At 40.2% G+C, this 251,199-nt stretch overlaps 9 protein-coding genes and 1 non-coding gene across 36 annotated transcripts; 8 read left to right on the plus strand and 2 right to left on the minus strand.

The window, feature by feature from the left end:
• The first annotated feature begins 21,724 nt into the window (after positions 1-21,724).
• trnag-ccc (transfer RNA glycine (anticodon CCC)) lies at positions 21,725-21,795 on the plus strand. Its single transcript has one exon. It is a non-coding gene; the product is annotated as a tRNA-Gly (tRNA).
• Positions 21,796-23,660: 1,865 nt separating this feature from the next.
• On the plus strand, positions 23,661-68,445 carry notch1b (notch receptor 1b). Of its 2 annotated transcripts, none has more exons than XM_058636435.1 (34): positions 23,661-23,902; positions 24,500-24,581; positions 37,163-37,422; positions 37,984-38,322; positions 39,959-40,081; positions 40,562-40,795; positions 42,443-42,598; positions 43,210-43,395; positions 44,300-44,413; positions 47,683-47,796; positions 47,957-48,190; positions 48,289-48,399; positions 49,985-50,177; positions 50,366-50,511; positions 50,629-50,742; positions 51,456-51,575; positions 52,484-52,636; positions 52,729-52,957; positions 53,571-53,772; positions 54,153-54,306; positions 54,409-54,593; positions 55,388-55,520; positions 56,655-56,912; positions 57,294-57,406; positions 57,690-58,261; positions 59,034-59,468; positions 59,582-59,730; positions 60,912-61,125; positions 61,463-61,553; positions 61,766-61,931; positions 63,114-63,412; positions 64,051-64,198; positions 64,307-64,404; positions 65,595-68,445. In XM_058636435.1, the coding sequence occupies exons 1-34, from the start codon at positions 23,845-23,847 to the stop codon at positions 66,966-66,968; spliced, it is 7,557 nt and encodes a 2,518-aa protein (XP_058492418.1). In that variant the 5' UTR covers positions 23,661-23,844; the 3' UTR covers positions 66,969-68,445. The 2 variants fall into 2 exon arrangements, with proteins under 2 accessions (XP_058492418.1, XP_058492419.1); XM_058636436.1 differs by having other exon boundaries at positions 61,769-61,931.
• Positions 68,446-69,093: 648 nt separating this feature from the next.
• On the plus strand, positions 69,094-75,935 carry ubac1 (UBA domain containing 1). The gene is made up of 10 exons (XM_058636470.1): positions 69,094-69,542; positions 70,603-70,723; positions 70,819-70,892; positions 71,024-71,131; positions 71,216-71,318; positions 71,590-71,698; positions 71,869-72,151; positions 72,451-72,537; positions 72,803-72,941; positions 73,609-75,935. The coding sequence occupies exons 1-10, from the start codon at positions 69,405-69,407 to the stop codon at positions 73,722-73,724; spliced, it is 1,278 nt and encodes a 425-aa protein (XP_058492453.1). The 5' UTR covers positions 69,094-69,404; the 3' UTR covers positions 73,725-75,935.
• A 6,995-nt stretch (positions 75,936-82,930) lies between these two features.
• camsap1b (calmodulin regulated spectrin-associated protein 1b) lies at positions 82,931-114,179 on the plus strand. 3 transcript variants are annotated; one of them, XM_058636439.1, is made up of 19 exons: positions 82,931-83,392; positions 84,714-84,880; positions 91,781-92,043; positions 95,889-96,050; positions 97,534-97,614; positions 97,945-97,977; positions 101,080-101,218; positions 101,455-101,594; positions 101,704-101,800; positions 102,220-102,376; positions 104,945-105,030; positions 105,148-105,232; positions 105,712-107,995; positions 108,146-108,282; positions 108,374-108,594; positions 109,318-109,420; positions 109,554-109,666; positions 109,902-110,020; positions 111,294-114,179. In XM_058636439.1, exons 2-19 carry the CDS (start codon positions 84,715-84,717, stop codon positions 111,588-111,590), a joined length of 4,683 nt encoding a protein of 1,560 aa, XP_058492422.1. In that variant the 5' UTR covers positions 82,931-83,392; position 84,714; the 3' UTR covers positions 111,591-114,179. The 3 variants fall into 3 exon arrangements, with proteins under 3 accessions (XP_058492422.1, XP_058492423.1, XP_058492424.1); XM_058636440.1 differs by having other exon boundaries at positions 102,220-102,343; XM_058636441.1 differs by lacking the exon at positions 97,945-97,977.
• A 2,550-nt stretch (positions 114,180-116,729) lies between these two features.
• On the plus strand, positions 116,730-118,424 carry LOC131464141 (leucine-rich repeat-containing protein 15-like). Its single transcript, XM_058636477.1, has 3 exons — positions 116,730-117,237; positions 117,318-117,500; positions 118,202-118,424. Exons 1-3 carry the CDS (start codon positions 116,742-116,744, stop codon positions 118,342-118,344), a joined length of 822 nt encoding a protein of 273 aa, XP_058492460.1. The 5' UTR covers positions 116,730-116,741; the 3' UTR covers positions 118,345-118,424.
• An 837-nt stretch (positions 118,425-119,261) lies between these two features.
• LOC131464139 (uncharacterized) lies at positions 119,262-121,056 on the plus strand. Its single transcript, XM_058636471.1, has 2 exons — positions 119,262-119,798; positions 119,881-121,056. The coding sequence occupies exons 1-2, from the start codon at positions 119,717-119,719 to the stop codon at positions 120,990-120,992; spliced, it is 1,194 nt and encodes a 397-aa protein (XP_058492454.1). The 5' UTR covers positions 119,262-119,716; the 3' UTR covers positions 120,993-121,056.
• Positions 121,057-121,995: 939 nt separating this feature from the next.
• On the minus strand, positions 121,996-203,224 carry kcnt1b (potassium sodium-activated channel subfamily T member 1b). 21 transcript variants are annotated; one of them, XM_058636442.1, is made up of 37 exons: positions 203,144-203,224; positions 199,846-199,894; positions 196,993-197,160; positions 168,898-168,936; positions 159,003-159,082; positions 157,329-157,431; positions 155,553-155,609; positions 155,403-155,451; positions 155,131-155,190; positions 154,461-154,535; positions 154,243-154,326; positions 151,411-151,505; positions 150,458-150,638; positions 150,011-150,175; positions 149,627-149,763; positions 148,037-148,100; positions 147,756-147,864; positions 147,565-147,673; positions 145,186-145,335; positions 144,847-145,082; positions 144,542-144,562; positions 142,499-142,712; positions 141,069-141,174; positions 140,125-140,297; positions 138,032-138,103; positions 136,605-136,739; positions 136,301-136,412; positions 134,936-135,037; positions 134,667-134,750; positions 134,442-134,570; positions 133,930-133,950; positions 133,466-133,763; positions 131,654-131,716; positions 131,352-131,402; positions 129,256-129,267; positions 128,390-128,474; positions 121,996-126,110 (listed from the first exon to the last, which is right to left on the minus strand). In XM_058636442.1, the coding sequence occupies exons 1-37, from the start codon at positions 203,208-203,210 to the stop codon at positions 125,990-125,992; spliced, it is 3,876 nt and encodes a 1,291-aa protein (XP_058492425.1). In that variant the 5' UTR covers positions 203,211-203,224; the 3' UTR covers positions 121,996-125,989. The 21 variants fall into 21 exon arrangements, with proteins under 21 accessions (XP_058492425.1, XP_058492433.1, XP_058492434.1 ...); XM_058636450.1 differs by lacking the exon at positions 203,144-203,224 and adding an exon at positions 202,400-202,472; XM_058636451.1 differs by lacking the exon at positions 203,144-203,224 and adding an exon at positions 202,385-202,414.
• Positions 203,225-203,238: 14 nt separating this feature from the next.
• si:ch73-29c22.1 (kelch-like protein diablo) lies at positions 203,239-217,205 on the minus strand. 4 transcript variants are annotated; one of them, XM_058636474.1, is made up of 9 exons: positions 215,276-215,334; positions 214,859-215,007; positions 212,225-212,408; positions 210,099-210,242; positions 208,874-209,007; positions 207,784-207,995; positions 206,759-206,865; positions 205,664-205,760; positions 203,239-203,609 (listed from the first exon to the last, which is right to left on the minus strand). In XM_058636474.1, exons 1-8 carry the CDS (start codon positions 215,296-215,298, stop codon positions 205,703-205,705), a joined length of 1,011 nt encoding a protein of 336 aa, XP_058492457.1. In that variant the 5' UTR covers positions 215,299-215,334; the 3' UTR covers positions 203,239-203,609; positions 205,664-205,702. The 4 variants fall into 4 exon arrangements, with proteins under 4 accessions (XP_058492457.1, XP_058492458.1, XP_058492459.1 ...); XM_058636475.1 differs by lacking the exon at positions 203,239-203,609 and adding an exon at positions 204,212-204,297; XM_058636476.1 differs by lacking the exons at positions 203,239-203,609; positions 215,276-215,334 and adding an exon at positions 216,995-217,205 and having other exon boundaries at positions 204,335-205,760.
• Positions 217,206-226,523: 9,318 nt separating this feature from the next.
• On the plus strand, positions 226,524-230,706 carry LOC131464144 (glutamate-rich protein 3). Its single transcript, XM_058636480.1, has 4 exons — positions 226,524-226,611; positions 228,117-228,311; positions 228,413-228,590; positions 230,502-230,706. The coding sequence occupies exons 1-4, from the start codon at positions 226,528-226,530 to the stop codon at positions 230,687-230,689; spliced, it is 645 nt and encodes a 214-aa protein (XP_058492463.1). The 5' UTR covers positions 226,524-226,527; the 3' UTR covers positions 230,690-230,706.
• An 86-nt stretch (positions 230,707-230,792) lies between these two features.
• Positions 230,793-235,930, plus strand: LOC131463820 (uncharacterized). The gene is made up of 7 exons (XM_058635871.1): positions 230,793-230,803; positions 230,922-231,019; positions 231,169-231,564; positions 231,652-231,813; positions 232,161-232,309; positions 234,013-234,236; positions 235,314-235,930. Exons 1-7 carry the CDS (start codon positions 230,793-230,795, stop codon positions 235,915-235,917), a joined length of 1,644 nt encoding a protein of 547 aa, XP_058491854.1. The 3' UTR covers positions 235,918-235,930.
• The last annotated feature ends 15,269 nt before the right edge of the window (positions 235,931-251,199 follow it).

The raw sequence follows: 251,199 nt of genomic DNA on the forward strand, positions 1-251,199 counted from the left end.
GGTCCTTTTTAAATTTCACTACATTTCAGTCTCTCTCAGGCACTTGGATCTGCACATTGGCAACTGTGTGCTCCTATGACACAATCAATGGATGTTAAATACCACAATATGAGGGTAACTTTCTGTTTTCCAGTGATTCGAAAATATAAATGGTCAATATTTTCTTATAAAGATCATATTTTCCTTTAGTGGTGAATTGGGTTTGCTCTTATTTTGAAATGAAAAATATTTTTTTCAACTCCCCGGAGGGTTTTTCCAGTTAAATAGGATAAGACAACAGACTCCCGCTGGATCATTTTAAATGTATTGTCGCATCACCATGCCAAAGACTGTAATTTTCTTGAGCTTATGTGATTTTCTTAAGGAGAATCGTGGGGAAAATGGCAGGAACAATGACGCTGCATTAACGTTAAGTTGAGTAATTGTTATTTTCGGGTCTATTCAAAGATTGATGAGCTTCCTGGAAGATTCCTAAGAACACAGGATGTACGTCTCTTTCACTTTAATTTGCCTTGAAATTTAGGGTTTTCCATCCAATCTCCAGGATTATGCTGCAAACCACTCATGTACAGTAGATCACCGTGATAATGTCTTAACCGCTTGTTGTGATTTTTGTAGAAATGATGAAATGAGGGTGATGACCATTTGGTTATAAAATAAAACGCACCTGGTTAGAGACAGGAAAATATATTTTTCTTTTTGTCATCATATACTGTCTAAATCCATGGTTCTCAAACTGTGGTATGAGTACTACCAGTGGTACCCAAGATTCCTCTGGAGGAAAATCAGAAATACTGCATATACCAGGGTATGTGATCTGGGTCGAGCTATGGAATTTTGACCGGATTGTGTGTGTCACCTTATCTCTCACTTCATCTTAATCTAATGTCATCTTAATCTAATAATACCAGTGTCTGAAATATATGTGAGGAAGATGAGGAGGATGAGAGAGCAAATTATCTTACTGGAGATAAATCTGCCTCCTGTGTAAAGTCCGTAGCCGACTTTGCTCGGTCTATTTACACCAGTGGTCCCCATAATGCCAAATCAACGGGAGCCCTGAGCTTGTTTCTCTGTAATGAGACGGTCCCATCTGGGAGTGATGGTAGACAATGACACCTGAAGTGTGTTGCTTATGTCCAAGCCGGTCGCCGCATATTATGCAGAGCGGGCTTGGTATGTGGGAGTCACCTACCGCAATAAATCCTTATTTCAAGTAGCTCTCCTGGTATTGTCTGTTAAATTTTAAAAGCTTTATTTTTCTTGGAAGTCGTAGGCTCTTCTTCTGTCTCTTCACTGGGCCTTTTCCCCTTCGCAAATAAACTTTCCAAAGACGTCTGTTTCTTACTCATTTTGCTAGCTTGTGGGTTAAATTTTGGCGCACAGATGTAACCGAGAGAATCCGGTCATTTTTCAAAATAAAAGGTTTTTCAAAATAAAAGATTGTTCATACTTGGATAATAAATAAAACGGAAATTAATAATTATTTCTTGTGCGGCCCGGTACCAATTGATCCACGGACCGGTACCGGTCCGCGGCCCGGTGGTTGGGGACCACTGATTTACACCACTGTATTTTAAACGTTGGCGATAACGTTGTTACTTCAGGGGTCAATATTTTCTCAGGTGGCACAAGTTTGAGCACCACTTATCTAAATCATTATCAGTCCCAGAGCCGACTCAACTTCATGTAATAATTACATAAACAATAATAGTGGCTTAATGCTAAAATCACTGTTAAATCTGAACACCTGTCAGTATCTCTAAATAGGTCTTGGGTGAAAATACTCATTTCTTTTCAGTGGTTCATTGTTCTTTTTTTTCAGTTGTTCCTTTTTGTCTGAAAGTGAAAGGCTACCTCAATTGACAGCTGCAAAAAAAGAGTGTTAAACACCTTTTCTCCAGAACTTTCTCACAGCCACTGTTTACAGGGATTAATGCCACTCATTTATGAAGCTCAAGTAGAAAAATACATTTCCCACCATTGTCAGATTGTCTGGTCATGAGAGCCAGTCAGGGACAGACAGGTCTACATGTGCAGCCTACTGGATTTGTCTCTGGGATATTCAAGTACCCTGTGAACTACACTGTACCTGGAGTCGCAAATAGCTGTTTGTCTTTTGAGAGCAGGATTAAGAACATAAGCATGTCTAAAAATCCATCTAAATTCCTCTAGATTTTGTGGAGGAGAAAGTGGAATTCTGAAGAAAACTCAGATGTAAACTTCAGACCTGGAGCAGAGAGCCCGTTTAAAAACACGATGCTGCAGAGCTTAATTGCAGAAAAGAAAACATTTACTTCCTCGGAACTGCGTACGTGCTGCCTGCAAAAACAGCACAGTAGGTGATTCTGTCAACCAGTGAGAAGGAAGCATGCAGTCCATGTTTGTGCCCGTCGTTGCTGCTTATCATCCATTTTGTTAGCCATTGTTGAGTTTTATGTTCTCATGCGGCTACCAGGTCAGTCCTCTGCATCAGTGTTATACACAAGTTATATAACGTTGTTTGTTTTAAATAAAGTTTTACTTTTACTGCAAACACAAAGTACAACTTAAGTGACACATATGCTTTTTATTCAGTGATAGACAAACATGTACACACAATATAGATACTAATACATGTGAATAGAAATTCAGTCTGTGCTATCAGACAAAATGTGTTTTAGGTTTGAGTGTGTGTCACATGCCTTGTTTGTCTCATGCGCCTATAACCCACTTGAACCACAGACGCCTGGAAACAGAAAACTGATTTTAGCAACTTAACAAAAGGCTCACCTAATAAATGCTTAATTATTGCTGCCTCTTTTTTGTACTGTCTGTCATTGTTGTAGTTAGTTAGTGATATTGTCTTAAAAAAGGAAACACTTAAAAAGGGAAAAAGGAAATGTAGACTTTCTGCTTAAGTCTACAATATGTTTGCTGCTTTTTAAACCGCTCTGTCAGCACAACGAATTCCATCATGAAAATGTGTCATTTTAAAAAGAGACACAGAGGGGTCATTGCTCCACTGCTGCCTCCTTCAGTAAGACACTTAACACTTTAAATTAGATCAAATGCAAATGTGTTTTACAGTAACCCAACACCATGACCCATGAAAAAGAAAATCTCATTCTGGTAAATAAATGAGGTGTGTGTGAACGTTCTCCTTCCCATCACTTGGTCCGCGGTGTCGAGCGCTGAGCTGTAGTCGTCAGGTGCTTCATTGTCCCACAGAAGTCCTGGTTTCCTTGCTCTTTGTGTGGCATCGTGTCACAGGCTCCCACACTGTTCTCATTACACAGCAACGTACACAGGAGCTCTAATCCTCACCCTTCCTTCCCTTGTACAAACTACAATTATGAGATTACTCTTACAAACAAGCGACACACACTCTCTCACTCTCTCACACACACATTTCTGGAGCTTGCAGTTATATATTGTCCAAACTTACTCGAGGAGACGTTAAATCTTAGAATAATAAACCGGAGAGCTTCAAAGTCTTGGGTAAACAGTTATTTCTCAGCAAACATTTTCCTTATTAAGATATGCAGTGGGAAAAAGAGTGAGCTGGGGCAGTGAAGGTATTTGTGTATATTTTGCAGCGACAGAAAAAGAAACAGGAGGAGAGAGAAAAAGTCCCTAACGAGAAGAAAGACAGAAAGCCCCCTTCCTCGGTCTGAGCAGTGACCTTGCACCGGTTAAGTCCATATCAGTAACCCCCGTGCAGTCACAGACTTGACATGGAGCTATTTCATTCCCATGACTGGGCTGCAGATATTTACCCACAATCCCACAGGATCATGGAGCCAGTATGTCCTGGCTGCACAGTGATACTCCAGGCTCCCTCATCACGTCGTCCTTATCAGAGCTCTATCAGAGGAGAACAGCTATCACATTAGACATCTGTCAGTGATCAGTGGACGAGCGCTCACTGTGGGAAAGAAAAAGAGAGGCAAGAATCGAGGTGAAGAAAATGTCTTTATTTGTTTTTGAGCTGAGGGAACTTAAAATTTTTATTTCATTTTCATTTTTAGAGTTTCAGAGTTTCAGTGTGTGTCACTTTTTCCTGGCGCCCCCAACGTTCTTTGAAATCCACAACAACATGCAGAAAAACAGCAAAAAAGAGCATTGAGGAAGAACTAAAACTCCTCCTCAAGGTTCTTGATAATGTTACCCTTTTTAGGTTGAATCCATGACATCTGACTCACGTGAATGCAGTGTATCAACTGAAATGCTTCTCATTTATGTTGAGTGGAATGGAATCGAGGGTCACACAGTTGGTGTTGTGGTCCTGATAGGCCTACTGTGGGGGGCTGACATTACCTAACCACATCTAGATTTATGATGCAAAATCAATCTATAGATGTGGCGGGCCACATGCAATCAATCAGAGGGCCCCATGTTACCCATGAGCCGCAGGTTTGAGACCTCTCCCTCTCTAACTTTCTCTTTCTTTTCTGTCTTCCCCTTTGTCTTGTTTACCTTGAAATTTTGTGCACATGTGGATATAGGTGATGATGTCTTAAATGACATTCACGCATATCTTTTTCTGTTCACTATACTTACTTCAACATATATGTATACATATATATGTATATATATGTATATGTATATACATATACATATATATGTATATGTATATACATATATTTATGTGTATACATAAAACAATACAATAAATCCCCAGGAACACTTTTTTAAAAGCTGCCTATGGATTTTAAAGGAAAGCTGTTGTGCATTCAGAGCAGATTTGTCCTCAAGTTGCAGTAAAGAACCACACCTTCACTTCCAAATGATCAGGTTTCCATCCAGGCAGCTCATGTCGTCCTTTTACCTCCTTGCTCCATTTCCTGTCTGTCAAATGTCTTGTAAGTGTGTCCAAAAGAGGGGCTGGGCTCTGTAACATGAATGCCAGAAGTGAAGCAAAATGGAATGTGACAGGGGAAAAGGTGACACACCTAACTATAAAGTGAGGTGGTGGCGCTTATCCTGCATGAAGTGATTCAGCAGAGAGTATGGTGCTGTTCGGTGACATCATGGTGTAAAATTTGGCACTTATGAATAAGTTTTTGTTTCAATGATTTCTGGCCTGAAATGATCACAGCTTACTTATTTAGAGCTTGTCTATGTCAGACAGCACATCACTGCTCTTAAGTAGCAAAACAGGTCTGTAATGGCCTGTAGTGACTGACAGAAAGTGTGTTTTTATGTTTCACTGGAAAAAAATGTGAATTTAAGTTGCTAAAATCACCCCACTGAGAATTAAACAAGCCTGGACTACTGACATGGCAACCACCACTTTGTGTGTGGGAGTGAAATATTCCTGGCGGGTAACTGAAATGCAAAAAAAAAAAAGAGAGAGCGTGAAAGACTAAAAAGGAAGGGTAGGGCAGAGAATGATATCAAGATGGCACAGGCAGATGTGGAAATAGGTGGAACCAGCGATGGATGCAGGAGAGGTGGAATTACAGTGTCCCTTTGGAAATCCTAATAAGGGAAAGGTCGCATGTTTCCCAAACTTTCTTGAATACAGTGTAGTGTTTTTTTCCTGGCTGCACCTCAAGCAAATAGCCTTAGTGCAACATTGGGAAGCCAACATTTAAAGAAAAAAAATCTCTACGAGAAGTCTTGACATCCCCAAAGCTAAACCTCCAATATTCCCCTTTTTTTTTTAACACTAAAGTACACTAAAATAAGGTGGTATGAATTTCACACAATGTAGACAGAACACATTAATGTTACATGTGGTGGTATGCAGACGAGGGTAATTGTGAAATGTTTGAGGAACAAAGAAATGGCTGGGAACGGTGGCGCAGAGGTGTGTCCCACTACATCCTCAGCCACAAGAAGCTTAGTGCATTCCTTTGAAAGCGAGATCTGCACTGTCGTACATGGATTTCAGTGTGAATGAATATGTTCATGCCATTTCTGGAGTGAGCAATGCATCTGTTGTTATTTATTATAAAAACAAATCAATACAGGCTTCATTGCAAAAGCATCTCAATTTTTCTGCGTTGGTTAAAATTACACTTAGAGACTTGATCGTCATGTTCAAACCACTCGTTTAAGATTAAGAAATTATCATCATGTGAAAGTTACGCAACAAAATCTTCTTTATGAGGGTTAGTGGCTTTTTTTGGGTGTGGTTAAGAGTGATGAAACGTGACGTTACATCATCTAACCATAAAGAATAATGTGTCATTAGGTTGTGGATATGACAAGTGAAGACTAACACATTGTCAGTGAATGTGTTACTTTTATGTCCATTATCAATATATAATGACATTTTATGAAAAAATAAAAACGAACAAAAACTATTTAATGCATAGTTTATTCAGTAATTATAATACAATTATTAATCTTTATTCACAGCTTATTCTGGAGCTCTCAACCATATCACATAGTTCTCATCTGTAATAGCTGAAATGAAATGTGAATGTGATTATTCAAACTCTGTAGGTTTTGATTTTTCCATGGCAATTGTACTTTAATGTTGTTGTTTTTTAACCATTTAAAGTTATTTGTACAGTAAAAGAGCAGCAAAAAAAAGAAAAATAGATTCTTAAAGGAACAAGGCCATGAAAGAAGATTCGCTGAAGTTGACTGGGAAACAAGTTGAGTGTGGATGCTGGAGCAGCAAAACACTGGTTCAACTTTGTCTTTGGGAGTTTAATTCAACCCCCCCTGTAAACAAAAGGAGGAAGTGGCCCTGTGTGACTGGCTTGCAGGGACTTCCTGTTTGTGACTCTTAGTCCAAAAACAGAACCAGGGTCTCTGGACCTCCCACGACACAGTTTCACTTGGGGCTGGAGAAGCAGTGACCTGCTGCGTCTGGCTGTCCGCACATTGTGCTTATGTAGCCGGGGTGCCACAATACTGGGAAGCAGCTGCAGCAGACGTTAAAGGGAAAATGAGTGTTTAGTTAATGCACTGTGTGGCGTGTAATTAGTGTAATCGGAAACACTCCTAATGACTGTTTAAATTTCTGGGTCACTTTTGACAGGTTAAAGTGTGATTGTATTACTTTAAATGATGTTTTTTAAATGTCCGACGGTTCGTTTGCCATTAAATGACATTACGATGGAAAAGAGGCTCACAGACAGTAACACATTAATAACAAGCAGACCTGTCTCCTACCAAGTCAATACAATAATGAGTGATCACATAATAATGTGACTAGCTTTTATTTTGTCTTTATTTTGTTTAATGCCATTTTATAATGTCTTGCTTTTATTCTGTGATTTTCTTAATCACAGTATTTCTAATGTTCTAATGTATTTCTATGCCCTTGTAAAGCACTTTACAAGTTGCCCTGTGTGTGAATAGTGCTATAGAAATAAACTCGCCTTTAACCAGTTTAATTACCTTGAGAAATGAACTGAAGTGGGGCCACGCAGTTGGTGAAGCGGTTAACATTCTCGCCTTTTGCAGCAAGAAGACCCGAGTTCGCAAACCGATCGTAACAAGGACATTTCTGCATGGAGTTTGCATGTTCTCCCTGTGTGTGTGTGTGTGTGTGTGTGTGAGGGCTCTCCAGTTTCCTCACACAGTCTAAAAACATGCAGATTTGACTGTAAATTGACCGTGAGAGTGGATGGTTGTTTGTCTCTCTGTGGCCCTGTGATGGACTGGCGACCTGTCCAGGGTGTACCGCACCTTTTGCTCTATGTCAGCGGGGGTTGGCACCAGTGGCCCCCACCCATGTGGAGGATAAAGCAAAAGATGAATGAAATAAGGAATTGACTGAAGTGAAGCATGCTCCTTTTATACTGTGTCAAGTGCCAAGTGAGGATGTTACAGAGTTCTGTATTAAACACACCAATGTTGAAGTGAAGATTTGCCCCTCACTTCTTCATCAGCTCCACCCTCTCATCTAAACATGTATCTGCTGGACACGATATGTGCAACTCCTGCTGCTGATTAAACAAAACAAATCAAACTTGTGAAACCGTGACTTATTAACTTACTGTTAAAGCCACAATAAGCTCTCCAGACATTCTCAGCACCTCCTTCCCTTAACCTTGCTACTGCAGGAAAGCAGGAGCCAAAGACCCTCGTCTGCATTTCCTCACTGTGGGCGACAATAATCCATGATTCAACAATAAAGTCGGTAAACCCTCCTTTCTGATAAGAACACCAGGATACATTAATCTGTGTTTGAAACTCTCAGGAAATAATACAATTGCAATACAATGGTCAATGTTCCTTCCCTCAGGTATGCTTTGTGCCGTAGTGGACATCACAACCTGTCAGTTGTGCTTTTTGACAATACATTCAGTGTCTGGTGTTGAAGGTATATGGCCCTGAAGAAACCAGCTTTGTATCCTGGGAAAAGGAAACACAGACAAAAGAGGTGATCAAGCTCTTGTCCATGATTATTGTCTTACAACGTCCCACTCTGGGAAATTTGTAAAAGGAGGAAGAGAATGGATAAACTGATTCAACGCTTCACACAACATGGCCTTGATGCATTCAAATGAATTGGTAAATGTATTTATATAGCACTTTTCTAGTCTCGATGACCACTCCAAGCTGCTTTACACGACAGTTTTTCCATTCACCCATTCACTCCCACATTCATACAGTGCATCTATGTGCAGCACATTTTCTATCAGTCATCTTTCACACCCAGTCACATACCCATTCTGCCTCCACACCTCACTCCCATCTCGTAGACCTTCTCTTTCACCTTTCCTGCTGTCCTTCTGTCACACATCACCCCTGACATTCGTCTCCACCCACTGCACACACTTCTTCACCTCTCTTGGTGCACACCTTCCATTGCTTTGAATGGTTGACCCCAGGTATTTGAACTCATCCACTTTCACTACCTCTACTCCTTTCATCTTCACCGTACCACCTGTCTCACTGCCATTCACACACAGGTATTCTGTCTTGTTCCTGCTAACCTTCATTCCTCTTCTCTCCCATGCAGACCTCCAACTTTCCAGGCTCTCTTCCACATGTCGCCCTACTTTACTAAAGATTTGTCATCTGCAAACATCATAGTCAACCTGTCTGACCTCATATGTCAACCTGTCCTTCACTATTGAAAACAAGAAGGGGCTCAGAGCTGATCACTACTCCTCCTGGTCTTCTCTATACTTCTCCATCAGCATTCTCAAAGCTAACATGGCATCTTTGGTACTCTTTGTTGGCATGAACCCATACTGCTGCTTGCTGATCTTCACTTCTTCCCATAACCAAACTTCAACACCTGGCAGATCAATTACACACACATTACCCTTGTTTTTGAAAATCTGTACCACTACACTGCTGGCAAACATGTTTTCATAGTCAGTGTTCACCACTTAAAAAAACTTATCACTTTAATGTCTATTAATAGTTTAGCCTATGTGCTGCTTTAGCCTATTTCTAAATGATTAAATACCAAAATGTAGATACACACTAATATCAGTAAAACAATAAACAGGCATCACCAATTGATCTCACATTGTAGTCCATATGTCCTTGTCTTTTTTAGCTGAACTGGACCTACTGTAAGTCATGAGAGTCCTTTGGGAGAGGTGAGAGTTGGGAGGTCAATTCTTTCCCCGTCCATAAAGCCTGTGAATGTGCAGTAGTAAACAGGACACTTCTCTATAATTAGAAATGTCTTGGTTATAGAAGTTTTCTGCGAATAAAACAAGACCACAGCATTCCAGAGAAGCTCCAAAATGATCATGTGTGGGACTGCCCATGTCCTTTCAAGGGATAGTTTGATTTGTGGGAGATTTAGATTTTTTGACATCTGGAAGTCATCTTCTGAGGTTGTCACCACACCACCAGCTACACATTCAGATAATGGATCAACAAATCATTAAGGCCCACCCACAACCATAGAGGAGTGAGTGTGGAGATCCCGAGGAAAACTGTCATCACAACAGTTGCAGTGCAGTAGTCAACACTCAGAGAAAGCTGGTCTGGTTAATGAGTCGCTGGGACTATTGTGGCTCATTTATTGTAACTGTTAGGCCTTCACTTTCAACGTGAGGTGTACAGATAAGGAGCTCATCCTGTGAAGATGTGGATACACAAAGAGCTGCTGTCAAACACACTGTGAGAGGTGAAAGACTGACACTTTGTTCTGCTGTGTAATACCCTCATGTGTACAATAAAGCAGTAGACAATGAGTTAATGAACAAATGAATAATAACAATAACAACATTCTTCTAAAAGTTACAAAGTGATTAACACAAAGAATTAATTAAATTGTAAGAACAGCAACTGAAACAAGACACTGGGGTCATAATACCGACATGGAATAAACTTTTTTTCACTTAAACTGATCATTATTTTATTATAACTGATTAATAGTAATTAATCATATTGATTCCCTCATAAGTCTTGCATTCATGATGTTTTTCTCTTGACCATTGGACAACACTTTTGACAATATCTACCGTCCTCCTCACACTCTGTAAAAAACTATCCATGTCTTCATCGATGTCTACCACTGCGTCTTCATGTCGGTGACCAAACAGAGAGTAGGGAAACAGATGTTGTTTGTTTCCTCTTCGACGAAGATACACACCAAAATAAACACAATAAACGTCAAACATTTAAGGCATTCTACTCCATTCTATTGTTGGTTTTGGTCTGTCTGTGGCATTTGCTGAAAAAAAACAAAACATGGAGGAACACACTTCACTTCATACTTCTTGTCTTTATATGCACAGGAAGCATAAAACGAGATTATGTTGTAGACGTGAGACTTTTTTGGATTTTGACTGAGACACTTGTTTTTCTCTGGCTCTTATAACATTATATACTATTTTTAAATGATGTAGAAAATTCACATCCTCCATTTAATGACTGTTAGCAGGTTCAAAGGGAGATTATCTCCATCCCCGCAGCAGCTCGATCACAGTAAAAAACAAAGACAAAAGACAAACTGAGTTGAGCTCCATAAGACAGTGAACTACATGTCCGGACTTGTCCCATACACACAACATCTGCCGTTGCACCACTGCTCGTCGCCCACCCACATGTTTTGGGGTGGTGTTTTTTCTTTTTTTTCCAAAAGGCAAAACAGAGGCTCTTTTATGCAAAGTGGTATTAACACCGTAGATTCTTGGCACAGCCCTCGTACATAAAACACAGCGAGTGCAACAGTTAAACAGCAGTTATGTGGTCATGACACTGTGGATGCAGGCAGCATTCTTTCTATAGCTATAGAATCGCAGAGTTTCTTGATAAAATCTTGTCCTTTGACTCGTCATATATTCAGCCAATGCCTCTGCCTCGACACAGTGTGGCTCCAGAAAGGGGTGTGTCATATCTGACAAAAACTTTCCATTAATTACCAAAGGGAATCATTTCACAGCTTTATATGAGGGTGAAAAACAGCTCCAAAAAAATTTAAATCTGAAGAAAAATCATTGAATGGCATACTTTATTGAACTTTTTTGATAGTTACATTTTTATTCACAGTAGGAAAAACAACGGCACAGTATAAATAAGGAAAGCATCATAACCAGGTATGTGACATCTTCTACATCAACGATGGATAGGGGTCACTACATCGTGCTACTTAAATTGTACACTATGTCAGTCAGTCAGTCATCATCTACCGCTTTATCCTCTGCCAGAGGGTCGCGGGGGGTGCTATGCCAATCTCAGCTACATCGGGCGATAGGCGGGGTACACCCTGGACAGTTCGCCAGTCCATCGCAGGGCCACACACAGATAGAGACAAACAACCATTCACTCTCACACTCACTCCTATGGTCAATTTGGAGTGTCCAATTTACCTATCCCCACATTGCATGTTTTTGGACTGTGGGAGGAAGCCGGAGTACCCGGAGAGAACCCACGCACACACGGGGAGAACATGCAAACTCCTGTACACTATGTATCATATTGATATTTCATATCCTCTGAAATAAAGTTTGAATGACATGAACAAAAAATTAACAAACAAACAAACATACATGAAGGTCATCAACAACCTTCCTCATTGGACAATAACATTGTCCATTTTGTCCATCTTGCACAATACAAGTCTTTTATCAACCTGAGAACCTCAACCTTCATGATTTCTAGCCAATCGGTGACTATAGGTGGATCGGTCTGAATCCATTTCTGAGTTATTGCTTTTTTTGCTGCCGTGGTCATTATTTTCAGATATCTATTGTTTCCTGTTATCCTTTCTGTTAGATCCCAAGATAAAGCATTGTGAATGTCAGGGGAATCTGCTGTCCAAGAATACGCTGCATAGTTCTCAAGATATTTTCCCAAAATGCCTGTAATGTTGGGCAGCTCTGAACATCACTTTTGTTTTATCAAAGCAGCAGAATATGAGAAAAACAATGGCAGATTATAGTATGTGCCTTGAGCCTAATATAGAGGTATTGTATAACATATTTACTCTGCAGTAAAAGCCTCCACTGATCTATTCACATGAGGAGATGTCATATCTAGAAAGTTGTGTTAAGTTATGTTTAGTTTTGCCTTCTATTTTTTGTCTTGTGACTTCCTGTTTTATTTTGACATCTCTCTTTCCTCTTGTTTTAGCTAACTTGCCCTTCCCCTGTAGTTTTCCCCCAGTCTGATTATCTTCCCCGCCCTGATTGTTTCCACCTGTTCCCCATTACATTGAGTTCACATATAGCCTGTGCTTCCCTTTACCCTGTGTCAGTTCGTCTTGTCTGTCATGCCAGAGAACCCACGCCAATCCATGCCACGTCAATTGTTTGTAAGGTTTTTGCTTTTCTTAGTTGCTACTTTGTTTTGTCCCTTTTTGAGCCATCAGAGTTTTTTCCTCGTGAAGAGTGATTTTGATTTGGCACCTTGCCCAGACCTTTTGTCTCCTCCCAGTGAGTGATTATAATTTGTTACTTTTTGCCTTTTGCTTATCTAGTGATTCCTCGATAGAGTGATTTTCTGTTGATACTTTTCCTCCTTTTGAGAGTGATTTTTATTTGTTACTTTGTCCAATAAATTGGAATATTTTTGGAAGTTGTCTCTGAGTCGTGCTATTGGGTTCAAGTCCTTGTTCGGTTGTGACATTACGAACTGACCAGCATGAACCCAGCCGACTCAGAACAACTGACAGCGGCTGTTCGCTCCCAGAACACCCGCCTGACTCAGCAGGAGGAGCACATGGCCTCTCTGCACAGTGGTGTGAAGGGAGTGGCTAAAAGTCAGGAGGAGTTCAAAGCCTCTATAACAACCCAAGTTAACCTCCTGGCAAACCAAGTACATCAAGTCCTTGCTCATCTCACGTCTTCCTCAGACACCATGACCACGCCAACTCCGGCGGATGCTAGAGCGTCATCGATCTCAGCTCCCCATGCCACGGCTCTTCGCCTTTCCCCCCCAGAAAAGTTTTCCGGTGAGTCAGGAGGATGTCGGCCGTTTATTGTGGACTGTGATATGCATTATGAACACTCGCCCTCAGCCTTTCCTACGGAACGATCCAAGGTGGCATTCATGATCTCCCACCTCACCGGGAGGGCGAGGGCATGGGCTACGGCTGAATGGTCTCGGAATTCACTGATCTGTGGATCCCTCAAGGAGTTCAAACAGGCTCTGAGGAAGGCTTTCGATCCCCTCTCATCCGACCGAGAGAAAGCACGTGAGTTGAGCAACATCAAACAAAATAGAGACTCTGTTTGGGACTATGCTATCCGCTTTCGCACCCTAGCCACGGATAGCGGATGGAATGCCACGGCCCTGTATGATGTTTTTCTCAAGGGACTTTCAGATCAAATTCAAGACTTGTTAGTGCCCCTAGATTTGCCTTCTGATCTAGACTCAGTAATAACTCTGGCCATAAGAACAGACAACCGCTTACAGGAGCGACAACGAAGCCGAATGGCCTCTACAGCTGGTCGTCATCAGGGTCGCGCTGCTGTCACTACACCCAGTTGGCGGAGCTCCTCACGTGCTCCATCACCCGTTACCCCGAGGCAGTGGCCCTCCGAGGAGGTGGAGGAGCCCATGCAGTTGGGGCGAACCAAACTGTCCACAGCGGAGCGCCGTCGTCGCCTGCAGGAAGGCAGGTGCTTCTATTGCGGACAGCAAGGGCATCTGCTAGCAGCGTGTCCGGCAAAAGGCACAGGCTCATCAGTCGACAGGGGGGTACTGGGGAGACGTTTCTCCTCCACGGAATTCCCTCCTCGAGCTTTAACCCAGACTAAGGTGAGGCATCACAACACCACACTTAGTTTGGAGACTCTCATTGACTCGGGGGCTGATGAAAGTCTCATGGACTGGGATTTTGCCATGAGACTCAAGCTAAAGACAGAACAATTATCTCAGCCTATAGAGGCCAGCGCTCTCGATGGCAGTCTGATTTTTCGAGTGACACACAAGACTGAACTGCTCACAGTTATCATTGATAACCACTATGAACTTATGCAATTTCATTTATATAAATCTGCCCAGTATCCTCTCATTTTGGGTTTTCCCTGGCTGAAGAAACATAACCCACACATTGACTGGAGTACTGGGAGGGTCTTGAACTGGGCAGAAGAATGTAAAACCAAGTGTTTAAAGTCCTGTCGTAATGTGAAAACTAGTGATAACATTGCCTCTGTTCATGTCACAGACTCTGAAACTCCTGACCTGACTTCAGTCCCAAGATGTTACCACGAGTTGAGCGAGGTATTTAGTAAAAAGAAGGCAACTTCCCTTCCTCCCCACAGGCCTTATGATTGCCCAATTGATTTGGTCCCAGGGTCCCCTATTCCTAAGGGTAGACTGTACTCCATCTCTGGCCCTGAAAAGAAGGCTATGACTGAATATATTGAGTCCTCATTAAAGGCTGGTCTTATCCGCCCCTCTTCATCTCCAGCGGGGGCAGGGTTCTTTTTTGTGGAAAAGAAAGATGGGACACTTCGACCATGTATAGACTATGCACCACTTAATGACATAACTGTTAAGAATCGGTACCCTCTGCCACTAATGTCATCAGCTTTTGATCAGCTTCAGCAGGCTAAGGTTTTCACTAAATTAGACCTCAGAAACGCCTATCATCTGGTTAGGATCAGAGAGGGGGATGAATGGAAAACAGGCTTTAACACTCCTAGTGGTCATTACGAGTACCTAGTTATGCCGTTTGGGTTGACCAATGCTCCTGCTGTCTTCCAAGCAATGATCAATGATGTACTGAGAGACTTCCTGAACCACTTTGTGTTTGTGTATTTAGATGACATATTGATCTTCTCCCCAGATTTAGACTCTCATGTGCATCATGTACGGCAGGTTCTCCAGCGATTGCTGGAGAACCAATTATATGTCAAGACAGAAAAGAGTGAATTCCATGCCGACACTGTATCTTTCCTTGGCTTCATCATAGCCCCTGGAAAGGTGCAAATGGATCCGGCTAAAGTTAGCGCTGTGGCTCAGTGGCCAACACCTGATAACCGCAAGAAGGTTCAGCAATTTTTAGGATTTGCTAACTTTTATAGGAGGTTTATCCGAAACTTCAGTGCCACAGCTGCACCTCTACATGCACTCACTTCTCCTCAGTCTCCCTTTTTGTGGTCCCCTCAAGCTGAGGAGGCCTTCAGACAGCTCAAAGTGCGGTTCACCACTGCCCCCATTCTCACTGTTCCTGATCCCAGCCGGCAGTTCGTGGTGGAGGTGGATGCCTCCAATAATGGAGTGGGAGCAGTACTCTCCCAGCACTCTGAGAAGGACAACAAGCTTCATCCCTGCGCCTTCCTGTCTCATAAACTCTCGCCGGCAGAGAGAAACTACGATGTTGGGAACCGTGAGTTATTAGCAGTGAAAAAAGCTTTGGAAGAGTGGAGACATTGGTTAGAGGGTGCACAGCACCCATTTATTGTATGGACAGATCATAAGAATCTGGAATATATACGCAAAGCAAAAAGACTGAACTCTCGCCAAGCCAGGTGGACTTTTTTTTTTTAACAGATTTAACTTTGTTTTGTCTTATAGGCCGGGGTCCCAGAACACCAAGCCCGATGCCTTGTCCCGTCTGTTTGACCCCGAGCCTACTGCCAAGGAACCGGAGCCCATCCTACCACTGAACCGTGTGGTAGGAGCGGTGAGTTGGCAGATAGAATCTAAGGTGAAGCAGGCTAATGGTGAGAATCCGACACCTAGTGGTTGTCCGGAGAATCGCTTGTTTGTCCCTGTTGATATGTGTCCACAGGTGATCCATTGGGCTCACACCGGACTGCTCACCTGCCATCCAGGAGTTAAGAGGACCATGTACGTCATTTCCCAGAGGTTTTGGTGGCCCTCCATGGAGAGGGAGGTTCGGGAGTATGTGGAGGCGTGTTCCATCTGTGCCCGCAACAAGACCTCCTCCAGAGCGCAGATGGGGTTGCTGCAGCCACTCCCTGTTCCCACTCGTCCGTGGGCTGAGATCTCACTGGACTTCGTCACGGGGCTCCCGGTCTCTGAAGGGAACACCACTGTGCTCACAGTGGTAGACAGGTTTTCTAAAATGACTCATTTCATAGCATTACCCAAGCTTCCATCTGCCAAAAGAACGGCAGAGATTATGATGACTCACGTTTTTCGTATTCATGGTTTTCCCAAAGACATTGTTTCAGACCGGGGGCCCCAGTTCATATCCAGGTTCTGGAAAGAGTTCTGCAAGCTCATTGGAGCCACCGTCAGCCTCACCTCTGGTTATCACCCAGAAGCCAACGGCCAGACGGAACGTCTCAACCAGGAGTTAGAGACATGTCTTCGATGCCTGGTGTCGCAGAATCCGGCTTCCTGGAGCCAGAAGCTGGTGTGGGTGGAATATGCCCACAACTCTCTTCTCACCTCGGCCACTGGCATGTCTCCATTCCAGTGCGTCTTCGGCTACCAGCCCCCTGTCTTCTCGGAGACGGAAAAGGAGATCATCGTCCCGTCGGCCCATGCCATGGTCCGACGATGCCACCGCATCTGGGCAGCTGCCCGTAAGGCCCTCCTACGCAGTGTGGACCGCATGAAGAGGGCTGCTGATCGGAGGCGCCGACCTGCTCCGGTATACAAGCCTGGCCAGAAGGTCTGGCTCTCTACGCGGGATTTGCCTCTCCAAGTCGCCTCCAGGAAGTTGGCTCCACGGTTCGTGGGGCCTTTCCCAGTGTCCAAGGTCATCGGCCCTTCAGCTGTCCGTCTGCGTTTGCCCCGGTCCATGAGAGTCCACCCCACCTTCCACGTCAGCCGGGTGAAACCGGTTAAGGAAAGCCTCATGGTGCCTGCGGCCGTACCCCCTCCACCTCCCCAGATGGTCGACGGCGGTCCTGTCTACTCAGTCAAGGCTCTGCTGGCTGTGCGCAACAGGGGCCGGGGCAGGCAGTTCCTGGTGGATTGGGAGGGCTACGGTCCAGAGGAACGATCATGGGTTCCTGCCAGCTTTATTGTGGATCCTGACCTCATCACAGACTTTTACAGACGCCACCCTCAGTTATCTGGGCCGTCAGGAGCCGTCCCTAGAGGGGGGGGTACTGTCATATCTAGAAAGTTGTGTTAAGTTATGTTTAGTTTTGCCTTCTATTTTTTGTCTTGTGACTTCCTGTTTTATTTTGACATCTCTCTTTCCTCTTGTTTTAGCTAACTTGCCCTTCCCCTGTAGTTTTCCCCCAGTCTGATTATCTTCCCCGCCCTGATTGTTTCCACCTGTTCCCCATTACATTGAGTTCACATATAGCCTGTGCTTCCCTTTACCCTGTGTCAGTTCGTCTTGTCTGTCATGCCAGAGAACCCACGCCAATCCATGCCACGTCAATTGTTTGTAAGGTTTTTGCTTTTCTTAGTTGCTACTTTGTTTTGTCCCTTTTTGAGCCATCAGAGTTTTTTCCTCGTGAAGAGTGATTTTGATTTGGCACCTTGCCCAGACCTTTTGTCTCCTCCCAGTGAGTGATTATAATTTGTTACTTTTTGCCTTTTGCTTATCTAGTGATTCCTCGATAGAGTGATTTTCTGTTGATACTTTTCCTCCTTTTGAGAGTGATTTTTATTTGTTACTTTGTCCAATAAATTGGAATATTTTTGGAAGTTGTCTCTGAGTCGTGCTATTGGGTTCAAGTCCTTGTTCGGTTGTGACAGGAGAGGGGTAACAAATGCACATCTGTTTGACTAGCGTTCATCTTGGATTTATATGATAATCCCTCATTGTGAAAATGGCTAGAATATGGTGTTTTCTAAATAAACCACTCTGTGCATCACTTAGAGGATGAGAACTGCAGCAGACAGATTGTGGTGTAGTTTTCCTATCTGAGTTGACCTGATGCAGCTGTCTCTCTTTTATGAGGCTGATAAAGTAGAACAGGTCTTTCCATCTGTGCTGCACCAGTCGTGAGGACAGACCCCCAACCCCCAGGTCAACACAATGAGAAGGAAATCAACACAAATCCTGTTTACTCTTCACCTCACAATGCCACACAGTTTCCCCATTGAACAACAGCACAATAGGGTGTCGTTTAAATGAAGTGTAGGGTTCAAAATATTGTAAAACCTGTCGCAGGTTCTGTTAATATGTGTTGTTTGGTCACAACCAGTGTGATATTAGTGAGGTGCTGCTGCAACATGGAAGTCCTGCTCCCCTGGGTCAATAAGTGTAAAGTGATATCACCTTCTGATAAAGAGCTGGATGGACACACAGGTCAAACGTTAACCTAGTCAGCATTAAAGTTAAGTACTTAACACATCAGCGGAAATTTGATGTTGGGTTTAAACAGTTGGGGTCATCTTCTCATTGACCACTTAATTAAACACCTAATTGTTCCCTGACCTTCTATTTTTTGCTTAAAAGCTCCCGTTTGTAACGTTGATGTTGTTGATGTTATTAATCTGCCTCTGTTTGGTCTTCAAACGGAAACCATCTTTTTTTTCTCACAGTATTCACTCCTGAAACTTTTAATGGGTATTTCTACGTGTTTGTCATACCTCAACCTGTTTAGCGCTGTCTCACTTTTCTAGCAACATTTTTCAATCACTTCCTATGTGACACGAGATCTAAACACTGCAGTACTGAGAAACTCAGAGAGTTGTGTGGAGCTGATTAGGCTTATGTTCATATTTAAAACTTCTGCATTGAACAAGTCAATTCTTTCCCAAATGTTCCCTTTTTATCGTAACATCGTGATGGAACAAACAAAATGTGCCACTGTCTGTACAGCCTTCAACAAATGAACCACATCATCTATGCTGACTGTCTACATATTTATATATATATGTAGACTGTAAAGGAATCCATGATAAACAGAATTATCTGTTTGTCAAGCTACATTAACCACTAGTACATCTTTTAATACATGACATCTTTTCTCATAATGAATTGTTTAATTTCCTTAGGAGATGGGTCATCTTCTCTGATTTCACCTTTGCTTATTGAAATCATAAGCCCAGGAACTTTTCTTATTTACCTGGGACAAGAAAAATCTTGGCCAACTCACCAGAATTACCCAGGGAATTACTTTCTCTCGACCCTAAAATTTCACCGATTGAGGTGCCACTTTTACAGACTTTTCAGTTTACTAAAAGCTTTGGACGCTGATTGTTGGAACACATGCAGCTGTTTAAGCCAGTAACTCTGCAACTCACCTTTAAACAACACCTTTAAAAGAAGATGAAGAAAGAAAAACTTATTCAATCCTTTAAAAATATCGAGCAAAAGAAAAGGACATATGATAAGTGGACAGATGAAGAGGTCCTATTTCTCAGTGCTGAGTATAAAACCACTGCTCACACAAGTAGTAACCCACCATGACATCTGTCATTTTGAATCCTTGAGTTTATTATTTTGGCCTCTGCCGTCTTGGTTTTTAGAATCAGAAGCAACTATTTTGGAAGACAGCACTCATCTATTGCACATCTGCTTACATCTGCAAACAATTTGTCTGTCTGTCAGTTATTCAGTGTCGATGCACTTATATATACCATGCTTTATTGTCTATTTTACTCTAAATGGGACAGTCGTTTACAAAACAAACATCATGCTGCGTAAAAAAAAACCTGAAACAAGAGGTTGAGAAGTTATTAATGAAGTGAGACGTAGGCTATGCTCATTTTTTCATTGACTTACATACAAACCAGTGGAGTCGCACCGCAGTGGCCAGTCAAGAGAATACAGGTTTCACACACTTTCACATTGGCTTCAGTTTTCAGACCCAGAGACTATGTCCATTACAGTATTTGTACACATTCTCTGGCTGAGTCACAAAGATTACACCTGGAGATACTCCTTTGTTTTCAACAGATATTTAACATGTTCACTGATAAAAGAAACCATGTCCACTCTCGGTTTCCCACTGGAAACAAACAGCGGCACACATTTTACTTACTAGGCCACCTGCTTCTGCTGGAGGTCATATTATGTAGCCAAAATACTGAATTATGGTTGTAATAAACTGCTTGTGCTAATGACCTGAATTGTCTCCTGGCTGTTTTCGTATAGATACAGGACAGAAGCTTAAAGTGACAGGATCACGCGTCTCTAAATCTATTCCTCTCTAAATAACCTCAGCACATTTATTAGTTGCGTGTTTCACAGGTTTCAGTAATATCAGACTGAAATTAAAGTCTCATTCAATTAATCTTATGATTGAGCTAAATGGGTTAATAACCAAGCAACCAAAGATGATTATGAGCTTAATATGGTAAAGATAGCCAGACTGATACATTTGCATGACAATACCCACATAGTACTGCCTTAATCTGATTAGTGTGCACATAAACAGGCTGATTTAAAATGTAGGTTACACAGTGTTAGACCAGACTCTCATCATGCCTGTTTTGTTTTTTTCTCTCTGCCCTCAGGGTTTAAACGTCTGCGTGATGATTTTTTTTCCTCTCAGTTTGGCAGCTGTTTTACCTGTAACGTCCTGGCAGAGGTTTATTAAACAAATGAGGGCCTGGTTTGGTATTGCATGGGTGGATTACTGAATGGGTGTAGTGGACTGGACCGGACTGGACTGGAGGCCTCGTCCTGAGCCTCTGTGTGAAGTTCAAATGAAAGAAAACAGCCTCAAAGAGACAAACATGTTATTAGAGAGAAATGTCATAGTTCAATGTCAACATTATCGTGACGATAATGTACAATATAAACATATAATGTCAATATAAATGAATAATATACACTATTAACAGTGTACAATAACTTATTATACTATCTACACTGCACTGTACACAACTATGTGCAATTATGAGTTGCACTATGAAGCCTAACCCTAACCCTATGACAGTTGTGCTCCAGTCCAATCCAAATGTATTTCTAAAGCACAGTGGTTCCCAAACTTTTCACAGTCCCTGATAATTGAACTCCAGCCATTTACCCCTACTCCCACACACTTAAAAAAGAAAACTTGAGTCTGTCTGTGTAACCACTACATCACTTTCCCAGTTTGGGAATCACTGCTATAGCACACTTAAAAACAACAGAGTTGACCAAAGTGCTATACATCGCATAAATACATAAAACAGACAGGATATGAATGAATGTGAACTATAAACAATACAAAAAACTATAAAAACAGAATATAAAACCAATGAAACACAGAAAGAAGGTCAATAGAAAATAGAAAACACTAAAACTGCCAACTCTTATACATGGTCAGGGAACGCCAAGGAGAAGAAGTGGGTTTTTAGCGGAGATTTAAAAACAGGCAGTGTGGGAACACTCGACCTACAGGTACAACAAGAAGAGATTTCTCTGCAGACCTCAGTGATCTTGACATGGCAGACATTTGTGGATGAAGACAGTATAAATTGCATTTTCGATTGCTCTCCATTCTTTCATTTTTTTTTTCTTTTAGCATCACCGTGACTGTTGTCAGCACCGCTGGTGTAGTGGTATCATGCAAGATTCCCATTCTTGTGACCCGGGTTCGATTCCCGGGCGGTGCATACCCTTCCTTAATTTCTCAAAAGGAACCTCCTCAGGGTTTTATAATCTAATCAAAATTCATCCACCCCAAAAAACATGTTCATGACGACACAGGGTGGAGAGACAACAACAAGACAGTGAGTTAGCCATAGTAAAGAACCACATCACCTTTAAGTTGATGATAATATTCTAAAAGTGTTTCATCCATCTGTAAAATAAACATATTCAAAGATCATAATGATGCATATATTTTATGTAATGTGAAATTTACAAGCAGTTGTGATGTTTTTACTTACTTAGTTACTTATTTATGATTTAAGGTCAGAGGCCCCTGGCTTGTGAGGGTTTTTGGGCCAGAGCCCATTATGTCCTTTCATTAAGCTGGAAACACTGTATTTATTTATTTATTTTTCTTCCATGTGTTCTGTTTGTGGGCCACACAGTTGGTGCAGTGGTTAGCACTTTTGCCTTTGCAGCAAGAAGACACAGATTCACAACCCGGTCGGAACAAGGGCCTTTCTGCATGGAGTTTGCATGTTCTCCCCATATGTACGTAGGTTTTCCAAAGACATGTAGATTTGGGATTAGGCAAATTGGACTCTCTAAATTGACCATGAGTGTGAGAGTGAATGGTTATTTGTCTCTACATGTGGCCCTGTGATGGACTGGCGACCTGTCCAGGGTGTTCCCCGCCTATCGCCCTATGTCAGCTGAGATTGGCACAGGCCGCGACCCTCAGGTTGAGGACAAAGCGGTAGAAGATTGATGGATGGTGTTCTGATTGTCATTTGTTTAATTCCCATTAGTCTTTTTCCACCTTCCCTCTACTCGTGCCTCAAAAGTGCAGGTGTTTTCAGTGATGTCAGCAGTGTGTACCATCACAGCAGGTACCTGTGTGAAACTGCTCCGGCTCCATTCACATAGCACTTGATGGGAACCTGCCGTAACTTTCTGCTGACTCTGCAGACTGGCTGAGTGAAAGTTTTGCACAAGTTGCTGTCAGCAGTTATTTATCAGTGAAGAAGATCCTAACTGCTACGAGGCACACTGGTTCCCATGCTCCGTCAGGTTGTGATGCCCTCATACAGCACTGATGTGGGCTTTTAAACACACACTGTTGACACTGAGCTGTGATTTAGAGATTCATTTCAGAGTGTTCTCTCCTTGTTTCCCACTCTTTAATGTTTTCAAGTGTTATAATATCACAGATGTCAGGGCTCATGTGAATAATTGTAGCTCTGGAATTCCCTCCACAACACTGACTCTATCCCTCATTTCAAATCTTAACTGAAAACTCACCTGTTCAAAATGATGGCCACCATGCAGCACTGTCCAATTTTATTGTCTTTCATTATATTGTATTGTATATTTTAACTTGTTATGTGTTTGCATTGTACGTAAGGTGACCTTGAGTGTTGAAAATAAAATATGTTATTATGATTATGAGGGGTTGCAAACACTTTCGTGAAGATTTTTTTTTTGTCTTTTCTTAATTGAAATATAACTAAATATAATCAACTTTAAGATGCCCTACAAAACAACAAGATCTCATAAACCGTAAATTAAAGCAAGTATAGCACAGGTCTTGGTTCATTATTCTTAATAAACGAAATAATTATAATAATGATAATGATAATAAATTAAGGCAATGACTGTACTCGTGCTCAGTTGTTCTCTGTCTAATTACAATGATGAAGACTTGTTATTTAACCAATCACTAACTTCTAAAACACGCTGGGGAAGAAGGATAAGTTGTACTGTGTATGTGTGCGTGTGTGTGTGTGTAACGCCCCTCTGTGTGTGTGTGTGTGTGTGTGTGAGCGTGAGCGTGAGCAGCAGCAGTCAGTGATGTGGTTCGTCCCTCAAGTCATTTCCAACTCGGGAACAGAAGTGACAACATCTCTCGCGCGCAGAGGATCCGCTGAGGGATGCAGTGAAACTTTGTTTGTTATTGACTTGTTCTTCACTGTTTTGGTTCGTTTTTTTTCACCTGTCGTAAAGGGGAGACACACCGTCGGATCTATGAAAAAAGCCACGTGGACTTGTAAAAACGTTTTAAACCAGAAGGAATGTATATTTTCTTTGCCAAACTAACTTTCTTGTTGTCGCTGATCGGACTAACACGAGGTGAGTGGCGCGTTATTTTACATCACTGCTTGTGGGCACTTTCTCATCAGTTTCCTATAGAATGAAGTTTGTTGTTTGTTTGATTTTTTTTTTTTAGATTTTTTTAAATCACGTTAACTCGTAGTAAAGTAAGTAATAAAGTTTGAGTAACTTAAACCTTTCATTTTAGTTTGTAAAGTGATGAGCTGAAGTTTGAGCAGTTTCCTTTTACTTTTTTTTGTCAGTTTACTGTGATTTTTCTCTCATCAAATTTGCTTCCATGCACCTGTTGGCATCATCCCAAACATGTCAGCTTTTCTCCAGCTCACAGTATTATTTTTCTTCCCTTTCCTTCCTTGTTTGTAAATGCATGTATTTGGTGCTTGGCTTCAGAATGATGCTTTTACATACATACAGTATAAGTGTGTGTGTGTGTCCTGTGTCAAACCCATGTTCACCTCACACACTGCACTCTTCAGGTGACAAGAGTCTCACCTCGATTCCACACACGAGTGTCAGAATGACTGTGGTGATGTCTGTGCTGTATGACCATATTTTCTGACACTGTTTATGGGAGTTGTTTTTGTGTATTGGTGTATTAAAACTCTCCTTTCACAGGCCTGATATGCTCCTCGCATACGGAGTCATGTTTGAACCAGGGGAGATGCGAAACAACTCCAGATGGGACGGGAGAGTGCAAGTAAGTTAAACATCTGTCTTTCTGCTTCTTTCAGCGGTGAATGTTGAGGGAGCGAGAGTGTTGGTGTCGGCGCTGGACGATGCAGAAATGTGTGATTGTGGACTCTGACGTGACGGTCTGGGCTCCAAAGGTGGAGATCTCATACCAGTGCTGCTATTTCTGGGAGAGAGAGAGATGGAGGGGACATTGATGAGGACTGCTGGGGTCACTGTGTGTGTGTGTGTTAATGCCACCACACTCTCCCCTCTGCAGCCAAACTCTGGCAGTCCTAAATCTTGTTTTTCTTTTCTTTCATGGAGCGACAGCTGGGGTTGCCAGAAGCTCGGTGACCATTGTTCTCTGCTGCGATTAATTCTGTGTGACTAATCTTGGTGAGGCTTCCCAGAGAGACCCTCAGACCCTGTCCTCCTACCCAAGCTCTCCACTAGCCCCCCTCTCTCTTGGGATTTTGTCGCCTCCTCACTGGTCTTCTGCGCGCTCTCACTCAGTCACCCGCTCTCATTCCTTTAGTCAGATTGGAGACGATAGATGTTTTTTAACCTACTGAAAAAAAATGATGCCAAGTTTGTCTCTCTGAGGTTTTTCTAGTCATTGATGTTTTGACCAATGTTGACCAATAAGCAACTGAGCTGCCCCCAAACTCAAATTTTTCAAACATCAATCACTCTTTGTGCTTGGCTGTGTTTCCAACGGTCTAGTCCAGTCCAGTGCCACCTGACTGCCGCGGAGATGACTGTAAGCCCTTTTGGGTCACTCTCAGCTTCTGGAGAGCAAGGCCCAGGCAGCTATCTTGGCTCCCCGCCACCCCTCAATTACACCCCCAAACACTTCACCTCCTCACTGTGCCACAAAGCCAGCATTGTGTGCCTGCACTGTCCTCCTCCTCAGGCTCCTCCAATTAAACTTGGAGATGGGCAACAATACAAAAAAAAAAGAGGACAAAAAGTTTCAGTGAGATTGTTTGCAGGGTGATTACATTCCTCTCTTAATCTGCTTTCAGACACTGAAGTCCAGACATTTTCCTGGGGCTGAATGCGAGAACTCAAACATTTATTTGAAAACTTTTCCCGCCATGACCCCTTTTCAAACTTCCACAAAAAACTCACAGTGAGCTCAGGTGACGAGGAATATTCTTATAAACTTCACAGAGAACAAGGCAATCAGAGATGGTAGAGAGTGTCTGACTCCAGAGCACAAGGTTGCATGTTCACTTAAACTAAAAAAAATATTCTAGCAAGCCTCTGTCGGCCTCTGTTGCTCATATTGCAAGCAAGTGCATAAGCACACACACACACACACACACACACACACACACACACACACACACAGACAGACAGAGCCACCAAAAACAATACCTCACTCCCACTCTGTGGGGCAAAGTAACAAGTGGGCAATTCCTGCGTTCTTGACACAGGCAGCACTGGAAATGTTCCTTCTGTTGGGAATGGGTCTGATCCAGACGATGTCCTGCATTTCTTTTTTCTTATTTTAAAGCTTTCATGAGGTTTGGGCAAGAAAGTGTTTGTGGCAGAAACTTGGAGCTGTTGATTTAACAGGAAATTGTGTGAAAGTACATTTTCCTCTTCTCTTTCGCCCTCACCACTCTCATATAAAACACCATGAGCCTGATCTCTTCTGGAAGGTTATTTTTGATGTGTTCAGTGAGAAAGTGGAACTAGTTAAAGTAAGGCGGATCCATTTTCACAAACTCAAGACTATGGTTTTAATGAAATAAGAAAGAAAAAATGGTCAAAATCAATTCACTCTTGACAAAGATTCACCAGAGCCATAAAACACTGTGTTGTGTAACAAGTGGTTATTCACAACTCCATTGTCTTCCTGCAACAACTGATGATTTCCACAGTGAGTGCATTCACACGGTCACTGGTGTGTCTGTGGTGAAGCAGCACAGCTGCCAGCATCAGGATATGGACAGTTGAGGAATAATTGCTGCCAGGTGGATCCTGTTTGGAGCCTTGAACGATGATGTTTGTCTTGTTGACGTACCTTTAAGAGGAGTGTGAAAGTTGTGCCGAGTGTCAAGTGTATCACTTCACTAATGTCGTAAATGGTTGAATTGATATTTTGGTGATTAGTTAACAGTTTGTGAGATCCTCTTTGGTCTCCTGAAATTTAAGACTACTTAAATCTATGGCCTATGGCAATCCTGTCTTTTGTGGAAATGTTTTTCTGTGACTTGCTTGCAGACTTGCAGGTATCCTCTCTGCTTTGGTGGTGTATGAGCAGGGTGGTGTGCAGGGAGGCAGGTCGGTTAGTGATGACAGTTAAAGCCAATCATTCCATGAAGTGTGTTGTTTGTTTTATTAGACGGCTACAGACAGACAGGGAGATTTAAGCAAATAAGATAAAGGAGGTTTTATAAATATTAAGGAGAGTTTTTCCCCTGAGACTAACTCTTTTCTCATAAATTTCTGAGCTTGTTTCACCTAAATCAAAACCACTTGCGCTATGTGGAGGTCAAGTAAGAGGTATTGGCAGCTTCAGTTTCATGTAGTCTGACAGATATGCCTCCTTGACATGCCATAACATAAATACCATCCTCTCTACTTATCTTGGCCCTCCTGACCCAAGTGAGATCCTGACTGAGGTTTATCTCTAAAGAGCTTTGAGGAGGTCTCTCATTTACTTTAGAGGTTTGGCAGCAGCAGCAGCAGCAGCAGAGAGCAGTGAGTGACGGGGCCGAGCCCATCCAGACCAGGATAAATCACTCCCAGATTCCAGCGGCACAATGGAGAGATGAGAGCTGTCCGGGGGTCTGTTCAGGAGAACTGAGACATTACTGATGTTCATCATCAGTTAGTCACTGTGACGATAACTGATGACTAACTAACTCAGCCTGTTGAAAGCTGAGAGTCACATGATGAAGGGGGTTTTAAGATGTACATGTTGGCAGGTATGAATAACATCAGTACTATACACCAGAAGTTTAGCTAATTCATTAACACAGAATAATCATCTTGATCATCTGGGGTTTCAGATTGTGAATTTTTATTGGTTTATTTGATGAATGATAGTTGGCGGGCTATAAATAAATTATAATACTATAATAAAACACAGCAGTGATTTGGATCCTGATTAACATAGCATTTTCAAACAGTCCTTCTCAGAAAAGTTTTGCCTCTCGACAGCCATACTGGAATTGGGCAGCTGTTCGGGCTCCTATCTAAATTTATTTAAGTACCATAACTTTGGCCAGACATAAATACTACAAATATGAAATCATCAGTCGAATCTGCCTCATTGTCTACGGCTTTATCCTCCACAAGAGGGTGGAGCTCGTGCCAATCCCAGCTGACAGAGGGGGAAAGGCGCGGTACACCCTGGACAGGCCACCAGTCCATCGCAGGGCCAACACACAGAGAAGAACCATTCACTCTCACACCTATGGTCAGTTTAGAGTGTCCAGTTATAAAGTGTCAGCTGTTATAAAGTTGACAGCTTGGAGGAAAGGGCGGGATTTGTGTCATACTTCATTCCATCAGTGACACTGTGACTTTTTATTTCAAATGTATGTAAACGATGTGTCTGTCCACTGTAAAGTTTTTTTCTTAACCTTAGTGGTTTAACTTTAGTGGAGCTTTGTGGTTTAACAAAATCTCTAAGTTCACGTTTTCTTGCTGGAGCTTTCAGCTACATCAGTACATTTCTCAGTTGGAGATACATTCAATATATTGGCTATGATGTGTTAAACTGCTCATGCCAATGTCAAGACTTAAGTTTCATGCTTTTCCTTTTGAATGCAGACAAGAATTCCTGGATAAAATCACAAGAGCTGCAGGAACAGATCCAGTATATTTGAACATTTGAAAGACTTTCCATGGTTTCTGACAGTTTCTTGGACCATGTGCTTTGGAATACCGTGAATGTGGAAAATGTTTGGCATTTCAGAGTGAGTGACATACACCTAGGATCTGACAAGAAAGAGATTTAATCCCGTACTTAGGATTTGTGTGTTTGTGTTTGAGTGTCATTTGAAGTCAATGAATTCCTTGCTGGTATGTGTGGCCACTGCTACAGTACACATCCACTTCAGTGAAAGTGAGCCTTGTCCCTCCGCTTCAAGGGATTCTTCAATGGCACCTCTGTTTTCTGTGGTCAGATGAGTCTATCTCAGCGTCCCTCCACCCTCACCCGCACCACCGCCCCTCCTCCCCCTACATCCCCATTCAGAGTTCAGGAAACACCCTCCCGGGGAAGAAAAGGTGCTGTATCTGATCATATCATCACACACCCAGAAACACACAGCGCGAGGCTTTTAATGTGGCCGCTGCTGGTCGTGTTGGGTTCCCTCTGGCAAAAGTGCTGCTGTGGAGAGGGCAGATCGGCAGAGCATTCTCACTGTATGAAGCCACTAAAAGGTGGTAATGGTGGTGGGGGGGGATAAATGCAGGGGAATTAGTGATATTTGAGCCTCGCTGGTTGGCATATGCCACGACGAATCATATCAACTTTGATCACGGGCTAAGTGGACTGAAACTCGGTGTGTGTTTGTGTGTGCTTGTGAGACAAAGCCTCTTGGCATAAAGCACACTTCCTCATTTCTTCTCTTTTTTCTCCCCCCCTCTTCCTTTCAGCCCGACCACCTGTCTGTGTGTTATAGTATAACAGCGAACAGGAACGTGCACTTGTCCACAGCAGCGTGCTTCCTGATTACTTGTGGTTTTTGCCTATTCAGCTGCACACTGAGACACAGTGACTTTGTCTGCCAGGTGTGCTTTTAAGCTCCCGGTCACATTTTCACTGCCAGACACACATTGAGTCAGTCGCTGCAAATGTAGGAGAATGGAGTGTGATGCCTCTCAAGTGAAATAGAGCAGCTTGTTATGATCAGGATATCTGTTACAGAGGGAGAAAATAAAGGGTCCACACATGACAGTTTTAGTGTTTTGAGCCAGGATTATCTAAGAGGGGACAAAAGGAACTCTTATTTTGAATACTACTTTCATTTCTCTAAAGCAAAAATGTCTGGATAACTCCCAAAAGACATGCAGTCCTGTATTAAGTGGCATTTCACCTCCGAAAAACCTCTCCGGGCAAACGTCTGATTCATGTTTTAATGTTCTACATGTGTATAATTATGTTGAAATGAATCCAGCCTGATCCTGGGTTTGATTTATGGATGACGCAGCGAAGATGAAGCAGTCTAATGTGCTGTGTCTTAAGCCCTGAAGTTGCCATGTGCAGGGTCCAGTGGCACCGTCAGCTTCACCTTCAGTCGCCAATAAAGCATTTAAGTGGTTCCCAACCTTGTAAAGTAGGCAGTGGCAGAAGTCATTAGACCTTCTCTGAGTGTCGATCCCTGAGGGAGCTTGTTCTTTCCCATGGGCTGTGTCCGTACTGCTCTCAAATAAACAGGGTCTCTAATGAAGGCTGCCAGATGTGGGCTGGTCAGGTCAGCTCTCCTTTACTATTAGAGAGGAAGGAAAAAAAGGATGAATGTAAGGAGGGAGAAAGAGGGGCAGCGCTTCCCCTGTAATTTCTGTGGCCAGTGAGGATTCCGTGGTAACTTTGGTTTCAGCTCCACAACAAACAACAAGACTGTTTTTGTGCCAGCGTTGGCCTTAGCCAAAAAGCTATTTTTATTTCAGTCGACTCAATCTGTGTGATCGAAGCTGAATCTGAATTTAAGCGTGTGTGGGTTGTTTTTTTTCTGTGTTGACTTTCAGCACCAGTGATGGTAGAGTTGTCAGCTTCCATATGCGCAACACGAAAGAGGGCAGTTGAAAAAAGGGAGAGGGAAGTGTAGAGGAATGGAGACAAAAGAGAGTCCCCCTGGGCAATGCTTGTAAAACAGATCAGACAAGAATAAAGGAGACTTAGACTAGGCAGACAACCAAAAACAGCCAGGAAATGAGAAAGGGTGGTGGGGAGACTGGAGGGATGAGGGGGGCCGAGGTGCAAACATGCTCCACTAACACAGTTTGAGTCTTGACTGAAGACTTGACGAAGAAACCTGAGGAAGAAGCGAGTGAGTGGGTGAGGGCTTTGGAAAATAGTGATATCAATAACAGACGTTAAGAAATAATGCTGCTGTTTGTCTGCGTGTGTTTTTAATTTGAACGTTATTGGCCATCCCTCGATCCGTTTCACCACATTGTCTGAGATCTGGACGCTTGGCAACATTTCAAATGCAGAGTGTCCGGGGGGAAAAAGAAACATGAACAGACAGACTGTTGGACAGATTACAAACAAAACTCCATGTTTGTCAAGCAGACTATTGTAAGCAACAACAAAAGTGAATGATACAATTGCAACTTGCTGCTCTAACTTGGTCCCTATAGGGTCTCACGTTTATAATACAGTGTCTTGCCCAGTCTTAACTGTATGTAACACATCCAAAAATGGAATTGTAACTAAAATACTTCAATATTATTCAGCAAATCAAAGACAGTTTGATAATGAAATAAAACAACAAACAGAACTTCATTTGAATAAAATAGAGTTTAAGAGCTGTAATCTGTTAAGTTTTCTCTGTAAACTAAGCTAAGAGCATAATTAACCTAAACTATTGCGATTTAAGTCATTGTCAGAAAAGAAGCTGGACACTCATTCTGAATAATTGAATAAGTCTCTTTAACACACAGAGAGGCCCTTACAGCTACTAGTCTGCATTTTGTATTTGTATACAGTGCACGTGTGGCACACATATTACGTTCAAAGCCTCTGTCCCCATCTGTGTGTGACCTCAGAAGCACAGCAGATGGCAGATTGGCCCCCGACTTTGAGGACAGCTCCTTTTCGAATGACGCCTGGCTAAGGGTCAGATGTCACCACAACATCTGCTGGAGGCTCCAGCCGCCGCCCCGGCCCCTGTTATGCATCCCATCAGTGAACCAGACCTGTTGCCACGGGCTGCAGTGGCAGCCACTGAACATGAGATGGCCCAGAAGTGAGTGCAGGCGAGAACAATGTGGTCTGTTGGGCCAGGACGACAGAAAAGATAATAACAGTATCGACCTTACCGCCGAGATAGTTCCACTGCTGTGCTGCAGTTATACGATACCATACGAACACCTGATATTTGCTCAGCTTCTGATTTGTGCCCCTCTTTTCATGTCTTCTTTATTTACCTTTCCAGCAGCTTGCTTTACCTGCTGCTGTTGAGATGATCCTGTTTGCAAGGCCGGCAGATTTCTCTTGTTGAAGCAGCTGCATCACTGTTTGTTTTGAACACAAGTCGGACTCCATAAAAGAGTCATTTGAATATCTGTTGTCTTACTCCCTCAAGCTCCTATTCAGTCAAGTATTGCGAGGGCTGAGCACAATGCCTGTGAAAGCATTTTGTGCCCTGAACGTGTATTTGACAGGCGCTCGCCAAGTTAAAGAGCAAACTGTTAGCATTCTTTGCCTAGCGTGTGCTAGAGTTGACTTGCGGCTCGCAACTCCGCCGGCGTGTGTTTGAACAGTGCGTCCACGTGCACTGAGGTGCGGCGAGGGGGCTCTCTCTGTTTGTCTTTCAGGCCTCAGTGTGAGACACTGGGGTGTTTTAGCGAGGGCAGATGCCGGGTTTCAAAGCCAGTCTGAGTTTTTCAAGGAACCATAAAGTGACGGTGCCAGCACGCCTCTACTGAGGTTTCTTGGGTCAAGAATCGGGACAGGAGACTCTTAAGAGTAAACATTTAAATTCCTTTTGAGTTGGCAAACTCGGTAAGAAGTTTGCCAGTTGTCTGTCTCCCCTCGAAAAAACCCAACCAAACCAGTTCCACTTTCCTTTCTTTCCGACTCTTTTGTTTGCTTGACTGCTTGTGTGTTTTGGATTTGAAGCTTTTCTCTTGCTGCATGCTTGGCCTCAAAGACTGCAGAATAAAGTTACAGATTAAAGTTACAGAGCAGCTTGCAGAGAAGTTTTAGGGATAGTGGGCATTAGTCTGTCGGGACTTATAAATCCAAATGTGCTGTTTTACAAATGAAAAGAAAAGAAATGCTGTGTCGGAGACGCGCGGTGAGGTTTAGAGGGAAAGATCGAAGGTGGACAGGCGGGAGCGAGTGGATGCCAGCGACCATACTGCTTTGAAGAGAGGAAGTGAAACCAATAATGAGGAAATTTAGGGATGAGCCATTTATAATGAAAGAAGATTTAAGGAGAGATTTTGCTGGGATGTAGAAAGGGAGAAAGAGGAATTAAGGGAAGGAGAGGAAAGAGGAGGTTTGACAGCTGAACATGTCCGGCCTTAGGTCAGCACTGAATGAGGAGGAAAAACAATGAGCCCACTCATCATGCTCTCTTTGCTATTCCTGTCTTTTCTTTGCTATTAGAGGAAACAGCCATTGAGATACTAACACTATAAAAAAAGTATTACTAAAAGTCCAAAGTGACACCCGTACAGCAATTATACTATTCATGTTCATAAAATGTGAAAAAAAAAAAAAAAAACATTTTATGAACTTTAAAAGAATCATCTCCACCAAACTCAGCCTATTTGCATAAACACGTATAAACATATTTATTACAGTACAGGCTTTGGGACAGTAATGGGATAGAGTTCCGTGAAGAGGAAGGAGGCAGAGTTGTGGGATAAGGGACATGGGAGGTGCTGAGGAGGAGCAGGAGGGGAGGGGCTGGCTGGGGCAGCAGCTGCCGTCTCCTCATTAACATGCGCACCTGCTCCCTGCGGCCTTTTTCCAGTGAGTTTGTGTGGCGCCTCACGACCTCAGCACCCGCCATTACTGGGGCTAAACTGGACTGGCCTTCTCGCAGCCACACACACACACACACACACACACACACACACAGACGTGCACACACGGACACACGTCTATTGTCTGCTGCGGCTCTGGACACAGAGACATATGAACTCTGTGGAAGAATTTGAAGCTATGTCATAATTATTTTTAAAAACAACGGAAACTTCGCCTAATTCTCAAGTCCTAAAAATAAATCATGCCATAGATTGAATCCTGTTGCAAATCGCATTTGAATTTGTGTCTAAATAAGAAGTTTTGAACGCAATGTTAATGTAATGTAAGGAAAACTATGTTACGAAACATTTCCTGAGACATATTGAATCATTCCTAATTCTATATATAACTATATTTTAAAATATGTCGTCGTACATCCACTGAAATAATAACTTTACATGGGCTCCTTCATTTTTAAAGTGGCAGGGAACATGTGTCAGGGAGGTACCCCAGAAAAAAACCCCTTACATTTTAAAAGGAAGATCCTTTATCTTCCTTATAAAATGTAATGCCTGCCAACTGTAGTGCCTAACTTTGAAATATCAACAAATGTCCATTAGATTCATTTAGCAGGTTGGAGTATGACTGAAAACACAAAAGAGGCACCCATAAAAAGTTTTATGGCACTTTTCCATTATACAGTTCTAGCACTATCAGGCGAGTCGCTTTCCATGACTATAGTACCTCCTCAACGTGGGTGGGGTCGTCGCAGCACGGCTGCAAGGAACTGCTGTGACGGTGTTTTATACACGACACACACAAACTAGTGAGATGCAAAGCGGCACTTTTCGGTGTACTGAATCATTAGAATCATTGAATTAAAAAGATTAGTTCGGAGCACAGATGCTGTCGCTAAATACACCAGACTCCTCTGTTAAATATGGAGATTTTAGAAATGTCCTTGCTACATGTTGGAGATTAATGTATGTTTAGTCTTTTTAACTGATCTACAGTTCGACATTGTTCGGTAGCAGGTACCAATCAGTCAAGCTGAGCTGAGCTGAGCCGACTAAAAAAAACCCCAGTCTTTCCTCTGCAGATGGACAGGATAAAAGTCCCTGTGCTGCTGCTGTATACACATAAATGCTCCCTCAGTCAGGTGTGGTAGTATTGCTTGACGAGGTGGTGACTCTCTGCCCCCGGTGGTCACATGCCACCACTCACTCATTGCTACTGTTTGTGAAGCGGGCAGCCTTGCATGTGATGTTTTCTTTTCCTTGCCTCATTCCTCAGGCTGCCTAATCCCCTGAGAGGGAGACCCTGTCTAAACACACCCCTGTCCCCATAGAGAGGCTACGGCTTGGCCCCCACCAACACACACACACACACAGACACAGACACAGACACATACACACACCCTCTGGCTGGACCCCCTGGGAATGTTTGGGGACCTGGTCTTGTCAGCCCCTCAGGGCTAACAGACTCTCAGGCTCTGCTCAGGTATTTGAGAGTGATGGTGGGTTTTTGGATGTTTCTGCATGAGAGTGAAACACAACAATATTGAAAGAGAGCAGTTTTCTGTCAAATCCAAGCTGGAAAAAAAAAGGGATTTCTAGAACTTGTAATTTTCCTTTGCAGAAGAATTCACTTTTAGAAACCTTTCATGTTACTGGACAGAGGTTGTGCCACAGTCTCCTCCGTTTCATCCTCTTCCCATTTCTAGTTTGATGATGCTGCTGAAAATCCTCTCTGGGGAGGAAAGAATCACGAGCACTGAGGTGTTGGGGTGTGCGGTGCTTTTTAATCTGCCATAATGTTGGCTTGCCGCTCAAACACTGTTGAATAGTTGGCGCCTTCCTCTGAGGATGAATGAGTGGTGACAAAAGGGTTTGAAGTGAGCTGCTGAAGGGTGCCACCACGACTCCTTTTTTTGCGTCTCAAGTTTTAGAGAGAACAGATTATGAAGGAAAATTCCAAATACCACCGGGGTTTTTTTTGTGTTCATCTCCAGTGCTATTGAGTAGCTTCTTTGTTTTTGTACTGCCCGGGCCTCTCTGGCCACCCTGTGTTGTTGACAACAGTACTGAAGCTCTGAAGGCGATGAAAACAGAAATGTGGCGGTAAGGGTTGAGCTAAAGCTGGACCCCAATATGTTTTCACCAAAATGTGTAGTAAAACAAACCCAGCCCACACAGGGAGTACTCATGCCAGAACAGATAGTAACATGCATGCAAACCGCAGTGTGTTTATGTTAATTTGACTAAAATCAAGCTGGTCTTAGTCAGACTAACATGCCTGGATAATGTGATTCATAGTCCAATCACTCCTGCATGTATTCGATTAGTCGGAATGGAGTTGGACTTGGTGATCTGTGCATGGACCAACATTTCCTCCCCGGTCTTTGACCCCGAAGTAGAAGCAGATGATGTATTTAAACTGCAGTACTGTTGCTGGAAATCAGACGGCAATCATACGGTACCTTTCTTTGGACAACACAGCAAACACAAGAGCCATGCTCGACCTAATTTATATCATGATTAACATGTACAGCAGGTACAAAACATACAGAACCACAGCACCATCCATCTCGCCATTCACTGTTGGTTTTTCTGTGGCGTAAAGGTCAACAGGAAACTGATTCAATATGGTTGAATATGCACACAGTCATGAACACTGTGTGTGTGTGTGTGAGACTGCACACACTGTAGCTATGCCTGTATGGATGTTCTGTGTGTGTGTGTGTGTGGCCGCTTTGTTTAGCCATGTGTATACACAGGGGGACTCTTCTCTTAATCTCCTCTCATTGTAACTGATAATGTGTGAATGTGTCTCTGTGATCTGCGGCGTCTACCTCCCCCTCGTCGTTTATGAATGACACACAACCTGTGAGAAACCTCAGTAGTCCGTCCCCCTCGTCCCTCTGTTCGGAACCGCTGTGTTTTACAGCCTCTATCACATTGTTCACGGGGGCAGAAAGATGAATGTCCTGTTTAAAGCATAGTTTCTCATGGTCGTGTTGCTGTGTTGTAAAAACAGCAGGACTATCTTTTAAAGGAGCAGATAGTCGCGCTGGGAAATGCTTTTAATGCAACCAGCGGATTTATAAGCACAACAGTGCACAAAGTCTGCACTGAGAAACATTAGATCAGTCAGTCATCATCTACCGCTTTATCCTCAACCAGAGGGTCACGGGGGGTGCTGTGCCAATCTCAGCTACATCGGGCGATAGGCGGGGTACACCCTGGACAGTTCGCCAGTCCATCGCAGGGCCACACACAGATAGAGACAAACAACCATTCACTCTCACACTCCCTCCTATGGTCAATTTAGAGAGTTCAATTTACCTATCCCCACATTGCATGTTTTTGGACTGTGGGAGGAAGCCGGAGAACCCGGAGAGAACCCACGCACACACGGGGAAAACATGCAAACTCCATGCAGAAAGGCCCTTGTTCCAACCGGGGCTCGAACCCGGGTCTTCTCGCTGCAAGGCGAGAGTGCTAACCACTACACCACCGTGTGGCCCAACATTAGATCATTGAACATATAAATATAAATTCCCTTTATTTGTACTGTTCCCACTCTTTGTACTGCTAATTTTAAATGAAAACAATATCTAATGTTTATTAGTCGATGATCTTTTTCACCCCCAACCAATCCAGTTTAATTTAAATACTTTAATCCACCTGAACTCAGCCATATTAGCTAAGAAAATAAATGCTGTGTATTTAAAACATTTAAAAAGTACAAAAGTACAGAAGATTATCAACATATGAGTTATTTAATAATAGCAAATGCAGTTCATATAAGAAGCCATAAAGACAGCGGAGTATGGTGGTAGGTAGATATCACTGGTGCCTCCAGTGCAGGCTGAACCCTGCTTCTCGCTCAGTGTCCGCTGATATTATGTTCCTGACGACTTGGTTTTTGTCTCTCACTAGATGCGGGGATGGATATGTAGGAAGCCGGTGCCAGTTTCGTGACCCGTGCATCTCCTCGCCATGCATGAACGAGGGCACTTGTCGAGCCGTGACCAGAGGGAACGCGGTGGACTTCAGCTGCACCTGCAAACCGGGCTACACTGACCGCCTCTGCCTCACGCCCATCAACGTCTGCCTCAGCTCACCATGTCGCAACGGAGGCACGTGTGAGCTCGAGAGCCTCCAGGCGTACAAGTGCCACTGCCCACCTGGATGGTCAGGTAATAAAGCTGTGGTTTCTGAATCAAGCACTGGTCGATGTCTGACATGTTTATCACACGAGTGAGAAGTAATAGCTGAATTTACTCACAGTTTTTATGTCTTAGCACATTTAAAACATGTTTTCTTTATAATTCAGGTTATTTATACCAGAGAGGTTATGTTTTTGTCTGGGTCCATTTGTTTGTGGGTTTGTTGGTTTATTTGTTTGCAGAATTATGCAAAAACTACTAAACCACTTTCCACCACCACACTCGCGCTGAGGACAAACCCATATCATTTTGGTTTGGACGCCGATTTAAGGGTCAATCCGGTATTTTTATTTATTTATTTTTTGACTTTTGTGATTTTTGACTTCATGTGGAGGATATAGCAGTAGACAGTGGTGAGATTCTGAGGATAGTGTGTCTTTTTTCTAAAACAAACTAGAACCATTTGTGAAAAACTACAGATGATAATGTCCTAAAGTGAAATTATTTACCGTAACAAAAATATAATTATATATGTTTATTAGAATAGAATGATCTGTTGTCATCATCATCATCTATTCTCTGTGTTTTTAGGTAAACTGTGCCAACAAGCCGACCCCTGCACCTCGAACCCATGTGCCAATGGCGGCCAGTGCTCTGCCATCGAGTCTCATTACATCTGCACCTGCACGCCATTCTTCAACGGAAAGACCTGCAAACAAGACGTCAACGAGTGCGATGCAAACCCGTCGCCCTGCAAGAACGGGGGTGTGTGCATCAATGAAGTGGGCGGGTACAGATGCCAGTGTCCTCAGGAGTACATGGGCAAGCACTGCGAGAGCCGCTACCTGCCCTGCAACCCGTCACCCTGCTTTAATGGAGGCACCTGTATCCAAAAGGGGGAAACAAGCTATGAATGCACCTGTGTACTAGGTAAGAATTTGAACTAAAGCCATGGGCAGAGAGGTTTTTATCATTTGTTTTTATTTCAACAGGTTAAACTTTCATCAACATTTAAACCACAAAGTCACATGATGTAAACTGGATCATTTTAGTGTTGAATGTTATCTTGATGTGAGTTTAATTTAATTAAATTCAGTTCAATTCAGTTCAATGGGGGGGCAGATGAGAGGTGGGGGACAGGAAGGGGGAGAGGTAGGACAAGAGGGAGGTGAGGTAGAGACAGAAGAAAGAGACCAGGAGCAGAAATACAACAATTCTATCAAGTTACATGTTTAGACAAGCCAGTTCTGAATAAGTGATGAAGATGTTTATAGAACTACAATGTAATTTATACAAGCAGCAGCAGAGATTATTTATAGAAATTAGACTGATATCAGCTTTAATTATGGCATAATAATAATAATGGTGATGATATGATTTGAATGGTAATGATAGTAATGCTAATAGCCTCAAAACTGGATCTGGATCCTGCCATCCTGCAAGATGAGGACACAGAGAGAGAGAGAGGACAGGATATTTTTTATTTTATATCAGGTCTCGACAATGGTAACTCCACATTGTGATGTCCGTCAGCTGATGATTATTTGTTAGATACACAATGGAACGTAAGATGAAGTTTGAGTTTAAATGTCAGTAGTTGTTGCTTCACAGATGATGTCATTTAAGGCTGGGCTGTTCCTGCTTATGTTGTGTCTTTTGTGTGCGTGTGTATATATATATATATATATATATACATATGTATGTGTGTGTGTGTTTACAGTGTGTGAACAAGGCAGAGCAGGAAGGCATCAGGCCTTATCATAAGGAAATGGTCAAAGGACAACATCCTTTTCACGTAGTAGAGTGAAGCAAAGCTTTCTCGGACTGTAGTCCTGCCTCCCTCAGCTCATCACCTCCGCACTGACGGAGTTCGGATATTCACGTCATGTGTGAAATGTGCTTGTTGACATATAATGGAACAAGCTGTTACTTCCTCTCACTATGTAGTATAAAGTTTACTTGTGGAGACCGCTGTCATGAAGTGAGTTCAAACTTTGTGCTCTCAAATGACGACATTAACTGTCAAAGGTTTGTGCTGCAACGTTTTGATTGGTGATATATCATTGTCTGGACTCGCGAGACACAATTACCAATATGCTGTGTAATATACCAAGTGTTTACCAACAGATTTTCCCTCAACTCATCAGTATGACTCTGTAAGGTGTCACTTGTCACAGGAACAAGTGAAACCTTGCATTGTATTGATATACTAAATGCCACATTGATTATAATATCTGAAATTGACTTTAAACTGTTACCGTGTCAAAAAGCAGTGGTGCTTTTTCCAACACACCACTTGTACAATCCACTGGTTTCCTCGAGTGTAACTACACAACAGAGTGGATGTTACACAGAGAGGTTCCCACAGACCTCAGGAGGGAACAGCTGCCATTTTCTCTGGCAGAAAAAAAGACAGTTGACCACATTTAACTGTTAAGAAGTTTCACACCCTTTGTTGAAAGGTTTTGGGAGATTGTTGTTTTCAAACCAGGCGAAACATGTAACTGTAAACCAGAATGAGTAGAAATTAAAGTTGAGACTTTAATCCGTATTTTCTCTATTTCAGGTTTCAGTGGTAAAAACTGCAACTACAACATTGACGACTGTCCCAATCATGACTGTCAGAACGGAGGGACGTGTGTAGATGGAGTCAAAACCTACAACTGCCAGTGTAAACCAGAATTTACAGGTGTGTGTGAACGCAATGTAGTGATGTATTTATATTTATGTACTATAGTGATATAATGTTTTTGACCTGGGGGCCACTGAGTGTCTCGGTTGGTCAGTAGGCCGGTCATGTGAAAAAAAAAAAAAAACTTTTTAGAAAAATTATATGGAAATGAATATATTTATTATGATATTTCAAAGAATTTCAAAATAAAAGTGTTTGTTTTGATGTGGAACGATAAATAGTGTAAAAAAGCATCTGTTAAAATAACTAATTATAACTTGATATTAAGTGGTGGGCCGCATGAAATTGATTGGGACCGCAAGTTTGAGACCTCTGCGCTCCATAATTTCTACATTTGTTGTATGTTTTGCCACCGATTTGTGACTGTAGACACAGATATGCATGTATTATGCAAGTATGAATGTACTGCATGGGTGTTATGTGTGTATTTACAGTATGTGTATGTGTATGTGTATAAAATGTTGTGTCCTTCCACAGGTCAGCGCTGCACGGAGGATGTGGATGAGTGTCAACTGATGCCCAACGCCTGCCAAAATGGTGGAACGTGCCACAACACCTACGGCAGCTACCAGTGTGTGTGTGTTAATGGCTGGACCGGCGACGACTGCAGCGAGAACATCGATGACTGTGCCAGTGCCGCGTGCCATGCCGGATCCACCTGTCATGACCGCGTCGCTTCCTTCTTCTGCGAGTGCCCTCATGGCCGCACAGGTAATTTCAATGTGCATTCAGCGTTCACTGCTTGACAGTACACTATTTTACCCGACAACACAACAAACCTATAAGCGTCTTTGACTGAAGGACATTTTAATTATGTGTTGTGAGGATAAGGAAGTAACAAATAAAGACAAAGTAAATTAAAGGCTGTAAAGTAAACACCAGTAAGTGACATGCATCGATGCTAATCTCTGGTTTCTGCTGTGGTTTTGGTGTCTTGAACTAAACTAACTCTGTTCTTAGACATGAGTGTGTTTTTAACACTTTGCAGACATATAATTTCTACACTTCATATTGAAGACAAATGGATGCGATGACATGCATTTGTTTTAGTGGATGGACATGTTTTTCTTTCCCGCAGAGATGCGATGCTTTCATCTTTCAGAGTAAAAACAAGTTCCCATGTGTAGAGCCACGGTGGTGCAGTGGTTGGTGCAACAAGAAGGTTCCTGGTCTAAATCCTGGAATGGATTGTGGTCTTTCTGTGTCAAGTTTTATATGTTCTTCCCATGTGTCTGTAGAATACCTCTGCCAAATATAACCAGAAATGTTCACACTTTTTGCACAGTCATTTAAAGTAAAATCTGGATGTCTCGTTCTTCAGAGAAAAGAGCAGAGGAAGAGCAATTTAAGGCAATGTAGCTCTGGATTAGCAATTGGAGGGGGTTGTTTCAATCCCCCAAATTACTTACTAAGTGCTGGCAGTGTGTGATTGGTTGTGACAGGTTCATTATAGAAGTACTGCAAATAGATGCGCCGTGCTATTATAGTTGTGAATGGGTAAAAGCTCTTTGAGTAGTAATCAAGACAGACATTTTACCATTTTACCTTTTGGACGTAAGATAAGTCAAACATTTTGTTTTATTAATCCCCCTTAGGGAAAGTATTCCTCTGCATTTGACCCATCCTAGAATTAGGAGCAGTGGACTACCACACTGAGAAACGCCCGGGGAACATTGGGGGTTGGGTACTTTGCTCAGGGGTACCCCAGCCCTTTTTGGCCAGGTGGGGATTTGAACCTCCTCCGGTTACAAGTCAAGTTCCCTTTCCACTTGGCCATGGGCTGTTAATGCTGTGTTAGTCCGATCATGGACACATTTTGTTGTCTTATGTTTGTGAGATATACAGTATTTATATATATATATATACTGCTTATAAAATGCCTGCAAATATTATACATTCCTATAGAAGCCATTCCTAGCAGCTTTTGTATACATCCAACATGGCAGCCACTGAAGCACAGGCATCTTTCGATTTGGCTGTTGCTTAGTCCGGGTGAGATGGGGTCTGACATCAGCCAGGCTTGACAAAAAGTCTTTATATGCCATAACTAGATAGCCATGGCTCCTAGAAAACTACAACAAGCACATTTTTCGTCACTTTATACAGTATACGTCATGCGGGTCATTGGTCTGATTGGTTGTGGGTCTATCCAATTGCGTACAGAGGCATTTTGATCTTCGTCCCATTCACCTTCTGCGTGGACATGGGCTGCCATGACGAGACTAAGATGCAGTCTGCCGTTAGTCAGGCTAACTGTCCAGGGTCTTGTCTAGTCTATGAAAGTGAAACTGTCATTGAAACATGAACGCAACATTAAACAGGAAACCTTCAGTTTGATGTCAATGTCTTCTTTACCAGGTCTGCTGTGCCAACTGGACGACGCCTGCATCAGTAACCCGTGTCAAAAGGGCTCCAACTGTGACACCAACCCTGTCAATGGAAACCACTTTTGCACCTGCCCCTCCGGATACATTGGTGCTTCCTGTGATCAAGATGTTGACGAGTGTGCACTGGGTAAGACTCAAACTGTTGCCTGGTTTCAGCCTGCAAATCTCACTGACTTAAGAAAGATTTTGGCTGCACCGATGAGTCCATGACAAAGTCTCAGTCACTGCTCATGCATTTGTAACACAGGTCAAAACACAAGCACTTTCTTTTCTGTTACTAGGCGCAGTTTCAAGGCCCTAATTATACGCACATTTGCAGTGAGACTGCATCCACACTACTCAGCTTTTGTCCAAAGATGCATAAATTCTTCTCTGTGGATACACACGTTTGAAAAAGCTGCTGCTCTGTTTTATTTGAAAAGTCTGTGGCATTGTTTTAGGGTCTTGTTGTGTGATCTGTAATTGCTAAAAAGTTAAATAATGTGTATTCATATAAATACGTTATTTACCAGAGCCATAAGGTGTTCTCTTGAAATGCTTTTGAAAAAAGCTTAAAAATAATTGAAAAATGGAGGAACCCTGTTCTTCTGATACAGAGCTCAGCAGACATTGTATGGTTGTAGCCTATAAGAGATCACTTTGGTTTTGGCTGCATCAAACAACACTCAAACAACATCTCATTGCCCTGTGTTTGTCTCATAGACAGTTTAAAGTCAAATACTCATTTGTGTTAACCAGGTTCCAACCCATGTGAGCATGCAGGCAAGTGTATCAACACCAAAGGTTCCTTCCAGTGTAAGTGCCAGCAGGGTTATGTGGGGCCACGATGTGAAATGGACATCAACGAGTGCATTTCCAACCCGTGTATGAACGAGGCCACGTGCCTGGACCAGATAGGAGGCTTTCGCTGCATCTGCATGCCAGGTGAGTCACTCGTGTTTGAGGGTCGTTTATGTGTCTCTGTTTACCCAGGGAAATAGACCTTTACAGTCTCATAAGATGGTTTTACATCTTAATTGTATTATATTTGAATCTAGGACACACGTTGCTGTATACTATCGAGAGTGTGATGCCTTCTTGTAACTTTGCTGGATATGATAGGATTATTATACTGATGTCACTAAAACTCAAAGATGAGCTCAAAGTGAGCTTTCAAACAAGTCACATCACATAAAGCCAAAAGCAGCCTTTTCAGCTCAGGTGAGGGTTGAATCCATCTGTTTTCACCTCACCTGGAAATTATCTTTTGGGGAATATACTCCAAAAATCAAATAAGGCCTTTCATGTTTACATCCTCTTGTTCAGTTTTAATTTGAAACAGTATAACTAGAAAATGCTCAAGGCTGATATTTAAGATACATGTTATGTTATGAGTCACACCAATATCTGTCAGAAACGTTACAATTGAATATTGTTGTTAAACCTAAATTTGTGTAGTGTTTTCGCTGATATATAGAGCTAAACTATTAAACTTATTTAGTTAGTCATTTCTTTTAAACAAACTTATCAAACATATCTATAGTTCTTCCTTCTCTGTTTTTCAAGATTCAGCTGTTCAGTATCAACATCTAAAATGATCTTTTATATTTTGCACAGTTGATCAGACTAAATAAGTCATTTAATGACAAATACCGTAAACTTTTGAACTCATTGTCATTTAATAAAGAAAATATTTGTTATACACAGCCATTCTCCTATTTATGACGCCATTGTGTATGATTTCCATCCAGTAGAGCATCGCATTACAACAGTGTGAACGTGCCTCTCGCTGTGAATCTCTGTCTAACCCATCCTTCTCTCTCCGTGTCCTCCCTTGCTAATTGGCCAGGCTACGAGGGGGAGTTCTGCCAGATCGATACGGACGAGTGCGCCAACAGCCCCTGCGTCAACAGCGGCAAATGTATCGACAAGATCAACTTCTTCCTCTGCCAGTGCCCCACAGGTGAGGCTGCCGTGCTGCTGCAGAGGAGAGAGGATGGGAAGAGGGCGCGCTCTCTCTAACACACACACACACGTGCACGCACACACACACACACACCTCTCTGGACAGGCACTAATCCCAGCCCTGAGGCAGGCTTACTCAGGCCCGGGTAGCAACGAAACCAGCAGTCGAGGTAGAGAAGGAAGAAAAAAAACAATCTATAGGGAAAGGCTTGAGGAAGTTTGAACTTTTTGTACAAGTTTGTTATCCCTCTTACAAAAGTCTGATGAGTGAGCAGAAACTTGTGGCTCTTGTGAATGTGACTGGGGAAAAAAGGAGAGGTAATACCAGCTGCCAGAGCCACTGCAAGGCTTCATAAAATAATGCTTTGTGTGTTGTTGTGGCCAGTGAGGTCATTGGTTAGTGTTTTTGAGGGGAGGTAGTTGTTTTGCTGCAGCTTTTTTGTTTTTGGAGATGCCATTGGAGTTACAGTGTTTGGACAAGAGGTATTGATGTGTTGTTCAGGGTGGGAGGAATGCAACTATTGAATCTTGGTCAGAGAGAAAAGGAAGAAAAGAAAAGAAAGAAAGAAAGGTTCTTCTTTTTTTTGCATTCTTTCAGTGGGATCGTTGACGTGGAAGTGATTTTTTATTTTTTTTTTCCTGTTCTTTCTTTTCTGGGAGGAAAATAGTGAAGCTCTGAGTCGGGTGGATCAAAGGCGGCCCGGGTGGAGAGAGGCAAGATTCCTCCTGTTGAGAGAGAAAGAGAGGAAGGAGCAAAAAAATGGAAAGAAAGAAAAGAAAAGAAAGAAGGACATCCCAATGAGGAAGCTTTAGAATGAAACGAGAGGGGGTACAAGAGTAAACACAAGAGCTTAACACCTATGAAAACTCCGTGTGACATGGAGAGGGGGTTATGTGAGGAAGCAGCACAAAGTGGTAGCAGTGAAAGTGGTTTTAAGGGGTGTGTGTGTGTGTGGGTGTGTGTGTGTGTGTGTGGGGGGGGGGGGGGGGGGGTTTGGAGGTTGAGACGCACAGACCGTTATGCTAAAGTGGGAGGGGGGGGCTAAAGAAGGGGGAGGGGTTTTAACCGCTCGACTTGAGATGTAAATTTGTCCCAGTTGTGAGCCAGGCTTGAGGCGAGGGTCCCCTCTTTTCATTTCTGTACATGGAATAGCCATGGAAACCCCACTGAGAGCCTTTGAAATGTCTGATTCCTACAGTCCAGGAATAAAATCCCTCCTTTTCCACCCTCTGAGGTGCATTATGTATGTGTGTGTGTCAGTGTCCCGGTGCATGTGTACATTTCTGTTGTGTTTTATATGCATATGTGTGCATCTGGGTTAAGAGATTAAAGTGGAGAATTGCATTCAGGTGCACTGTGACTAAACTGTGGGGACACCGAACATTTTAGAACAGCCAATTGCAAAATGTCCACTGAGTGGAGTTTGGGATTAAAAGTTAAGAGAAGTAAAAAAGAAATGGCTTTATAGATGCACAATAGGTGCAATGTGACTGAGGTGATGAGTAGGGATGAACAATTAATCGAAATTATATCGAAATTGCAATAAAGCCTCCTGCAATTTGAAAATTGCAGGAGCAATAGTTTCTAAAGCTAAAATGTGATCTTCTACAGTTTCTTATATACATATAGATACATAGTACATACACATACACACACACATATATGTATATATATATATACAGTATATCCCACCAGTTTCTCTTTTGCATAAAAATAAAAGCAAGAGATGTGTCTATAATAAAATCCTAGTAAGAGCTTTAGTTTTTTAACAACATACTGAATGTGCTCCGTAAAAGACAAGTGGTCATCAATTAGAAATCCTAGATATTTAAAAGTAGGCACTAACTCTGTATGTTGACCATTAACTTCACTCTCTCTCTCTGTATGGCAGAAAAAAAAAAGAGAGTCCAACACAATCATCTATTTTTTGGTTGTTGCCATCTTTTATACTGTGGCAGCACTGTTGCCTTCAAGCAAAAAGAACCAGACTCGCGACCTGGTCCGACCTGTGTGGAGTTGGCATGTTCTCCCCATGTGTTCATGGGTTTTCTTCAGGTGCTTTGTTTTCCTCCCAGTCTAAAAACATGCACTGCCTCTCTGAATTGGCCTTAGGTGCAAATGTGCAAATGTGAGAATGGACTGGCTACCTGTTGAGGGAGTACCTTACCTTTCTCCCTATGTCAGCTGGGATAGGTTGCCCCGCGACCCTCATGTGGAGGATTACGTACGTGGTAAACAATGGAAGGAATGAATACTTCATACTACAGCTTTAAGCCAGATTTGGAAATGCATTCTTGTGGAATTGACTAATTGGATTATATAATAACAATAAAAGGGCTGGCATTATGAAATCAGTTCCATAACAAATGTATTATTATTGCCATGCTTTTTGCTTATCCAGAGTGCTTCTGGCAAAGTCCACTGCGAAAAAAATCAACTAAACCGCTCAAATACTTCCTTGCTGAATTAGCCGGAGCTGGGTTTTATCTTTTCAGCCTAAACCACCTGTATCTTTCTGCGGTGAGGAGGGGAACTGGGAATTTTATCACTTCATCACACAACATCCTGCTTGCCCTTGGACTGTACCATCTTTAGACAGAGGGGAGATTAAAAGAGGAAAATATCTCAGATGTGCAGAAAAGGAAAAAGCCTGTTGGTTAATTTTTGAATGACAAGGAGTTTGAATAGCGGAGGGGGAAAAGGTCAAGCTAGTGCTTTGTAAAGGTGGGCAGAGATTGGACGGGGGGGGGGGGGTGTCGGGGCGGTGGGGGTTGGTGGAGTAAGGGTGAAAGCAAGACAGGAGAATGCACATTGTGATGGAAAAGTTTTGGAGGACAAAAGAGGCAACAGGCGCGGCTTGGCTCAGATGAGGCGTTGTGCGCACAGGCCTTTCTTTGTCTCTCACCTCTTGGTCAGAAGGCCTTGCAACTTTTATTCTGTCCTCGTTTCTTTTTTGCTCCTCCCCCTCCCCACTCCTCCTGCTTTCAACAAGCTGGCGCCCCCACTCAGCCTCCTCCTCTTTGGATTTGTGCTGAAAAGAAGAGAGAGGGAAAAGAAAAAGCGTATAGTATTTTGCTCGCGTTAATTAACATGCAGATTTCTGATTCGCTGCAAGCGCTTATAGAATTGGCTCGGGATTATGAGCGGGACGGTTTGAAATGGTGAGAACACACTAGCGATGTCTGTACACACACACACACGTACACGTGCACGTTCACACACATGCGTATGCCCCCACAATAAAACCCCTCTTGTTGTTTTTCCAGGCTTCACCGGGAACCACTGCCAGATAGACATCGATGAGTGTGCCAGCACGCCGTGCAAGAATGGCGCCAAATGCACAGACGGGCCCAACAAGTATACCTGCGAGTGCACGGAAGGTACAAAGAGTCTTAACAAAAGCTAAAAAACACGAATACAATTAAATAAATATGACTTTTTACAGGAAAGTTTACAAGGTCATAGAGTGTGATTTTAAAATATGTAAAATATGTCACATATCAAGACGACATGACCAAAGTTAACCCTCGCTGTTGCCAGGCTACACAGGGAGACACTGCGAGATTGACATCAACGAGTGTTCCTCTAACCCCTGCCATTACGGCACCTGCATTGACGGGTTGGCCTCGTTCAGCTGTAACTGCAGACCCGGGTACACCGGGCGGCTGTGTGAAACCAACATCAACGAGTGTCTGAGCCAGCCGTGCAGGAACGGCGGCACCTGCCAGGACCAAGAGAACACTTACATTTGCAGCTGCCCCAAGGGAACCACAGGTAAAACACCACACACACACACACACACACACTAACAGAAAACTTCTCTTTTTAAAAAAAGTTGGGATTTGAGGCCAATGAGACACAATTTCTTCCAGGAATCAACTGTGAAATCAACATTGACGACTGTAAGAGCAACCCCTGTGACTACGGGACCTGCATTGACAAGATTAATGGATATGGATGTGCCTGTGAACCAGGTTATACAGGTAAGCATCTTCAATATGAATTATGCAAATGCATAATTAGTTGTTATATAGATGTTTTATTCAACTCAACCTCTGAAAGGCACAACAAATGACACCAACTCTTCAACAATAGTTATCACTGGTTAGAACTGGTGCGTCAAAGCAAGAAGGTGCTTGGTTGAACCAGGGCCTTTCTGTGTGAACTTGTTGTTTCACTGTGTGTGTGTGTGTGTGTGTGTGTCTTCTCTGGGTAAACTCCCCCACGGTCCAAAGACATGCATGACAGAATTGTTGATTGTCTCTGTATGTTGGCCTTTTGATGGCCTTGGTGACCTATCCAGGGTGAACCCCGCCTCTTGCCCATGTGATTGGCGTCAGCTACTTCACCCTTCACCCTCAAAGGTTAAGTTCAACAGATAATGTAACAATGAATGGAAACGTTTCACTGTTTTTAGGAGAGAGAGAGAGTGAGCAGAAGGTTGGGAATTTTAGGAAGACGACAAACATCTAAACCTATGCAACGCATCAATTTCTAGCTCTCTTAGCTTTCTTAGCTCTTTATTCTGACAGCTACCACTGACCTACTATCTCATGTGGTCAGTGACGTGTCTCTCAGTCTCTGACAGTAAATGTAGGAAGAGCCTTTCTACTGATGGCATCACTGACTGCAGCTTTAATCCCACCAAAGGCGTACGGTCCTTAAATGAGTGTGATTTACTAAGATATTGGAGCAGTCTCATCAAATCCGTCATATTGTATTAGGAACCTTTTATTATACTTAAAACAATTGCAATGTTATGTGATTATAGTCACATTATTTAATACTGTACGTTTCACAAAAGTGTTTTATTTTATGTCAACAATATACAAAGAGTTATTTGGCTGCTTCTCTTTAAGATATTGTCGTCTCCCACCTGTCAATCATTGTATCTGACTGTGTAATGCATTAAAGCTACGTTAACATGGCGGCAGTCTCAGGTGACCAATACACTAAATGAGTATTTAAGGTACATGATTTGGGAAATTGGCATTATGGAGCGCGATCGTGGTGGGGAGCGTGACAGATGGCGAGCGAGTGAGCGCTCTCCTCTGAGGCTCGACTGGTGTCACCTTCCAACTCCACCGTGTCCCTCCAACCTGCTGCTGGTAGGACACACAAGCTGCCCTCGCCACACAAAGAGACGACCCACACACACACAGACTCTGTGAAACACACAGTCACCCGAGATTCGAGCAGGAAAAAAGATTCCCTGAAAGATTCCTGAAAGTTGAGCTTTTAAAAGCTTGGAAGTCAGTCCCTGCTTTAAAGCTAAATGGGCGGCCTTCATTTAATGCGCGGCACCGGGATGAATGGCGTCAGTGCTTCAAGTGGCCGACAAAGCAGGGAGCTTAAAGCCCTTCATGTTTCTGGAAATTGATACATTAACTCCTCTGAGATACAGACTCCATTGTGTGGCGGCTTTGTCCGCAGTTGTATGAGTGCATTTATTTGAAAATAAGAGCAACATTTGCCCTTTTAACACGTGTTTCAAAGGTCATCATAGCAATGCTTACATAGATAGAGAACACATTTGATCACACACAATATCCTCTCCTTTAATTTTAGGCACCATGTGTAACATCAACATTGACGAGTGCGCCATCAACCCCTGCCACAACGGCGGCACCTGCGTCGATGGCATCAACAGGTTCACCTGCGTGTGTCCGGATGGTTACCATGACACCACCTGCTTCTCGCAAGTCAACGAGTGTCTCAGCAACCCCTGCATCCACGGCAACTGTGAAGATAAGATCAACGGGTGAGGCGGTCTGCACACTAATGCATTTAATTAGTGAACCAATGAAATTGAATTGGACTTTACCACAGTTTCAACCAACTGTGGGCCGCTACACCACACTTGGAGAACACGTTCAGAATTTTACTCTTGTGTACCGTCAGACTGCCTCTATCGCTGAGAGTTTCCAACATTATTTTCCCCTCCATCAGCTACAACTGTCTCTGTGATTCGGGCTGGAGCGGTAAAAACTGTGGCATCAACAACAACGAGTGTGAGTCCAACCCGTGTATGAATGGTGGCACCTGCAAGGATATGACCGGCGGATACGTGTGCACCTGTCGCGTGGGCTTCACCGGTCAGTACAAGTGGATGAGTGTTTGTCTTTTGCTTCGACATCCAAACCACACTTCTCTCCCCACGCCACTTGACCTTTCAACTCAAACTAAAGTGTGTGTGTAATATATAACCACAGGACTAAACTGCCAGACCAACATCAACGAATGTGCCTCCAACCCCTGCCTCAACCAGGGGACGTGCATCGACGACGTCGCTGGCTACAAGTGCAACTGTCTCCTGCCTTACACGGGTATGAAAATTATTATTATTATTATTGGAAATAGCAGATACAGTACGTGTCTGTGCTGGCCTGGTGTTCAGGCATTTCCCTTTCCACACAGCCCGTGTACTTGGAGCAGAGACATGTGTCGGATGAAATAACTGTCGAGTAAAGTTCAGCAGCAAGACTTCCTCAGGGCTTAAAGACACCAAAACCTCTGCTCCTCAGCGTCCCCGATCAGATCTGGAAAATATTTTTATGTCGTCCCATTTGTTATTTGACAAAACAGATCATAATGGAATGGCTAAGGGCACATTTTTCTCGTATTTTTTGAGTCATCTTTTTGGAAAAATCCACAGGACTCGGAATAATAAAAGGCCTCTGCTTGTGCCGGGGTGGGAACGGGGTGCTTGACACATTTCCTGTTTGCCTGCTTCCGGTCTCACAGAAAAGTAAATGGCTTCACAATGGCCGGAAACTGGAGCCGGCTTCCCGTACGAGCCATGTGTTGTGGAAACAGATAGGGAAATGTCTCCGCAGGCTTCTAATACTAACAGAACCTGGCTAAAATCTTCTGATAGCACTGACTGAAAGATGATTCTGTGTTTATTTAGCTTGGGTTATCTCCAGGTCCATGACTCACCCTCGATATCACATAGTGACATAGTGAAGAATAGCTTCGTGATTTAAATCAAACGAAGGTTTGCTGTAATATAAGGTGATTTTGTGTTTGTGTTGTACAGGAGAGAACTGTGAAACCGTGATGGCTCCCTGCAGCTCCAAACCCTGCAAATATGGAGGAGTGTGTCAGGAGTCGGAGGACTATCAGAGCTTCTCTTGTGTCTGCCCTGAAGGATGGCAAGGTGAACACTAATGTCCGCGTTCATGTTTGTTCACAGCAGCTACACTTCTGGAAAGATCATACTATTTATACTATTTGCAATTCAAATCAAACAACTTTACCTCATGTCATCACCCCAACATAAAAAAGGACACTTTTAGAGTAGAGTACACACTGTGTCATCTGATAACAATATTAAATAGAGCAGTAAATAGGTTTAAAAAAGAAATAATGGTGTTGTGATATTCAGCTTAAAGGAATTTAAACTGAAGATCACCCTAGAGTGCAAATACACAAAACAACAGAGGAAAAGAAGGATCAGTACTTAATACAAATGAAAATGAGAAAAAGTACATGAATTTAAATAAAAACAACATTAAAACAACAGCATGAAATAAGGTAATTCTAAATTATTCTATTGATCAAAATGGAATTAAAAAGTTAATAAAAACACAATAAAATAAGTGTATAGATAAAATGATGTGATATAAACCTATTTAACGTCTTGTCGTACAGGATTTCACTGGATGCAGGAATGTAAGAAATAAAAATGTCCTCCCACCTCTCATCCACTTGCCTTATACAGTATGAATCTCATTTAGTTTACACATACACTCTCATGTATACATGTAATTGCATAATCAAGTGTTAGAATTTATGTTGGTCAGCTTGGGACACCAGAGCCTTAATGACACTCGCACCCATTCACACAGCACCAGGAGCATTGTTTGGGGTTTTGGCCTTGTAGACTAAATCAAAGCACTGGTTTTCTGGTTAGAAGATGACCCACTCTACCTTCTGAGCCACATGCTCCCCTCGTCCATTCACGTCTTTTTCATATTCTAAAAATCTCCAGAAAAATTGATGTAAAATATACTTTTTATTTTATCTAAATCCGTGTGTCTTTTTTCTGCTTTCCCTCTCTTTAAGGACAAACCTGTGAGGTGGACATCAAAGAGTGTGTGAAGAATCCCTGTCTTAATGGAGCAACCTGTCAGAACACTATGGGCAGTTTTCGCTGTGGCTGCAAACCGGGCTTCACTGGACGCATATGTGAAACTGACATCGACGACTGCAAGCCCAGTAAGTTTTCTAAATCTTTTTTTTGTCCCTGATGTGTGGATGGCAAAGATGTGGAGAGCCAGTGTTGCTAAGTGGGAATGCTGTCCCTACAGACCCCTGCAGCAACGGAGGACTCTGCAAGGATGAGGTGAATGGCGTCCTGTGCACCTGCCTGCCTGGCTTCAGGGGGACAAAGTGCGAGGAGGACATCAACGAGTGCGAGAGCAACCCATGTAAGAACGGCGCCAACTGCACTGACTGTGTGAACAGCTATACCTGCACCTGTCCACCCGGCTTCAGTGGAATCCACTGTGAAAACAATACTCCTGACTGCACCGAGAGGTAGGAAGCACACAGGAAAAAGAGTGACATGTTAATATCATAAGTACATCTGGTGTGTTGTTGTGAAGGTGGAGGTCAACAGCTTCACATTCATCCTCTTGATGATGTATGTGGAATTTTCTTGTCCAGTAGTGCCCCCTCTGGTGAAGAATTGATCCCTAACAGCCAACTTCTACGTCTCCTTTACTGAGGCATGAGCCATGAGCAGCATATAATCAGTTTCTTTACCTTAAAAGTACAATGTGTACATTTTTATGTGTGCATTTATTTGGGAAGTTTCAAGTTGCAACTGATAATTCTTCAGTTCACGCATCCCTTCCAAGTGTGTTGGAGAACCTATGTAGCCTTTAGTTATCTTAAAGAGCTGACCTGGTTCCTGACATAAATATGAAATATTAATTCTGGGGAAATGAAAAACAGGCGATTGTATACTTTAAATAATAATAATAATAATAATGATAATAATAAAAAAAATGAATTCCCCTCATTTGTATTCAATGGACCCTGTTGAAGATTTTTCTAAACTGGATAAATTGCTGTAAAGTAATTGGCCAGATAGTGTTTGACTTTATTTTAAAAAGCTGTGGAATAAGGCATTTGCTTTTCCACGCAGCTCCTGCTTCAACGGCGGCACTTGCATGGACGGCATCGACACCTTCACCTGTCGGTGTCCGCCTGGTTTCACTGGAAGTTACTGTCAGCACGACATCAACGAGTGTGACTCCAAACCCTGTCTGAACGGTGGCACCTGCCAGGACAGCTACGGCACCTACAAGTGCACCTGCCCTCATGGTTACACGGGACTCAACTGTCAGGTACGGGGAGTAAATCTGGATGCACTTCCATAAATAAATACAAAACAAGTGTTGTTATATCTTTCTTCTGTTGCTTTGTTTTAGTGATATTCATCTGTAGGAGCTGCTTACCTCTTGAATATGATGATTTGAAACAGCAGTGCCACATGGCTCCACATGTCTCTCCCTTCTTGCACTGCCCACTGCTGCGCTGCATCTGTCAAGTCTGATAGTATTGCTTGACAGAGCTGTGTTTCCAATGAAGAACGCAGCGTACAAATAATGTCACTAAACAGAGGCAGAATAATTACATCAACAGCAACAAAAAGTTAGGCACTGCAGATTTAAATGCACTTTTGTAACTTTTGTCTCTTAACACCCAAAATTTGCCCACCTTTCAGAATTTGGTCCGTTGGTGTGACTCGTCACCCTGTAAGAACGGGGGAACCTGCTGGCAGAGAGGCACCACCTATAGCTGCGAGTGTGAGACAGGCTGGACGGGCTTATACTGTGATGTCCCGCGTGTTTCCTGTGAGGTGGCAGCCAAACAGAGAGGTGAGATGGATGTTTTTTGTTTTTTTTTAAATCACATTATCATACACAATTTGTGAAAGCAGCACCATTAACAGTAACTTCTGCCTGATTCCCTCTATGTAGGAGTCGATGTTGCCCACCTGTGTCGGAACTCCGGTCAGTGTCTGGACGCAGGAAACGTTCACCACTGCTACTGCCAGGTCGGATACACTGGAAGCTACTGTGAGGAGCAGGTGGATGAATGCACCCCCAACCCTTGTCAGAATGGAGCCACCTGCACCGACTTCTTAGGTGGATATACGTGCAAGGTAATAAAGGAAACATGAACCCGAAAATGGCCCAAATGTAACAAATAGCATACAGTTGCTGTAGAAATGAACCACACAATACAATCACACAGAGAATTCAAACCTTTCACAGTATGTTTGACCTTGATTTGAATTCAGAAGGAAGTTGTAGGATGGACTGATGCACAAGAACTTGCTTGAATGGATGCATCAGTCTTAGGGGACTGACAGTAAATCAAGATGAAACGTTTCCTCTATCCTGCATAGGGCTGAACAGTTAATGGGAATTTTATCGAAATCGCAATTGTGTGTTAAAATATCATTTTAGATGAATGATTTTCTTTTTCTACAGACTGAAGAAGACATCGTTGTTGTTTCCCACATTCATTTAAAATTGTTCAGCCCAAATCCTGCAACATGTTATCATATCAGGAGGTGGAACTTTACATATCTACCCTCTAGTGGACTCCTAACCCTTTTCTTAAAAAGAAATATTACAGGTTTTAAATAAACATTACTGTGTTTTGACATTTTCTGGTAAAAACTCTGATTTGATCTTGAATTAACTGAACAGCAGGAGTCCTTTCAGCTCAGACAACTCTGCAGTTTTAATGAAGTTTATAAATAGAAGCTTGTTTATGTTAATCTCCCTTGGAATAAAGAATCTGCTGGCCTTGGCAGAATGGAGACAGAGAAAAGAGCCAGGTAAACAAAACTCACTTTGTTTCATGTCATTGATTAAACTTTCCTTGTCTCCTCTCCCTCTCTCCTCCTCTTTCTCTTCCTTCTTCTCTCTCGTTCCCTCCGTCTCTCAGTGCATGCCAGGCTACATTGGGACCAACTGCTCCGAAGAGATCAATGAGTGCTTCTCCCAGCCGTGCCAGAATGGGGGCACCTGCATTGACCTGATCAATACCTACAAATGCTCTTGTCCCCGTGGAACCCAAGGTCAGCAGACCCCACGCACGCACACCCTCCTCTGCACCGCCCGGCCCGTCCACCCTTTCCTCCTTCATCTCCACGCTTCATTAATTAGGGCTTAGCAGCACCCAGAGCATGTCTGAAAACTCCTCCTCCCATCTTATCTCCATCCCTTCCTCTGATTGTCAAATACACCATTGATTTTTCTCTCGCACATCACAACACAACACATCTGGGTGAATCCTAAGAAATGTTAGCGTGCTTCTTTAGGTAAATATTAAAATATTACTTTAAAATATTGACATTAAAATTTAAAAGATAATCCACAATAATTGCCTGTGCGCCAGACTGGCGACCTGTTCAGGGTGTGACCCGCGACCCTCATGTGGAGGATGAAGTGGTAGACAATGAATAAATGAAAAAAAAATGGACAAACAAGTATGAGTGTATGAATTTTAGAAACAAAAATACTTGGTAACACATATTCACCATTAATTATCTGCATACCAACATGCATATAAGTAGCATACTAGCCCTTTATTAGTAAATATTAAGCACGTATTAACGCCTTATTTAGGCGAAATTTAAATTCATGTCGTAATAGAGGTATAATAAGGTGATGTAGAATAAGGTGTTCATACGGGCTTAATAATTAGTAATAAAGGGCTAGTATGCTACTTATATATGTTTGTAAGCACGTAGTTATTGGTGAATATGTGTTCCCGAATATACTATACTATACCGAAAGTACTTAAACTTTTACAATATGAGGTTGTTGAATGTCTATCTGGAGAAAATGTAGTCTTACGTGAAGCTGAAACGGAGAAAACCTTTTGACTTACACTTGTCAAAATGAGGTTCAAACTGATTCCACAGTGTTAAGGTGATGACACCCTCCATGTTTATATTGAACCCCTTTAAATATTGCGTTTGTTATGTTATTCCCTTGTCCACTGGGATATATTTTTGCAGGAAAATTGCAGATAAAGAAGCATAAAGAAATTCTGTATTCAAAACAAAAAAGGGAATAGTGTTCACCTGGTATCTCGTGTGTTTTCCAGGAAGGGGGTTTTATTATGACAGATAAAAGCACCTCTTTAACATCATCACAAATAAGATCCCCGACTAAATGTAAAAACTCATCTTCCTCCGTCTCCTCAGGAGTGCACTGTGAAATCAACTTTGACGACTGCAATCCGTCCACCGACCCCGTCACCAAAGAGCCCAAGTGCTTCAACAAAGGCAAGTGTGTGGATGGCGTGGGAGGATACCACTGCATCTGCCCCGCGGGATACGTGGGGGAGCGCTGTGAGGGAGACGTCAACGAGTGTCTGTCCAACCCATGTGACCCGCGCGGCACGCTCGGCTGCATCCAGCTCACCAACAACTACCGCTGCGAGTGTCGCACTGGATACACAGGTAAACTGCCCGAGGACATCAGCTCTACTGTCTTCTGTTCAAAGACATGGTTCATTTCTACTTTTATAGGCAAAACTAGACATTTTTACTTTTGCTGACGGATTCCTTAGGTTTGTTCTGATTTTGTTGTTTGTTTTTTTTCAGAATAAAGTTAAACTTTCATTAGAAGCTATTTAAAACCCCTTAAAATCATTTCTTGTGATCTTTTGTTACTCATGAGCAAGATTGTACAGTAATTACACTATTCTTTATAATATTGGCTTTGCAGCATACCTGCATTGATTGCTGTGTTATGTTAAAAAGACATTGTGGCATACAATTCATTGCAGATTCTTTATTATCATATTAATGTAAATCTTCCTTATGTGTGAACCCCTTCAGGTCAACGTTGTGACATGGTGTTCGATGGCTGTAAGGGCAAGCCTTGTCGTAATGGAGGGACCTGCGCTGTAGCCAGTAACACGCCGCATGGCTTCATCTGCAAATGTCCTCCTGTAAGCACACACACACACACACACACACACACATATTCCCTAGCCCCTTACCCTCAATTTACTCAAGTGGCTCCAAGTACTTACGGCAACTAGGGACTCTATACATTTGAACATGTACAATGTACATACATGTAAACTTTAGTAGGAAATGGGAATATGTAGCCTGGCTGGATTTCCCACTGAGCCTCATGTAAAATTGCCACTTTTCAATTTAAGAGGATATTGAAAGTGTTATAATCCTCACTTTAATGTGTGTTGCATGTTGTCTCTTCTCTTCTGAAAGGGCTTCACTGGCTCCACATGTGAGTATGATGCGCACACCTGCGGCAGCCTTCACTGTCGCAACGGTGGCACCTGCATCTCCGGCCTCAAGAGTCCCAAGTGTCTGTGCTCCCCGTCGTTCACTGGGCCAGAGTGCCAGTATCCCACTGACAGCCCCTGTAATTCGAACCCCTGCTACAATGGCGGCACGTGTGAGTACACCACTGAGGCGCCGTTCTACCACTGCGTCTGCCCCACAAACTTCAACGGCCTGCGCTGCCACATCCTGGATTACAACTTCCAGGGAGGGTTCGGCCACGACATCACACCGCCGTCGGAAGTCGAGGTGGCCTGCGAGATCCCGCAGTGCAAGGAGCACAAGCACAACAGTTTCTGCGACGTGCTCTGCAACAACCACGCGTGCGGCTGGGACAACGGCGACTGTTCGCTCAACTTCAACGATCCATGGAAGAACTGCTCTGCCTCGCTGCAGTGCTGGCGCTACTTCAACAATGGAAAGTGTGACTCGCAGTGTGATAACGCTGGATGCCTCTATGATGGGTTTGACTGTCAGAATCTGGAAGGGAAATGCAAGTAAGTAGTTTAACGAACGTGTTGAAGGCAGTTATATTTCTTAAAAAATGTAGATATTGATTTTGATATTGATAATATACACTGCTGGTTAAAAGCACTAAAAACAATGCTTCCCAAAAGTGTGGACCAAGACCTACTGGTGGGCATTGGTGGTATTGCAGGTGGGCCTCTGACTGGGGTGTAAATATTCTCAAATTTTCCAAATCCTTTGAAAGATGTATTTTTTTATTTGGAGGAACAAAATGTTAATTCAAAATATGTGTTTATAAAATGTCATGTCTCACTTTGTAATTTACATTTTACTTATCATAGGGCTTCAAGGTTATGGTCATAGTTGTGTTCACAATTATTTTGATCAGTATTGAGACATGAATATTTATATATAATATATAATTATATATATAATATTACGATGGAGAATTAGTCATTTTTAGTGAAAAAAATTCACATACTTCGAGAATAAAGTCTTAATTTACAAGATTAAAGTCGTAATATTCTAACCTGTTGTTTTAGAAGAGGAGAACAATTTATTTTTTTAATATATATACTATATTATCTCTTTTTAAACAATGTCTAATATTATCTGGTTGAGGGCCTCACCCTGTGGCTAGTAATTCTATTTTTTTTTTTTATTTGTTGGACATCTAAATTGTTTTTATCTTATTCAAATAAGACCCATCTCATTTTTTTTGCTTAAACTTCAAATTGTGTTTTCAAATTTTTTCAATATTATATATTACAACAGCCCTAAACTATCCTTATTTCTCTCCAGTCCTCTGTATGACCAGTACTGCAAGGATCACTATGCCGACGGCCACTGTGACCAGGGCTGCAACAACGCCGAGTGTGAGTGGGACGGCTTGGACTGTGCCAACAACATGCCGGAGAAGCTGGCCATGGGCCAGCTGGTGCTGGTGGTCCACATCACGCCCGAGCAGCTTCTCAGTAACTCCTCCACCTTTCTGCGAGAACTGAGCCGCGTCCTTCACACCAATGTGATATTCAGGAAAAACAGCAAAGGCGAGGTGATGGTGTATCCGTACTATGGCAACGAACACGAGCTGAAGAAGTACAACGTCAAGCGCTCAGTTGCCGCGTGGTCAGAGGTTCCCGGTCAGGTGTTGAACGTGGTGAAGAGGAGCCTCTTGGATGTGTCAGGAGAGAACGCAAGGATGAAGAGGGAGCTGGACCATTTACAGATAAAAGGGTGAGTATTTGGACTCAAAAAGTTTTGCTCTTCTCTTTAGTCTCTTGACTTTACATACTTTATATACGACAGCCTTTTTATGACGTCCTCACTGTCCTATTGCCCCACTTCAGGTCAGTTGTCCACTTGGAGGTGGACAATCGTCAGTGCTTCCAGCAGTCCACCGAGTGTTTCCAGAGCACTAACGATGCTGCAGCCTACCTCGGGGCTTTGGCCTCAAGCGGCAAACTGGACGTCCCGTATACCATCAAAGCTGTTTTTAGTAAGTTTGCATTATAAAAGCTATTGTTTTTTTTTTATTGTATAAGTTCAAAATGTATTTCTGGAAGTCATTCTGAAAGTGAGTGCTCACCGTTACACTGTTACACACTGTTTGTGTTGTTGGGTTCTTCTTTTGGTGTTTGTTAAGGCCAAGTGGATCAGACACGTGCTCTTTAATGCCCGCAATCACACCGAAAAGTATCTACCGCGCCCTCTGGTTGGGTCCTAACCTTGCTGCGCTTTGATTGTGTATTTGTTATGCAGCAGTGAACAAATGCAATTGTGAATCTCATGGCCTAAACAATCAATCCTTCGCTCGTCGTGTAAATCCACTGGCTTCAGGCTCCAAAATGGTTAATTGCTGCAAATCAACTTGTCCAATCCCCTACTCACACAATATAACGCACTGTCTCTGTCTCCGCCTCTCTCTTTCTTTCTCAGACATGTACACGTTTACATCCATGGATAACACACACACACACGCACACACACATGCACGTGCACGCTCACACACTTCATCCCACAATGTGAGGGGCTGCTGCAACCTTCACCTCGCTGAATGTAATACCAGGACTTAATGCATCTCTGAGGGTTTAGGTTGGGGGAGTTTATCATTTCAAAATCGTTAGTGGAAAAAAAAGAGAAGGGGAAAAATTGATCGGGAGTGTGCTAGAAGTTGGGAGTCTTTGTTATCTTGAAAATCCTAATAAATCCTTCGTCTTTACAGCTTAAAGCGCGTGCAGTAATTTGAAGTTCATTAATCCCCATCCTTTTTTTTTCTCTTAAAGAAGAAATGGTAAAGTTGTCTCCTGGTACCCTGGGCTGAAAAGGGAGAGAGGAGGTGGTGGTATTCTTTTTCCCCCCTTTTCTTTTTGTAATCACGCCCCATCCCTGTTTTTTTTTCCTTTTTTTCCTTTTTGAAAAGTGGTTAGCAATTCTGATTATCACTGAATAGGTAGTAGAAGCTAGCTTTACCAACAGTGAGGGGGGATTGCCTGTCACTTTCTGGGGCTCGCTGCTGGTTGTGGTGTGATTACGGAGAACTGCGAGGCAAAGGAGAGTCAGACTATCATAGCCCCGGCACTCAGGCGAATCCGGGGCAACCTGGTCTGTTCTCCGACGGTCCCCGTCTTTTCCCCTCGCCCTCCCCCGTCGTGACCATGTTTTCCCTTTTCCTACCAGGTGATGTCGACCAGAAGCTTTCACCAAACCTCTACCCAATCTACTTGGTCCTGGCCGGTGTAGGGATACTGGCCTTCCTTGGAGTGGGGATGGTAGCTGCCCGAAAGCGGCGCCATGAACATGGGCGCCTCTGGCTCCCCGAAGGCTTCAAGACCACAGAGACAAGCAAGAAGAAGAGACGTGAGCCTGTCGGAGAGGATTCAGTGGGATTAAAGTAAGTTTGTATTCATCTAATGGTGGCACTCTGTGTCGTCAGGCACCTGTTTCTTTGCAGGTCAGATGAAGGGCTACTACTTCTGAGGAGCATTTTGGGTCTAAGTGGCGATCAGTCAAATTTGGAAAAAGGAGGCTTTTACGTGGATCATTAATGATAATGATATCGGAGGTTTACGTGCTCATTAATTGACTCGTTGGGGCAAAGGGGTGGGGTATATGGATTTAACCAATGTTTTTGTTTTTCGACGTCGCCGCACCATTTATTGTGAGTAGCTCAGACGAGATGAAGGCAGTGGAGTACGAGAATTTTCACCAGGTTTTCTGCTTCATCTCAGGCCGTTGAAAAACACCTCGGACATCTCACTCATGGATGACGCCCAGAACGAATGGGGCGAAGACGAGCCTTCAGATGTAAAACGCTTCAGGGTAAGGAAAAAAAAAATCTGCAATATTCTTTTATAAACAAATTTTAATTAAGTTCAAATTTAAATTTAGTAAAAAAAAATTAAAATATTTCATTTGGAATTTTCAGTTTTTTTTTTTTTTTTTTTGAATCAGCCATTAACAGTATTTTATTGTAACACAGCCTCTCCGGCTCTGTTTTCAAACTGTCTTACCTCTTCCTGTCCCTGCTTCAGCAGTTTGACGAGCAGGCTATTTCGGAGGCGGACGACCAGACCGACCACCGCCAGTGGACACAACAGCACCTGGATGCTGCTGACCTGCGTATCCCCTCCATCGCTCCCACACCCCCTCAGGGCGAGATTGAGAATGACTGCATGGATGTCAATGTCCGTGGACCAGGTGGGTTCGACGCACTAACCTATTAATATTTATTTAATTAAACAAAAAATAAGTTAATGAGATTTTTTTCCAAGATTATACAAATAATGAAATATAATTTAAATTGCACGAGAAACGTGTATGGAATGAATGTGAAATAAAATGTGACATTTTCAAGATGATAAAAAAAAGTATATTAAAATGAAGAATGTTTAATTTTATGATTTTTTAATTTTAAATTTTTTTCATTGCTTTGTGAAGCACTGGATTAATTAAATGTAATTAATCTTCAGAGAAATTAATTTGTAAATATAACAATTGAAAAAGAAAAGTCACTCGTTAGTAGAACATCTTGGAAATGGTTGCGTGTGTGTGTGTGTGTGTGTGTATAAAGATTCACTGTCTTTCTGAGGGAGCATTGCACATTTCTTGTGTGTTCAAGTGTGAGTTAAATCGTGCATGTAGGAGTTGCTAAAGCCCCATGTCCTCAGGGTAAAGGATCTTCTTCAAAGCAGCCAACTGGAAGCCAGGTGCCTGAGGGAAAACACTGATTCCTGATCAGATTAATCATTTGACCAGTAATAGGCCTCTGTTTTTTCTTCTGCACATTACAAAACCCAATGATGGCATCAAATGCAAAAACCCAATTTTGTAAGAAAGTGGCAAATTCCCTGAACAAAAGCTATGAAAAATCAAAGTAACAGAGTTAAGAACTTGATAGCACAGTTTTTTCCTCCGCCGGGATCGATGGAGTTGAATCGACCAAATCTGTGAGATCTTGGGCTTGCCATCCTTTTGAAGAGGAGAAAACCAATTCAATGCGACTGACAGTGCTGCCTCTCACAGTTAGATATTAATGTTTGGGTTTTGCAGCAGCGTAGCTTTAACAAGCCCTGGCCTCTATCCCCCAGCTTCACTTTCCCTCTGAAGCTTCTCCTCACCGAGGCCTTGATCAGAATCCGTTATCGGAAAGACAGAGCTGTGATTATTCAACCCAAGGAAAGGTGTCAAATCCTCATTCGATTTGTTTGTTGCTTTGTTTTGATCTGTGCGGAGCTTTGAAGTGCAGGCTGTCTTGTTTTGGAGCAGTTTACTGGGTCTGAGCTGACCATGCAGTCCAGAACGACATGGGCAGGACATCACTGCACTTGCACGCCTTCTTTCCTAAACTCCTTTCCTCCTCCTTCTCTCCTCTCTGTGCAGATGGGTTTACTCCCCTGATGATTGCCTCCTGCAGCGGGGGCGGTTTGGAAACGGGCAACAGTGAAGAAGAGGACGATGCTTCTGCCAACGTGATCAATGACTTCATCTACCAGGGAGCCAACCTGCACAATCAGACCGACCGTACGGGCGAAACCGCTCTCCACCTGGCTGCTCGCTACGCTCGCTCTGATGCTGCAAAGCGCCTCCTGGAGGCCAGTGCTGATGCCAACGTCCAGGACAACATGGGCAGGACACCACTGCACGCCGCTGTGGCCGCTGATGCCCAGGGAGTGTTCCAGGTGAGTTCTCACATGTCAGATTGATTTCCTTAGTAATTCCTAGGTAACATTTTCAATTTGCATATTTTTACTGAAATTAAGAAATAATTAGAAAATTTATCTGTCAATTACTGTCTTTCGTCATGCAAAAATGCCAAAATACACATCTTCTGTGATGTCTTGTTCTATATTTTCTATGCACTATGTCTCAAGATTATTTGTCTCGTGTTTATTATCATGAACTTTAAAATAATGACATCCTCAAATGTATTTTTTTATCCAGTTTGATTTACTCTCATAGAGGAGCAAAGAAATAAATAATGTTGATATATAATAACCTTAAATCAAAAAACAGTCAAACCAATGAATCGATTATCACATTAGTTGGCACCTACAGTAATTAAGTTGTTGTTTACTGATTATTAAATTGTTGGAGCCATATTTAATTGTATAAGTCAGAGGACTTTTGTAGCTGTGATAGTTTTTTGTGTATTTTTTGACATTTATTCATCCATCATCAGACGTGAAACCCAAAAAACATCTCATCAAATAATCGTGAAATGCTCATGTATTTACAAGTCAAATATTATTGTGTCAAACTTTTTTCATGATTGCATTCTTTGAAGCACAAAATGAAATAAGACTTGGTATTTCTGCAGATTCTGATAAGGAACCGGGCCACAGATTTGGATGCCCGCATGCACGATGGCACCACACCTTTGATCTTGGCAGCCAGGCTGGCAGTGGAGGGCATGGTGGAGGAGCTTATCAACTGTCATGCTGACGTCAATGCAATCGACGATTTTGGTAAATGTTCTGCCACTCAAGAACCTGAGAATCCTTACAGCTTTAAAAAATGCATCAGACAGACATCGTCAGGTAGATTAACTCTTTTTTTTTTGTTCGTCCTCTCAGGTAAATCAGCTCTACATTGGGCTGCAGCAGTTAATAATGTAGAGGCTGCAATTGTGCTTCTGAAGAATGGAGCCAACAAGGACATGCAAAACAACAAGGTAAGAAAAACAGTCTTTGTACTGCTAAAGTTGGAAGGGGCAACTTTTCATTTAAACTTGAAATTATGATTTCAGAGTGTCGCACATACGGTATAGTTCCAGAACATACCAGATACTCTGACTCCCTCACTCACTTTCTGCCCTTCTTTTTCCCTCATCACTCGGTCTCTCAACTGTCCTCCTTTTCTGATAACATTGGGATGTTGTTATAAGTTCAAATATATCAGTTGAAGGGATGCAAAACATGTACATTTGGCATCTTTGTCTGCTTTTCGTTACAGATTTCAGAAAACTTTATCTATCCCACAATGGGGAATTCAGGTTTAACAGTTCAGTCATACAATCAAAATACAGCAGTAAATAAATAAATGACTAAATTCATAACCATTACAATATGACAACATTATAACAATATGGTCACAAGGAAACAAGCAACTACCCTTGACACGGGTCATTTAACAGCTTGATTTGAGAAGGAATTAAAGAATTTAAGTAAGTGTTTGTTTTCCTCAGGTGTACATGATATCGTTGACCTCAGGGCGTCAAAGCAAATTAACTGGAAAAAACATGGTCAGGTTGACTAATGATACTTGTCCAGAGTGAACTCAAGTCCTGTAACTGGACTCCCGTAATCTTAGAGCAGACCTTGACGCTCCTGACTCTCCTTGTCTTTCACATAAAGCCCATTTAACCAACAGATAAAAGAAATAGTTAAAAGACCATCAATAAACGCTACAGTAATGTTTAGCAAGAGAGAGAAAATTACATGATGCCTTGGAAATGCAAATTCCAAGATTTCTGGCTTGCCAATAAAATGACAAAGACTGGTTTGCCCGAGATCCTAAGGACAATCACTTGTCCAAATGCAGAGTGTGCAGCAAACCAATAAAAGTGGATGCCATGGGCGAAGTGTCTCTTACGTGTTGTCCTCCCATCTTTAGCTGTGTCAGCACATTAGTTCCTTGAATTTGAAGGAACTAATGAACTTTAAAAGTCCTTGAATTTGATGTCAACCAAGGTGTGGGGACCCTGTTTTTAAACAAAGGGGATGTCTCACGCTAGCCTTACCTTACTTTTGACCAAAAGTTGTCTGTCACCAGTTTAAATAAATAGGAAACATATTTCAGAAAGAGTCTTTCCTGTTCTTCTGGCAATCTGTTAATATGTTGTCTCCCTCTTCACTGCCTCAGGAGGAAACACCTCTGTTCTTGGCTGCCAGAGAAGGAAGCTACGAGACTGCCAAGGTCTTACTGGACCACTTTGCCAACAGAGAAATAACCGACCATATGGACCGACTTCCCAGAGACATCGCACAGGAGAGAATGCACCATGACATTGTGCGACTGATGGACGAGTACAACCTGGTGCGAAGTCCTCCCATGCATGGAGGGTCTCTGAGCACCACATTGTCACCGACTCTTTGCTCGCCAAACGGTTACCTGGGCAGCTTGAAGCAGCCCCAGCCTCAAGGACAGGGCAAAAAGGCACGTAAGCCCAGCACCAAGGGCATCGGCTGTAAAGACGGCAAAGACATGAAGGTGAAGAAGAAGAACTCACAGGACGGGAAGCCCGGGAACCTCCTGGACAGCTCAGCTGTTCTCTCACCCGTTGACTCGCTGGAGTCTCCACACGGCTACGTGTCTGATGTGGCCTCTCCGCCCATGATGACCTCACCTTTCCAGCAGTCGCCATCTGTATCCCTGAACCATCTGCAGGGAATGTCTGACCCACATCTGCCTATAAATCACATGGTGATGCCAAACAAGCAGGAACTGGCTCGCATGCAGTTTGACCCGCTGCCTCCTCGTCTCACTCATCTGCCCGTGTCTGGCTCCGGTGGTCAGGGCACCATGAATGGCCAGTGCGACTGGCTGTCCAGGATGCATGGCCAGTTCAATCCCATGAGAGGAGGTCCTGGTGGTCATGGAGGTCTGCATCAGGGAGGTCAGCACAGTATGATGACCTCCCTCCACAACAGCCTTCCTACGACCAGCCTGTCTCAAATGATGACCTACCAGGGGATCCAGAGCACCAGGATGGGCCCACAGCCCCACATAATGCAGCAACAGGCTCAGCAGATGCAGCAGATGCAGAACCTCCAGCAGCTTCAACAACAACAACAGCAGCAGCAGCAGCAGCAGCAGCAGCAGCAGAGCATCCAGCTGCAGCATCAAACCTCAAACAACACCAACAGTCAGAACTTCATCAGCAGTGAGCTGAGTTCTCCGGAGCTCCAGCAGGGCACTGGCAGCTCCAGCATGCCCATCCACACCATTCTACCACAGGAAACCCAGATTATACCCTCCCCCATCAACCAGCCAATGGCCAGCACCCAGTTCCTCACCCCACCCTCCCAGCACAGTTATTCAAGCCCCATGGACAATACCCCAAACCATCAGGTCCAGGTGCCGGATCACCCTTTTCTGACCCCGTCCCCCGGCTCCCCTGATCAGTGGTCCAGTTCGTCTCCTCATTCCAACCTGTCTGACTGGTCTGAGGGCATCTCAAGTCCACCGACAAGCATGCAGTCTCAGATTGGACATATACCTGAACAGTTCAAATAAAGTGCGTGTATGTTTTTGCCCAGATGAGCTGCTCTCTCTCTTTTTTCTTTTTTTTTTTAATGAAAATACAAAGGCACTCTAAAAAAAGAGACTAAAAGGGCACCTCTGTAAACAAGATTTAGGACTTTTTTTTATACTGTATGCTTTTACACTAACAGCAACACCTGTTTTTCATCCATTCTTTTTATTTATTAATGTCTTATTTATATACATTGCCTACTTACAGAAATCTTCGGGGATCCATGGTGTGGGGTTTTAGCAGAACAGAGACAGTCTTTTAGAGACACTCTTTTTCTTTTAGTGCTTTTCTCTGCAGTGAGGTCACAGCATACACACTGGGTATTTATTTCCTTGAGGACTTTTAGTCTTTGCCTTTTTTGTATAATTTCTCAACCTTTGTTTATATCATTTTATTATGGTTTTGTATAATCTTGTTAATAAAGAAAATTGCAATTAAGGGGCATTTTATAGAGCACATTTTATGTTTCAGTGTTAATGTTTAATTTGTCGTTTATGTGCGGGAAATATTGCAGTCAGCGGCGACAGTGAGAACATACTGTATGTCCTGTATTTCATGCACAAGTCCTTTTCCCCTTTTAAAAAAAAAAAAAAAATATTCTGTTATTCTTAGTTACACTCTAGAGTTGTGTTCATTTCTACATCATCTAGATTGATCGCATTCGTATGTAGAGATGTGTTGCACATGCGATATGGTGTACAGTGTACAGCCATCTTGGAGATTGGCGGTTAAGAGACAGGCTTGAGTATCTGCTAGTCCTGTGGTGTTGGAGAACTGGCCCGGTGGCCACAGCGTATGTTGTTATGGTATGTTTCCAGAGGGAAAAGGAAAACAAATTTCCCCTGTCCCTCCTATTAGTTTGAGCCTATGGCTGTGTTCATCCTTTTGTAAATAAGTTCCCTTGTAAGCAAGATTTTGTTTAAGAAATCTGATGTCTTAAGCATGTCATTTTGATAGGCCACGCACCAGTCAACCACCTCTAAAATGTCAAACAGAACAGAATATATAAATCTATATTTTGTATTTAACTTTCCCTTATGGATAAATAAATTTGAACTATATACAAATAGATACAATATATTGTTAGACAATGTTTTTCTCAGAAAAATATAAAACAATAAATATTGAGGTTTTATAAACTGATATTTAAGTGCTGTTCTGTAACACATAAAGAAGTCCTCCATTTGTGTATGTCATGATGATGTGTTTTTGTTACACTTTGATGATATGAAAAAGAAGTTCTCAGCTGTGACATTGTCAATGCCTTTATTAAAAAAAAAGCTCCCTGGTATAGTTTGCAAATTGTCATAATACAAACATAAGGTTGTTGTGAAAATGCAATATGTTTTCTTCCTCTCAAAGTTATGATTTTTGAAGAAATGTATTATACCTTTTTATTTTGTATCTGTAAAGATGTTCCTTGTTATAATAAAGGGCACTTGTGTGTCTTAAATGTAATTGCTGTATTTTCTTTACATTATGATACAAGATCAGTACAGTACAGTATTATCCTCTGGATTAACTGTAGAAAGCTGAAGAAAGCAAAAACAAAATAAATATCCACTACAGTATGTTAGATTAAATGTGACCCTTTCCTCAACGTATAATAGCAACTAATTTAATAAATTGCTGAAGTACATTATTTTATTTGGCTCGTCTCCACAGGTTCTGCTGTAGGTCTCCAACTAATGGTTATTTTTGTTAGTGGTGCTAAATTATTAGTTTTGTGTGATTTTTAATATGGCAAAAAATATTTATCTGTGTTTCCCAAACCTTGAAACCAGAAGATATTCACATTTAAGAAGCTAGAAAATTTGATTTTGTTTGTTTGCAGAAAACACTGACTGATTGATGTAGAGATAGATAGATAGATAGATAGATAGGCAGGCAGGTCGGCAGGCAGGCAGGTAGGCAGTATTTGTAAACCAACTATTTAACAATATAATATGTTTATTTAAACATTTGGACAGTTTTTGTTTATATTTATGAGATAATCACTGATTAAACACGGCATTTAAAACTGTAGTTTTCCTGTTTATTCAGCGTTCGTGTCATTTCCTTAAAAACTACGACTCCCATGGTGCACCGGTGGCAGCAAGTTGAAGTTCAAAGTTCAGACATTACAGTGAAAATAGGGTCCTCGCAGACTGGCATCCTGTGTGCTAACAGGGAAAGGTAAACAACCCGTCGGGCACTGGACACGTTGACTAGTCGTTACCGCCCCGAAAACCGACAGAGGAAACCGAACATGTCCCACAGTTAATCGGCGGCCGCTCTGGCTTTTTGTTGTCGGTGGATTTACAGAAGGACGGCTAGCTGGGTGCTAACGTTAGCACGCTAGCTTGCCAGGAGCATAGAGACTGCTACTAGCTAGCTAACGTCTCTGCAAGGGTACTCTCTGAAGAAGGGCTGCAGCTATGTTCGTCCAGGAAGAGAAGATATTCGCCGGCAAGGTGTTGAAAATACACATCTGCACCATGGATGGCACGGAGTGGCTGGAAGAGGTGACGGAAGACACCACTGTTGAGAAAGTAAAGGAGAAGTGCTTGAAACATGTAGGTGGTGTGTCTTGTTTGTGTCTCCTGTGTTGCTCTTTTCGTCCTGTCATCCCTGTGCCCGGGGTGCAGTCCACCATACCCTTTGTAGTGTAAACTATCAGTGTCAGTGTCACTGCGTTTGTATTTATAGTAACCGGGTAGACTGTGCTATATATAATTTAGCAGGTTGGCTGCCCCTCCAGCTAACAGTCCCCTTTTCTGTTCTCACTGAGCCATGCTACTTTTCAGCCTGTCTATTATTACACAGCTCATCTCTCTTTTCCTTCTATGGCCCTAAAAGCATAAAAGTCCCAACTCTGCTCTAATGTTTGTTTCTCATGAAACATGCTAGGTCAGAAATATATTTTGTGTGATATCAATTTTTTGAGCATTCATAAGAGGGTGACATTTTAAAATGCACATTTGTTTTAAGGCTTTTATTTTAAAACAAGTTTTTGGTTATTGTGTTGATTTGTATTGTATTCCGCTTTTTGAAACAATTATAGTCAGCTAGAGAAAATGTAATTTCTCTGTAACTCAGATCAAATTTGCAAATGGTTTGTGTGTCTCTCTGTTTAATAGTTCATTTTAGAGCTGTCAATTAAGTAAAGTGTTAAGTATAATTGATCATAATAGTTTTCAGAACCCCAAATATGAGAATTTCGAATAATTGTAAACTACTAACAATTAAAGGCCTCTCTCTTTGTTTTTGGAAGTCCTTTTTAATTTAGTTATTCAATAGATCAGATATCAGTTTAAAACAATTTTCTTTGTCTTAATGTTTATTTATTTTTAAAATTTAAGAGCATCATCGACCATCAACATTGTTGCCAAATCTTCTGTTTATCAGCAATTTAAATGAGTTGATTTGTGTGACGGATAATCAATTCAAAAATAAAAACTGAATAGTCATATGGTGATAAATGATGATTTGTCTTTTGGGTATTTATTGTTATAACATGTGTAACATTATGGTTCTTTAATATGAGAATGTATTGCTTGTATATTTTTATATTCCAATAATCAAAAACGATTGTTTCTTGTTTCAAATGTAGTCTATATTGTTCTTGTTTTGCAGTACGTATATGGAAGTGTAGAAGACCCCAAAACACTCACCCACCATAAACTTATACACGCTGCTACAGAGAGAGTTCTCACCGACACTAAAACAGTCGCTGATGAAAACCTCAAAGATAAAGGTATGCATTCCACTCATTGAAAAGTTTTTGGCATAATGACCAACAAATGTGCACTATTTTCCTTGTCCTTAACATTTTGAATACATATATTTCAGACGTTTTGCTGCTTATAAAGAAAAGACCACCACCTACCCCTCCAAAGATGGCAGACATTAGTACAGAAGAAAAGGTATGCTTGTTCAACTCTTTGTAAAAGCATGAACATGTTTCCTCATGCTGATTCCAAACTCTGGAATATGTGTGTTTGTGTTTTACCTGCTTTCTACTTACTTTTGTTCTTGTTAATGGGGATTTTCACAGAAGAAACAAGATAACAAAGCTCCAGACAAAGATGCGATCCTAAAAGCCACCACCAGCCTGTCCACACGCCACACTGACCGCACTGTTACCCAGCACAACATTAGAGATGTGAGGATTTAATTGTCATAAATACATGTAGATAATACGAAGTGTAGTTGAATTGGTTATGAGTTTGTGTTTGTATTGTTCCAGTTTCAAACAGAGCTCAGAAAAATCCTGGTTTCTCTCATTGAAGTTGCCCAGAAGCTTCTTGCCTTGAACCCTGATGCTGTTGAACTCTTCAAAAAAGCCAATGGTGTGTTTTATTAATAATACCATTGTGAGCAAAGTTAGGATGATAGAATATGTTGCACCAGACACTGACACGTTACAGTAAGTAATGTAAAAAGATGGTGTTTCCTGACCTAGGGGTGAGACTCAACAGACAATGTTCTCTCTATTTAGCTTTTATTGTTTGTGATTGTAGTGAATATGATTGATTTGTTTACTGAAATGTTGTTGTGAGAACAGTTCACACAATGCTCCGTCTTGGCTGTAGTCCTCAGATCTTTTATTGTTTCTTGTAGCAATGTTGGATGAAGATGAAGAGGATCGGGTGGATGAAACGGCACTTCAGCAGCTCACTGAGATGGGTTTCCCAGAGAGCAGGGCCATCAAAGCTCTCAGACTGAATCAGTAAGTCTGTATTTGTTGTCTAAACACTGAAAATGAACTGTTTTTACAAGAATTGCAGGTCTGATGGACATGAACACCACATTTTTGTAACTTTTCTCTGTTACAATGGACTATTCTTCCTCAGCCTGTGTAGCCTGGTCAGATACATTTTTCTGTCATCCTTTCTGCAGCATGTCAGTGACCCAGGCCATGGAGTGGCTGATTGAACATGTAGATGACCCCACTGTAGACACGCCACTACCAGGCCAGGACTCTTCTGGGGCAGCAGGAGCCACAGCAGCTGCTCCGCCAGGCCCTTCTACCTCTGCCTCAGCGTCAGCCTCAGCCCCGAGTCCTAATCTTCTCCGCAGCCTCTCCAGCCAGTCGAGCACCGATGAAAGCAGCAGACACGATGAGCTCACTGAGATCTTCAAGAGGATCCGCAGGAAACGGGAGTTCAGACCAGACTCAAGAGTGGGTTGTTTTCATTCTTAAGCTTCAACTATGAATCTTAGGAATAATTTGAGGCCACAGTTGGATTTGTTGTACCTTGTCTATGTCTATTTAGAAGTACATCTCCTGCCTTAGTGGTTATAAAGTTAATATGCTGTATAGCTTTGATTGTGTTCACGGTTTATTCATAATCGTAGGGCTTAGCATAGTTTGCCTGGGAGCAGTATGGGAGCAAATGCAAAAAGGTGATTAAACACCTGTCTTTATACAAAACACCACCATTGTTGTTAATTTAATTTCCCCCACAACACTTGTTACAGGCTGTCATTGCATTGATGGAGATGGGCTTTGATGAAAAGGAGGTGACTGATGCTCTGAGAGTCAATAATAACCAACAGGATGCTGCGGTATGTTCACACAGTTTTACAACAGATTTGCTATTTGTCTTGCTGCTCTATACATAAGTAAGTGAGCATATAGTTCAAAGCCTGATGATGTACGTTTGGGCTATATTACTTATTGATTTCACTTTTGCTTTGATTTCACATATCTTGTTTCACACTTTGCTTCCACATGACAAGCCTTTACCTATTTTAAGACCAGTAATCCAAGCCTGACCTGTGCAAAGATGATGTATTTTCAACAACAGACGGGTGTTTTTCTCTCTTGCAGTGTGAGTGGCTCCTGGGAGATAGAAAGCCGTCTCCTGAAGATCTAGACAAAGGCATTGACACCAACAGCCCGCTGTTCCAAGCCATTCTGGAGAATCCAGTGGTCCAGTTGGGTCTAACCAATCCCAAGACTCTGCTAGGTACAGAAAGCTAAAATCCAGCACCTACATCTTGGTAAAAAGCTAGCAATAACAAGGCGACACATACAACTGATACATCCCACACCCTCCCTTAACATATGGACACACACGCTAGAAGCTTTAAGTAAACAAATATTGTGTTATGTTATAACATGTTAATTAGTTTTTTGGTAGCAGTTTTTGTCATATCCTAACGTGCTAAAATATCTTAAGGGCCAGGTCATACTCTCTGCATTCCGTGTCCATTGAGAGCTGCTTCGTATTTTTGCATGAGCATACATGCCCACTGCTCTGTGGCCATTTCTCTGCAAGAGTGCCCTCTTTTGTACGTCCTTGTATTCTCCAAGAACTGAGTTGCACATGTTTGTGTACCAGCAAACTGCCTTGTATTACCTCAAGCAAGTTTCCACAGCTGGACTGGAAAGTGTTGTGCTACAGGAAGCGGGGGCATACAGGCCACATGGACTCAAACCTGAAGTGTGTTTGAGTTCGTCCAGGTAGGGTCTGCACAGACCAATGCAGAAATGGGCATCACACGGATCTCATCAAATATGTGGAAACAGAAAGTATGGCCTGGGCCGTACAGTATATGAAAGAGTAGGTTTTTAAATATCCATTTACAGGCTATTAATTAACCCAATTCTTCCAAATGTGTGTGTTTGTTTAGCTTTTGAAGACATGCTGGAGAATCCTCTCAACAGCGCCCAGTGGATGAACGACCCCGAGACCGGCCCAGTCATGCTCCAAATATCCAGAATCTTCCAGACCCTCAATCGCACATAGAGCCTTCTGGTGACCCCTGTGTGTGACTGCGGCAGCAGTGTGTGTGTGTGTGTGTGTGTGTGTTTGCGTTTGCGTGTGTGCGTGAGAGTGGGTATTTGTTTGTATCTCGGTAGAGACACAAGTATTGTTTTTGCCTTGTAAAGACAAAGCTGGAGGAGACAAAGTAGGAAAAAAGTGATCTATATATATGTGTATATATATACACACAAACAAACTATTTATAACAGTACAATAAAAACAGTTATACAAAACAAAGTTAACATATGTTGTTTTTACATTTGAATGAGATCAATTTATAATTATGACAGACATGATTTATTTTATATAATTTCTCCCATGTACAAATTACATCAATTTTAATCAATTTAATGTTTACAGTTGAAAGAAAACTGTTTTATATGTTTTGTAATATTTAAATATCAATCACAGTTTTGTCCCTTGTGTTGAAATTGTTACATGTCATCATTGGTGAATGTGTGAACAAGACTTCTGTCACTGTCATGTTATGTTGTCCCCTCCTCCCTTAGTGTCTTGTTCTCATCAATATAACTGCTTACAATGTGGAGGCTGATGGTCAGAGTTGAGTGTTTGCTCAGCTCGTTGGACACGTTACTTCTTGCCATTAATGCCTGCGAGGTCACTGTAAGTCAACCGTGTGAACCGCTGAGAACATTTGAATATTTATTTTACCTTCTTGCCTTTTTTTTAAAGGAAAGCTGTATACTAAACTGTTTGCATCTTAGCGATTTTACAAGAAAAACGATAAATTAGGCTTGAGTGTGTATTGTCAATGTGCTCTTGAATGTCATATTATCATATTGCGTTAATTAAGCACCTGTTGACGTCTGTGAATATCACTCACTGCAGCACTGAGGAGTTACAAGAAGAGTCTTTGTGTTTCGTCTCAAAGGACTGTCGTGGGATGTTTAACAGAGCTAAGCCAAATCAGAAGAGTGTTTGGCCTTTTAAGTCTTTATTCTGAATTATGAAGATGCATGCTCAATCTGGCGTTTCAAGCATCTTTGTACACGCAACTAATGTTGGTCTTTAAGTTTACTTTTTTCTTTTGAGAGCAATGATCATGTATGCTGTCAAACCAAACTATCACTATACAGCCTGCCTTGGCAGTAAATGTATTCATTAAAAAAAAATATCCTGTATTTCTGTGCAATAGCAAGGACTTGTAATGAAATGTATTTGATTAGAGATGTTTGAACTGCAATGGATAGTGTGGTATTCTATATTAGCCTTTGCATTTATTTACATGGTGTCATTTACATGCAAGTACTTAAAATTTTCAGCTCTGCTAAGGCGAACTTTGCATCTCCTAGCTGTACCGGCAGTTCAAAACAAAATATTGAGGATGATGTGTTTTGCCAAGGTTTTGGGTGTTTTTATTCAATATTTAAAATGTGGTTTTGATGTGACTTTTCTGCTCAGGGAGGCTGAGATTGTTTTTCTAAAAACCTGTCGTCATGGCAAACCTCTGCTCACCCCCCTTGTAGTTTGACGTTTGAAAAATGGCTTTAACTGATCAGTAGAACTTTGCTTAAATGAGGAGCACCAAAAACACATGGTTTTGTAAATGCAATATTTGAAAATATTTAAATGTTTTTAGGGAGAGATGTTTGTCTGAATTGTGTATAATTACATTATTTATATCAGAGCAAAACTAATTCTTTGTCTTTTCTTTTTTATTTATAACATTTTTAGCAGACCTCAAAGCTAATCTATAAATGTGAGTACGTTAAATGATTCAAATGTTGTTTTTACAAACCATTATAAAAATGTGCTTATGATCGGGTAGGCCACAGTATGATTTCATGGTGTAAAACATGTTTAAGTCTCTGGAAGCCTGTCTGCACACCGTCTGCACTGTAAAAGGAGTTGTCCCATCACTTCCATGTGAGCCATTGGTTTGCATGCAAATATCCTATAATATCTGGAGTCAAACATTTGGCAATGTTTGCAGAAAAAATGCTCAATTCTATCAAAATGGTCAGTGGGAAGAGGAAAGGACTTAATGGACTTTATTGCTATGGGACAGTGGAAAAATGTTGGGGTCACAAAGCTCTAATCACTCAGCTTTCATGCAGCACTGTCCCAGATCAACAACCTATGCAATATACTCTCTCGGTCTGTTTGTTCAAACAGCCTGATGGCAACTGGCATCTAAAACACTATTGCATTAAAGTTACTTTTGTGGCTGTATTTTTTGGATTCTGTCATTTTTAAGTGGCCAACAGGTCAATTGAGGCCAGCAAATTGGATATAGGTGTAGCAAAAGAATCAAGAGCTTGATCAGGTACAAAATCTGCCAATCATAAACTCAAGACTGACATGATGACATTATAATGCTTGTAATGCTCTTTCCCTTTCAATGAATGAATCTTTATTTATCAGGGACACTGCAGTGAGACGTAGTGGACATAACATGCATCTGATGTACTGCACATAGAGTATATACCAATTTGTTAGTTTGCTAACTCCTGTCCCTGGCTGGGCTTTTCAGAAATAAAGAGTATCGCACATACAGTAAAAATTACAATAATATAAGACCATATAAACACCAATATATAAAAACGTTTCTCATCCACCTAATACAGTGTAAAAATGCACACACACACACACTGAGACTACCTATTAAAAGTGGGTACAATTTTGTTTGGCTCCTGGTGAGTCTGCTGCTGACCTGTGTTTGGATGAAACCAGTGGCTCTGGTGCTAAGTTACTGACACATTTGAAAATTCATTTTACAAAGCAGAGATCAATGAAGCTTTCAAAACTCAGTAGTTTATATTTTTTGCAGTATATGATAATGATGCCAGAGAATTGGCTTTTTATCTAGAATGTTTTATTGTGGAAGGAGCAGCTTGTGCAATATGGGATGTGGAAGAAGATCATGGTGTGTATGTATAGTAGCAGGGCTGTCTGCGTGGTATGTAGTGTCTGATTAATTTCAAGCAGAATTTGAGATTGATTTCTTTTTTTATAGTTTTTGAAACTTTCTTTATATGGTGACTAAATTTGAGTTGAGGATCTGGTATAATTCCCAGCTATTTGAATTCTGTCACTGTATGATGTCTTGATTATGTATGTTAATTATAAGTGTTGCTGGCTAGATTTTTTTTAATTTAATGGAGACTGTCTTTTTAAGGTTCAGCGGTAGATGATTTTGAATGAGCCACTTTTGGACATGAACCATACACGTAGACAGGACGGCAGCAGCCTGCGCTGGTGTCTTGGCAGCTGTGTATATGCCTGCGTCAACTGCATAAAGTTGACATGTTGTGGCTGGGCAGTTTAACGGCAGGTCATTAATGAAAAGGCGAATAGGAAAGGACCAAGAATAGACCCCTTGTGGAATGCCCATATTGTTATTTAAAAATAGGGATGTGTCCTGGCCAACTTTGACACACTGTTCTCTGTTCTGGAGACAAGATGTGAAATGGAAGTGAATGTTGAGTATTTATATTCCACAAAGAGACTTATAATGCTGCTGCTTCTGCTTCTTCCTCTGAGAACTGTAAGGCTGCCCTCCACAGGAGAAATGTTTCTGTTACTATAAATTCTTACATATAGACCAGATGCAAAAGGAAACTATAAAATTGCCTTAATGGCAAGGAGATGATTCTTCCCAATATTTAAATTTGATTCTATGGAAAAACATGAAAGCCTGTTTTAATAAACAACTGTTGTCATTCTTGTTTGAATTCACCACATGGATATCTTCTTCTTTTGGGTCCTATCTTACGTATGGGTCGCCACAGCATCTGCTTATAGAACATGTTTAATTGTCCTGGACTTCCAGGGACGATCTGGGTGTTTTTCAAATATTATAATTTCAGACAGCTGGATAATTCACAATGTCCCATTCTCAGTCTAGTTAGAGAACCTTGTCCCTTCTCTTCAGCTTCAGTGAAAGCCACTTATTTCTAACAGAAGGCTGCAGAGAGTGTTCAGACATCTTATTTCCTTCAACTCCTGAGTGTCCAAGGCACATAAATATTGTATTACAGCCCACTTTTTCTAACCCTGACTAGGTAACATCGGTGTATAAGTGAACAGTGATGAAGACGAAGTCCTTTCATCTGCCTTACATAAATCAAAAGCAATGTCACTCCTTCCTACCACTTCCTATTCATTTCCATGGGAGGTTTCTTTGCAATTCTCCTTCCTTCCTAATCGTTACTCGAAATGCCATAGCACAGCTTTCCTGATCTATCAGCATGTTTTGGTCTCTGATTTAATTTTTTGTTTTCTTTTTCCTCGAAAAGGCGCCTCGGGCTTTGCTGCTTTGATCTTCAAAGCAGACAATAAGTACGGATGCCAACTGCCATGAAAATATCGAAGAGGAAGAACGACGGGACACAAAACACACACACACACGATCAGCAAGATTCAACTTTGAAGAGAACTTTGAGAGAGATGAGATTAAGGAACGCTGGTGAGGATAAAAGAATGAGGATAAGAATGAAGGAGAACTTTGAACTGTGATCAAGAATTCTGAACTGTGGGGGGCATTGCACCTTTCTGTGTACAGCCTGCCAGAAATGGTTATTATTATTATTTGTATGAGAAGAAGAAGAATTAACTGTGTATAAACAGCCATTGTTTATGCTCAACACAAACCAACAGTTTAAATATTGTTAAAAGAGATGAGAAAATCAACAGTGATTCCGCCGAAAGGTCTTTCTCTAGAAGTCCTGGACTCTCCATGGACCCGAAAGAAAATTTATTTTAACAATTACCGGAGAGGAGATGAAGAGGAAACTAAGGACGAAAGTGAGTACAACTCCGAGACATGCGAATCTGACTCTTCAAAGAAATTTAAATCTCCGGTTAATTCCAAGTTTTTGGATACATCTAAGTCTTCAGTCGAATCTAAATATTCAAACAAGTCAGAGTCTTCAGATAATTCAAAGTCTTTAGATAAATCAAAATTTCCAGATAAATGTGAGGTTTTAGATAAATCCAAGTCTTCAGATGAACTTGATAGTCTACAGGAAGAACTACAAGCAGCAAGGAAAGCCAGTTCTGCTTTTAAAAAGGACTTGAAGATTATTAAAGAGGCTGAAGCTCAACAGGAAAAAGCCCTGGAATGGATGCGAAAAGAAAAGCACACTCTTGCAAAGGTTTTGAGGGAGGAGCAAGCTAAAAAGAGAACTCTTCGTGTTGGTAATGAGCTAATGAAGGCACAAATAGTTGCCCTTCAGAAGTCACAGAAAGAGCAGCAGCACAGATACGAAAAGCTCCAAAAGAAAATGACACTTATTCACCAGGAAGAACAAGCAGTGATCAAAAACCTGACAGATGAAGATCTTAAAAAGGATAATGAAATCCAGTCCTTACACCTCATTATGCAGAGTTTTAAAACGTTCATAGAGGCCAAGGACAGAACCATTTCATGGCTCCAGAAGATGAATTCTGAGGCTGCTGTGTCCCAGCAAAAACTCAACCCTCTGATTCATGAAAACCAACAACTGTTTTTTGAGAACCAGAGGCTCCGTGCTCATGGAGATGCTGTCTATCAGCAGCAAAAGTATGCAAATGAACACAACCTTTTGACCAAAAGAAACCTACAACTGGCATCCAAGATCAAGAGGTTGGAAGGTGACCTCGAATATGCCTTAAATGAGAGAAAACAGGCTCAAAAGCAGCACCAAGAAGACAGAGAAGCTTGTAGTAGACTTGAGGAAGAGGTTCAGATGGAGAAAGCTCTCTTCTTTAGAGCCAGTGAAGAAATAGAGATGTTAAAGAAAGCCAGTGCGGATACAATGAAGGATATGGAGACGAAATATGAAATTGAAGAAGCCCTGAGACAAGAAAAGGAACACAGTGCAGCCTTGCAGAAGAGAACTGATCAAAGCAACTCTGTTCTTGAAAAGGTAAAGGCAACAAGTGAGCAGTACCTGGCTGAACTCTGGGAATCAAGGAAGGAGCAGCAACAACTAGCTGAGGCACTCGAGAAAGCACAAAGCAGCCTCAGCTGTCTTCAGGCTCAGCACCAGGCTGAGTTACAATTGCAGGAAAGTCAGATCAAAGACAAAGATTCCAGGTTCAAGGAGCAGAAACTTTCTTTAGGTAACGCATTAAATGCTCTAACACAGCTGCAAAACGAATACGTCGATCTAGGGAAGAGGTACGGCGAAATCAATTCTCTTTACCGTCGGCTGCTTAAAGAACATGGTGACCTCCAAAACAGACATGAGAGGCTCACGTATACAAAAGGGAACCCCCGACCAGAATTCTCTGTATCTCACCTCTGCTCAGCTACAAAGGTCAAACGTGAGTGGTGGTTTGGTAAGAGCTATACTCACATGTACTGTTAAAATAAAAGCACTTTACTGAGAATCGGCTATTCTTTAATAAGTGAAAAAATATTTCATAAGGAATAATTCAAGGATATTCCAACTACTAACAGAGTACTCAGTCCTAAAGTGAAACAATACAGGTGTAAATCTCACCAGTGCTTGATTTCTTAGCTGTGTACACAACGTTTCTTTCTTCTTCTTTTTTTTGGGTGGACACTCCCTAAGTCCAGCAGAAATAACGATTATCTGTCATTTCCACCATTTTACCAGTAGATGGCATTATTTGTCTAAGTCAAGAGGACAAAGGCAGCATCACAATAATAAATGCATGTCAATGCTTTGTGAGATTTAAAGAATTATAAAATAGAGAATATTTTCTGTGATTTTAGTTATTTAGTTATTTAGTCGTACAGTTTGTTTGTCAAGTTGATTTCATCCATTTAAGAAATTAAACATATAAAAGAAATATTTCTAATGAAAAAACAATACCAAAAGGAATGAAAAGGAGCAGAAAGAAGACAAATCTTATATCTGCCCGTCTTTCACAGTATGTCAGTGCACAATACACAAATTATACATTTTTACACAAAAATAGAGAAGAAAAAAAGCAAATAATGTATGGAAATATAAAAAGTAAAGCTAAATGATGTCATATTTATTCAAGATACCAATCTTAACGACTTTTCTTTAAAAAAATTCTTAAAATATTGTTATTGAATGTGATTCCTTTGTTTCTAATCTCAATTTGTTCTATAAACAGACTCCCTTCACCATCAAGGCTCCGTTCAATCAAACTGGTTCTGATTCTTGGTTTATTAAAGATCTTTTAAAGACCTTTTCTTTTCTCAAGTCTTTTCTGTAAATTGCATTATACTTTGGATAATCTACCAGATCATCAAATTTCAGCGATTCACTGTTGTAATAAACAATGTTTAGCTGTACACTTGTCTCTAAATGTAACACATGTGTTCAGATCATCTTAACAAAACACTGTGTTGTTTTAAAATCATGAAGAAATTCTGAAATATTAACCTCTTTTTGGTAAGATAAGTTAAGTTGTACATAGCCATCCAAACGAAGAATTTAGAATTTATTAATGTATGTTTCTTTGCCTTGCCTCAACCAGGGGCTTTTGGGGCTTAAACCTAACCACACCCAAAAACTAGAAAATGGTTATCATGACTATCATCTCAATAGTGCATATATCTGTGGTTGTACAAGTGCATGATATAATAATAATTGCTTGAGTTTCAATGAACGCCCTTGTGAAAGGCGTCAGTCGTCTCCGTGTAACGGCGCACCTCCAGCTGCCTCTTTCATTTGCCAGTCTACATTGTATCACACCGATCAGTACTGTCAGTTTATTTGTATCCATATCTGTGCTAACTTTTTCTTCATTTTGATAATGTATGGATTAGATGCAGTTGTTGATATAACTTGAGTGGGAAATAGGTTTGGAATTTACTTTTACTGAGATGATCGTTGCAGCAATAAACCAGTGACGAGAGCAACGGGGAGATGTTGTGGTTCGACAGCTGAAGAGGAAACACAAGGAGAAAGTTTCTGCGACAAAAGAAAATTCTACAGTCTATAATATATAAATCAGGCTTAATAACCAGCAGTTCTCTCAACTCACAGCCCAGGAAATTGCCTGCTTTGATCACTTTATTAAAACACCCATGAACCAATAATATAAAAGTATTAGCAATATACAGTAGGAATAGACAAATTGACTGTAGTCAATGAATATTTTAGCTGGAATCTTTCCTTTGCTGATGGATGGAGCTTTAAAGGCAGAATTGCACAAAGAATCTGACTTAGATGTAAAGTTATGATTAAAGTTATGCCAATAGAGCTTGTCAGCTACAATTAGTAATACATAAGATTGATCAATTACAACGTCTTTCACCAGCTTTACTCCACAGATATTGTATTAATGCAACCCTTATGTATCAAATATGTGTATTAGATGTAGTAGAGAGGAGGGCTCATTCTTACATATGTATGTGGTTGTACACAAACACAAAAAAGGTTTGGCGAGATCTATGCCACATATGCAACCTATTCAATATACTTTTTCATTTGATCTACAAATTTGCACACTGGGAAACCTTACAGAAACTTTAAAAAAAAATAAAAAATAAAAATCGCTTGGTGGATTTAAAGGAAATGACATGAGGTAAATGAATACAATATTATTGTACACCTAACCAACGTCTTTATCAGATTTGATATTAGGATACTGCCTATAGCACTGACACCATTGGTCATATGAATGTCTAGAATTGTTTTTATTGCCTCTCACCTTTTGAAAATGTATATAACTCAGTTTATTTCGAGTGAGACTCTTTAAAAGAGAAGGATTTGGGGGTGCGCCAATGTCGTTTGTGCCTGTATCCATAGACTATATTTTTTTGTTTCTGTAATGTTAATACACCAATATGTAGAAACTCTTTAATCAAAATTATATTTTTAATGCTAAAATATAATTATTATTATCCAAGAAATTTCAAATGTACTGTTTTACAAAAAATAGCAAAGCACATTATTATTTATTAATTAAGATATCTAATTATAGCTATGTACTTGCATTCCTGAACAGAAAAATGTGTTTTAGTGGTTGAATGGTATGCTTGATTCATTTCTGATTTCTCAGCTGGCTCAAATTTGTGTATAGAAAGGTGAATTCAGCTTGTTATTTGCCAAATAAATAATAATAACAGTTTGAAGGACAACTAAAATGTTTGTTTTTCTCGTTTTTGTGAGAGATGGTCTAACAAATAATATAAGCTAAAAAATAAATAAACGTACTTAGTGCTGGTTTATTATTGTCATGCTGTTCGGTGCCGTGGTAAAGTATGCTAATCACGCATGCGCAGTCGCTGCCCTCACTCACGAAGGCTGGGACTGTAATTAAACGTCGATGGACAGAGCGCGAACACACACACATACACGCGCACCCACGTATCCTCAAATCTATGTGTGCGTGTCCCCACTCTAACATGAGGCATTCAATAACTGCGGGATAGACGGAGTCTCTGGGCGGCGTGTTCATTCACCGGAAAGCCCTGTCTTTTCTTTTCCTCTGCCTTTCTGCTGGACGTCTCTGCGTTTGTACTGGAGGTCTTGCCGTACGTGGAGCTGTTGTCATTCTCACAGGCCGCGGTTCGGCTCTCGTTGCTGGGAGGAGACCGTTAAGAGACTCCCTGCTAGTACTCTTAGCTGGCTATGATGCGTCGCTGCTGCAGGTGTATTTTCCACACGGCAGGCCACTGTACAGCGAGGCGGGTCTTTGATTAATTGTTTACCCCGACTGATCTGGAGGGTGACTCGGAGATACACCACACCTTCAAGGTAACGTGTTGTCAGCTAGCTAACGTCATTCACGGGGCCGATGAACGCAGTGGCGCTCCAAGCTAACGGTTAGCCAGCTAGTTAGCTAGCAGCCATGTATTTGCATGTATGACCGCATAGCCAACCTGGGTACTTGGCCAGCTAACTGTTATTCTCTTGCCAATGGGTTTAGTACAAACAGCAACCTTTTATAGTTAAATTAAAAGGAATATTTTTAATTAGCGTTTACCTAGCTTATCCAACACGCAAGCATTGAGTTGTTAATACTAACACAATGGCAAAGTAGCACTGAGTTAATGCTACAGGTAATGATAACCACAGCTGAACTACACACAACTTAAAGTCAAACAATATTAAATTTCCCTGTTTCTAGTATGCTTGTGCATCTCTTTTCCCCTCATCTTTATCTCTTTAATACATTACATTCTCACTCAAACACCAATAAAGGGTGAGTGAAGAGATTCAAACACAAGTCTGTTTGCATTAAAGCAGGCAGTCTTAAAAAAATAAAATGTTATTCCAAAGGGTTGGACGAGGCATGATATAGAAGTATTTATTGTGTACAGACTTCAAGGAAGTTACCGGGGTAGGAAGATGACGGAATATTCAGTGCCTGACAGGTCTGACTGCTAAAACAATCTTTTGTTGTTAGTCTGCTCTGGGGAAAGTGCTATCACTGCAATTGCAGTCTGAGATTGTCTATCAGCATGGGGTTGTAAATAGCTTTTCCTTGAACAACATTGACCCTTGAATGTAGTCAGAATGGGCTTTATATATATGTGGTTTTGATTGAAGCACCAAAGTAAACCTGCAATCTAATAAACTTCTTTAACTGCTCTGCAGACTTCAGATTACAGGATGTGATATGCTTCCTACAACATACAGAATGTAAGGGACTGGCCATGATGTGTCTGACAATTTTGTGTTACTGTGGCCTCACTCTTGGTTCAGTTAGGCACCTGATACTGCAAAGACACTTATTTCAACCTGTTAACAACAGACACAATGACTCTGTGATTGTAATTATGCCTGCCAGGATGCTACTTTGGTACTTATGCCTCAATTACTAGATTCAAGCCCCAATAGATGGTTCTGCAAGATAACAATAACAAGATGGTTCAGTGCACAACTCAAAACACTAATTTTCTCAATAATTAAACATTAGGGAATTTTTTTTTTCTTTTTTGTTTTTTTTAAAGAAAATGATTTAATGGAGCATCAAGCTTCATTTTAGATCTTAGAAAAAACATTACAAAATGGCACACTGAATACTGAGGTGCTGTTATTTGACTGTGGTCATGTTTATTTCTGTTGTTTCAAGGATGGATGTAGATTTTTGTGCTGGTGGGGACAGTACCAGGAGAAAAATGGATCTGGCTGGGGTTGCAGAAGGCACAATGGATGTTACACCATTGGAGATGTATGACTCTTCCAGAGCAAAAATAGCTGCCAACCTCCGGTGGCTGTTTGCCAAAGCTTATGGCATTGGTAAGTTATGTGAATTCACATAAAAGCGATAACACTGTTTTTAATTTTATAGATTGTATGTTTTATTTGTAAATGCTGTTTGCATGTCTTAAAAAAGTAATGGATGAATTCCTCAAAATATAACCTTTCTCATATACTCATAGTTATCTCACAAATTCAGATGTTTTTGTTGGATGAGTGTTTTTACTTTTCTCAACATACTGATCACCAGTTTGTCTTGAAACTTTGACAACAGTAATATTAATTTATTTGTACTAGGCCAGTCCCATTTTGGCACACGGATTATACGCTGGTACCTGTCCATGCAGCCGTACCGCTTTACTATCAGCCATTACAACCATTGTTTACAACCCTTAAAATTGAGACGAGAGATCCGTCTCTCTGGCCATGATTAAATCTCTTGATCAAAGGTACTGTATGTATTGCCCAGCTGAGAAGTGGAAATACCCTAAGTGTATGCCCAGGTCCGTGAGCAAGAGGAGAAAGTAATCTGAAGTGCACAAATGTACATACCCCAGAATATATTGCAATATACACTAACAGTCAAAAGTTTGGACACACCTTTCCATTTAATTGAATGAGGAAGTATGTCCAAACCTTTGACTGGTGTATCCAAACTTTTGACCGGTAGTGTATACCGTTACCGCAAGATGTTTTGGAATTATACTGCAATATGAGTTTTAAGCCATACCGCCCAGCCCTGATGCTAGAATAAATGGAAATATTAATCAGTAATGCCAACATAAATCCTGCCTACTGTTCTAAAAAGTTCTATCTTGAACATTGAAACAAATTTTGTTTCCTCTTCATATGGCCTTTAAAATAGTGAAAATTAATTATTAAGTAGTTAATCTGAAAGGACGTATAATGTTTTGTGAGAGTGTTACTATAATTTTATTTCTCTCATTCTTAACTCATGAAATTAATTCTTAATCTTTATGCGGGCATGGCATCAGAGAACAGCGTGACTGTCAGGCAGGTTTTTAATCATCTATACTTTGAAATGTTGCTTGTCAACTGTAGGATGTGCTACAGGGTGTCCCCTTATTATAGCAGTTAAACATAATTTTCAGTTGTGCATATCTGTTGCAGCACTGCCGTCTCGGGTAAAATCATCCCTCATTATTTCAAGGCCTTGTTCAAGCTTTCCTTTGTGTTTTGTCTCTCTAGTATCTTGTTAAAAAGATTTCACTGCCACTAAAGCTTTCAGTTTAAACAGATGACAACAAGTTCTCCTTTTGATGATAATTCTTCTGCATATTTTTTTTTTCTTTTCTTTCATAAAGTGCCTGATACCAACAATTACTATTTGCATCATGCTTCATAACGTTTTCCCAAAGTAAAGTTCCCTAGTTAATTGAAAAGGCCAGAAGTTTTGCTGCAGAAAGATTTCTTGTATCACAGATGAATAGAGGTGGAGATGATTCTCTGTGACAATAGAAACTATACAGTTGTCCCAAAGCTTTAGTGGCTCACAGGTAGGCAACTCAGTCTCAGGATCAGCCACAATCATCTTCCTCTTATGGAGCTGAATATATTAGGCCCATCTGATTTTCACTCCATGGTTCATATGGTGCCTGTTAACAATGCTAATGCTGTAGCATTGTTTACTTTGCTTGTATAAACAGTCTTGATGACGAAGTTCCTTTATAAACAACTGCAGCAAATCTCATGATGTGGGTGTAGTCGGGAGTCGTGTGCATCAAGTGTGAACCCACTATTATGGTTTTAATTTTATTTTCATTTTTGAACAAGCATGTGTGTTATAGTGCACGCTAACCCAGTTACAGGTGTCAAACAGAAAGTTACAGAGGGGTCGAAATTAAAAACTTGGGTGCCAATGAATAATATAGAATTCAGAACAAGCTTATAGATAAAATAAAGAAACATATCAGTGATTGAATTTAAAATTTAAGATGTTTTAGTAAGGGCAATGAATGGATACTTTTTCTTTAAAATGAATACCCTCAGTCTAAATGTATATACATCAGTTGGATTGCTCACAAAACAGCATCAATGAATAGGAACTGTAAATAATGTTGAAATTTATTAATGATTTTCCATTGAAATCCTCAGTAAAGTAATGCAATTTCCATCATATCTGATTTCCTCTACTGTATTTAATTGTAGGTTCCTGCTAGTATAACAAACCTGAGGTGACATGGGAGATGTGCTACGAGCTGTGCTATTGAAGGACCGTGTACTTTTCTGTCTGAACATGAATGTTTATGTCTTGTGTGCTGTGAGAGTGCTGCACTGTCTTTAGGTGCTGTGTGTGTGTGTGTGTGTGTGTCTCGAGTGAGAGAGGCAGCATCAGTTGTGACAGTGACCAGGCATGGTTAGCGATAGTCGAGACAAAGAAGACACTAATGTGAAATGTTCTGTGCTTGTTGGAAGAAATAAATGTCCAGACTCCTCCTGATCAAGCGTCTGTATGTTCTTCACCTGCTTGTAAAAGACCCGAGTCAGCCTGAAGCAGCTACAGCGCCCTCCTGGAGGAAATACAGTATCTTCCCTGTGCTTTCTGACCATGGCCTATAAGCTACATAAGGTGAAACATAACCAGGCTTATGAAAGTTAAACTTTGTCAGCATGTCTCTGTCTGCAGGAGCTAGCCCCGCCTCTCTCCTCAGGACAGGGAACAGCGAAAATCCATTGTACACGATCTCATCATGTCCTGTACCCAGTGTTTCCTCTACATTCATTTAAGAGTGGCGGGCCGTCATTCCTAAATCCTAGTTGCCGCTCCTTCAAATTTCTTTAAAAAAAATACACTGCCGCAGCATGTCTCCACCTTCAAAGCAGAGTCCTGCACTGGGTTGGGTAATCGCGAGTACTACAGTAAACTACAGATAACTATCTACACGCCATGATGTAACTGCTGACTGCATTTTGAGATGAGCTTGTTCAAATATTTCTCTAAGAAGAGAAAGACACCTGATGAAGATGACACTAGTTGGGTATCATTAGCCTTTTACTGACTCATAAATAAAGAAGAAAAAGAATTACATTAACTGTTCACACTTGTAATCAGATGTGATAAATTATCTAACATTAATGTTTTATGTAATCATATAAGACAAGTAACATTAGACAGGGAGGAGCAGTGGAACAAAGTGAAGGAGAGCAGAATACAGCAGGGGGACAGCCGAATGAAAGAGCAGGAGAGCAAAGGAGAGAGAGATGAGAGTAGAGGAGAAAAACCTCAAGGGAAGCACAGGCTATCAGGCTGGGACACTAAATGGTTTGAAAAAAATAGCTGGTTCCACTCATGGCTTTACCATGCTGATAATTTTTTTCTTTCTTATTTTTTTTACATATACATGTCAATATTTCTGTTAAACAAATAAATAAATAAAAAAAAAGAGGAGGAGGAGAGAGAGAGAGAGATAGGAGAGAATTAAGAGACACTACCCAGTTTAGAAAACTAGACAGCAAACGTGGCACACCTATTTTAATCACTGCTGTAGCCATGTTGTGTGTGTTGTCCCTCACCACTACATGCAGTTTATTTTTGGTTATATTCCACTTTCCTAACATGCTGTCAAAAGTTGTTGCAATAGCAGCAGCTGTGTGAGATCCACAGCTCTCTTGTATGAAAAGAACAGCCTTCTGAAGTGCAAAGGTTTTCATATATCTACTGTGCTATGAGACGTGGCACTAGGGATGTAACGATTACCGGTATGACGATAAACCGCGGTAAAATTCCCGACGGTTGTCATACCGTTTCAAATTTTAATTATCGTTAAAACCGTGATTGATTACCGCAACTGATTACCGAAAAACTCACAGTGATACTGCTCATTTCCTGGAGAAGCAGCAGCACCTGAACGGCACTCGCTCAAGCGGGCGCGCATGCGCAGTTTGCACTGTCCAGCGACAACACGGCTGAAGCCACCTGCGCTCCAGAGATTACCCCCCCGTAAAATCAGAAGTCTGGGCATATTTTGTATTTTTAAAGGATGTTGAGGGTAAAATAATTGAAGACAATCAATCCTTGTGCAGAAAATGCAAAAAAAAAATCTCCGCGAAGCCACTTCCAATATGATGAGCCATCTCCGTGACCACCACACACAACTTTTCAGCGGGTAAATCAACAAAAACGGGATTTCGGAATAGTGGGAAACGTCATGGTTTGTCTCGCGAAAGCGAGTAGTGTGCAGACGACACATACCGTAGCAGACCAAAATGTGTTTGTTTCTGTGTTTTTTCATTAAATTTTTATGCTGTGTACGACCGCTGCTACTTAATTATTATCCGACACAGAGTGAGGACCTGTGTGTGTGTGTGTCAGTCAGTCAGATGATAATTATTATTAATAATAATAATAATAATAATAATAATAATGATAATAATAATCATATAATATAAAATATCTTTTTTTAAATAAAACTTGGTTAAAAGATTTCAGTGTGTGTGTTCAGTACTTTTGGAACATTTTGAACACATCTAACAATACCGTGATAATATTGATAACCGTGATAATTTTGGTCACAATAACCGTGATATAAAATTTTCATATCGTTACATCTCTACGTGGCACGCTAACATGGCTAACACTTGACACCAAGTGTATGTGATAAAGCTTATGTGTGTGAATGGGTACGAGAGATGTGCGATAGTAAATGCGCTGTATGAATATGTGAGTGAATGGGTGAATAGCAAAACTGTAGTGTAAATCAGCTTTGAGTGGTCATTATGTTTTTTATTGTTTTAGTCAATAGTCATATCGGCATGTTGGACGATGACCGATAATTCATATGAAAGCCAATGTCGGATGATACCAGTATCTTGCTGATAATATCATGCATTCCTACTGATTATGGTATGTTGCGGATCACGTTTGGCTGACTGTGCTGTACATCCTGGTTTTTGTTGTATGTCCTCATGCTCCTCTCATCCCACTAAGTACATTTCATCCGCCTGGCCTGTGGTGGCACGAGGGTGGGGGGGGGGAGCAGCTGCTAGATTACATCTGGGTCTGTGGAATATAGTCAAACATTATGACTTGCAATTACACAATTACTGAACTAATGTACACCGATGCTCGTCTCAAGGATTGACTGGTTGGTTTGATTGTTTGGTGACGTACGAAATTAACTAATACTTTTTTAACATTGTTCTTATTTGCACCATGTGCCTGAATGCAGACAGCATATTTGTGGCTTGTTTTGGCATACTGCATGGATACATGATACAGTACAGGATCTGAGCATAAGCAGCTACTTGAATGAGGGCTAAATGTGACCGGAATGACTGATACCTGAACACTTAAATACCTACAATTAGGGCTGCCACAAACAATTATTTCGATAATCGACTAGTCATCAATTATTTTTGCGATTAGTTGACTAATCGGATCATACGTAAATTGCAGCTTATCGCACCAGCATGAAGCTGCACTTATAACCATCATTAGCTTCCCGCTTGAAGAGTTTAAGGTATGTGCTAACTAAAGATAAAGACAATTAAGATGATACCGAGACAACTGTCCCTCTTCGTCAGAAATTTAATCAGTCACAACATGCTACCTTTTCAGATGCTCATGCATCGCCGTCGTACTGCTATGGAGGGCAAGTTCTGCCTTGCAGCTTTTGCATTGCACATTTTTCTCTTTTATTTTGGTAAAATGCTCCCAAACTTCCGAGCTCCCTTGCCGGCTAGCCATGATACTGTTTGGGCATAACTTTTCCGGCTAACCCAGATTACCGCTACTGCACAAGTGCGTCAAGGACAGAAAGGCAGACAAGACAGCGGAAGGTGCAGCAGCTGTTTTGAGAGAAAAACAAATCCTTGAAAAATAAACGATTATGGCGATTATTATATTCGCTGACAAATTTGATAGTTGATGTAATCGTGACTAGTCGACTAATTGGCAGCCCTACCTACAATGTGATATACTTAATACTGTCCAGGTTATACCCTGCTTTTTGCCCTGAGTCAGCTGTTATTGGCACAGCACCCACTTGTGACCCTTGTGTTGTGGATAAAGTGGTAGAAGATGAGTGAGTGAGTTTTCTCAACATTGGAATATCACACAGAAAATTTGGTTGTTTCTTTATCTTGTCGTCTTTTTTCAGATTACATTTTTCACATGATCCCAAACCTCAAGAAAATGAAACGATAATAAACTTTTTTTTTTCTTTTCTTTTCATACTGTCATGTAACATATTTTAAGTTATGTGTGCTTCACCTTGCAGAATACATTTGTTTTGTGCATGCCTCAAGTCAAGGGCTCTTTCATCCCATGCCCATTAAAGGCTTTGGTTTTTGAGAATGACTTCACTTCTAGTGCAACAGAATCTCTTGCTGAGGTCAGAGTTTCCTTTTTGATTTTTAGGACTCCTGTATTGTTGTATTCAGTGCTGGCCATGCCTATTGTGTCACCGGAGAAGCTGTTTTCACTGCAGCCTTTGCTTAGAATGGATCTATTTTCCCCTGTACTCTTAAGGCAGAAGCTGCAACTTACAGTTTCAAATGGCACATAAACTGAAGTTGACTTGGAGACAAAACCATTCACTCTCACATTTACACCTCGATATTTGTTCTATGTTTTGCCCTGCGATAGACTGGCAACCTAATACAGGGTGTACCCCAGCTTTCACCCTATGTCAGCTGGGATTGGCACCAGTGGCCCCATAACCCTCATGTGGAGGATAAAGCAGTAGACAATAAATTAATGAATGAATACATTTCAACCATTTACTGCAAATCCAAGGTTTCATTCACTCCCCTTATGTCAAAAGCTTTTGAGAGTTTAGCCAGTAAGTTGATAAAAAAACAACAGGCTATGTATCTCGTCTTAATTGCAAGTTACAGTTAAAAACGTCACTGCAAATATGACTATTGGAGCATGTGAAAATGCCACATGGTTCATCTTTACTCTTTCTTTTTTTGCAGACCATATTCCAGAGGACCTGAGGGACCCATTCTACACGGATCAGTATGAGCAGGAACACATAAAGCCGCCTGTCATCCGCCTTCTGCTGTCATGTGAGCTTTACTGCCGAGTCTGCACCCTCATTCTCAAGACGGAGCAGGCAGCGTCTCTACAGTCCCACCTGTCCGTCATCCAAGCTCTGTCCCGTAAAGGGATTTATGTTGTGGACAGTGACGATACACGTGTCACAGAGGGGGACCTGGCCTGTGTACCCATCAAAATGGTGAGTGGTCCTTAATGGATTTTGTTGTAAATCAGCATTTTCATTGTACACTAATTGATCATCAGATTATTCTCACTGTGAATTTAAGTGAAAAATAATAATAATAATTATTATTATTATTATGATTAATGTATTATAAATACTGATTCCAGTGTTTCCCTGGTTGCTATGCAACTGGGTTCAGCTCACCTGAATCACAGCACAAGTTTTAGTTGGGCTGATTTCCTGCATCTGTTTGCGAGGTACTGATTCAATTCAGATTTTGATTTGATTCTATAGTGATTCATTTTGAGACATTTAAGTTTTCCTACCAATTTTGCTTATATTATGAAAGAGATTTTCTCTGAACCAATGCTGCAGATTGTATAAAATGTAGGTCTCTATAACCTGGTGCATCATTAAAATTAGTCATTTTTACACCTCTACAGACTTAGATGTTGTCTACAGACTTAGACCCAACAATATCCTGGTCACACGAGACTATCATGGTAAAGTATGACGTGTTTTCGATAGTCTCAAGAGATGTGCGCAATGGACATAGGAAATGGCATATATTAAAAGATTGATTTAATTTTTATGAATCGATATTGGATTTTCTGAATAAAAAATCAATATATTTGGAAAATCTACTTTTTGACTGCCCTAATGTATAGTTCCTGAGCTGTCTATATGAGGCACCGCCTGCACATTGTGACCATGAACTGCAACACTGGAACAGCACTGTCTACAAGCCCATGTTTCTGCCATACAGTGATGCAGGCAGGCTGTGTGTGGAAGATGATGAGATATGTTTCAATCCACATGTCTGAGGACAATTGAGATCACTGGGACGATAGGCTGTGGTAAATGACAAAAATGTAATTGTGGTGGTGCCTCATGTGGTAGATTTGTGTACATTTCCCCACAAATGTATATATTTGAAGTGTTGAGTTATTCCTACATTCAATTTTATGGTCACATTTACTGTTAAAACATGAGCACTGCCTGGTATCAGAAATAACCAAAACAATACCTGACCAATCTAACTATTGTAGCACAGACTGCATGTGAGAGTAGACGGAAACTAGGACAGTAGCTACAACAGCCTTGCATATTACCTGTAAAGCTGTTCCTGCTTCTGATTTATTATCTTACCACAGTGAAATCAGTGAAAGTAGCTCATGCTTTTATTTCCACTGAGCAGTGCAGCCATTCTAAACCACAGGCATTAGTCACTGGGAAACCAGTTGTGTACTTGTTGTATATGCACATAATTACCACTGCAATAGTTTGGTATAGTTTATTAACTGTATAAAAGAGAGTGTAAGGCATGTTTACACTTTCAGAATGATTTGAGTGTGGCCTTGTCATTTTCATGCAAATTAGCTATTTGACGACTTCATGCAAGATCGTGCTGAGATTAGGATTTGTAATGTGTTTATTGTACAATGGTCCTGCTTGGAACTAGTCTTTGTTGCCATGTTGTATTTTACACTGTTTATATTCAGCTCTTATGTCGATAGGCAGAATTAGAATTAGTAAAGAGGTACATAGAGAGATGAGTTTCATACAAGAGTTTCATACATGGTATGAAAATTAATGGGTGCTATACCAATACTTATTACCTCCATAATAAAATTTAAATCAAGGAACTACACTCATGCAGAGACAATTTCCATACAGAGAAAAAATAAACTAAAATCAGCAGCATGGTTTTACTTGGCATACAGTATCCAGGAAAATGAATTTCAAATTCAAATGAGTTAGTCCTCATTGATATCAAATGTGTTAATGGAGGAAGCACTTTATTCAGGACCATCGATATTAAGAGGGTTTCAACTGTGCAATAATACTTCTAAGAATGGATTTTGCAGTCTGTTAAGAGCATTTGCTGTATTTTGGTACTTAAAAGTCTCCCCTCAGTTTAAATAATGCTTTTCATGCAACTTTTCACACTCTGTTGATTTTATTAGTTAAATTCCAGGGAAAATGTCAAACTGTTGACAATGAGGTTTTGTCTCATTTTCACTGTTGATCCCTTTCTGTTGTCACCATCACCACAATAATATTGTCACAGGTCAGCTTTAAAATAGGTTATAATGCTCCTGGTATGGACTGCACATCCTGTAGGTCCTCACCGGTAATGGTAGAACCACGTCACAGCATTGTCCCTGTGGCAATGAGATCTGATGTCTCACAATTTAACCAAGAGGATAGAATGAACACTAATCAGTTCACTAAAGCCCTTTGAGGCAAACTGTGTTTGTAATGGGCTATATAAATAAAATTGACTTGATCTTGGCCATCTTTTCTTTTGCCATGGAAACCAGCATTGTTGCCTATCTGAAGACTTGTTATTTTTTTCTGCATTAGCCTCACAAAATAATCCACACAGGCCTGGGTGTAAGCAGCCAGACACAAAGCCTGTTAAAGGGGATGAAAAATCCCGAGCAGGACACCTTGTATCTCTAATAGACCGTTGGAACACCCCCTTTCAGTTTGCTGACTTGACAAAGTGTTTCCATAGCAACCTGCTTTTTTGCTATAGCCTGTGTTAGAGTGAGTGAAAGAGATCCCATACCAGCAGGCAGTTTTTTTCCAGAGATTTTGAAACCCTGAAACAAAAAGTTTTGTAAATGCTGCTGGCCCTGTTTTTCGTTTGAAAACACCAGATTATATTTTAGTAAAGATGGACCGATATTAAAACAATAACACCATCACTTAAGTTCATCTTATAACTAGGTCTTATTAGTCATGATTTGACGACCAGTGGAAAGCAAATCTTCTACAGTAAAGCAATTGAAGACTATTAAATTCTGACATGTTCTTACTTTTTACTCGGGGTCTATGGGCTGAAATATGTGCCACCAGAAACTGAATTTGAATCATTTATATTTGAATTTAAATTGCTAAACTTGAATAATTGCATTAAAAAAACTGAATTTGAATCACGTAATTGGTATTGTTTAATCATGAATCATTGCATTGGAAAAATTCTATATATTTTCACATTCAGTTTTCACAATTCATATTCAGTTCTCTCTATTCTTATACCTTTAGTTGCTTTTCACTGTGAAAAGAGATTAAAGCTTGATTTTGTTTTGTTTCAGATAACGAAACTTTACCTTGGTGGATTTCCAGGCTTAACTTGTGTTGGGGCAACAGCTGTGGCTTTTATAATCATAAAAAGCCAGCCATTTTCTTTAGTTTGTTTACGTGTGTGTGCGCGTCCTGTATCGTTTGTCATCATGCACACCCACAGCTCAGGGCCACAACTTCTCCCCATGGGGTTTTGTAAAGCATTATGAGGGGTACGATGCTTGTTGGAGGAAAACAAAAAATAGAACTGGACGTCCTGCTGATAGATTTGCCCTTTCATGAATTTGGGATGGGAGTCTTTAGGTGCCTCACAATACGATTATGATTCAGGGGCCACAATTCAATTATAAAGCAATTATCAATTATAACGTGCTTTCTCAGAACTTTTTTGTTGCCTTGAAAAAAAAAAACGTGCCAATGATTTGTTGACGAATGGCCTCAAATGACGACCAATGGTCACCCAAGAGAATCCTTTGTCAGGGGCAGCCCTATCTGGTACATCTGACATTACAGTACAGAAAAAACACTGGCACTGAATTTCAGGTTAATTGCTTTTTAATGATTTCACCTGAGTTTAAACATTCTGGGTATACCTGCTTATTATAGTGTGAAGTAAGCTTTATGCACTTTCAAAATATATTCTCTTTGTAGCTCTTAAGCTTAGTAGAGTTATGTGTTAATACAGTTGATTGTTTTTTTTTTCATGCAGTAAAATAAATATAAATTGTAAATTGATTGTCCTCTGTTTTTCTTTCTCACTCAACCAGAGTGCTCACATGCCCATGATCGATGCTCTGATGATGGCCTACACAGTGGAGATGATCAGTATCGAGAAAGTGGTGGCATCCGTCAAACGCTTCTCCACCTTCAGTGCCTCCAAAGAGCTACCCTTTGACCTAGAGGACGCTATGGTCTTCTGGATCAACAAGGTTCGAACAACAGAACAGTATCCAGCTGGTCATGATGGTCATGTCTTATGCTGATTTCTCACGCTGCTCCATATGTCAAAAAGAGCTTTCACATTGGCATCACAATTCACAGTAGAACGCTTGTATTCTTGAGGCCCGTATGTCAATGGGGGGACAAGTCGTCAGATAGCAGTGCAGAACTGTTGCATACACACAAAACACTCAGGCTCACATTGCAGTCATCTTTAAAATGGTCAAATGCCCAAAGCAGTGAAAGTCATGATGCAATGTCTCCATCAATCTTCATGATGTCCCACAGCATTACTGTCATTGAAATGGGAACCGTCTGTTACTGATGGTTAACCTGCCAATAAATGTACTGTACTAGTTGATAAATCTATACATTTTGAAGTCTAAATTTCAGAAAATATTATTTATTAAGAGCATCTAGAATATAATGACTAATGCAGCATATCCTATCATTGAGAGAGTTACGTCAGATTTATTTTTACATTTTCTATAACTGACAGAAGATGATCATTCCATTCATTTCTGTAAATGGAATATTTGAAGGAAATTCAAATTTCTCCAACAAACAGTTTCTTAAATATCTGATCAGTTAAGTCATGGGTGGCGATTTATTCCACTAGATTCCTTATTGAAATGAAGGTTGAGTTTGTGTGCGTGTATATGGGTAATAATTTTCCCTAATTGGCTTTTTACGACAAGTCTGCCAAAAATGCAAATTAATTTGTGTTGCCAAACTCTGCTTTAATGTGAATGTTAGTAGTTGTCTGTTAATATAAACAGCTGGTGGTTTTGATTTTTCTAGCCAGCATCATTAATTCATTGCAGAAGGAGAGCATGCAGTAAAATGCTGCAAGTAAGAGCACTGCTTTAACCACAAATGGTGATGACAAAGAAGAAAACATTGTTCGAGCTGCAACGATTATTAATTCATTACTAAATGAATCGTCAAATATTTTGATCAATGATTATTTGTTTTTAGAGGGTTTGACAAAGAAATCATTAAAACTGAATAATTTTCATTTGAGGTTATCATTATTTCAAGGTTTGGGAAACACTAATCAATGTAATTTTCTAACATTTTTATGGACCAAACAAGAACTTGGTTAATCAAGAAAATAATTGACAGATTAATTGATTATGAAAATAACAGCTCTGATCATGATTCTCATGTATTTAAGATAATATTATTACCTTCTCCTTGCACCACATAGATGATGGTTTCATCTGCTTTTTGATCTTTTTATTAGTGCTTTTATATCTGCTTAATTTCTCTGAGTTAAATGAGATACAGGCTTTAAATGTGATTAATGGCCTGCTGTATTGCACACAGATTTATAGTGTCCAGATATCTAAAGAACATATAACCAGGCTGTTAGGTTATTTATTTAACCTGGTTTCTCTGTGTAACCCTTGTTTCTTGAGGACATTGAGGATATATATATTTGAACTGGATATGCCATTGCTTCTTCTTCAGGTGAACATGAAGATGAGAGAGATAGCAGAAAGGGATCACAAAGTCAAGCACCATCCTTTGGAGTCCCCCAGCCACCAAAAGGTAAAGAAACATATGTCTTCCAGTTGCTCTATTTACAGGAGAGAAATCCAGATCCTAAAAAGGCCATATGTGGCCGTTAAAGGACTTAAAAAAAACATTTTAATTTTATTAGAAACATTTATCCAGGCATCATCTCTACTAAATATTTCACCAAAGTTTAAGTTGATAAGATAGTTGTCTCTCGCTAATGGCACTGACCCTGCTGTCTTTTTCTGTTTAAACTGGAAACGGATCCAAACCTTTTGTCTTTGACCTATGATCTGTTAATCTTTCTGCTCCTGTTCCTCATCTGTACCTCCCTCCCCTCTCTTATCCCTGCAAACTGGATAGTCTCCCTCCAAATGGTATTGGAAGCTAGTCCCTGTAAGTTGGATGCCAGCCCTCCCACCCCCATAACCCCATGTTCTTCCCCTCTCCCCCTTGCACGCATAGTTCTGTGCTGATGTGTGCGCACACTCCACCACAGCTCATTTAAGCTCATTCTGTGCTGCCAGTGTGTCTGCAAGGGGGAGAAAGCTGATGGATATTCTTTTTTCCCCTAGTGGCAAATATGTCACCCAGGTGTAAGACTTTTCTTACCTTTGTCAAGTATTCAAAAGATTTTATTTTAGCTACGCAATGTATGCTATTTCATTTCAAGCTCAAGTAGGCAATGTGGATTTGCTGTGCAAGTGTGTTCTTTCTTGAGTTTTAAACCATATGGTGAGAACATAATAAGGAAAGTGGGAACATTTGGGCTAGTTTTTTCTTTTCTGATCATACACCTTTTTAAAAATACTTTAAAAGTTTAGGACTCGGTTTTAGGGTTAGTATTTTGGTCTAATTTAGGATTATGGTGCTTTCACCACATATGAAATTTAAGACCATTTTGTCACAAGATTACTGAAGTCAATGCAAACACACACATTTTAGCAACAAGTGTTATTGAAAATGAGACCTTGCTGTGTCTCATCGAGTTTACCTGTTTATGTGAAACGTGGGATGCAAATGACACTAAATTGCTTGTGTTGAAACTTGAGGGAAATTCTCATTATAAAATGTTATGAAAGTCAAAAGACCCATAAGGCATTTTATGGCTAGGGCAAGAAGATAGGGAAAGTCATTTTAGTTGAGAGCAAATCCATGCCTATACCTCTCCTTTGCAATCCCATCCTTTGCCACTTTTCACTGACTGCTTTGTCATTCAGCCTCTAGTCTCTCTAATCTGCTTTCACATTTGTTCCCTCTGTTCTCAACGTCTATTCTGTCAGCGTCTCTGCTTTGTATGTTTGTGTGTCAAACTGATGTCGTGCACAAGCTGGCCCACAGCATGCTGGAGCTCACTGAAGTGGTAGTGTTTCCTCTGTCAGGACTGGAATCTCTATGCTCGTCCTGTAATAGAGGACAATCTTAGGTTTCTTTTCATCTTAGATTTGTAGCTAAACTGTTTAGCCAAGTTGGTATAATTTTTTAAGATGTATTGTAGTAATTATTAAATCGTGTTTGTTATTTTTATCTCTTCGTAGTATTGCTGCTTGCCTTTTCTGTCCTGTACATGATACCTGCAGTTTTGTGCAGAGCTATGCAAGGAAGTAACTAGTGGACTAAAATTACTTGTTAAAATTGTGCTTTAAATGTTAAATACTGATACAGTCTAACTAGGGCTGGGCAATATAATAAAAAACCTTATCACTCCTTATTACATTAAACTAAAAGCCTATTTTGTTTTATATACTTATTATTTTTGTAGCATGTTCTGCAAATTAATTTTGATAAATAAAACGGGTGTATATATTTACTAATATCTATAATACTTACAGGTTCAAAGCTTCAAGTCCTACAGGAGAACAAAATAAATTTGATCAGTTCTAAATACAGTTAAATATCAGGAACAACCCTCATGCTGTGTCTTTTTCCCACAAACACAGATGCCAGTCTAACCAATGCAGCACAGTGCTTAGCAAAGTATGACACACTTTGCAGCTCTTCTTCAATTCTCTCTCTGCAGTCCATATAAAACAGGGGAAGAACTGTCTGAGAGAAATATTTACGACCAGGGTGTTGGGTCAATTACTTTTATCAGCTGCTTAAATCTGTTATTTCCGTGCTTAATTGCACCATGCGTTGTGTGTTCTCCAGGGGATGGCACTGCTTCAGGTGTCTTCTTCACTGCCTTCTTCGGTAACACTGTTGCTAGAGGTTTTCGTTAGCATTTTGTGTTATTATCTTTTAACTCGCTCTTATGTCTAGCTGCGTATGGCTGCGGTCATGAAAACATTACCACACGTGCCTCCCCCTGCTTGTCTTGCACTTTGTGCATCAACCCTAGCTGATGTGGCTGCAGCTATTGCAGCCACATGATTTTCTCTTGAGTTTCTCTCATTGTCATTGGTTGTTCAGGTTGTCTGTCAAAACGTGGATGATTAGTACTATTAAAGTTGAATCAAGCATATCTTGTTTATATATCGTGGAAAAGTAATATCCCGATGTATATTATCATATAATTGCCCAGCCCTAAGAGAGCCAGAGATTGTCAAGTTGATAAGTCATTACACGGGGAGAGGTTTTTCCAGCATAAGGTAAATAATTGTACATCCTGCAGAAGCATTAGGCTTTATAAGCAACAGCACCAGTCAGTACAATATGCTTTGGTATGGTATATCCATTTTGTTGTGACTGGGGCATAGGATAGTGCAGCTACAGCCGTGATGCTACCGCCTGTGGATCACTACTTTTTAAATTCATCCAATAGTACTAAAACAGAGGTTAAAAAACCAAAAACTTCCTGTGTGACAGATTCTGCACTCTGCAAATGCACCATGTTTCTCAGATAAATATCTGAATCTGTGTCATCAGAGAGAGTTTTCTGCAGCCTGATATAACGGGGCAAAGCATGTGGCTTTTTCAAGCAGCAGCCTTGTTATTTTAGTAGGATCACATAATTTTGGAAGCTGAAATAAGCTCTGAAAATGTCCGTCATACTTAACAGATGCATATAACACATTGGTGTGAGCAATTATCTGTACCAGCCACACACTCATTCACTTAAAGTGGGCCAGTGATTACTCCAGTTTGATAAATATGCTTTTAGTCAGCTGTGTCACCCTGCTAATGTTTACCGGGCTCCACCACTGGTCGCCTTCCCTTTGACCACCAACTGTGTTCACGTCACTGCTCCAACATCTTCACCTTCATTGTGTCTCATTGGTTCTCCCTTTAAATTGGTGACCCTTTTGTTGCTCAACTCAGCAGTATCTTATGATAAAGTCATTAAACCTGATGCTGGATCAGTTGAAGAGGAGTTTCACCTTGAGCTTAAATAACTTTTTCTTTTGAAACTCCTGGGGAGAACCTTGATTTGATGCTTAAATGAATTGGCTGTAGCATTAATCGTCCTACCATGTTGGGATGTGTGTTGTTTTTTCTTTGTAGCTTTACTTTTTTTTCTTTCTTAATAAACTGCCATCCTCTCTCCCTGCTGGTTAGGTGAGGTATCGTCGGGAGCATGCCTCAGGCCAACATCTGGCCTTCCCGTTAGTGGAGGACCTGATGAGGGATGTTTGTGATGGAGCTGCACTGCTCACTGTGGTCCACTACTACTGCTCAGACATCATGAAGCTGGAGGGTAGGCTGTGCACTGCCATGTTTATTGGCTTCATGAAATTAATTATCAGTTGCCCTCGAAGAATTTGTAAATCTATCTTTCCTGACAATGAAGTTAATATCCAGTGTCTGTCCATGTGTAATACATTTCTGGCACCTTCACATGGCTTATTGGTTCAGTTCTGTCTCTGTGATATATCTCACCATCAGATCATTGAACGTGTACTAATGTGACCTCTTCTCTGCCTGTCTGATCAGATATTCGCCTGAAGGAAGTCCCCTCTATTGCTGATAGCCTGTACAACATTCAGCTGGTCAGAGAGTTCGCCAATGAGTATCTGAATAAAAGTTTCTACTTGACAACAGAGGACATGCTTTACTCACCACTCGTGCTAAAGGTATGTGAACTAAAATTATATATTTAATCTACATTACAAGTCACTTATTAGTACAAGTTAAATGTCTGGATTCAAGCCTTTTTTTAACCACGTTACCTGTTCCTTGTAGCACAATGTCATGGTTTTTATTGCTGAGCTCTTCTGGTGGTTTGAGACTGTCAAGCCAGAGTTTGTCCAGCCCAGAGATCTGCAGGAGTTAAAAGATGGTAAGCATCACAGTGCAACTTCCTCACATACAAGATGAAAATATCACATTGGTGAAAGACTGACTGCATTGTATCTTTTTAAAGGCTAGACTGATTGTAGTATAATGAAAGCATGTGGTAATGCTGCACACTGTGATGTTAAATTATTCTCAATAACTGCATCAGAAATTTCTTAACTATGACAATCCTTCTCTCGAGTTATTGGAAAAGTAATATCTGGTGACAAAATGATTGATTAAGACATTAATCACAAATTTAACCCTTATGTATTGCATTTCAAATAAACATTTTTGTCTTTACTTTGATTTGTGCACAATTGCATATAAATCCTGTTCATCTCTGTTTGCACTGCATGACAGCAGTCCTTAGCCACTATCTGTTTGTATTAGTGATCACCATCTTTGTCCTCCTTTCCTCAGCACGAGCTGCAGCTCAGCCCAAGAGTGCACGTCCATCAGTGCCCATCTCTAATGCCACTAAACGCAGCTTCCTGGTTAGTCCTGGTGTGGCCGATAACCAGAGCAGCCCTGAAGTCTGTAACAGGTACTTCCTGCACCCTGACGACTCTGACCCCCTGTAAGTCTTCTCTCACTTTTCCTTCTCATTCCACCTCATGATCCTGTCTGCTAACCAGTTACAGTTACTGTATAAGGTTGAGTAAATATGCACTTGATTCTGTCTCATCATTAATTTCACGCGTCTTTCACCTTTCTCGTCTGCACCAAACTAAGTAAAGCTAAGCTTTGCATTACATTTACATGTATGAGTGTGTGCTTGAAGGCTGCAACTATTATTTTCTTTATTGATTCATCTATCGATCATTTTCTCAGTTAACTGTTTGTTCCATAAAATGTGATCAGTTAATGTAATTATATTAGTACTACAGTATGTATGAAGCCTTTGGATTTTCTCTGACAGCTCAGACAGGTTCCATTAAAACGCAGCTGACTGTTCCCACAAAATCATTCTTCCAGAGCTGCAGCCTCTGCTTTTACCAGGTTAATGATGAGTGGCAGGCTATTTACAAACACTGATATTTCACTAGTACTTTTCTTTACTATAAAAACAAGATGCATGATGCATAACTTCCATAGAATCATGTGGCTGCAGCCACATCGTGTTAGGTGGACGCATACAGTGTAAGACAAGCAGGGGAAGGTACATGTGGTAATATTTTCATGACCCCAGCCATGCACACCAACAAAAAAAAAGAGCAAAATAGAAAATGAGCAACACCTGAAGCAGTGCCATCTCCTGAAGAACACTTAATACAAGACTTTACAGTCAGAGATTCAAGTACAGGCCCTGTCATACTACAAAAACGGCAATATCATGCAATCATCTACTTTATTGCTAAAAGACATGGTGCAATTACTCTTTTCTGCAATTGTGATGTTTATGAGACTAAAGACTTCAGCTACATAGTTAAAAGGAGAAATAAATGTTTTAAGCATAAAGGGAAAAATAAGTGTTTGATCATAAAAGGAAGAAAGCATCTCAAGGTATTAACTATTGTTTGTGGCCTGAGTCATTTTTGTAGTTGCAGTCACAGTTAAGTCCCAACAGCAATCAAGCATAGTCGAAAATAATGGATTTGGCTGTAAATATTTCTCTCGGACAGTATTTCCTCTGCTTTATGCAGACTGCTGAGAATTAAAAAAAAAAGAGCTGCGAAGTGTCATACCTTTCATATCGGATTGGTCAAGTCGCGTGTGTTTGTTCTAGTTTTTTTTTTTGCTGGGTTTGTTTGTCAAAGTCACAGCATATGGAGGTAGTTCCTGATATTTAGAACTGATCAAAGAATGTATTTTGTTCTCACATAAAACTTGAAGCTTTGAACCTGTAAAGTATTAAGATTTTAGTTAATATACACCTGTTTTGTTCATCTAAATTCATTTGCAGAACGTAATAACCCTTTAAACTAAAAATACCTATTATATCTTTACATTTCTCTTAAGAGTAAAGGAGAAACTTTAAGCTTGACTGAATTATCAATGTGAGTTATATCGGGATATATATATATATATATATCGGAAACAAATTATATTTAAAAAAGCATATCATAAAATTGTTTTCCCATATTGCCTAGCCCTAGTTGCAGCCCTAATTTACTTAAAAAGGTTTATTGAATGTTATCTCTTTTTAAAGATTGAGATTAGGGGTGGGCGATATTGGCAAATACGATCTCTATATTTTTGACGATATTGATAATTAGCAGATATCCTGAACTACTCTGATTGCACACAGACCTATTATTAAACAATAAAGGTCTGCCCAGGATTGTACAAAAATCAGGTGTAATCATGTTACATCCAGTAGCTGTTTGTCAGTGTCACTTAATTTCTGATTTTATTTGATAGAAATAATATCGAGAGTGTGTGGCTCTCTTTATTTACATTATAACCATCAGAGCAGTGCATACAAAGACCAAAGCTGTGTCTTTGTATGCAGGTGTTTATTTTGTACGGCACAGCGAGGGGTTTGTTTAGTGTGCCTGGCAGGTTTACCAGGCTTTTCTTGAGATCTGGCGTCTCCATGTTTCCTCTGCGCAGCTGCCCTGAGTGGCAGGGAAAGTACTTGCGAGTCTACCAGTGGTCATTTGAGGGGTGGAGTGGATCAGTGGTTAAGACCGGTACCCTGTGTGCGAAAGACATCATGGTCGCAAGTTCGATTCCACCCCTGACTGATTGTATTCAATTCCATTGTAAGTCGCTTTGGATAAAAGCGTCTGCTAAATGACATGTAATGTAATGTAATGTAATGTAATGTAATTTGACACTGAATCCTGCTTTTCAGTGCTCACTGCTCCTGCAAGGAGGACTGGAGGGTGCACGCATTGAGTGAATGTGTGGAGTTTACTTGCACGTTTCATCGATACTACCGCAAATGATATTTAACACCGCCTCTAGTTGAGAGTTTCTCTGTTTGATGTTACAGTGTCTGTTCTTATTTTGGTTTGTGAACTGCATTTGATTGGCAGAAGCTGCAGTCCTTTGTTTGGGTGTGACCTTCATACTGCCCTGATCTAACAAATGATTTGCGTGGCTCTGCTTTGCTTGCATTATTCTGCTGACTGCATTTCATTCTACATAAATTAGTGTTACAAATTACTTTGTACTGATTGCTGTTCTTTTTTTTTTTTAGTAAAGGGGGTCCAACCTTCAGTCCTTCCCACCCACTTCTACCCCTACGACAGAGGCAGCAGATGCAGCAAGGAGAAGACACTCCAGGTAACTACCTCCAAAAGGCACAGCACATCTTCTGATCCTTCATATACCCCAGTGTGAGACACTGATTCTTATTCAACTTATTTCACACCTCCTTATCAATCATTTGTTTCTGGTTAGGTTTGCGATTTCGTTCAAACTCGTTGACCCAAATGGATGGACAACCAAGAGCCTCTGTCGCTGCATGGCCTGACAAGAGGCAGAGGTACGGAGCATAGTAGCACACATGCATATTTAAATCTAGAAGAAAGGTGCTTATAAATAAGTTAAATTTCTTTTTTTTAATTATTATTATTCCAATGCACTAATATCTATAGCTTTCAGGTGTGTGCAAAAACAGAGTTACCATGGATCTTTATAAAGGCATTGAATTAATTGATCGCATATTCGAATATTTCAAATCGTTCTTTCAACAGTCTTGGGAAAACATTTAAATAATTTGCCCAATGCCTCTTGCTGTAACATCATGCAGATCAGGGTAGTGGAACCAACAAAACATTAAGCAAATTCTGTACATTAAAATACTTTTTTTTTTGTTCAAAATTGTCCCTATCCCCAACTAATTGATGTTTTTTTCCCCATTTTTGTTTATATCTTTAATTTAACTTGCCTTATGCTGGAAGAAGCTTGTTGTTTTTTTGTAATCTTTAAATTATACTGACAAAAATGTCTCTGTCTCTGTAGACCGCTGTCCACACTGAGCCCCTTCATGTTGCATGCAGCCACAGACAGTGATGCAGACATCGCCTCTGGTGACAATATTAGTCTGGCTCGGTCCATAAGTAAGGACAGTCTGGCATCCAACATAACCAACATCACACCCAAACACCAGACTTCTGTCCACCAGCCTTCACAGGATGTAGTGCGTAAAGTCAACGGACACAGCCTATTGAGTAATGTCAACATTGAAGATGAGGATGAAACTCTGTCAGCTGTTGCAAGGACTGATTGTACCACCATACAAAAACAGGTTGATGGGATGCCAGCAACTGCCACTGTGGGACCTAAACCTTCCACTGAGTCCAAACCTGCAACAGATAGCTTTTACCTAGAACCACTGATGCCTGCCGTGCTCAAAACAGCTAAAGAAAAGTCTGTATGCCTAAACAAGGAGGAAGAGTGTGGTGAGGGGCCCCTATCGTCAGGACGGGGCTCATTACGACGAGGAGATGGATCTACATCAGTCGTTCGTAGGAAAACGCCCAACAACTTAAACCAAACATTTCCCCCTCCATGTGAGGAGACGGAGGAGGAGCCTACACAAGGTCAGACAGGTTTCAGGCTCGCATCCACAGACGGTACGGACCTCCTGTCCAGAGACCCATCAGGTGTCTTCTACCTGCATTCAGATGCTGAAGAACCAAAGTCTGGTCATGGTGTAGACGCTGAGCTGGACGACCTGGAGGAAGAGGATTTGGATGAAGCAGTTACCACTAAAGACCCTAGTTGGCCTAGGAAAGACCTCAATGAGGCGAATGAAGAAGAAGAATCAGCCAAACTCCAAGAGGATATGAATGTGAAAGAGCATGAGGACAAAGACATAAATGGTGGCAGTGGTCGCTCCAGCCCTTGTCTCAGCACTCACTCCCAGGCCAGCAGCATGGCAAGCGGCAGTGTGCGCATGACCTCGTTCGCAGAGCGCAAATACCAGCAGCAGCGCTTTGGCAGCAACCATGACCTACGCTCCAGTGCCTCCAGCTCCCAGAGGACCACCCCAGATGGATCAGAGAGCAGTGGGCCGCTGGCATCCTCCTGGAGGCTGAAAAGAGATCAGAGCCCCTCCTCACCTTTGGGTGGAAGCATCCGTGCAGGTGATGTTAGTGGTGGTACTGTTCTGTCTTCCGAACTGGTCCAGCTGCGTATGCAGTTGGAGGAGAAGCGGCGGGCCATTGAGCACCAAAAGAAGAAGATGGAGGTGCTCTCAGCAAGGCAGAGGCAGAAGCTTGGAAAGGCAGCTTTCCTGCACATTGTAAAGAAAGGTGGAGGCAGGAGTGAAACGTTACCCAACCCACTTAAAGCTGACATTCCTAAAGATGAGATCAATGGAGAAAAGGGACCAAAAAGCAAAGATGATGTATGTGTTGATGCCTTGAGGGGGGGGAAAGAGGTGGCAGCAACCACCTTGCCTGGTGCCTTAGAAGCCGACAAGAAAGTAAACAGTGGAAGCTTCTATTTAGAAGAAGAGTTGGACCTGAACGAGTGTAGCCACTCCATTGACCTGCTGAACGACGCCATCAGTAGCATCCAGCAGCAGATGATGCAGCTGTCAGTGCAGCAAGAGATGTTGATGAAACAGAATGTACAGTCCCCCCCTGCTGCAACGCCACCTCCTCCCACTGGTGAAAAAAAATGTGACTCAAAGTCCAGTGCAAGTTTTCATTATGTGGAGCACCTCTCTGGCACTAACACTGCCCCTACCAGGAAGCCCCCCAAGCTGAGCTCAGGCCGCAGCTCCAGATCCAAACCATCAGAGCTGAAAATAGCCAAGGAACAAGGCAGGCACACATCCAGGACCCTCACCCCCACCCACAGTGGATCAGAGTCAGTGCCACATCCAAGGCATTTAGCCGGGGGCAGGTCCCCCAGGACCGAGCAGCCTGACAGCCCAAAAAATCTCACCTCAAGAGACACAGTCGATATGCACGGCTCCAGCCACATTCGGAGCCCCACCTTCCGCCTTCATGACGAGGCAAATATGCGTTTGCCAACTCGAGTGGACCTGACAGCAGTGGTTGTCCCAGAAGTGTCCTTCACTAAATGCATGTCCAGCACCATGAGAGAGCCTGAGCTCAATTCTTTAGAGCTCAGTTTAGAGAACATCTCATCAGAGGAGGTGCAGCGCAGCAAAACCCACCTGATTGAGGTTGATCTGTCTGAGCTGAAAGCTACCAATGATGAGGTTGCTGCGGACGCAACAACAGAAGCAGGTGATGGGGAGCAGAAGTCAGTTCTGGGCTTCTTCTTCAAGGTAATGCCTTTAGTGTACATGAAAATATATAATCCATATCAAGTCTATAATCAAGTTTTGATTATTCCCTGACTTATTATTATATATGTATTTATTTGTAGCTTCATAAAAGATGAATTGGTTTACATTTGATTCATTCCCATGTTATAGGATGAGCAGAAGGCTGAGGATGAGCTTGCTAAGAAAAGAGCAGCATTCTTGCTGAAACAGCAGAAGAAGGCTGAGGAGGCTCGTCTTCGTAAACATCAACTGGAAGCCGAATCTGAGCTAAAACGAGATGAAGCTAGGTAACCAATTTCACATACTTAAATATTTGGATTAGAAAGACAATTCAACAAAACAAGATGCTAATAAACTGGTGTTTGACGTCTACTTCAGACGGAAGGCTGAGGAGGATCGCCTTCGCAAAGAGGAAGAGAAGACACGTCGGGAGTTAATAAAGCAGGAGTATCTGCGGCGGAAGCAGCAGGAGATGTTAGAGGAGCAGGGACTGGTGAAGCCTAAAACCCCAAAACCCAAACCCAAACAGAAACACAGACCAAAGACTGTGTTCAGAGAAGAATCGTCCAGTGACAATTTCTCCAAGTGCTCTTCAACACGTAAGATTCTTACATGACCAGTTAGACGTAACGCAGTACTCCTTGTTAGTTTATACTTTGAAGCTAGGGTCTGCAATTTATTTATGAATCCTCTGAAGAGGCCACCCTGATAGCCCTCACAATATTATGTCATAATATCATAAATAACAGCCAAACATTTACTTCAGACCACATTGAATGATTTACTGATGTACCTCTAACCAACGTCCTGCCTACCTGCATCCAGCCCATGCTCTTGCAAAGTCACAATGACCAAGACAATCAATTCTAGTTTTTTGGGGGGCAGCACTTTGACGAGTGACCTGACGAGTCAGATGTGTTATTTACAAATCTAGGTTGCTATTGCTAGCTCTTCCAGGCTTACAGACCACCACATTAGTAGCCAATAAATATGAACAAGATAGAGATAAGGATGTTGACGTTTTTTCTTTATTTAGGTAAAAAAAAACTAACAACTTAAGTAGTCTAGGGTATTCTTTGTGGTGTTTTCTGCTACTAAATTGATCTGGAGATGAACTTCACAATGTGGATAGACCCCATTTTTAATCTTCCATGTTGGTAGATTAGATTATGTAGAGTTTTAGCCCTGGATCTTGACAGGTCTTCTTTTGCAGTTTTCTAGGTCGTATGATTATATTTAGTTTGACACACAGGATGTACAATACAACTTCAAAGGAGTTGCATTTTACTTAGTTGTCAACACACTTGTTGTATATTTGACAGCTGAAAACTTGAGCACTGCCCAATCAGGCTCCAGTCTATCTCTGGCCTCCGCCGCAACCAACGAGGCCGACAGCGTCAACTCTGGAGGAGCTAGCTCCCAGCGGTAAACTGTTCTTTTTTCTTTTTTTGTGCGCTTGTATTTAAAGAATATTTTGTACACTTTTTATTCTTTTTATTTAGACTAGGGTTTATACCAATATCTGTTACAAAAGTCATGTTTTCGTGATGTCTTCCAGCTGTGATTCTGTGGAGTCATTTCCCGGCAGTCGTACCAACAGTCGAACCGCTGAGAGGGACTGGGACAACGGCTCCACTGCATCTTCCATCACATCCATGGCAGAATATACAGGTCAGTGGGCAGAATCACAGCTATTCTCAGATGTTACTTTGACAGCAGCTATGTCTTCAAAGATTAGGCTTCGCAAACACTGTCAAATGTTTAAGGAAACAATAATTAAATTGCTGTTATCTGCCACGGTGCCTGTTGTGTGATGTGTTCCTTTAATTAAGAGAGCAGATAATTATTTACTCTCTTGTTTGTTGTACACAGCATTTGTGTTGTCTAACTGGTTTTCCCCCTTTAGGTCCCAAACTCTTTAAGGAGCCCAGCGCCAAGTCAAACAAGCCAATCATCCACAATGCAATCTCACACTGCTGCCTGGCTGGCAAGGTCAACGAGCCGCAGAAGAACCAGATCCTAGAGGTAGGTCCAGATCCTGAGGAGTTGTTTTGTTTACATATTCATTTAAACTGATATTATGCAAATATTTTGATTTATTTTTGTTGTTTTTTTGTGGACTGGACACAGAGATCTTTTACACAATCAAATAACACTTATTGATGAACTGACTCTTCGTAACTATTTATCCAAGCAGAAGTGTTTTCAGTATACAAAGCCTTTAGGAGTCACTAAATGACCAAGACACTGTTCTATCTGGACCATTTCCATAAATCACTAATAACTTGACCCTTAATCTAGGCTTTGTTAATAAATGCCACGTTTTGATGGAGTGTTTGTTTTTCAACTGGAGCAGCTTTTCCTGCCTCTAATTCACCAGATGTCCAGGAAATGCAGACCAATTATGAGCTGTAAATGAACATGTGACGACACTCAGCCAATCATACTAGTGAACTGGATCCACACTGGATGTGCATCGCTGAATCTTAAATCATTTTGTTTTGGTTCACATGACACAGCAAGTACACTAAGTAATCCACCCTGATGGGATTAAACCTTTTGCTTATTTTTACTGTTACACAGCAATATAAGAAGAGAAAATAATCTTTCATTCCAGTTTCAAATCCAATTCTTTCTGTTTCAAAGTAAATTCACTTTACTGTCACTTCATTGAATACATACATTTTTAAATGAAGCTTTGATTGTGAAATATTTGCATGATCGACAGATGCACAGCTAAACGTTAAATGTATATTATGGCTTTATCAAAGGCTGCAGCAGCAGCTGCACAACAGCGAGTGAAACGCACAGACCCAAGTTGACGCAAGTTTTTGAGGGAGTGTGTGTTTTGGCATGTTAGCCACAGGAATGTTTACCAGAGCTGTTGCCTGTGAACTGAATGTTCATTTCGCCACCATAAGTCACCTCTAATTGTCTCAGAAATTGGCAGAACAACAGGCCTTATAACCACAGACCACGTGTAATCACAGCAGCCCAGGACACCACGTCAGGTGTCTTCACCTGAAAGATTATCTGAGATTAGCCACCCAAACAGCTGACGAAAGGCACATCATTTCCCTGTAAGTGGTAAAAAACCATCCCAGTGAAGCTCAGCTGAGTGCTCGTCAACAAAAGTGTTGCATGTATCCAACATTCTTAGAAGAATGTTATGTCTCTCTTGTTCACCCTCTGTGGATTTCCCTGCTTCATGTGGGAGCCAAAGCTCCTGCATTTAACTTGCTGCTATTTAAGTGCGTCCATGTGATGGACAACCGTCTTCTGCTTCTTTGCTAACCAGGAGTTGGAGAAGTGCGAGTCCAACCACCTGATGATCCTGTTTCGTGATGGCGGCTGTCAGTTCAGAGCCCTCTACTCGTACTTCCCCGACACCGAGGAGATCCAGAAGCTGACGGGCACCGGACCCAAGAGCATCAGCAAGAAGATGATTGACAAGCTGTACAAGTACAGCTCGGACCGAAAGCAGTTTACTGTTATACCTGCCAAGACTGTGTCAGTGAGCGTGGATGCTCTGACCATCCACAACCACCTGTGGCAGCCCAAGAGAGGCACTGTGCCAAAGAAGAGTGTAAAATAGCAGGAAGGACCTGGTAAACCCTGTGTCAGACAAATCATCGTTTACTCATCTTGCTTGTGTCCCACATTAACTGCTTCGATGCTCATCGCCACGTTTACCGCCACGCTCGCTCTGGAAAACCTACTCAGGAGAGGCCACGTCTGCGAACATGTGGTGATGTGTAGGTGAAAACGGACAACAAAGAAGGGAAGAGGTGTGTGAGTCTGTGTGTGTGTGTGTGTGTGAGAGAGAGAGAGTCTGTCTGACTGTGTGTCCGTCTGTCACAGGTGGTCTGAGGGTCTGGTGCTTGCAACAAAAAGGGGAATGTGGACTGAATGTGCTTCTTCTCTCTGTGATCTCAGTGCGGTCTGTTCAGATTTTGTCTGGTCTGGCTCTATTTTCTACAACAACCACAACTCGAGCATGTGGCATTTTGATTTCTTTCTCTCGGATTCATAAGTGGTGGATGTATCATTTTTACATAAAGTATTTATTAGTTCAGCACTGTCATGATGGAGAGCTCAGCTGCAGTAACACTAAAATCCTTTCCTCTCTCCTGGACTTTGGAAGCTCCTCTCCTTTGGTCCGATTTGGACAAAAGGAGGGGGATTAGGGGGATTTCCTGTCATTTCTTTTGGAATATCTGAAAGGCATGACATCTGTATGAGCTTTGTTGGACTGCTCTGTTGTCCCAACAAAAGAACTATCGTATCTTCCTGTCGTATCTGGCATTGCCATTTTTTTGCCTCACTCCCCCCAAAAACATACCCTGCTGCTCTGAACTGTCTTCTTGTTTTTGTGTCGGGGTGCTCGTCAGGTCGCCCTCTGACATTTGTTGGCCTTTTAACGCATCGTGGTACTATCGTCTATTTATTCAACCGCTTTTTAAACTATACGCTGATCGTGTAGCTCTGGATATGTGTATAGCAAAAAGAAACCAGTCAGTGATGGTCATTTTTTTTTATTTGAACACTCCCTTGTCACGAGGGTGTGAGAATCATGGGCTTTGGTACAGAAATTATGCTTTTTCTGGTTTTATTTTAGATTTTAACATTTTTCTTAAAACATTAACGCTGTTTAGAGTTTGAGCTGATGTTATGTGTTTTCATCATAACGGGAATTCTCTGATGTTTAGGGCTTAGTTGTTTTTCTGTCTCTCACCACTGGGCACTCTTGAACTGTCCTGTATAAAGGTGCACTCATGAACACTTGCAGTCGAAGTCTTCTTTCATGCAAACTCTTAACTCCTCCACTCGTCCGCACGTGTCGGTCTGTCCCATCCTTAATCCCCGGCAGGAAGAGTGTTGTGAAGAGTGTTTTTGGGCCACTACAGCCGCTGGGAATGAATGACCCATTTGTTTCCCCGTGTGTGTGTGTGTGTGTGTGTGTGTGTGTGTGTGTTGGCGGCGGGACTGTGGTTCAGATATGTACTGACGTTAAAGAACATTCCTCCAAGGTGTTGACAGACACTGCCACGTTGGCTCTATCTTTTCTCTCTGTCATTTAAACATAATCAAAGTGCTTTTATTTTATCAACCCTTTGTTGGGCTGGAGAACAACCACAAGTGTCGCACAAGCACTTTACTTTCTCTTTGTTGGGGGAATTTCACCTTTTTAAATGGGCATAAATCCTTAATTATTTATTGAAGGGATCGTTCCGGATTTATAATGATGTTTGGGGGGGGGGGATTCTACATAGTTGTCGTGTTGCGCACATGTGACTGCACTCTGCGCTGCATGTGGTGAGAAGCAGCCAAGTGTGGTCAAACATGGCAACACCAGAGGACAAGAGGAAAAAAACAGATGTCAGCCTTTTAGAAAAGTCTCACTTTAAATGAAAAAAACTAAACAATGTCACCTGAAGTGCAGAGCTGTGTGTTTAGCCAGCAGGTTCATGTTGCTGGTCTTCTGCTGCTTCCATCATCAAGTTTTTCTTTGTTAGGAAAAAAACAGACGGAGGATTCAAACCCTTAAGTCACAAAATAACACAATTGAACCAACTGATGGAGGCAGCAGGAGGCCAGCAACTCCTGTGTGCCATGATTTAAAATCACAATGTGTTCAGTAGATTTACAAAGCAACACAAAAGCTTGACTGTTTAATGTCGAGATTTGAGATTGAATATATTCTTGAGATAATGAATACTAAAGCAGATGTAGATTGGGTTAGGTGAGCCTTTTGTTAAGTGGCTAACATCTGTTTTGTTTTGTTTTTGAATCCCAAACTATCCCTTTAATATATCTGCTGTAGTGCACTCATAAAAGTGTGAAAACTAAACCAAACACTAGGATGAAATACTGACATAAAGGGCCTCCACTGATGTGATACTACTGCTGTCTCTAAAAACATCAGGAAACTTGATTTCACACCTGCTGCATTGTTTTTGGTGGGTGTGGCTGAGGGAGGTGCTACGTCTTTAGTACCATGTGAGTGTATTTTTATGTTCACTAAAAGATTGTATTGGCATTGGTCACCGTTTTTGTTACACTAGTGTATTTTTTCATCCTTGTTGATTGTCTCTTTGATCCCATGCCATCTATTTATTTTAAAATGGAAGCACTGAAACTGAATAAATTTTCAAGTGAATAAAAGTCACATTTTTCATTTTAATTCTTTCCTCATGGTTTGATTATTATTTCATTTACATTTGTGTGAAATTCACTGTTTTCTTTCCATTTACTGCTTTTAGACCCCACACTGTTTCCACGAGTTCACCCCCCCCCCCCCCCCCCCCGGAAGCATGCTGACATTCTTCTCCTGCAATGTTTGCTTTCGCCCTAATTTATGGCTCTTTTGCTGTTGCTATAGCAACCATGCCATGAGAGCTGATGTCTGATGTTCGTTTCCACTGGTTCTTGTTTAGCTCATGCCTCATCCTTCCTCAAGATGTCATGAAACGGACGCACAGATTTATCAGCCGCACAAGACAACAGACACACACCAATGTTAATCTGGGCTGTTACCACACAAAACTCTTACTTGTAATTAAGTAAGTAGATGAAAATACCCAAAAACTGGTTTATGACTAAAGGTAGTACTACTTTATTCATAAATACTCTTTGGAGTAACCTTTAAAAGTTAGATATAACCTTAACTTTTGACTTAAGATGAATCTAGCAATCTGGTACATACAAACCTCTGGGCAATGATCTCAGAACTTTCTCTTTTAGTTGTAAAAAACATAACCACAGTACAACCAAATGGGAACGTTGTGTGGAAACCATGGTGCAACCACAGGAGAACGTTTCAGTTTTTGGTTCTCTCAACGTTAGGCGTAGGAACCTGACCCTGAGGGAACGTCCCTGCCAGCAGGTGGCGCTATGCCCTTGACTCTAAGCCAGGTCTCTTATCTCACATGAGAAGTTGTGCACGTATGGGTTAATGTACAGCAAAGTTATAGGGCACTTCCTGTTTCGTGGCGAATGGTCTAAAATCGCCAAAATTCCCATGGTTGCCGTGGACACACCCCTTTTGAATCTGCAGGACTTTATGATAATGTTTCATCTTTGATGTGTCCTGTACAAATTTACATTGACATTTTTTTATGTTTTCTTTATTATATTAAATTTCTCTTAATTTACATAATTTATGTGCCAGTTTTCGTCCATTTTCACCAACGTTTAGTGCCTCAAAAATAAGCTTCTTTTGGAAGAGAAAGATAATTCCAGCAGTGCTCAGGCCCTAATGAATCAAACAAACAAAACATAAATATCAGACAAAGTAATGTTGAAAAATTGGAATTGGCCCATAATTAGACTATTGTTGCGTCATCAGTTTCTTAAATGAATAAAGTGAAATAAGTGAAATACTTTTGGTTTCCCCTGGAGACTCTCACTCCACCAACCAACTGGAACAGCGGCTTTTAAAACTCTTCCACACCAGCGCACATAACCACGCCGAGGGTTCATCTGTCATAGCAACTGTGTTTCTTCTCCACACCCGGTGGTTCAGGAGATCACAACACCATCACACTCTTGAGAACCGTGCCTCCAGGTGTTGTAAGAGTCCAGATCGCAGATGTCCCTCCTGAGATTGAGCACCATGTCAGGTTTGTGCATCATTTAAATGTCTCTGTGTGTAGAAAAGGATCAAAAATGGTGATTTCTGGTGTGTCTCCACAGCGGTTGCTGTCCTCGTGTTGCTGGTGCACGTGCAGCTCAGTTGTTCCTGTGACGCAGAACAACAATCACTCATCTGCCACAGCATTCCTTCATGTGAGGACTGAAAGTGTTTTATATTCATGTTCACTGGTGAAAAACTCTTTAACTTTTATGATGAGATTTGTTTTTTCGACAACAAAACAAACACTGACTGTTTTAAAGTTTTTTTCTACCTTTTAAACACGAGACAAATGTAAATAAGTGATAGACTCAAAGTATTTGGCAACTCACTAATAAATAAAGTTGGTTAAGCCTAACTTTATTTTCCATTTTCATTAATTTACTTTCATTTACTCAGTTCACTTGTTGACTTTTGTATTTTTAGTTATGCATTTTCCTAAGTTAGATGGAAAAAATAAGCTTTCCTTTTTGTGTGTTCATCATAAAGAGCAGTATATTGTGACTGCATCACACACTAAACAACATTACCACTAGATGGCAGCGAACACACTTTTAATTTACGATGTGGAAGGAGAGATGGAGAGATGGTACCCAGTACAAGTAAATCACCAAAAAATCACTTTGGAAGTCACTCTTTATAATATCATTTAAGTAAAAGTGTATGACATTTACAGTACTTAAGTATCTAAAGTAATTTGATATAATCTGATATAAAATGTACTTAAGTTTTAGAAATAAAAGTATTAAAAAGAAGGGAGGAGTCATGTGTGAGCCATGGTAGCTCAGTGGTAGGGTGAGCTGTCTTTCAACGGGAAGGTTGTGGGTTCAATTCCTGCCTCTGTTAGTCTATATGTGTCTTTGAGCAAGACTTGTGACTGGTATTGTGTAAAGCAGTTCATGAAGGCTAGGAAAGTGATGATGATGATTGTCGTATTTAAGTGTCATGGCTACAGTCATGTAATGTAATATCTGCTGTCTCACTCATTGGATGTCACTAATTCTTACAGTTTCCTTGTTTATATTATATATTATATATAATCTCAGGTTTATTTGCACATGAACTTTAACTGTCATTCTTGCAGATTTCAGCCCTGGTTATTTGACCCTGGTGATGTACGTGAAAGACGTTGGGAACATCAACTCCACGGTGTTTCACAGTAAAGGTCTGGCCTCTGTGACGCGGCTCAGGATGGACGGCGCTGAGATCACAGGAATCGCAGAAGGAGCCTTCGGTTCTTTACAGAACCTGACCAGTGTCAGTTTAATGAGGAACTCTTTGACCCAGGTTAACTCAAACTGGTTCGGTCGGCCCGTTGTCCTCAGTGAGCTCAGCCTCTCAGAGAACCAGATCGAGGCTGTGAATGAGTCCATGCTCGGCGGGTTTACCGGCCTCACAAAGCTCAGTCTGAGTAAGAATCGGATCAGAACCATAGGTCCACACACTTTGGCCTCACAGAGCAGTCTAGCAGAGCTGGACTTGTCCGAGAACAGGTTGACTCGGCTCTCGCCGCAGGTCCTCGGGTCTCTCAGGTCCACCAAGATAAGACTGGATGGAAATCCCTGGGACTGTTCCTGTGCGGCTCAAGACTCTGTTCTCCTCATCAAAGGTTTGTGGAGACACGAGACAAAACTGCAACAAAACCTGCGAGTTTGAGGGAATCTAACGTGAATCTGCTTCTGTTCTCAGGTCTCCACAGTCGAGCTCAGCTGGACACAGAGTCGCAGGTGACCTGTGTGACGCCTTCAGCCCTGAAGGGTCGACCGGTGTGGAACGTGACGGCGTGCGAGACGTCACCTGAACCAGGATCAACATCAGTGTCTCAGTCCGTCAACGTCAAACCCACGAGGTCTCTCACACCTGCAGCCTCTGGTACAGCCCGTTCTTCTTCTATGGCTTTGTTTATTACATAAACCTTTAAACGGTAACATTTCATTGTGTTTCCTGGAAAACTTCCTGACAATTTCCTAAATATGACCACGTGTTAGTTTAAATGCTAGTAACAAGAATGTAATGATGTTTTTCTGGTACACTTTATAAGAGGATAAAAAGGTGTTATCTAGTAAATGATGTCACAGGTGAGTGAAAATGTTATAAAAAGCTTTACATGTCTGTCTAAGCAAAAAAAGTGACTCACAATGTGTGGAAATTCATTTTAGAAATAAGTCCCAATGTGTGATTATTTATTTATTGATCATCAGTGTGTGATGCAAAATTAAGGAATTTCCTTTTGAAAAAAACAAGCAATTAATTAAAATATCAACACACATCTAAATATATGATCTATAATGTCAGTTAAAAAAATAATTTTAACACAATACACTGCATTTCTCTATTTACTACAGTATTTTTCACTTGATACACAATTACATTTTTTCTTATTTTAAAGGGGGAAAAAATGGGTTTTTGTTTCCATTATAAATGAGAGGTGGTGTTTATTATCATCATCATCATCATCACAGGACTATTTCCCAGACAGTCAAAGGTTTCAAGGAAACCCCCAGAACAATTCAAAGATCTATAAATACTGAATTTTGACAGTCGGGGTTTGGAATCTTTTGTTGTTCTCGTAGAAAAAGTGGAAACAACACAATCACAGCCAACGACGGAGAGTTCTGTCCAAACCACACCCACTGAGGGAGCCGTTCAAACTTCACACACTGGTAACACGAGCTTCTCCGAGGCTGAAACTGGTAAAGTTGGTCAAGTAAAGTGACTTTCTCTGTCGTTCTCTGCAGCGTCAGAAACCTCTGACGCTGCACCACTCAGACACACTGATCTCATCTGATCACAACAGTCTCCACACACACCGCTACCTTCACTCTTCCACATTCTGGTTACTTTTTAGTAATTATTATTGTTATTATAACAGGTTTGTTTCTGGACTCCTGCATCATTTCATATACTGTATATGTATATGTATATGTATATGTATATATATATATATATATATATATATATATATATATATATATATATATATGTATATATACATATATATATACATATATAAGTTGAAAAAAAAATATATATATATACATATATATGTATATTTTTAAACTTCTTGGAATGAGTTACATGTTTATTAAAACTAAATGTCTGCTCACTCATCAGGTCAGTGTATTCGAAAATGTAAATCATAATCATTTTATTCTTTAAATATTATTCACTCTTTTCCCCAAAAAAATATTTCAACTTAATTTACTCGTAATTTAAGCATTAAATGACACTTATTAATCTGTTGCAACAAAACGAAACACTGAAGCACCACCAACTGGTCATTTAGCATAAAACTAATAGTTCAAAGATTATAATTGATGAACTCCATCTGGATTCAATCATCGCCCATTTTATTTAAAATTGATTTTTTTCTCTTGTTTTCCTTTTGCTCCAGTTAATTTCGTCCAGTCTTTTACAAACTGGTTACAAAATAATATACACGGAAAAACTTGGGTTTAATATATAAAAATACACATATTCCCTCTCATAATGACTTCCTCTCTAACATGGTGTGTTTTCTTTCTTAATATTTTGAAGTATTATTTCCAATATTTGTGAAAAGCATGACATTGGAACTAGAATTCTGAATGTAAATATTGGAGCTTTCAGTCAGGTCTCATTGTCTTTATCAGCTGTTCATTACAAACAAGAAGCTGTGGAGATAAAAAAGAAATAAATAATGGAACTTACTTTTACTGTGGACTATTTCAAATCTACAGTAAACCTTAATTTTCTTATAGCTATTCATTGCGTTCTTATAGACCCTTCATAGTGCCTTATAGTCTGCTAAACTACACATTTTTTTACTGGAAAATGATGCTAATTCACCTGCAGATGGCGCCACAACAGCATAATAAAAATGACCAATGACTGATCATGAAAGCATCATTTTCTGTCAAGATTAAAGCAAATATCAGCAGAATTTAATGCATTTTCATATTACATTTGAAAGTTCTCTGTTGTTCCCTTTAGCAACACGTGTGACTTCAACTCCGTCACACAACGGAGCGTCCGGTAAGATCCGTCAGTTTTTTTGTAATATGAAATTCAGAGATATTAAACGTAGTAAATTATAGCTTTAAGCGTGTATGTTTCTGTCGTTCATTCTAGGAGTTTGTGAGACGTCAAATGCTGTGCAAACCATACTGTCTGCACTCGTAGCTGTGATAGGTTGGTTTTTGTTTCTTTTTTTTGCAGATTCTTTTGTGTTAATGATAATAAGTGAATAAGTGTATGTCTTGCTCCTGTGCAGTGATCCTGTGTGTGCTGCTGTTCGTGGTGTGTTTCCTGCTCGTGCAGCACAGAAGGAAACACATCAACGCGGCGGTGACGCCCGGGAAGCCAGAAAACGAGAAATCCGAGCAAGAGAGCGGAACGACGCGTGATCGGTCTCCACTGGACCGGCCTGACAGCAGAGACCCAGAGCTGCTTCTGAGGAGGACTTTCACCGCAGTCAGAGCTAAATCGGCCGCTGCTGTTCTCTTCACGTCTCCCTTCTCTGCGTCTGGAAGCGATCGAGGGGCTGAACAGACCGAGAAGGAGCAGGAGAAGCACGCAGATGGACACAAAGTGGAAAGTGAGGGAATTTGGGGGCAACATTTCACAAACATCACTGAGAAAAATGAGATGCAAACTGACGGCGACATGAAGATACAAGGAAACAGCCACTGTGTTTCTGTCGGCACTGACACTGTACCCTATCTGAGCATGAGCACCAACCAGATCACACCTCACCCGGAAAAGCTCAGCAGAGAGTCCACTGATAGCTTGGGTCAAAGGTCACGGATGGGTAAAGTATTAGGGAGGATCTCCACATGGCCTCTGACTGCAGCTCAGTGGCGGCAACAATGTCAAATAAAGGAGGAGGAGGAGGAGGAGGAGGAGGGAAATGAAGCTGAGAAGTTTCCAGGTCAAGGGGAGGAAACTGTAAAGAGAGTGGAGCATCAGGACAAGAGGGCAGAGAAAGAAAAGACAAATCAAAAGGAAGATTCCGTATATTCTTCAAACCAAGATTACAAGACCGCATCTCACTGTGAGGTTGTGAAGCAAGAAGATCTGACCACGGCGCGGTCGACGCATCGTAAAAAAAACCCAAACCGAGACGTCAAACCTGCAGAAAACTCAACACACAAGAGCAGACATGACAGAAGAGAGCAAAGAAATGAAGAGGGCGCACAAACGTCCAAGGCTCCCCCTGGTGGTGCCTCGCCCGATGACGACACGCTGCTGAGCGGCAACGAGTACGCCTTCATGGATCTGCTGCACGAGGTGGCGCAGAACAGAGGACGCTGGACACGAGACAGGTGGAGACACGTCCATGCCAACAAGCAGCGGAAGACGGAGGTTCAGACCGTCACAGATTAACAGTCAGTCAGATTAACAGATCAACAAGTGTTGATAAAGTGGAAGAGTCAGACCCATAAAGTAATTATGTAAAAAAACCAGGCAACTGTTGAACAATAGCACTTGTCAGTCACACTCATGCTACTTACTGTATGTGCCGTGCTTTATTGTCTCTTTTCTGTTAACTGTGAACATTTATTTACACAATTTACATCATGTCCCATTGAAAAAGAGAGGAAACGATGCCATTATCTCCTCAGGAAAGTGTTTACTGATGTTATATAAATCAAGTTAAGCTCATTTTCCCCTTAGACTTCCGTTCCAACTGAGCAGACTGAGTTTGCAACCAGTGGAGTCGCCCCCTAGTGGCCAACTGCTACTGACATCCTACTCCCTGCGCTTCACCTTTCAAAGACAATGTTTATCGTATATATACTGTATATATATAGACTATGGTGAGAATATAAAATCAATTAACACAAATTAAACTCAAATATTTCACAGACAGCAGCTTTAAACAAATTCTTTTACCTGTAAAATGGTCTTAATGTATAATAAAATGAGCACTTAAATTTCAAATGTGTAGTATTTAGGATGACTACATCAACAGGACTGTAACCCAGGAAGAAGAGACCAAATTCCAGATAAAGGAGCATTAATAAGCAATAGATCAGGGGTATCAAACATAAGTCCCACGGGCCAGAACCGGCCCACCAGTGGGTCCAATACGGCCCCCAGGATGAATTTGTGAAAATGACAAAAAAATACTACATTTTTCAGTTCCAGGTCCCTGTAAATGGTTAATTTAGGCATCATATTGTTAAAAGTGCACTTCTTTTTCTCAAGAAAATCAGGTTGATCATAATACGTTTTGTAAAAAGATATATAGATGTAGAACAAAGGGAAAATGTTGTTGTTCATAGGTTATTATGCTATTATTTTACTGGTCCGGCCCGCTTCAGCAATTGTCAAATTGATCAAATAAAAGTATATGATTAAATAAAGACACGTTTTCATTCATTCATCGATCTGGCTGCATGCAGCATTTATTTGTTCATGTTTTAAATGTGGAGAAGGACACTTGCTTCTCATAAGAAATAGTACAAAATGGATCAACCACTTTTTTTTTCTCTTTTTTTTTCCCCAACAGTGACTTGAAATCATAAAGTGGAGGTAAACATAGTACAGAGGCGTTTGGTCAACACTGAAACAACATGCACAATCCATTCATATAAATACACAGTATCAAATAATGGCTCCAACTTGCAAGCAGTTGATTTGACGACGGGGTTCCTCTAGCGAGTGAGATGTAGAAAATGTTTCATTCTTGGCAAGCTTGTATTATCAAAACATGCTGTTTAGTGTCTGCATGCCCCGTGTGTTAGTGTGAGTGTGGACAGTAAAGAGGTCTGGCGTGATTATTATCTAGTGTTGAGGTTAATCACAAGTGAGGACTCAGGAAGACGTTAAAGTGATAGATCAGGCTTTTCTTTTTTTTTTTTTCAAAGTGTGGAGAGTGAACCAGCATCAGGTACAGTCTGGTCACACTCAATGAAAACCAGACAGAAGTAAGCCATTAACAAAAGGCTCATTCAATAACCTCTAAATGTTTTAGGAACATGTTTGCTGCTTTATCTTCCGCTCTTTTCCAACTGGAAACGTACATTTGTGAACAGGTTTCTCTCCAACACTAAAGTTTTTTTTAGCTTTTGGGGACATGGAATCAGCTGCTGTCACCTTTGGCACATTTTAGTTAAGGATTTCAAACATCAAAGTCGCAAAATAACACAACTTGCTTGAATCAGTGACTTCTGTGTGCTATGATTTCAAATCAGATTTTCTCTATGGTCTTTGGTGCAAGGGAGTGAGAGGTTTACAAACTGACACTAATGCTGAGACAAATCTGCACACATGTTCTTCAAACATCTTAAGACACTTAACCAGAGCATATATTCCACAAAGCAAGTCTTTTGTCCAGTGCCTTAATCTGTTTTTTCATGTTTTCACACACTTAAAAAAAAAAGAAAAAAAAAAAGAAAAGTTCAGATCTGCATGCTGATTGTGTCCTCCAACGCCATCGCTCATGCCTTCACTCCTCGTCTCTCTGTAAACTGACTCCTCTGGGGACATTTTGATCAGTTACACGTCGCAAAAATACACAAATTGTACCTAAAATAATCTTATGCTAATCCCAGAACCATCACAACTGTCCTTGGATATTTCTTTGATGTAATGACAAACAAAAAAAAATGGCACATTAGCAAGGTAAACAAACAACAACATAATCCACGGCGTGTAATCATCTTCGCTTCACAGGAATCTGCTGTGATGTTGACAGGTTCAGATTAAAGGGTCATGCTGCTCTGCTCTCGACATCCTCACAGAGCTTAGTGCAAAAATACTTCAAGTCCTCTTTCACTTTATCTCACACACGCACACACTGAAGAAAACAATCAATATGTAAAGTTACTATTTACAACAAAACAATACGTTACAATAACCAGAAATGAAAATACTATGTTGTGACACAAAAAATCAGGAATGGCGAGCGCTTCATTCTCAGCTCAAGTTTCAAATCCATTTTTTTTGGTAAATGCAGAAGGTCAAAGATTAAAATGCCTGCTAGTATTTGTGCAAAACCGTTCTGCTACCACGACCACGGCAACTTCTTAAATGTTATGAAACTGCATTAAAAAACACAACTCACTATTTACAACCATCTTCTAATGAAATTAACCAGAAAGAACAAGCAACACAAGAACCTGACCAACAAAGGGTTTTTGACTTATATTAATGAGTAAAAAGAACATCAAAAATGTCATTTCTTTTTTTAAATATACGTCTGATAGATGTCTGGATGTTGATTTTTGAAAATTGGCCAGATGCATGAAGATTCCGCCACTCGTGTTTGTAAACTGAATCAGAGCCTCCAGTTAAGAGACTGAAACAAAGAGATTATCACCTTCTAAACTTATTTAATAAAACAAACGTGTCGCATTTCAAAAGTTGCTCCAGTTAAAATGCAAATGTCTGTCAAAACGTGGCAGTTATCAGTGATTTATGGAAACACAGTAGGATCCTTTAATGACCTGTGGCATAAACGGTAAACAGCAACACGTCGTAAATCATTTTAGATTATGGCGTGACATTACTTTCATTATAAACAAACAAATGTTGCTCCAAATTCTCTGCACAAAAGTGAATAAATATCAGTCATGAAATCCTCAAATGTTATTTCCAATGCAAGTTCAATTAGGAACGTTTACATTTCAGCTCAGAAACACGTAGTTCAGTAGCAAGAGCTTAAAATTAAAACACTATTCATCATGGTGTCGTACGGAAGAGTATTAGGGCCACATGTGAAAAAAAAATAATAACCCCCAGCATGAATTCTGAGATTAAAGTCAGAATTCTGACTTTCTCTTTAATCTCAGAATTCACTATTTCTTTCTAATATCAGACCTCTGTGAAAAAAGTCAGAATTCTGACTTTAATCTCAGGGTTTTTTTTTACATGTGGCCCTAATATTCTTCCGTCGTGTCGTAATTAAGATATTCATGATGATATTTTATAGAAATTCAAAGTAAAAGAGCTTGTTTTGATATGTTTTTTTTTTGATACTTCACAATAAAAACATTAATTCTGCAAATTAAAATCAGAGACATATTATATTATATATTAATTATCGCTGGCAGCTGAGCCTCAGTCACCACACGCTGTGTTTAAAAGAAGGTGAGGTCGTGGGCCATGTTTTCATTATAACATGATATTAAGTGGTGGGCTGCATGAGGCCCGCGGGCCACCAGTTTGACACCTCTGCTGTAAAATGATTCCTTTGAATTGGTTTGTAACAAGAGTTCAAATGTTAAGACAGCAGCAGCAGCAACAGCAGCAGGAGGAGGCATTTTCTTGACTTTTACTATGAAAATAAAGTGATTATCAGTAATAATCACTGTCGGCTCTTTTATTCTCATTAAATGAATCAACGATAGCTAAAAACTGGCTGATTGACACGTTAGTGAATCGAATGTTGACCTACTTCCTTTACTTTGGCTTTTGTCAGTATGTATGTGTACGAGTGGATCAGGCTCTGAAACAAACACAAACACTTTTCATCACAATAGATTCAGAATGGCACATATTGGTAATGTACTTTTTTGTTTTCCTTCCTTAAATATCGAACAAATACGTAAGAAATAGAGTAAACAGAGTGGCACATAGAGCAGATATGAGAGACTCATGAACAGTAAACACTAAAGTAACACATAATTGCCTCCAGTAACACAAAGAAATATTCATTAATGACTGTATGTGCTGTAAATAATAAATATACTGTACATCTAAAAAAACAAACAAAGAAAACGTCATTAATTAAAGATCGTGTGGAGGAGGGATTATAGGGTCAAAAATTGTGGTGCTACACCAACTGTTTTTTTTTCTTTTTTTTAACCAACTGACCACTTGTCGTGAAGACCTTTAACCCCTGGGAGCAGCTGAGACCCGAGATTAAGGTGAAAACAGACGTAGGGTAGAGGAAGCTGATGAAGAAGAAGCAGCAGCGTCACCCCTGAGCAAAGCATGTTAAGTGAAGTGATGATTTCATATCACGTATGTGCACGAAAAGAAAAGACTGATAAATCCTTCGCGTGTCCAAGGACTTTCTCACGTGAGCGACTCTCTGACCTTTGGTTGTGTAGAGAGAGTCATGTGCAGATCAGGTTGTCTTGCTTGGGCGGCATGTGCTTGTACAGAGGGCGTGTGGAGGGCAGACAGGGGGGGGGGCGGGACTATGACGAGGCACTCTTCATGCATCCTTCTCTAGCAGCTCAGTTGGACGATCTCTCAAAGCAAATCTGAAAATCTTCACTGTTCCTGGTCTGAGAGACACAAAAATGCACATTCACTATGGACGACGACCCGAGACAAGCCTGCGTCTGCGTGAGACAAACGAGCTCCGTCGGCCCAGGTGTGGCTTAGCGGTTAAGGGTCAGAGTGTTGAGCACAAAGGGGGAGGGACTTCAGAGGTGAGTCTCGTCTCGTGTCTCCATGCCAATGTCCTGCAGGTTCCTGGTGCCACATGCCTGACCCACCGGTGTGTCCTCTGGCATGTGTGCCAGCGGGTCAGGCCGGATTATATACCTGCAGAGGTAAAATCCCACATGATCAGTTAGTGTGAAGCTCGAGGTTTAATCCCTGACCCTGACCATTTTGGATTAAAACTTCAGTCTGTAGATCTAAACATTGAAATGTTTTAAATGATTCATAGTGCACGGTCTAAAGCAGGGGCCTCAAACTCAAAATGACCTGCGGGCAAGTGAACTTCGGTCGAGTGAAAAAAGTCCAACAGTTCAGGAAAAATTTACCGCTTAATGATTAGAAATTAATATCTTAAAGTGTTTGATATATAGTTCAACAAAAAAAAACTGTAAATAACAAAACAGACTCAAAACATTATATCAAAATGACATGTAGACAATAGTACACTAAACACTAGAGTTTTTAAATGATTAAATATGACTAAAATATAACCTAATGTATCATTGTTGTTCACTGTTGGTCAGTTTGGGCCAGTTTTCATTATACTTTTAAAATAAGTGTAGGGCTGCAGGACATTGACTGGGGGCCCGCTTGTGGCCTGTGGGCCGTGAGTTTGAGACCCCTGGTCTAAAGTGTGTGGTGCAAGTGCATCAGGGTGTCCAACTCTACTTTTACTAGTTACACGAGGCCTAAAAGTGAGAGGAAGAGTGACCGATTCTCTTCTGAGGAGACGGATAATGAACAATTAGAGCACGGATTCTTCACTGAGGGACGGGTACGTGGTCCTTGACTGTCTACTGGTCCTCTGCCTCATCAACAACTGCATAAGACACAGGATTAGGAACTGCACTGAAATTCAACCTGGATAGAAGTGATAAGGAAAGAGAGGAGGAGGAGGAGCATACCTGTGTGTAACAAGTAGAGCTGCAACAATTATTTGATGAATACATACGATGAAATTAATTTTATCACCAAATTAATCATCAAATATTTTAATATTGGATTCACTGATTTAAGTGTTTTTTTTCAATAATGAATATAGGTTTTATAAGATTAAGATTATTCAGCTTTTTTCTGGTTTCTTTTCTCCATAACAAAGAAATCTTTCAAACGGAATCATTTGAGAACATCATCAATTCCAGGTTTCTATTTTTCCACATTTTAGGCACCAAACAGGTACTCGATTAATCGAGAAAATTATCGACAGATTAATCGTTTATGAAAATACTCATTAGTTGCAGCCCTAGTAATAAGCAGAGTGTACATAGATAGTGAAACTGCCTTTGTTTGAATGAGCAAAATGCTGCACCATTGACCAAAGACCAGGTTTTTGTTGGTCAATGGTGCAGTGCCTCAGGATAGCAGCAATGCACCATTGACCACACCTCACTTTAAGACCGACACACTCACTGGTGCACTGATGTCTGCAAGTGCATTTAATACCTACACAACTACACAACGTGGGTGTGAAAATATGATAACTGTGTCGGGTGGAAACCCGTAATGACACTTGTGCTGCTCTGTTTCGCCGGGAGTCAGATGGAGTAATGAGATGGAAAAGATGCAGTAATAGCAAAGTACAATATAGATATTTACAGTATATGATATATATCATGTTGATCACAGTAAAATGTGTAAAAAATAAAAGCACAAATACAAGCTTAAATCCCGTTTCTGTTCTCGCCTCCACACTGTGCCGTCAACAGTCACGGTTTCAGATGCAGCTCATGACTCATTGCTTCTATTCAACATACACATACATAACTAGAACCCACCCACCCCCTTTTTTGAACACAAATATAACCTAAAAAGAGACTAAAATAGTTTAAATACACGAAACAAACATGCAATATCAGCTGATACACTCACAGCTGGGGTTTTTACTCCTCATACTCAGGATACAATTACATCTATCATTTATTGTTTTCTGCATGTTTACTGTAGAATGAAGATTTTCTTTCCACCGATAAAGCAATTTTTAAGAAATTCCTTTTGAAGTAACACATCGGAAACAAGTAGTACATTTTCATGTTTTCACTTGTTTTAACTTGCGTGAGTAAAACATTGCACGTAAAAACAAACTCAAGAAGCGTTTCCCAGAAAATGTCTAAATCTGTCTTTGCGACGTCCGTCATCTGAGTTTAGCAGCTACAGTTACAGCTACATCTGCAAATTTGCAGATTTTTTGGGGTCTGTATGATTCACATTGCCTGAAAACTCATTTCAACTTAAAGTCATTTTGTCAAAGTGAATCCAAACATCTGTTTATTGTGTGACTGCAGGCTGACGTTTGAAATGTCCAGGTGACAAACAGCCCGGCTGTTGTCCACTGGATTCATGACAGTAAGTGAGAGCGTGGCATGTTTTGCTGTGAGTCTTACACAATGTCATTGAGCTCCAGCATGGTGTCAGGAGGAGGATTGATGAGGACGTAGGACAGAGTGTTCTGGTGGTCGTTCATCTCGTCTGTTAAAAAGAAAGAAAGACAGAAAACACCTTCAGGGTCAGGACTCAGTCAGGAGATAAGCTGTCTTACCTTTTTCAACCTTCCACTGTAGACCCATGTGCAGTGTAAGAACAAGTGGTACCAAATCTGAATAATAGATGTGGAAAAGCTCTTTTATAGCTGTTTACTATCAATGAATGCTTCATGCTTTCTCTCTTTGATATGACATTTCATTATTTTGTCCTAACTATGACTATCTCATGACTTTTTAGCTCCTTATTATGATTTTCATCTCAATTTTTGACTATATTAGATTTCAACTTTTTTATTTGACATTATTTTATATCATGATTTTGACCTTTCCTCTCACAATTTTGACTTTCCTCTTTACTATGGTAATTTCAACTTTAAATTTGATTGTATTGACTTTGCATTACTTATCTTAAGTGTGATATGTAATGATATGTAAACAGTATATAGTCATGACTTATTAAATATTTGTTTTAATATGGTAATACGTTACCATTTTTTATTAGAAAATGATCTATAATTTAATTCTTATATATACAGTATATTTTAGACTAATATTCTTTTTAACTTGAGAAATATAGGTATTAATATTATTTTTTTAAATAAAAATCTAATTGTTAGGCGGAAACTCAGTTTTATTGAGTGTGAGTGAGTAGGGTGTGTGTGTGTGTGTGTGTGTTTGTTGAGTGCTCTCTTGCAGCAGCTCCTACTTGTGTTGTGTGATGGACAGAGGAGGGGAAGGAGAACGGGAGTGTCTCCATGACAACCCACCTTGGAGTGGCCCTTAATAAAGCCAGGCGGGGTGCAAGAGAGAGAAGGGCTAACTGTTACTGAAAGGGACTTTGTGGAAGGAGGGGAGGCCCATGCTGCTGAAGGACTCCATGCGTAACTTCGGGACGGGGCCAACATGCAGACAGCGTCCGAGGCCACGCACCGTGACTGATATCCATCGCATTCCTTCATCGCCCTGCACATTCCACACTGGACCAACAGGCTGTGAAGGCGGCAGGCTGCCATGCCAGCGGACGAAACGTAGCCCCCCCCCCCCCCACACACCCCAACAACAACAGCAACCCACAGACACAGAGGACATGCTCCAGCATCCGTCAGACTGGACCAAACGCAGAAGAACTCAAACCAAACCCAGAGTGAAGCAGAACGCATCGGGAGTGTGAGAGTGGAAGTGGAGGGAGGTGCTTCTTGCAGGATTTATGATGAGCGAATAAAAATTGAATTGAAAAATAAACCCGCCAAACGACACAAGTTCACTTTTTCCCCACAAACATATATCACAAGATACGTTTTGATTTAAGTCATTCCTTTTGGATGTAAAAATAAAAATACATTAAAAATGTATCACTAACACAGAAATGTGTTATTCTCCATTGGTAAAATGAACCACACCTAATCTAGTCTACATGTTTTATGGCAGCCAGCGTTTTCCTATCTTAAAGGCCAGTTAGGAAGGATCAGTAATCATAATTATGATTTTAGTTTTGGGTACAATTTTTTTGTTGTTGTGCGTCCTGCTTTTATATTATGCACTCAATATGTGTGTATGTATGATACTGTATATACTACATATGTACAGTAGGTAAATAAAAAGGGAGGAGATTTTTGTTAATTTATTATGGGCCTTTTTCTACACTCATCCAATGTGACGTCACTGCATAAGAATATTAAGTCAACATACAGAGAAGGTAACAGTAATTGGGGCAGCAACTGTTTCTGTGTTCACCATTTAGTGACATTTTAAAAGACAAAACGACCAAGAGTTGTTATAATATTATGGTTGTGACGCTAACATTTATCACAGCTGTCACCTAAACTGAAGCTTCACCCGCTGCAGATTCAGACCAGAGTTATGGTTTCAGATGCAGCCTCAGCTAAAGGAACAGCCTAGGAAAAATACAGACCCTTTTTTTAAGAAAAATCTGTGACTCATGCAAAGCTCTCGTGGAGTCCCAGCATAAAAATAACAGACGAGATACGAGCACCACTGGTTTAACCCTTTAACCCAAAAGTGATGCTCACACCAGACAGACAAAGATATGGCTGAGCTGAAGCAGCTGTGTGGGAGGAATGATCCACATTTCTCTCTCAATGTTGTGGGAGTCGGATTCACAGCCTCAGGAAGCACTTATGATTACAGCTGTGTGTTATTAATTTGTTTCATAATGCTGAAAAACTGGTACTTGCAAAGCATTTATGTTTCCATTTCTGAAGTGCTCTATGTGGAAACAACAGTGAAGGCAGAATTGAAGAAAACAATGCTTCTCCCTTCAGCCTCCTCTCAGTTTTTCATTTTCTACATCAGTGACGCACCGTTGTTGATTGTCATTTGCCGTAAACATCAAACTGAAAAAGTAATTGAATAAGAGGCAAAACGACTGTTATTGTTTGTGATCGAGGGTTGTATTAAAGGGATTGATTGCATTTGTGATTATTCAAAGATAGTGTGTCGCAAACAAACAAAAAGTAAACATCAGTATCAGTCGCGAGTCACGACTACTGGCAAAATTGTTGTTCGGTAACAAAATGAGTCCGTCGTTCGTCAGGAACTCATTTTCTACGTCTAACCTTCCATCCACAGACATGACACGTTCCGCTCCACTCTTTAAAGCCATACTCTTATGCCCTGCTGATACTCCAGCTGTTTGTGACGTCACCTCACGGGAACACAATGCAGAAAAGACCAGATAGAAAGAGAGAGACAGTGGAGAGAGGTAGATTGGCTGCCGGTCTACCGTGGATTATAGCAGGAGAGACACACGCACGCACACAGGCACACATAGCTACTGTACACACACTCACACACACACACACTCATGCAATTAAAATTGCAATACTGTCATCATCAAGCTAACCTGACGGCCTGGTCCCCTCTGTATATGGATGCTCTGAAATGTCCTGCAACTCTAAGCAATGGCATTCACTGTTACCTTTAATGACGTTTAACGGTGTTCTTTTACAAATGTATAGTTTCCATAACAGACACAAATGTGAGACAACAAACATCCACAAATGAGTGTATTATAGTGACGTCAATTAGGTGCACTATTTGTGCATGGATGCTGATGAGAGGACAAAATGTCTTTCTCCAGACAAGATGGACCACATGTGCTACAGATTAGATGAAGGAGGGAAAAAGAAACAGCACGTCAATTACCTTGCAAATATCCTAGATTTACTCGATTCATGACATCACTCGCAGTGAGATTAGAAACATCCTCTACAAGCCAAAAGGAGGGAAGATAGAAGAATCAGAGAGAGGAGGAGGAGGAGGAGGAGGAGGAAAGGAGGAGAGGAGGGAAGGGGAAAACAAGAAAAAAGAAGAAGAATCAGGCAGGCAGCGAATGTGTTTGCAGTTTCAAAAAGAACTCTTTTAGTAAAGGTGATGCAAAGAAAGCCATGCGTTAGAGAGTGCGCACAGAATCACTTCCAAATTATTCATCCGTCACACGTTGCATTATTCCTCACTGACTTTCATCGTTCTCAAGAAGGTCTTGAGCGTTTGGGGTTCTTCCTGAAACGTATTTAATCAACATGTTACATGATATTTGGCAAGTGCAACACACCTGGAACATGATTCTGCCCTTTATTTAAAAAAAAACCCCAAAAGAATAAATGAAAGCATGAAGCTGGGAGGAGCAAAGAACAAAAGTAGAGAGGTGAGCAGCTACAAATGCAGGCAATTGCAGTCTGTGATCAAATGCAATTGAGAAAAGATTTACTGCTCCTGCATCTTCAAGCATCCAGATGTGATGGTCATGAATGCGTGGTGTGGTGTGGGAATGAGATTCTGGTACATGGGAGAGGAAGTCTGAGAGGAAGTGTGAGGAGGTGATGTGAGAAAAGGAGGTTCTGATGAGGAGGTGTGATGTTACTGTGTCTGTCCACTCACAGCAACATGTCTTCACAGACCATGAGATGAGACAAAATGGCTGGAACAGAGATTGGAGTTTTGAATAGAGCCTCTTAATGCACTGCACTGCACTGCATGGCAGAAACAATCTAATTGGCTGAGAACAGAGTCAGTGGGTGGAGCTATATAAAGAATCAGCTAAAATTGGCTCCCTGCTTTTTGTTTCACGTTTAAAGAAGGCAGAGACGCAAATGCTGCACAATGACTAGTTTCAACCCTTTTTTACATTGATGAATGCAAAGTTATAGCAGCTGAAGTGCATCTACACAAAGCTGCACGCACCACTAATTCATGGTTAAAGTTAAGTTTAGAATCTGTTTCCCACAGAATTAATACAATCCACAGTAACAGGGGTGCACACAGATGTCTACGCTATGTATGTGGTTTGCTTTTGTGTACAACACAGTCCAAGAGACGAGTACACAGACCGCACGGTCTCGCATGAGAAAGAGAACTGAATTACATACCATTCCAGGTTTTGAACACACAAATCAGATGTAACTGTGCACACAACTCTGCAATGCATCAACAAAGCCCAAGATCTTTTCTGTTCTTATGGGGGGCGTCTTCTTTTTGGTTCATTATGAAATCTATATAATAACTGGGAAACACTGTTCAAATGATATATATACAAGTGGGATTCTTTAAGGTAATGAAAAGCCCTGGACGTGTGAAATCTGAGGTACATTACAACCTAATATTACAAATTAAATGATACCAAAAATGCATATTCAATAAGTACGTTTTTTTTGTAGCAAAGTAAACACATTTTTCCCATCATTTCAACTTCACCCACTAACTTTTATAGCAGCCAATAATATTATTTCTTCCATTAAAGCTTTTATAGGCTTAAAGAAATAGTTTAGACTCCAATCTGCAGCAAACACCATGATTTGCATTATTATGTATCATTTTTCAGGAATATTATGATCATTTATTTTGATTTAGTAAGTGCTACACTGTGAACAACTGCCCTGAATGAAGCATTAACTATCATTTAACAAACATACAGTCATCTACTGGTCGTAACTCCACGGCATCGGCTGCTCTACTCACCGTATCCGACCGTGGGCAGACCCAGGTGCTTCATGCGATTCTTGACGAGCTCGGACAGCTCCTGACGCTCGGAGCGCCGGTACAGGTTGAGCCTCTGCTGCGAGATGCGCTCGGCTCGACTCGGCGGTTTGGTGCTCTTCCTGCTCAGACGCCGCGCCCACTGCATGCTCTTCTTCCTCAGCAGCGGGTGATCCGATTGGTCGCTCGCAGTCGAGTTTTTGTGCCCCATCTTCTCCTTCCAGTTGTCTCCACGTTCTCTATGGTCCTCACCATGCTCCACATTAATAGACACCTGAGACTGGGAGAGCACAGTGACAGTGTTAACGGACAATAGCATGTGTTGTGTAAGAAATACACATCTGGATTATTCCTGTGTTATCATATAGTGATGGTTATCAACTTGGTAAAATGCCAGCTCTCAAAAAAAGAGACAAAAACAAAGGCCAAGCACATTTGTCCCTTACCTGAACATAACCGTCTTTGCACTGAAAAAAGAAAAGGACAAACATCCAAACAAAAAGAGATGCATTGAAAAATAGCAGCATTCAAAGCAAACTAAATTATTAAAAACTTTAAATGAAAAAGCCAATGAGAAAAGTAAATATAATAGAGTGAAGTTGGAAAATGGACACTAGCAATTATAAGTACATTTTTACATCTTATAAACCTACCAAAAATATTGTTTAGAGAATATTGTTTTCTATTTCAGTATTCACACGAGCTAAGCACCGACATCTGTGGTATCAAAGCAGTTTCCTGCCGTCATTTAATAGTCAAAAAAAAACTAAAAGGAAAGCATGCAGGACATTTAGTCAGAACAAATAAGGAAACGGCATACTTCACAGAGAGGTGGTTAAAGGAATAAAGTGTGAAAGGAGAAGAAAATAAAAGAATATAATATAAAAAAGCCAAACCAGGAGCCACAGCTGAAGCTAAAGCCAAAGCCAGGATTCTGGCATTCTGTTCCTGAACTTGCCTCCGAGGACGAGAACATGTGCGACTCAGTGCGGTAAATCCCAATGGGGATCTCAGCGCTGGAGGAACAAAGTTTCTGGAAGAGTCTGCCGTACGTCCTGATCCACAGATCCTCCTCTGTGATCTTCATCTGCAGGAGAGAATGTGAGACAGGCCGCTTGATACACACACACACACACACACACACACACGTGTACTTAAACTTTGTGGGAGATTAGAAACTTACAACACACAAGTACCCAGAGCCTGGCGTGGTGTCCAGACCCAGAAGAAGCCTTACAATAGCGATCATGTAGTCCTTCACAAATGACTGAAAACAGACAGACAGAGACCGTGATGAAGAAATGATCTTATCTTTTAACAGTTTAAAGCAGTGATGATAATTCCCCTTTGTATGTGTGCCCAAACCTTCCAGCTCTACTGTATACTAAATAATCGTAGTACACCATAGTAAACCACATTTCAGCCCCAGATGTGTGTTATCTTATATCCCACCTGGTAAAGCAGTGTGTCCAACATGCTGATGCTGAAAACCCTGCCCGCAGCAAACGGCAGCCGGAACATGAAGGCCAGGTTCGAGCCCTTATCACGCTCTATCTGGAAAACAGATTTTTGATTTTTTTTTGTTTAGCAAACTATTACTCTTTGCTACACTGTTTAAAAAGATGTGAAAATATGGAAACAAAAGGGAAATTTTTCTATAGGCTGTGAAAGCCAAAGATATAATTGTTGGCAAGAGAAAAAGTATAGAAAAACAAAAATGAAGAATGGGGAAACTTGGAAAACTCACACACTTTGGTAAAAGGTTGGGGTGAACACCATGTTTTCAAAAGGAAAAATGTGTTTCATGAGATCACAGCGACCTTGACCTTTGAGCAGCAATATCCAATCATTTTATCCTAAAGTACAAGTCAACATTTGTACCCAACCTGAAGAACTGTCCTCAAGGCTTTCTTAAGATATGGTTTTTACAGGAATGGGACAAAAATAAAAAAAATAACTACTATGTCCCCAAAGCAATTAAGTGTTAAAACATGACTCAACATCACCAGACAAGATACCATCAAAATATTAACTTTTATAATGTGAGAACTTACAGTAATTAAATGTTTCCAACGTCTACTTTTTGGCATAAAATTGGCATAGAAAAAATAAAACATCAAAATACAACTTTTACATTTCAGCATTTGAAATAACCATTTCAAAATTTGAGTCCATACACATGTATTTGGGGACTGTCATAATTTGAAATAGTACTGATGAGGGATTCAGAGGTTTTAAATATTGATTTAGAGTTAGATATGACTCCTTTTGAAAACAAAAAGAAGTATATCGTCCACATTCCTTCCTCTGTTGATTAAGTATTGACTTTAATTTGTCTCTTCTTCTATACAACAACTGCATGAAAGAATAAATAGTATTTGATTAAGAAAATAACAGCAAAACTTCACAGACATTTTTACAATAGATGGAATCCTGTAATAGAACATTTAACTTTAGCAAGATAACAAGTTATATGATATCAGAACAGATAAACACCTTCAGCTTAAACTTTTTCCCTTTCCCTTATTTATTTATTTCTCATAATTTTTCTTGCCAGGGATTGCATTTAAACTCTACGGACATGTCTGCCTGCAACATATAAATAATAACTGTTTGGTGTAACAAAGACAGCAGCTGTACAAAAGTGACTGCACAACTGTGGAAAATATGGTTGAAATTGATGAAAATGATATTCTTGATTATTTGAAGGCTGCAACTTTACTGATTTTAAGCATTACGCTGGATTAGATGATCGTCTTTGAAGATAAATGAAAATGTGACTGTCTCGTCATGGTTCCTTACTGTAGAAGCACTAACCTTCTCCAGTTTGGAGAGAGCGAGTGAGTAACAGTCCTTGGCCCTGAACTGCATGAACCTCATGTTGGACGGGTGTGTGAGCTCAGTGATGATGCTGAGGCTGGGGAACAACCTGAGAGCGGTGGAGGAAAAAGAGATTGGAGTTAGAGGACAGATGAAATGCTTTGTGATGAGAGGTAGACCTGGTGTGGCAGTGATTAATGCTTTTAATTTTAGCTGTTAAATAAATGAGTTGCTCTAGAGCTTTGACTTGTGTGTTTATAAGGTGTTTGTTTACAGAAGAGTGAGGTCCTCCCTCTGTTACCTGAACATAGTCTGGACATTGACAATGGTCTTGGCATCTGCCATGTAGTCCTCCTTAGCACTCATGGTGCTCTCTTTGTCCACAACCACCAAATTGTCAGCATAGATTATACCACACTGCAGCAGATTATCCAGACTGGGCCATTCAGAAAACACAAGGGTTAATAACTTCATGAAAAATCAGGAAACACAATATTACATCAATCTGTTTAGTTTAAAGTAAAAAAAAGAAAATTATTACACACTCCATTATATTCTTATACTATGTTTGCAATGTCCTACATTTCCATATAAATCCAACCTGAAGAAATGTATAGGTCTTATATTGAGACTAAATCTCAATAAATCACCTGTCAGGTGTAACTGCCATGTAGCTGAGTAACTCAAAACACTATTTTCATCCTAATATACACATATGACCTCGTACTTGATAGAAAGACTATGTTCTAATAATGGAAACTTTAAGTTACATTTAAAAAGCACACATGATTACACGACACAGCACTACTAACTGTGAGACACATTTTTTCCATGTATGCAGATACAAATAAAACAAAGTCATAGTCTGGACAAAATCTAAAAATTGCCAACTGAAAAGTAACAATATGGAAATGAATTTGTAATCATGTAATTTCATGGTAATTCTGTCTTAATTCTATAGCAATATCAATCAAAAATGATGTATTGAGGTATTTCATTGATGATAGCTTATATTTATTTTCATTAAAACCCATTACTGGATATTACTTTGCAAATATGATGGTATCACCATAATATTACCTACCTATTATTATGTAAACGATTACACTATTGCATGTAATTGCTCTCAGAGATGACTGATCTAGAAGTATCTAGAGTGATAATAATTGTCAGAATATAAAGGAACTTCACACATATTTTAACCAGGTGCTAAGCGGTCATAACGCCACCCATAAGAATCTGATCTCCTGTACTGAAGCATCCAGAATCGCAATTTGGTTTGGTTGCTTTTGCAAACGGAAGTTTACAAGTGTTGACCTGTAACCAGGCTCCTATTGGACAATAACAGCTGTCAATCACACTGGTGATCACGCATATTATGTGTCATACTTTATCGTCTCTTTTCTTCTAAATGTGAACATAATTTACAAAACAGACATCATGTTCTATTGAGGAAGAAATTAAACTTGCAATTGAGACCAAGTCAAGGAAGAAATAGACTTCCCATTCAAACTTTTTGTGACCTGTGGAGTCGACGTCATATATTTTTAATTCCATATTTGCTTCCTAAAGCAAACTGGATGGCTACATCCACTTTTTATATATGTCTATGATTTTACGTCATATTTCACCGACAGCAGCATCATTTATACTTTTTTTTTTAAATCTTAATGATGAATGAATCATTTATTTCAAATTCAATTGCAGATGATCTGTGCAAACACATACTTATCGATTGTGCCAGCCATGAAGTAAACCATTGGAAAGCAGCAAATGGCCTCTAAGAAGTGGTTGTCTGGCCTGTGGGAAACAGGAAACACAATGAAGGAGCATCTCAGAATAATTATCTCCTAGAAACCACAGTAGAACTTTATGACATCATTGCTGTAATTTCCAGAAAGCTCTCGTGGCTCTCTGCAGAGACTGCGACTGCACTGAGGAGGCTGGAGTTAATGAAAGCCACACTGACTTCGAACAACAACAAGAATACATAACCACGCAAATGAACAGCATCTCAAACAAGCAAATACATTATTTTACATGGACAGAATCTTTGTTTATGAATAATTAAAAAAACAATGTCTTTTTTTCCTCCACATTATCTCAAAAGCCAAGTTATAGCTCCAATTTTCTAGTGGAAGTAATTTTGTTGTTTTACCACTGCAGCTTTTATTCAGTTTTTTTTTAAGCCCACACACAGTGACACAAACAACACACACTTTCTTCTTGTTATTAATAATGTAGGATTATATTTAAGTACTAGAGGTAGGCATGCCACCATTACTGCAGTGCTGTTTCCCTGCAGTGTGAATTCAAGCTCCCCTAAGAATGTAAAGTTTTCTGCTTTAACTTGTCAAACATTATCTGCTCAGTAAAATACATTTTCACCCCTGACAAGTTTTGTTGCCAAGCTTTTAAGTCACAGTCACATCAGTATATTTTACAGTACTATAATTGAAACTTGAGGTATTGAAGCATCCTTTATTGAGTATTTTCTGGTGATTGACATAAAAGTAGTCTAACTAATGGTAATAAAAAGTTACAACTGGCAATCATGATGTAACCGCCTTCAGTAACGGCTGCGACCTGCCATCGCACTAATTGTGGCTCTGTTAAATAGCAGAGCACACACACATTCATGTCGCAGATGACGGTTAGATAATCATTAGTTGTTATAAGCCAACGCACTTAGTAAGCATGTAGCACATTTACATCTTATGTTTAATGTGTCATGTGTATATTACTGCAAGCAGCGGTGACGTAGGTATTACACGGAGGGCTGGGTGATGAAACGATATCCCAGCTTTATCGATACCTATATCAGTACGATGCAGTCTAGTCTAGACTAGTCTGTTTTGCTTCTTTCTTCTTTTATATTAAATCAGCCCACACAGCTAACATGGTCACTACAGTGTGTCTCACTCATATTCTGATCACATGACATGTGCTTTGTGAAGCATTTATGTGATCTACAGTAAGATACATTAGTTGGACCTTATCGGAATAGCCCCCCCGTGACCCTCATGTGGAGGATAAAGTGGTAGAAGCTGAATGAATGAATAGATTTTTTGATTGTTTCACCTCAGATTTGTAAAAGTTTTCCAACCCCTTAGAACCCCTATGTCAAACTTCCTCTGCTCTGAGATGCTGGGGGTGTGAGACACACACTTCCACCTTAGAGGAGACCAAAGCAGCTGAACAACAACGTTCATTAGTGTTTGTACAGAATATTAACGTAAACTCTCCAGTAAGAACTTTTTTTTAGTGACATTTTCACCATTTTGGTTCAAATTGGTTGAGTTTAATGACATCGGTGCTGGCTTTAGCTGCAGTCCTGCTCTCGGTCTTCCTCTAATAACGGTTCCTGCAGCCTCACAGCAGGTGTCTGCTCCTCTTTCTGTTCTTCTTCCTCATTTATTCATCTTTAGGAATTTTAAATAAGAGCTTTTCAGCACAAAGACATCTCAGATAGCTGGCAAACCAAAGGCAGTGGTACAATAGCAGTGGCAGCTGCTCATGGATGAACAGGTAATGAAGTTCACTGAGGGTTTTTATATCATTACAGAGTTTGCAAAGCAGTTATAGCAACTGTGGCTCCAGTACAAACACACTTAAAAATGAGGACTGGACTTCAGAGTTTTTAAGGATAATATATAATATGTGAAGAGGAGAAACTCAGTCTGACATATTCATGATGACTTTCCTAAATCAAATTAAGGGCTGGGTAAAAAAAAAAGCAGTATGTTCACTTTCAGGTGTCCTGAAGTGAACATACTGTATAAATACTGGGTTGGAAGCACAGAGAAACTGAACAGCCTTACGGGTAATCCAGCAGCAGCACTATGGGGTTGAGCTCCTTCCTGGACCGATAGTAAGCGCGCAGCGGAACAATGAAGTTGTAGAGGCCATTTCCTGCCGTCTCTGCAGACACTATAATCAGCTTATTCTTGAAGCCGTATGCCTTGGCGTCCTCAAAGCTGTTATGTGTGCAGCCCTGGATGGAGAAAGAGTCAGATTCAGATTTATTACCGTCATTCAGGAACAAGATTTGTTACCCAGGACAAGAAGCATACAGAGTAAAATCATCAAGACTGAAGTACTAACATGTGAAAGCGCATGATAAAATAGACCTAATGAATAAGTAATTACTGCTTTGTGGTTGGACACCTCCACTAATAAGTTAAGTTGCATTTTGCATCCATGTCTCTCCAGTCACAGATAATATAAGAAGACTCTAAAGGCTTCAATCAAAGGTATTAAGTGTATGTTACTTTATGTATACTTTGGTTCATACTTTGGTTCATCTTAGACGTAATGAGGAGAATAAATTGCCTCCCGGATGGACAGACAGACATTGATCTATTGATTCAAAAGTACATTCATCAGCACAGTTCATTAGCAGAAAAAAACCCACATGTTCTAGCTGTGATTAATGCAACATATATCTACTTTTACCTAATTTGTGAAAGTAATGTAATAATAATGTAAAAATATTAATAAAATACCTTGACTTCATTCAATATATTTACTAACTAATCAGAATATTTATTTGTCTTTGGACGAAACTCAGACGGACACTTATCTCTTAATAATGTAGCAAAAGCATTCTCTATTCTTTGAAATGTCTTCTTAATTTAGAGTTAATTTCCATTTTTTATGGTAAAATAAAATTAAATAAAAATAAAGAATTTAGCAGTGAAATAAAGCAGTAGTCACAGTGGTTTAACTTTGTGTTGTTTCCGTCTGTTGCTGCAGGGGAATTTACCTTGTCGAGGCGAAGGCAGCAGAATGAAGCTTTCTGTGGGAGCAGGTGGCACAGAGTTGGTGAGCTGCCGATGTAGGGCGAGTTCGGGGGGTAACCCTTCACAAAACTGGTGGAACGGAAAACAAGAGAGCGCTCTGAGAAGAGGTACAAATCCATCTTTAAACTACTTTAAAATGAAGCAGTAATATGAACAACTTCACACAGTTTGCTTCTGTTACGTTTTTTACTCACAAATAATCTACAAATTAGAAGAAGTGAGCACAAGTTGTAGAAATACGAAAGAAGTTATGAGCTCCACATGCTATACATTTATTATACAACACTACAGAGCTTGTAAACATGGCTTACATGCAGTTCAAACCATAACTTCACGGAACTACTGTCATGTGACTGCTGGTTATGCAGAAGGGAGTGGCCTCCACTTCACAGTGTTTTGATTTCCTTTGTTTTTAATAATGTAAAGATTTCTATTTTAAAATTTCCATGCTTTTCACATTTATATAAAAACATCGCAAAGAAATGCTCAATCCCTAATCTCATAATATTAAATTACATGACTGACAAAGCACATTGTTTCTGCCTTTCAATTCATAAATAGAGCAGCTGCATGAAAAGAGCTTGTGTTTCTAATGCTGACTGACTCCTTCCTCAAAACTGACTTAATTGACCATTACAATGTTTTTGAAGATTTTAATCATGCCTCATTTTGTTTGTCAAGTTGGTTGTGAGTCCCCTCTTCTCTGATTTGTAAAGTATCAACTGTAATTACCCTCTTCACTTTCACAGTGCCCTCTATAGCTTGCTCATAGAAGAGACTCGAATCAAAGGTGCAACCTGATCACCACATGATGGCACTGTGGGACCTTGAGTTTAAATTCTCAAACACTGTTTGTTTCCGAGAGCCACTGATGTCAGGGTTAAACAGAGAAACGGAGAATCTGAGTACTCAACTCATCTCAATGTTATGAAACCACACACAGTGACAGAAGAGAGGAACAAAGCCCTGAGATTAAGTGATTTGTTGGACTTGCTGAACTATCAGGGCGATTGTCTGTCTGACCAGCTGAAGGATTAGAGACACGAGGTGGGGATTTATATGAGGAAGCGCAGCGTATACGCCTCACTCAAGAGGAAAAGTGCTGACAACCCTGTTGTAACACGCACATTCATCACTGACACTTCTGCACCACACAGCATCACGACAAACAGATTGCACACTTATTCCAAACCCATTCATCTCTCGTCTTCCAATCACTGAGGCGTTAAGAGGGGAAGGTGAGCCGGTGAGATCAATCAAGAATACAGCACAGGTCACTTGTTCTATTAGGACGCTTGACTTTTTTACTGCTGCATCACAAGATATATCGTATACTATAAATTTCTTTAGGTCTAAGCACATTTGGTCTTTCATCATCACCACAGCTACTTACTCTGACCCTACAGAGCCTTCTTCATCCGACTGGTTTGTTTCATCCTCTGATTGGTCGCTGAGGAGGTCACAGGGCAGAATCGCCGACGAATCTGCGATCTCTAGAACCGGCGCGATGCTTGGTCTGCGGCTTCCAGAGCCATTCTCTGTCGGCAAGGTCAGCTTGCTGCTTTCCTCGGGCGGATCGGGGTTCTGCAGATCTATGGCTACAGTGCCTAAAGGTAGCATAACATTAGCATGTGTAAACCCACTAAGCAAAAGCAATTTTACTGCCATTTGGTTTGAGGGCAATAGGGGATTTTTGCACAACACAGTAAACATCACAATTGGATCACAACCATATGATTATGGAAAAACATCTTTTTACCCTATATGGAGGTATATTAGCTCCATGTTTAGCTTGTTCAGCATCTTAGCAAAATACGTTCCTTTCACTTGAGCTCAACTGCTTGACCTTGAGGAGAAAATGTATTGCTTTCTGAATCAAGTGATTTCTCTTCCACCAACGACATGCAAAAAGCATTGTGTAAGTCAATAAATATAATCTTAACCTACATCATATTAGTGCTTTGCAATATGATGTATGATGAAGTACAACACATATATCATGTATTTCAGATACATGATGGGATTGGGATCTTTCATTTAAATGGCAACAGACAACTTTCCTGTCCCTAGTGGTTCAAGGAGGTATTAGTACTGGGTCATATTCTGAAAGAAGCAGCAGTCGCATAGTCCTGCAAGGATGCACACGATCTCCATAAACCTAAAATCCTGCATGTGAATATTCTGATTCTGTAGGCGAGAGACATTTTTTGAACCTTTTGATTTCCATTCCTAGTTTGAGCAATTGAGTTTGCAGCAGGCTTTCAAGCAGTCTGTGTAGAGAGTAAAAGAGGAGGAACACGCTGACAGAAAGCCATTAACTATGAGTTTTTTAATGCATGAGCTGTCACGAGTCTCAAGTGCAACAGCAAACATTTACAAAGGTAAGCGCCAAAATACAGACTAACTCGATGACAGACAATCTAGACTGTGTTTCCGAGATTGGATGCAGGTATTTTTCATTGGAGTGATGTGATGTGATGTGTAATGATAAGCAGAACTTGTCTGTAAAACCAGCCAGCTGCCCTACAACTGTCTACAGCAGAACACCACAAATCACAATGTGACAAATGTTGACAAATCCTGCAGTATTGACACGCAGGCTGGCTGTGTTATTTACTGATCAAGCAGAAAGAAGGCAAGCTGTATACTGTTTTTGAAGTGTATACATTCCCGGAGCTCTCTTCCCCAGGTGACTTTGTGTTCATTGTTTATCTCTGTTCCTATCACTCTCCTTTGTCCCTCTATCATGGGATTCTTTTTCTCTTCGTCTTTTTGAGTTGCTTTTCGTCAATTAGTCTGATCCACCACCTGCCATTTCCTTTATTAGGGATATACACGAGGCACAAGGTGAACACTAGTCTGTTTGTTTCGTTAATGGAATAGGTAACTCAGTTCCTTTGTGTGTAATGTTACCGTAAAATTCCACATTACAGTGACCAAGCGCATTACAGGGTAAAAGCAAGCAACGCATGAGTTATGAAAATAAAAAATAGACCAAATAACACTGAAATCAATATTTCCTTATATTCCTGAGGTTCAGACTGGATGAATGACTGGAAAGATGCAGGCTCCACTTTGCTGCACTATACAATAAATCACTAGAATGGTGCGTTGGCCATCTGGAAAACAAGAATTTTATATTTTATAAGAAATTGGATAATATACGACTGGTGCAGTCATATATTATCCCCTCCCCAGCACAGACATTGTTAATCTTATTTTGCCGTTACACTGTGCAATCAGTTTTAACATCATGATGACAAGTTTACGACAAGTTGTCTATTTCCACTTAAAGAAAATCACAAAAGACTTGAGGGAGGTGGCAAACAATAAGAAAATGTAAGTGTGGTGTACTGTGAGTGGCGTAATATAAATTGAGAACATTTCAGAGCTAGTAAATAAGTTCAAGAGAGTGATGCACCATGCACAAACTTACCATAGGAAGTGGTCTGATCAACTTTCACAGGTCAAAGAAAAAGCACAACACAATATTTTCAGCCAACAAACCAAAGAAGCATGTAAGAAATAAACTCATGCATAGCAAGAGTCCCTGAAAGCATATGACATTGTCAAGGCAGCCGTCAAACTATTTGGAGTAAATAAACAATAAAGCATCCATTTTCTCTTCGGCCAATCAAAACTAAGCCTATTATGGAACTACAAATTGTACCTTCAATTTTCCTCTGTGTTTTTGTTTTTCTTCACTACCTTAAGGTTGTTTTTGTTTTCTTTCACTCTCACCCATGCTGGCGATGATGCTGTGCACAGGCAGCCTGGAGGGGGCGTCGTACAGGCCAGTGACGGACAGACCTTTGCTGTGTTTCTCCTCCTGTTTGAAGATAAAGGCTGAGTTCTCCTCCTTGGTGATGTTGATATAGTAGCAGGTGTCCGGGGGAGCCATGATGTGGCGCGGGCCGGGGTTCAGGAGGATGCTCTTGTTGTCCTCCCTCTTCACACCAATCAAACACACACCGTACCTGTGCAGTTAAGAGGGTATGCAACATTAATCTCAAGACATATTGTACCTGATTACGTATGATAATCTGGTGCCCAGACTGAGCTGGTAAAAGGTTAACTAACTTCTTATGGGCGTGGAAGGAAGCATAGGTGAAGCTTTTTCCATCATACTCCCCAAAAAATTTGCTGTCACACAAGCGGATGTGGTAGACCTCGTTCCCTGAGCAGCGTCCATATATCCTCTGCCACTGCTCTGGTGACAGCTGCCCCTCCCTGGAAGAGAATTATCAGAATAATCATGACATGAATTACATTAAAGCTGCATTTAGCAGGATCAGATAGTCCTGCTGCTTCTTGATATTATTATAGAAAATGTTGTTATTATATAACACATTTTTAATAAAAATGTAATAAAAATGTGTTATTATATAACAAATTTTTGATATTAGGTGATACAGTGGAATTCCACTTGATACCACAAAATTATTGAAGCACCATACCTAGTCAAACGTACTGAGGTTCAACACCCATCCCTATATAAGACACAGGTGATGTCTTCATCTCCGATACACTTTACCTGTATTGACATGACGTGATTTATTGTGTTTACAGCCAATAAGAGTGCCCTCTCCCTGAACTGCCCTGTGATTGAAGTCTCTTCTTATGGTGTCTTTAAGAAACCCCATACATTTCTCCAGTTTTATTTAAACTATGGCAAACAAATTAAAGGGAGTGCAGACCACCTACTTCCTATGTTCATCAGTTTGGTCATACTTTATTTTTCTTTCCCCCTATTACTGTTACATTTCTAGCCCCAAGGTAAGTGTTTTCTTAACGGTGCTCCATCTCTGCAGTGAAGAAAACAGAGAAAGTTAAATCACAATGCTGTTTTTTAAAGCCTTAAAGGGAATGGTGGAATGTTTACTGACTCCACAGTGACAGCAGTATATAGTGGTGTCCAGGTGTGTAAAAAACCTCAGCTGTGGGAGTATCAGTCTTTTTTCTTCTAATTTTAATTATTAAGTGGGAACAAGTCTGCCCCCATGAATAAAAGGATATTAAATTTTGACGGAGCACTCAAAGCCAGGAAAACTCTTTATTTATGGCTTGATAGGGGCTGAGCTCTGGAGGCAGAAATTATATGATTGGCTTGAGTTGAATCAAATCAAAGTGAGTAATGTCAAGGTGAGAGCCACCAGCTCTCTGGTTAATTTTCATAAACATGTCAGGGGAACTTAAGAAAACTCTAGAGTGTCTTCAGGTGAGCTGAGGTGCTGAGGTCTGCTCCTGCAACTCATTTACATAAACTGCCACGCATCTAAAAGAAATGCACCGGGCTTTCAATTGACTCTACTTGTGGCAGGATAGGACTGAGGCTAAGATTAGGGCAAAGAAACGGACTGAGGTTAGGGTTAGGATAATCAGGTTAGACTTAGTGGATATTCACTGTTAGCGTTAACTTTAAAGATTTTTACGATTGGAGATTGCGAAATATAAGAATATATTGCGTTCACTGTCAGAATATGTCAGCGGAGTAGGCGATCTTTAATTTGCAATGACATATATTAAAAAATGTGGGCACGCGTGTCCCAGACAACTTCTCAATAATGTTTTGAGTGGACAGATCAAAAGACACATTCAGGACACATTTAGTGTGCAAATAAAGCAATGCTTAAAATTGGACGGTTTAGGCATCTGGCGCGGTAATAGGTTCATGTTCAAACACCACAATCACCTGCGATTATGTCAAAATTTAGACTATTTTTACAGTACATAAATATATAAATAAATCCTGTTTTCCTCTAACCCACAGGAACAAGATTATTCAATCCACCAATCTTTTTTTTGGTAGTTCTTGATTATAGTGACTTAATTTACAGACATGCTACTGCCACCACTCTTAAGCCATTAGATTATCTGGGATTCATTACTGGTGACAAGTATCATGTATGATAAAGTTACCTGTCCCTTTCTCACAGACAGGTAAAATAATCATTTGTGTCTATTACATCTTGTTTCATAGAAACATAACACAATGACTGGCGAGTCCTTCAGGGACCTCATGCCAGAACTGAATGTAGAAAAACTGCTTTCAGTGTCAGTGCAGCTGTGGACTCTTCAGCTGCGTGACCTAAAACGCCTAATTATCCTGTATCACTAGGATACTTGGATCACAGTTGAGTGGATAATGGTTAAAAAAGACAAGAAAGGAAAAGGATGCACTTACACCACAGTGATCAAATCACTTAGGATGAACATTAATAGATACAACAGACTAATTAATCACCACCTCTATAATAAGATCTTAGAACAGGCAGGGCAATAAGGTTGAACAGGCAAAAAAAATCTGTTTTTTTTTAGCTTTCAATTTCCACATTGGAGCATTGTTTTAATGAGGTATTGGTGAGGGTACATTGCATTTTCGCCATCTGGCCTCTGAATAAAATGAGTGTAAACATGACAGGACCATAACAACTGATACGGTTTACAGGAGATACTCACTGTCCTCTGGAAGTGTGAACCAAGAGAGTGACTAAGGTCGACATGGCTGGACACACACAGTTGAGCGCCAACATGGCATACTTGAACTCTTCTTCACATACTACATGATCTGTTTAAGATAGATTATAATCGGTTAGATTTAAAAATGTGTCACATGTGGAAACAATGACAGCAACAGTTCATGTACTTACCAGCAAACTTAACATGAAATTTATTTTCTGGTTTGAGGATTTGGACGTAGAGAGGACAGTTTGGAGCAAAGTCCTTTGCAGCCCAGGCCCTCAGAATCGTCTGGTGATCCTGCAGAAAAGGAAATTGTTTTATTTTATTCGTGCAGTGGCCCATTTGTAAATGGATCTTTACTTTTATGGACCTTGAATTTTGCCTTAGAGACTCAGTGCACTCTCAATAAAGAATATGGTTGATATTAAATGTATTATGATTGTGATAAATTCCCGTTGATGTGACTCACTGCAGCAGTTCGGTCAACTTCGTTCCTGCTGCTTAAAATAAAGCAGGCCTCAGCATCATCCATCCTGAGGATCGACATAGAGAAGGACAAACAAAGGCACACAGTGAAGGTGATGAGCTAGTAACTGACAGAGAGGCAACTGATCCATGCAGGGCACTCATTTAATGAAAGCAATGTTTTAAAGAAAAGCTAGCCAAGGATGAGTGCCAACGTCTCACGACAATGACTGAAAAGGTCAACAGCCCCATTCTGGCATGAAAACAGTCTGTTCTTGGTCTCATTCTCAGTTAATATATTACAACAAGCTCTAAGAGATCTACAGTGTGATATAATTAAAATAAGAAAAGCAGGGTTGGTGTGTTTAAGAGGCTTCTGTGGCTGAGTGATTTTACTCATTCAGTGTGGGAAACTGCTGTAGTATCTAATTGTCTTATTGTGAAAAACAGCATCTGCCAGTAAACTGTACGACCCCCTGATGTTACCATAAAACCAGTAGTAAAACCAGTGCGATATGTAAAGGTCAGGTATGTTCCACTGTCATCTATCACGATGTGTGTAAATGAAGAGTGACATGCCATTACACTGATGTGTAAGCAGTGGGCAGCAAAATGGTCCAAATGGATCTCTGTCTTTTACTACACTGAGGTGGCTTTGTATTGCCAATGTGCATCGCCTGTTCACACACTTTATATCTCACTCACTCGTTGTCTACAGCTTTATCCTACACTTGAGGGTCGTGGAGGGCTGAAAATTTACTAAATTAAAGTAGGGATCTTTATGGAGATATAGCCACCATCTTGTTTTATGAGGAAACTGTGACTTTAACCTTTGGCCACCTTATTCTAAACAGGTCATCCTTCCACAAGGACCTTTGTGCCAAATGGTATTTCTTCCAGGTGTTCCTGATATTATGTTCCTGAATGGGATAGATGTGATGTAATGTTGATTTTTGTTATCACTTCATCCATGGGTCCTGTTTACAGAAAAGCTGCCTCACATTTCTGCTGCTGGCAAAGCTTTGCCACCACTCTAGAGTGAGGTGTCCTACATTGTGCTCCCAGGATTGGCCAAGCAGCAGGCTCAGCCAAACAGGGAGCACAACATAGGAAACCTCGCACAAGAATAAGCCCAAGCAAGACAGTAAATATCATTCCACACTTTTGAGCCCATAAAACTGAGGTGAAGCCTAAAGTGATGGTGGCAAAGCTTTGCCAGCAGCAGCAGTGTGAGGCAGTGCTGGTGTAGCAACAAATGAGAGGGGGAAGAGTCTGATTTAAATGCTGGCTGTCAGCGGATCATAGCTGCATAGGTGCATTACTACTGTGTCCTGCCAGAACTGAGGCTAGGCTTCATTTATAGGAAGTGAAAAAATGAATCAAGATAATTGATTTATGAAAAGAAAATATAGAGGTACAAGTTTTATGCCTGACAGCAATGATAAGATAAATGTTTAAAATGTCCAACTGACCTTTGTGCCTTGCATTGACACCTGGATATACTACTAATTCAGTCAGAGAAGTCATCAACAATTCTTAAATTTGGCTAAATGAAGGATCCACTGTCAAGGATCAATGTCATGCTTTCACCTACTTGGCCCTCATCAGGTCCTGGTCTTTGAGAGCAGATCCTTGCAGGTAGATCACTCTCTGAGACCACAGAGGGATTTGGAGGATACGGCGAACTTGAATGTCCATCTCTGTTGGACACAGAATCACCACGTAGTAGTCCTGCACGACAGAGACAAAACGGCTATTAAAATCCCCCGAGAACTTTTTGTCAAGTTTGAAGTTTTTTAAGTCTTTTTATATATTAAATATTCCTGGCTGAACATGCAGAACACGGAGTTAGAGTTTGGCACAGACCTGCGCAATTCAAATCAGTGAACCAGCTAAAATAGAAATCTCTTATTGCAGGAGAAAATTTGGCAGCAACAGAAAATACATTATATTATTAAACAGTTAGTTTCTATTGTACCTGTAGTCTAGGATGAGCATAGAACTCGTTGAGGAAATCCATCAGCAGGTCAATCTTCAGTGAGCTGACACACAACACCACGTGCTTCTCTGTCTGTGCCCGGTGCCGGCTGTAGTTCCCTCCTAACTTCTGACTCTCCATCCATAGGTACGCTAGTTCCTCAAACTGACAAAATGACAATGAATATTGATGTGATGTCAAATGCAACACGAATAAGGAAATAAATTATAAAGAGAAAGATGGATTTGCTGTCTGGACACTGATGGGAAAAGCTCTGGAGTGAAAAACTGCTGATGCTGTAAGAACAAAAGCTAATCTCAGTTTCTCTTCCAGTTTGCTCCACAGAGACAAGAGAGTCAACACTTAAGATATTCTGAAGTGATGAACAGATTCATCACAGTCACATGCTGAGTCTATATAGAGATTACGTAGTGCTATGATAACTACCTGCAATGGAAGGACAACTAGAGCAACACAGATGAGAATGACCACCAGCAGCTGCGAGGGCCAAATCTGAGGCGTGACATCCCCATATCCAACAGTGGAGAAGGTGACGATGCAGAAATAGAACGCGTCAAACAAGGACAGGTTCTTCCCAGCTCTCTCTAGGTGCTGGATCCCACAAGCTCTATAGAAAAAAAAAAGAAATACAGTATGTCTCTGACAAGTAAAGACAAACACACACACAGGCACACACAGGAATCTATGTCAGCATTATAATTTTGATCAGTAGATTAGGTATCTAAATTCAATTTGCTAAAGATTAAAGGGCACAGAAGTCAATACAGCGATCCTGGGCAGGGGTAGGTGAGAATATCTGACCAGACACTGGGTGATGGCCAAGGGTGACAAGGCTGATAAGAGTTATAAGAGTTGAACTTAATGAGATGTCAAAAAGGCAAGAAGGATAGACATCATAGCCAAAACCCTTCACAGGGTGTTCCATCAGTTTAACAATGTTTCTTGGTATGATTTATTTTCCTATTCTCTTGCTTATCAACTATATTTTAGAGCCTGTGTCTTTCTGGGTAACACATTGTATTTGGCTGCTTATCACAACTTTTGGCCACAGAATACTTTAAACTATGAAACAATGATGGCCAGAGGCCATTTACATTCATTTACATTCATTTACATTTTCCTTTGAAATATGCTGCAATTTCACTGGGAATTTTTATTTGTTTGTTTTACTTACAACTCCACAGCATGCCACAATTCAGTCTCTAGTTTAATGAATTAATCTGCAGCCAATTGTGTTGGATATTATGATTTAGAGGGGGAAAAAATATATAAGAAAATATAAAAAACAGAATAGGCAGAAAGTTTGGGGACTAGATTTTGCATTGGATGTCATGAAACCAAACATGGTAAAAGAGGCATTTATGTGACTCAAAACTCACCCAGTGAAAACCAGACACATTAATGTACAGATGAGGATGAACACCTGGTTGAACATGGCAGAGTGGGTCCTCTGGATGGCACGATGGAAATCATTCTGGACAGATGCAAAGAGATACATAAAGGCAGGTTTCATCGTCTTCCGTAACACTGATTGGTACAGTACTACCTCTTCTATTTTCTCTAATTCAGGCTCAAAAGCATTTGTGGGAAAAAAGCACAAAAGTCAGTCACTGTCCATATTTTAAGTAAACATTTAGTGCGTAGAATTTAGTGGAATCTCACAACCAAAATGTCTCCAACACAATTGAAGCTATCCCGGTAACAAAAAAGCATCAGGTTCTCTCTTCTTCACACATTTTAGTGCAGTGCTTCTCTATTATTTTCTGTCATGCCCCTCCAGAGGACAGGAATGTTTTCACGCCCCCCCCGAATTGAAATACTATTGAGAACCTGATCATTTTTATTTATTTATCTGTATAAAGCGCTGTATGAGTTGTCCTGCCCTGTCTCTCATGCCCCCCCAGGGGGGCCCGCCCCACTATTTGAGAAGTACTGGTTTAGTGTTACTTCTACAGCATATATTCTTCTTTTACATTAGCTATGTGTTCATCTTGAAATTGAAGAAGCTCACAATTAATTTCCCTGTTGCACCTTGTTAGCAGCAGGCGCCTCTTTAAACCGCCACAGCTCTCTCACCATGTGCTGATCAACCATCTGGCCCAACAAAAGACTTGAGTTGTTTTCCTTTGGCATAGTCTCATCTGAATCAAAGCGAGAGCTTACACTCCACCAGCTGATATGCACTAAATCAGGGGTCTCCGACCTTTAAGAGCTACTTTAACAAAATGAAAATGGCTGAGAGCTACTCATGTTTTTTAACATTTGTAATCCAAGATAGCGCTCCCCAGAATACGACGTCGCGGAGCTCTCCGAGTCAATTTACTACTTTTACTTATTCTACTTCTGACTTTTCTGTGCCGAGACACACTGCATATGGCTTTTATGATCGGGCGACCTTACTACAGCTGAGAGAGAGCAGTCATTTCGGATTAATCCAAATTTTTTATCGAAACTGCAATACAGTCGACTGCAGTGTCAAAATATCACTTCATCTTATTTTATTCTCCAGACTGAAGAGAGAAGCTTTGTTTCTCACAGTTCTGCACAAACATCACACAGTAATCATTTTAAATATGCTTTTTGAATGAGAAAACGATGAATAATGATGTAAAAATTTACCATTCCCTCTGAAATTGTGAATCATATCGCAATTCCTGTCAAAATAATCACAATTAGATATTTATTCAAAATCGTTCTGGGAACTACTGGGAACTTGCAAGCTACTTGTTGGAGACCCCTTCTTTAAATGCATAAATCCCAGGTGACTTTGCGCCTATGGTAATTCTGCATATCTGACATAATTGACCCTTTGTATAGTGTGTTCTTGTGTTGCATTGCAGTGCATTGTCCTGTATTGCTTTGCTTACAGTAGCTTATTTATGTTTTGGCTGACCTGCCTTGATGCAGGGTTCTGCTTTTGTTCAAAATATGCTGCTACTACTAAATGTGATTCATTACTTCAATATACCTTATTAAAAGTCTCCAATGAAGTGAGAGTTTGTACAGTGTGCAGCTCTGCTCTACTAATAACCTCCAGTAACTGCAGCTGGTGGAATAATGCAGATATATTTATGTGACATTTAGTTGTCTATATACTCATTCAGATAAAATACCACATGAAAATGAAAACTGCAACAGCCCAAACAACCTAAGATGGATTTATTTTATTTTATAGTGAAATGTAAAACTACGTCTTTTTCCCTGACACATCTGATCTTAAAACCAGACAACAGTCAGCTCAGTTAACCAGATCTGCTGTTGTTTTCTTTAATAGTCAACTAATTAGCTGAACAGGCTGATTCATCAAAGTAAACAGCATTCTGATAACAACACCAAACAAATGGATGACGCCAATAAAACAAGCTTAAAAGGGACAGCAATAGCCAGTGCACAAATTAGGTGCATTCACCTAAAGACAGCGTCAGCTAACGAGTAGGAAAGAGATTCACCTTCAAAATTGAATTTTGTTCAGATAATTGAATAAACCAATTCAAGCCTTGCAGCCAGTATTAGTCGTGAGCTTCAACATGGCTGACACGAGAGGGATTATCTTCCTTGAAAGCTTGCAGTGCTGAAACCAACCAAGCCTTGTCTATGCTCTTTTTGCAATACCTATACAATTAGTGTAATGCAAATATTAACATCATATATGTAAATGAGCTATTTCACCTTCATCATCCAGAGAAACCAACTTAATGATAATGGATGTCCTGAGATCTAGGCGAAAAATATGGGTCTTTGCAATATCGGAAACATTTAAATCATTACCAAAGACTCACTTTAGTCAGGGGATAGTTAGTAAGTGTAATATACACTATTTTAAGAATAGGTTTCCTGCTTTTTCCTGCATGAGACAACCTTTAGGGACGTATGTGCTACGTATGTGTTGCCGTGTAAATCGCTCATACACTGACCACAGACAAAATCTGTCATTTTTGCTCTTGAGGACACGTAAGCCATTGGTCTACTGCTGCCTCATTTAATAACTGTGTAATTTGTATAAATCTGAATGAAGGATTTTACATAAAGTCAGTATAATACACATTTTACTGATGGAGGCGGTAACAACTATGAAGCAAATATGTTTTTAATATAGTGTATAAATAAGTCGGAGTTAGCCTTTTGTTATGTGGCTATGGCTATAACCCCTTTTGCCTGACAGCATTTGCCTGTTAGAACTAATTATTTAAAAAATAAAAATAACAACTTACTATCATGTTCTCCAGGGCTCCTTTGGCTAGCCAGCAGTTAAGAAATACGGGGACAAATATGTTTCTCCATGGAGGCCAGAAAATCTTGACGAAGATGGGAAGGAAAGAAAGAATATTAGAACATGAAAAACAAATCCGTTAAAAATCCTGATTCACAATAGGATTCTTTTTCCTATAACACAAAAACTGGTCAGTTGATTAAATATAAAATTACTCACAGTGATTATAAATGGCACTGAATTGATCATCTCCAATATGAAGGTTATCTGAAAGATCTGCTCCCAAATGTTTCCCTGAAATATTAAAATTGAAGGGAAAAAACTTAATGAACCAGTGAAAGGGCAGACTGCTGTGTTTGCAGTTATGATGACCAATGGAGGAAGTCAGCTGTGAAGAGAGAACAATACCGCGTAACAACAGTATTGTTCTTATGAACACAAATGGTGAGGTTAAAGGTCAAATGCAACCGAAATGCACTTTCACATGGCGTATCTGGAGCACAGCGCAACACTGACTCCAGATGAAGTTATCTGTTATATTTGGAGAAGGGAGAATTGTTTTCCACCTGTGTATTAGTATATCAATCAGGACAATCCTCTTCACATGCAGGGTCATTATTATTTGTGGAAACGTATTTACAAACAATTATATGATACTTTCTTAAAATGAAGGTGCATTGTTTGCATAGACTGTTTCTGCAGCAAAGTAATGTCCCACTCTAAAATGAGGGCAAGAGACTCTCTAATAGATGCCTTGGCACCAGCACTTGGACTCAACCCCGAAAGCTGCCAGCCCACATGAGAGAACCAAGCAGGAAAAGCACTAGACATTATTCAGACAACGGCAAAACATCAGCTCAGAGTGTGCTGTGTGGACTCGGTTTCTTACCTTGTAGCTCAGATATGTGATAAGCATGGTCTCCAAGAAACTGATTAAGGCCACTGACACCTTAGTAGGAGAAGGAGACAAGGAGATAAATGAGCCAAGCAGTTGTAAATTCCTTTCCTCTGGCTCCTCAGTCTTCACTGACAAACTACTTTGCTTTGCAATTCTTTTATTTAATAGATGGGTGGAAGTGTTTTTGGCTTGAATTCTGCATCCACATTGAGTTCATGCAGGACAAATTAGATTTATGAGCACTTTCACTTGAACACTCTCACCTGTATCGCCCACACAGAAACCCGTCTGTTCACCGAGAAAATCAGGTGCCTGTCAAAAACCCAAGACAAAGTTAATTCCTCACTCCTCAGTGTTTTATTCCATCAAAGACAACACGTTTCGTGTTACAGTTAAATGAATCTGAAACATACCAGTTGATTTGTGTTGAATCTGATAGATTTGTCCCACTGTTGTTGTGACATAATGTGCTGTTAAAAAAAAAAAAGAAAATAGGAAAAATACACAAGGATAAATAAAGTGTAATTGCGAGTGGGAGTGGAAACCTGCCCACTGGGAAACATTTTCATTAGCTGATGTGATGCCATAAAGAACAAACCCCATGCCTCTGAAACCTGTCGGCACTAAGCAAAGTCAAGACCATCTACAACTTTCCCAGTGAGGGTAAAAAAGCTTGTAAAAGTTAGCATTACTGTGTTAATATTTAATCCTTAAAACAATAGCCATGTTTACATAAACACAAATAATTGCAATAAAAGCCTGAGCAGTTTAAAAATGCTTTATGTAATTATGCCTGTTCAAATGCTCTGGTCTGATATGGTTCATTCAGACAGAAATGTAATTCTGTTCGAGAGAGAGGTGGTTTATGCTGATCAGTGTTCATGTAAGCAATTGACCCGCTCACAATGTCTTTGTATGGGTAACCATACGGTAATGAAAAACTGGTTGGGAGCCAACACAGCTTTCTTATTAGAGTCTTTAAAGGAACCACAGATTATAGGGCAGTAAATGAAATGCACTTGGTTTGATGTAAATGTCCCCCTGCCCTCCGCCTCTGTTTATCAAAGAAGGAGCAGTATGGACCGCTAAGTCAGTGGTATCATTACAGAGAACAGGAGAAACAAAAGTATTGTTTGAGGAAGACCGTGTGGGTAGGTCAATAAAAAAAAGAAACTAATAAACAGAAATTAAAAGTCACAGAGAGGAGGGAAAAGAAATCAGCGCAGGAGCAGAGGAGAAATATCTGAGGGCGAGCAGCAAAAACAGTTGTGAAAAACTTCTTGAGAACACAGGCAGAAGTAAAGCTTCATCAACTATTTATGGACAATTGGACAACTGTGCACATGTCAAAATGGTTTATTCTATCATAATCGTATTACTTATTTTTGCATCCAGGTGAACAGGGATGTTGTGACTTCTCATCAGATTGATCTTAATCAGATTGAAAAAAATGTGTACTAGAGGGCACACAACAGAACTCAGACTGTCGACAACGTCTAGGATCACAACAGGAAAAGGGATCGTGTCTCTATCATAGATTGCATGCGAGATCAATTTGTGATGATGAAGACACTGCGTCTTACTGTTCGTGCGAGTCTTGCATCTTGTGCCGGCATCATGTTCATTTCCGAGGTTGTGCACACTGACAAGCCTAACCCACACAAAGGATATGCGAGGCAGCCCTGAGGTGTGTATGCATTTTGAACAGCATGTATAAGTCTGGCCTGAGAGATGCATATACAGTATACTGCTCCCCTGATTTCTTTAATGTTTGCTGGTTTATGCACCTTTTTCATAGAACAATTCTCAGGCAGACAGTAAACCACCTGGTTGGAATTAATCAAATAAATAAGGCCTCAATTATTAGATTACTAACTGACTGCTCAATTATTGCTATTGATTGCTATTAGGCACTTATTTGAGGTCTGGAAAGCACAGATTGATTTTTCAGCATTGTCTGACATTTTACAGAACTTTGATCAATCAAAGTAATGAAAAGATGAACTGATAATGAAGATCATCATTAGTTACAGCTCTCAGAAAGTGGGAAGATGACAGAGAAAAAAAGACTTAGCGGAAGTGGCACATTATGTGACATCAAACAAATCACGTGTCAAAAAGCATCTGTCCAAAACCAGTGGACACATCAGACACATGGACTGGGAGACGAGATGGAGTGTGACACTCACCATGGGCTATTGATTTGCTCGGGGTCGTCCAGAGTGACTCTCACGGTGTAGAGAACACAGGTGAGAATCTTGAGCGAGAAGTTGAACAGACGGATTCTCAGGCCTGTGGAGTGACAAACACGGCAACATTTGACAAAACAGTTTTTAAACGATAACATCTTGAACTGGTGTTTTTGATCTCTGATGTTTTGTTTACAGGCTCACCTTCAAAGCTCCACACATAGTCTGGTAATTGTGTCACATTTCTTTTCTAAATGTCTGCCATCTTAAGTTCAAACCAGAAGTCTACTGCTGCCAACAGATGCCACCTTACTTTTCCTCTTTGGAAACAGATCCAGCCAGAACACTTTAAGTTTAAGTGCCTTTAATGAGAGGCCTACAGTGACAGTGATGTTAAAGTCCTGAAGCGTGACTAATACACATCCATCCTGCTCTGGCACTTTGTCACAACTGATGTCCCTTAATGGGTAGTTCCCAAATCCTCCAAGAATAACGCCAGCACTTTTACTGGCTGAAGGACCACACAGTAAAATAATGATCACCACACAGACATGGCTGATTATTATTGGCTGATAGATACAATCAATCATCTGTAAACTGATAGCCAAGCATGACATGCACCACCAAATACACAAGATGCACGATACTGGACTTGCCGTTATCCGATATGCCGATATAGCAGGAGTGCTTGGGCTGATAAACGATACCGATATACATATACATATATATATATATATATATCTATATCTATAGTTAGTAGATAGTAGATAGTAGATAGTATACATATAATAGAATAGTAATAGATAGTATACATATATACATATGTTTTTCCCTGAGTCAAACTGCAGAGATATGGAGTGAAATTAACATAATATTTTTTCACATTTTTTTTTTTCAATTTTATTGAGCAAAATAATTTAATGTAAAAAAAAAAAATAGTTACAGAGGGCAATAGCGTAGAAGTCAAGGAGCTAGCTGCCTATTTAGCCCACTGTTGTGGTCATTATTCATATCAGCAGATCTTGATGTGTAAAAACATTTTTTAACCAATATCTGCCGATACAGATGTTGTGCCAATAATATTGCACATCCCAAAAATATACAGAATACAAAAACTTGGCTGCAAACAGAGGATGGTGCAAGCCTTCTTATCCATTTCCAATCAGCTTCCTTAACGACATAACCGCTTGTGATGTGACCTCTTCAGACACAGGCTTTTCATCAGACTCTGTTGCTCTATGTCAAAGACTATTCCTTAAAGTGGCAGTGAGAAGCAGAGCCTGTCACATCAACCTACATCAGTGTCAAGGATGGGTTAGCTAAATGTTTTAGCAGAGACGCACAACATGATGCAAACTGGCTTCCAGACACAATGCACCAGACCACCGAGCTGCACCAGAGTCTCCTCATTATCTCATAATGAAAAAAGGACTGCAGCCCTTCCTCCCCTGTCAACAAATGTGACGTACTGTACTCTTTATTCTATGCTGGGCAGTTTGCACACCCAACACACAGCCATTTACAATGAGGCATTTAATATAATAATGGAGAGATAAAAATAAAATATGACATTACCAGGCAAAATTTCCTACATTGTGCTTTTATTTCTTCCATGATCTTAGATTTTGTAGGCAAGAGGACGGCGGCATGATCACCACTTTCAGCTGTACTTACTTGACCTTTGGTTCTTGATGAAAAAAAGCTTCAACCTCTCCTTGAAGGTGTTTTCATTCACGTAGAACTCCACCTGCACCCTGTGGGCAACAGGGACACAAATGTAACTTAAAACATGGATACTGATGTACATCATGAGGGTCCCAGTCAACACATTCCCAACAATTGTTACTGTCAATGCAGAGGGTTTACTGATACTACTGTACATAGAAGTGCCTTTACACAAGTGTTACACCAGTGCCTGTGTAAGAGTTTCTATAGCAACATCAAACATATTTTTTTACAAAGTAATGAAGAAAAAATATTTTTAAACGACGGAATGTGTCCCAAAGGTGTCACAGAAAAAGAAAACGAAGCTTAGTGTCATATTTTACCACCCGGCCACAGATTGAATATAAATAATAGATGTAGTCTTTGTTTCTGTTCGGTTCACACTCCTGTATCCTACTGACAAAATACAGCTGGTAACTTTAACCATGCAATTGCTATAATTGTGTTTGTTGAATGTTTCTAGTGTGCCTTATGGGAATTTAGGTCTGCAAGAGTTTCTGCCAAGTAATCCTGTTACCTTACAGTAAACAGTATAAGCCACATTATGCAAGAGCTTCATTCCTATTGAGCAACATTGGAACTTGTTCAATAATGCAGGAATTACAATTAAATATAGACCTATTTTCTCCATACACAGTGCACTCTCCTCATGGTGTACTTGCAATTATGCATATGCAAATACTGACTGTAAAGACATGACATACTGAGATTAAATTAGGTTACAGCTTCTTAAATGCTCCACTGAGGCGTAATTTCAAACGGATCTATTCATCTATGACACAGACACATGGGAGGAGGAAGAGGAGTGTTTTCAAACATTTCTATTTTAATATTTTATATACTTATTCACTATCTAGCCACACTATATAAAATATAATTTGGTGTAGCAGCATGTGGCACTTGGGTCTTCACAAAACTGTCAATTAACAATTGATAATAGTCTCCAAAACAAAAACACATGTAAAGAGCTTTGATTTATTTCTAGTGATTACACTGTGTGTCAAATCTACAGGTATTAAACTTACATGAACTTAACTTAACCTTGGATCATTCATCACCACAAGTGCAAACGATGATGTAGCTACTAGATTATACAAATAGGTAGTGTAGTAACTGATCTCTGTAATACAGACATGGTCACTAATGAGCATGTAGGGAAGGTAATGGCATCACGGCTCAGGGAGGGAGCCTTGTCTGACAAGATGAATATAGAGCACAAAAAAACACGGGAGAAGAGAGAGCAGAAGGCAATTACAGCGATGAATCCTGAGGGAGGTATGCAGCCTTTGTGGAGATGAAGTGTGTAGGTGGAAGACGGTATGTGTGCACCATCTTCCAGCTATTCTCCCGTTTCTGTCTTTATCCCCCCTGTGACAGCTTCCAAAACAATAAATATTGACTTGTGCGTCAATGTTGTTCCATGTTATGTGTTTCCAGTGCGAGGAATTGAGCACATGTGCACTGTGTTATAGGAAACGACCACCCCACACTCTCCCAATCCCCGTGCCGCCATCCGAATCTAATGCACAGCACCATGAAAACCACATAAAGACAATGTCTCAACTGCGTCATCATCTGTGAAGCAGTAAAGACCGTCCCTACCATGATAGCAAATCAAGTGATCAATAATGCATAGACTCATTCATTGACACAGTTGTAGGAACAGTCAGTGAATGAACCATGTGTGCATGGCAAACATCTGGCAGCATGTTCACCCTTCTCGTAATGATTAAATGTAAAGGCTTTTCCTGCTTGTCTGGATGCAAAACCAGCCACGTGCTGTGCAGTCTGTCAGTAAGAAGTCTGTCTGTTGTTATATTAATATTTTTTTTAAAAGGTGAAAACGTGTTTGCCTTGGTGACAGGAAAAGCGTGTTCATTTAAAAAAGGTAGCAGAAGAAAAAGTCAGCAGCCTGTAAATCACGTTGTTATTTTTCTGTGAAAAACCCTATCCAAATGCAGAGGTGTGGTTCTATTGTTATTACACTGTGCACATTTCACAATCATTTTATTTCAAGTGGTGAGTACAAAACCTCCCAAAAAAGTAATGGTCAGCATTTGACACTCAAAGACCACAGTATGATGCCTAAGTTTTTAATCATCCAGGCAAGGTTTTTTTGTATCCACCTATTGTATTTGTTAGAAAAAAGTGGGTGAGAACATGTGAAAAAATTATATGAGCAGAGTAAAGAACTATGGAGTTAAAACTGATAATAGTTTCTCCACTAGTCTTTTTAAAAATCTGTGGGCGTGTCTAAAAATATGGCTTCATGACGCACAGGAGACAGAGTTAGCTCAACTCCTCCTCAAATACAGTGTCAAGATAAAAACTCTCAGCACCTTTAACTGTGGTCTCCCATTCACTCGTGAGTTACTCCACCTGCTCCTACACTACTGCCTTTGTTTTGCTAGATAACAGCGACGTCGTTGTGTCTTACCTGGATGTAAAAACACACAGAAAGCTCTAAAACGTCATCTAAAATTCCTAAAGATGAGGAAATGAAGTGGAGAAGAAGAAGAGAAAGAGGAGCAGACTCCTGCTGTGAGGCTGCAGGTGCTGCTGATTGAGAGGAAGAGGGAGAGACTGCTGCTAATGTGTGTTTATGTGTCATATGTCGTCAAACTACCATCAAAATGGTGAAAATGTTAGCGGAGCGTTTACGTTAACATTCTGTACAAACACTGACGAACCGCGACGTTCGTGGACTCTGGTCACCACTTGAGCGGGAAGACCAGAAGACCACACACACAACAGTGTGAGCACTTGGGTAAAAAAACATCTTCAATACTTGAATCCAAGTCAGTGTAGAACAACAAAACCATACAAGTACTCACATTATTTTCTTTGGCATCTCTGTCACCTTCAAACCATCACCACCAAGCTTTGGACACTTGCCTTATAGTCAAGTGTAAATACAAGTAGTCTGAATATCCATATACTGTAGAGTTTACTGGCTGCACCTTAGAAAGGTTTACACATACTAAGCAAGGCATTAGACATGAATGTTAACATGCGGGCACAATAAATTGACGGTGCTAATGTATGTGCTAAGCTAACAGGTTTACATGATATGTAGAGCCTTGTGTCCGCAATATGTCCTTATTCATGGTGAAAGCAACAAGAGCCAAATGTATAACAGAAGGGAAAGTTGGAGCTGAGATCCAGCTTTTGGTGTTATGTCTCATTTATGCTCAATATTCGAGGATGAAACCATCTGGCCATATTCATTTCGGCCTTATGTGCACTCTGTGAAATCTTACGGGCATAAACAAAACAGCAGATTCAAAGCAGTACCATGGGAACTCATGGGACTACTATTGTAGCCAATAGTTAAGGTCAGTCAACCATAGGGAGAAATGAGAACACATTTCAACAATTCTGCAAGCTGGCCAAAAAAAAACCAATGACAACAACAATGAAGCTGCTTTTACCTCTTCCATAAGGGGTACAGTATCACCACCTCAACGATCGCCATGGTTGATGTTGACAACTTTGCACTGCCCTCCAGTGGGTATACTGCTTAACAACCATGCCAACTTAAAAAAACACATGGAAGTACAGTATGGTGGCAGGGATGGTTACATTGTTGGAAACAAACATATCTTTTTTTGCATGTGAAGTCAGCATGAATGATACGGGGAGAACACACAGACTCACAATGCACGCAGTTGTACACATGACCATTGCCAGTATGCATTACAGTTACATGCATGCCTTGCCTGAAACACTGAACAACTACAACTCAGTAAATGAACATAAAGCAAAGAGCTCACTGACCTCAGGATAGCCTGCATAAAAAAAGAATTAAGTCGAACAGCGACAGATGCACTGTGGCACGTGGAATATTGCATCACAGGGACAAACTTAGGTGAACAACAGTGTCAGTTAACCAAGTAGAATATCACCTGAGGATAATCATGATCATGGAAGCTGTGGAGGTAAGTTACAACACTTATAAGTCCTGAAATGGTGCAATGATGCTTCCTGTAGTGTCATATAATGCCTATTTGACAGCAGTAAAACAAATATAAAATACCCATTGCTAAATAAATAAATGATCACACATGTTGGCATAGCAACATGTGGCAAATACTGTCTCTGGCCACTTAAGTTGCATGAGAGGAAGCTTCCCTGAGGGTTTGTAATAGGGGGACGTAGTATCTTTAATTCTAATCCCTAAAACAAAAGAATAATCTTTTATTCTTTTCCACTGAGCTGGATATGACACTCACCACAGTAAAAGCCCTCGCCCTGTAGCCTCATTACAATGCAAAAATAATAGACCTGGTAAAGAACTCTGTCAAATTTAAGTTAAAGCTGTAAAGCCTCATGAGGATAGCGTATACTTTGCGTTAAGGGGTGCAATGATTCATCAATTAATTAATTAGGATCTACTACTAAATTGTCATCTATTCTGATAATCGATTTGAATGTTTTTTTTAAATATTTAAAGAAACTTTCAAATTATTAAGCTTCTTAAATGTGAATATGTTCTGGTTTCTTCGTTCCATTTAACAAATAAATCATTAAAACTGAATAATTTTTGTGGACGATACAAAACATTTAAGGACATCAACATTTTGAGGTTTGGGAAACATTGATCATCAAATCTCACACAAGTATGTTTCCAGAGTTAAGTGGTGCTAAGTAGGGGGGGGAATCGTTATCGGTCAGTATCGGTCCAATACTGGTCAAAATCACTGGATAGAATGTTAGACAGATACAAATGTAAAATCCGATACAATCCAAAAATCCTATATATCGCATGCTTCACAATGCACAGGCTGTAAAAGTGTAAATAAAAATCAGCTTAGCCATTTTAGCTGAGTCATGTTTGGGCTGTTTATTTCTTCTTTTTGGGAGACCAATATTTGTTACACAGTTGGAGAATTATGTCTTTGAAATGACTCAGTGCAAATGTGTTAACAGTTTCATAGTTCATAAATTGTCTAAAATGACTGTATCAGACCAATATCAGTATCGGTAGATAGCCTACTCGAGTTTTTGATATTGGAATCGGTATCGGACCCAAAAAATGTTATCGGGACATCCCTAGTGCTAAGATTGAAGCTTGACTATGCGCTATTTAATTGGACCACTGTCTTTGTCAGAGTACACAAGCATTAGTCAGGCAGACTTTTTGAGGCTTTCAACAGTTTATTGAATGAAGTGTGTCTGCCTCCGCTACAGTAGGTGCACTGGCGATATGCCCTCTTTCAGCTTGCTAGTATTGGATGATTTCTAGGTTGACCAATTACGTCACAGACCAAAAACAACTTTGGCTGATGGCTGGTTGGTAGCATGTCAATCACTCATCTGTGTCTTTCAAACACCCATTAATCTCGAGATGACACAGCATAAATCCGTTCTCCTATAAATGCACCGGTCTGATTTTTGCCATGTTTTGCTTGTGGCATTTTCTATTATAGCAGATTATATATTATATTATATTCGATTTGGTACAATTACAGTTAAGATAATAATTCAGTTTTTTTCCTAACATCATGTAAACATCTTAGCTGATACACATGTGTGGAAGGTAGACAGAAAATATTGCTATATGTTTGAGGACCAAGACAACACTTTCCATGAGCTATAATGTAAGTGCACTGTAGAATATATTTTTATGACTTGGTTTTTAATCTTTTAAAAACACACATTTAAAGGACCTGTCACATGTACGAGTCTGTCAAGAAGCCATATACAAATCTGCAATTACTATATCAATGCTGCGATGATTGGTATCATGTGGCTCAAAGACAAAGGCCTGATTGTAAAGGGCAGCAACATTTTGCAGTAACCTGAGGTAATATCACTGTTGTTCATGTTTCATGGTGCAGTGAGGTAACTGAGGTACTGGGTGAATTTGTTTAATCAAACAAAAGTACCATAAATTAGTCATTGATAATTTATAATACTGCATAATTTTCTAGGCATAATAACTAAAAAAAAGCAAAGCAAGAGCAGAGCTGTAATAAGAAAAACCTACTGATGAATTATGCAGATCATTTATCTTTCAATACTTTAGTGGAAATGTACGATGGAGTATTAGGGCCACGCTTGAAGAAAACATTTTCTTGCCATAAAGAGATTCATCTCGACATGTCGACTTTAAACTTGACATGTCATGATTAAACTCAAAATTTCAAGAATAAAGTTGGAATATCAAGTCAAGATTTAAGTCAAGATTTAAGTCGACATTTTGTCCATCAGAGAGAGCGACCGAGAGCGACACAGAAGCTGCCACTGGATCCGGACAGTCAGTCTCAGACGTGGTTGGAATGTGAACCAGAGTTTGTAACCTGCTGAAATTTTTCTTGACTGTAAGCAGTAAAATATCAATAATGTAAAGTCTCCCTGTTAAGTCTCAGTCTCAGACTGAGTGTGTATTCAGTGGCAGCTTCTGTCGAGCATTCACTCTCACTGATGGACAAATATTAAAGGTGTCTTGCCTGGTAAGGCAAGGAAAGAAAGAAGCCCAACAGCTCATACAATGAGCAAGCACTAGGCCATCAAATCTCCCTTTTTTACAGGAGGAAATCTCTGACAGAACCAGACTCAAACATCAAGCAGCAAGCAGCCATCTGCCTAGGTCGGCTGGGGTGAAAGCAAATAGGAGATGGAGGAGAGGTTGGGAACAGAAAGGGGGAAAAGAAAAAAGAGAGGAGTAACAAAAAGAGATGAGAGATGGAGACAACAAATCAACCTATCAACAATCAAACAATATAACATGTATGTTAAAAAAAATAGGAGGAAAGGGAGAGAATAAGGGAAAGAGGGAACATGAACCAACATAAAAAGAACAAAATACAACAATAAAATAGGCAGGCTAGGACAGACTAACCCTCTGCAATAAAACTAAAATTGTAAAAAGAGCACAAGGAAAGATGGGGGACAGAATAGAGGTAGGGGACACGAGTGGAGGAGAGAAAAGATGAGAGAATGACAACTTGCAAATTTGCACATGACATTGAATTAAAATGTGTCCTCTCCTTGCATACAATGCCACTTTCAGAGAAGGTGAAGTATGAGCCCCTGTGCACGCACACTACAAAGACAGCCAACAATGATTGCATGGCATTTAAAAGGCATGGCATTCAGGAACATGCAGTGTCACATAAGTATTCAGATTCAGATATTCAGAGTATTCAGAATATTCACATATGACAGTGATGTTTCTTTCAGACTGTGCGGCAGAAAAATGTAAAATTACCACCAAGCCACGGTGACCACTGGCCACTCAAATCTATACATAATAACGCATTCACTAGGCACAGGTTTGTGAGGTCAGTGACCTTGGCCGTTAATAATCAACCACTACATTCACATCAGTTCATCAGAGTCAAAATAAAAATACCAAAATTGAATAAATCATGTTCAAGAATGGTTGGATGGACAGACAACCCAGAAACATAATGCCTTCAGCCTGACACAGAGGAATAAAAAAACATGTTTATTCTTAGATAAACTGATGACAAACTAGTTTAGCTACTTGAGGATGCATTTGCCTTTGTTTTGTTTTTTTAAAGTTGTTGTTGCTGAACATAACACACTGCTTGCACAGAAGTTGTGGTTTCCTGAATGTGCAAACTAGATCTATGATTGGCTAAAACCAAAACATAACATTTCCTGTGATGTTGGCGTTGGTGTGACATGCCACCAGCCACCACAATCCAAAAACATGCAGATGTGGAGATTAGGCCAATTGCACCCTCTAAATTAACCGTGAGTGTGAGAGTGGATGGTTGTTTGTTTCTATGTGGCCCTGTGATGGACTGGCAAACTGTCTAGGGTGTACCCCGCCTTTTGCCCTATGTCAGCATAAGGCAAAACCTCATGTGTATGATAAAGCAGTGCAAGATGAGTGACCGAGTGACATGCCACAGGAAATTCCAGTATACCAGGCATGTTGTGTTTGCAGTTTATTATAGACAAAAGTGAAATGACAGTTCTAGACTGAATGTCTAATAATGTTTATTATAATTATTCCCTATAACCTTATCAAATGAAATACATGCATTAGTATCCATCACCCCGAATCTCTAAGAGTAAGAGTGATACGATGTACACTTCTTATAGTGCACCACTCAGCACAAGATCACAATCTTATTTCCAAGGCTTCATCAAACAGTACACTCTCAAATGGCATCCCATCACAGGTGAATGGTGAAGCGTGAGAATCAGTTCTGCCAGTGGCTGCTATATGACAATAAAAAGAAGATCTTAGACTGTATGGGAAGTAGTAAAGGTCATTTTAAACAAATTGCAATGTTGTAAATTCACTTTTTAAAATGTTACTTGGTGGTAGCTCTAGAAATGACACACTACAGACTCAGAGGAGCTACAATCTACATTAAATAACAAACTTGCAATGCTGAACAGGATGTAGCAAACAGACGGATGATCTATAATTTTTTAATATAATTCTTTACATTATATTTTCACCAAATGAATATTAAAGCATTACATCAAGTCGGTTCACAGTCCAACATGACCAATTTAACCTCCTGTCTGAGTCACTGATTTTGTTGATGTCTTTTCCCACCTTTGCTCGACCTTGGTTTGCTCTCATTGAATATATTTTTGATGTTTTTCGACTTAATAAGTACTTTTAAGATAAGTGGAAGCAATAAACCCAAGTCAAAGCTGAAAAAACGTTCTTTAGAAATGATGCGAAAGAAAGAAAATACTCTTATTTGAAAGCACTTGTCATTTTACTCCTAATGCGTACACTTTCCAGTACATCTTTGTGCGCTTCACAGTCTACATTTCATGAAGAGCATTCCAAGTTTGACATCATTCAATTATTTGTACTTTTGGAACTGATTTAATGGTTGTTTCCAAGCCACTGTCGTTTTCTTGACCAAATCAAACAGCACAGATCAATTGGCTGCAGTGGATGTACACACATTTAACCAGTACTTTAAGAATCTAAAAAGGGAACGTCCACAAATTATGAATGAAATCAGACAATTTTCAAGTTACTGATAGGTCCTCCGTGCTTCAACTCTTTTATCACCACACCCAGCAGCTTCACCATCACTCAGACAGCTCAGTTCACTGCAATAAAGGCCTTACTGTACACTTGAAACTATTACAACAGCTGAAAAAAAGGCAGAAACATTCTCACAGTCAGCAGCGTGCAAAGGTAACAGCAATTGATGGTGATGGAGATTTCAGCAAACATTTCACCAATATAAGCTTTTCAAGATTCTCTCTCTGCTCACATGATTGATGTTTCAAGCAGATGTTACAGTACAATCAGAGCAAAGACTGGTGTGCATAACAAACTAGATTAATAATTAGTAATTTAAAACACACACACACACAAGCTGCCTTTTCACCATGTATTGTGGTGTGGCTGAATCTGTGAAGAGTCTTTGTCACAACAACTGTTGAAAAGGCAGCCGCAATGAATGGGTTATTACCCGCTTTTCAATCAGTCATAACCACAACACACATTGTCAACTGTGATGATAATGGCAAATGTTACTCCCAAACATAGACAATTAGAATTAAAATGTGTTATTTTTGCACACACACACCAATTAGTGATTGTGAATTTGACCCATCCTTATACACACCAGTAGTGAACACAAACAAGCCAGGTGCAGAAGCAGTGGGACTGGGTGCCTTGTTCAGGGCAAGGCCACCCCAGCCCTTAACCCGTCCCAGGATTTGAACCAGCAACCCTACATCCATGTCCACATACAGTACAAGTTTGTTAAATTCAAAAGTAAATGGTGCTTTTGTGCTTGAGAACAGTTCATGATCAGTCCTGTGTACAGTTACCACAGCAGGTCACAATCCATGCAATGCAAGCATGATGCTGCCAGAGACTTACTGGGCATTGGTTGAGTCCATACTGTACTCCTCCTGATACCTGGATGCGGCACACGTGGACACAGACAGGCACAGATTAGGAGAGAGTGAGGTTGTCAAAACAGGAAAGGGAAGGAAAAGGATGAACAGCAAGAAAAGGATCCCACTGCAGTCAGTGTTCATCCCAACTCAGATACAACAATTGCATTACCTTGAGGGAGAATTTGACTCTTTGTGCAGAAGTATCACAGAGAGCCACGTTAGCTAGTTTATATTCTTTGTAGAAAACCAGAACATATTCACTATGTTGGTTATACCCAAGACTTTTCCACCAAGGTTTTGTTTAGGAAATAAATGTAGTCAGAGTTTAATTCACAGGGCACATGTACAAATTATGTACTGACTTCATTTAAAAATATACAGTAACGTTTCAGTTGACTTGAGAACAGATGGGACACCTAATGCAAACCACAGGGGATCAGTGGACACACCCTGTCACTCAGTCATTGGTTGCTACACTGAGATGACCAGAGGAAGAACAGGGAAGTCTGTAACACTGAGGGACATTGACAGACAGAGAGACATACTCAGATATTGATTTTAATGACTAGGGGTTAAAGGTACAAAGCGATCCAGACAAAACCAATATGTGACTTGTTTATTCAGTGTTTTAATGTTGTCACTGCTCCATCAACCGATCATTCAGGTGCATTTTATGGTTCAATCTAACCTGAAAATGAGCCTTGATTTAAAATGAAAACTGTGACTCAGATTGTCCATTTCCTACATCGTATTATCTTTATTCTTCCACACATTTCTGTCAGATAATGCTGTATAATAAAATACTTGGATTGTATTACATTATGCAGTTTTTGTGTCATGAAAACAAAAGCTGTCGTTTGGTCAAAACTATTAATTAGAAAGAGTGAAGGAATTTCTTTAAAAACCAAATGGTCATTATTTGCCGGTTGAAGCGTTAAATGCTTTATGATAAAGGAAGAAAACGTCATCATACCATTAACCTTTCTTTAAAAATGGACTAATGGGTTGTGCATTTATTCCAGGAAGCAGCCACTGTAGGTCACAAGAGATGTCTTATACCTTTTTGAGTAACTAATAAAGAACCATTTGCAAAAGAGCAGCCTCCATCATTACTCCCACAGGAATTAATTAGACACCACTTTTGGGATATCACTGAAGTCAAAGGGCTCTTAGTGGCAAAATATGAACATTTCCAATGTTCATTTAGTTGCAAACACACTAAAAATTACAAAAAAAAGTGACATATGAGGATTGTAATTATCAATCAAACTGCATGTTGCATTTAAAAAAAAAAGAAAGAAAACAGATTATGTTTAATATTCAATTTTGAAACGATATTAGGGAGATTAAAGATGCATTTGAATTTTGTATTTGATATTTAAAAAGTTGAACTGAAGCTTTCACAAATATGCAACAGACTGATGTAGTGTACAGTTTGTGGCAGAGCATCACTTATTTTTAAGCTATTTGGCTAAAAACACTTGCTACTAGAAAGGCTATCAGCGTAATTAAAAGGTTCAAACTGAACCTAATAAAAGTACTGTAGGTTCACATTGGAAATAAAGTATAGAATGAGTCTGTTTATCAGAAATATGGCATCACACCAATGAACAACTCTGCTGTAATCTCACTGTCCACTCTATGGCTAGTTGAAAACAATTTTATGAGCAATAAAAGATGCTATCTGGCTGCTAAGAGCTTTAAACTGAGCCTCCATTAGCTGATTCACTGATGCACTCAGATCGTCTCTCTTTCTCCTTATCTTTAACATAAACCAAAAACCAAAAAATCTAAATATTCATGCAGCTAACACCATAATGCCCTTGAACTCCGACTGTAATCCTGAGATGTACAGCAAAGAAGAAAAGCAATTCTCACCTCTGTAGCCGCAGAAGCTGAAACTCAAGTGTGAGCTGAGCAGCGGAGATAACAATGCAAAACGACCAGCACTTTCAAAGTCCAATTACATGCACTGAGACCTGCCTCGAACACTAACCGATATTAAGTGGGATGGGATCTTAGACACATACATCATCTCTGCGCCACTTTGAAGGACAAATGGGAGTGGTACTACTTTTCCATCTTTCAATTCAGTCCTTTCTCAAACTCAATTTTAGATCATTGTGTGAAATATGCATGTTAGAGATGTGTCCACTTGTGTCCATTCCCAGACAAAAAAAGCGAAGTATCTGTGACACTGATGTAGAGCTGAAACAATTAATCGATTACTAAATTAATCGACAACTATTTTATAACTGATTAATCGGTTTGAAGCTTTTTTTCACGATTAAAACAACATTTCCGATTGTTTAAGCTTCTTAAATGAAAGCTTCTTTCATTTCTTTGCTCTGGATAACAAAGGAATCATTAAAAGTTTATCATTTTGGTTTGAGGACAAAACAAGACATTTGAGGACATCATCATTTCCAGGTTTGACGAAAACCGATGAACATTTTTAAGGTTTTCTGATATTTTATGGACCAAACGATTAATCTTTAATTGAGAAAATAATCGACAGATTAATCGATTATGAAAATAATCGTTATTTGCAGCTCTACATTGATGTTTATTTTGATGCTGAAACCTACTGAATCATAAGCTACGACACAATACAGTGTATGCCACTTGGCAACGTCATCAGTTGCATCATCAGCTGACAAGTTGGCAATGCAATTAGCATGCACCAGTGGACCAGCAAAGGATCAGCCTCTCTCTGGCAATCATTCTGTTTATGTGTGCGGAAAGAAATCCAAAGAAAATCCCACACACACACACATTGTGCTACATACCGTTTACATTCTGCCTCCAGCTATCTCTGGCCACAAGACTGTGACAACAGCTATTTTTGAACCTCTCGATTTAGGAGACACAATCAAAGAGATTGCCGTGATTGTTTCACATTGGCAGCTTCCATCTGGGAAAGCCCAACACTGTACAATGTATACTGGGTTTTACTCAAGCCATGGCATCTGCTCTGAAGATCAGAATGCTTCACTTGTTGGTCTTGTGCAATCAAGCCACTTTTAGAAAACCTGTGTTAGTGCTCCTAGCACAGCTCGGATTCAGTACAGACACTGTTTACATACAGCATGAGCTGAATCTGGCAGCTTTTTTCCCCCAATATTGCACTTCCTCCTTCTTTAAGTACTCACATTGATTATATGCTACGGGATTAACTGGTGCTTTTTAATAAAATGGAAAAGACAAGTGAGAACTGGTTTGATCGATGAGCTGACCTACATGAACACAAGTGTCACATACTGTGTATACACACACACACACACACACACACACACACACACATACGCACACATACGCAGCTTTGTGCAATTATTCTTCTTAGGATACTGCACTGACTAATCTAGTCCAATACCTCAGAAATTAGCTTCTGCCACATATGGACCAGGTTTTGGTCTTCATAAGGACTAATGGTCCTGACAAGGTCAGTGTTTATGCCAGAAAAAGTCATAAAGAGGTAAGAAATACAGGTATATACACACACACACACACACACACACACACACACACAGTATCTCAGTGTTACAAAGACTTGCATGCTTTTCAGTGTAACCAGGGATCTTGTTATATTTTGAGTGATTCCACAGTCAGCGACTGAGAGATTTCTCCCTCCTGGTTTAATGAACAGCAAACTCGAACAACATCTAATTTACCACAAGAACCACCACATGCAAACCCCCTCATTAGACATGGGTACTCGAATTAAAATGATGGCAAAATTGTTCAGTGAAAAGCAAGAGTGCTATTTATAAAGACACAAAGACAAATGGGAGGACAACTCTCTTACAATCACAATGCAATTGAGCAGCACCATTTACAAAAGAACGCAGAATAGAAATCACCTGTTCCTGCTATTTCCCAAGTGACTCCTGCTAACACATGAAGTAATTCTTATTTAGACACTACAGACGAATGAAGACTCATTACTCAAGACCATGGACACTTTAGAGAAACTCGAGAATACAGATTAAGACAAATTTATACAGAAATTAATATTGTAAGCATGAAGGAAATCATGACACAAACATCCACAAACTAACACTAACACACTAACACAAGTTATGGTAACAACACCTTTTTTCACATTACCATATACACTTTTTTAATGTCTTCTAACTGCATGTGTCATGTGACTGTTTTGATCCAATCATGACTGAGTATTCACATCTGCAGGTTTAACATTAACAATAAGCCAGTTGAATTATTAATATAATTATAATTATCTTAGGATAGATCGTATAATAGGTGTGGGAACACTTAGGCAATCCTCTCATGCTCCAAAAATTATAATACATTTAAAATGTATTATATAACAATCAGAATTTGTCATTTTAAAAGGATAACTGCATTAGGAGTGCCTACAAGGGGATAACAAAAATGTGGCAGGATATAACGAAAAGGGAGCATAAAATAGATTAAAACAGACAATGGTACACAGATGAATTCGGACTTAATAAACTTACACTAAATTGATTTTTTTTAATGAGCTCCATTCTCCAAATGTGTTATTTTTTCAGGCAGATTTTCCAAGGAGTTGCAATATGATGGTGACCAAAATAAATCTGTTCTGTTTTGGCCATTTCTGCTGTCAAACCTCCATGTTTCATTTACTGTAGATAGATACTGCCTACAATATTTGGATGCCAATGCTTTATGGAGTATCCTTCATACACAAATTTAAAGAGGATTTCCAGGGTATGGATCATTATGCTGAAATAAAGGAGTTCCGTCTTGCACGATTGAACCACAGTATTGATTATCTCTCTCCTCATATTGTTCTTGAGCCAGCTGGACACAAACCCTACGGTGATAACATTTCACAAAGTAGAGTCGATTCCTGACATCTTGTCAGCCTGCGGTGGCATTCAGAAACACTTATATAACAAATGAAATCTATGTTTTTGGGAAAATCTGGTAACCCAGGGCCAATTCAACGGATTGTGACAGCCAATATGCTCCGAGCAGCTGTCAGCTGACTCACTGTGACATTTTTAACACACCAACAGATCTGCAGTCAGCTTCTTAACACCATGAGCTTCATCACTGCATATGCCATAGTTCATGCTTATTATTCACTGTCAGTGTTGCTAATGATAAATGATATATTTGCATCATCCCTGTAGTCTTTTTTCACGAGTTTTATGGATATTAGTGGACATTCAATGGTGAAGAGGAAGACGGGAAACCAGAGGTGAGAGGATACGTTAATGAAACACAACTCCCTGTAGTCGTCATCATTTTGTGAATCGTTAGCTGAATTACTATGGTATATGCTAGTGCTTTGTGCCAGGATTTACTGCCACACAAAGGTCATGATTATCAAAAACATCAGAAAAGACGACATTCAAGAAATGCTTATATTCCAAAAACTTTGAAAGACCACCCTCACAAATTCAGCTAACTAAAATTTAACCCAGCGTAAGGTATACTTGACACATTTTAAGCCTAATCCACCTTCATTCTTAGGACTTTGGATGACACTGTGAGCTCTGTAACTCCTTCCAGATACATCACAGAAAAAAAAACGGCAGCTAAGCGGGAGAAATTTTGCCCTAAGGGAACGCTTTGCACAGATCAGATCAGCCACAGGGATTGGAAAGGTTTAGCTGAGACATAATTGCTTTCTAGAATGGGAAGAGGGAGTAAAGGTGATTAAAGGTCACATATTGTAGAAACGTGAGATTCCAATGTTCTAAGTGATTATAAAAACAAGATGCTTCACAAATACTGCTAAAAAAAATCAAAACAGAGAAGTGTGAACAGCCATTTAAAAGAAGTGTACTTCCAAGCCTTTACAGTCTACTACCATGGCGATGAATTGATTAATAAGCTAGTACTCAGCTACTGATTTCAGCCACTTATATTTGATAATTAATCAATCTCATTAATAGTTCTTTTTGTCATTCTGAGTTTTGTCAAAACATCAAAGATTGGCATGCTTCACCATTTTTGACATTATATGGGCAACTTTCAATTAATCAATAATGTAATCAACAGCACAGCACTTTAACTTTAACCATCAAAAACTAATCAATCCTTATTGCGGGTGAAGTGTTAATGAAATGCAGCACAATCACCAGATATGAGGAAGCTAATATATCATTGCATAACAAACAAAAGAATATTACAGATCAGTGCTGCAATGTCTGTGCATTTTATTCAGACCGTGTCCAATAACCTGGTTCATAAAACCACAGATAGTTTGACACACTTCTGGAAAAGGCACCGCATAACACTCTAGAAACATTTCTTCGTAAAAGAACCTGACCTGACCTGAATTTTGAGTTTTTAACCATCAAAGTAGCATTAACAAAATGGCTGCCTAAAAACTGAAAAAATTCAGCATGTTATGTGAAAAAAGTCACAATCCCAACTTTTACTAAAAAAAAACGTGTCTCGCATGCACGAAATATGTCTAAAATACTGTTTATATAATTGATATCAAAACACTCATTAGACATTAGAGCCTCATGATCACAATGTAACCTATAACCTATATTGTATCTCATGCCAAATGCAAATGACATGCCTCAAATAATAAAAGGAGAAATACTGACAGAGACCAATTCCACCAGCACACTGTTGTCTGAAACACTGCCAAACAGGGACACTCTCTATTTCCAGCCAAACTGAGCCCATGAAACTAGCAACACAGAATTCTCATCTGCATGTCTCCCTCAGTTGTTACAGGCTTGACCCGATTTGCACAAACCACAATCTAATTTGTCTATCAAATGGAAGAAGTGTCTTTAAATATGCAGACAGGTTATAGAGAGAATATAACATGCAGGTTTTTAATTGGAACATGGAGGTATGCCAACATCATCGCCTGTGGTTTGCATTTGAATTCAGTCTTGGATGTATGTGATGGAGAAAAAAACCTTATTTATTAAAACACTTAGAGTCATAAAATTGTAATGCAAATGCAGCAACCTTTGAATTATGTAATCACTGTATACACTGCAGCCACTGAATGAATCCCAGCCACGCTGACAGAGAGCAATGACAGCTTCAGTCCTGAAACTGACTCATAATAACTGGCTCACTGCTGTCACCTCGTAACGATTATGTCATTCACATTCCTATCAATATGCGTGGGAAATGTCAATTTATTGGTTCAGGTGGGATAAAGATCACAATGCAACTTTTGCGTGAGGATACATTACAAGTTATTTAGTAGACGTGATGATGCACCGCGCATCGTGTTATTCGGCGGATGCTGCATGCGTGTGTGCAGGCGAGATGCGTTCAGAAACATGCCACTCTGGTGCGGATCTGCGGCAGTTACCTTTGGCCCGCATCGCTCCCAAAAGAGCCTACGGTCCGGAGAGGTTTGGAGGGGTTGACCCATGTGGGCTCTGGTGTTTTCTGCACCTCGGTCTTCACGTCTGGGTCGATCTCCGAGGGCGAAGGCGTCAGCTTTGCGCCCGCCATGGTTGCCTGCCCGCCGAGTGTGATGCTTCCTCCGGAGCACGGCCAATATGTGTCTTCCTCCTGGTGTCAGCTGCACAAGCTCAGCGACCGACGCTAAAAAAACCGCATCCTCAGTTTCAATGTTTCTGCACGAAGGCGGAGGGAGAGCTTACGTCTCCCGCTCTGCTGCCGCATCACATCACAGGGAGCTCAGAGGCTCAGTGAGCAGAGCATCGCCACGTCTCCTCCTGCTCATGGAGCTGAGCTCTCCTCCATCACTGGTGGAGATAAAGGTCCTCGTGCGCGTTAGATACACGCGTCGCCACGAAGTAACGTCAAGCGCTCAACCAACGCAACGGTCTCTCCGGCGGCTTACATAACTTACATAACACAGTCAAATATAATTATCCATTTCATCCACCTGTTCCGTGTTTTTTTTTTCCAATTCTAGACTGTTTTTTTTTTTTGTTTTTTTTACAGCACAACACATGATTGATCTAGGCAATTACATGATTAGATGCAAATAAATGCTCCCGATAATCAAAACTCATAATTCAGCCTCCTTCAAATGTTGTTGTGCTCTGACTGTAAACAAAGAGACAGAGGATAATGACAAAACCGCAGAGCAGAGAGCAGGTGGCCTGAAGCCTGTAGACAAACACTCATGTCAGGTTTGCATAGAAACACACGTCACACCTGAACTACATCCTCTATCAAAGTCAAGCTTCCAACACAAGGAACACATATCTCTCACATCAATTGGTGTTTGTTCTGTAAACAAAACATAAGAATATTTGTTTTATTATTCTTTGAAATCTCTTTTAGGGAAAAATAGGGAAAAGTCAATGGAATAAATAAACCTGAGCAATCGAATGGAAATACAAGTGTGTGCAAGTCTCCCTTAGAGAATATGTGTACAGTACACTGATACAAGACAAGTCCATTTGTATCAACTATATAACTGCAAATGCATAACTGCGCTATGCCCATGACTCAGTTTCCATATGCTGATTTGTCTCATTTGAATGGTCAACAGTCAGTAATATCGTACCAGTAATGTCGGTACGATTAACATGCTCATTCATTTACGAAAAGGGCAAATCGCCAGTATGGATGCCAAATTCAAAATGGCATTCTTCCTATTGAGTTGGGGCCAAGTTTAGTGAAATATGGTGCAACTTGGTTTCGGATTTCTCCATCCTTGTTTCACCTTAGGGGGCGCTACAGAGCCATTTGACACCACTTCTTGGTGTCAAATTCTTTGCCAGTTCTTATTTGCGTGCCATTTTTGCAATTGTGCAATGCAATTGTGGCGGAAGAAAGAAAAAAAATCCTAGAATAGCAATATGTTCTAGCACAACTGTGTGAGTGCTGGGCCCAAAATATGAAAATATTTTGTCTTCTTAACCCTGAATTGCAATTGATTAACTTCAAAAAGTCTAAAAAAAAAAAAACGAGAATTAAATGAATATTATAATTTCACTAATGGCACAAACAAGTACAGCAAGTACAGGAGATGGAAAGGTGTCAGTGTCAGCTCACTGAGCAAGCTTTTGAGGATCTGTTTAGAGACATCAATTTTCTCATTTTGTAATGTTACATGCTTCAGCAAAATCACAAGGTAACTAGCATATACAGTATACAAAACGTGGATGTAACTGTTCCCTTTTCAAAACAAACTCCCATTCTGAAGCCTCAGATTTGTGATTTGAGCTCGATTTTCCTCTAAATGGGAACATAATTTACAAAACTGACATAGTCTTCTATTAAGGAGGACCAAAAACTGGTGATTGAGACGTAAACTCTTCAGGAAAATGTGTTATAAATAAAGTGTGCGTCACTTTTCAAACTGGAAGACTACATCAATTTTATTGACATTGAGATTATAATAGTCTCGCTAAGAAGCTAGCTGCTCACAAGCAACTCCCGCGAGGTTGGCTTTGCTCATAAAACTAGCTATTTTTGGGGCTTTACACCATTTTTGGACCAAACAACTAATCAATTAATTGGGACAATAAATAATTGATCAGGAAAAATAAACATTATGCAGCACAACTCATTTTCAGTGTGACTTGGGTCACAAGAGGAAGCTGAAAAGATAGCCAATCATCATCCCTGACTCGTTGTCATGGAGATACTGGGCATATATACCAAAGAATACATTTGCAGAGAAATGGTGTTTGCACATAATGGTCCCAGAGTAAAATGTCACTAAACTACCACAACCAGCCAGTTAAAAATACACTGACATTCAGGATGGTTTATTTGTTTTCTCATTTATCTCACTCTCCTCCGTCTTTATTGTATTTTATTGCTTCATTTATCTTTAATCATTTAAGCATGTGGGTTGTTTTCAAATGTGCTATATAAATAAATGTGACCTTAACCTGGACTTAAACATCATAATGAAACATGCAAATGACAGGGGACGGGAGATTTTGAACAAAATAGTATTTGTAATTGTAACCAATGAGCCATGACCCTTTCATGTTTGCTTCAATTTACAAACATTATTCAAATTTACAGCAAGTTTTCTCCAAACTAAATCTTGGTATTAGATCCCAGCTCATTATCCTTTGTTAGTGGATCCCCAAAAAAGCTATCCACGGTTCATTTTACCATCTAGTTTATAATTATGATTTCACAGGCCTGTTTACTGTTTACAGTGATGTATTTATTGGACGATGAAACGTAATCAGAAGAGCCACATGAGCAGAAACCTTATTAGTAATGCATTTAGGAAACACATGATACATGCACATTCACTGCACATGGCCTTTTGGGTTCAGGCTTCAGGGAACACATTACATTATCTGTTGATAACCTTGGGATTGGAGAGATGGACCTGTGTGTGGAGGGCAACATATTTAATCACAGATGTGGAAAATGAAGAGAAGAGAAAGACAATAAGTCTCTTCAATGGCTGACAAACATTTACTAGTATATGCAAACAATAATGCAACATTGGCAACCCACTTTAAGACGACTTTGGTAGAGTTAATTTCCTGTTAATGCTTCTAAAGTTTCTGTTTTGACCTTTCACTTTTAAGCCACAACAAAGCATTATATAAAATGAGAAATCATTGTATTTATTATTATATATCAAATCATGATATAAATCATGACTGTATATCATGATTTGATTTGGCGGCAAAGATATTGGGAAAACTGAAACAAACAGAGAAAATAATATTTTTAACATTGTTGGAAGGCAATTGTAGTTCACATCCTGTATGCAGGGCCGGCTCTTGGCATAGGCGATATAGGCGGTTGCCTAGAGCGCCGCGAGGCGCCCCTCCAGCAAAAAAAATAAAAAAAAATAAAAATGATTTTCTATTCCCAGTCGCCCTCATTTGTGTGTTCTCTCTTGAAAATAATAAATATTAACAAATGAATAAACAATAATGTTCCTAAAATGTGGTGCTGCTGAATCACATGACGGGTGACCTCAGGGTCAGAGCAGGGATCAGAGGTCAGGTCAGATGCTTTTGCTGCAAGGAAGTCCAGACGTGTACAATTTTAGTTGAAGTGAAAGACACGTTGGAAAGAGTTACCTGAAAGTTTGTTGTTGTTGTTCAAATGAAACTGTTGTGATTGTTCTTGTGGTTGCTGTAATTCAATACTTGAAAGTTGTGATTTTTTGCTGTTTGCTGTTGTTGTTCAAATTAAACATGTGTGATTGTTCATTTGGCTGGTGTAATTCGCCTAGGGCACAAAATTAGGTAGAGCCGGCCCTGCCTGTATGTATTTCGGGTTTAAACATGTCTATCCATCCATGTTCTATCACTTTATCCTCCACGTGAGGATGGAAGGAGAGCTGAAGCCAATCCCAGCCGACATGGGGCCAAAGGTAGAGTTGCACCCTTGGACTGAGGGAGTACTTGGAAAGAACTAGGGGTCTCACGATTCTCCAAATCCTTCATTTGATTTGATTATTGATTTTAATAGATTTTTTTCTCTCTTTTAGCGCATAATTATGGGTCTGCCATTTTTAGACTTTAGTCTGGTTTAGTCTAGGACCATTGGTTTTATGTCACGATATCTCACTTGTACCAGTGTACTTCACAATAAGAACTGCAGGACATCACGCTGGGGATGTGGTTAAATCATTGGTTCAACTTTTTCAAGGTCGAGGATGTGACGTTGGTTCGATCAATGTTCGCTTTACAATGAAGATCGGGGCCCCCTCTAAATGAGCACATATCCAAGCTCCACACAGAAAGGCCCTCGGTTGAACTGGGATCCAAACTGGCTGTGAGGTACGACGGATTATGAACCAGCGAGTCAGTGAGCAACAATGTTATAGTGTAGTACTTCTTGTCAATGCAATGCAATGTAAAACACTTTTTTCTTAAAATGTAGTTGATATCACCCAAATTTGTGGCCTCTACATGAGCAACAAAAGTTATCTCGTGGTCAACTGACTTTGGATGGTTGCAAAGTCTCTATTTACAAGGTTTTTACTTAAAACATCAGTACCATATACTAGAAGTAAATCATCAGTAACGATAATAATGTGAATCTCCAACACCACCTCTAGTTGCCAGTCATTGTCTGGCAGTATTAATGCATTCATAACATACTTATCAATGGAGACTATGATATTATAATTGAATCAATTCAACAGATATCAAATCTGTTCTGGAAGTATAATCTAAGTGCCGGTGAGTGTCCGGACTGCTCTCTCTCTGTTACATTACAAGGAAACAGACATGCAGGAGGAAGGTTGGAGATTAGTTCATCAGTGGCAGAAGGACAGATTTGAGCTGAGAGACACTATGTGGTGAAGTAGCAAACTGCAAGCTGTGAGGAGTCATCTACCAAAAGCAATAATAAATACAGTGCAAGAAACATTCATGTATTCTGCATATAATGACTATAAAGATGGCAGTACAGCCCTGGGATTTATCTCTCGTGACATCACACTTTTGCAATTCTTTTCCCTGCTCAAATCCTGACCTTTACATGTTCCACATGTACAGTACATCACGTAAGCTAGTGGATTCTGAAACCATTGAAAAGCATTGGGCTTAGTGGCTTCAGATTCACACCTAATAATTTTGTACATATAGTAGTAGTGTCATAGTAGTCATAATTTCATGTCATACAATGACATATTACCTTCAAGTCCAGCTTAACAATGGATCATATTGAGTTTGTCCGAGTCAAAGTCAATGCTTCGATCTAAAAAAAAATACTTGCAATGGTATAATTGGCTTCCTGGGCCACAGATAATCATAAACAGCTCTGACACTATGAACCAAGTGCTGCTGGACAAACACGAAAACCTGACATATGTTCCGTTTTTGGGTTTGTCCTGAGTCAGATTTGTGTTACCATGTCCCTTCTTACCTTAACATTGCTTGTTTTCCCTAACTGAAGGCATGTGCAGCATAAACAACCATTATCATAAACATAGATATAACACAGAGGTCTCAAACCGGCAATTTTCTGTGGACCACCATTTTATATTGTTTTCTTTGTGTTTTCTTGTAAACACAGCACCGGTGGCCAAGGTTCAGCTGCAGAGACGTGATAGAATATAGCCAAAATACTAAGTATGTTAGTTAGTAATATTTGTATAACAATGAGAGACATTTGGTTATAATGATCACACAATTTCATGAAATACATTAAACATTAAATCATATATACTGTATTAATCTATATCAGTGTTTTATTATTTACTTAATATTTTTATTTGTTTTAGCTATTTTTAGATTAATTTCACATCATAAATAAGTATTTTTTAATTGTGAGTGATGTCATTCCTTATGAAAACATGAATATCTTTATTGCAATATTAGAATTGAATATTGTGTTCTAAATTTAAGCTCATATGTCACCCCTGAAAGAACTGCTGTTTTTTTCCCCCCAATTTCTTTCTCTAGGCTGAAAGTTGAAGTTTGACACCCATGATATAACATAAAAAGCCCAAACAAAGTGACAAAGCCCAACTATAACTTAGAGATCCTTCCACCAAAGGCTGTTGGTTCTGCTTCTGTGAACAGTTCACAGATTCTGCAACATAACTCCCAGCTCCAGAGATGAAAACAAAAAGGAAACAGGAAACGAGATATCTGATCACTCACAATCACGTGATGAATTAAAATTTCTTAGAGCTGCCATTCATGGAATCAGTTTGCAATAGACATCTAGTTAAAAATGACATAAATATATCAAATTACTTGTATTTGCAAGCTACATGCTACCTATGAGAAAATAACAGCGGTGATGATGTAACAGATAATTATAAAGAAATCTTGCCTCCTTCCAAAAGCTTCAAAATCATTGGGCACAACTCAGCTCCACGATGATACTTTCTCTGTCAAAACGTATTAAGGCAGTAAGCTTGCATTTCTGTGGGCAAAATGGCACCTCATTCACTGCTGCTTCGCCTATGGCTATTTTCATGGAAACAAAAGATTCAGCTTCCTATTTACTGCCATGACTTTGTTTTCTGACTCACAAATGAAAATGTTCACTCAGGGAAAGTGACTTTACCAGAGCAAACAGTTCATTTGACACGAAAAAATTAACATCGAGTCTTACAATATCTATGAAGCCATTACATCCATTCTTTTAATCTTCTATACGTGTCCTGAAAAGATCAACTGCAGTCTGAGAAACACATAATGTGCAGCTTTCCATGCCTTCAAATAAATGGCTGAATAAGATTTTCTTCCCTACATACGACAAGCATTTTCTGTGAAACCTCTTTGAGAACGTTCAGGCACGTTGTTGGGCCACATTCCACAGTTTCATGAATAAAACAAATGCTCCCAGCATGACAGCTAGCAGAAAAGCAGTGATACAGATCTCATTTGCATGAAATTGGAAAATCAGCTCACATTTGCCAGCTATATAAAAGGTTTCCTTTTAAGTGGGTGAAGTTACAATTTTTTTTATCACTAATAGTTGGAGAATCTTTTCATCATTACTTACAACTGACAGTCTAGTTTGTATTGATCTTGATATGTGGAATCGAGTAACAGTATTGATGGTGACAACACAATAAAAACTGTCACTTTTTATTCAAAATGTTATATTATTAGGGTTAGGGTATGTAGTTTATGTTTCAAATTGTACTTATTAAGAAGAACCCCTTCTAACTAGTCCAGCAGAAGGTGTACACAAGGTTTTTCTACCATATTATATGACAGTGTCAGCTCTAGCAACCACAGCATCTTAGAGATGAAAGCCGACAATAAACAAGGAAGACTCCGCTCGCTGCAGATTGAAACCCCCTGCTTTGGTGGAGAGACATGACCTAATATTCTCTGTAAATAACTGCGTGCAAGGGACACCAGTGTGTTCTCATCTAAAGGTAATATTGTAAATAAAAGACGTTGAGACAGAAATTGGGTTGCTTTACACATATAATGGATGTAAGATTATTACATTTTAGTTAAAAGCGTGCGGAGCTCGCTTTTGCTCTCAGTGGTTTCCTGAAGTGTCACGAATACTCCTAGTGCTGTGGTTCTCAAACTGTGGTAGAGCTTCCTCTGGTGGTACTTGGAGGAAAAATCAGAAATACTGTTCTTGTGTACATACCAGGGTATGTGATATGTGAGTGGAGCTGAGGAATTATGAAACAACTCACAAATCAAATAACAATAAACAAATAAAAATTAAAGAATAATAATAATTAGATTCACCTAGTCACTTGCTCTATCTTAATCTAATTTCGCTATACCAGTGTCTGTATATATATATATGTGTATATATATATATATATATATATATATGTATATATATATATATATATATATATATATATGAGGAAGAGGAGATAATGAGAGAGCAAATTATCTTATTGGGAATAAATCTGCCTCCTATGAAAAGTCTGTAGCTGACTTTGCTCGGCCCATTTACATCACTGTATTTTAACATTGGTGACAATGGTATTACTTCAGGAGCTAAATATTTTCTCCTTACTTGGTATAAAAGTATTAACCTTGTTAATAAGGTAACAATTATTAAAATGTCTTCGAACAAATCACTGGTTATTACAGATGTGTTCAAACTTGATATTTTGAAAAAGTAAAAGTCCTAGTTTAAAATGTTTATTAACCTTTTCTTTATTATTTTCACGACACAGCATCATTCAGGGATTACACCCAGTTACACTATTTTAATGCAATACTTCAGTGGTCATCCAATACACTAATAACATAAATTGAACACCTAAGTGTATACCGATATGGGGTAATATGAACATTTTATGACATATCCTTACCAAATTGTGGTACTGTCATGATATTATTGTGAAAACTGCAAAAATATGCTTTAAACTCTTAAAATGGCTATAAATGCAGTGATATCACATTACCTTATATTAATTTCTTGGTTATACACAAATATTTACATATATCAAGCAAAGATAGTTTCTAAATAAGTGAAAAACGTCCATTAATCTACCAGGCATTTGAAAATTATGTTTTACAAAATGCCCAGCAGCATGCAGTCAACCACAGCAGCTTTATTTCTAAAGAACATCTCAGTCAGGTGAATTAAATAAATAAGAGGCAAACAGGCACAGAACCAGCACAGCTTTATTCTCTTCATAATTGTTATGACTACACAAACACATAAAAGAGACAATAATGAGCTCTAATCGGTGTTAAGAAATGAGACACAAACTATTAGCAAAACCACAGGCACAATATATTCTAATGAAGTTTCAGTATTAATGTCTCATATTGGTCTTCAATTATTCTCTATGAGACGCTGTCTCTTTCTCTCTCTCTCTCACACACACACACACAAACCTATGCCACTGAAAGACCCCTCTACAGAACAGACTGTCCAAATAAATATTTCCACCATCATCACAGCTGTTTAAAGCATAAAAAGCAAACTCCTTAACAAGCATACTAATTAAGTTGGCAAGACAAAGCATGAAGGATAAACAGACAAGATGCAATGGCCAAGAGGAGGAACTAATCCTAAAGAGGACTTCTTTCCTCTGAGCAGTCCGTGATCATTCTTCTGATGCAGCCTACCTTTATATATCTGTCCTATTTGAAATATGCCTCTGAGAAATACCGTCCAAATTCACTTACTGGTCACTGGCTGCACAAATCCTTTGAGAAACGTTTTCCCTCATGTGATAAAAGAGACAGGATGTGGAAAACATGTTTGGAGCCTCTAATTCACACCAGTGGCACCAGCAGTAATCCTTTAACTGACAGCATGTCATTCTGCTGCTCATGGGAACAAATCTAACAATCATTAAGTGTAGCCCACTCACTCTGCTGATAGTGCTGGTGACTAATGACACCTATGGTGGAAACTGCAAGCTCTGATTGTGAAGCAGAATCAATAAAAACACATTTGGCCTTTCATTTCAGGCTTTTAGGTGATATGACACTGGGAAACTTCACGGGCACAACTTGATATGTGAACGGTCTTGTGATGTCTGAGTAGTTGTTTTTCTCGTTTAACTGACATGGAGGATTTATCATTTATTCTAATAATTTGGACGTACAAATGTGGTCCAGAGACAGATCTTAATGAGCGTGTGCTGCACTTCATGCAATTAAAGACGCACTGTATCCTTTCTCTAAAACAATGTGTCTAGTACAAGTTGGAACCCACATGATGTTGTTAACAAAAAAGACTATATTGGATAGAGGGTGGGAGGGAGGTGGAGCTGCTAAACAGGCTAAATAGTCATGCCTTTAAGCATATTGTGGATTGTCATCCATTTGACTATAACATGGAACCATTATTAAACTCCCTATAATGTTATAAAAGAATAAAATATTTATTTAGAGAATTATGAGACAATCGTTTGTGTTGTCTCTTTTGGCTTAGACCAGTAGAAGTAAAGAGAGGTATAGGATGATTTGCTGTAGCTGCTACAATTTAACCAAAAAGTATTTTGGTTTTAAAAGGAATAATATATGGATGAATGTGTCAGGGCTCCCACATCATTCCCCAGGGTGTTTCCAAGACATTTTCAGCTGCTACAGTGTGACTGTATGACTACCAGAAATGTAGTTTAAAAGCAGTTTATGGTTACATATTAACCATTAAGTAATCTTATGGTGTGTTTTCATCGGCTCGCCTCGGCACGTCAGAGTTAAGTTGCGTTTCCACTAGCATAATACGTGGTACACAAGGTACTTTTTTCAGTATCTGCTCGGGCGAGGTTCCAAGCGAGCTGAGTAAATCTAAATCTTATACTTTATTAACTTAGGGAAATGATTAAATCTCTGCATTTGACCCATCCCAGAATTAGGAGCAACACTGAGTGGTGCCCGGGGAGCAATGGGGGTTGGGTACCTTGCTCAGGAACTACTGAGCGCTTTTGACCTGGTGGGGACTTGAAACGGCGACCCTCCAGTTACAAGTCCAGTTCCCTTTCCACTTGGCCACAGGCTGCCCATAGTACTGAGTAGGTACTATGCGTGACATCGTCAGACTGCCGGCCACTGATTGTTCAGAGTGCCGTCACAGGAAGAGACATCTGACACAAGAATCAACAATGCCGAACTGTATCAGTTAAAAAGATTTAACAATCCTAAAAACGAGGGTCAATCTCCAACAATTATCAGGGAAATATCTAAAATTTCTATATAGAGTCAATATGAGTCAAAGCTTGCGATCAGCAGCCTGGAGCTGCATCACAAACCCTGCCGTTGTATTTCAGTCCAGTGACTGTGTCAGACAGAGTTTGTGCTCCGGTCATGGATGAAGAACTGAAAAAATCTAAATGATTCTAATGATTCAGTTACACTGAAAACAACTGCTTTACAAGTCGCTAGCCACTCGTTTGGTTATGTGTCGCGTGAAACACAAAGTCACCACAGTTTCATGCAGCCGCGCAATGATGACTCTGCCCACGTTGAGTAGGTACTATTTTTGTAGTGGAAAACCAACCTAAACCGTGCCATGCCGTGGCGAGGCGAGCTGGGACCATAATGGAAAAGGGCCATTACAAATCTATCATAGAATAACACATATAACCAAATAAAGTAACAACATTGGTTTGGGCAATTATTTGCTAGCTATCTATAAGTCTGGCTTGAATCTAGTGTCTTACTTTTATAAATTGAATTGTATTTGATTTGTCTGAAAGGTGCTCGACTGATTGATAGCTACAATGCTAATTTTGCAATGTTAAATCCAATTCAGGCTACAGAGAAAGCAAAAAGACCCGAGTTTGTGACCTGGTCCTAACGAGGACGTTACTGGTGAAGTAGGCATTTTCTCCCCATGTGAGTGTGAGTTTTCTCCAGTTTCCTCCCACAGTCCAAGAAGGGAGAGGAGGACGGTGGGAAAGAGAATAGAAAGGAGATAAGAAGATCAAGACCAATTGAGACCAACAGTTGTGTAACAGGTGTATTTGAGAATGTCACATGAATAACAATTATTATCATTATTATCATCTTCACCACTTCATCCAGGGTGTAACACGCCTCTTGTCGCAAAGCCATCTGGAATTGATTCCAGCTCCTCATGTGACCCTCAGAAAATGATAAGCCTTAGATGAAGGATGGATGAGGACAATAATTAGCATGCCTGCTTAGCAACGCGAAGCAAGGGAGCACTCCAGAGCTCTCAATAGCACTCACTCACAATACTTAAGTTTTAAAGGCGACATAGAATGCTTGTATCACACATATATGTTAGTTATGGAGGTCTACTTACATATATTAACTTGATTAAAATGATTAAATGATTAAAAACCTCGTAATCGCTGCAAACGAGCCGATCAAAATATCTCCTCACTGACGCTCTCGTCAGCCGCGCTGTTTCAGACCAAAACCACACCCCCAGAACCAGGACTGTGTTGTGATTGGCCAGCCAACGAGAGCTTTCCTACTGTCCTGTGATTGGCCAGGTACCTGGAAGTGACGTAATAGATAGGCCAGCTCTCAGATACACAGCTCCCCCTCTGGCACGGTGGATGCTCTGCATCTCAGCAGCTACAACGAGAGTAGTTCTTCTTCTTCTGCGGTTGAATGTACGCAACCGGATGTGCCCGGACTAGTGCCCGCACCGGGAGGCGGTGGTGAGAGGAGTGGTGAGGATTTCTGATGACGACATCAAACTACGGAAGTGCCGATCCGCTTCGCAGAGCCCAGGAAAACAATACAACACTATTTTCTCAGCAGTGGCTTTACTGTTTGTTCTGAAGCTTTAGGGTTTCATAAACGAGGTAATGACGCAGATACACACACAAACGCAGCGTTAATTGGAGCTTCCGGTCTATGTGGCCTTTAAAGCTTCATTCCACAGAAATATTATTGTGTCTAAATCATTAAAGATTTAAAGGTTGATTTCACAAAAACTTTTCACTCCCTTTATTGGTCACATCACACTGACACTGATCACTTTACAAATAGCATAATTGTCCATTATCAGCTTAAGTTTTAATAGTAATAGTAGTAGGGATGGCATTTTTGCGACACATATTGCGATATTAAAAATACAAGAATTCTCACCAGATGATTTGGCTCTATTTGGAAAGAATTAGATTGATTCACCAAGGTCAATGATAAAACATGTCATACCCTAAAATAAAGGGGCTCATCTGTGAACAAACAAGATGGTAAAAAAAAAGGGTTAAAATGTAAAATAAAGAGAGCAGAAAACAATACAGATCAGTGATTGTTCCACACACAAAGTCGGCTGCACTACACATCCACAGCTCGTCTGTTTATGTGCACTGTTTATGTTTGTGTTTATGTGTGTGTCTGTGTGTGTGTCCTACTCTCACAAGAAATACAGTTAAATGGATCTAACTCTCATTTTCACACTTTTCCTACTCAGAAAGTATTAAGGTTTATGACAAAAAGTCACTAGATTTGTCGCTATTCGTTTTTTTTTGAAGAAAAAAAAGTCTCCGGGGTAAGTCTGTAAAGTCGCTATACATTCACACAGAAACCGCACTTAACGTAAACAAACAGACATTATTTCCCTTCTTCTCTATTTTTGGTGGAATGTTTCAGCACAACTTCCATTCCTGGCATGTACATATTTCCTGAAATGACACCGTGTTTATGGGGAATTTTTTTAAAGCGGCAAAGAAAAAGATTGTTTATATTTTGTGCCGTTTCTGTCTGGATGTGGCCACAGTCTCTCCCTCTTGTTTATTGTGCATCTTCGGCGTGGTGTGTGAGGGACAGCATGTACATAAGGGGGAGGGGCTGACTGTGAGCTGAGGGAGAGCGCATGAGAAAGAGAGAGAGAGAGAGAGAGCCAGTTCAGAGATGCTTTTCTGAAGCAAAACAAATATTTTAAAGAGCGAAAACAACACACCTGACCTGACCCGCGATGTGACTATCACACATCGCGATGACAATGCTCAATGCACCCTGAAGCTGCTGCTCATTTCTCTCACAGAGTGCACACTGAACAATTTCAAACAGAAATTATGAACAGATAGCTAATCTTTCAACCGACTAATGGTTACTATGAACTCATATTTACATAATTTAACTGACTCATCGTGGGTTGCTGCTAGAATAACATAGCTAAGCTGGAAGGCGACAGGGAGATGTTCTACAAGTTAGGCTGTCGAACACATAATGTTCATAATGTTTGATAGGATTGTTCAAACAACCTTTACAAGCAAAAGTCATGTTGCAATGACTAACATCAGTATCAATTCTGGTGTAATATAACCAAACTTAATTTTTTTTCCTCTGTTGCAACTCAGTCGAAGCAGGTCTGTGTCTGTGTATGAGGCTCCGATGCCTGTGTGCGTGTGTGTGTGTGTGACAGACAGGCAGCAGCAGGTAGCCCCACCCCCTGCACTGACAGGCTCTGACAGAGACGCACACAGATCTCTTCTCAGGATTGGGAACAGCAGAAATCCATCACAGACAAACAAAATTCATCTGTAAAATAATGTTACAAGAACCATTAATGATGCTATAAAGGCATTTTAAATATTTTTAAATATTTGATAACCTTCCATAACCAAAAGTCAAGTGAGGTTGATCGCCTGATGTGCTGCACATTTGTGATGTCTCTTCTGCTGCCTCACTTTGGAGGAGCAAACAGCCAAGTCCACAGATTTGTTCATTATTTTTTTATTAGAGTGTCTGCTCAGGAGGGTGATATAGCCTGCCTGTGCCTCCATTTTCACAGCAAAACAGCATAAAATGAAAGTGTTATTTTTGAGATGCAACCAGAGTGCATTTAAAGCCGATCTAAGGCCAACTTGCCCTTACAGGGCCATCTGCTGGACCTGGCAGTAATTACTTAAAACGGAATATTAAAGTTAAGAGTTCCTTGTACTCAGAATCCCAATGGAAATCCAAATATCAGATAACAAATGACAGCCTTAGTGCAAATCACCATGTCTTCCCCCCCGATGCCCTGTAGTCCTAATTGTTTAATGTTTTGACCATTTTTAATTGCCTGCTACAACAGTTTTGGGGCAGAGGAGACCTTTGTGGACAATTTAGCACCTGGTACAACCTCCTCAGTGATCAACACTGAAACATTCCTTGCATACAAAAACAAGCTGAGTCAACGATTGCAACTCACTAACAGCCCACAGTCCCTTCCACATCTCATGTCTACCAAAAAGCCTTTTTGTAATGGGAAGTGAAGTATATGAACTTAGAAGAACACATTAACACAGCTAATGTTTAATCCTTGAAGGTATTAGCGATGGACATTAATAAGTAAAAAGGAGTCAAGAGGGTCTCTTGGACACATGACAGTCAGACCATACGCTTTACAACAAGCATCCTGTATAAGACAGGAAGCTTGAGGATCTGTCCTGGATATGGTGTGTTAGGAAGTGTGTCGGAACATGCGATGCCTACAATTAAAATGCTAGATATTCTATACAAGTTAAGTTTTGCTTTTCTGTGGGCAGAATTGTTCAGAGATTCAGCAGGAATACATTCTCCAGAGCTTGGTCTGATGCCTGATTTATAACCAAATAAAATCCCTTTGTTCGGTATAAGTCCTGTGTCAGAGGACACCATCAACTCATCACCTATCGTTCGTAAGAAGAAGGAAGCCTGACAAAAACGACAGAAGCTCTTTTATTCAATCGTTTTGCTGCCTTAAATAATCTGGTACATGTATTATGAAGAGGAGACCACACTCTCATTTCTGGATTCAAGATGGGATTTCTTCTGTTACTGAATGGAGTTATTCAGCAATGGTGACAATTGCCTTCATGGTATATGATGATGGACAACTTTGACCAGCATCCCCTTGTGTCCACTGTCCTTTCTCTGGGTTTGTGTGTCCCTTCTGCTCTTCACCTCCCTCATGTCTTTGTTTGCTACATGAAAATCACCCATGTGTCAAATCCCAGCACTCACTTATACCACAGCATCAGTCAGAAAACATCTGCTGCCACTTTCAGTGCACCATTATGATCTTGGGACACTTTCTTCCACTTGAGAGATTGGATTTGTAATATGAACATAGCCATACGCCCTCCTAGGGACTCAACCCCACTGCTCATATAAAAACATGACATGTTTTTGATTTATACTAATTAAATTGTCTGGGAAACAATGTAGCTTCAGAAATTCCAGCTGGGGTTTATTCAAATTATTAGAATCAACACACAAATAGATGACTACATGAAGCTGTTAAATGTCACAATGCCGCTACTTGACTCACGAGGAGGTGAGTTTAGTGACTAATTAACACTGTTCATGCTGTCACCATTACTCCCATCAGCATTATCTCTGATTAGAGAAAAGGAAAAACCCCAAGAAACATGATAGAGGAAACGTAGAGAGAACTACAGCAATCACTTCCCTCCTGCTTGTTCTATTCTCTGATGGCATGCATGAAAAATCATGTAGTGGCTTATTTCCATTTCTGACACTGATTGAGGATGTTGCCTCTCGGTAGATTGACAGAGTGGGAAATACATGCACACATTCACAAGTATAAGTGTTCACAGAACACGACAATGTGTCCACAGTGAGAGCCCATACACCAGTGCAGACAAGAGTAACACAGACTAGTCCCTTGTCATGGTTTCAACATGATTGTTCCTCTTCACCACCCATACAGTCAAGCCATCATTAAGGCCCCTTGACACCAAACCCTGGAGATAATGACAGCACAGTAGGACGACCCCCCCTTCCCCAAATGTACACCCACAACCTCATCACAGATGAAGAGACAAGCGGAAATACAATGCCACACATACTTTTAACATCACAGAATGGATTATTGCCTTAATACTGTTGGAAGGAAACACATTGTAATAACAAACCCAAAAAACATATTGAGAGAAACTCACTTTGTCATTGTCCTCTTCTAACAACACCCAACACTTGTTTATCTAGCTTTCCTTGAGATGTAGTGAAGGTGAATCAGTATCCCAAATTTTGATTTAAGCATGTTATTTTAACTACAATGCAACATTTCTGTGTTGTTGGGTAATCTACCAACTTCATAATTGATTTAAAAGAAATTGATTTGCAAATCACAATATTGCAATATGCACAACTACGTAATTGTGGGCTAATACAATACATGTATTTAACATAAGACTCTGGCTTCTACTGATGTTGATGTTTTTTGTTTCTGTTAAAGATCAGTTCATGACCTACCACTGATGCACATCTTCATCTTTTTTTCCAGTATACAGTACCTAGCCCAGATAATTTGTATTTGTGTTCAGCATGCTTTAGAGTTGCTTTTAAGAGAAAGGGTTTTCAGGCTAACAAAAAAAGACACCATGGTCATTTCAAAGCCCACATAATTTGTATTTGTGTTCAGCATGCTTTAGAGTTGCTTTTAGAAAATGTCTAGGATGTCAGGAAGAACCTTTAACCTTTTTGGCTGTTTCAAGAGTAGTGATTCAATTGACCTTTGTAAAAAATAATTAAAGTGACATGCACAAGCCTTTACTTACTGAATAGTGTCTGCACCCTTTATAACGGTTCCCTGGACAAGCAGAAAACCAATATCTTCACCTTTCTTTAATTCATATATCTGCTTTGTAATATCAATTTACACCCATGTGGCAGGTAACAAAGTGCCTGTTCTTCTGTATTGTGTGGCTATTGTTGCAGTCTAACTTACAAACATGGACACCATAACGATTGCCATTCATAACATACTCCTATTAGCAAAAGGGGGCCACTTTCTAATACTGTTCATTTAATTATTCATGCTCCTGTCAGTGTGAACCTTCACCACAGTAATGGAAGAGCGACTAGATGGTGGAACTCCACATTAGTCTATAGATAGTTATTTAAAAAAAATCTAATTCTGATTATTGTTCACTATGTAATACTCTCTAAGCACAGTGAGTGTTCTTGTGCCCCCCCTCCCCAGCAATGTTATTATATTTAGTGGGTTATCACTGCCCAATTTCTTCAATCAACTGTCTTTTATAGCCCATTGTGACAGACGTTAGAAAACAGATGCAAAAGCCCTTAAGAGCAGTGGGCGGGAGATGGGGGGTGGTCTGGCTCTGCCTCTAGGGGTTAATTTGTTTTGAGGCTGTACACTCGACAAGGCATTAGTACAGGAAATAATCAACATCATAAACCGCGAGCATGCAGACAATCAACCATGAAATAGAGCACCCCCAAAGCCCACATTGTCCATTTCCACTTCCACTCCAGATGCTCAGAAACTAGCAGTTACTGTGCACTCGCAGGGGATGCCATCAATAAGACGGTGTTCTGCTTTTGCATCCTCTACCCAAAATATACACTGTGTGTGAAAATCTACCATGTTTGTTTTGAAAAAAATAAATAAATAAATAAACAAACAGGGTCCATGAAGAGTATGAATTATCATCAGTGTCAATAAAATCCTATCAATAACATCCGTAACAAGCCCGCATAATGTTATTAATGTTATTAAATGTGTTATTAAAACCAATTCAAAAGACTAAACAACTGGGTGAAACACAGACACACACATAGACACTTTATTTAACAATAAATGTAACCCTACTGTGTTTACTGTTGACTTTATTTCCACATAATAATGTGTAGCTTATAATATAATGAGTAGCTCACACCATTTTTCTTTGAACTGACACGATGGAGCTTAGATGAACACTATAAATTGCAATCACTGCAATTCTTCGGGATGGTACACAGACTGGAGTTTAGTGGACAATGGTCGAATACTGCAGCATCTCAATTTGTATTGATAAAACAAACTGCATGGACTGCTTTCTGCTACAGGAAACCCCAGAGACCGAGAGCAAAGGAAACAGTAAAAACAAAGAGTTATGAAAGAACAGTGGTGGCAAAATGTCATTCAATTTCAAATAAAACCTGTGGCACAACATGTGGAACATGAAGGATGATGTTTGTTTTCAATTTATACAAGACAGGGATCAATCACCTAATCACAAATTTAGAAAAACATAACAGCCCTCATCCCAACACTTATCAAATCAACAGCCTGGGGTTGAGCGATAGCATACACAAGTCTGCCAGAATTAGGTTACTGATTGAATTATAAATCAGTTACACAAGCAAACTGCAATGCGGATCAGCTAGATAAGCTTTTAAATGTAACTGCTTGGTAATGGTGGAGCAACAAGAGAAAAGGTTTTCAGGCTAACAAAAGAAGACACCATGGTCATTTCAAAGCCTCAACTAATTGAAACAAATACAGATGTGCCTGCATGTCAAGATAAAACCAGGAGTGTCTTAAACATTGTTGTAAAATTACCTTTTGAGTGGAGCAACCGTGGACAACCGTGTTTTCTTTTTCCAGATTCTTTAAACAGAAGCGTTCTCTATTGTAGCATTTTGATAATCAATTAAATAGTTATTTATTCAAATAAGGTCTCTAAGTTTCAGCTTCTTAAGAAACGCTAATGAACAATTTTCAATATTTTCTGACAATTTGTGGACCAAAAAACATTGATCTATCAAGAAATTAATCGATAATGAAAATAAGCCACAACAACCTTAGTCATGATAACTAAAAGCAAATGGAAAAACCAACAACAACAGTAGTCTTTATGGGTGGAGCCTAGATACAATGGTACTATTTTACTGACACACCGATCGCAACACTAAACAACAAAACCAAAACAGAAGTCACAGCCTAACGGGTGAACATGGATAGAATAGAAATTACATGTGATGCTTGGACATCTGTTGCCACTGTATCATATGTAACCATAACTGTGTACTATCACAGTAAGTAACATACTGTGCACTATCATAGATGACTGGAGGCTAATGTCACATGTGCTCCAAACAAGAGCAATGAGCCACATGGGGGATAATGATACACTCATTCATTTTACACTTTGTCTTAAATATGTGAATTATGATTCAAGATGTTACTTCTTCACAATGCAGTTGTAAATTTCCAGTTTACACATTTCATTTATTTTAATAAATGATAACGGAAATTAATTAAACTCATCTCATTACAAATGCTGAAAATAGTGGTGGGTAAGTGGTGAGTGATTACACAGTGAGACAAAGATTGATTGAAAGTGTATCAAGATGCATCGGTAATCTTTCATAATCGATTTGTGGCCCCTGAATCATAATTGTATCGTGAGGCACCTAAAGATTCCCACCCCTAGTCTCTAAGTGGTCTTAGCAAGTTAGATAGCACTGTGTTGCTGAAAGTTCAGTGAAATGGCTTTATTTCAGCACCATGGAGAGCTCCACTGTACAGAATTCTCAGCCTCTCATGCAACTAACAGCATCTGTCCATCTGCTTCTCAAACCGCAGCAGTAATTGACCTCTTTGGAGACTCCTGAGCACTCCAGCGCTAAATTGCCTATGATGCCAGTGATGGGCCAAGGGAGGGGCAATTACATGCACTGATCAGAGCGTGTTTGAAAAACGCATTGAAATCCTCTTAATGTCCACATTTTTTAAATTTAAAAAAGAAATAATAATAATTTAATAAATAAATGTCAGTTTGAAAATGAAAGGCATGCAAACTCCATGTCATGGAATTTTTCACTGAGGCAGAGACAATAGCCAGAATTTGGTGAGAGTCCATAGAAAAAACTTGGATACTCATAGTTCCTCTACAGACAATGACTTCCAGTGTTTTGGGACGTCACTCTGACAGAGGCTAGTAGAAAGGGGTGGGATCTATCTGTTGCATTTTGTGCGGTGGCTTAGTAGCTAAATATTCCAGATTTGCAGACCCTAGCTTTAATAAAGTATAACTTACATCATGACTACTAATGAGGTAGTTTACATTTGTGAGCTCATCTCAGTGCAAACACAGTTAACATTATGGTGTCAGTTCCACTAAATCATGGAGGACAGATTTACTGCAAAAGTCACATTGAAATAATGAGAAGGAAAGGAAGGATGCCACTTGTCGTGGTTGACAGCAGTCCAAATAGTCTGGAAAAACTCTACAACAAAATCTCTCTGTGCATCTTTTCTATTTCAGTAGGTGCTTCCACCTACACATCAAATCAACAGAAAACTACAATTCCTGCCACATTCTCCAGGGGAGGTTTGAGAGAAGTCACTATAAGCGACAGTAACTGAAGTAGAAGAGGCAGCTATGATGAGAGCAATGCAGCATGCAACAGCTTCTGTAATGTGTGAACAATGTTAAACACATAAATATTCAAACGTGAAGTGGATGTATACACAGAGACAAACAAAAAGGCGTCTCCAGGGAAAATCCCTTGGCAGCCTCTAGTACTGAACAGGAACATAGTTTTCATGCTACCTGTCATCGTTCTGAAATGTCTGGTCCCCAAGAAGCAAGTCCCTGAAGCGGTAGCGAGGTGGGAGAGGAGGCACCTCGGAGTCCACGTCTGCCATCTTGAGAGCAGAAATGTCCAGAATAACACCAGAGTTGCTGCTGTTGTTCTTCTGCAGGGTGTCCATGGATGGCCTACAAGACGAGAAGGAGATCAGCAGCCATGCATCAAAATATGGCAGCTTCTGCACTGGTGTACTCTAGTTACATTACAATATTTCAACATAATGGCCAAGCTAATGGAAAAAAGGTGAATGCAAGGTGACAAATTGTTGAGATGATTGGCTTAGACTTCATAAATGGGGTGCACTTTGAATCGCAAGGATTTTAAAGCCATATAAATCTCTATGTCTATGTAGAAAGTGAACCATTTAAAGGCATACTTCACCATTGGAAAGATGAATGTCTGGAAAATTGGGTCATCCATGTAGTAGAAATGTGAAATAATATTTGAAGCAAGTGCCTTCTTGGCCGAGACAGGCAAGAAAATGCCACCTGCCGGCTTCTAGTTTTCACCGAAATGCAGGTCTTTTCCCTTGCAGCCATATCAGTTTGAAAACTAAATTCGATCACTGTTGTTCTCAGTTTACGCTGCAGAGCAAGAGCCGGTTAGCATAACTGTTAGCAAAGATGCCGGACACCATGTTTACATTCTGGGAATGGAGTTTCGTCCCCCTACGGGTGAGTCTAAAAAGTGAGGAACTGGCGTTGTAGTTTGCCCTACGCTGAGTCAAATGATACGATTTCCATTATTTGACTCAGTGTAGGGCAAAATTTGATTTTTTTTTTACAACTCAGTGGAACACTGAGGGAGGGAAACACAATTCTTTGTAAAATACTACTGCTATTCTAGCAATACAAAGCCACATGCAAATTGGTGAAGTATTCCTTTAAGCCTTCATGAAGGCTCAAGGTTCGAGCTGCCTGACAGCATTTTGTCTTGTTTTCTCTAGGGGTATATGCCATGTGAGCACAGACAGCACAAACAACAACATGGCAGATTGTCAGATAGGGAGAAATGACACTTTAACCAACAGAATGTAAGAAGCTCCAATATCCTGCTTTAAAATGATCAAAATTGGTGTATTGTGTCCTCTGAAGAGTTGTTAAAAATAAAGAGAACAAGTTTAGTGCATCTGCCAGTAGCACAGGACATACAGCACATGGCTGACAGGACAGTTTCATAAACATGACCAGATACAGTCATGTACAGCCATGCTATTAGAATTGTGTGGGGTGAGTTATGATTGACACCAGATAGTTACAGTTGGGAATGTTGAGGTTGGTCAAATTTTATGCAAGCCTGTGTATGCTATATGTCTATGTGTATGTGTGAAGGTGGAGGGAGAATAATGAGCAGAGAGTATGAGAGTTAGTGGTCAAGGGGTGAGGGGAGGCGGGTTTTAGAGAAAGGGAGAAGAAGGGTAAAGGCTCCCAGTTTTCTTCAAAGGTTGACATAAGGTTGGTTTTATGAGCGTTACTTTTTCCATTACAATGTAGTCTGAAATTAGGTTAGTTAAGTGAGTGGTGTGACATGAATTCCTTGATTTCCAGTTCTGGAGGAATACTTTCTTAGCGACAGTTAGAGAAATAAGCATAGGATTTATGAATTTGGATGGGACATGGACTTTGGAGATATCACCAAGGAGACAGAGTGGTGGCAATGCTGGCATTCTGCTGCTCAGGATGGTGGAGAGTGTCTCAGTAACCATGATCTAGAAAGAGGGAACTGGTTGACAAGGGCAAGAAGATAGTTATCTGTGCTATCTCAGTGAACAGATCTCTGTGTAGGCTTGTCCCATTTTAAACATTTTGCTTTGAGTGATGTGAGTTCTGTGAATAACTTAAAAGTTGCTGTCAGTGGTAATGGAAAAGGTGCTTTTACAACTTTGTTCCCAGAAATCAGGGATGGGCGAGAGAGCCAGGTCATTTTCCGAGAATGATGTAATATTTGACTGACGGGGGATGGTATAAAACCAAATTGATTTGCCCTAATGTATGGACTCAGATTGTACTTTCTATCTGGTGGACTTGAAATAATCTTGTATAGGCAGTACAGTAAGTACTACATGCTGCAATACACTCAAGGTATTTTTCTCATAGTTTCTCAGTCACTGGTGTTGCTGATACTCTTCCCTTTGTCAGTCACAAAGTAAAAGTTATACATGTCAACAGACACAAAAAAAAACAACACAGATTAAGTCATGTGTAACTGATAACTCATTTGACAATTGTTCAAAAGTAACATATATTTGTTTACATTACAGTTAGGCACTGCAGCTGTAAATAATACCAATAAGTGAATTTTAGACCTCACTCTACTTCACCACAAGATAGCAATTTGGTTGTTTAAAGAGGTAGGGAATATTCAAAACTTGGATAACTTTGATTAAAAAACTTTTTTCACAAGATTGGTGGACAACTGTGGACTAAAAGTAAATATATTATCAAGGAACGGATAGTTAATCAGATTTAACCAATACATTAAAGATATTGGAGTCACCATAGTATCACCATCTTTCTGGTTACCTGAAGTCTTACATGACATACAACTTAAATATAAACAGATGTGTTTTGCTATTGAAATGTGAAGCAGGGGCCTGTTTTTCTGAGTCAAAGCAAGTCATATATGAAGGTCTGAGCCATTTATTTTAATGGCACTGTTTCACATGCGTCATGCTTTAAAAAAAAAACTGGCATTTTTCCATCATCAAAGGAGACCCAACACAGCAATGCACCTCCACACTTAATGATTATATACACAGAACATGTGGCGCATGTACTGCACATGTAGGTCAATAAAGTGCTTCAGGAAATTACCTGTCTCCATGGGAACTTGATGATTGGCGTGGGGGGCTCATGGCTGCCTCTTGTAGAGGATAAATGAGAGATACATTAAAGACAAAGAGATGGAGAGGGGGAGAAAAAAAGACAGAGGGAAAGTTTAAACTCTCTTAAAGACTGATTGAGGATGTAATGCAATTGCAATCACTGTTGTAAATGGAGATCTCCACAGTACTTGGCTTCACATGATGTAAAAGGAAGGAGAAGAAAATGGCATTTGTATTACAATGCACTTCCATCTAGTTTCATTTCAATTGCATGATATTCCTGTGCGCAGTGTTGACTGCATTGATTTCCATGTAAAGAGTCCCCAAAAGGGGATTAGGTAAATTGGGGACTCTAAATTGACCATAGGAGTGAGTGTGAGAGTGAATGGTTGTTTGTCTCTATCCGTGTGTGGCCCTGTGATGGACTGGCGAACTGTCCAGGGTGTACCCTGCCTATCGCCCGATGTAGCTGAGATTGGCACAGCACCCCCCGCGACCCTCTGGTGGAGGATAAAGTGGTAGATGATGACTGACTGACTGAGTCCCCAAAAGGAACAATAACTGGGAAATGCAGAGCTATGTAGTTGTGCTCGGTCCTCATACAGCACAGCGTAGGCAGCTTAGAGTGCACTAACAAGCACTAGAGACACACTCTCCCCAAAATAACAATGTGCAGACCCTAAGAAGTACAGACAGAGAAGAGAGGGTGATGAGCTCATAAGTGCACAGCAGAGTAGGGAGACATGATAATGTCCACCACTATGCAAGTAAAACAAACTGTGTCTCCTGCCCACAGTCTTTGAGAACTATCTTAATGAACAAGTCAATGGGACCACAATCATAGGGAGCAAAGTTGCTCCTGGTAATCTGCTCTGCACTTAAGAGACAGAAAACTATAGATACAGACCAATGTGACTCTAAACAAATAAAGAACTGGAATTTACAAATGCAATTACTTGTGTTCTGACAATGTTTCACCTGAACACTATCAGGAACTTGTAAGTTTTCATCGTGGTTGCCAAATATTGACTTGGACAAAGGTTAAACATCTTTGGAAAACACATTCAAATACAAGTTTATAATTAGATAATGTACATGTACATTGATAACCCAAAACATCTGCTGTTAAATTTTCCACATATTTGCGGGACACTAGACAAATCTAGCAAAAAAAAGCCTGCAAATGAATGAATGTTAAATTTCAAACATTATAACAAAAATACATTAAATAACAATGCAACCAAGAAAAGCACATGAAGCACATGCTTATTATTATTATTATTATTATAGATATTACCACATACACTCAACACCTCCCCTCAAACAATTACTCTTCATAAATAGTATAAATTAATTAGGTATCAATAGAATCTACATGAGCAGCACTACATCACTATGCACAGCAGTATCGATAGGCTACAGTACCATAGATGAATTGAAAATATTCATATATATATATATATATATATATATACATACATACATACATACATACATATACATATATATATATATACATACACACACACGTGTGTGTAATTGTTTATATTGAAATAAAACTTTTTAAACCTCATCAAGTTTGCCTGTTAATTAATCAATGACTGCAATTATGAGTGCTAATGTGCAGACAGTTAAAAATAGTAATATGTACTTAATGCTGTCATATGTTAATGTACCAAAATAATGTTCTACAAAGGTTGATGAAGGTTGTGAGTAAGTAACGTTAGGGGAACCGAATGTGGGACTAGAGCAAACTTTCAGGTAACATTGCCAGAACATACCAGAAATTGTTAGCTGGGAAATGTTAATATTTACAATTGTGTTGTAGTATACACGTAAACACGGACGGTGACGTTACACAACATGACTATTATGCTGTGAGTGTGTCACACGACTCAAACACATTTGCATGCTCAATTCAAGTAGCATTTTGATGAGTTACTTAGAGTTACAGACATACTTAGTCAAGTGGAGTCTTGCTAACGTGACTTACCTGCCTGCGTTTCCTAAGGTCACATCGTGGTCAACACGGGGTTTGGTTTTAGCAGCAAAACCTCCTAATATTGACTGAGTGTTTCTCCATAAAGTACAGCTCTGTCATCGCTGGTAAACGGCTTGTCCAAAGGTAAACCGTAAAGTAAAGCTGTGCGGTCATTTGACAAATGAAGGACGTCCAGCGGATATTAGCCTTAAAACCTTCAGTTAGTCCAGGCTTGAGAAAGCTAACAATACCGCCTGTTAGCTAGCACGAAGGTTGATTTAACTTTAAATCGTCGCAGTTCTCGGCTCTGATTGGCTGACACTCTTTCGAAAACAGTAATTCATCGCACACCTGCATTGTTGATTTCATTATCGATACACGCGACCGACATATGACAGCTTGTAGTTTGAGCCTTTTCACGAACTCCATTCTTTAGCAGAATGTATTTTAACGTAATTTTTTTTAGTGCATAACTGGTCTGACTTTACACTTGCGTCTACTGAATGTACAAGTCGTATATCCGTATTTTGTTTTCAGGTGCTCTTACATCACAACGTCTGACCTGAATGTCACGTGGAGGAGCGCTTCTTATAGTCGTCCTATACGCCATATATGTCCATATTCGCTGTGGGTTGTCTACGGTCAACTGTCAGCATCAGCATCTTCTCCAGCATCTTCTCCTCCACCATGAAGGGGCAGCCGCAGGAGCAGCAGCAGGAGGAGGAGGAGGAGGAGTGCGTCTGCCTGTTTCTCAACCTGAACTCACCTCCAGCTCTCTTCGCCATCTACCGGAGAACCTTAACATAATTCAGTGTCTCACGCGCCAGGAGCTGACAGGGAAACATGTATCATTTAAAAACAAAGCCTTGTGATGGGATGTAAGACAAGCTCATAACACATTGGTGTATTGTGATTCTGCATTCTTATGGTTTTGTCCAATTCATCCAATTCATGCATACTTTCTTCTGTGATGTGATTTTTAGAGTTTTATTTAAGGACAGCTAGATCCCTTATTTAAATGTCCTAGGGTGAAAACAGGTGTATGTTTGTCCTAATGCAGTGGTAAGAGGAGGAATGTGCAACCCCACACACACACACACACACACACATCTGCACACCACAATTATCTGGAATTATACCAAAAACAATTCTGAAATCATATGTCATTTATTCATTTCTCAGTAGCCAACATAGTTATGATATTAACACAACATGCACAGGTCTTGGTAACTTTTTGGAGACTCACAATATTTACCAGACGACACACATTATTATTATTATTGTTGTTATTTCAATTAAAACATACCTGCCACAGTTCTGTCATCTTCTATCTGCTTCTCAACTGACCCACTCAAATTGAAAAAGAAATTCATTCTGTGCTCACAGATGGCACGGGTGGCAGACAGCGCTGGCAGCAGCAATCCTGTGTGCTTCTCCAGAAAAAAGCAGTGTCTCTCTGTGTGGTGCGTTCCTGCGCTCAGCCCTCTCTCCACATTTCAGCCCATTATTCTCGAGGGGGACGAGCTCTGAGCGTCATCATTTCAAAGCCCACACAGCCACTAATGCTTTCCCATGTCAGCAGTCAGCTCTCAGTCAGCAGCTTATCTCACGCAGGATCCTTATTTCCACATGTGTGTCTTTCCACAACTCAGTCCAGCTGTTTTCAATCATTTACAGCACGTTCTTGTTTTTATTTGTACATTTCCAGCAATGGGTTATTTTCACCTCGATGAGAGGAATTCAGAGAGGCTGGTGAACGTAGCAAATACATCCTGTAATTACAGTGACATTTCATAGGAGTCAACTATTCAGAAATGTCATAGAATATAATAAAGCTAAATTACACACCTTTTCCACATATATGCCATATTTGTTTGGTTGTATTTTACACTTTTGTGCAATTCTAACTGCCATCTAAGTTTTCCACCTTCAAAACCTCCTTGTACAATCTATCAATGTGAAATGATGACTTCCATATTGTAATAATAATAATCTTTTTTGTGTTCAATACCGAGACCAATATCACAAACCTCACATCTACATCTATATCAGTCCGCTACAGTCATTTTAGACCTTTCAAACTAACACATTTGTGCTATTTCAATGACATAATTATCCAAATATTTAACAAATATTCTTCTCCCATGAAGAAGATATAAACACCCTGTGATTTCTACCAACTTTTGAATTACTTTTGACATTTCAATTGCAAACTTTCATCAACCGCATTCATTGGTTAAATCCATGATGCTCTTGATAACCATGTTAAAAACACTAACAGCAAATACTGTTACTCAAGATTGACTTGTTTTAATAATGCTGTTCTTGGGACAAACAATGATATTCATTATGTAAAAAAGATAATTTGATTGTTTTGGAGTTTTTTAGACCTAAACAAAAAAAATATCATAGAAATGCAACAAAATATTGAAAGGTTCAGGGTGTGGAATCAGGGAGGCTCTATCAAACAAACAAACAAACAAAAAAACATTTATGAGACATTATGAGCCTCTTATAATAAATGGAGTCAGCCATGTTATACTGCCACCATGATTTCACAGTAGCCCAGAATGAACAAATAAAACACTGACAATTTTGTGTTTTTATGTTATACCTGAACATATATATATATATATATGTATATATATATGTATATATATATATGTACACATATATTTGTATACAGCCCAAATAAACATCAGCGTCTCTAACAGCAAATGTCATTGTTTAGTGCTGATAGTCTGATGGCAGCCAACAAAGATTGTGATAATGTTTTTCCTGTGTATTTCATTTGATCCGTATGTTTTGAATGTTCTCTATAAACATTTTGAGTTAACTTGTGTATGAAAGGTGTTATACAAATATGTTTAACATTATGCTTTGTCACTATCTTATGTCCCATATGTTCATGTAACATTCAGTCTGTATATTTGAATGGAAGCTATATCGATATATCCAAAACATATTTAAACATGTATCTGCCATGGATTTACATCTATGCCAAGCTGCAGTGCATAATTTATCCATGTTTTTTATGTCTTTTTATTTATTTGAGTTGTTTTGGATGTATCTTATTACCTCACATGAGCTTCTCTGCTTTTTATTGTGTCTTTTATTAAATTTAGTCATTCATTTATTGTCTACCACATTTATTGAGCTAATCTGTTTGGTCTTTGTGAACATTATTTGCATGCTGTGTCCTTCATTTGAAAATAGGCTTGGTCAAGCTGGATGAGGGAGTATTTGTGTGTATACAGCATCAGCAGAGGGCCGAGCAGGGGTAAGAAACACTTTTTTTACATTATAAACTTTTTTTAAGAGAAGAATTTACTTCTAAAACCTTTCGTGCCTGCTTCTTTGTGTTATTCATCATACTCCAACCTAATTGCATCTGTCTTTGCTTTAATGGTTCTGTTGCCTCCATCTGTCGTGATATTAAAGAAACCATTTTCTATGCATGTCGTCAGGTGATATGAGATCCAAACGCTGCTATACTGAGAATCCTGTGAGGCTGAAGGATGTAATCAGCTTTGTGTGAACTCATTTTGAAAGCCAAGGAACATTGTTTATATTAATGCATACGTCAGTTATTTACAAACTACATTTGAATATGTCTGTTTCTAAGATGGATTCATAAAAGGTTCCATTACTTAACTGCCAACCTTACAGCCTATTGTGTGCTTTAACAGCTGATGCCAAATTTGACTAATGTTCCTTTTGGAGTGAACCCTTTAAATACTCAGCCTTTATGCCATCTACCATTTGAGCCATATCACAGTGTGTCTTGGTGCCTGGTGCATATCCATTAAGCAGTTTTTTCTCACACCTCTGTCCTGTCCACATAACACGAGCATTGTTGAGTGGATCAGCAAAGCACAGCCACTTTCCCTCCGGGGTGTTTGCTCTTCATGCTTCCAAAGTGTCTAAAAACAGACAGAGACAGTGGGACTCAGATTTAGTCAGCAGCCTGAAGGCATATATAATATACAGAGGCTGTCGGTACAGTGCATGCAGCCAGGTATGTGCATGAATCATGAACTAACTCAACAAATTTGTCAGACTGTCTCGATGCATTTGCAAATGAGTCTCTTTTGGAAGATCATCTTGAAATTCATTTGACAACTGTATCACTATGGGAAGACAACCAATGTTATTTTGCATCTATTACAATAAATGTAATTTGCATTGATTATTAGGCAGTGTTCATCATTAGTTACCCACCAAAGTCACTTTGTGCCTACACCACACATGCATCCCATGTCATTTCATACTATGATTATTTTTGACAACTGTAAACAGGAAACATTGAGACTTTGGCACTAATAAATTACGTTCTGTAACTCACTCTAAGTTACTCCTTATCTGTTATTTAGAATGGCCAACGTAAAGTTTATCCAAACCCATTGAAAATGTGTTGCACTGTGTAGTTATTCCAAAACTGGACACTGGCAATTTTATTCTGGAGACTGTTGCTCTTATATCATGTGTCACCGCCTGTTTGTTTTCTTCTTAATGTCCAGGGTCATTATTTGGCAGGTCTACTTCCTGCTTCCTTCTGCTTCTGTACGGCACTGTCCTAATAATGCATTAAAGGGTATTGTGGCAATTTGTTTATGGAAACATTGTTAACATTAACTTTTAATGCTTCATTTACAGTACCCATTTCTTAATTGTTTCTATATTATAATATGCATAGCACTTATATTAACACAGTTACAAAGTGCTAAACATAAATTCCTTTTAAAAATGTTTTTCCAAAGTTTTTTTTAACCTAACCTTCCTTTTTTTCAGATGTTCGTTCTACTACTTCTGATGAATTTCATTATTAAAGGGATGTTATTTTTTTACTGAATGACTAATGCTGATGAAAAAAGATGAAGCAGTATCCAGAATGTCGTCACATGAATGCTTTTTCTTTTACCTCCATGTGTTTGTTTCATGGCTGTAGACCTCTATAGTTTTCAGACTGGTGACACCATCAGAGCCTCCCACAGCCAGCAAGGCACCATTGAAGACGACAAGGGACACCTGAGACGCCAAGCACAGGCATACAAGTATAAAAAAAATATAAAAATAAATATTTTAAATGACATTTTTCTGATTTTTATTTTCAGAGTTTTCCATAGTCCACTCTATCATACTATTGCAATTTCAATGGCTTTCTAAAACAAATCCGTGGGTTAAAAGTTGATGACTGATAAAACATTTGTTAAAAACATTTAATCTAGGCTGTTTGAATATAGAAAAGTTGGAAGAGTCAGACAAAGTAGCCGAATAAGCCTGACCTAGACCTGACCTGTTGTGTGGGTTAAATGTTCACACCATAGTTTCCACTTTTTAATTGGGTTTTCTTTTTCAGTTTAAAATGATTTACTGTATTTAAATAGTCTAATTTTCTCATATATCTCAACATTTCATACTTATATTGTAATATCCGTTCATTTTTATGTGGCAGTAATTAGAAAAACGTTTTTGGAGTGATAAGAGTGACATCAATCATTTATTGAGCCTTAATTACATGGAACAGATGTGTATATAAATATATATGACTTTATATGAAAATATTCAATCACTTTAATATTGCCATTTGAACCATTATATTCATTCATTCATCTTCTACCGCTTTATCCTCCACATGAGGGTCATGGAGGGCGCTGATGCCTGACCATTATATATACATTATATATGTACACCTTATACATCGTTTGTATCTCTTCATGTTTCATCTTGCAAAATTATCACGTCAAACTTTTCAATTATTCAATAAGAGAACAAAACAAGACTGTGGAATAAAAATACAATAACAAGAATGCAAGTATCCCTTTCCTTTCTTTTCCTCTTCTGTTCTCTCCACCTCTTCCTCCACCCTCCTCTAAAATACACCCTGAACATTACATACAGTAAATCAGAGGGGAGCCGTGCCATATGATCCCATGCATTACTTACATTGTCCCTCTTGCTCCTCATACATTTCACAGGTGACCACCTCATGGTGTCGGGGTCAAACCTCTCAGCTGCACAGAGCTCCAGACTGAGCTCATCTCTGCCTCCGGCCATGTAGATATGTCCCAGGTACACGGCGCAGCCTGCGTTCTCCCTGGGACTTCGCATGTGGGCACATATCGACCAGGTGCCGTCTACTGGCTTGTACCGCTCCACTGGGGAACATTTAGAGGAAGGCAGAGGCCAAGCTCACTATATGTACAACTATAAATAAAGCATGAGAAACAGTGTTTTATAGAGTACCAGTGTTTATATTGATCTAATATATAAAAAGGAAAAAAACAATATACATACATATTTTTTTTGCAAATATTATTAAGCTCTTGTACTCAAAAAAAAACTTGTGGGAATTTTACTGGCATACACTTCTCACAGACTGAAATGGTCAGTGACGAAGGAGAGCACAACATAACCCTTATTTATCTTTGGCAAGGTCAAGGAGCTTGAGAGAGTGAGAGAGGGAGTGCATACATAGAGTTGGTGGGAGTGTCTTAGGGGCAGAAAGTCCTTATTATTGATGACCTGCAAGACAATATTTTTAATTTTGTAGTCATCCTGTCTACTGCAATGTTTAAGCTCCAGTCAGTAATGGGAATTGAAAGTGCAGAAATAATCACCACCAATTTCAAGAATCAGTTAATCTAGTCTGACAATTTTAAGAATATTTATTTTTATTTTTTTTATTTGCATTTTTGAATAATAACAAATGTGTCCTTCCTTTTTGTTCCAAAACGTTTCTCTGAATTTGAAATTGATCAAAGCTCCCCTGTGGTCGAGCATGCATTTTCCATAATCGTAAATGGTGATTGAAATATGATTGTGCAGTCCAGGTCTATTTTTAGCAGTAAATTCCACATCTGAAAGTTTCTAAATGTTTTCAGCCATCGTCCTTAGTATGCAGGCATCTCACTTTACCAAAGCTACTGTGCTTCTGCCTTGCCTCCATCAGTCGTGATGTAAAGTGTGTCACTCTGTGTTTATACATGAATGGCTGAGGTTTACTATTCTTTGTTTCACACATCACATCTCTCACCTGAGTTCAGAGCCATGTCGCCATCATTCCCTCCAATCACATACAAGTAACCGCCAAGCACAGCGGCCGCTGCTCTGGTGCGTCTGGTCAGCATCGGCACCTGTTTGCTCCATGAGTTCATCTTCGGATCATATCTGGAGCGACAGGAAGGGAAAAAAAACAAGGTTAATTATACAAACAGTTTGAGAAACTGTGTGTCAAACATTAGTGGTTGTATTGTATTATATCCTTATTCCTGCTTCTAAGTCCTGCCTTCAAAATAATGTCAGATGATGGGTAACCCTTGTTTTTCATTGCAGACATAGACACAGCCACAATCTTTTGTTAGCACTGGTGCCTCAGAGCATGAGGGTTCTTGTTTTGAATAACAGTCCATGATTCCTTTCTGTGTAGAGTTTGTATGTTCTCCCCATGTTTGCACCTGCATTTATCATTTGTATGAAGGGAGTTGACTCATTTTGTTAGATTTCCATACATGAAATAGCACGTGTTATATTGTAGAGAAGAACACTCCCCAGTAGTGTCCAGTCAACAGCTTAGAATGTTCTAGAACAGTGTTTCTCAAACTTTTTCAGACCAAGGACCACTTAACCCATAAAAAAACACTCATGGACCAACCTAACTCAAAATAGCCCCAAAACGGTTGCAGGCCGCAGTGTCACAAACCGGTCCCCTGCACTGCTCAAGTCAGACAATGCCACAAAAACTATTTTTATTTTATTTTACATAGGCTACTAGTTGATGTGATATTGAAAACAACACATATATGTTGCAGGCAATTTGAGAAACACTGACATTTTAAATTTTTAAAAAACATGATATGTTACTTGCTTGTCACCTCACGGACCACCAGTGGTGCTGAGGGATCTTTGACTGAACGGCTTAGAAAATTAAACAAATAACAAACAAAACAAACATCAATAATAATTAGGGTCATCTTATCTCTAGCTCCATCTTAATCCATCTTAATCTGCTTCCTGTGAAAGGCCTGTAGCTGACTTTGCTCGGTCTATTTACACCACTGGATTTTAACATATTGGTGATAATGGTGTTACTTCAAGATCTCAATATTTCTCAGGTGGTACTTGGGATAAAAAAAAGTTTGCGAACCACTGCTCTAGAACCAGGCTTGCCTTTAAAGGACAGTGGTACATACAATGAATGTCTTATATATCCACAGTAATTGTATAAAGTCATTAGTATTAATCCTCTTTGGTAACACTACCTCTCCACAGTGTTCATGGCAGTAATGCCATCGTGTCCGCCAATCGCATACAGGAATCCGTCCATTGCCACCAGACACACTCCACTGCGGGGGCTGTTCAAGGGCGCGACATCTGTGCTCCAGCTGTCTCTGTCTGGACTGTACCTGTGGTGATGGAGGTCAAAGGGTGTGGAGGTCATGTCAGAGCAGAACCGACACAGACAAGTTTGTAGAAATAGTTTGTCAAATATTTTGCCATGTATGCCTCCTCGTGTGTGTGTGTGTGTGTGTGTGTGTGTGTAAACACACACCTGCACACTGGGATAAGGTATTTGAGCTGTGTGTGAGCATCTGTCAGATTGTTTCCTCCTTTTTTGATTGAGGGCCATTAAAAGTTGTTTACCTCCCAGCTGACGACCAATTACAAGAAAAAAGGAACAACACAACTCAATTCCTAATTGGCTTGGGTCATATTTTTCCAAAAAAAGAAAAAAAGAGGTTACAACAGCACAGTAACCTCTCTTCATAGACCCTAATCGATCTCCTGAGACCATTTAGAGCAGATCACTCAGGACAGGAGCAGGTCTTTCCCTGCTGGTCTGCAGCCATCCACTGCTGGTAATTATGGGTAAACTGGCGGGTATTCAGCTGAGGAGTGACTGTGGGAACTGGGAGCAGAGCCAACTCCTTGGAGACATACAGCTGATAAAGTAGGAGGACAGGGAGTAGGAGAAAACGTGTGAGTTTATTTGTGGCTTTCTCTCCGTATATAAGAATAAAAACACGGGTAACATGAGTAGATGGCGGGGAATTCTGTGCCCTGAGGATATTTCAAGTCTATATATCACTGCTCCCAAATGTGAGGATTCTTGGGGTTTTAACGTTGGTTTAATGTCATGAGGTCTACATCTGATTTCTGCTTAAAGGCTGACATCTAGTGTTCAAAGATGTGAACAACAGCAACACATTTTCTTTTCCATTTTAAATGTGTGTATATGGCATTGTGGATGACAGGTGATGTATGCAACATTATGAAGCTTTCCTTTGTGTGAACTGAGCACATCTGTCATTTTTCAGTCCCCCTACCTACTGACTCTTCAAACCCATTTTAAATGTGTATATTTTTAATTTCTCTTACATTAATGGGGACTGTCACATCTTTTTTGGCTGCTTGTGTTTGTCCTATAATAATAATAATAGTAATAATAATAGTAACATCCCATTTTATTGATTTGCATTAAGTCAAAGTCGCTTTACATTAAAAGCACAAGAATGAAAAAGAAAAGACAAAGAGAGGAAAGTTAAAAACCATTAAGTATTAAAAGCAATCTTGAAAAGGTGAGTTTTGAGGAATGAGGAGAGGTCAGAACAGTCACAGAAGGATTGGGGTAGTGAGTTCCTGAGGAGGGGGCTGACTCTGTCTCCGCTGGTTTTGTGCTTAGTCCTAGCAGTTAATATGATCTATATTATTCTATATTATCTCCTATATATACGTTTGTTTTAGTTAAAGTTGTTAACGCTGTGACGTATTTACGTCTGTTTTTGATTTATTTTGCACCATAAATGTGTTTTTATTATGAATTATACATCGTTCCATATCAAAACAAGCACTTTTTACTTTCTATGAAATATCATCATGAATAGCTTTAATGCGATATCATGATGCAATATTGTGTTGCTCATATTGTCGAACAGTTGTTTTTTCCCACTTTTTTCCCCCAAACTGGCCCCCTCTTGACCAGACTAGATGCTCATTGGCCCCCCAGGTCATTTGAGTTTGACACCCCTGCTCTAAAAGGTTCTTAGTTATTGATAGACAGTAATTTCCCCTCCAACATCACTTGCTACATTACTCTAGGAGTAGTATGAGATAATGAAATGATTAATTAATAGTTTGAATCAGCTTAGAGGAGACATAATATAATGTTTCAATTACAAGGACTCATACGCTCAGCAGTCTGAATGTAACTGGGACGTGAAATTCATTGGAGAATGGGACAAAATAAACACAATCTCTTCAGATGATGATGAGAGCAATCCTGTGGAGTAAAGCGCTTAAAGTAATAATAGCAAGCGAGGACATTTGAAGTTATTTACAGAGAAAAATAATTCCCAAATCAAGACACAAAAGACGTCCTAACTCTCACCTCTCCACGCTGCTGAAACATCTGATGTTATCTTCTCCTCCCACTGTGTAGATCTTTCCACCCAGAGTTCCCACAGCTACGGCGCCACGATTTTTGATCATACGCGCTGCTGCTCTCCACTCGTTGAACTCAGGACAGAACTTTTCCACCAAGCAAGACGGGTCGTCCCAGGTCCATCCTCCAACTACCAAAAAACAAAAAAAGAAACAGTGCATGGCAATCAGAACTTAATCACAGTGGTCAGTGAGAACATGTGTTATGTCTGGTGTTGAGACGCAGGCTTATGGTCACAGTAAAACACATCTCTTTTGTTTTGTGCACCATATTGATTGAGAAAAAAACCCACAAGAGCTATAACCTACAAAAAGACATTTGTCAAATATCATATAAACACTTTAAAAACAAATATTTTTCTTGAGGCACGTTTTTAATCTTACTTTTTGAGTCTTTCCAAGTGCAGTGTGAGAAGAAGAAGAAAAAAGAGGCAAACTTTGGCACAGATCCGTGACTATCGGGCCAATTTTGTCGAGTTACCACAGTGATTCTTGGACGAACAGAGTGTGAAGGCATCAAACTCATCATCATGATTATCTTGTAAGATGGTGTTGCGCCTCCAGAGTAACTTAAGTGCTCTTTGGCACAGATGTAACACGTGTCTGTAAATCAGCTGAACTCTACTGGAGGGCTAAACACTCATTTTGAGCCTTTACAGTAGTTCTGCTTCCAGACTGACCCATTTTTCATCTGTTTTCTGAACTACAGGATTTAATATTACTATTTTAACATGTATTGTCCAATTGTACACACATGAAGATATTTGCATTTATGTTTTTACACTCATTCATTGTCCTTTAAAGCAAGGGTCTGCAATTTGCTTCTAAAAACACAACTCGTCCCGGTCACTGTCTTCTTCTCTTCTTTACATCCTTCTTTTCCCCCACCTGTCCTTCACTAACCCCCTTAACTGGTGGAGGCAGATGTTCATACACTTTCTCTCCGCTGATGCCAATAACTTGCTCATTGCGTTCCTGTTAGGTTTCTCTATAATAATTGTAAGGTCTTAGCTTTACCATGTAAAGTGACTTAAGATACTGTAATGTATTGATCTTATTTGTTGAAATACTCTATCATTGAATAGACTTGAATATCGACATAAAAGCTTCATTCAAACATCTGCAACTTGCTCCCAAGTTCACAAATTTCACTCTTAGTACATTTTCCACCTATCTACCTATCCTGATCCTGATCCTTTGGATCTATTTTCCACTTTCAGTTGCCGATTTTGCACAAAATGTTCTACTCTTCAGACATTCCATTAGAAACATGAATTCAACTTTTCAACGTCTCACTCATTCCAATTCGATGCAGCGTGCCAGGTTGGCTTCAGCTCGGGCAGAAGGCAGCAATCCGTCTGCAATTTCTTCAGAAATGCTTCTAAAATGCTAAATTGCATTTGCATGCATTTTAAGCAGAGATGATAGCCGTGTTAGCAAATGAATGACTAAGACCTTCAATGTTTTGGGGGCAGAGCTTTGACCAGAATGTCTCATGTGAAAAGCTCTTCCCCGAAACAACCCGTCCACTGTTACCTTTTCTAGCTTTTCCACAGATATTGGCTTTAATTTGCCACCAGTTTGTACGTGTTTGGATAACAAACTCCACAACTTTATATTCTATCCTTGGTACCACTTTCCCATCACTCCAGAACACTGACACCACCAGGGTCTTTAGAAGGAACCACATCACCATCAAGGACACAGCACAGCATACACTTTTCTCACTTCTGCTGTCAGGGAGAAGCAGAAATGTGAAATCAAGAACAACAAGACTGAAAAATAGCTTTTACTCTCAGACCAAAAGACTCCTGAACTTTCATTACTTTCCCTCGTCTGTAGGCACAGAGTTTTGTTTTGTTTGAAAAACTAAAGTTTCTTCTCCTGCATTTGTATCTTAAATAAGAATATCATTGTATAGTCTTTTACTGCACACATGACAATAAACGTATCCTGCCTTTGTATGGTTAACCCATGTGCGGTTTGAAGCCGTGATCATATCCACGTCACTAACTAATTACGATAAGGAGCTTTGTCAGGAGACAGAAGTCTGTGTTAGGGAATTATACGTTAGGGAACTTACCGCTCATCAAATATTAACGGGAGATCCACTTTGCCTATGTGCTCGTATACTCATGAAATGGAGCAATTACAGTAAACCACAGCTGTCTCTTAACAGTTGTGGTGTCCATATACAGAGACCACAGTTTCCAGGCTGGCTCGTGTCACAGTGACATGTCTTACTGGAATCTAGACAATCAGTGTGTAGCTCAAGTCTTAACAACGCTGCATGCATTTTTATTTTTATTTTTATTCTTTTAATCATAATGTATTAAGTCTGAGAACAATTCTCTTCACTTGTTTTTGCATACGAGTCATGCTGCATTCATCATAGTGTAGGTGTATTTGAACCATGCCTCTTGGTAGACTTGGTGTCTGTTGTTGTTTTGGAATTGTAATATGGTAGGCCTCATATTTCTGTTAGACAGACAGACAGACAGACAGACAGACAGACAGACGGATAGTCCTAAAACAAACCACTATAAACCATTTCCGATGTAAAACAAAAGCAGAAACTGACCCACAAACATTGTGTCATCCTGCACGTCTTTGGCTGGAGATTGGCTGCGTCGCCTGTGAGGGGAAGGGCGCGTTGACGTGGGTCGAGCGGCTGCTCCCTTGGTCTCTTTGATCAGCATATGGTGGGATGCTGGTGCCACAAGGGCCGCCCTACAATGTGCAGTAGATACATTAAATTGATTTTACTCACACAATGTAAGCACACTCATTTAAAAGTCACAGCTTTTAAACAACTTTTACCCCCTAAAACATCAAAATGACAACTTTAGACATAGCAAATAACTTAATGTTATGTTTTGTTACAAAACACCATATCTTCTGTCTTACTTTACAATTATTATATAAAGAATTTCTGATTTAAAATGTGTTATATATTAGTATTTTCTAATAGGATTCCAATAAGGATTTATACTCTTACTCTTGTTCATTGATAACTCCCATGTTTTCTCTCCTTGAGAACTTGTCTGTCCTCACTGCTCTCTGTCACTACGAGGACATTGTACTTATACTTGACTCCTCCCAAGAGTCAAACCCTCTGAGCGACAAAACCGCCGCCCACCACCAAGACCATCCCACATAATTTATCCCACCATCTTCTGAGCCTGAAACCCAACACTCCTCTTACACACCCTATAGCTTCCCACTTTCAAACCAAAGCAATCATCGCTCTCAAATTTAGTTTTACATGCGACTCTATCAAGTTACTGTGTTACTGTGAAGTTACTGCATGTGACTTCATTTATCTTAGTAGTTCAAAGAGTAGGCAGTCTTCCTTCTCTTTATGTGTGGTCATTACTTATAATATGGTGAGCAAAGATACATATTATTAATTGGGTGGTCACAATGGTTATTTGTCATTTTTAGTTGAATATAATTGACAGTTTAATTATCTAGTGATTTATATCACTTAGTCTGAGAGGAGCCACAATGTTTTTCTAACTTTTATTTATTTTCAACCAAACTTTGTTTTTCATTTAATAAATACCTGTTACTTACACTATTATTATTACTATTATATCTCTACATATCTCTCATTATTTTAATTATTTTATTATTGATTTGTCTCTAAATCTGGACGATAAACTCATTTGTAATGCAAATGTTGTCAAAGCACTTTCAACAGATTGATGATCGCTATACAATAATGTGGTAACATTTGTTATTTTATATGTCATTTCAGCAGAACAGTAACACACAGTTAATGGCTCCAATCATCCGTTTTGTTGGTTGCATGGGATTTTACATAAATATACCATTAGACATATTTGAATCTGCAACTTTCGCCTATATCTCAGAGGCTTTGTCTTTATCAGAACGCTGTGTATTGATGACTTATTTTTTAAACTATTTTCAAGGTCAAGATTGGGTTCATTTCCCGGCTCCGTGAGTCTACATGCCTGATGTGTCCTTGGGCAAGACACTTAACCCCATGTTGCTCCTGACAGCTGCACTGGCAGTGAGTGAATGGTATGAAGAAAAACAGAATATGCTGTGCATAGATGAGCAGTGTGGAAGTGTGAATGAATGGGTGACTGAGCTTTAGGTGGTCATGAAGACTAGAAAAGCGCTATATAAATACAAAGCATTAAACAAAACAAACGTTTTGAAAAAGTTTCCCGCGACAACGCTGCAGTACATATGCCAGGCATGTAAGTGGCGCTGTAGGGCTGCAACACCAAAATGGAGAAGAAGACTTAACCATTCAATGAACCATGCTGGGGGAAAGGAAAGAAACTAAAAGAAAGAAAATTGTCATCAGTTATCATAAAGCAAACAGAGTAAACAACAGTGTTGCCATTTTAGTGACTTTTCAAAGTTAGCAAAGTTTTTTTTCCAATAATACACCGTTTCCGCGTAAAACCCCCCACTATGGATTCACCTACACTTGTTTCTGGGCAGACAGACCCTCAGTTATCTTGTGTTCTTCATGTGAAGGAATTGCCTTTGTGTGTGCACCATCTGTCTTTACCGTTTCACATTTTCACCTGACCCCTGTCAGCTCCCTTCCCCAAATCTCTGCCCCACTCCATCACGTCCTTCCTCTCACTCCTGTGCCACAGAAATATCTTAATTTATAGATCTGTCCAGTCAAAGCCCCTAAGACAGTACAATACAAAAATAGCAACTTCTGACTCACTGCTGTTTGTCGTCAGTGTGGCTTCTATGACGGTCTAAGTAACAGACAGACAGACGGACGGACAAACAGACAGACCGGGGGAAGCAGCTGCTGAGCTCTTCTCGATAAGGCCTTTCCGAGTTAATCCAGCAAGCAGGGAGCGTCACTGTGGTCGTCAGGAATTATTTCAGATATGAGTAGCTGGGATTTCCCTGAGGCTTTACTCTGCTGATTAAAGTTTGCTCCTGTGAAATGTCCTCAACGCATCCTCCCAGAATCAGCAGTGAGACTCGAACACTTGGCTGGCAGCTCTCATTCAACCACTTTGTGACCTCAGCAGCTTTGCTTTGCCACCTGAGGCCGCTTGGTTGTAAAATCCTCAAATTTTCAGAAGGTCAAGGGTTTATTGAAGACTGCGAGGATAAGAAATACCAGCAGAAAATACCTAAGAATACCTTGCATTTCTCCCTTCACCTGAAAGCGAATGCAGTCTAACGGTTGGAACATTTGAATTAATATGAACCTATTTGATAAATCACACTAAAATGTGTCATAACGCCATTATTATGATCCACTTTCTGTGTGTCCTTTATATTTTATTACACCAAATTATTACAGCCATTAATAACCATACAGCGAACTATCCCAGCCTTGCACAGTTTGTATTTTCTCTGTATTATTTGTTGATTATTGTTGATGATGTGGTTGTCCAATTGAATTTATGATGCTGCTTAAGGACCCTGTCTTGTCAATATGGCTTCCTATTGAAACAAAAAAAATAAAAAATAAAAAGAAGAGGAAGTGTTGTAATAAAACTGTTTTGCTTGATTCCAATCTATAAGCATGTTCCTCTTTAAAAAATCCTTATTAATTTAGATAAATAAACTCAAACCAAGCCACGGTGAGGTGACCATGATGTCACATGTTTCTTGCAGTTGTTAAAAAAGTGCTGTAGTTGACACACACACACACACACAATAAAACATTTTTAGGAGAAAGCGATATCAAGGTCAGGGTGTGGATGTCAGGAAGATGACCACAGACTCTAAAAAGTTTACAGCTGTCACTTGGACACATGGTGTGACAGATGAGCTGGAGGCATGTGAGAGAAAAGTCACTGGATCTCAAAAAAGATTAAGATTTGGATGCAGAACACTCTGTTACTGTAAAAGTGTTCACAGAGAGGTCAAGGGCCAGGGTTCTTTTTGCAGCCATGTGTGTCCTATTATTGTCCGGCCTCTAGTGTCCGCTGCACTGACTTTGTCTCTTTTGTTTGTCTTTGGTCCCGTCAGATAAAATTGGTCCCCAGCTGCCACTGCATGGAGCGATCATCAACACGCCGGCGTCGCTCTTCTGCATTTGCATATGGATTTCTATATTTGACACTGAGTAATTAATCACATCCTCGCGTACCCATCAACAATAACCATTACAGACACTGTTCTCAGACGAGTGTGGGCCACACTACTGCTGCACAACAAACCCAGAGCACGGCTTCATTAGTGTATCCCTGCAACACAGGGGCTTAGTGATCAGATTCATCTTCACTGAGTTCACTGGTCTAAGAAGAGTCTTATATTCAGCCCACACACACACACACACACACACACACACACACTCTCTGCAGTCACAAGCCTGCGTCCTTTCAAGTACTCTACAGAAGGATAGAATAAGTGATTACAGGGAAAATGCATTCAACTATTTAATCTATATCATCACTTTTATTAATGAGCTCATTCACCTTAAAGTTCTTCTTCATTTGGTCATTTCCTACATGTCCCTTAATGATTTGTTTTCCAACCACAAGATCATGATTTAAACTAAGGAAATTAATCACAAGCATCGTTCATTAGTTCTAATCTGAGTGATGTATGTGACCTATTTAAATGTATGGTTTTTTTTCCCCCTCCTGTCCGAGGTGAGTGATGTTTTATGATGATGATTTACTGCAGAGTATAAAACCTGACACAGGAAACTTAATTGTTGGTGTTGTTGGTTACAGAACAGAAACCTTGGGGCTTGACTGCTGTAAGACATGACCTCGTCGAGGTTTGACTCGAGAAACAACATTCAGGTCTCATGTTTTGGCCACTTGGGGGCAGCAGAGGCCAAACACACAGCACTGACAAACTGTTCTGAAGATAAGATGGGGGACATGGTGGCGTAGTGGCTTGCACTGTTGCCTCACAGCAAGATGGTCCAGGTTTGTGACCAAGCTCTTTAACTGTCAACCATTGTTTCATTTTAATTTACTCTTTAAACTTTAAATGTGTTTCTTATATTTGTGATATGTATTAAGACGTGTGCTTCTGACCTCTTGGCCAGGTCACCCTTGTAAATAAGATCTCAATTTCAATCTTAATTTTACATGGTTAAATAAGACAAGATAAGATAATATAAGATAAGATAATCTTTTATTAGTCTAAAATTTAGTGTCACAGCAGCCCAGACATTAATGATAAAGGTAATAAATAATCAACATGCATTTTCACATATTGAAAAATATCAACAATAAGGGAAAATAAGGAGTAGAATGTACATGATAGACATTAAGTTACCAGAATATATACAATATGGGCTTGATATTTACACTATAAACATAATGGAAGATGAGATATTATAGAAATAAAGGTTAAACAAACAAAAATATCTCAACTGATTATGGGTGTGAGAGTGAATAGCTGTTTGTCCTTGAGATGGCCCTTTGAATACATAACTTAAAGCTAATGTTTGCTGATTTATTCATAAATAATGTGGATAGATATGGTCTAGTGTGTAAATTGCATGCAGGTGTAGCTGCCTTTGGCTCAACCAGACAGTTTCAATACTGTGGGCTCTTTAAAAAAAAAAAGGTTTTAAAAAGGCCCAGGCCCAAACACTTTTTCTGCTGATCTAAAATCCTCGAAGTATGAAGCTATGATGGAAGAGTAAAAATGTCTCATACCATCCCACGGTGACTTAATGGTGATGATTAGAGTAGAGAGGGCAAGACGACACATTGAGTGATTGAATTCCTCTTGTGTGAAATTAGTGTGCAAATATTTTCCCGTTTTTAGAACAATAGAAAGTATAATGTGTGATGAACTCGTGGTTTTTCATCGTTGTGTTGACAGTGGGTCAAGGAAACAAACAGCCTGGCGACTACAGAAGTGTGCGCTGCCGCAGGTCTGGTATTTTGTGAAAAACTTGGACTGTACTGCCAATTAAAGATCCGACCAGCCACAGTAAGACGTCTTGAGTTTTTGTGTCAGCAGGAAGAAAGAAAAGAAAAGAAATGACACAGCACTTCAGGAGGAGGAGAGGTAATTAGCCACAGAGGAACAACAGAACATGGGCAGTTCCAGAAATAAGTGCCAGACCACTTTCCTATTATACTGTATATATGTATATATATATGTATATATATATGTATATATACACTGAGGGAACACAAGAAAGAGTCAAATATGACTGGCACTGGTCTTATTGCACCATCAAGTGGTGAAACCGTGACACTACAGAGAGTCAGACAAGACATTGCAGCTCACTGTCTTGTGGACCCTTGTAAATATGTTTTGTAATGAAGAAATAAATAACCTCCGCGTCATTACCACTGACCATAAACAAACACTGAATGTTTGATTCATTATTAAAACCCACAGTGGTGAAGGTGGTTTTCTTCACTGGAAAGATCACCAGAAATGAATGAATGAATGTTTGATCATTGGTTCACATTCCAATTTATCCAAGTGCACACAGGCACCTTGTTGTTTATCCTCACAAGTATTTGTCATGGCTAAGATGCTGTTTCATTCCTTTTATTACTGAGTTGTTTTTGTCATGTTTTCAAAGCTTCTTTGTGAAACCAGCAGGCAGCTCCACTCATCACTGTCCACTGTGAGGACAATGTCCTAGAAAAGGCACCTTAGTGGTGTCAATGAGGCTGCTGCTGTTGAAGAAATGCTCTTTAACTGGATTTGTCCTGCTGGTGCAAACGGTGGACGGGTGAACTTTAAAGACACAATTCTGCTTTTCTCATCTTTAGGAAATACGTACAAATTAAAGGTGACCTGACTTCTGCGGCTGAATCGAGTTAGTCTGAAGATAAATCATTGAATATCTGCACTGACATTCAAAGGCACACAGCCACCACGTTATTGTGCCTTAAATCATTGTTGTAGTCCAGTCCCTTAACCCTAGAACACTAACGTTCATTTATGTAACACCATCTCTAACGCATATTATATGGTATATGGTATAATAGACCTGAGAAAAAACCTTTCTCAGAATATATTAAAGTAAAACAATACATGGCAAAATAAAGTACTCAAAGCCTCTAAAATTGATGAAAAATTAGGCAATCACTCACGAAAAATAGAATAAAAAAAAATGGAGCTGGGAACTTGATTCTTGGGACATGTGAGCCTTGTCTGGTGAAGGCACAGCCTAACCTCAGGTAAAATCCACCTGAACAAAACGTTACCCTCTATCACTAACATTGGGTGAATATCACTCAAACACATGCCTATCGCCAAAAAAACAGTGATGGGGTCAAGGAAACACTCCTACCTTTGATATTGTCAGTAAATAGCATGAAGGTACCCGAGGACCCATGCAACTCAGACAACAGCAACATAATAAAAATCATGTTTTCATAATTGTGTGGGTGAAAATCACACAACATTAATGTTCTAGGGTTAACCCTGAGTGGGAGGCAAGTCTTGAGTCCTCATCAAACTGAGACTGAGTCATCCAGGTTGATTTGAGTCGTGCTCTGTAACACACATGACTCAGTTCATGTTGTGTTTTTCTGCTGGCTTTTTATTTTACTTGTCCAAAGACCAAGACCAAGCAGTGAATGGTCTTGGGCCAAAATACATGAGTTCCCTCTGAAGCAACCAGAGCTCTAAGATCATCTTAGAAGAGGTTTACTGTGTGTTTTCCAGATGCAGAACCAAACAAAGTGAAGCAGCATTCAGTTATTCTGCTCTTCACCTGTGGAAAAACCTTGCTGAATACCTGAGGTCTGCTCAGACTGTCAGCTCATTTAAATCAGGCCTGGAAAACATTATTATTTACTGCAGCTTTTTCAAAAACTCTTAAATAATCGTCTTAGTTATCAATTCATTCTTGTCTTTCAAATGCGCTTCATATCTCTCATGATTTTACTATTTTCATTTTAATGTTGATTTTAATGTCTTGCTTTTATTAAAATTCATGCAATTTCAATGTCTACCTTTTATTTTGAATAATGTCTTGCTTTTATTCTATGATTTTCTTAATGTATTTCTATGCCAACATTTGGAAATTTCTATGTGTAAGTGTATGTTTCTTTAGGCATCGTTACTGTGAAGTAACCATGTGACGATATGGACACATGCTTGTTGATTGGCTCATGTTGCTGCGTGAAACAATAGTTTAATATCATATATGCCAAAGTAATAGGCCTCTTAAAAATAACCATCATAAAGTCCAAGTCTTCATCTTCTGTTTCTGAGTCCAACTCTTGTCAATATTCGTATCCAAGTCTGAGCTCAAGAGTCCAACTTGGATCCGAGTCCTAGATTCCAGTACTAAAACACTGCCTTGAATTGCTGCTGACATTCCTCAGAGGTCACCCCATCTACGGCGAGATAAAACGAAAACTTCTAACTCATCTGATTCACTTACGACTGCTCTGAGCCACCGCTGCTTTGTGTTGGTAACACATTATACAAGAGGAAGAAGAGGAGGAAATGAAATATATTCTGCTCCTTTTGGTTCTTGGAATGAGAAGCAGGATGAATGGTCCGTAATCCTAACTGTCCCCCGAGAGTGGGATATTACATAAGATGTCCATAAAACCCGGTGAAATATGGTTTCAAAGCAGCAAACGAGCGCCAGCGTCAACAATCAATGTCGGTGTCACTTCCAAACAACCACTGCAGCCTCTTGTGTTTCCGCGCAGGTCATCGATGACTTTTACAAATATCAGTGGTCAAAATATGCTCAGCAGACGAATCACCCAGCGTGCAACAGTGCTGCTCACGTCATGCATCACACAATGGACGCTGGAGGGCGGACATGTGTTGTGAGACCATCATAGACACGTTGGCTCGGTAAATTGGCAGGAAGTAAATACAGCACTGCCAAACTAAATATGCTCAGATCCCCCATCACTTTTTTTCTTTTTTTATGTAACTGGTCCAGCTTGCAGACACAGCCTGCTTCTCCCGCAGAGGCCTTTTGAGGGCGCCAGTGTGCACTCAGGAGGTGAGGGTTTCAGGAAGAACTGATGTGTGCAGAACAGAACAGTATGACTGTGTGGATAACTCACAGAGGGGAGATGACATGAGAGTGTGGATGACCTTATGGGAGGAAAGAGTGGGAAAAAGACCGTTTTATTACAATAGCATCATATCCTGACAAGGCCTGCACTGTCTGTAACTGATCAGGAGAGATGCACAATATAATTCCTACTTATAGATTCCAGAGATTTTCACATGTTTCACATTCGCCGGTGGAAATATGGTGATGGGCTTTTCTTTATCCTCCACATGAAAGAGATGATCCCTTTCATATTTTTTCATTGTGTCTGGCAGAGAGAAGTGCACAGTTAAAACTTCCATCGCACGAATAATGTCAACATTCAACAGCGCAGTGGTCGGACGAGCGTGTCGGTGCAACTTTAAGAGAACAGAAATGACAGGGAGACTGTCAGGGAAAGAAAAATGCTTTCCACTTCCGCATGTTCATGGTTGAAGTGGCCCTCGATCTTCTCCTTTTACCTTTTGTTTCAATTTTTCTCTGTATTTTCCTTCCTTTACTGCACCTTATTCTGTCACAGCTCCTTCCTCTTCTCCTTCCTCTTCTCCTTCCTCTCCCACGTCTTTCCTTACTCTGTCTCCTCTTGTTGTATCTGTGTTCCTACTCCTTCGTTGTGCTCTTATTTTTGTGCTCTTCTTGTTCTTTTCTTCTCTCTGTACCAGAGCATTCGAGGGCTGTGAAACACAAGAGCCATCCAGAACATCACAGGTGCAGCAGACAAGGCTGTGGATCAAGTGGGAGCGATCCGGGGAACACAACTGCTACTGAGGGTGTCTGAAACACTTGATGACCCCAGGTTACACTGATGATGTGTCCAAGAACCAAACTCATCCACTTCTTCGCCGTGCTCCTCCTCTTGTCCTACTTCTCCTACACTTTTTCTTTCCTCTCCTCTCCACTTTTACCTTCTTTCCCACATTCCCCTTTCCCTTGTCCTTCTTCTTGTCTTCTGGTGTCCTTCATTCCTTCACTTTCCCTCACAATTCTCCTCCTCTGCTACCTGTATTCCTTATGTTTCCCGTCCTTGTCCTCTTTCGACCCATTACCTCTTTTCTCCTTCTTTTCCCTCTTTTCTCGTCAATGCTTCTCCTCCTCCATCTGGCAGTCTTCAAACTGTTCAGACGTCCATATGTTTTGCTTCCCGCTGTTTGGAGCAAGGATCAATCATTTTTGTCATAATTCAAAGTGTGGGCGTCACGATCTGCCTTTTAAATAACAATCATGTCGACCATCAATCAAGCGGACGAATAAAATCTGACAGAGTGTATGGGAAATGTAGAGACGATGAAATAAACATCTCATAAGCGATGAGCATGTGTGGCCTGCATGCACCGAGTGAAGGTCAGGATCTATTAAAGATGAATGAGGGACTGCTGTCAGATGACGGGGACCCGGTGTCTAAGATGTTGGCTGCTCAGGTGTCACTGGCTGAAGAAAGAGAGAGAGAGAGAGAGAGAGAGAGAGAGATCACAGAACAGAAGAACAACAGCTGAGGAGGTATCAGGTCACCTGGTGGAAAGACACATTCTACTGCAGTCAAGTCAGCAGGTAAGATCACTGCTCTGCTTAGAGGAAAACAAATTCAATTAAGGAGTTTTGATATGTTTTTCTATCTATCTATCTATCTATCTATCTATCTATCTATCTATCTATCTATCTATCTATCTATCTATCTATCTCACCACTCACCCAAAATATAGGCTCAATCAAGTTCAGACAAAATTATTAGCACAAATATCACTTAAAATCTCTCACAGCAGAAATACACTCGTCTGAGTGCTTGTGCATTTGATACACGACGTACACTTACTTTTACTCTGTGGAAACTTTAAACTTTAATTGTAGTTTTACTGCTCGCACTGTTGTTACAATGATGTTACAATTTACTTGTGCAACCTGAATGGGAAAAGAAAAACGGTGACAATGGATCAAATTAATGTACAGTGCATCATGCGACGGTGAGCGGGAAGGATGAATTACTTCCAGACAGACTTGCGAGATCATTAAGTAGCTCAAAAAAAGAAAAAGAAGAAAAAGAAAAGAACAGAGGGAGCTGTATAACAGCACAGGGCAGTTAAACACATACAGCCGTTAAAAGTGATATCAAACCCATCTTTCCTCGACGTGTTGATGTTCTGCTAAACATTACAAATGTTCACTGTCTTACTACTAAAATGTGTAAGACAGCAATAAATGTTTACACCAATCAGGATAACTTTTAAGGGAATAATCGAGACTGACAATAAAGAAGCACAAGCCATATTTTCCCTGCTGTTATTGACCATGTGAAACTGAGGTGCACTCGTGCATATATAGGCCACTAATCTCAGGAGATGGCTGCCTGCTGGCTGCCTCCTCTCTCCTCACAAACAGCACTGGCCCAGCAGATGACATGGCTGCAGAGGCAGAGATTAGATTACACATATACTGTAATTCACTGTGGCAGGAAACAATGGAGGCTTGTTAGCGTACAGAGGAAAAAAACATGTGTATGGGTGTCGGCATAATTTAGATCTTCCTCATGCAGACCACTTTTTTTGCAGGAGCACAGGGAAACCATTTATAACTCACACTGTGAGATAAACTTTTTATCCAATTTTCACAATCAATAACATCATGGAAATCAGAAATGATATAGTCCCTCTGCTAGTCTTACGAACAATAACCTTTTGCCTTTCCTTTCCTTTCCTTTCCTCTTTTCCTTTCCTTTTTTCCCCAGCATTTAATTTATATGAATATCTGTTCATTATAACATACATTTTAATAACAACAATATTAATATTAATAACACTAATACTGCCACTACTACTAATAATAATTGATTTCATATTTCCATATACTATATTGTAATTAATTGTAATTTAATTTACATGAGGATCAATACATTTTTCATCTCTCATCTGATCTGGTTTTGGATAATCTTATGTTATTTGTTATGACCTCATTTTTTTATATCTTTGTATTTTGACAAACTTTATAGTACTCATGTAAAATTAATTAATACATATACACTTAAAAAGGGAGTAAAACAGTCTGTATGTTGCTGTTTGTGCTTCAGAATGGAGTCGTATCGGAGGGAGTCGATGAAAAGAATCAGGAGAAACAGCACGACTCTCCTTCAGGATCTTCTTTATAAAGGGCTCCATGGAGGAGGCAGAGACACTCCTGTAAGTGTCTAATTTACTGTCAGTTGCCTTTAAAAAGATCAGCTACACCAATGAAGCATGTTTTTCCAACAGATCCCAGATCAGCCTGGCAGAGATTCTAAAATGATTCATTCGATTGCCAGTCTGATCAGAGGCAAGAGCAAACTGCTCCTGCTTGAGAGTCCTGATACCGTCGAGATCTACAAGGTAAGTGTGAATGTCTTTGCTATTCCAGCAAGAGACGCTTTCAAATTCAATTAATACTAAAGGTCAAGATGCTCTAACTTAATCTGCTCTAGTGGCACCAGGTGAAGAAGCAGACTTTTATCACGTGGCACCAAAACACAGAAACTACTTTTTACTCAAATCTTATTATGTGTACTACATATATATTGGAATTGATTAAATATTAATGGGAAAAAAACCCCTCTCCAAATTCAAAGTTGTTTTTATTAAATGCAAATGAGAAACAGAACAAATAAATGTTTTATGAATTGTATTCATTCTGAGCGCAACAAAACACTAAGTGCAGACAAATTATACCCATACATGCAAAGATATAAATAACAAACCCAGATGGCTGAACCTAAATGAATACATAAATGTTGAAATAACTATGTTTTAAACGGCTAAATCAGTGAAAGGAAAAGCACTAAAAAATAAAAATAGTTTTAGTAAAGAACAGTGGGATGTCTCTGGAATAAGAAAGTTTATAAAACGTATCCTCATGACTTTTCAAAGGCTCGGCTGCGTTTGTTTCAGAAGCTCGAACACGATGCATCAGCTGCATCTGCAGCCTCAAGACTTTACTGTTGATTTCTCAGCTCTCTGGTGATAATAGGAGAAAAATGGGAACAGCATATTAATCATTGTGCTTTGCTGAGTCGCGTTCTGCCACATGTGTAATAATTAGCATCATATACTTGCAAAGTTCACCATATTTTCTTACCTTAAAATAAACCTCAAAATAGAGAATACGTACAACTTCCCTGACGCCACAAACGGAGCTAATAGAAGAATTGCAGTGTTTATACTTACATTATTTATTTATTTATTTATTTATTGACGTGGCAGTTTTGCTTTCATTTGAAATATAGAGAGACGGGGAATAGGCTGAAAGAGTTAGGTAAAAAAAAATGATGGTGATGATGTTTTAAAGTAAAATGTGTCCAAACCTCTTGGCTGGGAGACAACACCTCTAGAAATTTAACACCTCATTACAACTCAAATGATTGCTATAAAACAGAAATTGAATGTTCATTAAAAGGTACCGTGAACGCCATTTATTTCACTATATAACCAGCAGAGGTTCTGAGAAGTAATAAGTCACTTTGTGTCGCAGACAGATGGTCTTTCCAAAACCTTATTCATAATCATATGGACTGACTGAACTAATGATTCATATATAGATAGTAGACTCCTGCATGCCTTTAATTGCGCTTGACAGGTTAATTATTATTAAGTTGAATTCTCAAATTGTTGCCTAATAACACCTTACATGCTTGGCAGGTTAATTATTGAGTTGAATTCTCAAAGAGGCAGAATTAAAACCATGACAAATAAAACATCACCAGTGATTCATTGGCAGTCAAAAACTGCCCCAACCAAGCCCTGCCTGACATAACACGTTATGAACAAGTTAACTAAAGTATTTTGCACTGCAGATTTACTGGAATATCAATTTTAAATGAATCTCTTTGATTGTCGCACAGCTGAACGAACCAACAACTCGTTCTACAAGAGCAAGTAAAGATGACATTTATCTGCCGGCAATCACCACAAAGGCTTCAAGTCTGAACTCTATTAGAGGGTCACTGAGTCAGTCCTGTCCTTACCTGTATGACAAAAGACGAGGCTCCATCTCGTCACTTGCCTCTCAGAGAACTGGAGGTCACCTGAAAAAAACGGTACATTTGCATTTTAGAGACTTTTATTTCCGTTCCAGTTTCACACAGCTTTGAAATTCAAACCTTCCTCCTCTTTCCACCTTCTGTTTTCATTACATCAGAATAACCTAAAGGCTCAAAGAGAAGCAAAGAAGTCCAACGTCACTGTAACAATGACCTACCTAGGACAAGGTCACAAGGGGTCAGGGTTGGAGTCCAGTCGGGATGAACTGAAGGTACTTCAGCAAGTCAATGGAGGCGAGAATCTCTGCGTCTTCAAGGGCCTCGTGGCTCCAGGAGGTAGGAGCTGAGCAATGAACAGCTAAGAATCACTAATAAGAATTATTATTACCCCCTTTTACTTTTTTATTTTTGCATAATAAAGTACATTTTTTTATATCAATACTCATGTCCATATTAAATTAAATGAAAGAAAATAATACATGCACCCCTGCAGGAACAAACAATGAATGGTCTTCATTCATTCATTTTCATTTTGGTTCTCCACTTAAAGTCAAATTAAGATTCTATTCCATTCCAGTCTAATGTGGGTGGAGCATGAGCTACTAACACAAACAAACACAAAGTATGAACCACGTAAGAACAGTGTGAAGAATTTAGGAACAATAACAGGGAAAGTCAGCAATTTCCAGATTAATGATATACTGATGGTAATTCATAAACCTTAGAGGTTATAAAAATCGGCTCTTTCAGTGTATTTGCTACAGTGGCAGCGTATCCAGCAAGCTGAATAGTGCTACTGTGAGGAAAATAGTCAAAAACGTGCCATTGCGTCGCTATAAACAAGGCCAAATTATCAAGTGAGCGTTAATTAAAAGTGTCTCCCTATTTTCACACACTTAATTAATCATCCCTCAAAGCACCATTGTAAAAAAGGGCAATGAGGATGTTGGCCTCGGGCAGTGTTTGACATGAAAAGGAAGACAAAGCTGATGTGTGTCCTCATAGATAGTATCACATCACACATTAACATGTCATCTCTGCAGCTGCTACGTGCCGATACACACTGTTTGGTCTCACGCTTGAAACTTTGAGTGTGACCCCCCTTGCAGAATCTTCAAAAGCTGTAAAAGGCAATTAAACAAAGTTGTTGACCCATTTTACACACCTGATTTATTTATTTTTTTGCACTACATAAATTGAACATTAAGAATATTTTACTCTGTAAAGTGAAAACAGTGATGGGTTGTTTTGACTTGGTAAATATTTAGCTTTTCATTGGACATACAGGAAGTACATCTGCACAAGAGCCATGTTTGGTCTTTGTTATCTGTATGAAAAGGTCATCTGGATGATTAATATTATCTTAATATATATTCTTAATTGAAAGACTGCTTTTGGTCTCAATTTGGTGAAGTTCAAAGCCAGTTACATTTCAATGGGTTCATTTAGTTTGGTCTTGATATTAAGGGTGACCACCTTTATAAATGAATCTGTCAATAGTTGAATCGATTAGCTGTGCAGTGGAAAGAAAATGAATTACAGGTTACTGTCATGGAGGAGCAAAGAAACCAGAACACATTCACTATTACACTGTTGTAGCCACAATGGGATTTAGGCTTTTAGCTTAAAAAAAAACAAGAGCCGAGTTGAATTTAGAAAGGGTTAAAGGGTTAACACGTGGCATCAATTATCTAGCTCCCCTGAGAACAGCTGATGATGTTAGTCCACAGCAACAACACGTTTGTGAAGACCCCCTTAAATTCAATGTTTGCCACCCAACAGGAAACTCCAGTGATCTGAAACAAGGCTCCATGCCACTATCTTTGATCCCAGAAGCTTCTTAATTGTAAAGCGGCAACTTAAAAATCATGACACACATGTATGCTAGGGGATCAAAAATATAAAGTGAGGTGGGCCTGATTTAATTTGATATAGGGCCCCTTAGGTTCATTTTTCCTCGGGTTTGCAAGGTCCCTTTACAGTGGAGAGTGGGCATTGCTTGACTTGAGTCAGAAACCAAAAATTGCACAATGTAAAATAACCGAAAAGGAAGTGAGATAACCATCCATCCATCCATCATCCATCCATCCATTTCTACCACTTTATCCTCCACATGAGGTTCACAGGGGGAGCTGTGCCAATCCCAGCTGACATAGGGCGATAGGCAGGGTTCACCCTGGATAACCAGACTTAGCCAATGAGTCAAACATGGTGGTCTTAATATTAACCTCCTTTCTGATCTTTCAGATCAGTTCCAGTTCATCTCTCAGAGACACAGAGGTTACCCCTTCAGTGCTACCTTGTATGTAAACGGCATGATGGTGGGAAGGATCAGTTCCTGCTGTGAGTACCGCTACACTCCGGGCTTCCAGCAGGGCAGGAAGAGCTGCTTCAGACTAATGTGGCAGACTGGTGGGACTCCTTGCTACAGGTGAGGTCTCATCCCTCCCGGGGGCGGACAGCGTAACACTGGCAGAAAATAAGAAATTAGCAGCAGCCACAACAGATCCAGTCAACTCATTGTTCTCCTAAGATGTAATGTATTGCAGGTAGACAAAGGTAGACATGGATATGGCATGGCACAATTAAGGGATTGATGTTGGTCATGGTGCAGGGGGAGGAATATACTGTAAGTCATGATGGAAAAACATTTTTCATTTTTGTCAGATGTACAAGTCTCCGGAACAAATACAGCTCCAGCCAGCAGCTGGACAACAGTACAAAGAAGAACTTCATTCTCCCTCTAGAACTGAGTGCTGGCAACGGTACCAAGCCAATTTTCCTTTCTAAAGCTTATTCATCAACTTTTTTATTTTATTTTGACTTTGGGCCCACTCCACATGTAGAGTGGAATAGTTTATTACAAAATCTCCCCTCAAACACGCTATTTTCTGTCAATCTGTCTCCAATGCAGGCACCGTTGAGTCATGTCCATCATCTCCTCTGTTCATCCCAGCAAAACCAAAGAAGAAATCAGTGAGGAGGACGAGGAGACACGCCAGAGAAGCTGGTGGGGGATCAACAGACAGTGAAGGACATGCCACGGCGAAGGTTAAAGAGACCTCCAAGAAGAAACGACGCAAGAGTCAAAACAGTCCCACAGAAACTAAAAGCAAGACGGATGGAAACAAAAGAGGGGAAGACGGACGGACACGTAAAGGAGCAGAAGTCGCACAAAAGTCAATGACAACAGAACAAAGTGATGATGAAGCATCGTCTGTCAGAGAAGAGCTGAAGAAGCAGGAAAGGCCCAGAAATGTCACTGCGCCTCAGAAAGAGCAGCTAAAACTGAACAGGGGCAAAGTTCTCGGTGAGCGGCGTTTGATGTCCTCTGGGTACGCTGCTGTAAGAGAAGATGGAGATGAAAAGTGAAATAATACGGCTTTCTCTTTTGAAGATTCATCGCAGGTTGAGGAAGCGAGGGCTAAGCAGATGAGACAGAGGGAACAAAGACCAAATGGGAAAAACAGAGATGGGGAAAGACTGAGGGACTTCAATGGAGAAGCGAGCAAGGCGATGGAGCGTGGCCCAAACAAACACAAGTGTTTCAAGGCAAACAGTGAGTCGAAAACGCAGCACAGTAGAAATGAACTGGAATCCCCTTGGAGTGCTGTAACAGATTTACACTCTTTACACTCTTATGCAGAAAATGTTGAGTTTGCAACAAAGGGATGCACAGAAAGAAAATGTCTGAAGGAAGATGGATGACATGCAGGGGGACGTTATGCAGACTTGCACTTGCTTGCATGCATAAATATCACTGCAGCACATCTCCTCTCTATTGAACCAGAGAACTCAAACTGAATGCAAAGTTTCTCCATGATCGCGTTATAAGAAACCAGAATCTCATTCATATAAGGATCAGAATCTCTCAATTTTCTCATGTTTTGTTTGTTTTCTCCCCAGCCCCCAAAGCTCCAGGCTCTGATGTCGAGCTCAGTTCAGAAAGTGACACCATCCTGCAGGCGGATGGAGAGCCGGAGGGAGGAGAGAACGTGAGCAGCCCGAGCAGCAGTAACGTAAAGCCTGACGGAGAACAAGAACTGCAGGCACAGGTGTGTGTGTGTGTGTGTGTTTGCCTTATCATTATTGATATATTATTTAGTTTTTCACATTCATTGGGAAGTTGTCATCTGATCACACATGAGAACTTAGTGTTTGTCAAATGTTTGTCAAACTTGACTGCGACTAGAAGTCACAGTTAAGCACCTGCATATTAAAACAAAACAAGCACAATTGTGATTATGTGCACAGCCAATATTAACTCTGCTCTAATCCCTAATTCATTGTCTGAAGCCGTTTCAAAGTAAACCTAGAGGGTCACCTTCAGCTGGATGCTTTAAACCAGTGTTTCCAAATCCTGGTCTTTGGGGACCCCTGTCCTCCATTAGAGGTTTCCCCTGATTCAAAGGAGTGGGTTGTTGTCAGGCTTCTGCAGAGCTTCATGAGTCACACAGTCTTACATTAGTAATAATTGCTTCCTGACATCTTGGACGGTTGAATTTGCACCCCCCTTCTGTTGATTCGCTCATCAAAGGTCTGCCTCAGAAATACTGGAAATTATTGTCTGTATGTAGAAGTGTAACTCTTGGCGGCAGACCTTTCCATTTTGTCATTTTTCTGTGACTCGTCTGTTATCATGGTTGTCTCAGAAGTACCTCTTGGCTTGTTGTAAAGATTCCGGTGGTCCAAATGAAACCATCAGTCATGTTTATTACAGTATGGTGAGGACTGCATGCGCCACCTTTTTCTTTCTCATTTATTTGTTGCTAGCGGGATGTGAGAATGACTTCAACAAATCGGATGCAAAGTGTTTCAGACACAAACTTACAGACCGCAGCTTTAAATGAGTTCAAACGGATTAAAATGCACCTGCAACTCATGGAACATGGAACAAGGAAGGGGCGTGAAGTCATAGACATAATAAAAGGTTGATTCATTCATGTTAACCTACATGATTATTCCATTATTTGAGAGGATATAACACAAATGGTCACTGAGGTTTATCTGGAACAGGCAGACATTTGGCTCAGTCGCGCAGATCATGATGACAAAGCATCTGACCGTGCCTAAAAAATTTCTCAAGGTCTATCACCGTGGACATGGCTGCCAGCCAGACCATATGTCTCCATGGGCTCTCGACCCTTTCTCGGTGTTAAGAAAACCTCCAGCACCTGTTCAACTCACATCTCAATTCCCTGGACAAATAAAGCACTTTCGACCAGTGTTGCTCGCACACACAAATAGTAAATTCTTAACGGTCGCAGTAGTGGATTCCCAGAGCTGTGATTATTGCTGTGAGAGAGGAAGAATTTATCTACCTGTGCCACAAGATGTGATCTCTGTATTTTATAAAAACTCATCTGGCCTCATGTCTGGCCATTATGGTGAACTACAAGTTTGATGAGTTATGTCTGTCGTGTATCCTTGCACCCTCTTGTGGGAATCATTCCCTATCAGGATTATAGAAATGAAAGAGCTTTAGAAATAAAGTAAATAAATAGCTTTGTTGTAATAACATGTTTTCTTTTTTCCAATTCCAACACTTTTTCATCATTCTACAACCTTTGGCATTATCGAATCTTTCTGAAGCCCAGTTGAGAAACTCTTAAAAGGATATCAATCCTTTATTATTAGTGAAAAGGTGACCTTTCAAATCTATCTTAACTCTTGGAAAACTAAGTTTCTATAGTTGCAGCAAGCAGCAAATCCAAACAGCACAGCATCCACAAGATGTTTCCTTGGTTTCTGACTGTAGCTCGACGCCATGATGATGGTGCTCAGCACATCTGATGAGGTGGAGCAGTTGGTCTTGAGGAACACAGACCTGACGGACGACCTTCTGCTGGACCTGGCAGTGGCCCTGAAGAACAGCTCATCCGAGGTCACGCTGCTCAACCTCAACCTCAACCTCATCGGCCCATATGGTGCTCACATCCTGCTGGACGTCCTTAGGGTGAAGCCTCAGGTTAAAGGCTTACAGTAAGTCCCAGCTTTCACAGAACATATGAGAAGGGAAATGTATATGGCACAACATACTGAATAAGAAGCAGACCCAAGAACACCAGCACTAATATGACTTTAAAAAGAAAGTAATAGAACCGGCGAGGCAGAAAAGGCAAATCCATGAATGGTCTCCACACTCACACAAGGCGTCTCTTTTATGCCTCCAGTGTCTTCCTCTATTATATTAATGTTCTTGTGCTCGCCTTTGTGGAATTGGTTAAAGAAGGACATCACATACTCGATATAAAACGGAAAATGTTCTGTATTTATATTGCTCTTTTCTTGTCTCGATGACTACTCAAAACGCGACAGTTTGGCCATTCACGCACACATTCATACATCGCATCTATGCGCACATCTTTTATACACATTCACAAGTGTCTTTGCCTAAGGACACATCGGCACATAGAGTAGCGAAGCCAGGAATCAAACCCACAACCTTTAAGTTGAAAGCTAGCTATAAAAGCATAGATTTGAACAGGTGAACATTACGTACACACACACATGCTACACAAAGCTACACATACAAGAACACAAACAGGTTTGTGTTGCGATTCTTCTAAGGACAGTGCATTGACTTCCAATTCATTTGCACAGCATACACACAAACTGTATTATCCCTAACCTTTACCAGTTAACGCCAAATAACAAGAAAGTTATTAATAAAAAAAAAAAATTGTAGCTGGTTATATCCTTAAAACAAACAGGTGCTGTGCTATTGATGTTGGATTGATCTGTTTTTCCTGAAAAAATGTCAAACTGTTTCTTTAGCGTGCACAGCACAGCCATTATGTCCATGTAATGGTTGATAGTCGATGCAGACACAGAATATGTCAGCCTCAGTAAAAATCATCATTAACACATAAAGGAAAAAATTCCATCAGATCTATTGGTGTTGAACTTGCAGAGCAGCATATCATTATGAGAAAAAACGTTTCTTGCAAATCATATTTTACACATATATATGGGATAACCTCATGTCAGACAAGAGGCTTTTCTATAGAACTAACAGTTCGTGGAGGAACTAATGTCTCTCTCTCCCTCTCTCTTCAGCTTGTTTGGAAATAGACTGCGAGACCATGGAGTGCTGACCTTGTTGAATGGAATAGCTGAGCTGCAGGAGCAAACGGTGAACACTGCTGCTGCCATACAACAGGCAATGCTTTTCCCATCAGAGCAAAATATACTTCAGCAGGTCCCCGCCGAGTGGAGCTCTTTCCAGGTTTTTGCACTTTTAGAATTGGATATTGGGGGAAATGGCTTGGGCAGTGAAGCAATAAAGGTTTTAGCATCATATATGAGGCACCACTCGTATCTTCAGTATTTGGGCCTGGCTCAGACCAGCGCCGCTGATCTGGCGGCGTGGAAGGAACTTTTCGACAGCTTAAAGCTCAACAACTCACTGAGTCAGATCATCCTGGACGAGAACAACCTGGGAGACCCCGGGGTCAGGCTGCTGGCCGACATGCTGAAAGAGAACACGAGTCTGACGCAGGTGGATCTGGACAGGAATGGCATCAGCGATGTGGGAGGTAACGACATCATGGGGGCGCTGCTGTGCAGGGCGCAGCTTCCCCTGAGGCATCTGAGCCTCCAGGAAAACAACATCAGTGCAGGGCTAATGAGCAGAATACAAGAGGAGGTGAAATATAAATGAATTCTGCAGGAGTGGACAAATGCACTTTGAAGGGTGGTTGTATGAGATGGTTACACAGAGGCAGCACTGACGTCACTGTTCTACACCCTTAGAACTCGGAGCATTTTGGCTGCTTTTTTCATTACTATGTTTAAACGTACAGTAGGCTAATATACAGAGGCTCTAGGAATGTGCAATATAGAGTGTCTTATATCCTTTTTTTTTAGCACAACCTAGACAATCTGATAAAATATGCACACCTGAGCAAAAAGTTCTCAAAATGTTGAAAATCGGATTGGATTTGTGAAATTTGGAGACATATCACAGTTCAAAGTTTGCTTTTTATGAATAAAAATAAAAGAAAAAACTAAGATCCTGAATATGCCTGAATATGTGACCTATAAACACCCCCCCAGGATGTCTATATAAGGAGTTATGTATTATTCCCATGGCAATTTACCAAGGGTGCGCCTGTGAGCAACTAAGGGTTAAGATCGGTATAGACTTAAACATTATCATGTTGTTTTCCTTGTGTCCCAGTTCAGTGAGAGAGAGCTTCCGTGTTTCAAGCTGGTGCTGGGGTGCACACAGTTAATTTGGCACTGACCCTGTGTCGGTGCATCATAAAACCACACTTACATAAACCTGATCACTTTAAAACCAAGGTAATTATATGCTGCATAAATAAATAAAGCACTGATTTGAGCAGTCAGGATTTTCTTGGAAAGAGTGACTCATTAGATTGGTTTGACCTTCACACACGGGGCGCGCGCGCACATGCACACACGCGCATACACACAAATCTCGTGTGGCCCTGTTAAGAATTGCTGCATCTGAGTTTAGCGCAGGTGGGTAGAGTAGCAGCCGTGTTTGCTTTAGGGCTGCTCTGTGAATTGGATGCATTTTCAAAGGGATCTCAATGAACTGAAGCTTTCTACTTCGTGGCAAGGTTACATCTTCACCCTGGTTTCTTTTTTTGTTTTTTTTTTCCTTCTTTTCATCTTCTTCTCCCCACCACCCCCATGACTCCACACCTCCTCCTTTGCTATGAAAATGACTCCAGCACAGGGCTTTCTGATATTTCTGTCATTTTTATTGAATACTTTTGTGTATTCTGACCAAAAAAAGAGAGAAACCACAGTGATTCATTCCACCCACAGTATTTACAGGTCATGGATGATGAATTCACATTTTTTTTCTTTTTTATTCCACTAGCAGCCACTCTAAAACAGACTAATCCAGCCATCTAAATGATGGCTGGATTAGTCTGTTTTAGAGTTATGGACATGTGAGCCGTGCCACGTCTACTACCTTTGTTTTGTCGTTCTCTTCTCTTCATCTGTCAGACAATACGCTATTCATATACTAAGCATGGGGGGGGGGGAGGGGGGGGGCAAAACTAGGCCAAATTCATCTGAATTTTGATGCCATAATGTCATTGTTCTATCAACACTGACAATCTGGGAATGATCAAAGCTTGTCAAAGTGGTAATTATCTCTTCCTCGTAGGGCTGCTAGCAGTGATTCTGCTGAAACCAATCCCTCCATATTTCATCAACAGTCTTTGCGAATTCCTTTCTGCTGAACCCCGATAAAGACGTTCTCCCAAGCCCTGGGAGGCTGACAGATAAATGAGACTGGCGCACCTGAAGAATACATCTGCAGAAGTCACCCTCTGAATAACATTGTATTTCTGTTGCGGTGATACTGAGCGATTTCAAACTTTGTAAGATGTCCATGTGGCGTCGTATTTTGTAGTCACATCTTTAAATGAAAGATCAGGTATTGTAAAGTGCTGCTGTGTGAGATACTGACACACAGTCAGTTCTGCAGCAGCCTGAGACACAGAGGCTCGCTCTCACTCAATACATCGCTGCCACTGGAGAGGCAAGAAAAACTGATTTCGCCACTGAGTTAAAGGGTAATATAACATAATCTATGCCTGCTTAAATGTATAATTTTTAAGAATACATTTCCTGCTTTATTTTGCTGTTTGAGCCGTTTCTAGAGGGTGTCATTTAAATTAACCCCTCAATCCCAAAAATGGCCATGCAGGTGCTGTTAATCCACAACTGCCTCCATCCCTAAAGTGCAAATGTGTTATTTTGTGACATTCATCATTTGAAATCCTTTATTTGGATTTATATAAGTAAATAAAAATAAATTAAATGAGTCCTTTATCAGTCCCGTAGGGGAAATTCCTCCTCTGAATTCAACCCATCCTCTACTAGAAACCTTCCTAGAATTAGGAGGAGTGTGCAGCCACTGAGTAAAGCCCGGGGAGCAATGGGGGTTGGAAACCTTGCTCAGGGGTACCCCAGCCCTTTTTTTGACGTGGTGGAGACTCAAACCGGCAAACCTCTGGTTATAAACCAAATTCCCTTTCCACTTGGCCATAGGCTGCTCTCAAGACAGTGACACAAACTTACTACAAGAGGCAGCGGAAAACGAGCAGCTCTCCTGTCCACACCATAATAATGCTGATTATGGAAAATCCCAAATCCTTCACATGTTGCAGACTAAAGCAAAGTGAAGTCTATGTCAGTATCTTTACAATTACACATTTCAAGTCCTCTGCATGAGACAAGTGAGGTTTTGTTATCAGCACTGAAAAAAGTTGTTTCACTCTCCAACTGTCAATCTCCTAAGATCTCATGAACCACGTTTATAGTCGAATGAATACAGAATGCAGTGGTACACCACCATGCCTGACTAAGCCTGCACACAAGAGCTATGCTGTAATTTGCAGACTCCTTCGATAAGGTCTGTGTGCCTCTCTGTTACATGTAGACCTCAGCTCAGTGAACCTATTGTCTGTCTGCTAGTGTTATCTGTATTTGGCCTGAAAGGAGCCCTGCTGTCTCCTTTCAACTGATCTTCAAAAAAAACATGGCCTTAAATCACTGAAGCTGTATGTTATAACTGTATGTTAGAAATCCAAAGGTTCACCTGAGAGTCACAGTGTTGCTGCAGTATCCACTGAAATAAGACGGTTAAACGCATTATTCTTCTGCATGATTCACACTTCAACTTTCACTGACCTGAATCTATGTACAGCAGTGAATTGCTCTTTTTTGTCACTGAACAACAGGATATAAATCTATGGGACAGAAATATGATACACAGAGTTTCAACAACCAATGCTGCGCTGTGAGGAAAACAGAGTCATCGAGAAAATCTCTTTCTTCACTGTGACTCCGGGCAAAGACAAATGAAATGAACAATGGTGACTTTTGGGGATGTTTAGTGAATCGGGCTCCCTTTAAAGGGGCAATAAATTATTATTTTTTAATCTATCAGTGCTTATATTTGTTCTCTATAATCTTTCTTTTACTACGGAAATGTTGTGGAAGAGTGAATGCTCAAAGAAAGTATGTCTGCCACTGCAAACAGATATTAGTACTCGCCCCAGGTAGCAGAAATGGTTGATGGTATAAAACAAAAGGAGTAAATGTGTGTCTATAAAAGACTCTTAATGTCATAAAATAAGAATAGAATAAAAAACCCAAGAATGAACACATGATAGAAACCAAAACAACAAATGGAAAGGTAATAAAAAATAAAATAAAAACAGATGCAGCTAAGCTCACATGTACTGGTGTGTTCACACTGTGCATTGACGTTGTATGAAATAGTATAAACATGACTTTCACTGGAATCACACTGGGCAATGAAAATCAAATAAATCCTATGACATGAATGGAAGATGGGACTGAATTGTAACCACAGACTAGCCAACAAAGCAAACATAAACCAAATGACCTCACACGGACACTGGGGAGTACAGAGACTAAATACTAGGGCTGTCAATAGATTAAAAAAAGGTGAACTAATTAATCTCACGTGTTGAAATTTGTTGATATATGACTAAATTAGAGGAAGAATTAGTAATCAGACATTTCAGACACCAGTGACACAGAACTATGCGATTTAAGGAGACTCAGGCCTATCAAGTGCCAGACAGGTCATCTTAAAATAAAGGCCAGAATGAATGACTGCCATCCGGGATGCAACAAGAAGATGCGTTAACATCACAACAAAAACAACAGACAGAGGAACTCAGACATTCACATTTGTCATGATAGAGAGAGAGAGAGACAGAGAGAGAGAGAGAGAGCACAGTCACAGCCACAGGGTAGGCGTCCTGTCTGTAGCATATTACAGACACTATCGGTGCCTGGAGTGGTTAGTTGGTCACTTACTTTGCACTCGTTGGCGATGTCGAGGAATTCCTCTGCAATTAGTCACGCATCTGTTTTTTGGACAGTCAAGGCAAAGGATCGCAACTTCCAGTCATTGTCAATACATTGTGCCGTGACTCCCAGGTTACTTTTGTTTTACTGATAATTGCGTCGCTCAGCTTCTTAAAATAAAAACCTTCCACCCAACGATCCCTCACCTCTCTCCAGCTTAAGCTACTATCTCGCCTATCTGACTGACTGCAGGCCAGTGACTGTTTGGCACTGTGTCAGCACACAGCAGACGTAAACAAACTTGCGTTAAATTACTTTATCGCGTTTAATCTCAGCTGTATTAGCCGCAGCGATTAATGCGTCAACGTTGACAGCCAATCAAACACAGCTGCGACAAACGAGACACAGGTGAAACACATTAGGGCGGGGCAGACAGTCAGGGAAAGACAAGACAGGAAGCAAAACAACACAGGAGAGACAAACTTCTAACTAAAACAGGAAGCAAAGGAAACAGGTGTGACGACCCCTTGTTAGTGGGAGTGCTTGCTGGCTTTCTTCTGCTTCGTTTCAGGCTTGGAGACGGGGTCATCATTACGGTGATGAGTCACACCTGGAGACATCACATGGCTTTAGAAGCCTTCCTTCCCCTCTCTCGCTCTCTCACACTCCGGCTGGCTCTCCCTCCACAGAGGCTTGTTGCGTGAATGGGGTGAAGTCTGCCATGTCTGATTGCCTTGTTTAACACACAACACATACACACACACACAACACACACACCTGCCTACACTAACTGATTACTTCAAGATTCAAGATTCAAAGTGTTTATTGTCATATGCACAGTAAAGAAACACGTTTCCCTGTACAATGAAATTCTTACTTTGCTGTCCACTCAAAAAACACCAGCATAAAGTAAAAAGTAAAAAAGAGATGCTTTTGTAAAAAAAAGTATAAATATACATAAGAAAAATATAAATATTACAAGAGACTAAAATAACATATATGCATAAAATAAGTGTAAAAATAAGAACTGTACATAAAGTGAACACAGATTTAAAGTGACACACAGATTTAAAGTGACAATGTTTCAGGTTTTAAAGTGACGGTAACAGATTAAAGTGACAGTGTAACCAGGTGACAGGATTATTGTAGTCCCGTTCAGCTGTTGAGGATTCTGATGGCAGCGGGGTAAAAAGAGTACTGACGCTGATCTTCTCTAATTCTGTAAATAAATCATTGTTTTTGCACGGGACCTCATCTGATCTCCTTAATTGTGTTACAGCCCAAGACCTGGGCTGTAACACAGGAAACCAGACACTAAAAACTCAAGGTAAAGAAAACAAAGGTCCAAACTGAATAAATGTTCGATCTGGATAATCCAGGGGTCTTGACAGAAATTAGCGTGATGAAGCTGTACCTTGAAACTAATGCAAATATGTCTCACACATATAACCCAGCTGCCACAGTCATGCAAAGTCATGTCAGAATCATCATCATGAATAAATGGGGTTAGACAAATCCACATTGTGGTTGTTTGCATAAAGAGAGAGGCCTGGGGACAAACTCCTGGACCAAATTGTGTTTGCTTGTGTGCAGTGGACCCTCTTTCTGCCATTTTGAAAACCAGGTGGTGTGTGTGTGTGTTTACAGAAACCCGGAGCAGTGGCCCAGTGTCAGAACAGCAAACTCTCTGTCATGTCTATTTGTTTCTGACCGCAGGCACACGCTCATTTGTTTTGTCTAGTTTGTCCAAACGTATGCAGTCTAGGCAAGTGATGGCCATGTTTGTATTTAAAGCCTTAAAGCATTATGACACGGTGAAGTTGCTGTTGGCTGCATGTGCTGTAACAGAGGATGAGCGTGGATACACCTGGCTGTGGATGAGAGCAAAGGTCTTTTTGGCTGTGAAATGTAGCGCTGCAGTGAGACTTTACAAAAACAGATCTCCTTTATAGTCGAGAATCGCAAGGGCAGTTTATAGACCTAACACATTTATACTGACGCATGCAAAGCTGCAGTGAAAGCAAATCATTCTTATAGCTGTGACAGATGAGTCAAATCCTGTATTCAAATATAAATTAAGTTGATTTGATTTGATTGTCTGTAATATAACCTTTATTGGATCTTTCAGACTTAACAATTCTGGCCTTTTTTGGTTTGGTATTGAAAAGTCAATACTATTTACCTTCTACTATATATAAGTCTGTAGCAAGCTTATATTGTGTCTAAAAAATAGAAAAAGTATTAGAGACACATGTATATGTGGGTAGCATCTGCACACAGCATCAGTCTTCGTTCCTATCCTCACCTATGGTCATGAAGGTTGGGTCATGACCGAAAGAACGAGATCGCGAGTACAAGCGGCTGAAATGGGATTCCTCAGGAGAGTGGCTGGCTTTTCCCTTAGAGATAGGGTGAGAAGCTCGGTCATCCGGGGGGAGCTCGGAGTAGAACCGCTGCTCCTTCACGTTGAAAGGAGCCAGTTGAGGTGGTTCGGGAATCTGGTGAGGATGCCTCCTGGGCGCCTCCCAAGGGAGGTATATCAGGCACGTCCAGCTGGGAGGAGGCCTCGGGGTAGACCTAGGACAAGGTGGAGAGATTACATCTCCACTCTGGCCTGGGAACGCCTCGGGATCCCTCAGTCGGAGCTGGTCAATGCGGCTCAGGAAAAGGAAGTTTGGGGTCCCTTGCTGAAACTGCTGCCCCCGCGACCCGGCCCCGGATAAGCGGAGGATGATGATGATGATGATGATGATCTGCACTTTTGTTTTATGGCTGGAATGTTTAGAAACAATTAAATAAATATGCCAAAACACAAATCTAAGCGGTAACAAAATGACAATTACTCGAACTAAGACGGTGAAATCTGCATTTGTTAAACAAGTAAAAACAAACAAGTAAAAACAACAACATAGGAACTTAGGACACACAAAATTGTTCTGTCATTAAACTCTTACGATTCTAAAAACATTAATCTACTCTCTCTACACACAGAATTATGACAATAATGAAAGAAAGGTTTTTCTAGGCACTGCTCGAACAACAGCTCCTGCTGCTGTTTGACATTTGGCAGTGAGTGCAGCTTTTCACTATGGATTATACATCAGCGGTTTGATCCTCCACTCAAATGTCACCACAACAATGCATCTGACGAGGCAGCAGCATCTGTCTTTCTGCAGCTCCACAGGGGAAAGAATTGGCAGTAATTACCATCTCAGGTGTGTCCTTCAGGAAGATTTAGAGGCAGTTTCCTTTTTCCAAATCATTTCACTGAGATGTTAAGAAAAGTCGAGTGTCCTGACCTACGAGTCACGACAGTATTAAGCTCTGATTTCCTAGAATAAATTACATTTTGGGGTTTTGGTAATCAGCGGGTAAACAGATGTGTCCTTCATAATAAATCAAAATGTAATTGCTCTCAAACTTTTGTCAGGAAATAGACTTGACACAGTTCTTTAAAATTGACAAAAGCAGCACTTTCCAGATCTAATAATCTGGTATCAGATCATATGAAGAGATTATTTTCCTTTCTAAGTCCAATTTCCTATTTTTTGATTGACCTATTTTGAGTCATGTCTCTGTCCATTCAACAAATCAAAGTCCAAAATTCACTGTTTTCATCACCACCGGCTGCTATAGGGACACATCTGACTCTTCAGACCGCAAACTTTGTCTCTCTGCAGTACAATACATGGAATATGTCTGTTGGTCAATTCTGGAACAATGTTGCTTTGGATAGATAGATAGATAGATAGATAGATAGATAGATAGATAGATAGATAGATAGATAGATAGATAGATAGATAGATAGATAGATAGATAGATAGATACTTTATTCATCTCACAGAGAAATTCACACAGAAGGTCACATAAATGACCTACTTTAATAGCTGCCTATTATATGATTTATCGGTTCTCAAGCTTTCCAAACATATTAAATGTGTAGTTTTTGCTGGATGGACAGCAGCCAAAATAAAAATGAATACAATTCACTGGAAGCCATCCCATCCTCTCACTATCAGATCCTGGACCCTTTCCTTTTTGGATGTTGCACATATGGAGCTGTCAGCAGCCTGAACAAATGCTGCTAATGAAAACACTTTGCATACCTAGCATAACTCCCTCTGTCTTTATTATGATTCATTTACTTTTTTATTTATTTTAATAATCGGTGTGTGTGTCTATTTTCCCTTTCCCCACATGTTTTCTCATGCATCCAATGACACTTTCCCTTCATCTCGGGCCTGCTTCTGGTACACTATTCGTAACAAAGTCAGTCCTGTGCTGTTGTAAATGTCACAGTTTTTTTTTGTATGCTTTGTGAATTTCAAATTTAATTATGATAGCAAAACTTTGAGACAGTGTAGACTGATTTTTAGTGGTGCAAAGGGTGAACCGTGAAACCGAACCTAAATGTCTGAAGGCATCTCCTGTTCCGTGTTGAAAGTTGTGTACATGTTCCGCTCACGAAAACATTCTCATGGTTCCATTCATGCTAAAATGAGAGTCTGAGTTGTTCTGGTGTGCCACATAAGCATAATATATCCCACATTTTATTGTTGTCCGACACACACGATGTGTGCGGTCACAAATATTTGGGCTGGATGTAAATGTAAACTGAACACGCAAGGTCTGCCATGCCAGAACCTCCTTGAGGCGACAGTGAGAGACACTGCACCACCATGTGACCTCCTATAACCTCCTATAAATAGCAACAATTAGAATGATAAGATGCTAAAAGATGCAAAGGGGCCACTAATGGCACTTTTCCACTATATACTGTAGTCCTGGCATGGCACGGCTCTACCCGGTTTTGTCTGTTTTCCACTACTAAAGTACCTCCTCAATGTGGGCGGAGTCATCAAAGCAAGGCTGCATGAAGAAACTGCTGCGACGTCCTGTTATACGCGACACACACCAACTAGTGACTTGTAAAGCAGTTGTTTTCAGTGTATTGAATCCTCAGAATCCGTTCATTAAAAAGATTTGTTCAGTACTTCCTGCATGACCGGAGCACTCTGTCTGACACAGTCACTGAATACAGTGACCGCTGCTGATTGCTGCTTTCAGCAATGCTGTCGCTAAATACACCAGACTGTTAAATGTTGAGGTTTCCTTGATAAATGTCGGAGATTAATGCCTATCTTCTGGATTTTTAAGTCTTTTCAACTAATCAGTGTTATGCCTTTGGACAAGAGACGGGTGGACTCAAATGCACGACTCACAGACAATGTAAAGTTTAACAGAAGTTTACTTAATAAGGATATAAACAAAAGGCACTCTCAAGGAGGATCAAAAACAATAACCAAAACCGCTCACATGGAGGATCACAAAATCTCGATTCTATTTAACTAAAGCAGGGAATCATGAATAACTTGCTAGAGGATACTTGACAATGTAACTTCTAGAACCAAACAAGACAAACTGGCGACATAAGAGGGGAAGACCAGGACTATTTAAGCATGAGGGATGTGGTAACAGGTGAATACAGTCAGGGGCGTGGCAGACAATCACCGTGGCGGGAAATCACATGAGGGAAGGAAGTCATGTTCCGAAACGAGAGGGAAAAAGGTGAAAACAAAATAAAACAGGAAGTGCATAAGAAAACAGGACATGGGTGACTGAACTTAACAAACTTGCGTCATGCTCATGAGTCTTCCAGTGACAACACTCACTGCCAATCAGTGGCCGGCAGTCTGTCAACATCACATTTAGTATCACTCTGCAACTCGTATGTAATGGAAAAGTGCCATAAGGAGAACTACATGTAAGTATATAATCCAGAGTCAGGTAATAAACTACCATTATTGTGACTGGTGCATCTTTTTTAGCAGATGTGACAGTGTGACACACTATATTAAATATTTCCTTACATTCAAGAAATTATTTAGTTTAGGGTGATCATTTGTTTATTTATATAATGTTTGATTTTTTTTTTCATTTTCTTGAACCACTGATTCATGTTTTGGACTGTACGTAGGAAGAAATTATCCTTGAAATTTCCTAGACAGCAGAGTCTGAAAAGTCAATTCAGCTTAATGTTCAAAATTGAATTTCGTCTAAATCCTATAATTTTGAATAACAGAAAATCAAACAAAAGCACACTTGAGAACCTGGATCCAGTCAAATCTTCGTAACCAGTGCTTGAAAAGTTACTTCAATCTAAATAGATGTCATTCAATCGATGGTTGTTTCATTTGCAGTGTTTGTGTGCATTAGAGATCATAGTTACTCCAGTGGGATTAGAAACGGTTTTATAAATTCTAAACCTATGAAATCCTATAAATTGAAACAACATAATGCTTTCAATGTGGACTTGCCTAACATAAACAACTCGCCTTTAAGTTTCCTGTTGTATGTATGGAATGGGTAAACAGAGCACCGGGGCATGCTCTTATTGGATCCAGCTGGGCCTGGACAGAGGTTGCTGCATTCAGCTGGCCCCAATTCCCACAGACATGAGTTAAACAAAAGCCTCTGTGTTTATCAGACAAAAGTTTCCATCACTATTACGCGTGACATGCACGGATTCATGTGCTATTTTACAAATTCATATTATAGTGATGAAAATAGAAAGTGGCAGAGGAACAGCAAAAATTTACCATAATTCCTTTTAGTCTTTTGCATCCACCGTCAGTGGAATAAATCCTGACGATTGTTGTGCACACCCAAATGTTTCTCATAATTTATATGACTGCTTTATTAACTAAAGATGATTAATATGGCTATGGTATAGGGATATTAATTACACTGACACCATCTGTCAGCAGTAACATCCTCAGGTTTCCTGCAGATGCTGAGCTTCTAGTATCAATGGTACTGTTGGTATATCCTGGCCAACTGACTTCTATTAACCTCCTGTGGTCTGGAGTAACAACAAGCTCTCCAATCTCACTGCAGATCTACACCTGCCATTGGTTAAAGATGAGGTCTGGGATTTACATGTGATCTGAGTGAGACAACAGTAAACTCCTTGATTCCGAATGGAAAGCAACACCAACAACAAAACAATCTGCACCATATCATAGCAAAACTGAACCATTTCACTCGCCGCAAACATGGCTTTAAAGACATATTTGAGTTTTCTGACACATGCATTTGCACCAGCAGAAGCTCACTGTTACTGAAAACACTGCTATCAGCAATACAATGAAAAAAACGTATCTTAGCCTCTTAAAAAATGGCTGCCTGCTTAAGTCTACAGTATCTTTCAACTTGACACTGACGTTTCTGTTGCTTTTTAAATGGCTTACTCTCCTACACCAAAGCCTGTAGGGGAAATCAGCAATTTCAACTCATATCATACACCTGTTGTTAGTCAGTTCAAATATCATGTTATTATTTTGTGACGTAAGTGTTTGAAATCCTTCAGGCAAGTCACACAAATTTACCAAAACAAGGTGGAACAGAGACCAACATATCCATTCTCCCTGCAAACTAAAAACTGATTTTCCCTGTGGACTTTGCTGCAGAGGAGAGATTGGTTTAAAAAGTGGCTTAAGTCAGGTTTTCCTTGTTTCCACGCTTGCATTGGGGCACGCACAGAGCAGCCAGTGCGATGTGTCAGTACCTCATACAATCACACTTCAAAATACCTGAATAATTCATTAAAAAATCTATTTAATTTAATATCTCTCTCCTCCATAGCTCATCTAAGGTTTCCATGAAACCTCAGCACATGGAGGATCTGCTTGCTTTGGAAAAAGTCTCTTGCTAACCAGCTGTTAGGTAGGAAATATCTGATAAAAATAGCATTTTTCCCATCTTAAGCTGCCGATGTGCACTGTGCTCTCAAACGTGTACATGTCAGGAATCATCAGCATGCAGATATCAGACCACAAACCATCTGTGTCCCATGAAACCATATACTTAAAATAACAATTACATAACTTTCTGCAGCCTATAACATGGGAAATGATGGATCTTAACAGCTATTACTTCACAGTGAATTAAAGATGTTCTGTCTCTCTATATTTTTCTCCTTGTCAACAAATCCCATGTGAAGCCAAAGCCTCTTGTCGCTTATTTCTACAGCTCCAAAACTATTAAAAGCACATCATCATCTTTTCTATCACGAAATAACACTGCAGTTTTTAATACACATGGACTGAAACTTTAAAAAAATCCACTAGGCCATGGCCATGGTCAAATGTGCTCAAGTGTAGCAAGTGTTGCACTTATTAACTTCATATACTTACATAAATCTTACATGTAAAAAAAAAAAAAAAGGGGAATGTGTGTAAGTGGATTTCATGAAGAAACTAGGTGAGTGAGGCCTACTGTTGAAATATTCCTTTAAACCTTGGCACTTCCTGGACCACAGCTTGAAAACCACTATTACAATAGTATTACAAACCCCATGAAACTGAACACCCCAGATTGGAGATCTTCCTCTGTGCTCTTCCAAGGGCTGAGAGCACATTGCCCTTCTTGTCTGCAAACTAAAACACAAGGTAACCAAAGCTCACGTCCGACGTTGCCGCGACAGGTACATGGGAAGTTCTCTTTCAAAGTGGTGAGCTCCCTTCCTTCCTGGCTCTGAGAGGATGAACTGTGAGGGGGGCTCTGTGTGAGCGGGAGGGATCCAGTTGCAGGCGGCTGAATTGGTGCTCTGTTGGGTCTCCCCTTAACACTGTCATAGCGTGTTTGCTGAAGGAGGGTCAATGAGGACTTTCTTTGGCAGAGGAATTTCACAGCACACACACACAGAGAGACAAGACACACACAGACAGACACACTTACACACTGGTCCAGAGAACAGAAGTGGATGATGAAGCCAAAGGTGAAGAAAGGCTGTCACAAACAGATGGTTTAAGTTTCAGTTGATACCATTAATTGGTCATTTTTTTTTATAGCTCAACGAAACTTGGTAGGCGATTATATGGTTGTTCCTTATTGTGACTGGACTTCACAAATGATTTACAAGGAAGAAAATAGTTGTAGAAGCCTTGAGCGTTGGGGTTCCATTGAAGCCTGATCAATAAAATGTTCCCTCTGATTCTGTTTCCTTTGATTCTCTCATCACAGATAAATGTTGTAGACATGCCTGTGGAAATGTAGTAATGCTGTTGTCATAAAGTTGTGCTGTTGTGCTTATCCAGGAACATCTCCTGGTGACGGGGCAGTCAACAAGTATGCCTCCCTGCCACCCCCTGCAGCTACCCTTCTCTAGATGCTATTTGCACCCCAAAACTGGTCACATCTTTTCAACCAGAGCCAGAAACTTGCCTTCTCCGCCTCCTCTGATAGCACCCTTCTGGAGTTTGGCTCCCTGTAGCCCCTGGTCTTTTAGGAGATGTGATGTTGAGCCCCCAACAAAGTCTCTAGCTCCCACCTGCAGAGGATAGAGCTTCACAACCCATCCACCTTCCCTGCCCTCTGCCACCAAGTCTGTGCACCTTGCCCCCTTCCTTTTGTGGGCAGCCTCCAACCCCTCTCCCCATGGCACTGTTAGTTGATATTAGAAGGGCAGATCTTCCAGCTGGAGTCCAAAGCACCATGTCTGACAGATCTCCTGTGGGAAATGTAGTTGCCTCCATATTTCTGATTCTGATTCTGATACTCATAACGTATACCTCATAACACCATCTAGCCTCATAGCAGGTTAGATGGTGGTCTCCTGTTGGTGTTTGGATTGGAGGAGCCTCCCCCTGTCTGAGAAAGTGGATGCTCTGCTGGTTCCCTGTTAGCTTGTTGTGGTTTGCCTCCCGTCGTCTCTACTACAACACTTCCTGTGCACCTGGTCGTGTCGCCATCTGAACCGACCCTGACCCTGACCCTGGATCACAGCTGTTTCTTCACACTTGTTGTGGAGCTTAACTTTTATTGTGTCACTCAGTCTTCATCGGCAGCTAGTTTTTATAGAGCAGAAAGTATTCCATATTTTAGAATTATTGTCCAATATTTGAATTTGACATTTTTCTTGAGCCACGGACTGTAGATGTAGATAGGGTGTGTTCTCATGTCCTATGAAGCTTGACAGCGCAACGTAGAAAGTAGAGCACTTTCTAAAAAAATACCCTGACCTGTCTGTCTGGCACCAACAACCGTGGCATGTGTTACATTTTATTGGTATTAATATTAATATTATATTATCTGGCATTTCTCATCCAAACGGTGTCAGAGTCGGCACTGCACACGCTGGTGCCCTTAGTACATCACCTGCCAAGTTTGAAACCTGTCAAGCTGTTACAGAGATTTTGATTATCAGGTGAAATGAGCAATGGTGGAACCTCTGGAGTCAGTGATGAGTTAAGTGGAAAGATTTTATTGAAGACAGCTCAGATTCGAGGAAAACTGAGACAATGCCTGACATCTGAACATTAAGGCATCATTGAAGATTCTTGCGAGCAGCGTGCCAGGTCTGATACTAACATAAAGTTAGTAAGCCTTGACATAGTGTATCCAGTCCAGATGCCTGGCGTCCTGGTATCTAGTGAGGGAACCTTGAAAGGTGCCTAGTTTGTGTCTTATCCTAAGTTCTGACTGTTTATATTGTACACCAGGTGTGGTTATAAGAATATGTGCGTAATGAAACTTAAATTTGGCTGAAGATTAGATTAGATTTTCTCTCACACAAGTAACCTGTTAGACAGTTATTCAGTTAACAGGCAGATGTTCCTTGCATTTAACGATAGATTAGAGGAAGAGTTGCGTCATTAAATTATACACCTTGAAGGCTGGAATGCATTCGGCACATTTGTTTGGCGAAAACCTCTCCCGCCCCACCTGACCGTAGTATACACTCACAGGCCACTTTGGAAGGTACACAGGACACAGATACACAGATGTGGTGTCCTGCTGCTGGTTTTCATCACCCTTAAGGTTTTAACATTCTTCTGCATACCATTAACATTAAATCATTGTTTTATGCTACACTATCTTACTTTATGCTCTTTTTTAAAATATAGCTTTTTTCTACTTATATTTTTCTGTTCATTTTTAGTTTTTATGTAATGGACATTTTGCCCCTGTGTGAAATGAAACGTGCTCGACAAATAAAACTTGCCTTGTTGCCAATCCATCATCTCAAACTAGCCAAACTCGCCATTTTCCTCTGACCTCTGACCTGGACAAGGCATTTCTGTCCTGCTCACTGGATATTTTCTCTTTT

The sequence above is a fragment of the Solea solea genome, chromosome 8 (genome assembly GCF_958295425.1).
Source record: "Solea solea chromosome 8, fSolSol10.1, whole genome shotgun sequence".
Classification (NCBI taxonomy): Eukaryota; Metazoa; Chordata; class Actinopteri; order Pleuronectiformes; family Soleidae; genus Solea; species Solea solea.

Bases quoted from the DNA above. Each gene is read 5' to 3' on its own strand.
- notch1b (XM_058636435.1), top strand. From the start codon at position 23,845: ATGTATATTTTCTTTGCCAAACTAACTTTCTTGTTGTCGCTGATCGGA. The intron at 40,796-42,442 runs GTAATTTCAATG...CTTCTTTACCAG, and splicing joins GTGCCCTCATGGCCGCACAG to GTCTGCTGTGCCAACTGGAC. The intron at 59,731-60,911 runs GTAAGTTTGCAT...TTTTCCTACCAG, and splicing joins TACCATCAAAGCTGTTTTTA to GTGATGTCGACCAGAAGCTT.
- ubac1 (XM_058636470.1), top strand. From the start codon at position 69,405: ATGTTCGTCCAGGAAGAGAAGATATTCGCCGGCAAGGTGTTGAAAATA. The intron at 70,724-70,818 runs GTATGCATTCCA...CATATATTTCAG, and splicing joins TGAAAACCTCAAAGATAAAG to ACGTTTTGCTGCTTATAAAG. The intron at 72,152-72,450 runs GTGGGTTGTTTT...CACTTGTTACAG, and splicing joins AGTTCAGACCAGACTCAAGA to GCTGTCATTGCATTGATGGA.
- camsap1b (XM_058636439.1), top strand. From the start codon at position 84,715: ATGGATGTAGATTTTTGTGCTGGTGGGGACAGTACCAGGAGAAAAATG. The intron at 97,978-101,079 runs GTAAGTTGGATG...CCTGCTGGTTAG, and splicing joins GGTATTGGAAGCTAGTCCCT to GTGAGGTATCGTCGGGAGCA. The intron at 102,377-104,944 runs GTAAGTCTTCTC...TTTTTTTTTTAG, and splicing joins CCTGACGACTCTGACCCCCT to TAAAGGGGGTCCAACCTTCA.
- LOC131464141 (XM_058636477.1), top strand. From the start codon at position 116,742: ATGTACGTGAAAGACGTTGGGAACATCAACTCCACGGTGTTTCACAGT. The intron at 117,238-117,317 runs GTTTGTGGAGAC...TTCTGTTCTCAG, and splicing joins CTCTGTTCTCCTCATCAAAG to GTCTCCACAGTCGAGCTCAG. The intron at 117,501-118,201 runs GTACAGCCCGTT...TTGTTCTCGTAG, and splicing joins TCTCACACCTGCAGCCTCTG to AAAAAGTGGAAACAACACAA.
- LOC131464139 (XM_058636471.1), top strand. From the start codon at position 119,717: ATGTTTCTGTCGTTCATTCTAGGAGTTTGTGAGACGTCAAATGCTGTG. The intron at 119,799-119,880 runs GTTGGTTTTTGT...GCTCCTGTGCAG, and splicing joins TGCACTCGTAGCTGTGATAG to TGATCCTGTGTGTGCTGCTG.
- kcnt1b (XM_058636442.1), bottom strand. From the start codon at position 203,210: ATGAATTTCTTTTTCAATTTGAGTGGGTCAGTTGAGAAGCAGATAGAA. The intron at 149,764-150,010 runs GTACAATAGAAA...TCTGTCGTGCAG, and splicing joins ATGCTCATCCTAGACTACAG to GACTACTACGTGGTGATTCT. The intron at 147,865-148,036 runs GTGAGTCACATC...CCTTTTCTGCAG, and splicing joins AAGTTGACCGAACTGCTGCA to GATCACCAGACGATTCTGAG.
- si:ch73-29c22.1 (XM_058636474.1), bottom strand. From the start codon at position 215,298: ATGGGAGTTATCAATGAACAAGA. The intron at 206,866-207,783 runs GTAAGTAATGCA...TTGGCGTCTCAG, and splicing joins TGAGGAGCAAGAGGGACAAT to GTGTCCCTTGTCGTCTTCAA. The intron at 205,761-206,758 runs GTAAAAGAAAAA...GTCTGTTTTTAG, and splicing joins CATGAAACAAACACATGGAG to ACACTTTGGAAGCATGAAGA.
- LOC131464144 (XM_058636480.1), top strand. From the start codon at position 226,528: ATGATTCATTCGATTGCCAGTCTGATCAGAGGCAAGAGCAAACTGCTC. The intron at 226,612-228,116 runs GTAAGTGTGAAT...ATTGTCGCACAG, and splicing joins ATACCGTCGAGATCTACAAG to CTGAACGAACCAACAACTCG. The intron at 228,312-228,412 runs GTACATTTGCAT...TCATTACATCAG, and splicing joins GAGGTCACCTGAAAAAAACG to AATAACCTAAAGGCTCAAAG.
- LOC131463820 (XM_058635871.1), top strand. The intron at 232,310-234,012 runs GTGTGTGTGTGT...TTCTGACTGTAG, and splicing joins AACAAGAACTGCAGGCACAG to CTCGACGCCATGATGATGGT. The intron at 234,237-235,313 runs GTAAGTCCCAGC...CTCTCTCTTCAG, and splicing joins CCTCAGGTTAAAGGCTTACA to CTTGTTTGGAAATAGACTGC.